This window comes from Rhinoraja longicauda, chromosome 9 (assembly GCF_053455715.1).
Source record: "Rhinoraja longicauda isolate Sanriku21f chromosome 9, sRhiLon1.1, whole genome shotgun sequence".
NCBI classification, from domain to species: domain Eukaryota; kingdom Metazoa; phylum Chordata; class Chondrichthyes; order Rajiformes; family Arhynchobatidae; genus Rhinoraja; species Rhinoraja longicauda.
The window spans coordinates 63,721,906-63,967,983 of record NC_135961.1 but is presented as its reverse complement, the minus strand read 5'-3'; the positions used below and the strand labels follow the sequence as shown (position 1 = coordinate 63,967,983).

The window sequence follows — 246,078 nt, the reverse complement described above, 5'->3', positions numbered from 1 at the left end:
GCTGTAAGGCACCAACTCTACCGCTGCGCCACCCTGCTGTGTTATCCGATGTTCTATGTTAAAAGCTTTAGATTCAGGATATTTGTAATAATTTGTCTTACTTCTGCAGCTTAGAAATGTTAACATTATTCAGTTTAAAAAAAAATTAAGCAGTGCAGGTAAACTAATAATTCAAACAGTGAATTCAAATTACACCAGAAATGTAACAATATTGTGGCTGAATCACAACCCTATCATTCCAAAATATTAAAGTACAAATATTTAGTTTGAATTGATATAACCTTGTTTTTTTCCACGATAAACTTTGATTCAATTAAGAAGAGTTAGTTATTGTTTGTTTCTTATAAAAGTATTCAGGAGCAGCTCCTTCTACACCAACACAAACAGGTGAATTATGAAAAGATTCTAATATAATGGTATGAATATGACTCTAATAAAATGGAAGATGATTGCACTTTCAGATCAAAAGTGTACCAAACCTATGAAAGATGGACTGGCGCATTTCAGAAACTAGTAGAAGCAAAGAACTGCAGTTGTTGGTTTATAGACAATAGACAATAGACAATAGGTGCAGGAGGAGGCCATTCGGCCCTTGGAGCCAGCACCGCCATTCAATGTGATCATGGCTGATCATTCTCAATCAGTACCCCGTTCCTGCCTTCTCCCCATACCCCCTGACTCCGCTATCCTTAAGAGCTCTATCTAGCTCTCTCTTGAATGCATTCAAAGAATTGGCCTCCACTGCCTTCTGAGGCAGAGAATTCAACTTTGATTTACCAAAGATAGACACAAAGTGCTGGAGTAACTCAGCGGGTCAGGCAGCAGCACAGGAGAACATGGATGGGTGACTTTTCGAGTTGGGACCCTTCTACAGATTGAAAGTAGCAGGTGGGGGGGGGTAGGTGGAGGTGAACGATTGAATGAATGAATGGATGAATGGATGAATGGATGAATGAATTGATTGATTGAATGAATGAATAAATGAATGATATTTATTGTCACAGTGAGATTCTTTGTTTTACGTACCCAAGTATGCAAAGAGTCGCCACATAAAGGGCGCCGCCAAAGTTACAAAGTATTCCATATAGTCCCCCTTTGTTCTCGGCGCCCCTTCCCCCAACGCAGGGTCCCCCTTTGTTCTCTCGCACCCCCCCCCCCCCCCATGCCAGGTCCCCCTTTGAAGTACTGGAGGAGAGAAAATGGAAAACAAACCAGGGCACGGAGGGGGAGCAGTGAGAGAGGATGTTGCAGAACTCCCATGTCAGAGAGAGGAGGAGAACTTCTTCAAAGTAGGCATAACCCGCGGAACTTCACTTAGGAAACTAATCCTTTGCCATCCCTGCTTCACCAGACACACATCCATGCATGATTAACACAAAATGCTGGAGCAACTCCTACACATGCATGATTAACGTTCTTTCCCAAATATCTTAAAGGGTTTGAAATAACAGTGTTTTGCCTCGTGTGGTTTTGGACACTGCTGAATCATCGTTGCTCTTTACCAATTTCCCACCTTTGAATTTTTGAAAGACATTGGCAGGGTTGTTAATAATGTTCAAACATCATTTTTTACTTGCAACACATTCGACAAGAAGACACAAAATGCTGGAGTAACTCAGCGGGACAGGCAGCATCTCTGGAGAGAAGGAATGGGTGATGTTTCTGTTTGAGACCCTTCTTCAGACCAATCGTAAGGGGTGGAGTGGGAGGTGGAGGTGGATGAATGAATCATCAATCTGAAGAAGGGTCTCGACCCGAAACATCACCCATTCCTTCTCTCCAGAGATGCTGCCTGTCCCGCTGAGTTACTCCAACATTTTGTGTCTATCTTCGATTTAAACCAGCATCTGCAGTTCCTTTCCGATACATTGATAGTGTTGTGTATTGATTATTATATTCACAACCCACCAATGAAGCTTTGGAGTAGATTATCTTACTTGTCCCCAGTAAAGTAATAATGTGCTAAGTAATTGAGCTTGTCCAGAGAGTATTGTGGAAGACCATAAATAAAAACACTGGTGTAACAGAACCGTATACAGGAGACACAAGACAATGCAGATGCTGCAATCTGGAAAAGAAGTGCTGGAGGAACTCAATGGGCCAGGCAGCATCTGTGGTGGGAGATGGGGGGGGGGGGGGGGGGGGGGTGGGAGGGGGAAAACAATGTTTCAGGTCACGGTAGGGTTGCCAACTATCCCGTATTAGCCGGGACATCCCGTATTTGAGCTAAATTGGTTTGCCCCGTACGGGACCGCCCTTGTCCCTTATTAGGCCCGGGTGGGGGCTCTGTAGGCCCGGACACTCTAGGCCCGTGGGCCGCTGTAGGCCCAGACACTATAGGCCCAGACACTGTAGGCCTGGGGGCCGCTATAGGCCCAGACACTGTAGGCCCAGGGGCCACTGTAGGCCCGGACACTTTAGGCCCAGGGGCCGCCGTAGGCCCGGACACTTTAGGTCCGAGGGCCGCTGAAGGATCGGACACTGTAAGCCCAGAGGCCGCTGTAGGCCCGGACACTGTAGGCCCAGACACTGTAGGCCCGAGGGCCACTGAAGGCCCGGACAGTGTAGGCACGGAGGCCCGGGTGCCGCCTAACGGAGATTGCATAGCAAACTGCCTCCCGGCCCGGGCGGCCGCCATTAGTGGAGCGGGAGCATGTGGCCGCTGGCTGGGTGTGGTCACGTTGGGCGCGGGGCGGTGACGTCGCCTTTTGTCCCTTACTTGGGAGTGAGAAAGTTGGCAACCCTAGGTGAAGGCCCTTCATCCGGCCATCCTGATTGGAATATTCTTGCATTTTCTCTGAGTATCATTTAGACTTTTAGACTCCTGTGTGTGTGTGTGTGTGTGTGTGTGTGTGTGTGTGTGTGTGTGTGTGTGTGTGTGTGTGTGTGTGTGTGTGTGTGTGTGTGTGTGTGTGTGTGTGTGTGTGTGTGTCTGTGAGTATATCTTCGGTTTAAACCAGCATCTGCAGTTGGTTTCCAAGTTCCGACACAGGTAGTTGCAGATGTCTGTGTTATAGACGTGTAAAAAAATAACTGCAGATGCTGGTTCAAATTGAAGGTAAACACAAAATGCTGGAGTAACTCAGCGGGCCAGGCAGCATCTCTGGAGAGAAGGAATGGGTGGCGTTTTGGGTCGAGACCCATCTTCATACTGAGAAGGAGGGTCTCGACCCGAAACGTCACCCATTCCTTCTCTCCTGAGATGCTGCCTGGCCCGCTGAGTTACTCCAGCATTTTTGCGTCTACCTTCTGTGTTATACATGTTCAGTGACTCTGTGAAATCTGAAACGTCTTTCAGTTTCATGCCAGGCATTTTTCATCAGAGACTGGGGGGTGTAAAGGGGGTGGGAAAACCCTGCATTTCTTCCCTGTAGGTGTTTGAAAGTAAGCAGTCCTTTAAATGGCTTGCTGGTCTTCCCCGCGTGGCATTGAAACGTTGCCACTTCCTTGTTACTCTGCTTTCTTTGTGATGTTGCCATGGCAGCATGGTCGTTAGGTTCCAAAGACTATATCCACCAGTTTGCCTTGCAGTCAGTTGCCTCGTTCGTGGCCGGAGCTCCACCTTTTTAACCTGTGATCTCCGCGCTCTTCGGTCGTAGGGAGGTGAAGCCCTTGATACAAAAACGTCCAGGGAGACTCAGAGTAATCGTTTATCATCCGAAATGCAGTGAAGTTTCTCAGTGGGAGGTGAGTTACACCTTTTCTCTCTCTCTACAAGCTAAATTCCAAGAGGATACATGAACCGTGATTTTTTTTTAAATGTTGCTTTTATTCCTTCGGTGTAAACGAGCAGGAAATTAAACCGACGTTGTAAGTAAGGAAGGAGGAACGCAAAGGAACCAGTTTGGAGGGAAAAAAGTTTGGTAGACTTAATGTTGGCGTACCTTAGCGGGACAGGCAATATCTCTGGAGAGAAGGAATGGGTGACGTTTCGAGGGTGGAGAGCCAGTTTGAAGATGTTTGGAGACACGGAACTGCAGATGCGGGCTTAAATTTTAAAAAAGGCTCAAAGTGCTGGAGTAACTTAACCAGGCCTGACCCGCTGAGTTACTCCAGCACTTTGTGTTTCAGTCTGAAGAAGGTACCCGGGCCTGAAATGACGCCTGTCCGTTCCCTCCACAAGGAACTGCAGATGCTGGAATCTTGAGCAAAATACAAAGTGCAGGAGGAACTCGGCGGGCCAGGCAGCATCTGCGGAGGGAATGGACAGACGAGGTTTGAAGAAGGGTCCCGACACGAAACACCCCATGTCCATGCCCTCCACAGATGCTGCCTTGACCCACTGAGTTCCTCCAGCACTGTGTGCTTTCCGAAAGGCAATTTGTGTCTGGCTGACTTGGTGAAGTTTTCTAATGATAGTGTAACCGAGAGGGCCGATGAGGGAAGTTGAGGGAATTCTACAGTGGAGTTTCAAAGGATTGAAAAAACAAAGGCAGGAGAATGTGGTTGAGAGGGAGAGATAGATCAGCCATGATTGAATAGCGGAGTAGACTTGATGGGCCGAATGGCCTAATTCTGCTCCTAGAACTTACGAATTTATCAACAAAAGAATTTGTAGATGTTGGTTTACAAAAAAAGGGCACTTAATGGTAGAGTAACTCAGCAGAGAAGGGTCCCAACCTGAAATGTCACCTATCCATGTTCTCCAGAGATGCTGCCTGACACGTTGAGTTACTCCAGCACCTTGTGTCTATCTTTCGTATAAACCAGCATCTGCAGTTCTTGTGCAGGAAGGAACTGCAGATGCTGAAACATCACCCGTTCCTTCTCTCCAGAGATGCTGCCTGTCCTGCTGAGTTATTCCAGCTCTTTGTGTCTATATTCCATTCCTTTGCTTCTACATTAGATGTCCAGGGTTCATTTTCCAAATCTGCAAATGACACAATTCCTTTGTTCAAGATTGCGGCAACTGCAATCTCTTGTATCTCCAGTTATTTGTGTAGAAAGGAACTGCAGATGCTGGTTAAAACCAAATACAGGCACAAAGTGATAATAGACAACAGACAATAGGTGCCGGAGGAGGCCATTCAGCCCTTCGAGCCAACACCGCCATTCAATGCGATCATGGCTGATCACTCTCAATCAGTACCCCGTTCCTGCCTTCTCCCCATACCCCCTCACTCCGCTATCCTTAAGAGCTCTATCCAGCTCTCTCTTGAAAGCATCCAACGAACTGGCCTCCACTGCCTTCTGAGGCAGAGAATTCCACACCTTCACCACTCTCTGACTGAAAAAGTTCTTCCTCATCTCCGTTCTAAATAGAGTAACTCAGCGGGACAGGCAGCATTTCTGGAGAGAAGGATTGGGTGACGTTTCGGGTCGAGGTCCTTCTTCAGACTGAGAGTCAGGGGAGAGGTAGACTAGACGCATGGAAGGGTAAGGTGTGAAAATGACAGATCAAAGCGGACGATGGTCAAGGGATTGTAGAGCAGTTGATTGTTGGCTGAGGGGAAGTTGACAACGAGGCCCTTCCTCAGTCTGAGGGTCAGGAGAAGGGGATGGGAACGAGAGATGATGCATCAGGAATTGTTGGATTGATAGAAACATGGAAACATAGAAAATAGGTGCAGGAGGAGGCCATTCGGCCCTTCGAGCCAGCACCACCATGATCGCATTGAATGGCGGTGCTGGCTCGAAGGGCTGAATGGCCTACTCCTGCACCTATTGTCTATTGTCTATTGTGATCATGGCTGATCATCCACAATCAGTAACCCATGCCTGCCTTCTCCCCATATACCTTGATTCCACTAGCCCCTAGAGCTCGAACTCTTTCTTAAATTCATCCAGTGATTTGGCCTCCACTGCCCTCTGTGGCAGAGAATTCCACAAATTTACAACTCTCTGGGTGAAAAAGTTTCTTCTCACCTCAGTTTTAAATGGCCTCCCCTTTATTCTAAGACTGTGGCCCCTGGTTCTGGACTCCCCAACATTGGGAAAAAATTTCCTGCATCTAGCTTGTCCAGTCCTTTTATAATTTTATATGTCTCTATAAGATCCCATCTCATCCTTCTAAACTCCAGTGAATACAAGCCTAGTCTTTTTAATCTTTCCTCAAATGACAGTCCCGCCATCCCAGGGTTCAATCTCGTGATCTACGCTGCACTGCCACAATGATGTCCTTCCTCACATTAGGGGACCAAAACTGTACACAATACTCCAGACGTGGTCTTACCAGGGCCCTATACAACTGCAGAAGAACCTCTTTACTCCTATACTGAAATCCTCTCGTTATGAAGGCCAACCTGCCATTAGCTTTCTTCATTGCCTGCTGTACCTGCACGCCAACTTTCAGTGACTGTTGTACAAGGACACCCAGGTCTCGCTGCACTTCCCCCTTACCTAACCTGACACCATTGAGATAATAATCTGCCTCCTTATTTTTGCCGCCAAAGTGGATAACCACACATTTATCTATATTATACTGCATCTGCCACGCATCTGCCCACTCACTCAACCTGTCCAGGTCAACCTCCTAACATCTACTTCGCAGTTCACACTGCCACCCAGCTTTGTGTCATCCGCAAACTTGCTAGTGTTGCTTCTAATTCCTTCGTCCTAGGTTTACTAGGTTAATTCCCGGAATGGCGGGACTGTCATATGTTGAAAGACTGGAGTGACTAGGCTTGTATACACTGGAATTTAGAAGGATGAGAGGAGATCTTATCGAAACGTATAGGATTATTAAGGGGTTGGACACGTTAGAGGCAGGAAACATGTTCCCAATGTTGGGGGAGTCCAGAACCAGGGGCCACAGTTTAAGAATAAGGGGTAGGCCATTTAGAACTGAGATGAGGAAAAACTTTTTCAGTCAGAGAGTTGTGAATCTGTGGCATTCTCTGCCTCAGAAGGCAGTGGAGGCCAATTCTCTGAATGCATTCGAGAGAGAGCTGGATAGAGCTCTTAAGGATAGCGGAGTCAGGGGGTATGGGGAGAAGGCAGGAACGGGGTACTGATTGAGAATGATCAGCCATGATCACATTGAATGGCGGTGCTGGCTCGAAGGGACGAATGGCCTCCTCCTGCACCTATTGTCTATTGTCCAAATCGTTAATAATACTAACAACCTGCGTTCTTTTGTTCCAGAACGGCCCCAGATCTGAAGAGGGTGAGTTAACGAAGCGATGGCGAGATGTCGCACATGGCACAGGGACGGCTTCAGACTCTGCAGGTCTACAAGCTCATCCAGTTCGTCAGGCAGGGGGAGCAGGGGGAGATCGAGAAGCTGCTGGCGCTGGGCGTGCCTCAGCTGGTGAACCTGAGTGAGCCCACCCACGGGGAGTTTGCCCTGCACGTGGCCGCCCTGGCCAACAACGTTGACATGTGCAAGCTCCTGCTGTCGCTGGGCGCCGAGCCCAACATGGTGGACCTGGACGGGCGGACGGCGGCCATGATCGCGTCCGAGGCGGGCCACGACCTCACCATGGAGGTGTTGGCAGAGGCAAACACCGACATGACCATCGTGGACAAGGATGGCAAAGGTACGGCAAAGTTAACGTTCTCGCACTGAATTGTAGCTTGGTTGAAGGAGGGACTGTAGATGCTGGTTTACAGCGACGATCGCTGGAGTAACTCAACGGGTCAGACAGCATCCTACCACAACCAGAGAGCAGGGCTGAACTACTATCTACTTCATTGGTGAGCCTTGATCGGATTTTATTTCACAAAGTGCTGGAGTAACTCAGCAGGTCGAGCAGCATCTCGGGAGAGAGGGAATGGGTAACGTTTCGGGTCGAGATCCTTCTTCAGTCTGAAGAAGGGTCTCGACCCGAAACGTCACCCATTCCTTCTCTCCCGAGATGCTGCTCGACCTGCTGAGTTACTCCAGCACTTTTTGAAATAAATACCTTCGATTTGTACCCGCATCTGCAGTTATTTTCTTATACTACTTGATCAGACTTTGCTGGCTTTATAGACAATAGACAATAGGTGCAGGAGGAGGCCATTCGGCCCTTCGAGCCAGCACCGCCATTCAATGTGATCATGGCTTTACCTTGCACTAAAAGTTATTCCCTTATCATGTATCTGTCCACTGTAAAGGACTCCATTGTAATTATGTTTTGTCTTTCTGAGGACTGGTTAGCACGCAACAAAAGCTTTTCACTGTACCTCGGTACACGTGACAATAAAGGACACTGAGCATCCCTGGAGAAATGGAATCGATGGCGTTTCGGGTCTGAAGAAGGGCCTCGAACCGAAATGTCACCCATTCCTTCTCTCCAGAGACGCTGCCTGTCCCGCTGAGTTACTCCGGCATTTTGTGTCTACCATGCTGTCTGACCAGCTGAGTTGGTGTCTAACATTCGTTTAGTTTAGTTAAACCTATTCAATAGACAATAGGTGCAGGAGGAGGCCATTCGGCCCTTCGAGCCAGCACCGCCATTCAATGTGATCATGGCTGATTATTCTCAATCAGTACCCCGTTCCTGCCTTCTCCCCATACCCCCTGACTCCGCTATCCTTAAGAGCTCCATCTAGCTCTCTCTTGAATGCATTCAGAAAATTGGCCTCCACTGCCTTTTGAGGCAGAGAATTCCACAGATTCACAACTCTTTGACTGAAAAAGTTTTTCCTCATCTCAGTTCTAAATGGCCTACCCCTTATTCTTAAACTGTGGCCCCTTGTTCTGGACTCCCCCAACTTTGGGAACATGTTTCCTGCCTCTAACGTGTCCAACCCCTTAATAATCTTATACGTTTCGATAAGATCCCCTCTCATCCTTCTAAGTTCCAGTGTATACAAGCCTAGTCGCTCCAGTCTTTCAACATACGACAGTCCCGCCATACCGGGAATTAACCTAGTAAACCTACGCTGCACGCCCTCAGTTTCCTGAGTTTGTGTCTATCATTAGTTTAGTTTATTGTCGTGTCAACATCTGAGCATCTATCATCAAGATCTGAGCATCTTCTGACGTTGGCAGGCGACAAATCAAGAGGATCTCTGGCATTCTGCGTCTGTGATCTCCTTCTGACAGTGTGGATTTTTCACACAGTGGGGGGGTGGGTTTGTGGAACCGCCTGCCAGAGGCGCTAGATGAGACAGGTACTATAAACGGCATTTAAAAGACACTTGGACATGGACATGGATAGGTAAGGTCCAGTCTGAAGATGGATCCCAACTCGAAACGTCAACTATCCTTTATCTCCAGAGATGTTGCCTGACCCACTGAGTTACTCCAGCAGTCTGTGTCTGTCCAAGGTTCAGAGAGATATGGGCCAAACACAGGCAGGTAGGTGGCACTGGTGCATCGTGGTTGGCATGGGCAAGTTGGACCAAAGGGCCTGTTTCCGTGCTGTATGACTCTATCACTATGTCCATGGTGCTGCACATAATCACGTAAGTCTGGATGACTGCAACTCGGAGGGTCAGGCAGCATTTGTGGAGCGAATGGACAGGCGACATTTCTAGTCGGGACCCTTCCTCAGACTGAAACGTTGCCTGTCCATTCGCTCCCCAGCTGCCTGACCTTCTTAGTTACTCCAGCACTTTGTGTTTCTCTCAGGATTTCATCATCGGCAGTTTCTTGTATCTCCACATTGGACTTCTCACAGTCTTTCTTCGTGCTTGTTTCTGGGTATTTGTTGCATTCAGTGTGGCTGATGAACAACCTCCCTCTCCCTGAGTATGTTGAAGATTACTCCACCAATCCTGAAACAAATTCCTGATGGTTTTGTGGAATCTAGAGAATTATGATTCTATTAGTTCGGCCCTTCGAGCCAGCACCGCCATTCAATGTGATCATGGCTGATCATTCTCAATCAGTAGCCCGTTCCTGCCTTCTCCCCATACCCCCTGACTCCGTTATCCTTAAGAGCTCTATCTAGCTCTCTCTTGAATGCATTCAGAGAATTTTCCTCCACTGCCTTCTGAGGCAGAGAATTGCACAGATTCACAACTCTCTGACTGAAAAAGTTTTTCCTCATCTCAGTTCTAAATGGCCGACCCCTTATTCTTAAACTGTGGCCCCTTGTTCTGGACTCCCCCAACATTGGGAACATGTTTCCTGCCTCTAACGTGTCCAACCCCTTAATAATCTTATACGTTTCGATAAGATCCCCTCTCATCCTTCTAAATTCCAGTGTATACAAGCCTAGTCGCTCCAGTCTTTCAACATATGACAGTCCCGCCATTCCGGGAATTAACCTAGTTAATGAAAGGATGTACCTTTCGAAAGGAGACGAGGAGGAATTTATTTAGCCAGCGGGTGGTGAATCTGTAGGATGGCAGTAGTGGCCAAGTCATTAGGTATTTTTAAAGCGGAGATTCGTAGATTCTTGGTTAGTAAGGGCGTCAAAGATTATGGGGAGAAGGCTGGAGAATGGGGTTGCGAGGGAAAAATGAATCAGCCACAATTGAATGGTGGAGCAGAATAATAGTTTGGAAAAGAAAGGCCTGGATTTCAAGGTCATTGTTGAAGGGCCAACTGTGGCCACTGTTCACATGGATACTCAGCAGGATCCGAGCATCTTCTGACGTTGGTAAGTGTCAAATCAAGAGGATCTCTGGCATTCTGCGTGTCTGATATCATCGGTGCACGGTGGCGCGGCGGTAGAGTTGCTGCCTTACAGCAAATGCAGCGCCGGAGGCCCGGGTTCGATCCTGACTACGGGCGCCGTCTGTACGGAGTTTGTACGTTCTCCCCGTGACCTGCGTGGGTTTTCTCCGAGATCTTCCGTTTCCTCCCACACTCCAAAGACGTACAGGTATGTAGGTTCATTGGCTTGGTATAAATGTAAAAACAAATTGTCCCTAGTGTGTGTAGGATAGTGGTAGTGTGCGGGGATCGCTGGGCGTCGCGGACCCGGTGGGCCGAAGGGCCTGTTTCTGCGCTGTATCTCTAAATCTAAATCTAAATCTTTCGGGCCGTGAAGATAGATCAGCCATGATTGAATGGTGGAATAGACTCGGTGGGCTGAATGACCCAATTCTGCTCTTGCATCTTGAGGGCTCGCATTGGAATGAGATTGGGCTCCATCTCAGTCTCCTTGTTGATGGAGCAGGGTGTCCTTTGCTCTGACTTCTGGTTCTCTCTGTGTGTTTTCCGGACTTGGAAGGCCAGGCCACACTGAGCTGCCAGTGACACAGAACCAATAGTTCCTTTTGGATCCACATGTCACAGCCAACTCATTTTAGCCCATTGTTTAAACCCCAGAGAGTTGTGAATCTGTGGAATTCTCTGCCACAGAAGGCAGTGGAGACCAATTCACTGGATGTTTTCAAGAGAGAGTTAGATTTAGCTCTTAGGGCTAACGAATTCAAGGGGTACGGGGAGAAAGTGGGAACGGGGTACTGATTTTGGATGATCAGCCATGATCATGTAGAATGGCGGTGCTGGCCCGAAGGGCCGAATGGCCTACTCCCGCACCTATTGTCTATGTTTCTATGCTTCCTTTTTCCTATCAATCTTACTGAACCATAAACCCTTTCACTACTTGTCTTAAAAATTATTTCATGGTTTAATTTAGTTTAGTTTAGTGATACAGCGTGGAAACAGGCCCTTCGGCCCACCTAGTCCAGGCTGACCACCGATCAACCATTCACATTAGTTCTATACTATCCCACTTCCTTATCACCTGCATACACACGAGGGGCAATTGTTTTTTTACAGAAGCCAATTAACGCACGAGTGGTATTGCAGTATTATCTGAAACCAGCCGTTGAAGCCAGTGGATCGAGACAACGGCTTCAAAGCACTGGCCATGAACAGGCACTATTACACACAAACAGAACAAAGGCACAAACTGATGAGGGCTGATATGGAAAATTGGCAGCGTTGAAAATATTTGGCTTGTGTTGTTGGCATCGCAAGAGATGGAGTTTTTTTGGGTGCAGGCATAGAACCATGCAACATGGAAACAGACGCTTCGGTTAAACTTGTCCACGCTGACCAGAATCCTCCCGTCCACGGTGGCGCAGCGGTAGAGTTGCTGCCTCACGCCACCAGAGACCCGGGCTTGATCCTGAGCTCTTAAGGATAGCGGAGTCAGGGGGTATTGGGGAGAAAGCAGGAACGGGGTACTGATTGAGAATGATCAGCCATGATCACATTGAATGGCGGTGCTGGCTCGAAGGGCCGAATGGCCTCCTCCTGCACCTATTGTCCATTGTCTATTGTCTGAATCCTACTGCGGAGTTTGTACATTCTCCCCGTGACCGCGTGGGTTTTCTCCGGGCGCTCCGGTTTCCTCCCACACTCCAAAGACGTGCAGGTTTGTAGGTTAATTGGTATAAATGTAAGTTGTTCCTAGTGTGTGTAGGTTGGTGTTAATATGCTGGGATCGCCGGTCGGCTAGGACTCAGTGGGCCGAATGGCCTGTTTTCGCGCTTTATCTCTAAATTAAACTAATCTAAACTACGCCCATCCAATTTGCCCACGTACATCTAAAATGTTCCAGCGGTAGAGTTGCTGCTTTACAGCGAATGCAGCGCCGGAGACTCAGGTTCGATCCTGACTACCGGTGCTGCACTGTAAGGAGTTTGTACGTTCTCCCCGTGACCTGCGTGGGTTTTCTCCGAGATCTTCGGTTTCCTCCCACACTCCAAAGACGTACAGGTATGTAGGTTAATTGGCTGGGTAAATGTAAAAATTGTCCCTAGTGGGTGTAGGATAGTGTTAATGTACGGGGATCGCTGGGCGGCACGGACTTGGTGGGCCGAAAAGGCCTGTTTCCGGCTGTATGTGTATGGTATGGTATGGTACCTGCCCAAATGCCTCTTAATCTTTTAGTCTTTTAAGTCTATACCTTTTCGAGCCGCCCTTCTCTGGAGTCTAGAGATAGTGTATCATGGTGCCTGCAATTATACTTCCAATTGATACACTGTGCAACATACTAATGAGAAATAAAAATAACTTGTCTTTAATTAATTCTTTGCAGATACTCTTGCGTTTTCACACCACAACCAAAAATACTGCTGTATAAAAATGAAACATGCTTTAATTAAACAGAAAAGTTTATTTGCGTTTGTAATGTGATCTCATTGTTGTCCTATTGGGCGGCACGATGGCGCAGCGGTAGAGTTGCTGCCTTACAGCGAATGCAGCGCCGGAGACTCAGGTTCGATCCCGACTACGGGCGCCGTCTGTACGGAGTTTGTACGTTCTCCCCGCGACCTGCGTGGATTTTCTCTGAGATCTTCGGTTTCCTCCCACACTCCAAAGACGTACAGGTATGTAGGTTAATTGGCTGGGCAGTGTAGGATAGTGTTAATGTGCAGGGATCGCCGGGCAGCGCGGACTCGGTGGGCCGAAGGGCCTGTTTCCGCGCTGTATCTCTAAATCTATTCTAGGTGACGACAGATATACCTCCCTTCCTCGTTTAGTTTAGAGATACAGGCCCTTCGGCCCATCGAGTCCGCGCCGACCGGCGATCCCCGCACGCTAACACTATCCGACACTGGCGACAATTTACAATTATACCAAAGCCAGGGAGGGGGGGTAGGGGAGGGAGGGGGGAATGGGGGAGGATGCTGCACCAAAGCAGGAGAGATTAGGGCCCAACGGGTCTGCTTGGTCTAGTATCCCTCTAAACCTTTCCTATCCATGTACCTGTTCGAGTGTCTGTTAAATGCTGTATAGTACCTTCCACAACTACCTCCTCTGGCAGCCCATTCCATGCATCCATCATCCTCTGAGTGAAAAAGTTGTCCCTCAGATTCCTATTAAATCTTTTCCCCCTAACCTTAGACCAATGTCCTGGGGCTCTTGATTCCCCTACTCTGGGTAGCATTTGCATTCGCCCGATCTATTTCCCCCCTCATGATTTCATCCACCTCTATAAGGTCACCCCTCACCCTCCTGTGCTCCAGGGAATAAAGTCCTAGCCTGCACCACCCTTTCACCACAGCTCAGGGCCTTGAGTCCCGGCAACATCCTCGTAAATCTTCTGTGCACCTTTTCTAGCTCAAAGACATCCTTCCTATAAGCATTGGACAATACCCTATGCTTACAGCAAGGATTGACACAAAATGCTGGAGTAACTCAGTGGGACAGGCAGCAAGCATCTCTGGGGAGAAGGAATGGGTGACGTTTCGTGTTGAGACCCTTCTTCAGGATGTCATTAAGCTGGAAAGAATGCAGAGAAGATTTACGATGACGTTGCCAGGACTCGAGGGCCTGAGCTATTGGAGTCCTATGTAGGATTCTATGTGTCCTATGTCCGATTTTTTTCGGTTAAAACAGGTGCTGTTTGCAATGGTCAGTTCTGGCCAAGTGGGTTTCAAGACATAAAACTATTGCTGACAATTTGGGAGCACAGTTTCTTGCGGCATTTTAGCTTGTTCCTCCAAATATATCACATTGAACTTGCAGCTGGTGCTGGCATTTTTGCACTTCAAGCTCAGCTTACAAAGTCTTGTTTCCATAGTACTTCTGTTTATTGCTGCTTGATGCAATGAACACCCATTCAATACTCAGACAATAAGACCAGACCTGATTCCTCGGAAGTAATCCAGGCCAACAGATTGATGGAATGTTGCCTTATCCTGCAGTAGAAGGGAAAAAAAAACAAAGTCCCAGGCTCTAGTTCAGAGATACAGCATGGAAACAGGCCCTTAGGCCCATCGAGTCCACACCCATCATCGATCACCTGTTCACACTGACCCCGTCTAAAGAAGGGCCTCGACTTGAAACGTCACCCATTCTTTCTCTCCAGACATGCTGCCTGTCCCGCTGAGTTACTCCAACATTGAGTTACTCCAACAAAGGACGCAGCGGTCGAGTTGCTGCCTTACAGCGAATGCAGCGCCGGAGACTCAGGTTCGATCCCGACTACGGGCGCCATCTGTACGGAGTTTGTACGTTCTCCCCGTGACCTGCATGGGTTTTCTCCGAGATCTTCAGTTTCCTCCCACACTCCAAAGACGTACATAGAAACATAGAAAATAGGTGCAGGACTAGGCCATTCGGCCCTTCGAGCCTGCACCGCCATTCAATATGATCATGGCTGATCATCCAACTCAGTATCCCGTACCTGACTTCTCTCCATACCCCCTGATCCCTTTAGCTACAAGGGCCACATCTAACTCCCTCTTAAATATAGCCAATGATATTAAATTGGCCTCAACTGCCTTCTGTGGCAGAGAATTCCACAGACTTACCACTCTCTGTGTGAAAAAAAACTTTCTCATCTCGGTCCTAAAAGACTTCCCTCTTATCCTTAAGCTGTGACCCCTGGTTCTGGACTTCCCCAACATCGGGAACAATCTTCCCGCATCTAGCCTCTCCAACCCCTTAAGAATTTTACATGTTTCTATAAGATCCCCTCTCAGTCTTCTAAATTCCAGCGAGTATAAGCTTAGTCTATCTAGTCTTTCTTCATATGAAAGGCGTGTAGGTTAATTTACTGGGTAAATGTAAAAATTGTTCCTAGTGTGTGTAGGACAGTGTGAATGTGCGGGGTTCGCTGGGCGGCGCGGACTCGGTGGGCCGAAGGGCCTGTTTCCGCGCTGTATCTCTAAATCTAAAATCTAAAATTTTGTATCCACCCCTTCACGCTAGTTCCACGTTATCCCACTTTCGCGTCCACTCCCTGCACACCAGGGGGCAATTTACAGAAGGGCCGATTAACCAACAAACCTGCACGTCCTTGGGATGTGGGAGGAAACCGGAGCACCCGGAGAAAATCCACGCGGTCACAGGGAGAACGTACAAACAGGCAACGCCCGTAGTCGGGATCGAACCCGCGTCTCTGGCGTCTCTGGCGCTGTGAGGCGGCAGCTCTGCCAGCTGTGCTGCCCGTGATTGAACATCCAACAGGCTGGCACAACAATCAAGTTATTGGTTCTGAAGTAGTCAGCTGGAGCCGTCCACTCGAAAGGCAGAAACAACATTTTAAACGGGAAACATCACGTTGTTTCATTGAAGCCTTGCCAAGTGAAGGGTCTGAACTCTAACTAAGTTCCAAAATCAGTTCTTCCGAAGGATCCACGTTACAAATTCAGCCGGCTGTGGTCTGCACTTGATCTCTTACCCTTAACATAGAAACATAGAAACATAGACAATAGGTGCAGGAGGAGGCCATTCAGCCCTTCGAGCCAACACCGCCATTCATCGTGATCATGGCTGATCATTCACAATCAGTAACCCGTGCCTGCCTTCTCCCCATACCCCTTGATTCCGCTAGCCCCTAGAGCTCTATCTAACTCTCTTTTAAATTCATCCAGTGAATTGGTCTCCACTGCCTTCTGTGGCAGAGAATTCCATAAATTCACAATTCTCTGGGTGAAAAAGTTTTTCCCCATTTCAGTTTTAAATGGCCTCCCCTTTATTCTGAGAATGTGGCTCCTCCCTCCCTCCCTCCCTCCCTCCCTCCCTCCCTCCCTCCCTCCCTCCCTCCCTCCCTCCCTGTCTCTCCCCCCCAGGCTTTCCCTCAAGTGGTGATCAGCTCACAGGGCCACAGGTCGTTGGCAGAGTGTGAGGTGTAGCATTTTGGAATGTCAATCCAAGGCACGACCTGCATAGTGAATAGCCGGACTCCGGAGAGTTCATGTTCATTGTGACAGGAGCAGAATTCGGTCCATCAGTTCTACTCCGCCATTCAATCATGGCTGATCTATCTCTCCCCTCCTAACCCCATTGTCCTGCCTTCTCCCCCGTAACCTTTGAGAATCTATCTCAAGACGTGTAGTAGAGCAGAGGGATCTAGGGGTGCAGGTACATAGAGGTATCACAGGGAGACAGGGTGGTCAGGAAGGCTTTTGGCCTTCATCAGTCAGGGTACTGAGTTTAGAAGTTGGGAGGCCATGTTACAGTTGTACAAGACATTGCGTAAGGCCACTTTCAGAGTATCGAGTGATGAACTGCCTGACATGGACAACTGCCTGTAAACAAAACACACAGATACACACAGAACAGTTTCCAAAACATCAGCTCTCCAAGCGATTATTGCATAGCAATTTTTGAAACAGTTCTGTAGTATAAATGGGCTTGGCATGACCATTGCAAAGGTATTTGGATGTAGGCAGAAAACTGCGGGTGAAACAGTTACACTGGTATTAAGTGTCAGCAGAGCAGCAATTCAGCAGTAACACGATCGGTTCCATTTCACAAAGCACTGTCCTCTTTTCACTGTGTTGTGGCTACCAATGTTACCACTTACTTTTGCAGAATTTCACTGCAACAAAAGGCTAACATACCTGTGCTTGTAGTCACGATTACGACAATCAACCGGTTTGTAAATTAAAGCTTAGTTGCGTTCACAGATACAACATGGAAACAGGCTAGGGTTGCCAACTGTCCCGTATTAGCCGGGACATCCTGTATATTGGGCTAAATTGGTTTGTCCCGTACGGGACCGCCCTTGTCCCATATAAGGCCCAGTGGGGGCGCTGTTGGCCCGGACACTGTAGGCCCGGGGGCCGCTGTAGACCCGGACAGCGTAGGCCTGGAGGCCCGGGCGCTGCCTAACGGAGGTAGCGTAGCAACCCACCTCCCAGCCCGGGCGGCCTCCATTGGAGGAGCAGGAGCACGTGGCCGCTGGCTGGGTGAGGTCACATGGGGCGCGGGGCGGTGACGTCACCTTTTGTCCCTTATTTGGCAGTGAGAAAGTTGGCAACCCTAAAACAGGCCCTTCGACCATCGATCACCCGTTCACACTAGTTCTATGTTAGCCCACTTTCTTATCCACTCCCTGCACACTAGGCCCAATTTACAGAGGGGCAATTAACCTACAAACCCTCATGACTATGGAATGCAGGATCGCCCGGGGGAAACCCACGCGGTCACAGAGAGGAACGTGCAAACTCCTATTATCTGAATGGTGTCAAGTTAGGAGGAGGGGGAGTTCAACGAGATCTGGGTGTCCTAGTGCATCAGTCAATGAAAGGAAGCATGCAGGTACAGCACGCAGTGAAGAAAGCCAATGGAATGTTGGCCTTCATAACAAGAGGAGTTGAGTATAGGAGCAAAGAGGTCCTTCTACAGTTGTACCGGGCCCTGGTGAGACCGCACCTGGAGTACTGTGTGCAGTTTTGGTCTCCAAATTTGAGGAAGGATATTCTTGCTATTGAGGGCGTGCAGCATAGGTTCACTAGGTTAATTCCCGGAATGGCGGGACTGTCGTATGTTGAAAGGCTGGAGCGATTGGGCTTGTATACACTGGAATTTAGAAGGATGAGGGGGGATCTTATTGAAACATATAAGATAATTAGGGGATTGGACACATTAGAGGCAGGAAACATGTTCCCAATGTTGGGGGAGTCCAGAACAAGGGGCCACAATTTAAGAATAAGGGGTAGGCCATTTAGAACGGAGATGAGGAAGAACTTTTTCAGTCAGAGAGTGGTGAAGGTGTGGAATTCTCTGCCTCAGTAGGCAGTGGAGGCCAGTTCGTTGGATGCTTTCAAGAGAGAGCTGGATAGAGCTCTTAAGGATAGCGGAGTGAGGGGGTATGGGGAGAAGGCAGGAACGGGGTACTGATTGAGAGTGATCAGCCATGATCGCATTGAATGGCGGTGCTGGCTCGAAGGGCTGAATGGCCTACTCCTGCACCTATTGTCTATTGTCTATTGTCTATTGTCCACACAGAAGGCACCCGAGGTCAGGATGGAACCTGGGTCTCTGGCGCCGTGAGGCAGCGGCTCTACCCGCTGTATCGCCCGAGTTGATAAACGTAGGATTGCACCTTCGCGGCGATCATTTTCTGGTTTTTTTTGTTGGTCTACGAGTTTACTCAAGCCTTTTTCTAACCAATTTCTTTCAGGCATTCTGTATTACTGCATCTCCCCCTCCATGCGCCACCTGCGTTGTTTGGAGATCGCCCTGGCGCACGAGGCCGACGTCAACAACTGTTCAAACGAGGGGAAACCAGTCTTACTGCTGGCTTGTGAGCAGGCCGCGGCGTGCAACGAAATGTGTCTGCAACTTCTCGAGAGGGGTGCAGACCCAAACGCTAAGTATGAGGTAAGACCATAAGGCACAGGAGCAGAATTCATCCCTTCGTCCCCTCGAATCGGACTATCTCAACCTTTTTCAGTCAGAGAGTTGTGAATCTGTGGAATTCTCTGCCTCAGAAGGCAGTGGAGGCCAATTCTCTGAATGCATTCAAGAGAGAGCTAGATAGAGCTCTTAAGGATAGTGGAGTCAGGGGGTATGGGGAGAAGGCAGGAACGGGGTACTGATTGTGAATGTTTAGTTTAGTTTAGTTTAGTAATACAGTCTGGAAACAGGCCCTCTTGGCCCACCAAGTCCATGCCGACCAATGATCACCTTTTAGTTTAGTTTAGTTTAGAGATACAGCACGGAAACAGACCCTTTCGGCCCACTGGGTCCGCGCCGCCCAGCGATCCCCGCACACTAGCACTATCCTACACCCACTAGGGACAATATTTACATTTACCAAGCCAATTAACCTATAAACCTGTACGTCTTTGGAGTGTGGGAGGAAACCGAAGATCTCGGAGAAAACCCACGCAGGTCACGGGGAGAACGTACACACTCTGTACAGACAGCACCCATAGTCGGGATCGAACCCGGGACTCCGGCGTTGCATTCGCTGTAAGGCAGCAACTCTGCCGCTGCGCCACCGTGCCGCCCTAAGTGCAAAGATATATAACATTGAAGTTCGATTGTAGTTCAAAGGTCTTCAATGAGGTAGATGGGAGGTCAGGACTACAGGCAAATACGATTAGTGAAGATAGATAAAGCGGTCAGTATGGATGCAGTGGGCAGAATGGTCTGTTTAGTGCTGATGACTCCTTGATCGTCCCCTATAAGTCCTTGGCATTTATCAGACTAGACTGACCTTATGCCAAACCTTTTGAAAAATTCATAACTTAATTACTGACATTCAGCAATTTTTTTCACCGACCACGAATGTGCATATTTGGCACATTTTGGCAGTGGCCGTGAGATATAGTAAAAGACGATTCCAATTTAACCATGAGATGACTGTCCTTTGGTTTCCCCTGGTCCTGCTTTTACTGTGGGGGCCAGAAACTGTGGGGGAGTTGCTGCCTCACAGCGGGTTCGATCCCAACCTCGGGCGTTGTCTGTGTCGGGTTTACACATTCTCCCCGTGACCTAGTGGGTTTTCTCCGGGTGATCTGGTTTCTGCCCACATCGACGGGTGGGTTTGCAAGTGAATTGACCTCTAAAATTTTCCCCTTGTGTGTGGGAATGGATAAGAAAGTGGGATAACATAGGGCTAGTGTGATCGGGTGATCAATGGTCAGCTGGACTCGGTGAGCCGAAGATCCTGTTTCCATCCTCTATCTTTCAGTTCAATTCAATTTGGTTCAATTCAGTTCATTTCAATTCAGTTCAAATCCAATTCAATTTGATTCAATTCAGTTCAATTCAATTCAATTTAAATTAAATCAATTTCTATTCAGTTCAGTTCAATTCATTCCAAATCCAATTCAATTTGATTCAATTCAATTCAGTTCAATTCAATTCAATTTAAATTAAATTAATTTGTATTCAGTTCAGTTCAATTCATTCCAAATCCAATTCAATTTGATTCAATTCAATTCATTTCAATTCAATTCAATTTAAATTAAATTCAATTTCTATTCAGTTCAGTTCAATTCAATTCCAATTCCAATTCCAATTCCAATTCCAATTCCAATTCCAATTCCATTTCCATTTCCATTTCCATTTCCATTTCCATTCAATTGAATAACTCTTCACTGCACCTTGTGGACAAGAAATCTCACTAACCTCTGGAACGTTAACCTGAAGTGTAACTGTTCAACCACAAAGGCAAGAGGGGTGGAAGTGTAGAGACCCAAGATAGATGGAAGGAAGGGTAGCAGAAACATAGAAATGTAGAAACATAGACAATAGGTGCAGGAGCAGGCCATTTGGCCCTTTGAGCCAGCACCGCCATTCATTGTGATCATGGTTGATCATCCACAATCAGTAACCCGTGCCTGCCTTCTCCCCATGCCCCCTTGATTCCGCTAGCCTCGAGAGGTCTATCTAACTCTCTTTCAAATTCATCCAGTGAATTGGCCTCCACCGCCTTCTGTGGCAGAGAATTCCACAAATTCTCAACTCTCTGGGTGAAAATGTTTTTTCTCATCTCAGTTTTAAATGGCCTCCCCTTTATTCTTGGACTGTGTGGCCCCTGGTTCTGGACTCCCCCAACATTGGGAACATTTTTTCCTGCATCTAGCTTGTCCGGTCCTTTTATAATTTTTATACGTCTCTATAAGATCCCCTCTCATCCTTCTAAACTCTGGTGTAAAATTATGGGCTGGATGTGTTGGAGAACAGAATGGATTGAAGAGAGAAGAGGATGTGAGGGTTTCAAAAGTCAACACAGCAGTCCCAATCCTTCCCTCCTGATCAGAAGTAACTTAAATCCCTGATGCTGAAATTGGAAGGGGGCATTGCCTTTGTAATTACAGCTTCAGTTTTTTTTAGAGATACAGCGCGGAAACAGGCCCTTCGGCCCACCGGGTTCGCGCCGCCCAGCGATCCCCGCACATTAACACTATCCTACACACCCTAGGGACAATTTTTACATTTACCCAGCCAATTAACCTACATACCTGTACGTTCTAGTTCTTCCAGTGGGACACTGTGACAGGCCTAGATAGAGTGGATGTGGAATGGATGTTTCCACCAGTGGGAGAGTCCAGAACCAGAGGGCACAGCCTCAGAATAGAAAGGAGATTACTTTAGTCAGAGGGTGGTGAATCTGTGGAATTCTTTGCCACAGAGGGTTGTGGAGGCCAAGTCTAGGGATATTTTTAAGTTGGAGATTGACAGATTCTTGATCAGTACGGGTGTCAGGGGTTATGGGGAGAAGGCAGGAGAATGGGGTTAGGAGGGAGAGATAGATCAGCCATGATTGAATGGCGGAGTAGACTTAGTGGGCCGAATGGCCCAATTCTGCTCCTATCACTAACGGATGCAGCGCTGTGGTCACACAATGCCAATATCAAGAAATCCAGCTCAGGGTCATTCACAAAGTGAATATATTTCAAAGGTTGCCTGAGCTGCAAATGTAAATGCCATTTCGACATGGTTAGTTCATTTAAGTTCTTTGTAAATATTGAGGGGATTTGGAAGCGTTAATGTCATTAAATGTCTTTGAGTACAGGGATGAGAGCTTACGAAAAGAGGGGCGAAAGTGACCTCTGCTTGGATTCAGTCTTACGGACATCAGAAAAACTAGACTAAGTAGACTGGAGGAGACTATTCATTCACAAAATGCTGGAGTAACTCAGTGGGACAGGCAGCATCTCAGGAGAGAAGGAATGGGGGACGTTTCGGGTCTAGACCCTTCTTCAGACTGACCCGAAACGTCACCCATTCCTTCTCTCCTGAGATGCTGCCTGACCTGCTGAGTTACTCCAGCATTTTGTGAATTAATACCTTCGATTTGTACCAGCATCTGCAGTTATTTTCTTACACAGACCAGAGGAGATAGTTGAGGCAGATATTATCCCAACGTTTTATGAACAGTTGGGCAGGTACCTGGATAGGTCAGGTTTGGAGGGGCTATGGGCCAAACGCGAGCAGTTGGACTAGTGTAGATGGGACATGTTGGTCGGTGTGGGCAAGTTGGGCCGAAGGGCCTGTTTCCACGCTGTATTGGTCTATGACTCTATGACTCCATGACTCCATCGCTCTGTGACTCTATAAGGAGGATTCCAATGACAGTGGTGGCTGGTGTAGACCAGTGTATAGCAAAGGTCCTTAAATTCTGCAAGCATTTACCTCATCTGTCTTTCAAAATAGAAATTAAGAGCCTGTAAATGGATGAGAAGAAGAATCAATCGCAAAGTAAATCAGAAACAATCATATCTCAAACTGGATTCAGAGGACGGGTAAAAGATGAAGGGGCGCGGCGGTAGAGTTGCTGCCTCACAGCGCCAGAAACCCGGGTTCGATCCTGACTACGGGTGCTGTCTGGTCGGAGATTGTAAATTCTCCCCGTGACCTGCGTGGGTTTTCTCTGGGTGCTCCGGTTTCCTCCCACTCTCCAAAGACCATACATCTTTCTAGGTTAACTGGCTTCGGTTTAAATAGTAAATTGTTCCTAGAGTGTAGGATAGTGCTAGTATATGGTGAGATCGCCGGTCGGCACGGATCGTTGGTGGGCAGAAGGGCCTTTTTCTTCGCTGTATCTTTTTCACCCAGAGAGTTGTGAATTTGTGGAATTCTCTGTCACAGAAGGCAGTGGAGGCCTTTTCACTGGATGAATGTAAAAGAGAGTTAGATGGAGCTCTAGGGGCTAGCAGAATCAAGGGATATGTGGGGAGAAGGCAGGCACGGGTTACTGATTGTGGATGATCAGCCATGGTCACAGTGAATGGCGGTGCTGGCTCAAAGGGCCGAATGGCCTCCTCTTGCATCTATTTTCTATGTTTCCATGTTTCTATCTCTAAAATAAACTAAAAGAGTCAACATAAAATCTGAACAAAAAACAATGAAAAATTGATGATTCTGTTCGGAAATATTGGTGGGAAGGAGGGGGTGGAACTTTAAACCATGGGCTGGCGTTTAGTGAGATACAAAATATATTTGGGATGGAAACCTGCCAGCAGCTATTTGTTCACCTTCAAAGTTTTCATTTGGGTTTGGTCGTGGTGGAAAGTCGGGCAAGATTCTCACCAGATTAAATGCATAGATGGTCATTTAAAGCCATTAGTTTTAGTTTAGTTTTTTTGATTAGAGGAACAGGGCGGAAACAGGCCCTTCGGCCCACCGAGTCCGCACCGACCAGCGATCCCTGCACATTAACGCTATCCCACACGCACTAGGGAGAATTTACACATACACCAAGCCAATTACCCTACAAACCTGTACGTTTTTGGAGCGTGGGAGGAAACCGAAGATCTCGGAGAAAATCCTAGTCACGCAGGTCACGGGGAGAACATACAAACTCCGTACAGATAATATATTCCTTTATTTGTCCCACACCAGAGTCGGGATCGAAACCGGGTCTCCGGTGCTGCAAGCGCTGTAAGGCAGTAACTCTACCGCTGCACCACCGTGCCACTCATAGAAACAAAGAAACATAGAAAATAGGTGCAGGAGTAGGCCATTCGGCCCTTCGAGCCTGCACCGCCATTCAATATGATCATGGCTGATCATCCAGCTCAGTAACCTGTACCTGCCTTCTCTCCATACCCCCTGATCCCTTTAGCCACAAGGGCCACATCTAACTCCCTCTTAAATATAGCCAATGAACTGGCCTCAACTACCTTCTGTGGCAGAGAATTCCACAGATTCACCACTCTCTGTGTGAAAAAAAACATTCTCATCTCGGTCCTAAAAGACTTCCCCCTTATCCTTAAACTGTGACCCCTTGTTCTGGACTTCCCCAACATCGGGAACAATCTTCCTGCATCTAGCCTGTCCAACCCCTTAAGAATTCTGTACGTTTCTATAAGATCCCCCCTCAATCTTCTAAATTCCAGCGAGTACAAGCCGAGTCTATCCAGTCTTTCTTCATATGAAAGTCCTGCCATCCCAGGAATCAATCTGGTGAACCTTCTCTGTACTCCCTCTATGGCAAGAATGTCTTTCCTCAGATTAGGAGACCAAAACTGTACGCAATACTCCAGGTGTGGTCTCACCAATGCCCTGGACAACTGCAGCAGAACCTCCCTGCTCCGATACTCAAATCCCCTCGCTATGAATGCCAACATACCATTCGCTTTCTTCACTGCGTATACTCGGCAAATCAGTCTAGAGTGATGAGTAGACCAGGGAATCCTTTTGTGGAACTCCAGAGCAACATGAATGAAGATACAGACTGCATTTTGTTCGGGGTGTATAAAATCAATGTTCCAATCTTATCGGCATTTATTGGAAAGAGCAATGTCACTGATAATTCACTGACCAGAAAGTTCATTGATCATCAATCCTTATTAATATCTTGTGATAAGTTGATTGGTGCATTATGTTGCAAAGCAAGTTACTGTAGGTTTGAGGTGGTGAGTTACAGAGTTTTACAGCGTGGAAACAGGTCCTTCAGCCCAACTAAAAACCACACTGGCTAACGTGTCCCAGCCACTCTATTTCCACCTGCCCGCATTTGCAACACCACACATTTCTCTGTATAAAATTCAATCAACCAATCCTCAGCCCACCTGGCCAATCGATCCAGATCCTGCTGCAGTCTTTCACAACCATCTCTTCACTATCTGCAAAACCACTCACTTTTGTGTCATCTGCAAACTTGCTCATCCTGCCCTGTATGCCCTCATCCAAATCATTGATGTAGATGACAAACAGTAACGGGCCCAGCAACGAAACCTTGAGGCAAACCACTAGTCACAGGCCTCCAGTCCGAGAAGCAACCTTCCACCATCATCTTCTGCTTCCTTCCATGAAGCCAATTTTCTATCCATTCAGCTATCTCTCCTTGGATCCCATGCGATCTAACCTTCCAGAGCAGCCTACCATGCGGAACCTTGTGAGAGGGGAAAGATTTAATATGAACCTGAGGGGCAACTTTTGCACTCTGAGGGTGGTGGGTATATGGAATGAGCTGCCAGAGGAGGTAGTTGAGGTAGGTAGTGTAATCGCATTTAAAAGACATTTGGACGGGTTACATGGGTAAGAAAGGTTTAGATGGTTCTGTGCGACTTCCATTGACTCCATCTATACCTCACGCTGCCTCGGCAAGGCCAGCAGTATAATCAAGGATGAGTCTCACCCCGGCCACTCTCCCCTCTCCCATCAGGTGAGATACAGAAGTGTGAAAACGCACACCTCCAGATTCAGGGACAGCTTCTTCCCAGCTGTTATCAGGCAACTGAACCATCCCACCACAACCAGAGAGCAGTCCTGACCTACCATCTACCTCATTGGAGACCCTCGGACTATCTTTAATCGGACTTTACTGGTCTTTATCTTGCACTAAACGTTATTCATGTCATTCCCTTTACCACGTATCTGTGCATTGTGGACGGCTCGATTGCAATCATGTATTGTCCTTCCGCTGGCCGGTTAGCAAGCGACAAAGGCTTTTCACTGTACCTCGGTACACGTGACAATAACATTAATTCAACTCGGTGTCGGTGCAGTGCAGCGTAGGTTCACCAGGTTAATTTCCGGGATGGCGGGACTGACATACAAAGAAAGAATGGGTCGACTGGGCTTATGTTCACTGGAATTTAGAAGGATGAGAGGGTATCTTATAGAAACATATAAAATTACCGTGGGATTGGTTACGTTAATGCAGGAAAAATGTTCCCGATGTTTTGGGGAGTCAATAGACAATAGACAATAGGTGCAGGAGGAGGCCATTCGGCCCTTCGAGCAGCACCGCCATTCAATGTGATCATGGCTGATCATTCTCAATCAGTACCCCATTCCTGCCTTTTCCCCATACACCCTGACTCCGCTATCCTTAGGAGCTCCAGAACCAGGGGTCACATGGTTTAAGAATAAGGGGTGGGCCCTTTAGGACTGAGATGTGGAAAAACTTTTCCACCCAGAGAGTTGTGAAACTGTGGAATTCTTTGCCACAGAAGGCAGCGGAGGCCGATTCACTGGATGTTTTCAAGAAAGAGTTAGATTTAACTCTTAGGGCTAACGGAATCAAGGGGCACGGGGAGAAAGCAGGAACGGGGTACTGATTGAGAATGATCAGCCATGATCACATTGAATGGCGGTGCTGGCTCGAAGGGCCGAATGGCCTCCTCCTGCACCTGTTTTTCTATGTTTCTAACTGAAGATCGCTGACCCAAACCCTCTCCTACCGACTCGCTCTCCGTGTCCGTCGCTGCAGCGCGAGCATTGGGGGAGTCCAGAACAAGGGGCCACAGTTTAAGAATAAGGAGCAGGCCATTTAGAACTGAGATGAGGAAAAACTTTTTCAGTCAGAGAGTTGTGAATCTGTGCAATTCTCTGCCTCAGAAGGCAGTGGAGGCCAAGTCTCTGAATGCATTCAAGAGAGAGCTAGATAGAGCTCTTAAGGATAGCGGATTCAGGGGGTATGGGGAGAAGGAAGGAACGGGGTACTGATTGAGAATGATCAGCCATGATCACATTGAATGGCGGTGCTGGCTCGAAGGGCCGAATGGCCTCGTCCTGCACCTATTTTTCTCTGTTTCTAACTCAAGTGCAGCGTTCCGTGAAGATGCTGACCCTGACCCTCTCTGACCGACCCGCTCCTCGCGTACATCCCTGCTGTGGCTCCCTCCCTCCCTCCTCCTCGACTCTCCTCCTCCGGTCGGTCTCCGATCTTCCCCCCCTCCACCCCCCCCCCCCGATCACGCGGCCGTTTGCGTCTTTGTTCTCGGCGGCCGACCGCTCTTTTTTTTTACTGTTGTTGTTGTTGTCGTGCTGCGTTTCATCAGGCCACAGGTCACACCGCTCTGATGGAAGCTTCCAGAGAAGGTGCCGAGGATGTTGTCGAGGCGATCCTGGAGAAAGGCTGCGAGGTCAATTTGCTGCAAATTGATCGGTTTAACGCGGCCCATTTCGCCGCCCGAACAGGATCCTTCGAGGTACGGGGCTTTCAAAAGACTTATGATTATCACTTTTGTGTCATCTGCAAACTTGCTCATCCTGTCCTGTATGTTCTCATCCAAATCATTGATGTAGATGACAAACAGTAACGGGCCCAGCACCGAGCCCTGAGGCACACCACTAGTCACAGGCCTCTAGTCCGAGAAGCAACCTTCCACCATCACCCTCTGCTTCCTTCCATGGAGCCAATTTGCTGTCCATTCAGCTATCTCTCCTTGGATCCCATGCGATCTAACCTTCCAGAGCAGCCTACCATGTGGAACCTTGTCAGAGGGGAAAGATTTAATATGAACCTGAGGGGCACTCTGAGGGTAGTAGGTAGATGGCGTGAGCTGCCAGAGGAGGTTTTTTTTAGAATTAGAGATACAGTGCGGAAACAGGCCCTTCGGCCCACCGAGTCCGCGCCGACCGGCGATCCCAGCATATTAACAACAACCTACACATACTAGGGACAACTTACATTTATACCAAGCCAATTAACCTACAAACCTGCACGTCTTTGGAGTGTGGGAGGAAACCGGAGCGCCCGGAGAAAACCCACGCGGTCACGGGGAGAATGTACATACTCCGCAGTCGGAGTCTGACAATAGACAATAGACAATAGGTGCAGGAGGAGGTTTCTTTTAAAATTAGAGATACAGCGCTGATACAGGCCCTTCGGCCCACCGAGTCCGCGCCGCCCAGCGATCCCCACACATTAACACTATCCTACACACACTAGGGACAATTTTTACATTCACCCAGTCAATTAACCTACAAACCCGTACGTCTTTGGAGTGTGGGAGGAAACCGAAGGACTCGGAGAAAACCCACGCAGGTCACGGGGAGAACGTACAAACTCCGTACAGACAGCACCCGTAGTCAGGATCGAACCTGAGTCTCTGGCGCTGCATTCGCTGTAAGGCAGCAACTCTACCGCTGCGCCACCGCGCCGCCCTATTGAGGCAGGTACGGTAATCGCATTCAAAAGACATTTGGACGGGTTACATGGGTAGGAAATGTTTAGATGGTTCTGTGCGACTTCCATTGTCTCCGTCTACACCTCATGCTGCCTCGGCGCGGTGGGGTGGCGGTAGCGCCGCTGCCTCACAGCAGAGCAGAGACACGGGTTCGATCCTGACCACCGGTGCTTGTCTGTACGGAGTTTGTGACCTTCGTGGGTTTTTCCTCCGAGATCTTCGGTTTCCTCCCACACTCCAAAGACGTGCAGGTTTGGAGGTTAATTGGCTTGGTATTAATGTAAATTGTCCGTAGTGTGTGTAGGATAGGTACAGGGATAGGCGTGGACTCGGTGGGCTGAAGGGCCTGTTTCTGTGCTGTATCCCTAAACTGAACTATGAGGTTTGATCATTGAATGAATTGGGGTTTTTTTTTTAATTTCTCTCGGCGCCACTCTAAAATTATAAAATGGAAAGTTTTTTTCCCCTTGAGCATGTGCTTTCTTCTAAACTTCAAAGCAACCCTTAAATGCATGCTATTTTAAAGTTGTACCAAAGAATGTGTTGGAGAATCCAAGGAGTTGAAGTTGCAAGAAAATAACTGCAGATGCTGGTACAAATTGAAGGTATTTATTCACAAAATGCTGGAGTAACTCAGCAGGTCAGGCAGCATCTCAGGAGAGAAGGAATGGGCGATGTTTCGGGTCGAGACCCTTCTTCAGACCGAAAAAGACGAAGGGGAAATCATGCTTGACAAATCTACTGGAATTTTTTGAGGATGTAACTAGGAAAATTGACAAGGGAGAGTCAGTGGATGTGGTGTACCTCGACTTTCAGAAAGCCTTCGACAAGGTCCCACATAGGAGATTAGTGGGCAAAATTAGGGCACATGGTATTGGGGGTAGGGTACTGACATGGATAGAAAATTGGTTGACAGACAGAAAGCAAAGAGTGGGGATAAATGGGTCCCTTTCGGAATGGCAGGCAGTGACCAGTGGGGTGCCGCAAGGTTCGGTGCTGGGACCCCAGCTATTTACGATATACATTAATGACTTAGACGAAGGGATTAAAAGTACCATTAGCAAATTTGCAGATGATACTAAGTTGGGGGGTAGTGTGAATTGTGAGGAAGATGCAATAAGGCTGCAGGGTGACTTGGACAGGTTGTGTGAGTGGGCGGATACATGGCAGATGCAGTTTAATGTAGATAAGTGTGAGGTTATTCACTTTGGAAGTAAGAATAGAAAGGCAGATTATTATCTGAATGGTGTCAAGTTAGGAGGAGGGGGAGTTCAATGAGATCTGGGTGTCCTAGTGCATCAGTCAATGAAAGGAAGCATGCAGGTACAGCAGGCAGTGAAGAAAGCCAATGGAATGTTGGCCTTCGTAACAAGAGGAGTTGAGTATAGGAGCAAAGAGGTCCTTCTACAGTTGTACCGGGCCCTGGTGAGACCGCACCTGGAGTACTGTGTGCAGTTTTGGTCTCCTAATTTGAGGAAGGATATTCTTGCTATGGAGGGCGTGCAGCGCAGGTTCACTAGGTTAATTCCCGGAATGGCGGGACTGTCGTATGTTGAAAGGCTGGAGCGATTGGGCTTGTATACACTGGAATTTAGAAGGATGAGGGGGGATCTTATTGAAACATATAAGATAATTAGGGGATTGGACACATTAGAGGGAGGAAACATGTTCTCAATGTTGGGGGAGTCCAGAACAAGGGGCCACAGTTTAAGAATAAGGGGTAGGCCATTTAGAACGGAGATGAGGAAGAACTTTTTCAGTCAGAGGGTGGTGAAGGTGTGGAATTCTCTGCCTCAGAAGGCAGTGGAGGCCAGTTCGTTGGATGCTTTCAAGAGAGAGCTGGATAGAGCTCTTAAGGATAGCGGAGTGAGGGGGTATGGGGAGAAGGCAGGAACGGGGTACTGATTGAGAGTGATCAGCCATGATCGCATTGAATGGCGGTGCTGGCTCGAAGGGCTGAATGGCCTCCTCCTGCACCTATTGTCTATTGTCTATTGTCTATTGTCTATTGTCCTGCTGAGTTCAGTCTGAAGAAGGGTCTCGACCCTGTAACGAACTGCAGGCGCTGGTTTATAGCAAATATCGACAGCACCCGTAGTCAGGATGGAACCCGGGTCTCTGGCACCGTGAGGCAGAAACTCTACCACCGTGCCACCGTGCCAGCCCAAATATGTGATAACTTAGTTTCGCTTCGAAATTCGTGTCCAGTCAGTGTCACTTATTGCCTCAAAGAGCAGAAAATGTACATTGCTTTTGCCGAAGGTAGACACAAAGTGCTGGAGTAACTCAGCGTCTCTGGAGAAAAATAATAGGTGACCAGTCTGAAGAAGGGTTGCAATGTGAAACATCATCTATTCTTTTTCTCCAGAGATGCTGCCTGCCCCGTTTTGAGTTACACCAGCACTTTGTGTCCATCTTCGAGATTGAGGTAGAGTTTGTGTTAAGATGGTTAGCATGGACCTGGTGGGTCAGGCAGCACGGCTGGAGAACATGGATACAGGTCGGGTTTCAGGTCTGGACCTGTCTTCAGTCTTCAGTCTTCTTCCTCTTTATGCTCCGTAGACAGGTTATTCTTCAGTCTGAAGAAGGGTCTCGACCCAAAACGTCACCCACTGCTTCTCTCCAGAGGTGCTGCCTGACCTGCTGAGTTACTCCAGCATTTTGTGCCCGCCCGCCATAATAATATTGAGGAACAATAAGTTTAGAGTTAAGAGAGTTGCAGCATCATAGAAACATAGAAAATAGGTGCAGGAGTAGGCCATTCGGCCCTTCGAGCCTGCACCGCCATTCAATATGATCATGGCTGATCATCCAGCTCAGTAGCCTGTACCTGCCCTCTCTCCATACCCCCTGATCCCTTTAGCAAAAAGGGCCACATCTAACCCCCTCTTAAATATAGCCAATGAACTGGCCTCAACTACCTTCTGTGGCAGAGAATTCCACAGACTCACCACTCTCTGTGTGAAGAAATGTTTTCTCATCTCGGTCCTAAAAGACTTCCCCCTTATCCTTAAGCTGTGACCCCTGGTTCTGGACTCCCCCAACATCGGGAACAATCTTCCCGCATCTAGCCTCTCCAACCCCTTAAGAATTTTATATGTTTCTATAAGATCCCCCCTCAGTCTTCTAAATTCCAGCGAGTACAAGCCCAGTCTATCCAGTCTTTCCTCATATGCAAGTCCCGCCATCCCAGGGATTAATCTGGTGAACCTTCTCTGTACTCCCTCTAAGGCAAGAACGTCTTTCCTCAGGTTAGGAGACCAAAACTGCACACAATACTCCAGGTGCGGTCTCACCAAGGCCCTGTACAACTGCAGCAGAACCTCCCTGCTCCTAAACTCAAATCCTCTTGCTATGAATGCCAACATACCATTCGCTTTCTTCACTGCCTGCTGCACCTGCATGCTTGCTTTCAATGACTGGTGCACCATGACACCCAGGTCACGTTGCATCTCCCCTTCTCCCAATCGGTCACCATTCAGGTAATACTCTGCTTTCCTGTTCTTGCCGCCAAAGTGGATAACCTCACATTTATCCACATTATATTGCATCTGCCATGCATTTGCCCACTCGCCTAATCTATCCAAGTCACTCTGCAGCCTCCTAGCATCCTCCTCGCAGCTAACACTGCCACCCAGCTTCGTGTCATCCGCAAACTTAGAGATGTTGCATTCAATTCCCTCGTCCAAATCATTAATATATACTGTAAATAACTGGGGTCCCAGCACTGAGCCTTGCGGTACCCCACTAGTCACTGCCTGCCATTCCGAAAAGGACCCGTTTATTCTTACTCTTTGCTTCCTGTCCGCCAACCAATTTTCTATCCACCTCAAAACTGAACCTTCAATACCGTGTGCTTTAAGTTTGTACACCAATCTCCTATGTGGGACCTTGTCGAAGGCCTTCTGAAAGTCCAGATATAACACATCGACTGGTTCTCCCTTATCCACTCTACTAGTTACATCCTCGAAAAATTCTATAAGATTCGTCAGACATGATTTGCCTTTGGTAAATCCATGCTGACTTTGTCCGATGATTTCACCACTTTCCAAATGTGATGCTATCACATCTTTAATAACTGACTCTAGCATTTTCCCCACTACCGATGTTAGGCTAACTGGTCTATAATTCCCCGTTTTCTCTCTCCCTTACTTTTTAAAAAGTTGGGTTACATTAGCTACCCTCCAATCCTCAGGAACTACTCCAGAATCTAAAGAGTTTTGAAAAATTATCACTAATGCATCCACTATTTCTGAGGCTACTTCCTTAAGCACTCTGGGATGCAGCCTATCTGGCCCTGGGGATTTATCTGCCTTTAATCCATTTAATTTATCTAACACCACTTCCCGACTAACCTGGATTTCCCTCAGTTCCTCCATCTCATTAGACCCCCGGTCCCCCGCTATTTCCGGCAGACGGTTTTTGTCTTCCTTAGTGAAGACAGAACCAAAGTATTTGTTCAATTGGTCTGCCATCTCCTTGTTCCCTATGATCAATTCACCTGTTTCCGACTGCAAGGGACCTACATTTGCCTTAACTAATCTTTTTCTCTTGACATATCTATAAAAGCTTTTGCAGTCTGTTTTTATGTTCCTTGCCAGTTTTCCCTCATAATCTATTTTCCCTTTCCTAATTAAGCCCTTTGTCCTCCTCTGCTGGACTCTGAATTTCTCCCAGTCCTCTGGTATGCTACTTTTTCTGGCTAATCTGTATGCTTCATCTTTTGTTTTAATACTATCCTTGATTTCCCTTGTTAGCCACGGATGCACTACTTTTCCTGGTTTGTTCTTTTACCAAACTGGGATGAACACTTGTTGTAGTTCATCCATGCGACCTTTAAATGCCTTCCATTGCATGTCCACCGTCAACCCTTTCAGCATCAATCGCCAGTCTATCTTGGACAATTCACGTCTCATACCCTCAAAGTTACCTTTCTTTAAGTTCAGAACACTTGTTTCTGTATCGACTTTGTCACTCTCCATCCTAATGAAGAACTCTACCATACCAGTGAAGAAAGCCAATGGAATGTTGGCCTTCGTAACAAGAGGAGTTGAGTATAGGAGCAAAGAGGTCCTTCTACAGTTGTACCGGGCCCTGGTGAGACCGCACCTGGAGTACTGTGTGCAGTTTTGGTCTCCAAATTTGAGGAAGGATATTCTTGCTATGGAGGGCGTGCAGCGTAGGTTCACTAGATTAATTCCCGGAATGGCGGGACTGTCGTATGTTGAAAGGCTGGAGCGATTGGGCTTGTATACACTGGAATTTAGAAGGATGAGGGGGGATCTTATTGAAACATATAAGATAATTAGGGGATTGGACACATTAGAGGCAGATAACATGTTCCCAATGTTGGGGGAGTCCAGAACAAGGGGCCACAGTTTGAGAATAAGGGGTAGGCCATTTAGAACGGAGATGAGGAAGAACTTTTTCAGTCAGAGGGTGGTGAAGGTGTGGAATTATCTGCCTCAGAAGGCAGTGGAGGCCAGTTCGTTGGATGCTTTCAAGAGAGAGCTGGATAGAGCTCTTAAGGATAGCGGAGTGAGGGGGTATGGGGAGAAGGCAGGAACGGGGTACTGATTGATAGTGATCAGCCATGATCGCATTGAATGGCGGTGCTGGCTCGAAGGGCTGAATGGCCTACTCCTGCACCTATTGTCTATTGTCTATTGTCTATTGTCTATTATGATCACTCTTGCCCAAGGGGCCTCGCACAACAAGACTGCTAACTAACCCTTCCTCATTACTTAATACCCAGTCTAGAATGGCCTGTTCTCTCGTTGGTTCCTCGACATGTTGGTTTAGAAAACCATCTCTCAAACATTCCAAGAAATCCTCTTCCTCAGCACCCCTGCCAGTTTGGTTCACCCAATCTATATGTAGATTGAAGTCACCCATTATAGCTGCTGCACCTTTAGTGCATGCATTTCTAATTTCCTGCTTGATGCCATCCCCAACCTCACTACTGCTGTTAGGTGGCCTGTACACAACTCCCACTAGCGTTTTCTGCCCCTTAGTGTTTCGTAGCTCTACCCATATCGATTCCACTTCCTCCAAGCTAATGTCCTTCCTTTCCACTGCTTTAATCTCCTCTCTAACCAGTAACGCTACCCTACCTCCTTTTCCTTTCTGTCTATCCCGCCTGAATATAGAATATCCCTGGATGTTGAGCTCCCAGCCTTGGTCACCCTGGAGCCATGTCTCCGTAATCCCAACTATATCGTAATCATTAATAACTATCTCCACATTTAATTCATCCACCTTATTACGTATACTCCTTGCATTGAGACACAAAGCCTTCAGGCTTGTTTTTACAACTCTCTTACCCCTTATACAATTATGTTGAAAAGTGGCCCTTTTTGATTTTTGCCCTGGATTTGTCTGCCTACCACTTTTACTTTTCAACTTGCTACCTATTGCTTCTACCCTCATTTTACACCCCTCTGTCTCTCTGCTCCTGCTCCCATCCCCCTGCCACATTAGTTTAAATCCTCCCCGACAGCACTAGCAAACACTCCCCCTAGGACATTGGTTCCATCGAAACAGGCCCTTCCACCCAGCGTGGAAACAGGCCCTTCGGCCCATTGAATCCTTCCCCGACCAGCGATCCCCGCACACTAACGCTACCCTGCACGCACGAGGGACAATTTACAATTTTTTACCGACGCCAATTAACCTATCCAAATAAAACCGAACTGTTTGCTGATGTGTTCACCTCTTCTAGGTCCTTCGAGCCTTGGTCGCTTACAACTGTGAAATCGATGTGATCAACATGGATGGAAACACTGCACTTCATCTCGCGGCACTAGGAGGATTTGCTGACTGTGCCAAATTCTTGGCACAACGAGGTATGGGTACGAAGTCGACAAGGGCATCCTAGCCACTCAGTGCCGCATCCAAAATACACCTGTTTACAGTTAGTGTTTAGTTTAGTTTAGAGATCCAGCGCGGAAACAGGCCCTTCGGCCCACCGGCCAGCGGTCCCCGCACGCGAAAACCATTCCACGCACACCGTGGACAATTTACATTTAAACCAAGCCAATCAACCTACAAACCTCTACCTCTTTGGAGAGCGGGGGAGGAAATCGGAGCACCTGAGGAAAACCCACGCGGGTCACGGGGAGAACGTACAAACTCCGTACAGGCAGCACCCGTAGTCAGGATCGAACCCGGGTCTCTGGTGCTTTAAGGAAGCAACTCTACCGCTGCTCCACCGTGGTAACACAATAGACAATAGACAATAGGTGCAGGAGGAGGCCATTCGGCCCTTCGAGCCAGCACCGCCATTCAATGTGATCATGGCTGATCATTCTCAATCAGTACCCCGTTCCTGCCTTCTCCCCATACCCCCTGACTCCTCTATCCTTAAGAGCTCTATCTAGCTCTCTCTTGAATGCATTCAGAGAATTGGCCTCCACTGCCTTCTGAGGCAGAGAATTCCACAGATTCACAACTCTCTGACTGAAAAAGGTTTTCCTCATCTCAGTTCAAAATGGCCTACCCCTTATTCTTAAACTGTGGCCCCTTGTTCTGGACTCCCCCAAAGTTGGGAACATGTTTCCTGCCTCTAACGTGTCCAACCCCTTAATAATCTTATACGTTTCGATAAGATCTCCTCTCATCCTTCTAAATTCCAGTGGATACAAGCCTAGTCGTTCCAGTCTTTCAACATATGATAGTCCCACCATTCCGGGAATTAACCTAGTAAACCTACGCTGCACGCCCTCAATAGCAAAACCCCACAATGGTAAAAGATCTAGGCTCCAAACTTTCATGGGCGACACAGTGGCGCAGCGGTAGAGTTGCTGCCTTACAGTGCCAGGGATCCCGGTTCAATCCTGACCACGGGCGCTGTCTGTACGGAGTTCGTACGTTCTCTCGGTGACTGCGTGGTTTTTCTCCGGGTGCTCCGGTTTCCTCCCACACTCCAAAGGCGTGCAGGTTTGTAGGTTAATTGGCTTCGGTAAAAATTGTAAATTGTCCCTCGTGTGTGTAGGATAGCGTGAGTGTAGGGGGATCTTAATTATTTATTTATCTTAAGCCCTAGTTAAATAATAATGTTTTAAAATGGTGTCCTGTGCTTTTATGTTAGTATATTATGCACCAATGGAGCGGCAATAATAATTTTGTTGTATGCAGTGCTTTCAATGACAAATAAAGGCATTAATTCGTTCATTCATTCATCGCTGGTTGGTGAAGGACTCAATGGGCCGAAGGGCCTGTTTCCACGCTGGGTGGAAGGGCCTGTTTCGATGCTGCAACTCTCTCAACTCTGAGCTTATTGTTCCTCAATATTATTATGGCGGGTAGACACAGAATGCTGGAGTAACTCAGCGGGACAGGCAGCATCTCTGGAGAGAAGGAATGGGTGACGTTTCGGGTCGAGACCCTTCTTCAGACTGAAGAATAACCTATCTTCGGAGCGTATAGAGGAAGAACACTGAAGCTGCCCGTCCCGCTGAGTTACTCCAGCATTTTGTGTCTGTCTTCGATTTAAACCAGCACGGAAGATAGGTGCAGGAGGAGGCACTGCTGGCTGGAAAGTTTGTAGGTCAATTGGCTTCAGTAAAAATTGTAAATCGTCCCTCGTGTGTGTCTAGGATAGCCTTAGTGTACAGGGTATCTGCATGTTAATTTGGAAAAAAAGGGAAAATTGGGGCAATGTTAGACAATAGACAATAGGTGCAGGTGGAGGCCATTCAGCCCTTCGAGCCAGCACCGCCATTCAATGTGATCATGGCTGATCATTCTCAATCAGTACCCCATCCCTGCCTTCTCCCCATACCCCCTGACTCCGCTATCCTTAAGAGCTCTATCTAGCTCTCTCTTGAATGCATTCAGAGAACTGGCCTCCACTGCCTTCTGAGGCAGAGAATTCCACAGATTTACAACTCTCTGACTGAAAAGGTTTTTCCTCATCGCAGTTCTAAATGGCCTACCCCTTATTCTTAAACTGAGGCCCCTTGTTCTGGACTCCCCCAACATTGGAAACATGTTTCCTGCCTCTAACGTGTCCAACCCCTTAATAATCTTATACGTTTCGATAAGATCTCCTCTCATCCTTCTAAATTCCAGTGTATACAAGCCTAGTCGATCCAGTCTTTCAACATACGACAGTCCCGCCATTCCGGGAATTAACCTAATAAACCTATGCTGCACGCCCTCAATAGCAAGAATATCCTTCCTCAAATTTGGAGACCAAAACTGCACACAGTACTCCAGGTGCGGTCTCACTAGGGCCCTGTACAAATGCAGAAGGGCCTCTTTGCTCCTATACTCAACTCCTCTTGTTATGAAGGCCAACATTCCATTGGCTTTCTTCACTGCCTGCTGTACCTGCACGCTTCCTTTCAGTGACTGATGCACTAGGATACCCAGATCCCCTTTTCCTAACTTGACACCACTCAGATAATACTCTGCCTTCTTATTCTTACCACCAAAGTGGATAACCTCACACTTATCCACATTAAACTGCATCTGCCATGCATCCGCCCACTCACACAACCTGTCCAAGTCACCCTGCAACCTCATAGCATCTTCCTCACGGTTCACACTGCCACCCATGTTTGTGGAAGGTAATGCAATGCAAAGCTTGTAATTCCTCTTTTGGCCTTTCCTTTCAGGGAGCAACCCCAAGTTAAAAAATTTACTGTTAAAGACTCCAAGGGCGGCTGCCAAAGCACTCGGCTATAAACCCGTGTCCAAGGAGCTCCGCAAGGTCGAGCGGCTCCTCACCAAGTATTCCAAGCCCGGTGTGAAAAACCCCAGCCCGCCCTGGCTCGTCCATCTCTACGACTGGGTGCTCTATCATGAGCACACGCTCCGCAATGCCTTCGCCACGATGGACAGGGGGGATGGGACCCTGACCAGGGAGGACTTCTCCACCGTCTTGGCCTCCAGGAACGCGCCGATGACGGAAGAGGGGGCGGCCACGCTAATGACCGCCCTGGACAAAGCCCGCACGGGAATCATTGACATCAACGAGTTCTTCAAGGGCACCAAGTACCTCGAGAAGGTTTACCTCATGTCCTCGTACGAGCCAAAGAGGAAGAAGGGGAAAAGGGGAAGAAAGGGCAGGAAAGGCAAGCTGAACATCCCCATTCCCATTTGCACCGTCCCAGATGAGTATATGCTTCGACGTGAGGATGGGGGCCCACCAGACTTTATGATCGAACGCTTCAAGAACTTCACGGACACTAACCGGTTCACCCGGGACAAGCCACCAGAGCATCCGCTCCAGGACGATTCTGCCTGGTACCTGGAGAAACCGGAGAAAGTGTACACCAGTATTAACTACGCGGCAAAAGCCGATGATATGCAATCTTTAAAGAAAGCCTTTTATCAGGGGGTGCCAATCAATGTGCAGGACAAATACTACACAACACCGCTCATGGCAGCGTGTTCAGACGGGAATTATACGCTGGTCAAATACCTCGTGGAAGCTGAGTGAGTTTACCTTCTGGCTGTTGTTGTACGTGTCTCCCTCGCGCCTGTATTTATTTACCCATTCCCCGCCACGTTTTGTCCTGCCCTTCCCCTCTTCCAGCTTTCTACCTCACCTATCCCACAGTCACCTGTCCGGAGAGGGGACCCGAGCCGAAACGTCACCTGTTCTCCAGGGATAGGTTCTCCAGGGATGCTGCCTGACCCGCTGAATCACTCCAGCGCTTTGCGTCTTTTTCTTAAAATGTCTGAATATTTTTTACATAGCTGCTGCATACAAGAGTGAAAATCTTTGCATCTGCAAACCACGTACGTTCTGATATTCCAGAGAGAGATGCGGTCAGCCGGCTGCATTATTGTCTCTTGTCCTTGGAGCATATCGAGCACAAACTGTAGGATCACCACCGACTATTTATTTCTTGCCATGTGATAATGGGACGTAGAACAGTACAGCACAGGAACGGGCCCTTTGGCTAGGGTTGCCAACAGTCCCGTATTAGCCCGGACATCCCGTATTTTGGGCTAAATTGGTTTGTCCCATATGGTTCCGCCCATTCCTGTATTAGGCCTGGGGGCGCTGTAGGCCCGGACGCTGTAGGCCCGGACGCTGTAGGCCCGGACGCTGTAGGCCCGGACACTGTAGGCCCGGACGCTGTATAGACAATAGACAATAGGTGCAGGAGGAGGCCATTCGGCCCTACGAGCTAGCACCACCATTCAATGTGATCATGGCTGATCATTCTCAATCAGTACCCCGTTCCTGCCTTCTCCCCATACCCCCTGACTCCGCTATCCTTAAGAGCTCTATCTAGCTCTCTCTTGAATGCATTCAGAGAATTGGCCTCCACTGCCTTCTGAGGCTGAGAATTCCACAATTTCCACAATTGTAGGCCTGGACGCTATAGGCCCAGACACTGTAGGCCCGGACGCTGTAGGCCCGGACGCTGTAGGCCCGGACGCTGTAGGCCCGGACGCTGTAGGCCCGGACGCTGTAGGCCTGGACGCTGTAGGCCCGGACGCTGTAGGCCCGGATGCTGTACGCCCAGATCCTGTAGGTCCGGACACTGTAGGTCTGGACAGTGTAAGTCCGGAGACCCGGGCGTCACCTAACGGAGGTTGCGTAGCAACCCGCCTCCCGGCCCAGGTGGCCGCCATTGGTGGAGTGGGAGCGTGCCCTGGCTAGGTGAGGTCATGTGGGGCGCGGGGCGGTGACGTCACCTTGTCCCTTATTTGGGAGTGAGATAGTTGGCACCCCTACCTTTGGCCCACAATGTTTGTGCCGAACATGATCCAAGATGGCGCCCAAACCCGGTAACTATTTGCTTGCTAGCCACAGAAGCAGATCTACAATCACATAGTACAATCGCTCCACACTCATACATGTCTACTCCGACAGCAACATTTATCCATACACTGTAAATGGCTCGATGGTAATCATGTAATGTCTTTCTGCTGACTGGATACCACGCAAAAGAGGCTTTTCACTGTACCTCGGTACACGTGACAATAAACGAAACTAAACATCTACCAGTACATGATCCATATGCCTCGATTCCCTGCACTTTCATGTGTCTATCCAAAAGCCTTGTAAACGCCACTATCAAACCTGCCTCCACCACCATTACACACTTGTCAAATACCTAGTGGGAGCAAAGTAAGTTTATTTTCTGGTTTGATGTTATAGATATCTCCCACTCGCCCTTTTCTACTGTGAATGCGTGCAGGCTTTTAAGTTTCGTTTAGTTTTAGAGATACAGCGTGGAAATGGATCCTTCGGCCCATTAAGTCTGCAGTGACCAGCGATCACCGGCACATTAGCATTATCCTACACACACAATAGGGACAATCAGAGGTTTCTCCAGTTTCCTTCCACACTCCAAAGACGTGCGTGCTCGTAGGTTAATTGGCCTCCGTAAATTGGGCGGCACGGTGGCACAGCGGTCGAGTTGCTGCCTCACAGCGTCAGAGTCCCGGGTTCGATCCTGACCACGGGCGCTGTCTGTACGGAGTTTGTACGTTCTCCCCGTGACCTGCGTGGGTTTTCTCCGGATGTTCTGGTTGCCACCCGCACTCCAAAGGATCTTACAGAAACATATACGATTATTAAGGGGTTGGACATGCTAGATGCAGGAACAATGTTCCCGATGTTGGGGGAGTCCAGAACCAGGGGTCACAGTTTAAGAATGGGAGGTAAGCCATTTAGAACTGAGATGAGGAAAAACTTTTTCACCCATACGGGAATCTGTGGAATTCTCTGCCACAGAAGGCAGTGGGGGCCAATTCACTGGACGTTTTCAAGAGAGAGTTGGATAAAGATCTACGGGCTAACAGAATCAAGGGATATGGGAAATAATTAGGAACGGGGTACTAATTTTGGATGATCAGCCATGATCATATTGAATGGCGGTGCTGGCTCAAAGGACCGAATGGTCTACTCCTGCACCTATTTTCTATGTTTCTAAAGACGTACAAGTTTGTAAGTTAATTGCTCGTAGTGTGTAGGACAGTGCTAGTGTACGGAGTGATCGTTGGTCAGCATGGACTTGGTGGGCCGGAGGTTTCCTCCCACACTCCAAAGACGTGCAGGTTCGTAGGTTAATTGGCTTGGTATAATTGTAAATTGTCCCTAGTGGGTGTAGGATAGTGTTAATGTGCGGGGATCGCTGGTCGGCGCGGACCCGGTGGGCCGAAGGGCCTGTTTCCGCGCTGTATCTCTAAACGGAACTAAACTAAACAAACCAAAACGTGCACTTACAATGTGTTCTGCATTTCTAGCGCTAATGTAAACACCTACGATAATTTAATGTGGACGCCCCTTCACCATGCCTGCCATGCGGGGCAACTGGATATTGTGCAACTGCTGGTGAAGGCCGGGGCAACAGTCAATGCCATCTCCATTAATGGAGCCACGCCTTTGATGAGGGCCGTAGAAAGCTGCAGAGTGGATTGTGTGAAGTACTTGATTGAGCGTGGCGCCAACGTTGAACTGGAGAACCAGAAAGGTATGTGTGCGGGTATTGCCTTGTCATAGACCCACACGCACACGCGCACTCACGCACGCACTCACACGCACGCACACATATACACGCACGCACGCACGCACACACACATATACACACACACACACACATATACACACACGCACGCACGCACGCACACATATACACACACACACACACACACACACATATACACACACACACACGCACGCACACATATACACACACACACACACACACACACACACACACACACTCACACATACACACGCACGCCCGCACACACACACACACACACACACACACACACACACACACACACACACACACACACACACACACACACACACACTCACACACTCACACATACACACGCACGCACACACACACATACACGCACACACACACACACACACACACACACGCACACGCACACACATACACATGCACGCGCACACACACACACACACACACATGCTGGTGTAACTCAGCGGGACGGGTGGCATTTCAGGAGAGAAGGAATGGGTGATGTTTCATGTCGAGACCCTTCTTCAGACTGAGAGTCAGGGGCAAGGGAGACACAGAGATATGGAAGGGAATAAGGTGTTTATGTGTTTCCTCTCCAAGTATACCTTGGTCATACCTTTTGCTGTATGCCCAGTCGCAACATTAACGTTAGGGACGGCACAGTGGCGCAGCGGTAGCATGGCTGCCTTACAGCGCCAGAGACCCGGGTTCGATCCCGACTACAGCTGCTGCCTGTACGTAGTTTGTACGTTTGCCCAGTGACCGCGTGGGTTTTCTCCGGGTGCTCCGGGTTACCCCCACACTCCAAAGAAGTACAGGGTTGTAGGTTAATTGGCTTGGTAAATTTGTATAAATGTTTTTTTTTTAATGTCCCAGTGTGTGTAGGATAGTGTTAATGTGCAGGGATTGTTGGTCGGTGCGGACTCAGTGGGCTGAAGGGCCTGTTTCCGCGCTGTATCTCAAAACTAAACAGAATCAGGAAGCAAAACTGTTCTTTATGGATGGAACATTCGACAATGTTCCAGAACCAGGGGTCACACAGTTTAATAATAGGAGGTAGGCCATTTAGGACTGAGATGAGGAAAGACTTTTTCACCCAGAGAGTTGTGAATCTGTGGAATTTTCTGCCACAGAAGGCAGTGGAGGCCAATTCACTGGATGTTTTCAAGAGAGAGTTAGATAGAGCTCTTTGAGCTAACGGAGTCAGGGGGTATAGGGAGAAAGCAGAAACGGGGGTGCTGATTTTGGATGATCAGCCATGATCACATTGAATGGCGGTGCTGGCTCGAAGGGCCGAATGGCCTACTCCTGCACCTATTTTCTATGTTTCTAATGTTCGTTATACCGAACACATATTAATTTCTCTTTGTAAAATTAGGGCAAAATGCGTTGGACATTGCAATTGCCTACGCCGACATCAGGATAATTGACGTGGTCAGAGCCAAGATCGACAGTCTTCCGAAGAAAGAGAAACCAAAAGGAAAACCAAAAGCAGGAAAAGGGGGGAGTGCAGCATCTTCAAGGCCCCCGACGGCTGGGGCTGCCTCTGCGATTGCCGAGCTGGTAACCAATACACTTCATGTTTAAAAAACATTCAATGTTCAAAACAGGTTCAAAATGTTCATAATGTACATCCCCCAACATTTTGTTCAAAAAAATGTTCAAACTTGTGCAAATGTACACATTTACAACTGTAAATGCACAAATGTACAAATGTAAGTCATCACAAAATGCTGGAGTAACTCAGCGAGTCAGGCAGCATCTCAGGAGAGAAGGAATGGGTGACGTTTCGGGTCGAGACCCTTCTTCAGACTGATGTCAGGGGAGGGGGCGGGACAAAGATAGGATGTAGTTGGAGACAGGAAGACTAGTGGGAGAACTGGGAAGGGGGAGGGGATGGAGAGGGACAGAGGAACCATCTGAAGTTAGAGAAGTCAATGTTCATACCACTGGGCTGCAAGCTGCCCAAGCGAAATATGAGGTGCTGTTCCTCCAATTTCCGATGGGACTCACTATGGCACTGGAGGAGGCCGAGGACAGAAAGGTCAGACTAGGAGTGGGAGGGGGAGTTGAAGTGCTCAGCCACAGGGAGATCAGGTTGGTTAAGGCGGACTGAGCGAAGGTGTTGAGTGAAATGAACGCCGAGCCTGCGTTTGGTCTCACCGATGTAGAGAAGTTGACATCTGGAACAGCGGATGCAATAGATGAGGTTGGAGGAGATGCAGGTGAACCTCTGCCTCACCTGGAAAGACTATTTGGGTCCTTGGATGTAGTTGAGGGGGGAGGTAAAGGGACAGGTGTTTCATCTCCTGCGGTTGCAGGGGAAAGTACCTGGGGAAGGGGTGATTTTCTTTCCCCTCCAACACCTTCGCTCAGTCCGCCTTAACCAACCTGATCTCCCGGTGGCTCAGCACTTCAACTCCCCCTCCCACTCCTAGTCTGACCTTTCTGTCATGGGCCTCCTCCAGTGCCATAGTGAGGCTCACCGCAAATTGGAGGAACAGCACCTCATATTTCGCAGGCAGCTTACACCCCAGTGGTATGAACATTGATTTCTCTAACTTCAAATGTTCCTCTGTCCCTCTCTTTCCCCTCCCCCTTCCCAGTTCTCCCACTGGTCTTCCTGTCTCCAACTACATCCTATCTTTGTCCCGCCTCCTCCCCTGACATCATTCTGAAGAAGGGTTTCGACTCAAAACATCACCCATTCCTTCTCTCCTGAGATGCTGCCTGACCCGCTGAGTTACTCTAGCATTTTGTGATACCTTCGATTTGTACCAGCATCTGCAGTTATTTTCCTACACAAATGTACAAATGTAAATGTACAAATGTACAAAATATTCACAAATGTACAAATTAACATTTTGTCCATTTACATTTGTACATTTGTGCATTTTGTACATTTTGTACATTTGTTCAAAATGTACATTTTCAAAAATATTCAACATTTCAAAAATGTCCAAAACATTTTATGATGTTAACCGAAACATTTTCTGTCCTAGTCATGCGGACTTTCCAACTGCAGAGATTTCTTTGAATTTGCAGGCGATCTGGTTAATTTCGATCCAAAACGTCACCCATTCCTTCTCTCCAGAGATGCTGCCTGACCCACTGAGTTACTCCAGCATTTTGTGTCTACCTTCAATTTTAACCAGTTTTTTTCTTACACATCCTGTGCATCTACTCGATCTATTCCCAGAGTCCAGCAGCATAGAAAGAGGCCCTTCGGCCCAACTTGCCCATGCTGACAAAGGAAGTACACTCTGATGACTTTGGACTAAGACTTAGTAGCATGAGCTATCTAACAGATTGATCAACAAATTAATTTGAAGAATTGTTTCAGGCAGCAAACTGGGAGTATAGCTATTGGCAGGACTGACATATGATGAAAGAATGGGTCGACTGGCCTTGTATTCACTGGAATTTAGAAGGATGAGCGGGCATCTTATAGTAACATGTAAAATTCTTAAGGGATCGGACAGGCTAGATGCAGGAAAAATGTTCCTCATGTTGGAAGAGTCCAGAACCAGGGGTCACAGTTTAAGAACAAGGGGCAGGCCATTTGGGACTGAGATGAGGAAAAACTCTTTCACCCAGAAAGTTGTGAATCTGTGGAATTCTCAGCCACAGAAGGCAGTGGAGGCCAATTCACTGGCCCACCGAGTCCGCGCCGACCAGTGATTCTAACACATAATAGCATCAGAAGCATGATAGAATGGTGGGGAATCTCTGAGTGGCCTTACACATTCACTTGCCAATTCCTGCATGTTTAAGAAATCGCTACCAGTTTCCGCGATTCTGCGGATGATCAGCCATGATCGCAATGTATGGCGGCGGTGCTGGCTCGAAGGGCCAAATGGCCTCCTCCTGCACCTATTTTTTATGTTTCTATGTTTCACAACACAGTGATAGTGAACGCTTCAATTGCAAGACCCAGTGTATTTTTCCACAGACTTTGATTACATTATGTGCTCCGTGAAATACTGCAGGCGAAGGTTTGCAAGCCCTTTTAACGACCTGCGATCTGGTGAATACATGCACCTGTAGATCTTTAGTATTCCGATCAACATGTGGCCTATTTCTGTGGATTTACAGGTCAACTGTTCAATATGAGGTGTTTTATGATAACTGAAATCCCACTCAACAGAAATATTAATCTTTAACCCTCAACTCGCTTTTATCTAACAAATGCAGGTATCAATACCCCCTCCTTCAGCAAGAGTACCAACCAGGGAATTTGTGAGGGACAGCATAGCAAGGAAAAGTGAATTGTTAAATAGTGGAGCGCCCAAGAGAGTGGACATAACATTTGTACCAAAAAGTGTAAGTGCGACATTTGTTTAAATGTGGGTTGTTTTTTTAACAGAACTACTAGGACTATTAAGATCCCCATGGCTGGTGAACAACCTTCGATTGTTGCAACGGCTTGGGGTCATTGAGTCATATGGGGTGTCAGGGGTTATGGGGAGAAGGCAGGATTGACAGGGAAAGATAGACCAGCCACGATTGAATGGCGGAGTAGACTTGATGGGCCAAATGGCCTCATTCTGCTCCTATCACCTATGAACCTACTGTGGCCCTTCGGCTCAACGTGCCCACACTGACCAACATGCCCATCTAAACTAGTCCCACTTGCCTGGGTTGACCCATGTCCCTCTAAACCTGTCCTATCCATGTACCCAGTGATTGTAATTATAATTAATTTATCAGCCAAGTATATAAAAATATACAAAGAATCTGATTTGCCACACAGTCACACCAAAAAAGCAACAAGGCACACAACTGCATAAAAATTAACATGAACATCCACCACAGCGCACTGTGATGGCAGGCAATAACGTACTATCTTCTTCTCGCCTTTCCCCCTCCCCCCGGTCGGGGCGGTCGAACCATCCGCAGTTGGGGCGATCAAAGTTCCCGCGTCGGGGGGGGTCGAAGCTCCCGCGGTTGGAGCTCCCGAAGTCGATCCCCAGCAAAGGGACCGCCAGCCCCACGATGTTAAGTCCGCAGGCCCCCGCGGTTGGGAGCTCCCGAAGTCGGTCTCCACCAGAGGCCGCCACGGCTCCACGGTGTTGGGCCGCAGTGCGGACGGAGATACGATACGGGAAAAGTTGCATCGCCGTTGGAGGAAAGCGATTTTAAAAAGTTTCCCCCAACCCCCCCCCACCCCTCACCCACATAACACAAAACTAAAGATACACTAAAACATACATTTAAGAACAAAGAAGAAAAGGACGAGACCGACTTTTAGCGAGGCTGCCGTCACACGGCGCCACCCGCTATCATTACCCGTTAAACGTTGGGATAGTCCCTGCTTCAACTACCTCCTCCAGCAGCTCGTTCCATACGCCCACCACCCTCTGTGTGAAAAAGTTTCACACTACTTTATTGTTACATGTACCAAGGGATAGTGAAATTCCTGTTTTGCATGGAGTTCAGTAAAAATCTTACTATACACATGTTCAATCATACTCAAGTGCAAGGGTGGAGGAAGAGTAGATTACACTGAGGCAGTGCACTAGAGTTGACATATTTTCAGCACCATTTTGGGCGATACGGTGGCGTTGCTGCCTTGCAGCGCTTACAGAGACCCAGGTTCAATCCTGGCTATGGGTGCCGTCTGTACGGAGTTTGTACGTTCTCCCCGTGACCTGCGTGGGTTTTCTCCGATATTGGTTTCCTCCCACGCTCCAAAGACGTACAGGTTGGTAATTGGCTTGGTACAAATGTACAAATTGTCCCTAGTGTTGGTTAGAGTTGGCGGGCAAGGATCGCTGGTCGGTGTGGACTCGGTGGATATCCTTCCAAACCTGTCCTTTCCATGTACCCGTCTAACTGTTTCTTAAACAGGCCCTTTGGCCCAACTTGCCCGCACGGGGCAACTACACGGGTCAAGTCCCAACTACACTAGTCCCACCTGTCTGCGCTTGGTCCATATCCCTCCAAACTTGTTCTATCCATGTACCTGTCCAACTGTTTCTGAAATGTTGGGATAGTCCCAGCCTCAGCTACCTCCTCTGGCAGCTCGTTCCATACACCCAGCACCCTTTGTGTGAAAAAGTTACCCTTCAGATTCCAATTAAATCTTTTCCCCTTCACCTTGAACCCATGTCCTCGATTCAATATCTCTAAACTAAAGTACTCTAAACTAAACATAGAACAAGGCACAGGAACACGGTAGCGCAGCGGTAGAGTTGCTGCTTTACAGCGAATGCAGCGCCGGAGACTCAGGTTCGATCCTGACTACGGGTGCTGCACTGTAAGGAGTTTGTACGTTCTCTCCGTGACCTGCGTGGGTTTTCTCCGAGATCTTCGGTTTCCTCCCACACTCCAAAGACGTACAGGTATGTAGGTTAATTGGCTGGGTAAATGTAAAAATTGTCCCTAGTGGGTGTAGGATAGTGTTAATGTGCGGGGATCGCTGGGCGGCACGGACTTGGAGGGCCGAAAAGGCCTGTTTCCGGCTGTATATATGTGATATGATATGATATGATGATAGGAACAGGCTCTTTGCCCCATTATGTCTGTACCAACTTGCAACCTATGCCAAGTCAAAGTACCCTCCTCTGCCTGTATGTGATCCATATGCATTCAAGAGAGAGCTAGATAGAGCTCTTAAGGATAGCGGAGACAGGGGGTATGGGGAGAAGGCAGGAACGGGGTACTGATTGAGAATGATCAGCCATGATCATATTGAGTGGCGGTGCTGGCTCGAAGGGCCGAATGGCCTCCTCCTGCACCTATTGTCTATTGTCCATATCCCTCCATTCCCTGCATATCCAAGTGACTATTTTTTTTAGTTTAGTTAAGAGATACAGCATGGAAATAGGCCCTTCGGCCCTCCAAGTCCGTGCCGACCAGCGGTCCCTGTACGCTAGCACTATCCTACATGCCTAGGGACAATTTACAATATTACTGAAACTAATTAAACTACGTCTTTGGAAGGTGGGAGGAAACCAGAGCACTCGGAGAAAACACCCGCAGGTCACAGGCAACACATTTTTGGCTTTTATTTCATCTGTAACATTGGTGGAGTTTTTTTAAATTTTGACATGCTCAAAATAAATTTATTCTGCATAGGAATTTGTAAGTCATAGAGTCATAGAGTGATACAGTGTGGAAACAGGCCCTTCGGTCCAACTTGCCCACACCGGCCAACATGTCCCAGCTACACTAGTCCCACCTGCCTGCGTTTGGCCCATATCCCTCCAAACCTGTCCTATCCATGTAAACTGTTTCTTAAATGTTGGGATACCAGCCTCAACTACCTCTTCTTTCAGCTTGTTCCATACACCCACCACCCTTTGTGTGAAAAAGTTACCTCTCAGATTCCTATTAAATCTTTTCCCCTTTACCTTAAACCTGTCTTCTGGTCCTTGATTCACCTAGTCTGGGCAAGAGACGCTGTGCATCTACCCGATCTATTCCTCTCATGATTTTGTCCACCTCTATAAGATCACACCTCATCCTCCTGCGCTCCAAGGAATAGAGTCCCAGCCTACTCAACTTCTCCCGATAGCTCATACCCTCTAGTCCTGGCAACATTCTCGTAAATGTTCTCTGCACCCTCTTTAGCATGACAACATCTTTCCCATACATGGTGCCCAGAACTGAACACAATACTCTAAATGTGGCCTCACCAACGTCTTGTACAACTGCAACATGACCTCCCAACTTCTACACTCAATTCTGTGACTGATGAAGGCCAATGTGCCAAAACCCTTTTTGACCACCCGATCTACCTGCGACTCCACCTTCAAGGAACCATGCACCTGCACTCCTAGATCCCTCTGCTCCACCCTCTGTCATCTGAAACATCGGGAGAGTTTTTGTTGCATTTTGACATGCTCGTAATAAACATTCTGCATAGGAATTTTGCAGAATGTTTATTATGTCTGAATTTTCTGAGGAAGGGTCTCGACCCGAAACGTCACCCATTCCTTCTCTCCTGAGATGCTGCCTGACCCGCTGAGTTACTCCGGCATTTTGTGATACCTTCCATTTGTACCAGCATCCGCAGTTATTTTCCAACACTGCACAGGAATTTGTAAGTTTGTTATATTTGAATTTTATGTGGTCTAAGACTAATTTTCCATTTTCTTGTAGATTTGGAGTAACCCACCAACGACTGAGAAACTAATTGAGAAGAGAGTGGACAATCGATCAAGATTCACTTACGAGGTGGATTTTAATGACTTCCTAATGCCTTTTAGAAAAAACATCAAAGCAAAATTGGAAGAACGATAAAGTACAGGTGCCACGTAGCGAGAATATTGTACACTGCAGCTGTAGAATTGGGAAAAATAAAATGATCTCACAGAAAATTATGTGAATAAATGGCAGATGCAAAAACAAAGATTTTATTGCAAGAACTATCAAACACATGTAAAAAGGTACGTGAAACTATTTCAAGAAAAGAGTGAAAGGTATTTTTTTTTAAATGTGAGTGAGTTAGTAATAAGACTATATAAACTAATAAAGCAGTCAAATTTTTACAAATATACCTGAGTTTTGTCTTTCCTTGCAAAATATATTGGACATTTATTCTTAGTACATAACGACTGCATTATTGAAACTCAGCAATTTGTATCTCAAAGCAATAAAACAGTGAGATTCCACCTAGACGTGTGGAATTAGATGGACTCTGAGCTATAAAACTAGACTCAGCACACATGTTCAGTTCAGTTTGGTTTAGTTTATTGTTACGTGTACTGAGGTTGCGTGCTAACCAGCCAGCGGAAAGACAATACATGATTACAATCGAACCATTTACGGTGTATCGTTACATGTTAAGGGAACAGCGTTTAGTCCAAGGTAAAGCCAGTCAAGTCTGATCAGTAAAGTCCGAGGGTCACCAATGAGGTAGATGGTAGTTCAGGATGGCTCTCTAGTTATGGTAGGATGGTTCAGTTGCCTGATAACAGCTGTTATCAGGCCATGTGTAAACTGAGGGATATAAAGGGGTAATTTCCTTGGGTGATGTGTCAAACCAGACCCGATTTCATAAATTTTTACACAGTTTAGTTTAGTATAGAGATACAGCGTGGAAACAGGCCATTTGCTCCACCGAATCCGCACTGACCAGCGATCACCGTGTACACTAGTACTATCCTGCACACTGGGGACAATTTGCCATCTTTTCCGAAGCCAATTAACCTACAAACCTGTTACTTCTTTGGAGTGTGGGAGGAAATCCCAGGGCGGCACGGTGGCGCAGCGGTAGAGTTGCTGCCTTACAGCGAATGCAGCGCCGGAGACCCGAGTTCGATCCCGACCACAGGTGCCGTCTGTACGGAGTTTGTACGTTCTCCCCGTGACCTGCGTGGTTTTTCTCCGAGATCTTCGGTTTCCTCCCACACTCCAAAGACGTGCAGGTTTGTAGGTTAATTGACTGGGTAAATGTAAAAAAATGTCCCTAGTGTGTGTAGGATAGTGTTAATGTGCGGGGATCGCTGGGCGGCAGCGGACTCGGTGGGCCGAAGGGCCTGTTTCCGCGCTGCATCTCTAAAAATCTAAATCGGAGCACCCGGAGAAAACCCACACAGGTCACGGGGAGAATGTGTATAGAAACATAGAAAATAGGTGCAGGAGTAGGCCATTCGGCCCTTCAAGCCTGCACCGCCATTCAATATGATCATGGCTGATCATCCAACTCAGTATCCCGTACCTGCCTTCTCTCCATACCCCCTGATCCTTTTAGCCACAAGGGCCACCAATGAGGTGTGAACTACGTAGAGACCACCAACGTAGTGTAAACTAAGTGGAGACCGCACCCTTAGTCAGGATGGAACCTGGGTCTCTGGCGTCGTAAGGCAGCAACTCTACCGCTGTGCCACCGTGCCGCCTCCTGCTTGAAACATCGGGCATAATAACAACTTGTGGAGCCGTCTTTTCCCCACAACTAGCGGTACTGCTGCCTAACAACACCACAGACCCCGGATCAAACCCTGAATTTGAGTGTTTTCCATGTGGAGGTTACATGTTCTCCCAACGACTGCCTCGTGGTTCAGGACGGGGGGAGTGGACTGCCAAACTGACAGGTCAGTCACAGTCATCTGCAGGTTAGTTTTGTCCTGAACGACTATGTACCTCGTTGGAGACGCTCGGACTATCCTTGAACTGACTTCACTTGCCTTATCTTGCACTAAACGTTATTCCCTTTATCATGTATCTGAACACTGTTGATGGCACAATTATGAATTGTCTTTCCGCTGACTGGTTAGCAACGCAACACAAGCTTTTCACCGTACCTCGGTCCACGTGACAATAAACTAAACTCAAACTCAGTGCTTGTTTATTGACAATATTTTAAGGCTGCACTGTAGAGTTGCTGCCTTACAGTGAATGCAGCACCAGAGACCCGGGTTCGATCCCGACTACGGGTGCTGTCTGTACGGAGTTTGTACGTTCTCCCCGTGACCTGCGTGGGTTTTCTCCGAGATCTTCGGTTTCCTCCCACACTCCAAAGACGTACAGGTTTATCGGTTAATTGGCTTGGTAAATGTAAAAATTGTCCCTAGTGGGTGTAGGATCGTGTCAGTGTGCGGGGATCGCTGGTCGGCGCCGACCCGGTGGGCCGAAGGGCCTGTTTCCTCGCTGTATCTCTAAACTAAACTAAACTGAATATTCCTTCCGTTAATATTTTCGCCACCCTGGCGATCTCTCTGTACCTCGACCTCTCTTGTTCTCAAGGACTGAGAACAGCAGGTTCTTATCAAACTACATCCTTCACCTGCGTTCAGGAATCCCAGTGAAATTGGGCATGCCTTTGTTGTTGCTGGTGGTGGAATGTGTTGGAGTCAGAAAGGGTAAGGTCGTGGTGGTGGTCCACTGAATCTGTTACACGATCCTACTGCAGCAGCTGGCTCAACCTGCTTGTCCACGGCTATTACCTTAGAGGGTAAATGTAGTGCACTATTTTAGGAATTGGGGGCTTCATTAATTGATTGAAAGTGAAATAACAATAAATCATAAGCTTGAAATATATTTTAGTTCAGTTTGGTTGATTTTAGTTTAGTTGGGTTTAGTGTAGGAAGGAACTGCAGATGCTGGTTTAAACCGAACGAAGACAGACACAAAACGCTGGAGTGACTCAGCGGGCAAGGCAGCATCTCTGGAGCGGAGGAATGCGTGACGTTTTGGGTCGAGACCCTTCTTCAGACTCGTTGAGTTGAGTTTAATGTAGTTGAGTTGAGTGTAGTTTAGTTTATCAGTGTCATGTTTACCGAGGTACATTTTGAGAGGGATGGACAGAGTTGACGTGGGTAGGCTTTTCCCTTTGAGAGTGGGGAAGATTCCAACAAGGGGACATAACTTTAGAATTAAGGGACAAAAGTTTAGGGGTAACATGAGGGGTAACTTCTTTACTCAGAGGGTGGTGGCTGTGTGGAATGAGCTTCCGCTGGAAGTGGTGGAGGCAGGCTCGATTTTATTATTTAAGAGTAAATTGGATAGGTATATGGATGGGAGGGGATTGGAGGGTTATGGTCTGAGAGCAGGTAGATGAGACTAGGTCAGAGAAAGTGGTCGGCGTGGACTGGTAGGGCCGAATGGGCCTGTTTCCGTGCTGTAATTGTTATATGGTTATATGGTTATACGGTAAAAGGCTTTTGCTTACGTGTTATCCAGTCAGCAGAAAGACTATACATGATTACAATCAAGCAGTCCACAGTGTTTAGTTTAGTTTAGAGATACAGCGCAGAAACATGCCCCTTGGCCCACCGAGTCCACACTGACCAGCAATCCCCGCACACACTAACACTAACAGGATCTTATAGAAACTTACAGAAACTTACAAAATTCTTAAGGGGTTGGACAGGCTAGATGCAGGAAGATTGTTCCCGATGTTGGGGAAGTTCAGAACAAGGGCTCACAGTTTAAGGATAAGGGGGAAGTCTTATAGGACCGAGATGAGAACGTTTTTTTTCACACAGAGAGTGGTGAATCTGTGGAATTCCCTGCCACAGAAGGTAGTTGAGGCCAGTTCATTGGCTATATTTAAGAGGGAGTTAGATGTGGCCCTTGTGGCTAAAGGGATCAGGGGGTATGGAGAGAAGGCAGGTACGGGATACTGAGTTGGATGATCAGCCATGATCATATTGAATGGCGGTGCAGGCTCGAAGGGCCGAATGGCCTACTCCTGCACCTGTTTTCTATGTTTCTATTCCTCACACACACACACTAGCGACACGTTACAACCTTTAGCGAAAATCTGCAATCTTTACGTCAGTAAAGGCCACAGGTCACGGGGAGAACATACAAACTCTGTACAGACAGTGCCCGTAGTCAGGATCGAACCTGGATCTCTGGTGCTGTAAGGCTATGCAGCCCAGTGGCGCAGTGGTAGAGTAGCTGCCTGAGACTGCCCAGATCTTTATAAAAGTCAGTCTCAGACATTTCAGAGTGGATAAATAGGTGTACTGCAGTGCCCAACGTCAGAGAGTGTTCTCAAGGATTGGAAATAGCATGGAGAACCAGCTGGGAACAGACATCATGACCTCCTCAATTCACTGCTGCCTACCATGCTCAGATAAAGGTACAACATTCAATGTAAGTTATAACATTAATCAAAAAACAATAAGTGGCCAGTTTATAAGCTTCTGGCCGATGCTCTGGTCTCATGTTTAGCTTCGACATGGTAGGTCTGAAGAAGGGTCCCGACCCAAAATGTCACCTATCCATGTTAGAACTTAGTACTTAGAGATACAGCACAGAAACAGGCACTTCACCTCCGAGTCCAGGCCGACAAATGGATCGATCACCCATTCACACTAGTTCTATGTTCTCCCACTTTCTTACCCATTCCCCACACACTCGGGGCAATTTACAGAAGCCAATTAACCTACAAACCCGCTCGTCTTTGGGATGTGGGAGGAAACCGGAGCATCCGGAGCAAACCCACGCGGTCACAGAGAGAGCGTGCAAACTCCACACAGACAACACCCGAGGTCAGGATCGAACCCGTGTCTCTGGCGTGGCAAAGCTGTCACTCACCCAGCTGTACCACTGTGTTGTGCTACAGAGATGGTCCAAGATGCTGCCTGACCAGCTGAGTTACCCCAGCACTTCAAGTCTTTTTTTGGAAAACCAGCATCTGCAGTTCCTTGTGTCTCCATCGTATTGGGGAAGGGGGACCACAAGGGTTTTCTCCAGGTGCTTCGGTTTTCTCCCACATCCCAAAGACGTGTGGGTTTGAAGATTAATCGTAGGGTTGCCAACTATTTCACTCCCAAATAAGGGGCAAGGTGACATCACCGCCCCGTGCCCCATGTGACCTCACCCAGCCAGCAGCCACGTTCTCCCGCTCCACCAATGGCGGCCGTCCGGGCCAGGAGGCGGGTTGTTGCGCAACCTACGTTAGGCGGCGACCGGGCCTACACTGTCTGGACCTAAAGTGGCCCCCAGGCCTACCGTGTCCGGACCTACGCTGTCCGGACCTACACTGACCGGGCCTACACTGTCCGGGCCTACAGTGTCCGGGCCTACAGCGCCCCGCGGGCCTAATACGGGACACGGGTGGTCCCGTACGGGATAAACCAATTTAACCCAAAATACGGGATGTCGCAGCTAATAAGGGACAGTTGGCAACTCTAGTTAATCGGCCCTCTGCAAAATTGCTCCTACTGTGTAGATGCGAAATATAGTCAGAGGTTATGGGGAGAAGGCAGGAGAATGGGGTTAGGAGGGAGAGGTAGATCGGCCATGATTGAATGGGGACGAAGACTTGATGGGCCGAATGGCCTAATTCTACTCCTATTACTTATGACCTTATGACCTAATGAAAGTGGGATGACATAGAACTTGTGTGAATGGGTGATCGATGGTCAGCATGGACTCAGTGGGCTGAAGGGCTTGTTTCCTTGCTGTATCTTTAAACTAAATTCAACTAAAATGCAGAAAAACCCAGTGGAGAAAGAAATAAAATTAAAACATGAAATTCTGTAGTCAATGGCAGATTTGTTCTGACAGGCAAGGACATATTGGGCCGAATGGTCTTTTTCTAAGCGTCCACGATCCTTTATGGCAATTGTCTCAAAAGAAAAATGCAGAGTTTGATGTCCTGGGTTACTTTTGAAAACATTCTTGCATTTACTTAAAGGAAATAAGGAATTACTTAAACGTCACCCATTCCATCAGTCTGAAGAAGGATCTTGGCCCGATACGTCACCCATTCCTTCTCTCCAGAGATGCTGCCTGTCCGGCTGAGTTTAATTTAGAGATCCAGTGCGTTAACAGACCCTTTGGCCCATCGAGTCCGCACCGACTAGCGATCCCCACATACGAACACTATCCTACACACTAGGGACAATTTTCAGTGTTACCAAGTCAACTAGCCTACAAAGTCAATTAGCCTACAAACAAGTCTTTGGAGTGTGGGAGGAAACCAGAGCATCCGGAGAATACCCATGCGGTCATAGGGAGACCGTACAAACTCCATACAGACAGCACCCGTAGTCAGGATCGAACACTAAGGCAGCAATTCTACCGCTGCGCCACCGTGCCGTTCGAAAGCTAGAGGTACTCTAGCATTTTGTAATTGTATTTGTGTGCATATTGCACCATCTACTGGATGTTCCAGATAGAACAGAAATGGCAAGATCATATTTAGAGTACTTTAATGCTCTCAGAGTGTGAAACACCACTGACATCCTGAGATTTGTAGCTAGCTTCTCCAAGCTGCACATTTGGAGAAGTGATTCTCAGTTTGACCCTGGTGAAAATCACTTCTGAGAGGAATAGATCGGGTAGATGCACAGAATCTCTTGCCCAGATTAGGGGAATCGAGGACCAGAGGACGTAGGTTTAAGTTGAAGGGGAAAAGATTTAATGGGAACCTGAGGGGTAACTTTTTCACACAAAGGGTGGTGGGTGTATGGAACGAGCTGCCAGAGGAGGAAGTTGAGGCAGGGACTATCCCAACGTTTAAGAAACAGTTGGACAGGTACATGGATAGAACAAGTTTGGAGGGATATGGACCAAACGCAGGCAGGTGGGACTAGTGTAGCCGGTATCACAAAATGTGTAGTTGGGACATGTTGGCCCGTGCGGGCAAGTTGGGCCGAAGGGCCTGTTTTCACACTGTAACACTCTATGACTCTATGATTAATCTTTCAATGAAAGGAGAATTGGCTGGACCAGCATAATCATGGACCAGTCTCACCCGGTCACTCCCTCTTCTCCCCTCTCCCATCAGGCTAGACGTACAGAAGTATGAAAACGCACACCTCCAGATTCAGGGACAGTTTATGGTCGAGACCCTTCTCCAGAAGATGCGTCGAACCTTCAGAAGGGTAGATCTTTCAGAAGGGTCTCGACTCAACGCGTCACCTATCCATGTTCTCCAGAGATGCTGTTTGACCTGCTGAGTTACACCAACACTTTGGCTAAGTCCTTTTGAAAATTAAAGAAAATGCTGGCATATACAGTTGACAATCTAAAATCTTAAGTTTCTTGTTAATTGTACTTCCATAATGTTTTAATAATAGGTATGGCCTTCGTGAAACACCATCCCGACTAATCAGTGCATTGCTCAATGTTCAATGAAAGTTTATCTCCAATTTCTGTGCAGAACAGCCATCAACTGATAACCAGTGCCAAACCCACTGCCAAACATATAAGATAATTAGGGGATTGGACACATTAGAGGCAGGAAACATGTTCCCAATGTTGGGGGAGTCCAGAACAAGGGGCCACAGTTTAAGAATAAGGGGTAGGCCATTTAGAACGGAGATGAGGAAGAACCTTTTCAGTCAGAGAGTGGTGAAGGTGTGGAATTCTCTGCCTCAGAAGGCAATGGAGGCCAGTTCGTTGGATGCTTTCAAGAGAGAGCTGGATAGAGCTCTTAAGGATAGCGGAGTGAGGGGGTATGGGGAGAAGGCAGGAACGGGATACTGATTGAGAGTGATCAGCCATGATCGCATTGAATGGCGGTGCTGGCTCGAAGGGCTGAATGGCCTACTCCTGCACCTATTGTCTATTGTCTATTGTCTATTGTCACACATTAGTTTGCTGAACGGCCTTCTCCCTATAACCTCTGACACCTGTACTAATCAAAATCTATCTCTCTCTGCCTTAAAAATATCCACTGACTTGGCCTCCACAGCCTTCTGTGGTTAACCTACTCGTTACTTGGATCGTTCTTGTGAACCTCCTCTGGATGCTCTCCAGAGCCAGCACATCCTTCCTCAGATATGGTGCTCTCAGTCTGTGGAAGGGTCTCTTCCCCAAACATCACCTCCTCTTTTTCTCCAGACCTGCTGCATGAACCGTTGAGCTACTCCAGCTTGTTGTGTCAGTCTTTGGATCCAGTAAAGTATACCTGACAAAAACAGGTATTGGCGGAAGCTCTCGGAGGGCCTTGCGGGCAAGAGTCGCCAAACTTCTGACCTTTAGTCAGAGGGTGGTGAATCTGTGTGATTCTTTGCCGCAGGAGGCTGTGGAGGCCAAGTCAGTGGATATACTTAAGGCAGAGATAGATGGATTCTTGATTAGTGCGGTTGTCAGAGGTTATGGGGAGAAGGCCGGAGAATGGGGTTTGGAGGGAGAGATAGATCAGCCATGATTGAATGATGGAGTAGACTTGATGGGCTGAATGGCCTAGCTCTGCTCCTATTCCTTGTGACCTTACGACCCCGATGGGTAGCCGGCAGTGGAACCTTGGAGTGGGTTCAAGGCTCCCGCTCGCCACTGGAGACCGGGAACCGAGAGGAGGAGAGAGTCAGCAACATTGGCAGACGCTGGCAACACTGGCAGACGCTGGACATGGGGCCGGTACGAGAACCTTAACCAGACACACCTTCAAGGTCGGCACCTTTGAGCCCCCCCCCCCTTCTATTAACAAAAATAAATGTAATCAATTATTGCAATAATATATCCATATAATAATGGGATCCAGGGCACCTTGGCAAAATGGATAAAAAACTGGCTTAGTGACAGAAGGCAGAGGGTGATGGTAGAAGGTTGCTTCTGTGACTGGAGGCCGGTGTCCAGTGGGGTGCCGCAGGGATCGGTGTTGGGTCCCTTACTGTTTGTAATCTACATTAATGATCTGGATGTCAATGTACAGGGCATGATCAACAAGTTTGCAGATGACACAAAGGTAGGGGGGGTGGTGAATAGCGAGGAAGGGATCTGCAAGCTGCAGGAAGATATAGATGAGATGGTCAAATGGGCGGAGCAGTGGCAGATGGAATTTAATCCTGAAAAGTGCGAGGTGATGCACTTTGGCAGAAATAACTTGGAGAGGGAGTACACCATGAATGGAAGGACCCTAGGGAAGACAGGGGTACAGAGGGACCTTGAAGTACAGGTACACAAGTCCTTGAAGGCAGCAGGACAGGTGGACAGGGTGGTCAAAAAGGCATATGGGTTACTGGCCTTCATTAGCCGGGGCATCGAATATAAAAGTAGGGGGGTAATGATGGAATTGTACAGAACACTGGTGAGGCCACAGCTGGAGTATTGTGTACAGTTCTGGTCACCACATTATAGAAAGGATGTGATAGCTTTGGAGAGGGTGCAGAGGAGATTCACCAGGATGCTGCCAGGGATGAAGGGCCTCGGCTATGAGGAGAGACTGAGCAGACTGGGGTTGTTTTCCCTGGAGCAGAGAAGGCTGAGAGGGGACATGATCGAGGTGTACAAGATCATGAGGGGCATAGATAAGGTAGATGGCGGGGATGTGAGAAATAACTTTTTCACCCAGAGGGTGGTTGGAGTCTGGAACTCACTGCCTGGGGTGGTGGTGGAGGCGGGAACACTCACAACGTTTAAGAGGCATTTGGATGGGCACTTGAAATGCTACAACATTCAGGGCTACGGTCCAAATGCGGGAAAACGGGATTAAAATTAGACTGTGTTTGGTAACGGGCGGCACGGACACGATGGGCCAAAGGGCCTCTTTCTGTGCTGTAGGACTCTATGACTCTATCTATGACTCTATGATATACAATACAAAACAAACCCACGACCATAATACAAAATCACCCAATTATCTAAAAAAAAAAGCGTATATGCTATTCTTATATACTTAGAACTAAATATGCTATTACAGTAAATATTACAATCTATGTCAAGGATGCATTCCCCCTTCCCGTGGTGCCCAGCAGTCCCGGAAATCCCCCAGGGTGCCTGTGGACAGCGCGTAGTCCCTCTCTAGTACTGCCCCGGAAAAGGGGCAAGAAACCGGCTCAGGCAGAGCCCTCATCCGCCTGGCGCCGTGACTCGCTGATGGCCAGCTTGGCCAGGCCTAGGAGGTGCCACGAAGCCTGAAGGCCCGGAGAGGAGGAGTACGGCTTACTGCGGAAAGGAACGAGGTGAACGCTACAGAAGCCCTTTATGCCCAGCTGCAGCTGACTGTGTAAAATGGTGCCAAAATCTGGCGGCTATTGAAAGGGCGGCACGATGGCGCAGCGGTAGAGTTGCTGCCAGAGACACAGGTTCGATCCTGACAACGGGTGCTGTCTGCATGAAATTTGTACCTTCTCCCCGTGACCTGCGTGGGTTTTCTCCGGGTGCTCCGGTTTCTGCCCACTCTCCAAAGACCTACAGGTTTGAAGGTTAATTGGCTTGGTACGATTGTAAATTGCCCCTAGTGTGCAGGATAGTGTTAATGTGCGGGGATCGCTGGTTGGCGTGGACTCGGTGGGCCGAAGGGCCTGTTTCGGCACTGTATCTCTAAACTAAACAATTCAGTGGGATGTTTCCATACATTGGGTACCTAATCAGGGATTGTCTACGCATGGCATAAAATCGCATTGATCTACATGCAAAAAATGTATTTCACTGTACCTTTGGTACAAATGAACCATTAAACCATTTACAAATAAAGCAGGCATGAAAGTAGCTTTGCATTAAACGGCAGCAGTAAGTAAATATAATTAAATTAACAGACACTGTAAGCACAAGTACATGACACAAAATGAGAAATTGAAATAGAAAAATAATTATGGTTTATTATAAACGTGTTTCAGTAGAATTCATATGAGTATAATCTATCATACTAATGCACTTTATAGATAGCAGTGCATGTAGCTTTTGAAGGAAATTACTGAATTTTTTTTCGTTTCTTCTTACAAAGTATTAAAACCATTAAATTTCAACACAAGATTGTCAACTGCTGTCTGGGTTAAATTCCACTTTTATTTCAAGAGATTTGGAGTTCTTGTGGGTGTTAAAGGATTACTGTGTACATGTGTTGTGTGTTCATCTAAGGAACATTGGCTCATGGTGACTGGATATGTCACATTCCAGTTTTATAACTTGGGATTAAAGGATTTTCTTGAATTTTTTGTCGAGGCTACGCAAATCACATTTCATCTTTTTTTTGGTGAAAACCATAAACTAGTTTGCGCAGCGGCAGAGTTGCTGCCTTACAGCGCCAGAGACCCGGGTTCGATCCTGGCTACCGGTGCTGTCTGTACGGAGTTTGTACGTTCTCCCTGTGACTGCGTTGATTTTCTCCGAGATCTTTGGTTTCCTCCCACACTCCAAAGACGTACAGGTTTGTAGGTTAATTGGCTTGGTATAAATGTAAAAATTGTCCCTAGTGTGTATAGGATAGTGTTAATGTGCGGGGATCGCTGGTCGGTGTGGTCGGTGTGGGCCGAAAGGGCCTGTTTCCGCGCTGTATCACTAAACTAAACTATTGTAAGCCAGAATGTGGCTGTTTTTTCCATAACATCTTTATCATATGTGGGAAAAGCTGGAGGAATGATTGGATTATGAAGGAACTCGCATATATGCTTGCTAAATGTTGGAGAAGGACACTGTGTTTAATATTCATGCGCACGCAAATTAATTATATGTTAAGTGTAAGCTTTTACATAAATAGCTTTCCCTTTATTTCCAATCAGCGTTATTTGGGAAGCATAGAAACATGGAAAATAGGTGCAGGAGGAGGCCATTTGGCCCTTTGAGCCAGCACCGCCATTCATTGTGATCAGGGCTGATCATCCACAATCAGTAACCCGTGCCTGCCTTCTCCCCATACCCTTGATTCCGCTAGCCCCTAGAGCTCTAACTAATTCTTTTTTTAATTCATCCAGTGAATTGGCCTCCACTGCCTTCTGTGGCAGAGAATTCCACAAATTCACAACTCTGGGTGAAAAAGTTTTTTCTCATCTCGGTTTTAAATGGCCTCCCCTTTGGACTGTGGCCCCTGGTTCTGGACTCCCCCAACATTGGGAACATTTTTCCTGCATCTAGCTTGTCCAGTCCTTTTATAATTTTATACGTCTCTATAAGATCCCCTCACATCCTAAATTCCAGTGAATACAAGCCCTGTCTTTCCAATCTTTCCTCATATGACAGTCCCGCCATCCCGTGGATTAATCTCGTACATGTTTAATTTTGTTTAGTTTACAGATACAGCATGGGAACAGGCCCTTCGGCCCACCTGGTCCACACCGACCAGCGATCGCCCGTACACGAGATCTATCCAAGACACCGGGGACAATTCATAGGAGAATGCTGAAACCGGAGCACCTGGAGGAATCTCATTCAATCACAGGGAAAACACACAAACTCCATACAGACAGCACCCGTTGTTAGGGTTGCCAACTTTCTAACTCCCAAATAAGGGACAAATGGTGACATCACTGCCCGCGCCCCACATTACCTCACCCAGCCAGCGGTCACGTGCTCCCGCTCCACCAATGACAGCCGCCCGGGCCGGGGGGCGGGTTGCTACGCAACCTCCATTAGGCAAACACACTCGGCCCCGCTCCCCAACACACTCCGTTAGCCTACACTGTCCAGGCCTACAGCAGCCCCTGAGCCTACAGTGTCTGGGCCTACAGCGGCCCCCGAGCCTACAGTGTCCGGGCTTACAGCGGCCCCTGAGCCTACAGTGTCCGGGCCTACAGTGTCCGGGCCTATAGCGTCCGGCCCTTCAGTGCCGCCGGGCCTACAGCATCCGGGCCTTCAGTGCCCCCGAGCCTACAGTGTCCGGGCCTTCAGTGCCCCCGAGCCTACAGTGTCCGGGCCTACAGTGTCCGGGCCTTCAGTGCCCCCGGGCCTAATACGGGACAAGGGCGGTCCCGTACGGGACAAACAAATTTAGCTCAAAATACGGGATGGCCCGGCTAATACGGGACAGTTGGCAACCCTACCCGTAGGGCAACCCTGGCCCTATAGCGCTCTAAGGCAGCAGCTCTACCACTGTGCCGCCATTCAAAAACGCTGGTAGATGTTGAACTATATTATGTGAATTTCCTAATGTTTTCAAAGGTATGTAGCCATAAAACAACATTACGAGTAAAGGTTTAGATGTGACAGCGTAGATTTTCCTGTTCAAAATGGCAGATTAAATACAAAGTACAGAAATTTAAAGAGTAGCACCTTCATAAACTGCAATCAGCCTGAAGAAGGGTCCCGACCCAAAATGTCTCCTTTCCCTGTTTTCCACGGATGTTGCCTGACCTGCTGAGTCACTCCAGCACTTTGCGTCTTTTTTTTTTGTTGTAAATCAGTATCTGCAGTTCCTCATTTCTATTCTATAAATTGCAAAGTTGATTTTGTTAAATTAGATAACAAAATTTTCCAATTAAAATTGCTTCACATTTTTCTGATGTTTTTGGATTACTAAATTTCCTTAAAGATTTTCAGTACATGGTTCACAAAATGTTGAACAAAATAATTAGTTTTAATTTGATAAATCTTATAAAGGTATATAGGTTTTACACTTCAGTGACAGAAATTAGCACCGTGAGAATTAAACTTATTTATTGTTACACACATAGAACTTATATCTGCAAATTAACAATAAACAATAAACAATAGTCAATAGGTGCAGGAGGAGGCCATTCGGCCCTTCGAGCCAGCACCGCCATTCAATGTGATCATGGCTGATCATTCTCAATCAGTACCCCGTTCCTGCCTTCTCCCCGTACCCCCTGACTCCGCTATCCTTAAGAGCTCTATCTAGCTCTCTCTTGAATGCATTCAGAGAATTGGCCTCCACTGCCTTCTGAGGTAGAGAATTCCACAGATTCACAACTCTCTGACTGAAAAAGTTTTTCCTCATCTCAGTTCTAAATGGCCTACCCCTTATTCTTAAACTGTGGCCCCTTGTTCTGGACTCCCCCAACATTGGGAACATGTTTCCTGCCTCTAACGTGTCCAACCCCTTAATAATCTTATACGTTTCGATAAGATCTCCTCTCATCCTTCTAAATTCCAGTGTATACAAGCCTAGTCGCTCCAGTCTTTCAACATATGACAATAGACAATAGGTGCAGGAGGAGGCCATTTGACCCTTCGAGCCAGCACCACCATTCAATGTGATCATGGCTGATCATTCTCAATCAGTACCCCGTTCCTGGCTTCTCCCCATACCCCCTGACTCCACTATCCTTAAGAGCTCTATCTAGCTCTCTCTTGAATGCAGCTCTATTTAGCTCTCTCTTGAAGGTATTACTTTTCCTGCTTTGCCAAATCCTGCCATCTTAACAATTCTTTCACTTCAATAATTACTTTGGATGATATATGCCATTTATGGTTCGTTGAAAAGAGTCAATTTAGTTTATCTGAATTGGTTCCTAGAATTTACTTTACATGAATAAATTTGACAAATAGTTTATAATAAATTTCTATATAATATTCATCAAATTCATATTTCATAACATCAACTTTTTCAGATCACATTGAATGGCGGTGTTGGCTCGAAGGGCCGAATGACCTCCTCCTGCACCTATTGTCTATTGTTGTAACCCCTTTGCCAATTAGTGTTTAGAGATACAGCGTGGAAACAGGCCCCTGCGGCCCACTGAGTCCACGCCGACCATCGATTGCCCGTTCACACTAGTTCTATGTTGTCCCACTTTCTCACCCATGCCCTACACAATCGGGGCAATTTTACAGGGGACCAATTGACCGACCAACCCGCACGTCTTTGTGGGATGCGGGGGGAAACCGGAGCGCCCGGAGGAAACCCACGCAGTCACAGGGAGAGCGTGGAAACGGTTCACCTTCAACACCAGTAGCCGAGGGCAGGATTGAACCCAGGTCCCTGGTGCTGTGAGGCAGCAGCTCTCACAGCTGTGTCACTGCATCGCCCATCTCATCTCACAATGCATTTAGCACCCATCATCTGAAATTTAACCTTGTGGTAGTTGCCATTAATTTAGAGTATTTAAGCCTGTTTCCGATAAATAAGAACCTTGGTTTAAAAAAGACCAGACAGGTGTTATGCAGCTTAAGAGCCATTTTGTACAATACATGTTGGTGGTTGGCCAAAGTGATTTTTCTGGGATTTCTGCCAGTGTACAGATGTATTCATAAGATCACAAGTGATAAGATTAGAATTAGGCCATTCGGCCCATCGAGTCTACTCCGCCATTCAATCACTGCTGATCTATCTCTCCCTCCTAACCCTATTCTCCTTGCCTTCTCCCCATAACCTCTGACACCCGTACTAATCAAGAATATATCTATCTCTGCCTTAAATATATCCACTGACTTGGCCTCCACAGCCTTCTGTGGCAAATAATTCCGCAGATTCACCATTCTCTGACTACTCTAAATTCATGTGCCATGTGATTTAATCTGAAGTGTAGATGCTTTAAAACTTTTGCCTTCCCACCTCATTCTCCTTCTAAAGCCCCCTCCATGTAACAATTCCTCACTGAGAGGGTCGGCAAGACACCAGCTTCCAAGTGTCTCTCAATTCCACTCTATATTTGGCAACTGAGACTTGTCCAAGAATAGCCTGAATTGAACTGTCCTCCTGATTTTCTTTGGCAATAAACTACTGGGTTCAATTTACCACATTTGCAACTCTTGACATGAGGATTGAACTATCCGTAGATACAAGTGTGTAGGAAGGAACTGTAGATGTTGGTTTACACCGAATATAGAAAGAAAATGGTGGAGTAACTCAGCTGGTCAGGCAGCATCTCTGGAGTAAAGGAATAGGTGACGTTTTGGTTCAAGACCCTTCTTCAGACTGAGAGTCAGGGGACCTTCTATATCTCTCACTTCCCTTTCCCTTGAATCTCAGTCCGAAGAAGGATCTCGATCTGTTCCTTTTCTCCACAGATGCTGCCCAGACCCGCTGAGTTACTCCAGCATTTGGTATATATCTTACAGATACAAGTGCTGAGCTCCTATCACACATGCAGTGCGTTCCTTTTCACTTAACAATAGTCATTGAACAGAAGAAAGCAGATGGTTTTATTTAGTTTTGTTTAGTTTATTATCACATGTACCAAGGCACATTGAAAAAGCCTTTTTGTTGCCTGCTATCCAGTCAGCGGAAAGACTCTACAGTGTACAGTGAGATGAGGAAAAACTTTTTCAGTCAGAGAGTTGTGAATCTGTGGAATTCTCTGCCTCAGAAGGCAGTGGAGGCCAATTCTCTGAATGCATTCAAGAGAGAGCTAGATAGAGCTCTTAAGGATAGCGGAGTCAGGGGGTATGGGGAGAAGGCAGGAACGGGGTGCTGATTGAGAATGATCAGCCATGATCACATTGAATGGCGGTGCTGGCTCAAAGGTTCGAATGGCCTCCTCCTGCACCTATTGTCTATTGTCTATTGATAGATAAAGGGAATAACATTTAGTGCAAGATAATGTCCAGAAAAGTCAGATTAAAGATAGTCTAAAGGTCTCCAATGAGGTAGATGGTAGGTCAGGACCACTTTCTAGTTGGTGATAGGATGGTTCAGTTGACTGATAACAGCTGGGACTAAACTGTCCACCAATTTGGAGGTGTGCGTTTTCACACTGCTGTACCTCCTGCCCAAAGAACAACAGTGTCAAAATAAAAAGCTGAACAAGCTCAAGGGGATGAATGGCCTACTTCTGCTCCTAAACACAGTCATCAATGGCATAGAGTGGATGTGGAGAGAATGTTTCCACTAGAGGGAAAGTCAAGGTCCAGAGGGCACAGCCTCAGAATAAAAGGTGATCTTATCGAAACGTATAAGATTATTAAGGGGTTGGACACGTTAGAGACAGGAAACATGTTCCCAATGTTGGGGGAGTCCAGAGCAAGGGGCCACAGTTTAAGAATAAGGGGTAGGCCATTTAGAACTGAGATGAGGAAAAACTTTTTCAGTCAGAGTTGTGAATCTGTGGAATTCTCTGCCTCAGAAGGCAGTGGAGGCCAATTCTCTGAATGCATTCAAGAGAGAGCTAGATAGAGCTCTTAAGGATAGCCGAGTCAGGGGGTATGGGGAGAAGGCAGGAACGGGGTACTGATTGAGAATGATCAGCCATGATCACATTGAATGATGGTGCTGACTCGAAGGGCCGAATGGCCTCCTCCTGCACCTATTGTCTATTGACGTACCTTTTGGAAGGCGTTGAGGAGGATGTTCTTGAGTCAGAGGGTGGTGAATCTGATGGATTTTTGATTAGTACGGGTGTCAGGGGTTATGGGGCGAATGCAGGAGAATGGGGTTGAGAGGAAAAGATAGATCTCGATCCGAAACGTCACCGATTCCTTTCCTCCACAGATGCTGCCCAGACCCGCTGAGTTACTCCAGCATTTGGTGTCTATCTTACAGATACAAGTGCTGAGCTCCTTTCACACATGCAGTGCGTTCCTTTGCATTTAACAATAGTTATTCGACTGAAGGCGGCAGATGGATTGATTTAGTTTAGTTTAGTTTATTATCACATGCACCAAGGTACAATGAAAAGCCTTTTTGTTGAATGAATGGCCTCATTCTGCTCCTAGAACTTATGAACTTATAAACACAGTCTTCAGCGGCAGAGCAATTAAAGTGGAGGAAGCCCATGTGGCCAGGCAGAGATGTGCAGAGCACAGAGGCTGGTCGAGGATTACAGTAATAATAATAATAATAATAATAATATATTCCTTTATTTGTCCCACACCAGGGAAATTTGCCGTTTTACAGCAGCAAAGTGGATAGCAAGAGACATTCATTATAAATAAAAATAAAGATAAGGATAATTGTCATCATTTACTGTGTTATTCCTTTACTGTTACTGTTAACTGGTCTGCTGGGAGCAGTGCTGGTTGTGCAGTCTCACAGGAAGGACCTCCGATATCTCTCCTTCACGCACTTGGGGTGAAGGAGTCTGTCACTGAAGGAGCTACTCAGTGCAGTGACAGTGACCTGCATGGGGTGGGAGTCGTTGTCCAGTAGAGATATTATCTTTGCCACATCCTCCTCTCTCCCACCGCCTGCACTGAGTCAAGGGGGCAACCCAGGACAGAGCTGGCCTTCCTGATCAGCTTGACTCTCGTTCCCAAGAAAGCAGATGTGGCTGTGGTAGCGAGTCTGGGTCAAAATGTGGTCGTAGAGTAGGAGGGCAGGAGAAATCACAGAGGGGGAGCAGCGAGAGAGCATGTTGCTAAACTCTCGTTTGAGCTCGGTCCGCGTTGGCCAAACTGATCTCCCGGTGGCCGAGCACTTCAACTCCCCCTCCCATTCCCAGTCTGACCTTTCTGTCATGGGCCTCCTCCAGTGCCATAGTGAAGCCCACCGGAAATTGGAGGAACAGCACCTCATATTTCGCCTGGGCAGCTTGCAGCCCAGTGGTATGAACATTGACTTCTCCAACTTTAGATAGTTCCTCTGTCCCTCTCTTCCCCTCCTCCTTCCCTGATCTCCCTCTATCTTCCTGTCTCCACCTATATCCTTCCTTTGTCCCGCCCCCCCTGACATCAGTCTGAAGAAAGGTCTCGACCCGAAACGTCACCCATTCCTTCTCTCCTGAGATGCTGCCTGACCTGCTGAGTTACTCCAGCATTTTGTGAATAAATTCCTGATCAGCTTGATCAGCAGTAGCAGCAAGGGTCAACATCACAAGGTGGTTTGATGATGGTTTTATATTTATACCATGTCAGTAATAATCATGGGCTCAATGCACTCTCTGGAATTGCAATGCCCATTTGGTTAAATAAACCCTTCAGCGAGCATTCCTGTAGGCGGTTTAACATTTCCCAAAACTCTGTTGTTAAACACAAAGCGAGAACTACTTCTGACAAAACAATTCTTCAGGGTAAAAATCAGCATAAGATAAAGAGAAACAGCAAAGGTTCTGGGGAAAAATGGATTTGACAAGGTATTTCATGTGGAGAAAAATTACATCACAGATTTCAGTTCCAAACATAACACCGATTTGACATCTCACTGCTGAATGACTTTTGCTGAGTTTTTCCGAGGAAATAACTAACAAGATTGATAAAGGCATAGTGGTAGGTATGGTCTATATGAATGTTAGTCATGCATTTTACATGGTATGGTATGATGGGTATAAGTTCATAAGTGATAGGAGCAGAATTAGGCCATTTGGCTCATCAAGTCTACTCCACCATTCAATCATGGCTGATCTATCTCTCCCTCCTAACCCTATTCTCCTGCCTTCTCCCCATAACCTCTGACACCCGTACTAATCAAGAATCTATCTATCTTAAAAATATCCAATGACTTGACCTCTACAACCGCCTGTGACAAAGAATTCCGTAGATTCGCCAACCTCTGACTAAAGATGGTATGGTAGAACTAGGGTCGCCAACTTTCTCACTACCAAATAAGGGACAAAAGGTGACGTCACCGCACCACGCCCCTCATGACCTCAACCAGCCAGCAGCCGCGTGCTCCCGCTCCCCAAATGGTGGCTGCCCGGGCCGGGAGGCGGGTTGCTACACAACCTCCGTTAGTCGGCGCCCGGGCCTCCGGACCTACACTGTCCAGGCTTACTGCGGCCTCCGGGCCTACTGTCCGGGCTTACAGCAGCCCCCAAACCTAAACTGTCCAGGCCTTCACTGTTTGGGTCCACAGAGGCCCCCGGGCCTACAGTGTCTGGGCCTACAGTGCCTCCCGGGCCTAATACAGGACAAGGATGGTCCCATTCGGGACAAACCAATTTAGCCCAATATACGGGATGTCCCGGCTAATATGGGACAGTTGTCAACCCTAGGTAGTACTGACTTGAACGATACAGCATGGAAATAGGCCCTTGGGCTCACCAAGTTCACACTGACCATCAAACAGCCATTCACACTAATTCTAAAAATTTATGTTATTGCACTTTCGCACGGGAGGTAATTTTAGAGGCCAATTAATCTACAAACCCACATATCTTTGGGATGTGGGCGGAAACTGGGGCACCCACATGGTCACAGGGAGTGTGATGCATACATGTAACAATATGGTAAAGCTGCTATGTGATGTATACATGCAACAATATGGTAAAGCTGCCTGCGCATTGCAAAAATACACAGTGTTAAAATGGCGATCTTGTGTCCAAACGTGTGTTGTTTTGGTCTCCCACTCAATGCGTGCATTAGAGAATGATACTGAGTAGAACATATCAGGGAGAGCATGCAAATTCTACACAGACAGCACCCAGAGGTCAGAATCAAACCCGGGTCTTTGGTGCTATCAGATGGGCACAAAGTGCTGGAGTCACTCAGCGGGTCAGGCAGCATCTCTGGAGAACATGGAAGGGCAATGCTTCGGGTCGGGATGAGGATTCGAATAAATGGATGTTTGATTGTTAATGTGGATATGCTGGGCCAAGGTCTCTATCTATAATTTATTTCCAACACCTTATTCTGTTTGGTGTGCCTTATTTATTGAACTTATTTTTTTGTAGGAAGGAACTGCAGATGCTGGTGAGAAGGGTCTGAAGAAGGGTCTCGACATAAAACGTCACCCATTCCTTCTATCCAAACATGTTGCCTGCCCCGCTGAGTTACTCCAGCTTTTTATATCAAACTTTTCTTGTTTGTTTATTATATTATCTATTGCTCTACTGTGTTTACAAACCACTATGCTGCTGCTGTAAGTAAGAATTTCATTGTTCCGTTCCGGTATATAAGACGATAAAACACACTTGACTTTCTTGATTGAGATCTACACCGAACAGCCAAAACATTATGACCTGATGAGCCAAAACATTATGTCCACCTGCCTAATATGCTGTTGGTCCTCCGTGTGCAGCCCCATACGCAGCAGGGTGCGATGCACTGTGTATTGTGACACATTCCTCCCGTGACCACCATTGAGATTTTCTGTGACTTGTGCCACAGTCGACCTTCTGTCAGTTCAGACCAGACGGGATAGCCTTCGTTGCCCTCGCGCATCGATGAGCCTTGGGCGCCCAACACACTGTCTGTCGCCGGTTTGTGGTTTGTCCCTCCTCGGACCACTGTCGGTAGGTACTCACCACTGCTGACCGGGAGCACCCCACAAGCCTTGCCGTTTCAGAGATGCTCTGACCCAGTCGTCTGGCCATAACAATTTAGCCCTTGTCAAAGTCACTCAGGTCTTTACTCCTGCCCATTTCTCCTGCATCCGACACATCAACTTCAAGAACTGACTGTTCACTTGATGCCTAATATATCCCACCCCTCGACAGGTGCCATTGTAATAAGATAATTGATGTTATTCACTTTACCCGTCAGTGGTCGTAATGTTTTGGCTGATCGGTGTATCTGTATCTTTGCTCAGGCTTCATCTCCGGAGATACTGCATAGGCATCTCACAGCATTTGGGGTTCCATCTAGTGGCTGGTGATCATGGGTGCTAGTAAAACAATTCAAATGTTGTTATGCTGGAAAGGGTGTATGAAGGTTTATGAGAATGTTGCCAGCACTTGAGGGCCTGAACAAAAGGAAGAGGTTTAGCAGGCTATGACTTTATTCGTTGGAGCACAGGAGGATGAGGGGTGATCTTACAGAGGTGTACAAAATCATGATAGGAAACAGGTAGGGTAAATGCACAGAGTCTTACTTAGAGAAGAAGAATCAAGAACCAGAGGTCATAGGTCTAAGGCGAGGGGGTAAAAATGTAATAGAAACCTGAGGGCCAACTTTCTTTACACGTAGGGTGGTGGGTGTATGGAATGAACTGCCGGAGGATGTAGTTGAGGCAGGTATTGTCGCAATGTTTAGGAAACATTTAGACAGGTGCATGGATAGGACAGGTTTAGAGGGATATGGGCCAGACCTAGGGCAGGTAGGATGGGGCATGTTGGTCGGTGCGGGCAAGTTGGGCCAAAGGGCCAGGCCACCCAAGTGGAATATGAGGTGCTGCTGCTCACTTGCGCTAGATCTGCCAAGGGCAGTGTCGGAGGCCCGGGGCAGAAAGGTCGACTGGGAAGGGGAGTTGAAATGGTTAGCGACCAGGAGATCCAGTAGCCCTTGGCAGATCGAGCGCAGGTGTTCAGCAAAAAGGTCGCCGAGTCTACACTTGGTCTTGACAATGTACAGGCCACAATGGAAACACCAGGTGTAGTAGATGCAGGTAGAGTAGTTGCACATGAACATGTCTCACCTGGAAGGACCTCTGGGGTCCCTAGATGATTGTGAAGGAGGAGGTGTAGGGGCAGGTGTGATGTGTGGGAGGTACAGGGACAGGTGTGATGTGTCGGAGGTATAGGCACAGGTGTGATGTGTAGGAGATAGAGGGACAGGTGTGATGCAGAGGTACAGGAACAGGTGTGATGTGTAGGATGTAGAGGGACAGGTGTGATGTACGGGAGGTAGAGGGACAGGTGTGATGTGTGGGAGGTAGAGGGACAGGTGTGATGTGTGGGAGGTATAGGGACAAGTGTGATGTGTAGGAGGTAGAGGGACAGGTGTGAGGCAGAGGTATAGGGACAAGTGTGATGTGTAGGAGGTAGAGGGACAGGTGTGAGGCAGAGGTATGGGGACAGGTGTGATATGTGGGAGGTAGAGGGACAGGTGTGATATGTGGGAGGTAGAGGGACAGGTGTGATGCAGACTTATAGGGACAGGTGTGATGTGTGGGAGGTAGAGGGGCAGGTGTGATATAAGGGAAGAGGTATAGGGACAGATGTGATGTGAACACAGGGACTGGATGTCCCCAGCATCTTTGTGCCCAGTCCTTGGTCCCTGGATCCTTCCCTCATGCCTATTTCTTTGCATTCAATCCCATCTGCTGTTCTTGGCCCATTGCACCCAACCCCTAGCACTTGGCCCCACCCCTCTCATGCCAGCCCTTCCATCAGACCCAGCCCTTTACACCCAGCACTTCCCCTCCACCCCAACTCTGCGAATTCAACTCCACCTTTGCAAGGCCCTTTCTGGTCCTCTGCACACAGGCCCTTCTCACCTGACTGCCGCAACCCAGCCCTGGCTCATCCTTGGTTCCCAACCCTTTGCACCTGGGCCTTCCCCAGCCATGTGCCCAGTGTTCTGGATTCGACTATCACCTGTTCCTCTTGGCCCGCTGCATCTGACACTCTCCCCCCTGCATTGTACTTGGTCCCTCCTCTCCTGCCCAACCCTTTGCACCTGTGCAGCCCTATTGCATGCAACCCCACCTGCTCCTCTTAGCCCATTGCACCCAAGCCCATGCACCTGCCCTCCTCTCTCTTCATTGATACCCAGCCCTTTGCAGCGGCCCCTCCCTGGTCCATTGCACCCAACCCCTTCCACCTGACGCCCTCTCCCCTCCATTGCACCTGGTCCCTCCTCAGGTGCCCAGCCGTTAGCATTCAACTCCATCTGCTTCTCTTGGCCCATTGAGTGCAACCACTTGCACCTCCCCACCACACTTTGCACCTGGTCTCACTTTGCACCACCCTCCCCCCCCCAGCATGCCCATCCTAGTTCTTTGTATTCAACCCACCTGCTCCCCTTGTCCATTGCACCTGCCCTGCACTCTTCTTTACAATGGTGCCCAGGCCTTTGGCCCTTTGCATTCAACCCATCGCAACTGACACTCCTCACCACACCCTCTCCCCTCTCTTACACCTGGTCTGTCCTCAGGTGCCCAACCCTTTGCATTAAACCCCACCTGCTCCTCTTGGCCCATTGCCCTTGCCCTGCCTTCCTGTCTTTGCACTGGTGTCCAGCCCCTTGCACACTCCCCAGCCCCTTGCATTCAACCCAATCTGCTCTTCGTGACCCATTGCCCACGCACCTCCCCACCCCACGTTGCACCTTGCTCTTTGCATTCAACCCAACTGCTCCTCTTGGCCCATTGCACCCAAGCACTTGCACCTGCCCTCCTCTCTCTGCACGGGTGCCCAGCCCTTTGCAAGCATCCCCTCCCTGGCACATTGCACCCAACCCCTTCCACTTGACACTCTCTCCCCTCCATTGCACCTGATCCCTCCTCAGGTGCTCAACATTTTGCATTCAACCCCACCTGCTTCTCTTGGCCCAAAGACGTACAGGTATGTAGGTTAATTGACTGGGTAAAATGTAAAAATTGTCCCTAGTGTGTGTAGGATAGTGTTAGTTTGCGGGGATCACTGGGCGGCGCCGACTCGGTGGGCCGAAGGGCCTGCTTCCGCGCTGTATCTCTAAATCTAAATCTAAAAATTGCACCAAACCCCTTGCACCTGACACCCCCCCCCCCCCCCCCCCCCCACCCCACCCCACTTTGCACCTGGTCCCTCTCTTTGTATCCATCCCCTCCTCTCATGCCCCAACCCTTGCTTTGCATTCAACCCCACCTACCCCTCTTGGCCCATTGCACCCAAGCCCTTGCACCTGGTGCCTGCTTTGCACTGGTGCCCAGCCCCTTTGCAAGCAGCCGCTCCCTGGCCCATTGCATTGCACCCGACCTACGCTCTTTGCATGGGAAAGAACTGACAGATGCTGGTTTAGACAATAGGTGCAGGAGGAGGCCATTCAGCCCTTCGAGCCAGCACCGCCATTCAATGTGATCATGGCTGATCACTCTCAATCAGTACCCCGTTCCTGCCTTCTCCCCATACCCCCTCACTCCGCTATCCTTAAGAGCTCTATCCAGCTCTCTCTTGAAAGCATCCAACGAACTGGCCTCCACTGCCTTCTGAGGCAGAGAATTCCACCGATTCACCAATCTCTGACTGAAAATGTTTTTCCTCATCTCCGTTCTAAATGGCCTACCCCTTATTCTTAAACTGTGGCCCCTTGTTCTGGACTCCCCCAACATTGGGAACATGTTTCCTGCCTCTAATATATAAGAAAATAACTGCAGATGCTGGTACAAATCGATTTATTCACAAAATGCTGGAGTAACTCAGCAGGTCAGGCAGCATCTCGGGAGAGAAGGAATGGGTGACGTTTCGGGTCGAGACCCTTCTTCAGACTGATGTCGGGGGTGGGACAAAGGAAGGATATAGGTGGAGACAGGAAGATAGAGGGAGATCTGGGAAGGAGGAGGGGAAGGGAGGGACAGAGGAGCTATCTGAAGTTGGAGAAGTCGACGTTCATACCACCGGGCCGCAAACTGCCCAGGCGAAATATGAGGTGCTGCTCCTCCAACTTCCGGCGGGCCTCACCATGGCACTGGAGGAGGCCCATGACAGAGAGGTCAAACTGGGAATGGGAGGGGGAGTTAAAGTGCTGGGCCACCGGGAGATCAGTTGCGTTAATGCGGACCGAGCGCAGGTGTTCAGCGAAGCGATCGCCGAGCCTGCGCTTGGTTTCCCCGATATAGATAAGTTGACATCTAGAGCAGCGGATGCAATAGATGAGGTTGGAGGAGGTGCAGGTGAACCTCTGTCTCACCTGGAAAGAATGTTTGGGTCCTTTGATGGAGTTGAGGGGGGAGGTAAAGGGACAGGTGTTGCATCTCGTGCGGTTGCAAGGGAAAGTGCCCGGGGTTAGGGTGGTTTGGGTAGGAAGGGACGAGTGGACCAGGGAGTTGCGGAGGGAACGGTCTCTGCGGAACGCAGAGAGGGGAGGGGATGGGAAGATATGGCCAGTGGTGGGGTCCTGTTGTAGGTGATGGAAATGTTGGTGGATAATATGTTGGATCCGCTGGCTGGTGGGGTGGAAGGTGAGAACGAGGGGGATCCTGTCCTTGTTGCGAGTGTGGGGATGGGGAGCAAGAGCGGAGCTGCGGGATGTAGAAGAGACCCTAGTGAGAGCCTCATCTATAATGGAGGAGGGGAAGCCCCGTTTTCTGAAAAACGAGGACATCTCGGAAGCCCTAGTGTGAAACACCTCATCCCGGGCGCAGATGCGGCGTAGACGGAGGAATTGGGAGTAGGGGATAGACTTTTTGCAGGGGACCGGGTGGGAAGAAGTGTAGTCCAGATAGCTGTGCGAGTCGGTGGGCTTGTAATAAATGTCTGTCACTAGTTTTTCTCCTGTGATGGAGATGGTGAGGTCCAGAAACGGGAGGGAGATGTCAGAGATAGTCCAGGTATATTTAAGAGCAGGATGGAAATTGGAGGTGAAGTGTATAAAGTCAGTGAGTTCTGCATGGGTGTAAGAGGTAGCACCAATGCAGTCTGCCTCTAACGTGTCCAATCCCCTAATTATCTTATATGTTTCAATAAGATCCCCCCTCATCCTTCTAAATTCCAGTGCATACAAGCCTAAATCGAGGATGGACACAAAATTGCTGGAGCAACTCAGCGGGCCAGGCAGCATCTGTGGAGAGAAGGAATGGGTGACGAAGGTCTCTTGTTTAGTCTGAAGAAGGGTCTCGACCCGAAAACGTCACCCATTTTGCATGTCTCCAGAGATGCTGCCTGTCCCGCAGCCAGCAGCATCTCAGTGCCAGTCTCCAGCATGTTGTGTGTGTGTGTGTGTGTGTCTGTCTGCCGCTGCTCCCTGGCTCATTGCACCCGACCTACGCTCTTTGCATCTAGTCCTCCCTTCCCATGCATGCATGCATGCACGGCGCCCGGGTTCGCTCTCTCTCCCCCCCACCCCCTCCCCGTGCGCGCGCGCTCTCTCTCCCCGCTCCCGGGGATCACTCAGCGCGCGCTCCCCCAGGGCTCAGTCAGTCAGCGCTCTCTGGGCCCCAGGGATCACAGCTCGCGCTCCCCGCTCCCGGGGATCACAGCTGGCTCTCCCAGGGATCACTCAGCGCGCGCTCCCGGGGATCACTCAGCGCGCGCTCCCGGGGATCACCGCTCGCGCTCCCAGGGATCACTCATCGCGCGCTCCCCGCTCCCGGGACTCATTCAGCGCGCGCTCCCCGGGGCTCAGTCAGCGCGCGCTCCCCGGGCCCCGGGGCTCAGTCAGCGCGCGCTCCCCGGGCTCCGGGGCTCAGTCAGCGCGCGCTCCCCGGGCCCCGCACTCAGTCAGCGCGCACTCCCCGGGCCCCGGGGCTCAGTCAGCGCGCGCTCCCCGGGCTCCGGGGCTCAGTCAGCGCGCGCTCCCCGGGCCCCGCACTCAGTCAGCGCGCACACTCCCCGGGCTCCGGGGCTCAGTCAGCGCGCGCTCCCCGGGCCCCGCACTCAGTCAGCGCGCGCTCCCCGGGCCCCGCACTCAGTCAGCGCGCGCTCCCCGGGCTCCGGGGCTCAGTCAGCGCGCGCTCCCCGGGCCCCGCACTCAGTCAGCGCGCGCTCCCCGGGCCCCGCACTCAGTCAGCGCGCACACTCCCCGCTCCCCCCGGGCCCGGGATCACAGCCCGCTCTCCCCGCCCGTCCGCCCGCCCCCCCCCTACACACACACACACACACACACAGAGTAAGATGGCGCAGGCGGGATAACGGGAACGGTGCCGTCCGCCCGCCCGGCCGGCAGGCAGCGGGGAACAGCAGCGGCCTCAGGTATACACTCACACACATACACTCACATACACACACTCACATACACTCACACACTCACACACATACACTCACATACACACACACACACTTACATACACTCACTCACATATACACACTCACATACACACACTCATATACACACAAACACACACACTTACATACACTCACAAACACACACACACACACTTACATACACTCACTCACATACACTCACTCACATACACTCACTCACACACACTCACATACACACACTCACAAACACACACACACACACTTACATACACACACTCACATACACACACACTCACAAACACACTTACATACACTCACTCACATACACTCACATACACACACACACACTCACACATACACACACTCACATACACTCACTAATATACACACTCACAAACACACACACACTTACATACACTCACTCATATACACACACTCACAAACACACACTTACATACACTCACTCACATACACACACTTACATACACTCACTCACATACACACACTCACATACACACACATACACACAAACACACAAACCCCTCACATACACACTCACTCACATACACTCACACACACACACACACCCCTCACATACACACTCACATTCACATACACACAAACACACTCGCAGACACACTCATATAGACACACACACACACCTACACACGCACTCACACAGACTCGTACACACACACATACATACACTCACACACACTCACTCTCACAAACATACACACACACGCTTGCTCAGACACTAATACACACTCATACACTTACGCACACTCACTCACACACACATCCGGGGCAGGGGGAAAGAGTAATAAGAGGAAGGGATGTTGGGGGGGGGGAAAGAATGAGGAAGAGAAAAGGGTGAGAGAGGGAGGAAGGAGGAACAGAATGAAAGGGATGGAGGGAGAGAGGACGAGGGGGAAGGAGGAAGGGAATGAAGGCGGGACAGATGGAGCGAGAGACGTAGAGGGGGAAGGAGGGGAGGGAATGAATGAGGGGCAAGGAGGAAATGAATGAGGGAGGGAGGGATGGTGGGAGAAAGGAAGAGGGAGAAGGAGGGAGGGAATGAAGGAGAGAGGAAGGAGAGAGGGAATGAATGAGGGGGAAGGAGGGAGGGAATGAGTGAGGGAGTGGAAGAAGAGGGGGAAGGAATGAATGAGGGAGGGAGGGGAAGGGTGGAGGGAGAGAGGAAGAGGGAAGGAGTGGGAATAGACAAGTGCAGGAGTAGGCCATTCGGCCCTTCGAGCCAGCACCGCCATTCAATGTAATCATGGCTGATCATTCTCAATCAGTACCCCGTTCCTGCCTTCTCCCCATACCCCCTGACTCCGCTATCCTTAAGAGCTCTATCTATCCCTCTCTGAATGAGGGAGGGAGCGAGAAGGAAGGGAAAGAGGAAGAGGGGGAAGGAGGGAGGGAGCGGAAGGATGGAGGGAGAGGGGAAGAGGGAAGGAGAGAGGGAATGAATGAGGGAGGGGGAAGGATGGAGGGAGAGAGGAAGAGGGGGAAGGAGAGAGGGATGAGAGAGAATGGGGAGGTAGGGATGAAGGGAATGGAGGGAGAGAGAGAGAATGAGGGGGAAAGTGGGTGGGATGGAATGGGATGAAGGAAAAGGAGGGAGATAGGGAGGGGAAGGATGGAGAGAGATGGCAAGAGGGAGAGAGAAGGAGCGAGGGGGAGAGAGGAAGGGAGAGAGTGATGAAGATGATGGGGAAGGAGGGAGAGAGAATGAAGGGGAGGAGAGAGAATGGGGGAGAATGGTGAAATGTGGGATGGAATGGGGGGAGAAAGGGAGGCAGGGATGAAGGGAACGGAGGGAGAGAGAATGAGGGGGGAGGAGTGAGGGACGAGAGAGATGGAGGGAGGGAATGGAGAGCGAAAATAAGCGGGGAGAGGGATGGGAGGGAGAGAGGGAATGAGGAAGGGAGAGGGAATGAGGGAGAGGAAGAGAGAAGGGTAGAGGATGAGAGAGAATGTGAGGGAGAGAGGGATGGGGAAGAGAGAATGAGGGAGGGAATGAGAGAGGAAGGGTGGAATGAAGGAGAGTGAAGGAATGAGGGAGAGAGCAAGGAGGAAGGAAGGGGGAGAGAGTGGAAGGGGAGAATGGTGAGGGGGAGGGAGAGTGAAGGAGAGGGGGAGGGAAGGAGAGCGGGAGAGGGGGAGGGAATGAGGGAGAGGGTGTGCAAGTGGGAGGATGAATGGGGGAGAGACAGAAACGAGAGCCCGCCTCTAACAGGAGCTTTGCACCAAACATGGTGTGTGTGTGGGAGGGAGGGAGAGAGAGCGAGAAAAATTAACTCCCCGACCACCGTGAGCAGACAAAGAGCGTGGGATGGATTAGTCCACTTTGCACCGTGTGTATGTGAGGCTGGGGGTTTATTTGCTGTGCCCAGGGGTTGTCAATGTACCTGCGTCCACCCTGGAGAAAAACAGGTGTACTCCCATCTGACAGCTGCTGTGGGCTTTGCAAACCCTTCTTCAAAGCCGTGAGTCGTATTGCTGGTGTCATGAAATATCATTGTTCCTTAATGCAAGTCGCTTTAAAATATGGAATTTCAATACGCTCTGTTTTTGCTATTTTTCAGTTTGATCGCAGTAACCCTTTCTGATCAGGTCTGAATTGTATTGAAATAGGCTTTGTGCAATGATGGTTTTATATACAGTTTGCATGTCACATAGTACACTATAATTTATTTAATTTGAGAGCTTGAAGTAAGGGAAAGTTTTTTTTTGCTGGAAATTAAACAGTGCTGTCTGAAACAGTCTTCTGAATCAAGAAAAGACCGTGTTGAAAATGTATTGAAAATAAAAACAAAATTGCAGTTTACTGGAAATCTGAAGTAAAATGAAAATAAATTTGATCAGGTACAGAGGGATATGGACCAAACGCGGGCAGGTGGGGCTAGAGTAGATGGGGAATCTTAGTTGGCATGTGAGAGTTGGGCTAAAGGGCCTGTTCTGTGCAGTCTGACTCTTAAGGGGTAGGCCATTTAGGACTGAGATGAGGAAAAATGTCTTCACCCAGAGAGTTGTGAATCTGTGGAATTCTCTGCCACAGAAGGCAGTGGAGGCCAATTCACTGAATGTTTTCAAGAGAGAGTTAGATTCAGCTCTTAGGGTTAAAGGAATTAAGGGGATTATGGGGAAAAGCAGGAACGGGGTACTGATTTTAGATGATCAGCCATGATCATATTGAATGACGGTGCTGGCTCGAAGAGCCGAATGGCCTACTCCTGCACTTATTTTTCTATGTTTCTAAAAGCAGAAATTTTGAAAACGCTCAGCTGGTCAGGCAGCTTCTACAGAAAGGGAAAAGGAGTTAACATTTCAGATGAAGACAAAAGTCAAGAGTGTTTTATTGTCATGTGTCCCAGAGGAAAACAATGAAATTCTTACTTACAGCAGCACAACAGAATATGTAAACATAGTGCATGGTAAACAATATAATAAACGAGAATTACTCCACCGATACTGCCTGATCTCCTGAGTTTCTGGCATTTTCTGCAGGGTAGTAGTGATAATTTATAAACAAGAATGATTGCATTTTGTAAATAGGTGCTGGATAATTCTTGTAACTTGCAAAATCTTTGCGTAGATTGCTTTGTTTCCCTTTCTTTCTGCCTGTTTTGCTCTGGCCCTAGTCAAGGCAAGGACAATTTCTGTGAATTTGTTCCTGTCATCTCTCGTTAATGCCATTGCTGAACATTCATCAGAATGATTTCAGATGATTATTTTATTGAAAGCTTTGGGCAAAGCAGAATGGCAGCAAGCGGCATGTGTTTACAATTAGACAAATTCACTTGTTAATTACTGTTTGTGTTTGAGACATTCGTTGTACACATTCAATTTTGAGCAGCATTAAAAACGGGTTAGAATTTCAAGTAGGAAATCCAGAGTGTTATAGTTCAGCTCTGACTAGACATACTTGAAAATAACTATGGATATTCACAGGACTGGAAGTATAAGGTCCCCTCCCAATGGTTTCCAGAGAGTATTTTGCGGGCTCAGTTTATTTGTACGAGGAACAGCAGTGGTGTGTGTTGCAGCTGACACCAACCTATGTGTCGCTTGAATACATTATCATGTGGCTTGTGACTGGTGTGGGTCGCATCTGTAAACGCTGTGCTCATTGTTCCATCGGCCGATTTAAATTTCCATGAATATGTGCTATCTACCCTTGTGCTACGATCTGCTTGAAGTCTGAAGAAAGGTCTCGACCCGAAACGTCACCCATTCCTTCTCTCCAGAGATGCTGCCTGTTCCGCTGAGTTACTCCAGCATTTTGTGTCCATCGTCGACCTGTTTAAAAGGTCTGAAGAAGGGTCCCGACCCGAAACATCGCCTTTCCATTCCTTCCACCGATGCTGCCAGACACACTGAGTTTATCCAGAACTTTGTGTTTATTGACCTTTTAAAATGACCTATTCTCGCCAGGTATGTAAGAAAGTCAAGGAGAAAGGACACTATTATCTGACCTGCAAATGACAAATAAATGATATTTTATGGAAGTAATAAAGGGGAATAAAGGGTAGATAGTCAGAACCTTTTTCCCAGGGCTAAGTTTAAAGATGAGCGGAGTTCTTTTTTACATAGAGAGTGGTGCGTGCCTGGAACACACTGCCAGGGGTGGTGGTGGAAGCAGAAACGATAGTGGCATTTAAGAGGCTTTTGGATAGGCATGTGGGTATGGAGGGATGTGGATCATGTGCAGGCAGAGGAGATCAGTTTATCTTGGTGTCATGTTCAGCCCAGACATCATGGATGTCCTGTATTGTACATCATTAGTTGTTCATAAATAAGTGAAATAACATTGTTATGTGCTATTATTATTATAGACAATAGACAATAGGTCAGGCAGCATCTTGGTGAGAAAGAATGGGTGACGCTTCGGGTCGAGACCCTTCTTCAGACTGATCTCGTTTCGGCTCGAGACCCTTCTTCAGACTGTGATAATAATAATAATAATAATGCATTTTATTTATATAGCGCTTTTCATATACTCAAAGACGCTTTACAGAGATTTAGAGAACATAGGGAAATGAATAAATAGATAAATAAGTAAATAAGTAAACGAACAGAGAAAGGAGACAGAAGGTGAGGTGACCTTCAGTGGTTGAAGGCAGTATTGAACAGGTGAGACTTCAGCGATGTTTTGAATGTGGTGAGTGTGGAGGAGTCTCTAACGGTTTGGGGTAGTGAGTTCCATAGGGTGGGAGCAGCGATGGAGAAAGCCCTGTCCCCCCAGGATCTGAGTTTGGTCCGGATGTGGGGGGATAGGAGATGTGCAGCAGCAGAGCGGAGGGTGCAGGTGGGAGTGTGCCTGTGGAGGAGGTCGGTTAGGTAGGATGGGGCCAGGTTATGGAGGGCTTTGTAGGTTATGAGGAGAATTTTGTACTGGATTCTCTGGAGGATGGGGAGCCAGTGGAGTTTGTAAAGGACGGGGGTGATATGGTCACGGATCGGGGTGTGGGTGAGTAGACGGGCAGCGGAGTTTTGAATGTATTGAAGTTTACTGATGATTTTTGAGGGTGCGCCATAGAGGAGGCTGTTGCAGTAGTCCAGACGGGTGGTGATGAAGGCGTGGATGAGGGTTTCTGCAGCTGTGGAGGAGAGGGATGGACGGAGACGGGCAATGTTTTTGAGGTGGAAGAAGGCTGTCTTTGTGATGTGTTTGATGTGTTTGTCGAAGGAGAGGGTTTGATCAAAGAAGGAGAGGGTTTGATCAAAGAGGAGAGGGTTTGATCAAAGATCAAATGTGATGTGCATTTAAACAGTGGCCTCCTAGGTCCCAAGTCACATTACAAAATTTACCATGTTCCCGCTGCACCTTGTATCTTCTGCAATGTCTGTCCTCTTCATCAAGGGATGTGGTCTTCGCAGGTTGTGCCAGCATTTAACTTCCTATTCCCAGCTGTTATCAGGCAACTGAATCATCCTACCACAACCAGAGAGCAGTGCTGAACTACTATCTACCTCATTGGTGACCCTTGGACTATTCTTGATCGGACTTTGCTGGCTTAACCTTGCACGAAACGTTGTTCCCTTATCATGTATCTGTACCCTGTAATGGTTCGATTGTAATCATTGTATTGCTTTCTGCTGACTGGATAGCATGCAGCAAAAGCTTTGCACTGTACCTCGGTGCATGTGACACTAAACTAAACTGAACTTATAGAGGTATAGAAGATCATGAGAGGAATAGATAGTTGCCCTTGAGAAGGTGGTAATTAGTTGTTTTCATGAACCACTGCGGTCCTTGAGGTGCTGGTACCTGCAGTACCTGCAATCATGTAAGCCCGAAGCTCTGTAATTCTTTCCCTTCGTTTCTCCATCTTTTCACCCAAATGGCGTTCCTTTAAAACGATCCATTGTCAAAGTGTTTGTGTAGAGGAAACAGCTATGCGCCTAACTTCATGAGTTGAAGTCCATTTGTGAAAGAGATAATTGATGGCTGAAAGCTTCAGTATTAGATTTTATTTTCTCGTAAAGATTTGTAGGACTTGGGGCAGCACAGTGGTGCAGTGGTATAGTAGCTGCCTTCTAGTGCCAGAGACATGGGTTCAATCCTGACTACGGATGCTGTCTGTACGCTGTTTGTACATTCTCACTGTGACCTCGTGGATTTTCCTCGGGTGCTCCGGCTTCCTCCCACACTCCAAAGATGTACAGGTTTGTAGGTTAATTGTCTTCGGTAAAGACTGTAAATGGTCCCTAGTATGTAGATTAGTGCTAATGTGCGGGGATCACTGGTCATCGCGGACTCGGTGGGCCGAAGGGCCTGTTTCCGTGCTGTGTCTCTAAACTGAACTAGACTAAATTGTAAAGTGACTCAGCAAGAGTGGACTGGTCTCAGCTGAGTGGAAATTAATCAGCCTCAGAGCAATAGGAGGTATTTAAGGAGGTTCAAGGGATTCAGGGTGGTTATCATATCATATCATATCATATATATACAGCCGGAAACAGGCCTTTTCGGCCCACCAAGTCCGTGCCGCCCAGCGATCCCCGTACATTAACACTATCCTACACCCACTAGGGACAATTTTTACAATTTATGCTCCTGCAATGAAGAGAGAACTGCCAGACTTGGAGCCCTTGGATGAAAAGATGCATAAAGACAAAAAAAAACCTATATGGAACACTTAGAGCTTAATGCAACAGAAAATGTAAAACTATAAGAACAAAACTGGTGGGGAAAACCTTTCAAAAAAGTTGTTTTATTGCTACATAAAGAGTAAGAAAATAACTGAGAGAATTAACTATTGGGGACCAAAAAGGTAATCTGCATGTGGAGGTATAGAATGTGATTCAAGTTCTTGATAATTTTCTTTTTTTGGGAGATTTTTCAGAAAAATGTTGAATGATAGTGATGTTGCTTCTTCTCCCATGCTGGAATATTAAGCTTACAATTCTTACACGTAAAGACCACTGAATTGCCTTTATAGTGCAGTGGTCTGACCCATCTAATGTTGGTCTGGTTTGTTTTCTATAGGTTTTTAGCTCAGTTTACTTTAGAGATACAGCGCGGAAACAGGCCCTTCAGCCCACCGAGTCCATGCCGACCAGTGACCCTCATACACCAGCACTATCCTACACATTAGCGATTTTTAATTTTTTTTTTTACCAAGGCCATTTAATTTACAAACCTGTAGGTCTTTGGAGTGTGGGAGGAAACCGGGGCACCTGGGGAAATCCTATGCGGTCACAAGGAGAACATACAAACTCCGTACAGACTGCACCGATAGTCAGGATCGAACCCGGGTCTCTGGCGCTGTAAGGCAGCAGCTCTACCCACTGCACCACCGTGCATGCAGCAGGCTTGACTAGAGTAGCCTGTCAGTCTTTGTTTCTACAATGATGTATTTTATACGTATTTCTTTCTCTATGCCTTCTATTGTGCATCATAGGCTTTCTTTGAAGTGTTAATTTTTTGGAGTATGTTTCAAAAAATCTCAAAATAGTCCTTCAACCTCTTTGTAAGCTCGTATAGCAGTCACTTTTATCTATTCCGTAACATCGATTTTATTTTTGAAAGAAATCTCTTCTCAATATTTGATGGGAATAATTTCCAGTATTCCTCGCATATTATATAAACATTTTGAAAATTACCTTTTAACTGTTCCTCGGCTTGTTGCTAGGTTCTGTTTAACTCCATGCAAATATTTATTTTTTATTCATATGTAAGTAAATTCAAGAAGTAAACTTCAAAATGGCGTGATAAACTGTTAAATATTTGTAGTTGATTTAAGGTCTTTGGTTTTCTGTTTATTTGGAATAAAATCAATCTCTAAGTACCAATAACGTTTGCATCATTTGTTAATGTAATTTAATGAAAAAGCAAAAATCCAATGTGTCACAAACATGTTTTGGTTACTTGCACTCGGTTAAATTGGATATAAATCATTCCATTCAAATTACTATAACTGTCAAATTAAGAAACGTTCCCGTATACATTTAAGCAAATTATAACATTATACCTAGAGCCTGAATGCAATAAAGATTGTGTTGGGTATTGTGCATTAAAGATTCTGCAATGGCAGCCTGGGTATCATGAATATGTACACAACTTCAATGAGGATTGATCTAGTGACTGACTTGATTCATAACAATGAGCAAAATTTTATGATGGTTGATTTTTAACAGATGATTATGCCCTCAGATTAATGATGGGAAAAATTGACAGTGCGTCCATTAACATCCTCAATAATCATTGCTGAAATGTGGACACAAAGTGCTGGAGAAACTCAGCAGGACAGGCAGCATCTCTGGGGAGAAGGAATGGATGACGTTTCGGGTTGAGACTCTTCAAACAAGGAGGCTTACATCCTCCACCATAGTTCTCCGACTAATTTCACTGTCCTTCGGATTAATTTTACTGATTGTATGCCTCCTTGTCACCTTCCCCACAGCTAACAATGAACCATTCTACATTTCCTTACCATCGTCTGCTTTGATCTGTCGTTTTCACACCTTACCCTTCGATATCTCTAGATTCCCTCTCCCCTGACCCTCGGTCTGAAGAAGGGTCTCAACCCAAACCATCATCCATTCCTTCTCTCCAGTGATGCTGCCTGTCCCGCTGAGTTACTCCAGCATTTTGTGTATCTTCATTGTAAACCAACATCTACAGTTACTTCCTACACATTACTGAAAAGTGTATGTATTTAAATGGTTATGAAGATAGCAGAAGAGTTATTCACCCAGTGAATACCAAAAGCCTTACTAAGTGAGGATTGCATCACATTTTTCCAGTCTAAATGTTTGCCTCACTGGAAGGACTATTAGGTGTTGTCAATCTCTCCTTACCCTGAGAAGGTGCTAGTCCTTTTTGAACTGCTAAGGCAACACAAACAGATAGATTAGTAAAAAAAGGCATATGGTGTGCTTGCCTTCATCAGACGGGGCATTGAAATTAAGGGTCAGGAAGCAATGTTGCAGCTTTATAGGACTTTATAGGCTGTGTTTAGAGCATAGTATGCTGTTCTACTTGCCCCCTTGAAGGATGTGGAGGCGTCGGAGAGGTTGCAGAAGAGGTTTATCAGAATGCTGCTCGGATTAGAGGTTATTCCTTAAAAGGAGAGATTGGGAAAACTAGGATTGTTTTCTCTGGAGCTTTAGAGGCAGAGGGGCGAGCTGATAGAAGTTTATAACGTTATCAGAAGCAATGCATGGGTAGTCAGTTGAAAGGGTTAAATGCTTTTGGGTTTTTTTTGCTCCTTTAGCAGGCTTTCTCTAGTGGGAAGGTGCTAACTGACTACAGCTTATTGGGACCAGGACTAATGCCTTTAGGAATGTGTCTTCCCTGTTCTTCACTTGATGTACCTGGCGCCATTAGGCCCCCAATAGCAGGGCCCCACAACCTTTCCAGCCTATTTGTTAACTACAGACTATTCGCAAGCCAGGCTCTCAATACAACTTAGCACGCATCTTTTTCTGTATCAGTAAGTATCTGCAGGATTGTTTGTCGTTCAAAATACAAAACATAACTTTGCACTTTAGTTTTGAAAACAATGTGAAAATATAAACTTAAAATAATGCTTTATTTTACTTTTAAAAAAAAAAGAGTTGGGATTGATTTTGAGCACTTTCTGCATGTTCTAATATCAATTCCAACACCTAGAGCAAAGTAGGAGGACCTTTGGGTTCTGTTCATGGTTCACAATTCTCTTCAAAATGAAATTTGTGCAACAAATGCATCTTTGGAAAATAAATAATGCCACACAGCAAAAAATGAAGCAAAGAATTATGTTCAAAACGTGTTGGAAATAAAATGATATGATATCAGACTTGAATAATACCAAGACAACCATTTCTGCTCGCAGCCTAGACCATCACACAAACCAACCTTCCTTCCATTGACTCCATTTATACCTCACGCTGCCTCGGCAAGGCCAGCAGCATAATCAAGGATGAGTCTTACCCTGGCCACTCCCTCTTCTCCCCTCTCCCATCGGGAAAGAGGTACAGAAGTGTGAAAACCCACACCTCCAGATTCAGGGACAATTTCTTCCCAGCTATTATCAGGCAATTGAACCATCCTACCACACCCAGATAGTCCTACTTTCAGACTATCTTTGATTAGACTTTACTGTCTTTACACAAAACACTACACTGCGAATGGCTCGATTGTAATCATGTTTTGTCTTTCCGCCAGCTGGTTAACACGCAACAAAAGATTTTCACTGAGCCTCGGTACAGGTGACAGTAAACTAAACTGAACTGATATAAAACAGCAAACAGTTCACTGAGACTGATCTGAAGGTCTGGCATTTGTTTGGCATCTTCTTACTCTCTATGCATCGTTTATTGTCCTGAATGTAATTGAACGATATTAATATTCCTTTAGCCATCGTGATTTTTAAGTAAAGCATGCCAATAACATGAAAAAAATGTTATTGTAATTTAACAAGCTTCAAGCACGCCCTAGCTTTTAAACAAATATTTTTTAGTGTTATATATGATTAGTAGATTTGCATAACTCCATTAACGAAAGGGAGCTTTACCTTGGTCAGCTGTTGAATGAACCCAGAAGGAAAACCTCCTTAATTACTTTGGCCAATACAATTAAATGCTGAAAAACGACAGCTGCCTTCTAAAATAATGGTAATTCCTCCTTAATTATAATTGCAAATTTGCTGCAAGGTCAATGTCGCATGGAGCAAGTCATTTTCGTTCTTGTTTGTGTCAAACTCATTGAAAGTACTTTTCTGTACAGCTGAAGATACAGCACATTTCCTGCACATATAATCCTTGAGAACACTCTCTGACGTTGGGCACTGCAGTACACCTATTTATCACTTCTGAAGTGTCTGAGACTGCCCAGACCTTTATAAAAGTCAGTGTACTTAAGTGACTATGCAGCCCAGTGGCGCAGCGATCGAGTTGCTGCCTGGCAGCGCCAGAAACCCAGGTTCGATCCTGACTACGGGTGCTGTCTGTACAGAGTTTTGGAGCTCTCCTCCCATGCCCAAAAGATGTGCAGTTTGGCCACTGGTGTATGGGTGAGTGGCAGAATCTGGAGATAGCATAGAAACATAGAAAATAGTTGCAGGAGGAAGCCATTTGGTCCTTCGAGACAGCATCGCCATTCAATATGATCATGGCTGATCATCCACAATCAGTAGCCTGTGCCTGCCTTCTCCCCATGTTCCTTGATTCCGCTAGCTCCTAGAGCCCTATCTAACTCTCTTTTAAATTCATCCAGTGAATTGGCCTCAACTGCCTTCTGTGGTAGAGAACTCCACAAATTCACAACTCTCTGGTTACGTTTCATCCTTCTAAATTCCAGTGAATACAAGCCCAGTCTTTCCAATCTTACCTCATATAACAGTCCCGCCATCCCGGGATTTAACCTCGTGAACCCATGCTGCACTGCCTCAATAGCAAGGATGTTCTTCCGCAAATTAGGAGACCAAAACTGCACACAATACTCCAGATGTGGTCTCACCAGGGCCCTGTACAACTGCAGAAGGACCTCTTTACTCCAATACTCAAATCCTCTCGTTATGATGGCCAACCTGTCATTAGCTTTCTTCACTGCCTGCTGTACCTACATGTTTACTTTCAGTGACTGGTGTACAAGGACAATAGCTGGTGGGAATGTGGGGAGAATAAAATGGGGTTAGAGTAAGTGGGCGTTTGACAGTCAACCCAGACTAATTTCCTTGCTGCGTGGCTCCATCGCTACCACTGATTCTTCAGGATTATTCGCAGTATTTTAATTTTCCTTTACAACATCTGGAATATATCTGCTAATGAGGAACATTAATGTTGATCTGTTGTTATTTGGTTACTTTAAGCATCAACGGATGCAAGCAGATCGGGAATAAAGAGTCATGTTCGAAAGAGTTTAATGAGTTGTGAACTCTGTCAGCATTCACTTCCGTCTGCCATGATGAAAAGCCGGAATTTGAGCATCGCACAGTGTTTGAGCACAGTGCATCATTGCGCAGTATAATAATGCCATCTGATGATTGTGTCTGCTCTCAGGTACAATAATAGCTGGAAGTAGAATTCCAGATAGCATTAAATATCTGAAATGTTTTCCCTTAACTCTGCAGCGGCACGGTGGCGCAGCGGTAGAGTTGATGCATTACGGCGCCGGAGACCCGGGTTCGATCCCGACTACGGGCGCTGTGTGTACGGAGTTTGTACGTTCTCACCGTGACCGCGAGGGTTTTCTCCGAGATCTTCGGATTCCTCCCACAAGCCAAAGGCGTACAGGTTTGTAGGTTAATTGGCTTGGTACAAATGTAAATTGTCCCTAGTGTGTGTCGGATAGTGTTAATATGCGGGGATCGCTGGTCGGTGCGGACTGGGTGGGCTGAAGGGCCCGTTTCCACACTGTCTCTAAACATTGTTAACCTCTTGGTAATGCACAGTTGATGTGCAACATCCTATATTCCCTTTTGGCATTGCTGCTTCCCAGACTTTATATTGAACTTTATATTGAACTCTATGACTTTGGATAACACGCTTTCTTCTCCCCATTCAGTGCAGCCTGACCTGCTAGGCATGTTAGAAGAAGGGTTACAATCCAAAATGTCACCTCTTTCCCGCCAATGCGTAGCCACCTTAAGATGGTACGTGTGTAGGAAGGAACTGCAGATGCTGGTTTAAACCGAAGATAGACACAGAAAGCTGGAGTAACTCAGCATCTCTGGAGAAAAGGAATAGGTAACATTTCGGGTCGAGACTGGGAGACTGAGAGGACAAAGGGAAACGAAAGATCTAGACGGTGGTGTAGAGAGATATAGAACAAATGAATGAAAGATTTGCAAAAAAGTATGGCATAGGTATTACACAAACTGTCTGACGTACTTGACAAAGCAAGGGGGTCCAATACAGTTAGAGACTAACCTCGTCTGCATGGAAGTAATGACATACAAAAAGATGGGAGAGATTGAGTAGGCTGGGACTCTATTCCTTGGAGTGCAGAAGGATGAGGGATGATCTTATAGAGGTGTACAAAATCATGAGAGGAATAGATCGGGTAGATGCACAGAGTCTCTTGCCCAGAGTAGATGAATTGTGGAACAGAGGACATAGTTTAAGGTGTAAGAGAAAAGATTTAATAGGTAGTATAAGAAAATAACTGCAGATGCTGGTACAAATCGAAGGTATTTATTCACAAAATGCTGGAGTAACTCAGCAGGTCAGGCAGCATCTCGGGAGAGAAGGAATGGGCGACGTTTCGGGTCGAGACCCTTCTTCAGACGTATTTAATAGGAATCTAAGGGGTAACTTTTTCACACAATGGGTGGTGGGTGTATGGGACAATCTGCAGAGGAGGTAGTTGAGGGAAGGACTATCCCAACGTTTAAGAAGTTATACAGGTACATGGATAGGGCAGGTTTGGAGGGATATGGGCCAAACGCAGGCAAGAGGGACTAGTTTAGCTGGGACATGTTGGACGGTGTGGGCAAGTTGAGCCGAAGGACATGTTTCCATGCTCTAAGACTCTCGATGTGCAGGCCCATCAGCATGCTTGCACTCTTTCACGGACAGTGCACGTGCAAACATAAACACTCTCACGTATGCACACGATAACCACCTGTAAATCAATCTAACAGATCTTTAACATTGGCACAAGGCAAAGACATCTGTGCAATTATGTGAACAACCCTTCCTGTTGTCTGGACTTACGGCTGGGTGAATTTAATAGTTTCAGTCAGTTTAACTACTGAAAGGTCCTCTGTAGCAATTACAGATGATGATTCAAACAAATGTCATCTGGGATGCATGCGGAGAGGGCAAAGACATTTGTTTGTGCTGTCAAAAGAAAAATTGTAAATCTACCAGTGTAGAGAATGGATGACAAATGGAAATAGAATCTTGAGGATCATCCAAAGTATCTTGTGTACATGACATTATTCCTGCCAAATTCTAACATAACATTACATGGGCGCCATGGTGGCACAGCAGTAGTGTTACTGCTTTCCAGCGCCAGAGCCCCAGGTCCCTGGGTGATTGTCTGTACGGAGTTTGTACGTCCTCCCCGTGACCTGCGTAAGTTTTCCCCGAGATCTTTGGTTTCCTCCCACACTCCAAAGACGTACAGGTTTGTAGTTTAATTAGCTTGGTATAAAATTAAATTGTCCCTAGTGTGTATAGATTGTGTTAATGTGCAGGAATCGCTGGTCAGTGAAGACTCAGTGGGCTGAAGGGCCTGTTTCCGCACTCTATCTCTAAACTAAACTAAATTAAACAGAACTAAACTAAAAGAATGTCAGTTGGAAATAACTAAGCAAAGGATTAACTTGGTGGTGTTTTCCACCAATAGTGCCAAACTGGGTTTATGAACTGTGCGGTGATGTTGGCAACTTTTTGTTGTATTTCCCCCATGATACAGCCTTTGAGCTTGCCCTACTATTTGAGTGTGGAGTCTCACCTAGTGAGCAGCAAAGACGGTGATTCCTTTTGGAGTTGACAGCAGTTGGTTTGGATTGACATTTACAAAGATTTTTGCGCTTTTCAGGGAATGGCTGATGCCTATAGTTTCTCAGGGTAGTGTCCTGCAGACCATAGCAACTTGTTGTATAGAAACATAGAAAATAGGTGCAGGAGGAGGCCATTTGGCCCTTCGAGCCAGCACCGCCATTCATTGTGATCATGGCTGATCATCCACAATCAGTAACCCATGCCTGCCTTCTCCCCATACCCCTTGATTCCGCTAACCGCGAGAGCACTATGAACATGTATGGTACATGTGGGGTACCAATGAGTTTCTGTAGTGTTGACACCATTAGCTCTTTAAAGCTCACAGTACTCGGGAAATCTTTCCAGAGCTTAGTTGTGACTCCCACATGACAGGAGTCTAGGAGGGGAAAATAAGCTGGTATAACTCAGCGGGACAGGCAGCATCTCTGGAGAGAAGAAAGGGGGGACGTTTCAGGTCGACACCCTTCCTCAGACAACCCGAAACATCAACCATTCCTTCTCTCCAGAGATGTTGCCTGTCCCGCTGAGCCACTCCAGCATTTTCTGTCTATCTTTGGTTTAAACCAACATCTGCAGTTCCTTCATACACAAATAAGCTGGCATAGTCAAGTCAAGTTTATTTGTCACATACACATACACGATGTGCAGTGAAATGAAAGTGGTAACGCCTGCGGATTGTGCAAAAAATGAATTACAGTTACAGCATATAAATTAAAGTTAATACAGAGAAGACAAAATTTAGTCCCTGGAGTTATAATAGTTAACAGTCCTGATGGCCTGTGGGAAGAAACTCCGTCTCATCCTCTCCGTTTTCACAGTGACAGCGGAGGCGTTTGCCATGACCGTAGCAGCTGGAACAGTCCGTTGCTGGGGTGACAGGGGCATGTTGTATCGGCAAGAAATTGGCTGGGTTTAATCAATATGTTTGCAGTACGACCACATTGCTAAGAAATATAAGTTGCTTTCTCCCTTGAAGAGCCTGTTCATTGATGGAATCAATAGTGAAGTGACAGCAATCTGTTCCCAGGTAGCATATCTTTGTTCTGGCCAAACAACATCACCATCAGATGTGTGCTTGTTGATGTCCATTGTTTATTTCTCCTGTAGTTCCTGGTGATAAAATTGCTGTACATATTATATTTCTGTTGTTGACTTGGAACCCCTTCATCTCTGGAGCTGCCTCCTGTCCAGAAACCTTTGGATATTTGTCCTGCTCCAATTCCTCATAAGTTCATAAGTCATAGGAGTAAAATTAGGTTATTTAGCTCATCGAGTCTATTCCGCCATTCAATCGTGGCTGATCTATCTTTCCATCTCAACTCCTTTTCCCGCCTTATCCCCATAACGTTTGACACCCTTGCTAATCAAGAACCAGTCAATCTTTGCTTTGAAAATACCCAAAGACTTGGTCTCCAATGTATTTCACTACCTTTAATTACAGTAAACCAGTTTAGGTTATTGTCCATCGTACCAAGGTACAGTGAAAAGCTTTTGTTGCATGCTATCCAATGAGCGGAAAGACAATACATGATTACAATTGAGCCATTTACAGTGTACAGATACATGATAAGGGAATAATTTTTAGTGCAAGGTAAAGCCAGCAAAGTCCAATCAAGAATGGTCCAAGAGTCACCAACAACGTGGATTTGAAATTGTCGATATGGTACATGTGACAATATAAGAACCATTAAACCATTTTAGACGTTCTATGAAGCCTATCCCTTGGGTCAAGATTTTCATGACTTGTCTGAACATCTACTTGTGAACTCAGTTTTAAATGTTGTTAATATTTTAATAATAATAATATATAATAAACATTTATTTTTTATAGCGCTTTTCCAAATGCTCAAAGACACTTTACAAAACAGTCAAGACATAAAAATAAACAAACGAACTGTCCTGACGGAGAAGCAGCGAACAAATAGCGCCAGCGTCCTCTCACGTCAGGGTCCGGCAGTAGACAATAAAGAACACAAGACACACAATTACAATTTTAACACAAACAGCCATCACAGTGATTGCTCCAGGCACACCCTCACTGTGATGGAAGGCAAATAAAAGTCTTATCTCCTCCTCATTCTTCTCCCGTGGTGCCATGAGGCGATCGAGGCTCCCGACTTTTGAAGCCCCCACCGGGCGATGGAAAGTCCCAGGGCCGAGCCGAGCAGGCCGATGAGGGGCCTGCGAGCGGGTCAATCAAACCTCGCGCTTCGGGGCGGTCGAAGCTGCTACGGCTGGAGCTCCCGAAAGCCGGTCGCCAGCCAGGGACCTGCGAACTCCCGATGTTGCGGTCTGCAGGGCCCACGGCCGATGGTAAGTCCAGGCCCTGCGACCAGAGTCTTCAGGGTCAATCCCAGCTGGAGGCCGCCGACTCCACGGTGTTAGGCCGTAGCGCGAACGGAGATACGACACGATAAAGGTCGCATCTCCGTTGAGGAGGAGATTGGAAAAAAAGGTTTTCCCCACCCCCCCACCACCCCCCACATATACAGAGTTAAAAATAAATCAAAAGATACATTTAAACGATAACAATAGACAAAAAAACAAAAATGGAGTCTAATGGAATGTTTTAACATATTAATAGTCCTGTGGAAAAGGAAGTTGGTGTTTTGTTCAGAAACTTTAACTTTACTTCAGAACAAATTACTTCAGAGCAGCGTGCAGTATTTATTTTAATGAGAGAATGCTGCAAATGGAATTGGGGGAATGTGTGTAAGAATCACTAAAAGCTAACACTTTTCACAAGAAAGGTGTTGGAAACCGATATTTCCTGTCACAAAATCCTGTGGATGCTGAACTTGGTTGAAATTATTTCGAGTAACAGATAACAGAAGATATGGGGACATAGCTCAGAGACATGGAAATCTGGAGCTGCTTCTCGTCCAGAAACCTTCACACGTCTGAACCCCGTCATTCCCTCTCCTCCCCTCTCCCATCATGCAAGAGCTATAGAAGTGTGAAAACGCACACCTCCAGATTTCAGTTTAGTTTAGAGATACAGCGTGAAAACAAGCCCTTCGGTCCACCGATTCTGCACAGACCATCGGTCCCTGCACCCTAACACTATCCTGCACATACATAGGAGCAATTTACAATCATACCAAACCAATTAACCTACAAACCTATACGTCTTTGGAGTGTGGGAGGAAACCAGAGATCCCGGAGAAAAAACCCACACAGGTCACAGGGAGAATGTACAAACTCCGTACAGACAGCACCCGTAGTCTGGTGCTGCAACTCCACCGCTGCGCCACCGTGACACCCGATTCAGAGACAGTTTCTTCCCAGTTGTTATCAGGCAACTGAACCATCCTATCAACAACTAGGAGTCTGAAGAAGGGTCTCGACCCGAAACGTCGCCCATTCCTTCTCTCCCGAGATGCTGCCTGACCTGCTGAGTTACTCCAGCATTTTGTGAATAAATACCTTCGATTTGTACCAGCATCTGCAGTTATTTTCTTATATAACAACTAGATAGCGGTCCTCGGGTACTATCTACCTCACCGAACACCCTCAGACTATCTTTATTCGGACTTTACTGGACTTTATCTTGCACTAAACATTATTCCCTTCATCATGTGTCTGTACACCGTGGATGGCTCAATTGTAATCATGTATAGTTTTCTGGTAACTGGTTAGCATGCAACAAAATCTTTTCACTATATCTTGGAACACCTGACAATAAACTAAACGGAATTGAGGGAGAAATGAGCAGCAGTCTAAATGAATGGTGATACAGGTTTGAGAGCCTGAATAGTTTGCTCCTTTTCCTGCTTTCAAGTGTAATCTTTTTGAACAGGCATGGACTGATTAGGACTAGTCAGCATGGCTTTGTGTGTGAGAAATTGTTATCTCACACATCTGATAGTTTTTTTGAAAGAGGTCACCAGGAAGATTGATGAGACCAGGGCAGTGATCATTGCCTATGTTGACTTTAGCAAGACCTTGGATAAAGTCCTGCATGGTAGGTCAGTCGGGAAGACTTGAGCGCATGGAATCCAAGGTGAGATAGCCAATTGAATTCAAAATTGGCTTGGAGGAAGGAGACAAAGGGTGGCTGTGGAGGGTTGTTTTTCGTAATGGAAGCCTGTGACCACTGGAGTAACGCAGGGATTGGTGCTAGGTCCACTGTGATTTGTCACCTACATCAATGATTTGGATGACAATGTAGTTAACATTGTTAGTAAATTTTTAGATGACACCAAAATTGGTAGCATAGTAGTCAGTGAGGAAGGATATCTAAGTTTACAACAGGCTTTAGGTCATTTGGAAAGGTGGGCAAAGAAGGGCAAATGTTTCACTTTGATACGTAAAACCTCGGCAGGACTTGCACAGTAAATGGTAGAGCCCCAGAGAGTGTTGTAAAACACAGAGATCATGGAGGAATGTGTGGTGAAGGCTGCCTTCACTTCATTGGGAAGGGTCGTGAGCACAGAAGTTGGGACATCATGTACAAGCAGTACAAGCAGTTGGGGACACCCTACTTGGAGTACTGGAGGAAAATTATCATCAAGTTGGAAAGGATACTGCAGAGATTCGCATATTTTAGGGAGGAGTTGGCTGGACTGGGACTTTTTCCTTTGAAGCATAGGAGGCTGAGTGAGGAGTGACATTATTGAGGTGTACAAGATCATGAGAGGCATGGCTGAAGTGAATACTCAGTCCTTTTTTCCCCAGAGTAGAGAGTTTTAAAACTAGAGGGAAGAGACTTAAGGAGAGAAGGGAGAAATTTAAGCGGGACAGCTTTTTTCACTTGGAGATTAGTCCATCTTTGACAGAGAAAGGGTCAAAAGCAGATACACTTATGGCTTTTAAAATACATGTAGCTAGATTATGCATTGGAAGGGTTTAGTGGAATATGGGTCAAATAAAGGCAAATTAAACTTGTCCAGTATGCTTTGGTCGGCAAGGACCAGGTGGGATGATGGGTCTGTTTCCATGCTGTACAGCGCCATGACTAACTCTTTTGCATCATTGGAGCTTAGGAACAGCTTGGTGGCGCAGCGGTAGAGTTGCTGCCTTACAGCGCTTACAGCGCCAGAGACCCAAGTTTGATCCTGACTACGGGTGCTGTCTGCACAGAGTTTGTACGTTCTCCCCGTGACCTGTGTGGGTTTTCTCCGAGATCTTCGGTTTCCTCCCACACTCCAAAGACGCCAGGTTAATGGCTTGGTATTATTATAAATTGTCGTGAGTGTGCGTAGGATAGTGTTAATGTGCAGGGATCGCTGGTCGGTGCGGACTCGGTGGGCCGAAGTGCCTGTTTCCACGCTGAATCTCTGAAACTAAAAAACTAAACTAAATCATTGTGTTAATTAAGGTAAGATGTGTCCTAATTAGAAGGATTGTGGAAAAACACGTAACAGGGAATATTGAACTACTCTGTTAACTGAGCAGACAGATGGCTGTGATCAGATGGCTGTGATCAGATGGTTGATCTCAGTGCTTAAATCCATACATGGCACACCTTGTAAGGTCAAGGCACTGCGTGCTTCAAAGACTTCCTCAGAAAGGGTAATTGATTTAATTTGGAATTTGTATCTGATGGCAATGTACTCTACTAATTTTGCTTTTCAGAATTAAAATTGTTTGATATATTTTTCCACATTAATTATCAGTACTTTACTTGATGGAAGTGAAGTTAAAAGATTAGTCGTCTGATGAGAGAGGGCAGTAGAGGGAGAGACTGATGACCTTGAGAATGTCAGAAGTGTTTTTGCACTGGTCTTGTTTGGTATATATTTTTTATGCTGAATGCTGTTTATTTTTGGAAATAATATTTTTTTTAAACTGCTAGAGGAACACAGCAGGTTCAACAGCAATGGTGAGAGAGAAAAAAAAACCAATTGTCAATGTGGTAAATGTTACTCTATTTTAGGAGTATAACAAGGTGATAATGAATCTGCAAGTGTTCATTATTTCTAGTGAAGTATATGAAAATATTCAAGTATGATGTAAGCTGTCTGAGGATATACTATCTCTTAAATTACATACAACATTAAAATCTATGCCATGTTGCAGGTTACAACGTGATCTGGGTGTCTTAGTGCATCAGTCACTGAAAGGAAGCATGCAGGTACAGCAGGCAGTGAAGAAAGCCAATGGAATGTTGGCATTCATAACAAGAGGAGTTGAGTATAGGAGCAAAGAGGTCCTTCTGCAGTTGTACAGGGCCCTAGTGAGACCGCACCTGGAGTACTGTGTGCAGTTTTGGTCTCCAAATTTGAGGAAGGATATTCTTGCTATTGAGGGCGTGCAGCGTAGGTTTACTAGGTTAATTCCCGGAATGGCGGGACTGTCATATGTTGAAAGACTAGGTTTGTATACACTGGAATTTAGAAGGATGAGAGGGGATCTTATCGAAACGTATAAGATTATTAACGGGTTGGACATGTTAGAGGCAGGAAACATGTTCCCTATGTTGGGGGAGTCCAGAACCAGGGGCCACAGTTTAAGAATAAGGGGTAGGCCATTTAGAAGTGAGATGAGGAAAAACTTTTTTAGTCAGAGAGTTGTGAATCTGTGGAATTCTCTGCCTCAGAGGGCAGTGGAGGCCAATTCTCTGAATACATTCAAGAGAGAGCTAGATAGAGCTCTTAAGGATAGCGGAGTCAGGGGGTATGGGGAGAAAGCAGGAACGGGGTACTGATTGAGAATGATCAGCCATGATCACATTGAATGACGGTGCTGGCTCGAAGGGCCGAATGGCCTACTCCTGCACCTATTGTCTATTGTCTATTTATTTACGATTTACTGAAGGAACAGGGATTTGGTCATCATTACAAACAATATTTGCATGCTCTGGTGTTAATAGACTCTCACATGACCAAAGTGTGCCTGACTGCTGTGTGCAATCTATATATTAAAACTCTCATTTGTTTGTTTGTTTGTTTGTTCCTGAACTACAGCCAAAACGGTACACGATAGCACAACAATTTTAGGCCCACCTTACTCACCGTCGTCCCTTTGGTGCTAATGGAAGAAGTTCCATTCAAATCGGTGTTATATTTTTAAAGTTATTCACATTTTAAAGTTTAAATCTATCTCCTAGGGAGGGGGGGGAGAGGGAGGGGGGGAGAGGGAGGGGGGGGAGGAGGGAGGATAAGGGGGGTTTAAGGGGATGGAGTGGGGGGGAGGGGGGGGAGGGAGGGGAGGAGGGACAGGGAGGGCGAGAGGGGAGAGGGGAGGGGGGGGGGGAGAGGGTGCTGCAGGCGAGGTTTGGGCACAACGGATCCACTTGGTCTAGTGTATAATAAAATTCTCCCCAAATAGATAACATTTAATTTAAATTAATTTAGTTTATTATTGTCATGTTTACCGAGGTACAGTGAAAGGCTTTGTGTGCTGTCCAGTCAGCGGAAAGACGACACATGATTACAATCAAGGCGTAACGTCTCTACTTCCTTAGGAGGCTTAGGAAGTTCGCCGTGTCCCCAACAACCCTCACCAACCTCTACAGATGCGCTGGAGAAAACATTTTATCGGGACGCATCGCAGCATGTGTTGGTAACAGCTCCATCCAGGACTGCAAGAAATTACAGAGTTGTGGATACAGTTATGAACCGACCTCCCTTCCAATAACTCATTCCAATAACACCTGGAGTACTGTGTGCAGTTTTAGTCTCCAAATTTGAGGAAGGATATTCTTGCTATTGAGGGCGTGCAGCGTAGGTTTACTAGGTTAATTCCCGGAATGGCGGGACTATCATATGTTGAAAGACTGGAGCGACTAGGCTTGTATACACTGGAATTTAGAAGGATGAGAGGAGATCTTATCGAAACGTATAAGATTATTAAGGGGTTGGACACGTTGGAGGCAGGAAACATGTTCCCAATGTTGGGGGAATCCAGAACAAGGGGCCACAGTTTAAGAATAAGGGGTAGGCCATTTAGAACTGAGATGAGGAAAAACTTTTTCAGTCAGAGAGTTGTGAATCTGTGGAATTCTCTGCCTCAGAAGTGGTGGAGGCCAATTCTCTGAATGCATTCGAGAGAGAGCTGGATAGAGCCCTTAAGGATAGCGGAGTCAGGGGGTATGGGGAGAAGGCAGGAACGGGGTACTGATTGAGAATAATCAGCCATGATCACATTGAATGGCGGTGCTGGCTCGAAGGGCCGAATGGCCTCCTCTTGCACCTATTGTCTATTGTCTATCTATAATTCAGGCTGCCTCAGTAAGGCCACCAGCATAATCAAGGACCGGACTCGCCCCAGTCACTCCCTCTTCTCCCCTCTCCCATCAGGCAAGAGGCTACTGAAGTTTGAAAACTCATACCTCCAAATTCAGGGACAGTTTCTTTCCAACTGTTATCAAGCAACTGAACTGTCATCTCACCGAGTAGAGAGCGGTCCTGACCTCCAATCTACCCCAATGGAGATCTTCGAACTATCTTTAATCATACTTTACTAGTCTTTATCTTGCACCAAACATTATACCCTTAATCCTGTATCTAGAATGATTCTTTGATGGGTATAATATGGGAAAATAGCTTAAATGGGGCATCTAGGTCAGTGTGGACAGGTTAAGCAGAAGCTACTGTTTCTGTACTGAATGATTCTGACTCTAATTCAAGAAATTGGACTGATCCTATTTATATTTATATTAAATTGCCTCCTTTGTTTCTTTGGCAGTCTCAGTTTTTCAATCAAGTGGGCTACACATTGCCTGTTGTTCAAAATATAATGAATAATTGTTTGGACGTGCCTAGTCAACATTGTAAACAATTAGAAAGAACATCAGTATTTGCTGAACTTGACTGTTTCCCTGCCTTAGTGTTGTCAGACAGAGCATGTAATAATTTTGATTGAATTTACGAGAGAGATTAGGAGGGATATGAGGAGGAATCCTCTACGGTAAATTTGTGGAATTCATTGCCACAGAAGGCTGTTGAGGCCAAGTCAATGGATAGTTTTATGGCAGAATTGATTGATTTGAATAACTTTGATGTTATTTGAAATCTCAGTACAGAAAGGTATACTTCCCCTGCCATCACATTGGGCAGCTTTACAACGTTTGAACTTTCCCCACTGTTACCCTTAGTGATTTAATCAACCGTTGAAATTCCTCTCTGTTGCAGCTGCAATAATTCTGATTTACATAATCATTTGAAAGTTTTACCCCAAAGTGGTTTGCTCAAAGCAGAAAACATGGCAACTTGTATTTATACAGCGGCCGCCAATACAGTGGAATGTTCCGGGATTCTTCACGGAAGCATTTCAAAGTAATGGATTGAATTGTGCTTTTTTAAGCCTGTTCTTCTGATTTGCCTTTGTGTGTAATTCCCATGACGGCACTCTACTGCAACTGCATCTGTGGGATTCATTGTATTGGATGCCTCCTCTCCAAGGCCATTGTACAAGATGGATCAGGCCATGAATAACGGCTAGTGGGGGAGTCTAGGACCAGAGGTCATAGCCTCAGAATAAAAGGATGTTCCTTTAGGAGGGAGATGAGGAGGAATCCTCTATGGTAAATTTGTGGAATTCTTTGCCACAGAAGGCTGTGGAGGCCAAGTCAATGGATATTTTTAAGGCAGAGATAGATAGATTCTTGATTAGTACGGGTGTCAGGGGTTATGGGGAGTAGGCAGAAAAATGGGGTTAAGTAGGGAAGATAGATCAGCCATGATTGAATGGCGGATTAGACTTGATGGGCCGAATGGCCTAATTCTTCTCCTATCACTTATGAACGTCTGACTTGGTGTCCAGTGGTTGAATTGGATGCCCCTTCCCTGTGCTGACTCGATAATCTATGGTAGTTCTGTACTATCAACAATATGACCCGAATGATCAGCAACACCATTGAAATGGATTTGAAGAACTTTAAATTATTTTAAAAAATGTAAATGCATTGAACTATCAGAAATTAATTTAAGATAAATAAAAAAGGAAATAAAGGAAAATTTAAAAAAAACCTGATCTGAACTTTTGCATTTAAGTTGTCAGCCTTGCTGACGATAAGTTGTTACTTGTAAGTCAGCATTTATTTTTGGTTTAGTTTCGAGATAAGTGTGGAAACAGGCCCTACGACCCATCGAGTCCGCACCGATCAGCGACCCCCGCACATTAACACTATCCTACACATACTAGGGACAATTGTTTTACATTTATACCAAGTCAATTAACCTCCAGACCTATATGTCTTTGGAGTGTGGGAGGAAACCGAAGATTTCGGAGAAAACCCCACGCAGGTCATGGGGAAACATAGAAACATAGAAAATAGGTGCAGGAGTAGGCCATTCGGCCTTTCGAGCCTGCACCGCCATTCAATATGATCATGGCTGATCATCCAGCTCAGTAACCTGTACCTGCCTTCTCTCCATACCCCCTGATCCCTTTAGCCACAAGGGCCACATCTAACTCCCTCTTAAATATAGCCAATGAACTGGCCTCAACTACCTTCTGTGGCAGAGAATTCCACAGACTCACCACTCTGTGTGAAGAAATGTTTTCTCATCTCGGTCCTAAAAGACTTCCCCCTTATCCTTAAGCTGTGACCCCTGGTTCTGGGAGAATGTACAAACTCCGTACAGCCAAGCAGGTGTAGTCAGGATGGAACCCGGGTCTCTGATGCTGTAACAGAGTAGCTCTACTGCTGCACCACCATGCCACCTATTTATCTGTAGAATATCCGATCCCTAAAATCAATCAATTCCAAACAACCACTAGAACCAGTGGTGAGACCAAATCATCTAACTACCTTATTTTCCTGAAGAATTATGCCATCGGTTTCTCTTCAATAGTGGGAAAGCTATGGTTCTCCTGGAGATTAATTAGTTATCATTTTTGGTGGGTACTGTATAAGAAAAGTCTTAAAAGTCATTCCCTGATAGAACTGAATATCACATTGTAGGAAAGAAAGACACAAAATGCTGGAGTAACTCGGACTGAAATGAAATGTCACCTACCCATTTTCTCCAGAGATGCTGCCTGACCCGCTAAGTTACTCCAGCATTTTGTCCCTATCATTGGTATAAACCAGTATTTGCAGTTCATTTTTAACACATTGTAAGAGACTGGCACACATAGAATGGTATTTACATAAAAGACAGAAATACATTTTCATTGCAATCTATTTTCTTTCTCCAAAACAACTCAGACCTTAAAAAAAGAAAAAGGCAATTTAACTCCACTTTGTGCAATTTTGGGCCCCATATCTGAGGAAGGATGTGCTGGCGCTGGAGAGGGTCCAGAGGAGGTTAACAAGAATGATCCCAGAAATGAGTGGGTTAACAAATGATGAGTGTTTGTCGGCACTGGGTCTGTACTCGCTGGAGTACAGAAAAATGAGGGGGGACCGCATTGAAACTTTCCAAATAGTGAAAGGCTTGGATAGAGTGGATGTGGAGAGGATGTTTCCACCAGGGGAGAGTCAAGTCCAGAGGTCAGAGCCTCATAATTAAAGGACGTTCTTTTACGGAGGAGATGAGGATGAGTTTCTTTAGTCAGAGGGTGGTGAATCTGTGGAATTTATTGCCACAGACGGCTGTGGAGGCCAAGTCAATTGATATTTGTAAGGCGGAGATTGACAGATTTTTGATGAGTAAGGGTGTCATGGGTTATGGGGAGAAGGCAGGAGAATGGGGTTTAGAGGGAGACATAGATCAGCCATGTTTGAATGGCGGAGTAAACTCGATGGGCCGAATGGCCTAATTCTGCTCCTATCACATGAACGTATGCATCAACCAAATATAAGCAGACATAAAGTTGTTACTTAAATGTAAGCAATGTTGTCTACCAAAATCAATGTCAAAATCAAAATCAACACAGGGAATATATTTACCAAGAAGGGGATTTGAGATGGGTGTCACTTTGGACAGAGTATCGGAGAAGATTTCTAGTGTAGATTTACTTGTATTTGTAAAAAAAAGGGCTAATTTCAGGCAGAGATCATGGCTTTGTCTGGTATAATGTTGAGCAGCAGCCTGACGTATGTGTTCCTGCGATCCAGTTGGCCCAGAGCAGAGTGCATTAGCACCCCCACATCAGCCTCCATAAATATGTATTCCATCCAATGCTTTCCAAAGGCAGCACGGTGGCACAGCAGTAGAGTTGCTGCCTCACCGTGACCTGCTTGGATTTTCTCGAGATATACGGCTTTCTCCCACACTCGAAAGACGTACAGGTTTGTAGGTTAATTGGCCTGGTATAAATGTAAATTGTCCCTCGTGTGTGTAGGATAGTGTTAATGTGCGGTGATCGCTGATCAGTGGGCCAAAGTGCCAGTATCCTCGCTCCATCTCTAAACTAAACCAAACTAAACTATAAACTAGTGCATGGTAGTTGCAATGTGCATCGTTTACAAAATGGACGGCAGTTCCTCACCCAGGCTATTTCAATAGCACTTCCTAAATCTGTAACCTTGTCCACCAAAAAGGATAAGGGGGGTGGGTGCATAGCAACAACTATTAGTCTCCCTCCAAGTAGCACACTATCCTAACTTGGAAATATATTGCTATTCTTTGAACTTAACTTATCCTAAATTGCAGAGTTCGATACTCAGCACCATAGGGCTACCTTCACGGGTGGTGCGATGGTAGAGTTGCTGCCGAACAGCGCCAGAGACCCGGGTTTGATCCTGACCATGGGTGCTGTCTGTACGGAGTTTGTACGTTCTCCCTGTGACCGCGTGGGTTTTCCCTGAGTGCTCCAGTTTCCGCCCACACTCAGAAGCCTTACAGGTTTGTAGGTTAATTGGCTTCTGTGAATTGTAAATTGTCCCTAATGTGTAGGATAGTGCTAGAGTACGGGGTGATTGGTTGCCGTGGACTCTGTGGGCTGAAGAGCCTGTTTCCACGTTACATCTCTAAAGTCTAAAGTCTACAGCGGTTCAAGGAGGGGGCTCACCACCACTTTCTCAATTAGGGAGGGGCAGTGAATGATGGCTTGCTGATACCTGACACATCTGATACCGGATTGTCCTATGTTGAAAGAGTGGAGCGACTGGGCTTGTAGACACTGGAATTTAGAAGGATGAGAGGGGTTCTTAATGAAACATATAAGATTATTAAGGGATTGGACACGCTAGAGGCAGGAAACATGTTCCCAATGTTGGGGGAGTCCAGAACCAAGGGCCACAGTTTAAGAATAAGAGGTAGGCCATTTAGAACGGAGATGAGGAAAGACATTTTCACTCAGAGAGTTGTAAATCTGTGGAATTCTCTGTCTCAGAAGGCAGAGGAGGCCAATTCTCTGGATGCTTTCAAGAGAGAGTTAAATAGAGCACTTAATGATAGCGGAGTCATGGGGTATGGGGAGAAGGCAGGAACGGGGCTCTGATTGTGGATGATCAGCCATGATCACAATGAATGGCGATGCTGGCTCGAAGGCCCAAATGGCCTACTCCTGCACCTATTGCCTATTGATACCAAAAATGAATAAAAGAAAGATGTTGCTTCACTCATTTGTTGCCTTATATTTCTACCCGCTCTTTTCACGGCTTCAGGTCATTCAGCCTCAGCACGACCGTGAAGTAGTAACCGGGCTTTAGGCAGCAAATCCAAGGGCTTGCCTCCAAACCACCCAGATGGTCGTAAAGCTGGCTGGCAGCTGTCTGCTGTCAAAGGTCTCTGAGTTAAAAGTCTGATCAGTGACAAGTTTAGAAAACATGGAAAAATGAAAATATTTTTAAATTGCTAAAAAATAAATAAAAAGCATGTTAAAATCACAAAAAAACTCTTGCCGGTAGAGTTGTTGCCTTTAGATTTTTTTTAGATTTAGAGATGCAGCGCAGAAACAGGCCCTTCGGCCCACCGGGTCCGCGCCGCCCAGCGATCCCCGCACACGAACACTATCCCACACCGACTAGGGACAATTTTTACATTTGCCCAGCCAATTAACCTACATACCTGTACGTCTTTGGAGTGTGGGAGGAAAACGAAGATCTCGGAGAAAACCCACGCAGGTCACGGGGAGAACGTACAAACTCCGTACAGGCGGCGCCCGTAGTCAGGATCGAACCTGAGTCTCCGGCGCTGCATTCGATGTAAGGCAGCAACTCTACCACTGTGCCACCGCGCCGCCCAATAGTACCAGAGACATCAATTCAATCCTGACTACGGGTACTGTCTGTACGGAGTTTGCACGTTCTCCCTGATTTCTCCAGGCGTCCAGTTTCCTCCCACATTCCAAAGATGTGCAGGTTTGTAGGTTAATTGGCTTCTGTAAATTGTCCCTAGTGTGTAGCATAGAACGAGTGTACGGGTGATCAGCACAGTCTGGGTGGGCTGAAGGGCCTACTTCCACACTGTAATCCTGAAACTAAAACTAAAAACTTAACTCTCCAATTAAAATCAGAACCTCATTCAAATGAACGGTTGTGTGTAAATGGTCTGCTGTGTTCCCAACATTTGAACTGTGACTGCAATTTACATCTCATCATGCGAGGTTGGGGAAGGTGCTACACAAATGCAAATATTTCACAGGTGAGATTGTACTACTCATGTGGGCGCCACAGTGGCGCGTAGGGCGACACGGTGGTACCGGGATTTACCGGGTGGCAAAGGCAGCCAGCATCATCAGAGACCCACACCACCCTGGCCACAAACTCATTTTACCCCTGCCATCGGGAAGAAGGTACAGGAGCCTGAAAACTGTAACATTGGGTTGTTTAAATTAATACTGACTAGCTAATTAATTTATTGCATCGTAAGGGAGGCGCATTCCCAATCTCGTTGTACCCCTGTACAATGACAATAAAGATATATTGTATTGTTGTATTGTAGAAAATAGAACAGTTCAGCAGAGAAACAGGGCCATCAGCTCACAATGTCTTTGTCAAACATGACACCAAGTTAATCTCTTATGCCTGCACATGATCCAAATCCATTTTCATTCCCTGCACAAACATGTGCCTATCTAAAAGCTTGTTAAATGCCACTGTTGTACCTGCCTCCACCACCTCCCCAGTCAGCGCGATCCAGGCACCCAACATTCAATGTGTCCCTCACCTCCTATAAGCTTTCTCCTGCTGATCTTAAGACTATGCTCTACAATCTTTGACATTTCCACCCTGGGGGAACTAGGTTCAGACTGTCTACCGATCTTTTGTAGTCCCCACATTTAAAATAAACACATTTAAAATTGGCTGCATGGTGACGCAGCTCTGGAGTTGATGCCTTACAGTACCAGTGACGTGGATTCAAGCCCGACTACAGATGCTGTCTGTACGGAGTTTGTATGTTCTCCCCGTGACCGTATGGGTTTTACCTGGGTGCTCTGGTTTCCTCCCACACGCCAAAGACGTACAGGTTTGTTGGGTAATTGGCGTCGTTAAAATTGTAAATTGTCCCTTGTGTGTAGACTATAGACAATAGGTGCAGGAGGATGCCATTCGGCCCTTCGAGCCAGCACCACCATTCAATGTGATCATGGCTGATCATTCTCAATCAGTACCCCGTTCCTGCCTTCTCCCCATACCCCCTGACTCCGCTATCCTTAAAAGCTCTATCTAGCTCTCTCTTGAATGCATTCAGAGAATTGGCCTCCACTGCCTTCTGAGGCAGAGAATTCCACAGATTTACAACCTCTGAGTGAAAAAGTTTTTCCTCATCTCCGTTCTAAATGGCCTCCCCCTTATTCTTAAACTGTGGCCCCTGGTTCTGGACTCCCCCAACATTGGGAACATGTTTCCTGCCTCTAACGTATCCAACCCCGTAATAATCTTATACGTTTCGATAAGATCTCCTCTCATCCTTCTAAATTCCAGTGTATACAAGCCTAGTCGTTCCAGTCGTTCAACATATGACAGTCCCGCCATTCCGGGAATTAACCTACTAAACCTACGCTGCATGCCCTCAATAGCAAGAATATCCTTCCTCAAATTTGAAGACCAAAACTGCACACAGTACTCCAGGTGCGGTCTCACTAGGGCCCTGTTTGCACTCAATTTGAAAATCAGTCACAAAGTTTTTAGGGCATACCCAGGGTATGGGGAAATCGAGAACCAGAGGACATCGGCTTAAGGTGAGAGGGAAAAGATTCAATAGGAACCTGAGGGGCAACTTTTTTCACTCAGAGGGTGGTGAAGTTTTTTCACACGAATAATGTTGCTGATCCAACTATCCCAATGATGGCCTTCGAAGAGCTGCCATTGCTGTTCTGAATCTTTGGAGAGTCCAAAAATACCAACAAGTTCCTTGTAGGAATGTGAGTGCACAATTCTGAAATCTACAGTCATTAATTATTATCTGAAGTTAAACAAGTTGTTTAACATAGTAACAAGTTTCAGGCTTTCACACTTTGGATGAATAATGTTGCTGATCCAACTATCCCCAATGATGGCCTTCGCAGAGCTGCCATTGCTGTTCTGAATCTTTGGGGAGTCCGGTATTAACTTAAAGACAATAGACAATAGGTGCAGGAGGAGGCCATTCGGCCTTTTGAGCCAGCACCGCCATTCAATGTGATCATGGCTGATCATCCACAATCAGTACCCCGTTCCTGCCTTCTCCCCATACCCCCTGACTCCACTGACTCCGCTGACTCCGCTATCATTAAGAGCTCTATCTAACTCTCTCTTGAAAGCATACAGAGAATTGGCCTCCACAGCCTTCTGAGGCAGAAAATCCCACAGATTTACAACCTCTGCGTGAAAAAGTTTTTCCTCATCTCCGTTCTAAATGGCCTACCTGTAGCGACCATAGAGAATGGTCCAGGTCGTCGAACCCTCGGATTGGCCAGCGAGGTCACGTGGGAACGCGACCATGGGGATTGGTCCAGGAAACGACATCGCTGATTGGCCAGCGATGTCAGGTGCGCGTTTGGCGCCCGTTTTAGCCAGTTCGGCGAAGTCTTCAAGGAAGACAGTAAGTTTATATTGGTTGTCCTGTAACTTGTTGTTTTGACTCTGTATTCGTGTATTGCGGCTGCAATAAACTTCGTCTACAACTAGCAAGTTTCGGACTCGCCATATTGGTGACCCCGAACGTGATCTGGACGATCACCAACTGAGCAGGAACCCGACGCCTCGTTGACGATGACCGAGCAGGGCACACCGGAGTCAAGCGCGGCAGGCGTTCATCTTCCGTTATTTTGGACGTACACACCGCAAGCTTGGTTTATCCACGCCGAGGCTCAATTCCACATAAAGAAGGTGTCGGACGATGCCACGAAGTACTTCTACCTCGTCAGCGCTCTATCGCCGGACACAACCAAGCGCATGATGCGGTTTATCATAACTTCACCTGCGGAAGACAAATATGAAACCATGAAGAAGGCATTACTGCGAACCTTCGGGTTAAATAAGCATGGTGGTGCGGCAAAACTTCTGCACCTACCGGAGCTTGGAGACCAACTGCCTTCCGTCCGCATGGCCGAAATGATGGTGCTAGCCGGTGAGCACACGGATTGCCCGATGTTTGAACAGGCATTCCGCGAGAAACTTCCCGAGGATGTCCGACTGCTGCTTACGGATTGTTCTTTTAAGGACCCCGAAGCATATGCAGCGAAAGCGGACGCGCTCATAGCGGGAAAAAACAAGGCAGGGGATTCCATCAACAAAGTCTCGACATCGGTGACCAGGCCACAGCGACGGCAAGATGGCGCCACGTCTCCCGCCAATTCTCCGAAAGCCCGCCAAAAAGATCCGCACAAGCGCGGCTGGTGCTATTATCACCTACGATGGGGTAACGAATCCCGCAACTGTCGTTTGCCTTGTACCTTCGCGGGAAATGCCTCGGCCGATCGTACATAGGGGCAGTTACGATTGATCGATTCACGGACACAGAATTTTTGGTAGACACCGGAGCCATCGTCAGCATAGTGCCGCCGACTGACCTCGAAACCAGATCGGGTAAGACAGGTCCCACCCTCATCGCGGTTAATGGCAGCCCAATTCGCACTTTCGGCACACGGAAGATGTCCCTTGCGTTAGGCCTCCGCACGTACGAATGGCCATTCATCATAGCCGACGTCAAACAAGCGATCCTGGGCGCAGATTTTCTCTGGGCTTTTTCACTGGTTCCTGATGTCCGCGGTAACGACCTCCGACCCGCTGCTGAAGACGAGCACGTCGCTCCGGCAATCGCCTCCTCGCCCAGCCCTACTGTCCAGGCCGTCGTCGCGGCCCCCGACTCGTATGCTGCGATTCTGGCAGAGTTCCCAGAGCTGCTCGTCCAACGTTTTGACGCACCTTCAGCTAAGCACGGTGTGGTCCATCACATCCGCACCGAAGGCCCTCCCGTTTTCGCTCGGGCCAGGAGACTACCGCCAGACAAACTGGTGGTGGCACGGGCGGAGTTCAGGAAGATGGAGGAAATGGGAATTGTTCGTCAGTCTGACAGCCCGTGGGCCTCGCCGTTACACATGGTCTCCAAGGCATCTGGGGGGTGGAGGCCATGTGGCGATTATCGGCGTCTCAATGCTGTCACCACGGCTGATCGCTACCCCATACCGCACCTACAGGACTTTTCATCTGGACTGGAAGGAGCGGTAGTGTTTTCCAAAATCGATTTGGTGCGAGGATACCATCAGATTCCGGTGCGACCGGAGGACATACAAAAAACTGCAACTATTACTCCGTTCAGGTTGTTTGAATGGTTGCGTATGCCTTTCGGTTTAAAGAACGCGGCACAGGCTTTCCAGCGACTGATGGACCGCGTGGGCAGGGGTTTACCCTTTGTGTTTATTTATTTAGACGACATCCTGGTAGCCAGCCCCTCAGTGCAAGAACACTAGGCCCATTTGCGGACCGTGTTCCAACGGCTCCAAGACCACGGGCTCATTATTCAACCCTCCAAATGTCAATTCGGCCTGCCTGCCCTCGATTTTCTAGGGCACAGAATTACCCCTGCCGGCGCTGCCCCTTTGCCAGAGAAGGTGGAGGCTATCCGGGCTTTCCCCAGGCCCACCACAGTAAAAGGGCTGCAGGAGTTCGTAGGCATGGTTAATTTCTACCATAGATTCGTTCCGGCAGCGGCGCGAGTCCTGCGCCCGCTTTTCCAATGCCTTGCAGGTAATCCGGTAGAGTTGTTGTGGTCCCCGACCGCAGAGTCGGCTTTTACGGCAGCTAAGGCAGCCTTGGCAGACGCCACCATGTTGGTCCATCCGAGCCCCTCCGCCCCCACGGCCCTGACGGTTGACGCCTCTGACGTGGCGGTGGGTGGAGTTCTGGAGCAGCAGGTTGGTGGCCGTTGGCAGCCTTTAGCGTTTTTCAGCCGGCAACTAAATTCGGCCGAGCTGAAATATAGCGCATTTGACTGAGAGCTTCTAGCTTTCCATTTAGCTGTCCGTCATTTCAGGTATTTCCTCGAGGGCCGCCCATTTGTGGCATTTACGGACCACAAGCCATTAACATTTGCTTTTTTGAAATTGTCTGACCCATGGTCGGCCCGCCAGCAGCGGCACCTGACTGCTATCTCAGAATTTACCACAGATGTCCGTCATATCGCGGGTAAGCTGAATGCCGTTGCTGACGCCCTGTCTAGACCTGCTTTTCCCCCTATTTCGGCGGTGGACTGCGAAGTGGATCCCCAGGAGCTTGCGGAGGCACAGCTCCTGGCGGATACCGTTTCGACGTACCAGTCCACCACTTCGGGATTGAAGTTGGCCCAGGTAGCTTGTGGGTCGGAGGGCACGAAAGTCTGGTGCGATGTTTCTCTTCCTCGCCCCAGGCCGGTAGTACCGCCCTCCCTTCAGCGCCGGGTTTTCGATGCCATTCATGGGCTGGCGCACCCGTCCATCCGCTCCACCTCTGCCTTGGTGGCAGCGAGGTTTGTCTGGCATGGCATGCGGAAACAGGTAGCGGGGTGGGCACGTTCCTGCGTGCCCTGTCAGACCGCTAAGGTCCAGCGCCACGTCCAGCCCCCCGTACAGGATTTCGAAGTCCCGGCTTTTCGTTTTTTCCACATCCACGTGGATTTGGTCGGGCCTTTGCCTTCCTCCCGGGGCTACACCCACCTCCTCACGGTGGTGGATCGGTTCACCCGGTGGCCAGAGGCTTTCCCATTGTTTGACATCTCGTCAGCGTCTTGTGCTAGGACTTTGGCCCTTCATTGGGTAGCTCGTTTCGGGGTCCCGGCAGTTATTACAACTGACAGAGGACCACAGTTCACTTCGTCCCTCTGGGCCGCGCTGGCGGAACTGTACGGGTCCAAATTACAACCCACAACCCCCAGGCAAATGGTCTCGTAGAGAGGTTCCACCGCCAACTTAAGGCGTCCCTCTGTGCAAGGCTTGAAGGCCCGGACTGGGTAGACCAACTCCCTTGGGTTCTTTTGGGCATCCGGACGGCTCCTAAGCCAGATCTCGGTGCGTCGTCCGCAGAGCTGGTATATGGCTCGACCCTTCGAGTACCTGGAGATCTGTTTCCGGACACTTCAGCACTGCTCCCTACAGTCCCAGCAGCGTTAGCAGCTCTCCGGGAACGGGTGGGCTCCCTGGCTCCAGTGCCGACTTCACGTCATGGGTGTCCCATGGTACATGAACCGTCTTCCCTGAAGGACTGTGAGTTTGTTTTTTTGCGTAAAGATGCCCATCGCGCCCCGTTGCAGAGGGTCTATCAAGGGCCGTTTCGGGTTTTACGTAAGGGAACGGCTACTTTCACCTTAGACATGGGCGGCAAGAGTGAACTCGTCTCGGTGTCCCGGCTCAAACCTGCCCATTTGGACCCGGATCAACCAGTCCTGGTCGGTCAAACCCCTAGAAGAGGCCGACCTCCGTTAGTTCCGCCCAGTCCACAAACCCCCATTCCGACAGTTCCTCCGGGACCCCCAGTTTCGGCAGTTCCCCTAGGACCCCCCGTTTCGGCAGTTCCTCCAGGACCCCCCGTTCCGGTAGTTCCTCCAGAACCTCCCGTTCCGGCTGTTCCACCAAGTCCGGAACCTCCGGCTCCTGTGGTTCAGGCTGTCCCTCTCCGTACTCGTTATGGTCGCGAAATCCGGCTCCCTGCTAGGTTCCGCACCTCGGGTTCTGGGGGGGGTCATGTAGCGACCATAGAGAATGGTCCAGGTCGTCGAACCCTCGGATTGGCCAGCGAGGTCACGTGGGAACGCGACCATGGGGATTGGTCCAGGAAACGACATCGCTGATTGGCCAGCGATGTCAGGTGCGCGTTTGGCGCCCGTTTTAGCCAGTTCGGCGAAGTCTTCAAGGAAGACAGTAAGTTTATATTGGTTGTCCTGTAACTTGTTGTTTTGACTCTGTATTCGTGTATTGCGGCTGCAATAAACTTCGTCTACAACTAGCAAGTTTCGGACTCGCCATATACCCCTTATTCTTAAACTGTGGCCCCTGGTTCTGGACTCCCCCAACATTGGGAACATGTTTCCTACCTCTAGCGTGTCCAATCCCTTAATAATCTTATATGTTTTGGGTATAGGGAAAGCGGTGAAAGAGGAGGTAGTTGAGGCAGGTAAATAACAACATTTAAAAGACACGGGTAGATATACGGATAGGAAAGGTTTAAAGGGGAAAGGGCTAGCTTAGATAGGGCATCTTGGCCAGCATGGACAGGTTGGGCTGAAGGGCCTATTTCCGTGCTATATGATCCTATTGCATGCTTGTCAAATGTTTTTCCTAGTTTGACCTGATGGGCAATATATAAACAAAATACCAACAAGTTTCTTGTAGGATTGTGAGTGCACAATTCTGAAATCTACAGTCATTAATTATTATCTGAAGTTAAACAAGTTGTTTAACATAGTAACAGGTTTCAGGCTTTCACACTTTGGACGAATAATGTTGCTGATCCAACTATCCCCAATGATGGCCTTCGCAGGGCTGCCATTGCTGTACTGAATCTTTGGGGAGTCTGGTATTTACTTAAAGACAATAGGTGTAGGAGTAGGCCATTCGGCCTTTTGAGCCAGCTCAGCCATTCAATGTGATCATGGCTGATCATCCACAATCAGTACCCCGATCCTGCCCTCTCCCCATACCCCCTGACTCCGCTATCATTAAGAGCTCTATCTAACTCTCTCTTGAAAGCATCCAGAGCATTGGCCTCCACTGCCTTCTGAGGCAGTGAATTCCACAGATTCACAACCTCTGAGTGAAAAAGTTTTTCCTCATCTCCGTTCTAAATGGCCTACCACTTATTCTTAAACTGTGGCCCCTGGTTCTGGACTCCCCCAACATTGGGAACATGTTCCCTACCTCTAGCGTGTCCAATCCCTTAATAATCTTATATGTTTCAATAAAATCCCTTCTCATCCGTCTAAATTTCAGTGTACGCAAGCCTAGTCGCTCCAGTCTTTCAACATACGACAATCCCGCCATTCCAGGAATTAACCTAGTGAACCTACGTTACACTCACTCAATAGCAAGAATGTCCTTCCTCAAATTTGGAGACCATAACTGCACACAGTACTCCAGGTGCGGTCTCACTAGGGCCCTGTACACCTGCAGAAGGACCTCTTTGCTCCTGTACTCAACTCCTCTTGTCATGAAGGCCAACATGCCATTAGCTTTCTTCACTGCCGGCTGTACCTGCATGCTTACTTTCAGTGACTGATGAACAAGGACACCCAGATCTCTTTATACTTCCCCTTTTCCTAACTTGACACCATTCAGATAATAATCTGCCTTCCTGTTCTTACCACCAAAAGTGGAATTACTAGCAAAAGATCCATATAGGGAAATTTTGCATGGTGTTTAGCAATTGTTTTGCACTTTATATTCTGTCCTAAATATATTATTGATGATCACGCTTCTATAGTTCTTAATAATTAATGCTTGAATTCAGGGTCTCGAGAGGATATTTCTGTATTTTGTGGTCAGAATTTCATTACAGCTAATGGTGACTGGAATTTTGCCGAGCCAGGCATCATAATATAGCATTTCTAACAACTGTTCAGTTCTGTAGAATTTACGAACTGCAGATGCTGGTTTATGTCAAAGAAAGACACAGTGCGGGAGTAACTCAGTGGATCATAGAAACATAGAAACATAGAAAATAGGTGCAGGAGTAGGCCATTCGGCCCTTTGAGCCTGCACCGGCATTCAATATGATCATGGCTGCTCATCCAGCTCAGTAGCCTGTACCTGCCTTCTCTCCATACCCCCTGATCCCTTTAGCAAAAAGGGCCACATCTAACTCCCTCTTAAATATAGCCAATGAGGCAGAGAATTCCACAGACTCACCACTCTCTGTGTGAAGAAATGTTTTCTCATCTCGGTCCTAAAAGACTTCCCCCTTATCCTTAAGCTGTGACCCCTGGTTCTGGACTCCCCCAACATCGGGAACAATCTTCCCGCATCAATCAGCATCTCGGGAGAAAAAGGATGGGTGATGTTTTGGGTCAGGACCCTTCGGACCTCCAGCTCCAGTTCATTCCCTGCCTGAGGTCAGGCCCTGATTGGTCTTTCCTTGGCTCCAGCTCTTCACCTCCCACCTCCTCCATATTTTTAGGCTGAACACGGGTCCAGACCCGAAACGTCACTCATCCTTTTTCTTCAGAGATGCTGTCTGACCAGATGAGTTGCTCCTACACTTTGTGTCGAATTGTTTAGTTCTGTCTTGTTTCCAGGCACTGACTGCAAGGGGCGTAGAAAGGATGAACTAGCTATCATGCTCAGGTATCTCTTGGTTTTCATTTTGTTGCACTTTTTGTCTGTAGAAATAATTTCTTGCTCTTCCATGGCAGGTAATACCCACTCTTTTAGGTGCTTTCATTTGAGAATTGTTTTTGGCTCTGTCCTGGGGGTGGAGTTGGATTCACTGGAGATGATCTTGGAGGGGAGGGGGCCCCTCAAACTGCGGAACATCTTGGAAAGTACAGCTCACCCCCTCCATGACACACTGGGTCAACCTGAGGAGCAACTTCAGCAACAGACTGGTCCCACCAAGATGCAGCACAGAACGCCACAGGAGATCCTTCTTCCTTGTGGCTATCAAACTGTACAACTCCTCCCCCTTCTGTCGTGAGGTAGACTGAGACTGACTCCCCTTCCCCTCCCCCTTCCCCAATCTTTGCACATCCCCAATCCTGGACTTTCCACTCACCACTTTAATTTCAAGTATTTTGTTGTGTTTTATAAGTGTTGGCAGACCAATTTCCCTCCTGGGATAAATAAAGTTCTATCGTATTGTTTCGTTCACTTTTAAATTGGTTAAGCCGTTGACAAAGTTGCACAAAGGTTCATTTGCCAACTGTACTGTGGATTGAAGGGGCTCTTTTTAGATTAGAATATCGCATAAGGATATACCACAACCAATAGCTATTTATCCAAGCCAAATAATCATTAATTTTTCGTAAAATCTTTTAAAGTTTCAGTATTTTAATATGTGATGGTATTCTGTTCATTCAGAGATATTAACCAGCCGCAAAAACAGTTTGGCGACATGATGGCGCAGCGGTAGAGTTGCTACCTTACAGCGCCGGAGACCCAGGTTTGATCCTGACTCCAAAGACATACAGGTTTGTAGGTTAATTAGTTTAGTCCAATTGTAAATTGTCCCTAGTGTGTGTAAGATACTGTTAGTGTGCGGGGATCGCTGGTCGGCATGGACCCGGTGGGCCGAAAGGCCTGTTTCCGCACTGTATCTCTAAACTAAACTAAACTAAACTTTAAAAGATTTTCTGTTGAATGGATGGAGGCTAGTTGAGAAAAGATGGAAAATCTTTGTTATTACAAGGGTGAGGAATAGAGGCGAGGTAAGGAATTAGGACAAATTGGATATCTGTACAAAGTGCCTGCTTCTTTACAAGAAAGATTTGCAGCTTTCCTCCTAAAAGAAACAGTATTTTTTTGTGTTGAAGCAGGCACCTCAAACATCTATTTTATTTAATTAATCCTAATTCCCGACCCACCACTATTCATCCCCTTCTAACAATAAAAATTCCCTTCAAACAAAAATTCCCTTCTGATAATTACAGTAGAGTACAGATTGCAATGTTTGCAAGTTGCCAAGATTGGTAGAGTATAGATTGCAATGTTGCCAAGATTGGTTAATTTTTTTTCCTCAGTTATTGCCCCACAGTTTAGATTTTTAGATTTTTTTTAGATTTTAGAGATACAGCGCGGAAACAGGCCCTTCGGCCCACCGAGTCCGCGCTGCCCAGCGTTCCCCGCACATTAACACTATCCTACACACACACTAGGGACAATTTTTACATTTACCCAGTCAATTAACCTACATACCTGTACGTGGAGTTTAGTTTTAAGCACACAGACAAATTGGTTGATCTGGATTAAATTGCTGTGCATTTAGGAATTCGCAGGTGGTTTTAATCACCTCTAAATTCATCATTTATTTTTTAACACTTAAGGCTATGACATCGATTAACTTACAGTTTGCATCAGCAATTAAAATTGTTTGAGCTTAATGATAATTCAGAATTCTCTAAATTGCTCCCCTTTTAACAATCTTCCATCTTCTTTCAACAAACTGCTATCCATTTGGACTACAAGGGCATGTGTTATTAACTTAGTAAATTCTGGATTCAATTGCTGACTTCTGAGAAGGGTATTGGGTTGGCATACAGCAATTAACCTTGTCATCTGTTGGTTAGGAAGGGCGCAATTGGCCTGATGTTCTTGATTGTTACTCAATGACCTGAGTTAGAAATGTGCCTGTGTGGACATTGAATCAGGATACAATTACCCTTGGTCATTTAACCCTGGAAGTCACTCATGGCTTGTAACCGAATATTATAATAATAATATATTCCTTTATTCGTCCCACACCAGGGAAATTTACAGTGTTGCAGCAGCAAAGTGGATAGCAAGAGAGCAAGAGATCATTCATTATAAATAAAAGATACATAAATTGTCATCAGTTTTCTGTGTGTTATCATATCATATCATATATATACAGCCGGAAACAGGCCTTTTCGGCCCTCCAAGTCCGTGCCGCCCAGTGATCCCCGTACATTAACACTATCCTACACCCACTAGGGACAATTTTTACATTTACATTTACCCAGCCAATTAACCTACATACCTGTACGTCTTAGCTTTTATTGTTGACTCGTCTGCTGGGAGCAGTGCTGGTTGTGCAGTCTCAGCAGCGGGAAGGAAGGACCTCCTATATCTCTCCTTCACGCACTTGGGGTGAAGGAGTCTGTCGCTGAAGGAGCTACTCAGTGCAGTGACAGTGTCCTGCATGGGGTGGGAGTCGTTGTCCAGCAGCGATGTTAGCTTTGCCATCATCCTCCTCTCTCCCACCATCTGTACTGAGTCGAGGGGGCAACCCAGGACAGAGCTGGCCTTCCTGACCAACTTGTCGAGTCTCTTCCCTTCCGCCGCTGAGATGCTGACGTTGTGTAGAGGTTGTGGCAGGTATCAGGTATTCTTGGAGGCATGTTGTTGTGGTCAGCATATTTGAAGGGAAAGAGGTAAAATTGGCAGGAAACAAAAAGTCCTGCATTTATTGATAATTACTTTTCTACTTGGAAAAAGTACACAAGGGACTGGAACTAGTTGAATGTTACTCAGCATTTCATTAGTGATTCTAGAGATAATTTTGGTAGAGTGTAGATTGCAATGTTGGCAAGTTGCCAAGGTTGGTTGGTTTTTTTCCCCTCAGTTATTGCCCTACAGTTTAGTTTTAAGCACAGCAACAAATTGGTTGATGTGTATTAAATTACTGTGCATTTAGGAATTCTCAAGTGGTTTTAATCACCTCTAAATTCATCATTTATTTTTTTAACTTACAATTTGCATTAGCAATTAAAATTGTTTGAGCTCAATGATTTTTAAGAATTCTCTCAATTGCCTAGGCTGTCCCAACTTTTTGAACGTTTTAATAGTTTTTAGGGATGGACAGAGAATGTGTCAAAAGAGAAGAGAGATCTGGTTTTGATCCTGACTATGGACGCTGTCTGCAAGTAGCATGGGAATTCTCCGGGTGCTCCGGTTTCCTCCCACACTTCAAAGACGTACAGGTTTGTAGGTTAATTTGCTTCCGTAAGTTGTAAAAAACAAATGTCTCTAGTGTGTGTTGGTTAGTATACAGGGTCATTGCTAGTCGGTGCGGTCTCACAGGGCCGAGGGGCCTGTTTCCATTCCGTATCTCTAAAGTCCAAAGTATTCTAACAGTAATGCCAACGCATTTTAAAAATACAAACCTTCAAACCTATTAACATCCAAAAATCTTGGTTTCCAAGATGCTTTAAGAGCTTTTCATTCATTTATCTCTTGGGTTTCTGTTCCCTTACCTGATGTTAAAATCATTATATCTTTGAGGCAGAATTAATGAAATATACAGAGGCGAGTCAGATTGAGTGGTGGGCTGTTAAGGGAGTCTCTTAGCTTTCTGGGCGGATGAAACATCTTTAGTTACTTCATGTCCTTTGACCAAGACGAAATATCTCTCTTTCTCCTTCACACTGTATCTTGAATGATTGAATTTAATTTGCTTTGATGAGTTTGTATTGCATATTCATTATCTAAATGCTGCAAGATATTAAGATTGCTCTTATTCCTCCAAGTCTCACTAATGTATTGAAATATTGTGCATTTTTGTCAATTTCTTTTATTGAGCCTCGAGATTATTTTTGTGAGTAATTAATTAAAAAAAATTACTTAATCTTGATAAAAATGTCCATGCCATGCACAGTAAAACTCTGATAATCCAATATATTCTCTCCCACCCCCAAATCTCTACTTTTAGTCTGAAGAAGGGTTGCGACCCGAAATATCACCTGCTCCTTTTTCTCCATTGATGCTGCCTGACCCGCTGAGTTACTACAGCACTTTGTGCTTACCCTTGGGACTTGGGTAGTGCTGGAGTAGCAGAATATTTCGTCAGACTGTTGCATTATATGCCCAGGTTCCCGATCCTTTAGTACGAGCCATACCACACTACCACATCATATTAAGTTTTTAATGACGTATAATTTCAGATCAAACACCCTTGAAAGCATTTAGTCAGCTGTAAGCTGACCATCTGCAGCAAATACAGATCTCTGTTATTTGATAACATGATCCCAAACCTCCAGATTCAGAGACAGTTTCTTCCCAGCTGTTATCGGGCAACTGACTCATCCTACCACAACCAGAGAACAGTGCTGAACTACTATCTCTCGCATTGGTGACCCTAGGTCTATCCTTGATCAGACTTTGCTGGCTTTACCTTGCACTAAATGTTATTCCCTTATCATGGATCTGTACACTGTAAATAGCTTGATTGTATTCATGTATTGTCTTTCTACTGACTTATTAGCACACAACAAAAGCTTTTCACTGCACCTCGGTACAAGTGACAATAAACTAAACTAAACTAACATTTTTGGAAGTCATGCAATGAATGACAGGGCTCTGGTGAGTGTTGTAGAGCAGAGGTATCTAGGAGTACAGGTACATAGTTTCCTGACAGGTAGAAAGGGTTTTCAGTACATTGGACTTCATCAGTCAAGGTGTTGAGCAGAGAAGTTGGGATGTTATATTACAATTGTACAAGATATTGGTGAGGCTGCATTTGTGTATTCTGTTCAGTTTTGGTCACCCTGCCATAGGAGGGATGGTGTTAAGATGGAAAAAGTGCAGAAAAGATTTACAAGGATGTTTTTTTTACATCACAAAATGCTGGAGTAACTCAGCAGGTCAGGCAGCATCTCAGGAGAGAAGGAATTGGTGACGTTTCGGGTCGAGACCCTTCTTCAAACTGATTTCAGGGGGGCGGGACAAAGGAAGGATATAAGTGGAGGCAGGAAGATAGAGGGAGAACTGGGAAGGGGAGGGGAAGAGAGGGGCAGAGGAACTATTTAAAGTTGGAGAAGTCAATGTTCATACCGCTGGGCTGCAAGCTGCCCAAGCCAAATATGAGGTGCTGTTCCTCCAATTTCCGGTGGGCCTCTCTATGGCACTGGAGGAGGCCCATGACAGAAAGGTCAGACTGGGAGTGGGAGGGGGAGTTGAAGTGCTCAGCCACTGGGAGATCAGGTTGGTTAAGGCGGACTGAGGAAAGGTGTTGAGCGAAACGATCGCCGAGCCTGCGTTTGGTTTCGCCGATGTAAAGAAGTTGACATCTAGAGCAGTGGATACAATAGATGAGGTTGGAGGAGGTGCAGGTGAACCTCTGTCTCACTTGGAAAGACTGTTTGGGTCCTTGGATGGAGTTGAGGGGGGAGGTAAAGGGACAGGTGTTGCATCTCCTGCGGTTGCAGGGGAAAATGCCCGGGGATGGGGTGGTTTGGGTAGGAAGGGACGAGTGGACCAGGGAGTTACGGAGGGAACAGTCTCTGTGGAACGCAGAAAGGGGAGGGAATGGGAAGATATGGCCAGTCGTGGGGTCCCGTTGTGGGTGACGGAAATGTTGGATGTTTCCATGACTTGAGAGCCTGAACTGTAGGGAGAGTTTGGGCAGGCTAGGACTTTATTCTTTGAAGCACAGAAGACTGAGGATGTGACCTTGTGGAGGTGTATAAAATCATGAGGGAAATAGATAGAGTGAATGCATAGTCTTTTACCCAGAGAAGGGGAATCTGGAAGCAGAGGACATAGATTTAAGGTGAGAGGGGAAAGATTTAACGAGAACCTGAGGGACAACTTTTCCATGGAGGTAATTTGGGCAGGTACAAAAACAATATTGAAAAGACATTTGGACAGGTACATAGATAGTTTTAGATGGATATAGGCCATAAGCAAACAGGTGCATCTTGCGTAAATGGGGCATCTTGGTCATCCTGGACATGTTGGGCCAAAGGGCCTATGACTGACCATCATATCGCACAACAGCAACTAAATAATCAACGAGTTAATTCTCAGTTGATCTTGAAAGGAATTTTGTTCAGAATATTGAGGCAACCCCATGTTTTCTTGATAGTACCATTGAGTCTTTTACTGCCAGCTGATGGGGCAGATGAAGAATTGCTTTAATTGGGAATAGTGAAATGAACTATCTTTTCCATCCCTCTAAATTTTCATAACCTCATCTGAAAGAGTGGAGTGGCACTTGTAGAGTGGTATTATTTTAGTCACTGCTGAGCATCAATTAACCTTAATAACAAACTGTAGGTTGGTAGTAAAACCATGACCCATGACCTTCAGAATTAAGAGCAACTTCATAATCAAACCAACTCTTATGTAGTCTGAAGAAGGGTTCCGACCAGAAACACCACCCATTCCTTTTCTCCAGAGATGCTGCCTGACCCGCTGAGTTCTTCCAGAATTCTTTGTCTATCTTCGGTATAAACCAGCTTCTGCAGTTCTTTCTTATACATCTGCAGTTCCTTCCTAACCAACTCTTAAAGACTGGAGCGACTAGGCTTGTATACACTGGAATTTCGAAGGATGAGAGGGGATCTTATCGAAACATATAGGATTATTAAGGGGTTGGACACGTTAGAGGCAGGAACCATGTTCCCAATGTTGGGGGAGTCCAGGACAAAGGGCCACAGTTTAAGAATAAGGGGTAGGCCATTTAGAACTGAGATGAGGAAAAACTTTTTCAGTCAGAGAGCTGTGAATCTGTGGAATTCTCTGCCTCAGAAGGCAGTGGAGGCCAATTCTCTGAATGCAATCAAGAGAGAGCTAGATAGAGCTCTTAAGGATAGCGGAGTCAGGGGGTATGGGGAGAAGGCAGGAACGGGGTACTGATTGAGAATGATCAGCCATGATCACATTGAATGGCGGTGCTGGCTCGAAGGGCCGAATGGCCTCCTCCTGCACCTATTGTCTATTGTCTATTGTCTTATGTAATCCTTACAGTGATTTTATCCCTTAGTATTGTGGAGTCTCTTACGTCTGGTCTTTGGTTTTGATTTAGGTTTCATGGAGCTCGAACTGCAGAAATGGTCCTTCAGATGTGCATGTGCTCATTTAATATTTGCAAGATTTAATATTTGAATATTTTAATATTTGAAAAGCTATGCATTTGCAGAGGAAAATAATAAATCTGTATACAATAAATACTAAATATAAATCTGTTCACCCAACAATATGTCAATATTTTAAATCCATTTATCTTCACATAAGGCAACCTGCACTGAGACACGTCACTTTGTGTTGGTTGCTCTTTGTGCAGTTCTTAGTGTACTTGAAATTCAACATTGACACAGTCAACAATGACAGACCAGGACAATAGTTAGTCATAAAATACTGGTAAATATATACTGAATATATCAATGATTTCTTCACTAAACCTGGAAGATCATTTTCTCCACCACTGTTGGATGTATTCAAGAGAGTTAGATATAACTCATAGGGCTAACGGAATCAAGGGTTATGGGGAGAAAGCAGGGGTACTGATTTTGGATGATTAGCCATGATCATATTGAATGGCGGTCCTGGCGCGGAGGGCCAAATGGCCTACTCCTGCACCTATTTTCCTATGTTGGTTACAAGGAAATACGCGGGGCCTAGTTTAGCTTAGTTTATTGTCACGAACACTGAGGTATATAGAAAAGCTTTATGTTGCATGCTATCTAGTCAGTGGAAAGACTATACATGCTTACAATCGAGCCGTCCACAGTGTACAGAAAAAGGGAATAACATTTAGTGCAAGGTAAAGTCCAATTAAAGATAATCCAAGGGTCTCCAATGAAGTCCTAGAGTCTCCTAGAACTCACTTACCTGTATCTGTACACTGTAAATGGCTTGATTGTAATCATGTATTGTCTTTCCGCTAACTGGATAGCACGCAACAAAAGCTTTTTACTGGACCTCGGTACATGTGACAACAAACTTAACTGTAACTGTCAGCAGTGAGCTGCTATTGACCTTTGTGTTAAGCCCTGGTAAGACCACATCTGGAGTATTGTGTACAGTTGTGTACAGTTTTGGTCTCCTAATTTGAAGAAGGACATCCTTGTAATTGAGGCAGTGCAGCGTAGGTTCACGAGATTGATCCCTGGGATGGCGGGACTGACATATGAGGAAAGATTGAAAAGACTGGGCTTGTCAGGGCTTGTCTGGGCTGGGCTTGTCTAAACTGGAGTTTAGAAGGATGAGAGGAGATCTTATAGAAACATATAAAATTATAAAAGGACTGGACAAGCTAGATGCAGGAAAAATGTTCCCAATGTTGGGCGAGTCCAGAACCAGGGGCCGCAGTCTTAGAATAAAGGGGAGGCCATTTAAAACTGAGGTGAGAAAAAACTTTTTCACTTTTTCACCCAGAGAGTTGTGAATTTGTGGAATTCTCTGCCACAGAGAGCAATGGAGGCCAAATCACTGGATGGATTTAAGAGAGAGTTGGATAGAGCTCTAGGGGCTAGTGGAATCAAGGGATATGGGGAGAAGGGTTATTGATTGGGGACGATCAGCCGTGATCACAATGAATGGCGGTGCTGGCTCGAAGGGCCGAATGGCCTCCTCCTGCACCTATTTTCTATGTTTCTATGTTTGAACGTGGATTGTGGAACTGCTGTCAGCAGCTTGCATTTCAACTACTTGATAGCAAGATTGAGCAAGGCAGCAAGCCTTTTCACGCATCCCTTCAACACCTCAAGTTTAGTGATACAGCGTGCGCTGTGAAGCAGTAACTCTACCGCTGTGCCAGCGTGAGGCCCAGATGAATGTGTTGATCAAGTGTTGCCCACAAAACAGCTGGAACAAAAGTGCTGACAGTGGACTAAACCAGGTCGGCTTGCCTGCCAAAACTATTGAATGCCTCTGATATTCAGAAACCTTCAAAAGCTATTAACAATCAGTTAATTAAATATTTATAAAAAAATTAACTATAATACCTGAAACTCATGAAAAACTTTTAATTAGTTGGGCATTTAATTAAACGGTGTAAATTATCTAATTTTGACCTTATTCCTTCATAAACTGTTTTCTCTTTTCAATTGGAGCTTTCACAGAACTGGTTTTCAGCCTATATGTTGTTCAATAATCCACTACTGGGTTCCATGAAAAATCTCCCGAGAGATGCAATATCAGGAAAAGACTGTCGAGAAAGGCTGGAGCAATTAGGCTTGTATACACTGGAATTTAGAAGGATGAGGGGGGATCTTATTGAAACATATATGATAATTAGGGGATTGGACACATTAGAGGCAGGAAACATGTTCCCAATGTTGGGGGAGTCCAGAACAAGGGGCCACAGTTTAAGAATAAGGGGTAGGCCATTTAGAACGGAGATGAGGAAGAACTTTTTCAGTCAGAGAGTGGTGAAGGTGTGGAATTCTCTGCCTCAGAAGGCAGTGGAGGCCAGTTCGTTGGATGCTTTCAAGAGAGAGCTGGATAGAGCTCTTAAGGATAGCGGAGTGAGGGGGTATAGGGAGAAGGCAGGAACGGGGTACTGATTGAGAGTGATCAGCCATGATCGCATTGAATGACGGTGCTGGTTCGACGGGCTGAATGGCCTCCTCTGGCACCTATTGTCTATTGTCTATTGAGAAGCACCTATTTATTTATTATTTTTCTTTTTTCCTTTTTTTCTCTCCCTCCCCAAATTTTGGGTCCATCACGTATTTTCAGAAGCACCACAACATGGCAGTTTTACAGATATTCTGTCTAAAATATTGAATATAAAAAATAGAATATATTTATTGAATATATGGATATGGCAGGTTTAGAGGAATATGGGCCAGGTGGGACATGTTGGCCGGTGTGGGCAAGTTGGGTCGAAGGGCCCATTTCCAAGTTGTGTGACTCTATTTATAATAGGAACAATTGCTGTTGAAAACAGCTGGTGGTTACTTTTTCTTTGTTCCGAAGTTTCATTCATAGAGGCATTTAGATGAAGTGGCAGAGGTAACAAAAGAATTCATTGTGCAGAATAATCCCAAGGATTTTAACAAATAACGTTACATCAGCACAAACTGTAGCACAGTGAAATCTGAGCACAAAAAGCTGTCCACACTGCCAGTGTTCGGTTACTGAGTGACGCAGGTGTATTGCCAAACATCTAGAATGAATAATAAAATGATGCCAGCTCTGTCAGTCATAGTGCTTTCCTTTTACTGGTTAAAGTGTGATCTCTCACATGCTACCTCACGCTGCCTCGGCAAGGCCAGCGGCATAATCGAGGACGAGTCGCACCCTGGCCACTCCCTCTTCGCCCCTCTCCCATCGGGCAAGAGGTACAGAAGTGTGAAAACACACACCACCAGATTCAGGGAAAGTTTCTTCCCAGTTGCTATCAGGCAACTGAATCATCCTACCAAGTCAAGTCAAGTCGTCAAGTTTATTTGTCACATACACATACACAAAGTGCAGTGAAATAAAAGTGGCAATGCCTGCGGATTGTGCACAAAAAATTACAGTTACATATAAATAAAGTTAATAAAGTTACTATAGTGTAGACAAAATTTAGTCTCTGGAGTTATAAAAGTTGACAGTCCTGATGGCCTGTGGGAAGAAACTCCGTCTCATCCTCTCCGTTTTCACAGCGTGACAGCGGAGGCGTTTGCCTGACCGTAGCATCTGGAACAGTCCGTTACTGGGCCAGAGAGCAGTGCTGAACTACTATCTACCTCTTTGGTGACCCTCGGACTATCCTTGTTCGGACTTTCCTGGCTTTACCTTGCACTATTCCCTTATCATGTATCTGTTGGCTGTAAATGGCTCGATTATAATCATGTATTGTTTTTCTGCTGACTGGATAGCGCGCAACAAAAGCTTTTCAATATACCTTGGTACACGTGACAATAAACTAAACTAACTAAGGTATTTATTCACAAAGTGCTGGAGTAACTCAGCAGGTTGGGCAGCATCTCGGCAGAGAAGGAATGGGTGATGTTTCGGGTCGAGACCCTTCTTCAGACTCGAGATGCTGCCCGACCTGCTGAGTTACTCCAGCACTTTGTGAATAAATACCTTCGATTTGTACCAGCATCTGCAGTTATTTTCTTATACTAAGTAAACTAACTAACCTGATCTTCCATTTTATCAGCTTGAAGCCCTTGACAGTCGATAGTGATTTATTACTTTTATTATCAGCTTGGAAGTGGCTATTTCTGTTTAATTTTAATCAGGTATTTGTATCTAAACATAGCTAACTCTTGGAAGCAACTGTGAAGACCAGATGCTGAGAGAAGCATCCTATTCATGATGCCTCGCCAGCTGGAACGTGCAACATGCAGAATAGTCCATGCAGAATCAGACGGCAAAGCAGAAGTCTGTAGTTTTTGTTTGTAATTGCTCGATTCTGTAGATTTGGATGAATATCATTTTGAAATAATCAGATTAGTGCAAAGAAAGATGCTATCCAGAAATATATTGAAGAAGAGTCTTGACCCGAAACGTCACCCATGCCTTCTATCCAGAGATTCTGCCTGTCCTGCTGAATTACTCCAGCATTTTGTTTCTATTGTCGGTATAAACCAGCATTGCAGTGTGTTCCTACACAATATACTGCTGGTATTTTTATAATTCAGCGTATGTGTGAATTCCGTTGTTGATTCATCCAGTATCCTGCATTGCTGAGTGTAAAACTGATTATTCTGCAGAAGTGTGACTCGAAGGGAGTACATTATGCCTTTTTAAAATCTGTAGGTGAAGAGCATGTATCATTTCCCAGGTGAGTAATCAGCATTGGAAAGTTAACTTACTTTACTTGATGGTGATATTTGCCTGACAGACAAGATTAACCAGGTATAGACACAAGGTGCTGGAGTAACTCAGGGGGTCAGGCAGCATCTCTGGAAAAAATGGATGGGTCAGAAAAGACTCCTTTCCCTACTCCGAATTCCTCCTTCTACGCTGCATCTGCGCCCAGGATGAGGTTTTCCATTCCAAGGCATCGGAGATGTCCTCATTCTTTAGGAAACGGGGGTTCCCCGCTTCCATTATAGATGAGGCTCTCACTAGGGTCTCCTCGATATCTCGCAGCTCCGCACTTACTCCCCCCAATCGTAACAAGGACTGAGTCCCCTTGTCCTCCCCTTCCACCCCATCAGCCGTCGAATACAGCATATAATCTGCCAACATTTTTGCCACCTCCAACGGGATCCCACTACTGGCCACATCTTCCCATCTCCATCCCTTTCTGCTTTTCCCTCCGAAACTCCCTGGTCAACTCGTCCCTTCCCACACAATCCACCCCCTCCCCAGGTTCTTTCCCCTGCAACCACAGGAGATGCAACACCTGTCCCTTTACCTCCTCCCTCGACTCCATCCAAGGATCCAAACAGTCTTTCCAGGTGAACCACAGGTTCACTTGCACCTCCTCCAACCTCATCTACTGCATCCGCTGTTCCACGTGCAAAAGGTGGACACAAAAAGCTGGAGTAACTCAGTGGGTCAGGCAGCATCTTGGGAGAGAAGGAATGGGTGAAGTTTCGGGTCAAGACCCTTCTTCAGACGTTCCAGGTGTCAACCTCTCTACATCGGCGAGACCAAGCGCAGACTCGGCGATCGTTTTGTTGAACACCTCCGCTCAGCCCGTCGTAACTTACCTGATCTCCCAGTTGCTCAGCACTTCAACTCCCCCTCCCATTCCCAATCTGACCTTTCTGCCCTGGGCCTCCTTCGTTGTTAGAGTGAGTGAGGCCCAGGGCAAATTAGAGGAACAGCACCTCATATTTTGCTTGTATTTATTCACAAAATGCTGGAGTAACTCAGCAGGTCAGGCAGCATCTCGGGAGAGAAGGAATGGGTGACGTTTCGGGTCGAGACCCTTCTTCAGACTGATGCTTGGGTTGTTTACACCCCAGCGGTATGAACATTGACTTCTCTAACTTGAAATAGCCCTTGCTTTCCCTCTCTATCCCCTCCCCCTTCTCAGTTCGCCCACCAGTCTCACTGTCTCCAACTACATTCTATCTTTGTCTCGCCCCCTCCCCTGACATCAGTCTGAAGAAGGGTGTCGACCCGAAACATCACTTATTCCTTCTCGCCAGAGATGAGATGCCTGACCTGCTGAGTTACTCCAGCATTTTGTATCTACCTTCATGCTGCCTGACCTGCTGAGTTGCTCCAGCACCATGAGTCTATCTTTGATATAAATCGGCATCTACAGTTTCTTGTTTCCTACAGATTAACCAGGAGGTAGCTTGGGGTGAAATTGAATAGGCTGGACTTGTTTTCCCTTGAGTGAGGAGGCAGAGGGGTGACCTGACAGAGGTATGTAGGATTATGAAGGGCAATCCATGTAAGCTTTCCACATTGCAGCCTCAGAGTTTGTTCAAGTTTTGCAGCCAGTCCAATTCTACACTATAATTCTGCTGTTACTATTATTTCAGTCATATGATGCGGCATCAGACCAACCTTTTCATCTGCATACCAATTTTCCACAGAGGTGGGTCTGGAGTTGGATGTAAGCCGGGCCAAGGTCAGGTGAACAGTTTTCCATCCTGTGAACAGGGTGGGTTTTTGCAGAAATCCAGTAGTTTCTCGTGTGGAATTGTTTGCATTTAAATTCCCCAGCTACTATGGGGACTTATTGGCATCTCCAGGTCACTTTTGCCTCCAACTAGTCCAATAACACAACCATTATGTTAGATCTCATTTTTTTATTAGCCTCTGCCTACTCCTTTGTCTGTAAACAAAGTCTGTTAGATAGAGCTCTAGAGGCGAGTGGAAGTTAGATCGAGCTCCAGGGGCTAGTGGAATCAAGGGATATGGGGAGAAGGCAGGCATGGGTTATTGATTGGGGACGATCAGCCATGATCACAATGAATGGCGGTGCTGGCTCGAAGGGCCGAATGGCCTCCTCCTGCACCTATTTTCTATGTTTCTATTAAACCTAACCCTTGTTCAAACAGAAGGTAGACGCAAAATGCTGGAGTAACTCAGTGGGTCAGGTAGCATCTCTGGAGGAAATGGATAGGTAAAGTTTCGGGTTGGGACCCTTCTTCAGGCTGACTTGGGGGGTGGGGGGTGGAACCTGGAAGCAAGAATAGATTAGGACAAATCAGTTGACTAGGAGCTGTGTGATCCCAAGACCAACAATTGGCGTATCAGGGAACCACCTTGCCAGAGGTCATCTGTTGCCAGCCTTGATTTGTACTAGTCTTACTTTCAATTCCCCCCAGCCCCCCCACCTACAATCATTCCGAAGAAGGGTCTCGACCCGAAACATCACCTATTCCTTTTCTTCAGAGATGCCACCTGACCCGCTGAGTTGCTCCAGCATTTTGTGTCTATCTTTGATATAAACCAGCATTTTTTTGTTACCTCCTTCAAATATCTCTGCCACAATATTTTGCTACTCATTCCAATATTTCCTCTTTTGGCTCAGTTTTGTTTATAGTTAGAGCTCAGATGGAAAGTTATAAACAGAATATTATTCAATATAGAACTGAAATAAATTTGTAAGGGACTGCAGTTTTCCTAAATCTTTGGCAAATCCAGAGATGGCATTGCTTCCATTGTGCATTTGCATATTTCTGCTGCGCTCAACACTCCACTCTGATGAAATATCTTGCAGGAAGAAATTGTTCAATGTAATATGATGTAGGATTTTACAAAAGAGAGATCACATTTTTTTAACCTTTGCTAGAATGACTTTATTTGACAACATTGGTTGAAGTGCCAGGTAGATCCTTGAAATAGAATCAGCTGGCAGATAATTGTGGGCGGTGAGCTTTTCTACGATTAAAATAAACTAAATTTTTACAATTTGTGACAAAGCATGCATCATTTTCTGACTGTTTTTCACTGGGCTCCAGCTGACTAGCAAATTACCAATCGCAGGCTCGGTGATCGTTTCGCTCAACACCTTCGCTCAGTCCGCCTTAACCAACCTGATCTCCCGGTGGCTCAGCACTTCAACACCCCCTCCCACTCCCAGTCTGACCTTTCTGTCCTGGGTGCCCTCCATTGTCATAATGAGGCCCAGCGCAAATTGAAGGAACAGCATCCCATATTTCGCTTGGGCAGTTTACACCCCAACAGTAGGAACATTGACTTCTCTAACTTCAGATAGTTCCTCTATCCCTCCCTTTCCCCTCCTCCTTCCCAGTTCTTCCACTAGTCTTCCTGTCTCCTACTGCATCCTATCTTTGTCCAACCCCTCCCCTGATATCAGTCTGAAGAAGGGTCTCAACCCGAAACGTCACCCATTCCTGCTCTCCGGAGATGCTGCCTGACCCGCTGAGTTACTCCAGCATTTTATGTCTAACAGCAAATTATTTAAGCTCTGATCCAAACAGGAACTCCTTGCACTTGATGTCCTAAGGTTATATCTGGAGAGCAACTAAAGATCGTTCTTGTGAGGAGTCTTAGAGTGATACAGTGTGGAAGCAGGCCCTTTGGCCTAACTTGCCCACACCGGCCAGCATGTCCCAGCGACACTAGTCCCAACCTGCCTGCATTTGCCCCATATTCCTCCAAACCTGTGTTATCCATGTTAACTGTTTCTCAAACATTGGAATAGTCCCTGCCTCAACTATCTCCTCTGGCAGCTCATTCCATACACCCACCACCCTTTGTGTGAAAAAAGTTACGCCTCAGATTCCTATTAAATCTTTTCCCCTTCACCTTAAACCTACATCATGTGGTCCTCGAAGAAAGAAAATTCTTACACTGAGGTAGAAATTTATACTTAATATTCTGGTTTTAATTGATTTAAAAGACTTATGGACTTTTAAACAGGCACTCAACAGAAGTATAATAATGCTTAAATAAAAATTGTGTTGCTTTAAATAATAACAGTAACTTTCTTTAAATCTGAGCTAATTTTGCATAGGAACACAATGTACTTTAGTTTTAGGATAAAATATCCACATTTTGTTCTTCTCAGCTTTGGAATATTGCAAAACTCAATATTGACATTCCACTTCTGTTTGTATTTCCATGTTGCAAACTTGTACAGTGAACTATAGTGTACAAGGATTGTGTTGTATATTCTAGTTGGATTTCAAAATAATGTGCTTGTATTGTATGCTTATTAACTAAAGACATCTTACTAGCTTAAACATGCTAATCAGTTGAGGTATAAGCAGAGTTAACTATTTAACCAATTCCACAGTTCGCAATGATGTATCCCTCTTGGGATACGCTTCAAATGTTCTTCCCCATGTTCAAGTAAACTTTACTATATATCCCTCTTGGGATCACACTGTCCCTAGCCAACAATTGGCCTATCAGGGAACCTCCAAGCCTGAGTTCACCTGTTCCTGGCCCTGATTTGTCCGGGTCTTTTCATGCCTCCAGCCTCGCCCACTATCAGACTGAAGAAGGGTCCCCACCCGAAACGTCACCTATCCATTTTCTCGGAGATGCTGACTGACCTGCTGAGTTACTCCAGCATTTTGTGTCTTATCTTCAGAAGCAGAGGAACAATAGACAATAGACAATAGACAATAGGTGCAGGAGTAGGCCATTCAGCCCTTCGAGCCAGCACCGCCATTCAATGTGATCATGGCTGATCATTCTCAATCAGTACCCCGTTCCTGCCTTCTCCCCATACCCCCTGACTCCGCTATCCTTAAGAGCTCTATCTAGCTCTCTCTTGAATGTATTCAGAGAATTGGCCTCCACTGCCCTCTGAGGCAGAGAATTCCACAGATTCACAACTCTCTGACTAAAAAAGTTTTTCCTCATCTCTGTTCTAAATGGCCTACCCCTTATTCTTAAACTGTGGCCCCTGGTTCTGGACTCCCCCAACATTGGGAACATGTTTCCTGCCTCTAACATGTCCAACCCCTTAATAATCTTATACGTTTCGATAAGATCCCCTCTCATCCTTCTAAATTCCAGTGTATAAAAACCTAGTCGCTCCAGTCTTTCAACATATGACAGTCCCGCCATTCCGGGAATTAACCTAGTAAACCTACGCTGCACGCCCTCACATGTTCTTCCCCATGTTCAAACACTTTACCAATCTAACTATCCAAATGATCTCGGGAGGAGCAACAACAAGATGAGGAGATTTAACTTTACTATGAACATCTTTCATCAAGTTATTGCTGTGAAATTGAGCATGGCCATTTCATAATTTCATGCATTCATTAAATAGACCCCAGAAGTGCAATGACCAAGGCAATAACCCCTGGAAAATGTGAATCTTCAGGCCACTTGAAGCGTGGCAGCACTAAGATACTTTGCTGCATGGTTAGTTTGAGATCATGTTCACAGTGAAAATACGTGCACCTTGCATTTACAGTGCCCTCCATAATGTTTGGGACAAAGACCTATCATTTATTTATTTGCCTCTGTACTCCACAATTTGAGATTTGTAATAGAAAAAAATCACATGTGATTAAAGTGCACATTGTCAGATTTTAATAAAGGCCATTTTTATACATTTTGGTTTCACCATGTGGAAATTTCAGCAGTGTTTATACATAGTCCCCCCCCCCCCCCCCCCCCCCCCCATTTCAGGGCACCATAATGTTTGGGACACAGCAATGGCATGTAAATGAAAGTAGTCATGTTTAGTATTTTTTGTTGCATATCCTTTGCATGCAACGACTGCTTGAAGTCTGCGATTCATGGACATCACCAGTTGCTGGGTGTCTTCCCTGGTGATGCTCTGCCAGGCCTGTATGGCAGCCATCTTTAGCTTTGGGGCTAGTCCCCTTCAGTTTTCTCTTCAGCATATAAAAGGCATGCTCAATTGGGTTCAGATTGGGTGATTTACTTGGCCTCTCAAGAATTTACCATTTTTTAACTTTGAAAAACTCCTTTGTTGCTGTAGCAGTATGTTTGGGATCATTGTCTTGCTGTAGAATGAACCACCGGCCAATGAGTTTTGAGGCATTTGTTTGAACTTGAGCAGATAGGATGTGTCTATACACTTCAGAACTCATTATGCTACTACCATCAGCAGTTGTATCATCAATGAAGATAAGTGTGAGCCAGTACCTTCAGCAGCCATACATGCCCAGGCCATAACACCCCCACCACCGTGTTACACAGATGAGGTGGTATGCTTTGTATCTTGGGCAGTTCCTTCTCTCCTCCATACTTTGTTCTTGCCATCACTTTGATATAAGTTAATCTTCATCTCATCTGTCCATAAGACCTTTTTCCAGAACAGTGGTTGCTCTTTTAAGTACTTCTTGGCAAACTGTAACATGGGCATCCTATTTTTGCGGCTAACCAGTGGTTTGCATCTTGCAGAGTAGCCTCTGTATTTCTGTTCATGAAGTCTTCTATGTACAATGGTCATTGACAAATCCATATCTGACACCTGAAGAGTGTTTCTGATCTCTCGGACAGGTGTTTGGGGATTTTTCTTTATTATAGAGAGAATTCTTCCGTCATCAGCTGTGGAGGTCTTCCTTGGCCTGCCAGTCCTTTTGCGATTAATAAGCTCACCAGTGCTCTCTTTCTTCTTAATGATGTTCCAAACAGTTGATGTTGGTAAGTCTAAGGTTTGGCTGATGTCTCTAACATTTGTTTTCTTGTTTCTCCGTCTCATAATGGCTTCTTTGACTTTCATTGGCACAACTGTGGTCCTCATGTTGATAAACAGCAATAAAAGTTTGCAAAGGTGATGGAAAGACTGGAGGAAAGACCAGGTGCTGAGAGCTCTCTTATACCTGCATTAAAGAGGCATTTAAACACACCTTGCACCTCACAACGCCTGTGAAGCCATGTGTCCCAAACATTATGGTGCCCTGAAATGGGGGGACTACGCATAAACACAGCAGTAATTTCTACATGGTGAAACCAAAATGAATAAAAATGGCCTTTATTAAAATCTGACAATGTGCTCTTTAACCACATGTGATTTTTTTCCTATTACAAATTTCAAATTGTGGAGTACACAGGCAAATAAATAAATGATGGGTCTTTGTCCCAAATATTATGGAGGGCACTATATTTGCTTAAAATATTGCTTATAATTTATAACATGGGCAACATGAGCAGTTATTTTGTACACCTAACTGACCTCGGAACGAAGAAGTCACTTGCAGAACGGGATAGAGTGGATGTGGGGAGGATGTTTCCACCTGTGGGAGAGTCTAGGACCAGAGGTCACAGCCTCAGAAGTGAAGGACGTTCCTGTAGGAAGATGAGGAGAATTTCTTTCGTCAGAGGGTGGTGAATCTGTGGAACTCATTGCCAGAGAAGGCTGTGGAGGCCAAGCCAATGGACATTTTTAAGGCTGAGATAGATAGATTCTTGGTTAGTACGGGTGTCAGGGGTTATGGGGAGAAGGCAGAATGGGGTTAGAAGGGAGAGATAGATCAGCCATGATTGAATGGCGGAGTAGACTTGATGGGCCGAATGGCCTAATTCTGCCCCAATCACATAAACATGACCTTTTCAGAAGACAGTTAAGGCTCAACTGAATTTTGGAATAAAGTCACAAATACTCAACTAGGTGAGGGTAACATTTGACTTTAGGGAACCAGATAGATTTTTAACAACAGTGTGTGTCATTACTGCTGGCGATAGACACACAGTACTGGAGTAACTCAGCAGGTGAGGCAGCATCTCTGGAGAAAATTATTGCTGGCATTACTCTTTTAATTCCAAATTTATTTAGTTGTATTTAATTTATCCAGCTGTCATGGGTGGTTTTTGAACACATAATTCTGGATTAATAATCATGTTTTTTTAATGCGTCTAGTAATTTAACTAATATTATTTATACTCTCACTGTACTCACAAAGTAATCATTCTGTGAGTGTTGTAAGTTGTTTCCTTTTGCAATGGATATACCCGAAACGTCACCCATTCCTTCTCTCCAGAGATGCTGCCTGTCCCGCTGAGTTACTCCAGCATTTTGTGTCTATCTTTAGTTCTATCTCGCATTGGCAAATAAGCTTCACTATTCAATTTGTGAATATTGTTTAGAATTTGATACAACTGTTTAGAATTATACATAACCACTTGTTTGATGTTAATCTAATCTTGGATACATGCAAAGTCCTGACATAGAGATCCATCAATTTTTTTTTCCAGAATTGTATGCGGATAAATGACATAGTCATAGAATCTAAGGCATGGAAACAGGCCCTCTAGCCCAACATTCCCACACTGACCAACATGTCCCATCTACACTAGTCCCACCTGCCTGCATTTCGACCATGTCCCTCTAAACCTGTCCTCTCCATGTACCTGTCTAATTGTTTCTTAAATGTTGCGATAGTACCTACCTCAACTACCTCCTCCAGCAGCTCATTCCATACACCTACCACCCATTGCGTGAAAAAACGACTCCAGTTCCTATTAAATCTTTCTCCTCGCACCTCGCATGAATATATTGTACTCCCTAATGAAATATAGAACATAGAAATGTGATTTTGCAGAAATGGTTGAGAATCGCCTGTCAACCCTTATTTGATGAGTGCAAAACCAAGTTATGAAAGTATTCAATCGTGCTTAAATTAAGGACTTTAAGGAAACCATCTTAAAAGGGAAATAAATGAAACAGAACTGGTACACAATTATATGGTAGACACAAAATGCTGGAGTAACTCAGCGGACAGGCAGCATCTCGAGAGAGAGAGAAGTAATGGGTGACGTTTCGGGTTGAGACCCTTCCTCAGACTGATGTCAGGGGAGGGGGTGGGACAAAGATAGGATGTAGTAGGAGACAGGAAGACTAGTTTGAGAACTGGGAAGGGGGAGGGGATAGAGAAGGAAAGCAGGGACTATCTGAAGTTAGAGAAGTCAATGTTCATACCGCTGGGGTGTAAACTACCCAAGCGAAATATAAGATGCTGTTCCTCCAATTTGCACTGGGCCTCACTCTGACAATGGAAGACGCCCAGGACAGAAAGGGCAGATTGGGAATGGGAAAGGGAGTTGAAGTACTGAGACACCAGGAGATCAGGTAGGTTAAGACGGACTGAGCGGAGGTGTTCAGCGAAACGATCGCCGAGCCTGCGCTTGGTCTCGCCGATGTAGAGAAGTTGATCAGGTAGGTTAAGACGGACTGAGGATCAGGTGTTATAAACACAATTATAAGTGTTTAACATGTAAAACTGTTAGTTTGTCTCAGCAATCAAGGTAGTTTGTAGTTTTGACAACACTGTGCGATCACTCATGTTTACATCTGTAGTTCCTTGTGACTAAACCATTGCAAGACAGGGGGCGGAAACAAGCCGGTAATGGCGGCAGTGCTTGCCCAGAAAACCGTCGCCAAAGAAAGTGCCCCATTGACGAGACGGAACTCAAGTTTACAAGTAACTTGAGCAAAACCCAAAGCGCTGGAGTAACTTAGTGATTCTGGCAGCACTGTGGGAGACATGGATGTCCATTTCCTCCACAGATGCTGTGGCGAATGTTTAAGTCATTAACTGGTGCCGAGTCGCAGCTGGACGTCGCTGAGACAGTGATCTTTAGCTCAGCAGTATTGACTCACAGTCTGAACAAGGAGCGAGACAAACCTTTGTCGAGCATTCAGGGAGGGATTTCTGCTGGATTCCAATTAATACTCTCAGCGAGTTATTTTGGACAGGCGGTGATTCCAACTTAAGTAAAATCTGACTTGTGCAAGGATTCACGGAAAATAACCCTACCACGTAAGTTAGGGAGTGCCTGTATTTATTGTCTGGATTACAAAATGTAACTTTGATGTCTGCAAGATTCGCATAAATAAGTCAGGGGCTTTTACCATTCAATTCAATCAGATAATACAGCTGAAAGCATTAATGGCATCCCTGTGTGGTATCTCAGCTGCACGGAGGCAGAGAGGAAAGCTCTTCAGCGGGTAGTCCATAGAGCTCAGAGGACCATCGGAACACAGCTACCAGCCATGGAGGGCATCTACAACACACGATGCCTCAGAAAAGCCACCAGCATCCACAAAGACTCTTCACACCCCTGCAACAGTCTGTTCGAACTTCTACCATCGGGCAGACGATACAAGGCCTTCTACGCCCGCACCTCCAGACTCAGGAACAGCTTCATCCCCAGGGCCATAGCTGCTATGAACTGGTCCTGCTGAGCCAGATGGTCACATCACACAGTGAACCGGCACAGATCTACTTGCACTTTATTCTGTTTTAAAACTCTTCCAATTTGTTTCATTGGGTTGTTTAAATTAATACTGACTAGCTACTTCATTTATTGCATCGTATGGGAGGCGCATTCCCAATCTCGTTGTACCTCTGTACAATGACAATAAAGATATATTGTATTGTATTGTAGACATCTGCCCCCTGGCTGGAAATTCTCCACGTAAAGATGATTCACAGTTTAGATTTTATAACGAAGATACATGTATGAGTTTGCGTACGATCCCCAAACTGGCTGGTTCTTCAATTGCTGCAAAATGTCAGGTGTCCTAACATTTCTAAATATTTGCCAGAGTATATGCCATCATATGGAACCTCCATCTTACATATTTCCTCTTAGCTATGTTGGTCTGAGGCTGTTAGTTAACATCTGTTAGTTAACAAGGATGAGAGGGGATCTTATCGAAACGTATAAGATTATTAAGGGGTTGGACACCTTAGAGGAAGGAAACATGTTCCCAATGTTGGGGGAGTCCAGAACCAGGGGCCACAGTTTAAGAATAAGGGGTAGGCCATTTAGAACGGAGATGAGGAAAAACTTTTTCAGTCAGAGAGTTGTGAATCTGTGGAATTCTCTGCCTCAGAAGGCAGTGGAGGCCAATTCTCTGAATGCTTTCAAGAGAGAGCTAGATCTCTTAAGGATAGCGGAGTCAGGGGGTATGGGGAGAAGACAGGAACGGGGTACTGATTGAGAATGATCAGCCATGAACACATTGAATGGCGGTGCTGGCTCAAAGGGCTGAATGGCCTACTCCTGCACCTATTGTCTATTGTCTATTATGCTGATGCTGGTTTATATCAAAGATAGACACAAAATGCTGGAGTAACTCAGCGGGTCATGCAACATCTCTGGAGACAATGGAGAGGTGACCTTTTGGGTCAGTACTTTTTACATTGGCAATTGCAAATTTAAATTACAACAGATTAACAAACTAAACTGTGCCAGAATATTTCATGGAATTGTCACCATCTCCATGTCAAGCCATATTAAATCTTTCTTGTATTTCAATGAGACCATCTCTTGTACTGTGGAGAGTGTAGGCCTCCTCATTAGACAATCTTGCCATTCCTGGAAAAAATTTAGTGAACCTTGATGGAATTCCTCTATCCTTTCTTAGTTAGGACAATCAAACCTATACACAATATTGCAGATTCAGTCTCACTAAGTGTTTGTCCAATGACAGTAGGACATTTTTACTTTGAACTTAAATCCTCTTGTAATAAATGTCAATGCATCATTTGCCTTTGTAATTGTTCATGTTCAGTTGTCCATGTGCAAGAAACCCAGGTCCTTATGAACATCAACATTTTTGGTCTGTAACCATTTAAACCGTGGAGTAACTCTAAAGACGTACAGGTTTGTAGGATAATTGGCTGGGCAAATGTAAAAATTGTCCCTAGTGTGTGTAGGATAGTGTTAATGTGCGGGGATCGTTGGGCGGCGCGGACCCGGTGGGCCGAAGGGCCTGTTTCCGCGCTGTATCTCTAAATCTAAAAAAATCTAAATCTAGTTGCAGTTGTACAGGGCCCTAGTGAGACCGCAACTGGAGTACTGTGTGCAGTTTTGGTCTCCAAATTTGAGGAAGGATATTCTTGCTATTGAGGGCGTGCAGCGTAGGTTTACTAGGTTAATTCCCAAAATGGCGGGACTGTCATATGTTGAAAGACTGGAGCGACTAGGTTTGTATACACTGGAATTTAGAAGGATGAGAGGGGATCTTATCGAAACGTATAAGATTATTAAGGGGTTGGACATGTTAGAGGCAGGAAACATGTTCCCAATGTTGGGGGAGTCTAGAACCAGGGGGCCACAGTTTAAGAATAAGAGGTAGGCCATTTAGAACAGAGATGAGGAAAAAAAATTTTAGTCAGAGAGTTGTGAATCTGTGGAATTCTCTGCCTCAGAGGGCAGTGGAGGCCAATTCTCTGAATACATTCAAGAGAGAGCTAGATAGAGCTCTTAAGGATAGCGGAGTCAGGGGGTATGGGGAGAAAGCAGGAACGGGGTACTGATTGAGAATGATCAGCCATGATCACATTGAATGGCGGTGCTGGCTCAAAGGGCCGAATGGCCTACTCCTGCACCTATTGTCTGTTGTCTATTCTCAAATTATGAACAATTTATGAACTTTTCCCACAAAGGCGTTCATTTTTGGGAATACATGTCTTGCGTCTACTAAAGTTTGTTTTTGTTTTCATGAATGGTGTGCTGTTTTCTGTACATGGGATGTGTTGACCCAAATATCCAAAGTACATCAAGCAAATGGTCTTGTACTTTTCTCCTGGAGTGCATAACTTTATTTGTTACCTATTATGTTTCATTTATCACAGCCTTGCAGATTCCCTGAGCCTTCCAATATTCTCTTAAAATCACGTCGCATCTCTCTCACTGTTCACACCCTTACCTAGTAAAACTGGATATTTTAATAAAAATATTAAATGCTGGAAGCTCACAACAGGTCAGGGTGCAGGTGTGGAAAGACAAACAGAAAATGTTTCAGGTTAGAGGCACTTTGTCAGAATAAGAAAAGAGAGATTTAAAAGAAGTAAATTTAAATGGCTGTAGAAATTGGAACTACCATTTTTTTCTCGGTTCAATAAGCAAAGTGACATGGTTGTGCAGCGGTAGAGTTGTTGCCTGACAGCGCATGCAGCACCAGAGACCCGGTTTCAATCCCAACTATGGATGCTGTCTGTACAGAGTTTGTACGTTCTCCCCATGACCATGTGGGTTTTCTCCGAGATCTTTGGTTCCCTCCTCCAATCCAAAGACGTACAGGTATGTTGGTAAATTGGCTTGGTATAAGTGTAAATTATCCCTAGTGTGTGTAGGATGGTGTTAGTGTACGGGGATCACTGGTCGGTGCGGACTCGGTGGGCCGATGGGCCTGTTTCCACATTGTATCTCTAAACTAAACTAAGTACTAATTGTCGTTGCACCTCTACACAGTGTACAGATATAGCTGCCTAATGCAAAAGAGACCTGTTATTCCCGCACTGTTTTCTCCATTAATGGACTCTCAATTCAATGCCATTCCGTGACCTTCAATTGCATAGGCTCCAATTATGTTTAATACCCTCGTGTGTGCCACCTTATTGTAGGCCATCTGAGGGTAGACTGTATCCATTGGCTCCTCCTTCGCCATTCTGCTAGTTGCAACATCATTAAAAAAAAAACTAACCAATTTGTCAAATGAAAGTTACAGTTTGATTTCACTTTAATGAATCATGTTAACTTTTCAGTCCTACTACTAATTTCTAATTTATGTCACTAAATCTAATTTCTTTTCAGTCCTACTACTAATTTCTAATTTATGTGACTAACCTATAGTCACTTTTAGTAGATTCGAGCATTTTCAGAATACCGATGTCGGCCAGTACTTTGCTGTTGTCTCTCTCCCTCCCTTTCTTAAGTTAGCAGAATGAATTTGCCACTTACTAATCTACAGAAATTATTCTAGTTTAGTTTAGACAATAGAGATACAGTTTAGAGATACAGCGTGGAAATAGACAATAGACAATAGGTGCAGGAGGAGGCCATTCGGCCCTTCGAGCCAGCACCGCCATTCAATGTGATCATGGCTGATCATTCTCAATCAGTACCCCGTTCCTGCCTTCTCCCCATACCCCCTGCCTTCTCGCCATACCGCTATCCTTAAGAGCTCTATCTAGCTCTCTCTTGAATGCATTCAGAGAATTGGCCTCCACTGCCTTCTGAGGCAGAGAATTCCACAGATTCACAACTCTCTGACTGAAAAGGTTTTTCCTCATCTCAGTTCTAAATGGCCTACCCCTTATTCTTAAACTGTGGCCCCTTGTTCCGGACTCCCCCAACATTGGGAACATGTTTCCTGCCTCTAACGTGTCCAACCCCTTAATAATCTTATACGTTTCGATAAGATAAGAAACAGCCCCTTCGGCCCACCGAGTCCGCACCGACCAGCGATCCCCGCACGCTAACACTATCCTACACACATCAGGGACATTTTACAATTTTACCAAAGCCAATTAACCTACAAACCTGTATGCCTTTGGAGCGTGGGAGGAAGCCGGAGATAACCCACGCGGTCACGAACTCTGGTCTCTGGCGCTGTAAGGCAGCAACTCTCCCGCTGTGCCACTGCCACCGTTCTAGAATTGATGGAATTTTGAGAGATGACAGCCCAGTGTATTCACCGCCTCCAAAATCATCATTCCCTTTTAAAACTTTAGGATGGAGGCCATCCATCCTTGCGGTTTTATTGGCCTTTCAGCCTCATTGATTTTAATGAAAAAATAATTGGAGAAAATATCTGCTTAAATTTTTGAAATATAACATTTTTTTCCAGTATGCAGATAATAAATGCTAGGGATAGACTGATGAACTTGTAAGGCTATAAATGTTCATCTGATTTTGCCAGATGTAATGGAACATTTTATTAGTAGGCATCTAACATTAGCTTAATTACACAGTATGCTTCCCAAAAGTACTTATTTTGGGAAGCATATACAGAAAGGTGATCATTGCATCTGATTCTTTTCCTCTGTTGTTGGTTTTTATTATCCTAGTAGGAAATTTAGTTAAGGGCCAAGAATGGCGGCACGGCGGCGCAGCGGTAGAGTTCCCGGAATGGCGGAGCTGTCATATTTTGAAAGACTGGAGCGACTAGGCTTGTATACTCTGGAATTTAGAAGGATGAGAGGGGATCTTATCGAAACGTATAAGATTATTAAGGGGTTGGACACGTTAGAGGCAGGAAACATCTTCCCAATGTTGGGGGAGTCCAGAACCAGGGGCCACAGTTTAAGAATAAGGGGTAGGCCATTTAGAACTGAGATGAGGAAAAACTTTTTCAGTCAGCGAGTTGTGAATCTGTGGAATTCTCTGCTTCAGAAGGCAGTGGAGGCCAATACTCTGAATGCATTCAAGAGAGAGCTAGATAGAGCTCTTAAGGATAGCGGAGTCAGGGGGTATGGGGAGAAGACAGGAACGGGGTACTGATTGAGAATGATCAGCCATGATCACATTGAATGCTGGTGCTGGCTCGAAGGGCCGAATGGCCTCCTCCTGCACCTATTGTCTATTGTCTATTGCTGCCTTACAGCGCCAGAGATCCGCGTCCTATCCTGACTACGGGTGCTGTCTGTACGGAGTTTGTATATTCTCCCTATGACGGTGGATTTTCTCCGGGTGCTCTGGTTTCCTCCCACATTCCAAGACTTGCGGGTTTGGAAGTTAATTTGCTTCTGTAAATTGGCCATAGTGTGTAAATTGGCCATAGTGTGTAAGATAGAACTAGCGTACATTGGCTGATCATTGGTCGGCGGACTCGGTGGGACGAAGGGCCTGTTTCCATGCTGTATCTCTAAAGTCCAAAGTAAATAAGGTTATCCTTGCAGTTATCTGGAAAACTGCTATTACATTTCTTCATCAGTCCAAAAATCCATATTTGTTATTTTAAATTCTGTCAGCTATCTTTTAGAAAAGGCATAAATATGGTAATCATATTGGAGAACCATTAAAATGCTACTCAACTTTGACATTTATTGGTCGCACATACATTGCAATACATTTTATGATTATTAGCAGTATAGAAAGTTAGGAAATGTTTGAAGGCTAAGTAAAATAGGCCTTCATGGAAATTTCGACCAAAATTCCATTTTGACATGTGAGATGTCTGCAAAGTGCATCAGGCTTCACTTGCTTTCTAATGCTAACTTGAGAAAACGTCCGTGAGGAAGTTTGTGGCATTGACCTTTATTTAGTGAAGCTTTTGTAATGGGTGACATTTCCAGGAAATATATGTGTGGAACAGGATTGTGGAACAGTTACAGAGCCAACCCATCTCCTTTCGATGACAAGTATTCTTTTCCTCCAGATACCCAATGCAATTTCTGGCCAAAATGGTACAAAACATTTTCATTGTAGAACCGCACTGCACCAAAAGCTTGAGAGTAACTTTAATGCTGTTGTTTGCCTGTACAAAATAGCATGTTCTTTGGGTACTTTCTTACTCTCCTAATGCAGGCAGGCCTCACAACCAGCAGTGAAATAGAACATTAAAGCAAAAATAGACACAAAATATTGGAATAACTCAGCGGGCCAGGCATCATCTCTGGATAGAAGGAATGGGTGATGTTTCAGGTCTGAAGAAGAGTTTCGACCGAAAACGGCCCCATTCCTTCTATTCAGAGATGCTGCCTGTCCCGCTGAGTTTTAGATTTTAGATTTTTTTTTAGATTTAGAGATACAGCGCAGAAACAGGCCCCTCGGCCCACCGGGTCCGCGCCGCCCAGCGATCCCCGCACATTAACACAATCCAAGGGACAATTTTTTTACATTTGCACAGCCAATTAACCTACAAACCTGTACGTCTTTGGAGTGTGGGAGGAAACCGAAGATCTCGGAGAAAACCCATGCAGGTCACGGGGAGAAAGTACAAACTCCGTACAGACAGCACCCGTAGTCAGGATCGAACCTGGGTCTCCGGCGCTGCATTCGCTGTAAGGCAGCAACTCTACCGCTGTGCCATCTGCAGTTCTTTCCTACACAGTACATTAAAGCAGTCTGTTTTGCTGTTTAATAGATCATTGTTGTTCCTGCACCTCTAGTCCACTTTCCAGCCCAATCATCACACCATTTCATTCTCCCCACTTTACCCTTAATTCCTTTCAGATTTTTCCACTGGCCTTTGACTTTGGTGGTAAGAACAGGAAGGCAGATTATTATTATCTGAATGGTGTCAAGTTAGGAAAAGGAAATACAACGAGATCTGGGTGTCCCAGTTCATCAGTCACTGAAAGGAAGCATGCAGGTACAGCAGGCAGTGAAGAAAGCCAATGGAATGTTGGCCTTCATAACAAGAGGAGTTGAATATAGGAGCAAAGAGGTGCTTCTGCAGTTGTACAGGGCCCTAGTGAGACCGCACCTGGAGTACTGTGAGCAGTTTTGGTCTCCAAATTTGAGGAAGGACATTCTTGCTATTGAGGGAGTGCAGCGTAGGTTCACTAGGTTAATTCCCAGAATGGCGGGACTGTCGTACGTTGAAAGACTGGAGCGACTGGGCTTGTATATTCTGGAATTTAGAATGCTGAGAGGGGATCTTATTGAAACATATAAGATTATTAAGGGATTGGACACGCTAGAGGCAGGAAACATGTTCCCGATGTTGGGGGAGTCCCGAGCCATGGGCCACAGTTTAAGAATAAGGGGTAGGCTATTTAGAATGGAGATGAGGAAAAACGTTTTCACTCAGAGAGTTGTGAAGCTATGGAATTCTCTGCCTCAGAAGGCAGTGGAGGCCAATTCTCAGGATGCTTTCAAAGAGAGAGTTAGATAGAGCTCTTAATGATAGCGGAGTGAAGGGATATGGGGAGAAAGCAGGAATGGGGTACTGATTGTGGATGATCATCCATGATCACGGTGAATGGCAGTGCTGGCTCGAAGGGCCGAATGGCCTACTCCTGTACCCATTGTCTATTAACCTACAGATTAGTGGTAATTTACAATGGCCAATTAACCTACCAACCTACATTTCTTTGTGATGTGGCAGGAAACCCAGAAGAAACTCATTAACGAGTCGTACAGCCCAGAAACTGGCCCTTTGGCCCAATGCGACCATGCCAACCAAGATGCCCCATCTAAGGTAGTCCTTCCTTTGGCCCTTATCACTCTAAACCTGTCCAATCCATGTATATGTCCAAATGTTTTTAAAATGTTGTTATTGTACATGCCTCATCCACTTCATCTGGCAACTCATTCCATATCCCCATCACCCACTGTGAGGAAGCTGCCTCTCAGGGTTCCTATTAAATTAGACACAAAATGTTGGAGTAACTCAGCGTGTCAGGTAGCATCTCTGGAGAAAAGGAACGGGTGACATTTCGGGTCGGAACCCTTCTTAAGAGTTTCAAGAAGGATTCACGGTGGCGCAGTGGTACAGTTGCTGCCTTACAGCGAATGCAGCGCCGGAGACCCGGGTTCGATCCCGACTACGGGCGCCGTCTGTAAGGAGTTTGTATGTTCTCCCCATGACCTGCATGGGTTTTCTCCGAGATCTTCAGTTTCCTCCCACACTCCAAAGACGTACAGGGTATGTAGGTTAATTGGCTTGGTAAATGTAAAGATTGTCCCGAGTGGGTGTAGGATAGTGTTAATGTGCGGGGATCATTGGTCAGCGCGGACCCGGTGGGCCGAAAGGGCCTGTTTCCGCGCTGTATCTCAAAAAAAACCCCATCACCTATTCCGTTTCTCCAGAGATGCTGCCTGACCTGCTGAGTTCCTCCAGCATATTGTGTCTACTTTCAGTATAAACCAGCATCTGCAGTTCCTTCCTACGCATTCTTATTCAATTAGTCGGGTTGGGCCTACGTTCTTTGAAATAGAGAAGAATGAGTGGAGATTCAACGTAGGGTCATTAAACAATTAAAAAAACAACTTTCTAAAATAAAATAGATTTGTTTCCTTTCTCATAGAAATAAATATCTGGGGTTCTGTATGTAAAATAAATGGGTGAAAGATAAGTGATGAGTTGCAAAATTATTTTACTCCAGGGAATGTTGAGATGAAAATCACTACCTAATAAAAGTGATGGGGACAGAAATCCTTACCACAAATTATTTTTGGACTTGTGCGTGAAATGCATAACCAGCATGGAATTAATGGGCTGAATTCCCTCTCTTGTGTCATAAATGTTTCTCCTTTTTTTCCCCTCAAATTATTAACCTGCTTTGTCATTTCTTACCCTCCCCTTCAATTGAATAAAATGTTGGTACTATAATTCGCACAAAGCCATTTGGCAGCCTCAAGCCTTTCTTCTAGTTTTATTGCATTCCCTGATGCAGGGGAATGTTTAACAGCAATTATAAATGGTTGGGAGTATATGATGTGGCTGTGCATGACCAGTATCACAAACAAAATCAATACACTCTCTTTTGCACTTCAGTTGTGATATGCAAATTCGGTGTTTCATTTGCTTTTAATTTCCTGATGCTTTCAGTGAAAGGGCCAAGAGTCAGAAGTTGAATTCTAATATTTCTCATTATTTCCCACTTTTGAAAGGCCTCAAATCCATACCAGCACCCAGAGAAATTCCATTAGTCCTCGTCCCCTACTTATTTGCCAGAACACAGACCTTCGATTGACAGTAATTAACAGATAACTAGATCTAGTTTGCCATCTAATTAACAATGTGCCTAACATTGACCATAATGGAAAGGAATTGTAAGTAAAAGTCGACGTTAAGTAAAGGGCTAATTGTAAAATTTAACTGAATTCTAGAAAGAGATCAGCACCTGAAGCCCTGAAAATTGCCCCACTCTTATCCCAAATTGCAAATCCCAGGTCTTATATTCTGTGGAAGCATCTTGTTGGACATCCTCTAATTCTGGGAATTTCGTTCTAAATTAACCTCCCATCATGAAATTGCTATTTGAATATTTCCCCCTGAACTATCTCCTATCATAAATTATTTTGGGAAATTTCACCTTGGATTACTTTCCATATTGAAATTGCCATTTGAAAATTTCACGATTTGAATGAAATTATTGATACCATCTGATTAATGCACCATACCGAGTAAATATGTATTCATTCAACCATATGGTATTGCAATTTTCTTCATAAGTGAAGGTAAATGTATGATAATCTTTCAAACAAGCCATTAACTTGCTATGGAGGGCGTGCAGCGTAGGTTCACTAGGTTAATTCCCGGAATGGCGGGACTGTCGTATGTTGAAAGGCTGGAGCGATTGGGCTTGTATACACTGGAATTTAGAAGGATGAGGGGGGATCTTATTGAAACATATAAGATAATTAGGGGATTGGACACATTAGAGGCAGGAAACATGTTCCCAATGTTGGGGGAGTCCAGAACAAGGGGCCACAGTTTAAGAATAAGGGGTAGGCCATTTAGAACGGAGATGAGGAAGAACTTTTTCAGTCAGAGAGTGGTGAAGGTGTGGAATTCTCTGCCTCAGAAGGCAGTGGAGGCCAGTTCGTTGGATGCTTTCAAGAGAGAGCTGGATAGAGCTCTTAAGGATAGCGGAGTGAGGGGGTATGGGGAGAAGGCAGGAACGGGGTACTGATTGAGAGTGATCAGCCATGATCGCATTGAATGGCGGTGCTGGCTCGAAGGGCTGAATGGCCTACTCCTGCACCTATTGTCTATTGTCTATTGTCTAACATCTCCACCCTGATTCTTCCATCCACCTGTACTTGCATTAGTTTACAGAAACCAATTAATCTAACAACCGGAATTGTTGACGTTTCGGGTCGAGACCCTTCTTCAGTCTGAAGAAGGGTCTCGACCCGAAACGTCACCCATTCCTTTTCTCCCGAGATGCTGCCTGACCTGCTGAGTTACTCCAGCATTTTGTGAATAAAAACCTTCGATTTGTACCAGCATCTGCAGTTATCTTCTTATATTACCTTACCTATCCACGTTCTTAGGAGATGCTGCCTGACCTGCTGACTTACTCCAGCGCTTTGTGCCTTTTTTTGTCAACCAACATCTGCAGTTCCTGGTATTGAAGGTAGTGGATGTGATGGTACTTCTGATCTTCCCCCACTTAAAAAAAAAATAAAGTTAAAAAGGAACTCATCTTTCATTTATTTGACAAAGAACTCTTGGTATGAATGAATGAATGAATGAATGAATGAATGAATGAATGAATAAGTTTATTGGCCAAGTATGCGGCAATAAAAATTTAATATTTAATATAATTTAATAATTAAATTAAATAATAAAGTATACACAAGGAATATGCCTTGGTGCTCCGCTCACAAATGACAGCACAAACATACAGTTAATAATTAAGAATAAAGCATAACACAACAAAACAATAAGGATACAACATTACAGTCTAAACATGTGGGTGGAAAATAAACCAGAACAAAAAAGAGACTACAGACTTTGGTTATTAGTAAATGACCTTTTGTAGAATTTGTCATAATCTGTGTTTCAGAATGATCAGCCAGTACAGCATTCTTTCTTCTTTTACCCTGCGTCTGCCTAGAGCTAAATTCTGAGCCAGGCATCTCATCATCTTGCAGAGCTGAGGGAGAAATTCAGTGGTGTATTCACCTGAGACAGGAAAGTTAATTACTTCGATTTTAAATTGGATTATCCAAACCCCTGTCACGTTTATATTCATGTATTTAAATGCATGTAAAATAGAATGGAAAACATCGTGATTTGTGAAGAAATTCTAAGTGTACGGTGACCTCCCTTGAACTGTTTCTTCGAACATTGGTCTGATGCAGCCACCCACTGCATCTGCAGGTATGGGAGCAGATTCATTCGATTCCATGGCTCCCAGATAAGGCACTGAAAATACTTGTTCATTAAAAAAAAAAACCCGATGCATTTCTGTGCTTCCTTGGATCTCACTCAGGCCTTTTAGATGTTATGTTTTGACTGATGCTACACCTGCACCTTTTGTTTAACTGATGAATGACTAGAATCTGCTGTCTGGAAATGTCCATCACTGCTGTAGCGTTGCCAAAGACAACAGCTTTGGCTTTGAGCAAGGCACTGTGTTCAGTGGTATCATGTGGTGCATAGATTATCAAGATAAATGGCAGGCAACATACTCTGCTTCACACTATCTCATAAATAGAATACCTTGATTTTTTTTTGCAGATGGAATGCAGTCCAGATGAGCAGTACAAGTTCTTTGGCTGATATCTGTTTTCCAGCATTATGAGGGTAAGTGCTTTATATGGGGGGGAAAAAATCTCATATGCAAGGAGGAATTTAATTCTTTTAGCAATAGTTGCAATATTTTCAATTAAAATACTATTTTGCCTGGGATAAGCATGCTATTTTGCATGAATTAATCATTTTATAATACACCTGCTCTATCAATGTATTTGTTTAATATATTTAATGTTTTGTTTCTACCCTGCTTGTTTCAAAAATGAGAATACATAGCATAATATTTTACATTGTATTTTCATTAGTCTTGAGACAGAAATAGTGCGTATACTATTGTTAACACTTGAAACCGAATCATTGTTCTTGAATTGAGCGAGGAAGTTTTATTGTAGGGTAAATTTGATAAATTCTACTAAAACGGAATGCAGTCAAATTTAATCTTTACTCTACTCATCTTTAATAGAAGGTAGACACAAAATGCTGGAGTAACTCAGCGGGACAGACATCATCTCTGGAGAGAAGGGATGGGTGACATTTCGGGTTGAGATCCTTCTTCAGACTGAGAGTAAAGGTCTAGCATTTTGTGTCTATCTTTGGTTTAAACCAGCATCTGCAGTTCCTTCCCACACACTACTCCTCATCTTTGTATGATTCCTCTATTTGCAGTAAAGGTCTTGGAGGTTCCTCGTCGATATTTCCAGCGATATGGATCACAGCCATCTTAAGAATGTACTTGATAGCAGTAAAAGATTACTTAATCAAAGTCTTTATCACTGTCCCCATTACAACCAGATTTACAATCAGTATTTTTCAGCTCCGGTTGTAATTTGTTTAGGATGGTCACAACCCTGGTTGAATTTTCGTAATTGTCATTGATACAGTCAGACCCTTGCAAGAAAGAAAGGCTTGCATTTATAAACTAATTTTCATGAGCTCAAGGTATCACTAACTGTTTTACAGCAAATCTTTACAGGGCGGCACAGTGGCGCCACGGTAGAGTTGCCGCCTTACAGCCCTTGCGGCGCCAGAGACCCGGGTTCCATCTCGACTACGGGGGGGTTGTCCGTACGGAGTTTGTACGTTCTCCTCGTGACCGCGTGGGTTTTCTCCAGGATCTTCGGTTTCCTCCCACTCTCCAGAGGCGTACAGGTTTGTTGGTTAATTGGCTTGGTGTAAGCGTAAATTGTCCCTAGTGTGTGTAGGATAGTGTTAATGTGCGGGGATCGTTGGTCGGTGCGGCTCGGAGGGCCAAAGGGCCTGTTTCCACGCTGTATCTCTAACCTGAACGAATAAGGATTGTGATCCCTGTTGTAACGTCAGGCAGCGTATTAACCACTTTGTGTACAGTAAGATAGACACAAAATGCTGGCGTAACTCAGAGGGTCAGGCACCATGTCCAGAGAGGAATAGGTGGCGATTTGGGTTAAGGCCCTTCTTCAGACTCTATTGACTCTTTAGACTCGACTTCAGACTTGTTCCTCCGGCTCTAGGATCATATTTTAAGTAGTCTGAAGAAGGGTTTCGACCCAAAACTGCACCTATCCCTTTTCTCCAGAGACGCTGCCTGACCCCCTGAGTTACCCCAGGATTTTGACTAACTTTGGTGCAGTTCCTTCCTACGCGTTGTGCACAGTGAACTCTGATAATGGCAAAGTAATCAAATTCTAATTAGTTTGAGTGAAGGATGAATGTTGGCTAAGCTGCCTAGCCTCATTCAATATAAGACCAACATGATCATGCTTTTGCCGAGTGAGCATCTTCAAGCATCTCACCTGAACACTGACAACTCTAATACAACACTGAAATCTCACCGTAGACTTTTATGCTCCAATATCTAGAATGGCACTTGACAGTCCAGAAATGGACCCTTTAGCCCACTACGTCCAAGGTAACATTTTTGCCCATCTACCAGCATTAGGTCCATATCCTGGGACATAAATTAGATTGGGTGAGTTGTCTTAATAATAATAATACATTACATTTGTATAGCGCTTTTCTGGACACTCAAAGACGCTTTACAGGGTAAATAATACATAAAAATAAATAAATAAACAAACAGAAAAGGAAGAATAAGGTGAAGACGGTCAGTGGTTGAAGGCAGTGTTGAACAGGTGAGACTTCAGTGATGTTTTGAATGTGGTGAGTGAGGAGGAGTCTCTGATGGTTTGAGGTAGTGAGTTCCAGAGGGTGGGAGCAGCGATGGAGAAAGCCCGATTTAAATGCTAAAATGGCGTTTAAACATAGTAATCCTATCTGATTCCACCAGCTCCTCTGGCAGTGAGTTCCAGCTGGCAATCACACCTTGTATTTAAAAAACATCCCAAAATCATCCTTAAAACAACTTCTCACCTAACCCATGCCCCATTGTTCTTCATCTAACTCAAGAAAATGAACTACTAACAAAGCAATGAACACGGGCGGCACAGTTCGCAGAGGTAGAGTTGCTGCCTGACAGATGCTGTCTGTACGGAGTTTGTACGTTCTCCCTGTGGCCACGTGGGTTTTCTCTGGGCGCTCCGGTTTCCTCCCACCTTCCAAGATGTGCGGGTTTGTAGGTTAATTGGCTTCGGTAAGTTGTCCCTGGTGTGTAGAATAGAACTGATTTATGGGTGATCATTGGTTGGCATGGACTCGATGGGCCAAAGGGCCTGTTTCCACACTATATCTCTAAAACTAAAAGCTAAAACACCAATAATAGAATCTAAATCCTAGGCATCTGAATTACCAAATTTTGAGATTGTACAAAATGTTTGATATCCTCAAGTTGACCACATAGTTGGTAGGTAGTGTTGGCTTGACTACTGCATTTGCCAGCACCACCTTGTTCCTTTGTATTGCTCTGGATGTTTTTAAGCTTGTTTTAGAGATACAACGTGGAAACGAGCCCTTCGGCCCATCTAGTCCACGCTGACCATCGATCACCTGTTCACACATCGCACTTGTTCTATATTATCTCACTTCCCATCCATTCCCTACGTACAAGGGGCAATTTTTACTGAGGCCAATGAACCTCCAAAAATGCACGTTTTTGGGGTGTAGAAGGAAACCGGAACCTCTGAGGAAACCCATGTGGTCACAGAGGAACATGCAAACTCCACGCAGACAGCACCCAAGGTTATGATCAAACCCAGGTCTCTTGCGCTGTAAGGCAGCAGCTCTACCAGAGGTAGGTGCCTGAATTAACAAACTTGTCCTAAAACGTTCTTGAATTGTTATTTTAATCTTGCCACAGGTCTTCACATTTTAAATGCTATCCCGCCACTTTCTCACATTGTTTAGCTTGTTTAGGTAGTGTGTAGCAATTCATTCTTCCCTCGCGCAATTAAAGCATGGAATAGTCTTCACCCTACTACAGTTCCTCAACCAGACGCAACTAAATTTAAAGTAGCTCTTCTTCTCCAAGAAGCCCCTCTTGCATAAGTCCATACTCCGCCACCTCCAGTTTAAATTCCATTTGGAATATTTTGGAGGACCAAGAACCAAGTTGATGTTAGTTCTCCAGATGAGAAGATCTACTGGTCACAAATTTGTGGACAGATCACAAGCTGTAAGACTTCCCCTATTCATACCCTGTCTCCATTGCCTTCTTAAATATCATAAAGAGAACATTATGGACATACCCAGAAGAGGCAGCTTCTGTGGAGAGAGAAAAAAGGTTTTACCAGAACTGGGAAATGATAAACAAGTTTTAAAATTAAAAGAGGAGTTGAAAAGGAGGAGAGAACAAAGAGAAAGGTGCAAGGTGAAAGATTGATGAAGGGATAAGTAAGGGAACAAAGACCACATTGGAAATGTGATTGGATGAAGTAGAGTAATTACCCTTGGCTGTGTGGGACTGTTTTTCTCTCCAAGGATATTCCCTGCCTTGCTGGTTATTCCAAATATTCTGTTTCTTACATTTGAAGATTTCAACACCTGCACTAATTTGCTTATTTATCATTTCAATTTAACGCTTCTAGATCCCATGACCTTTTCCAGTATTCCACATTGCAAAATGTGTAGGAAGGAACTGCAGTTGCTGGGTTTATAACACTTGGCCTACACGATCTCCCGGTTGCCAAACTTTTTAACTCCCCTCCCCATTCCCATATTGACCTTTCTGTCCTGGGCCTCCTCCACTGTCAGAGTGAGGCCGCATGCAAATTGAAGGAACAGCACCTCATATTTCACTTGGGCAGCTTACAGCCCAGCGGTATGAACGTTGGCTTCTCTAAGTTCAAGTAACTCCTGCATTCCCTTCCCTCCCCTCTCTCCCACCTTAGGCGGCTTACCAGTTCCACTGTTCGCATCCTTGTATCCCTCTCGTCAGCACTTCTTCCACTCCCAACAGTGGGCCGTTATGGACTCCACCCTTCCTGAGGTCATCTGTTGCCGGCCTTGGTTTGTTCTGGCCCTTTAACATCTTTAACAGCATTTCCATCTCAAACGGGGTACATTTGCGGCATGCCTTTGGTGTTAAGGATATGGTAAGGAATGGTATTTATTCACAAAATGCTGGAGTAACTCAGCAGGTCAGGCAGCATCTCAGGAGAGAAGGAATGGGCGACGTTTCGGGTCGAGACCCTTCTTCAGACTGATGTCAGGGGGGCGGGACAAAGGAATGGTAATTTGATATATCAGAGTCAGAATATTTACCTTTACTTGGAAGGTGTGACATTTGATGAAAGGCCGGGAAACCAATGGGTGACTGAAATACGATTTCTACGATAACAATTTTACGCTAACAATGAGAAGGAAGGAACTGCTGATGCTGGTTTGAACCGAAGATAGACACAAAATGCTGGAGTAACTCAGCGGGACAGACAGCATCTCTGGAGAGAAGGAATGGGAAATGAAACATATAGATATATCTGTATATATCTTTATATACATCTACATATAACTATATATATCTACATCACCATCTGCATGTCTCGTTTCCCTTTCCCCTTACTCTTAGTCTGAGGAAGGGTCTCGACCCAAAACTTCACCCATTCCTTTTCTCCAGAGATGCTGCCTGTCCTGCTGAGTTACTCCAGCATTTTGTCTACCTTCGATTTAAACCAGCATCTGCAGTTCTTTCCTACACATACTGCCTCTCCTGCTGAGTTACTCCAGTATTTTGATTAGATAAAGGATATTCCCTGATACACCTTAAATGCTGCATTTTGTGTTTTTCTTTAAGGGATTGAAATTGGTCTCTAGTCTGAATATTATGTATTCCACCAAATGCTTTCATCTTCTGCAATTTTTTTCTATATTTTTTAAGTAGTTAAGCAACCATTCATTGGAGAGAAGTTACTCAACACAGCTCAGAACAAAGATAATAATAACCAACTGCGAGGCATTGAATATATTATTTTAGTAGAACCATAATATTCTTGCAGTCGTGCTCAATTCCTTCAGTGAATTAGACGTGATGTGCACTCTGTGCAGGTGTTCAGTGTGATGTACCAATTTCTTAGATTTGCCATGATTTGCTGAGAGACTAATCTTGTAGGAAATTGTAGTCATTCACTGTGACATTTCATTTCCTCCCAATTCTTTATTATTTTCATTCCTGACAGATAATAGGCACATTTCTGCTTAAAGTATTGAAAGCACCAAGAACAAATCCTGTTGAGCTAGCCAACAACCGTTGCTTTTAATGACTATACATTATTTTTAGGGCCTTTATTTGAGCAGCAGAATATGGTGTGTTCTGTTACACAAATCACACTTTTGGATGCACATTTGTTGTGATTTGTTGCCCAGTTGGAACATTTTTCTTTTGTTTCAATTTTTTTTTTCATCCAATATGTGATTTAATTAAAGGTAGACACAAAAAGCTGGAGTGACTCAGTGGGACAGACAGCATCTCTGGAGAGAAGGAATGGGTGACGTTTCGGGTCGAGACCAAAAATTATTTTGGTGTTGGCTGGGAAGCAATTCCATTGTTGGTAGGCTTAGTTTAGAGATGCAAGTCAAGTCAAGTCAAGTTTATTTGTCACATACACATACACGATGTGCAGTGAAATGAAAGTGGCAATGCCTGCGGATTGTGCACAAAAAGAATTACAGTTACAGCATATAAATAAAGTTAATAAGTTACTATAGTGCAGACAAAAATTTAGTCTCTGCAGTTATAAAAGTTGACAGTCCTGATGGCCTGTGGGAAGAAACTCCGTCTCATCCTCTCCGTTTTCGCAGCGTGACAGCGGAGGCGTTTGCCTGATCGTAGCATCTGGAACAGTCCGTTACTGGGGTGGCAGGGGTCCCTCATGATCTTGCTTGCAGCGTGGAAACAGGCCCATCGGCCCACTGAGTCCACGCCGACCAGCGATCACCCGCACACTAGTTCTATCCTACATGCCAGGGACAATTTACATAGGGCAATTAACCTACAAACCCACAGGTCTTTGGAGTGCGGGAGGAAACCGGAGCACCCGGAGAAAACCCATGCGGTCACTGGGAGAACATGCAAATTCTGTACAGACAGCAACTGTATTCAGGATGAAACCCAGATCTCCGGCACTGTAAGGCAGTAACTCTACCGCTGCGCCACTGTGCCGCCCTTATTTATTTATTAAATACTCACACTAGGTAGAATAATTGATTTATTCACTCAGCAGACTGATTTATTCACTCGGTGCGGTGCTGGCTCGAAAGGCTAAATGGCCTCCTCCTGCACCTATTTCTATGTCTAGACAAATAGAACTTATTTCGCAGTTCCTCTGATTTCTCATCACCAATGAGTTGCGAGTTCAGCTCTTGATATCAAGATGTAATTTGATCAAGTGTGGAACCAAAGAGTCCTTAAAAAAAATGGAAGGCAGCATACATTAAGTTGAAACATTCCAATGGTTGTGGTTACACCTTGCACAAAATAAGAAGGTTTGAGTTGCAGGGCATCAATGCAGAAGTTCAAACACCTTTACTGCTTCATCATTAACCACCTTTCCATCATAAGATGGGGATGTTTAGTAATGACCACATTCTCAATTTAATTTGCAAGTCCACAGCAACCATTTAACCATATTGAAATAATTTTAGTTTAGTTTAGACATACAGCGTGGAAACAGGCCTTCCGACCCACCGCGTCCGCTTCGACCTGCGATCCCCGTCCGCAAGCACCATCAATCCTACACATACTGGGGACAATTTTACCAAAGCCAATTAATCTACAAACCTGTACGTCTCTGGAGTGTGGGAGGAAACTGGAGCTCCCAGAGAAAACCCACACCGGTCAGGGGGAGAACGTATAAACTCCGTACAGACAGCACCTGGAGTCAGGATCGAACCCGGGTCTCTGGAGCTGTAAGGCAGCAACCCTACTGCTGTGCCCTGTGCTTTTTTTCTCTGTAGCCCTATTCAGGTCAATAGGATTGTAGATCCTGGTGCTCAATCTGACTTGGCACAGCAATTGACATCAGATTAGAAATATTAGGCATTGTCCAGTAAAATCTGATTCTGTTTTACTATAATTGTTGATTTCTTGTCAAGGTATAATTTTTTAAAAAATTCTCTCAGTGCAATTAATCACAATTCCACGTGTAAAAATATGTTAGTGATATATAGTAAAATTATTATTTTTAATTTCTCTGAAGTTTGATTCTGAATGTGAATGGTTAAATACATTTTTCTACTCAATGAAATCAGCTATTTTAATACAATATGGATGAGGGAACTTGATGCAATTTTACAAAATAAACCAAGTGGACTGTGAATTGTGATGGATGTGAAACATCTAAGAGGCTTCAAAACAATTTAAACGGATTGGGCAACTGTGTAAAAACACGGCAGATGTAATATAATGTGAATGAATCTGAACTTATTATTTTAGTAAGAAAAAATATGAGTTAGATGCAGGAAAAATGTTCCTGATTTTGGGGGAGTCCAGAACTCGGGGTCACAGTTTAAGAATGAGGGGTAGGCCATTTAGGACTAAGATGAGGAATCATTTTTTCACCCAGAGAGTTGTGAATCTGGAATTCTCTGCCACAGAAGGCAGTGGAGGCCAATTCACTGGATGTTTTCAAGAGAGAGTTAAAATTTAACTCTTCGGGTTAAAGGAATCAAGGGATATGGGGAAAAAGCAAGAACGGGGTACTGATCTTAGATGATCAGCCATTATCATATTGAATGGCGGTGCTGGCTCAAAGGGCTGAATGGCCTACTCCTGCAACTATTTTCTATGTTTCTAGTGGGAAAGTCTAGGACTAGAGGTCATAGCCTCAGAATTAAAGGATGGAGATAAGGAGAAATTTCTTTAGTGAGAGGGTGGTGAATCTGTGGAATTCTTTGCCACAGAAGGCAGTGGAGCCCAAGTCAGTGGATATTTTGACAGCAGAGATAGATTCTTGATTAACACAGGTATCAGAGGTTATGGGGAGAAGGCAAGAGAATGGGGATAGGAGGGAGAGATAGGTCAGCCATGATTGAATGGCGGAGTAAACTTGATGGGCCAAAGAGCTTAATTATACTCCTATTCCTTATGATCTTATCACAAAGTGCTGGAGTAATTCAGCGAGTCAGAACACGGGCAACATCGGGATCCTTCCTCAGACTGATTTAAACATAGACACAAAATGTTGGAGTAACTCAACGGGACAGGCAGCATCTCTGGAGAGAAGGTATGGGTGACGTTTCGGGTCAAGAGCCAAATGTCACCCATTCCTTCTCTCCAGAGATGCTGCCTGTCCCGCTGTGTTACTCCAGCATTTTGTGTCTATCTTCAGTTTAAACCAGCATCTGCAGTTCCTTCCTACACACTCAGACGGATTCGGCCGAGCTACTCCAGCACTTTGCGTCTACAGAAATTTCAGAACATAGCCCCAGCTTCCGACTTTCGGGCTCATCTTCTTGGCAGTCAGATCATTTAAGAATACCAGATACACTTATTTCAAAATACCATTGCAAGCCAGTCGTTTGATTTGTAATTTAGTTTGTTATTTCTTTAATAATTGTGAATGAAATAACTTATCTATAATTGGCACCTTCAATGCAAAACAGATGTTCATCTCATAGCTTTGCTATGTAGAATTGAAAAGAGAAACCACATTGTAGTTACGAATGGTTGATTTTGTTTACTGAATCTTGGGCCCGTCTGTTTGTGCTGCATTAGGTTCTGTTGCTAGGATCTCCGAAGATTACAAAAAAATGCCACTGTGGTCTTGTCATATAATTGGCGAATCTGTCACATATTGGGAACAGTTTGTAAAAAACATTCCTACACACGTTCCCCCCTTGAATGCACTGCACATGTGTGCTAGCACTGAACACTTAACAGCTTCTGATCCTTTGTGGGGGTGGGGGGGAGGGGATGGAAGTGTGCAGAACAGAGGAATGTAGGATGGGGAGGTGAGAGTTAGAGTTGAAGGGATAGAGGGGTTATCTTCATTGGATAAAGGCTTCCACAAGTGAACACTGAAATATGTAATAATAATAAATCAATCGATTATGGAAGCTAGAATCCTGAAATTATAGTGGATTTTGGGCTAACATTTAGGCAGCATTTATGGAAAGAGAAATGTTTAAAGTACTGGAATCTCTGACCAGACATCCACTACCAATGACCTTGAGCTGCAGCTTACAGTGAAGAAGTCTCGGCTAATTTCCACAGGGTAACCTCAAAGCAGCTTCTGTTCAATTCAGTTCAATCGGCAATTGACATTGAAATCCTTGGTGATGTTCCTCATCTGTGTTCTATTTTTTGTGGCAGATGTGACTTCATACTAATCTCCTGGCCCTAAAAAAAGGAAACAGCTGGTAACCATCTCTGGAATTTCCATGTGTAGGGAGGGATTGCAGATGCAAAAATAGACACAAAATGTTGGAGTAACTCAACGGGTCAAGCAGCATCTCTGGGGGAAAAGGAATAGGTAAAATTTCAGGTCGAAACCCTTCTTCAGACTAAGACAACTTCAGACATCAGAATTTTTTAGATTTAGAGATACAGCGCAGAAACAGGCCCTTCGGCCCACCTAGTCCGCGCCGCCCAGCGATCCCCGCACATTAACACTATCCTACACACACTAGGGACAATTTTTACATTTACCCAGTCAATTAACCTACATACCTGTATGTCTTTTGGAGTGTGGGAGGAAACCGAAGATCTCGGAGAAAACCCACGCAGGTCACGGGGAGAACGTACAAACTCCGTACAGATGGCGCCCGTAGTCAGGATCGAACCTGAGTCTCCGGCGCTGCATTCGCTGTAAGGCAGCAACTCTACCGCTGCGCCACCGTGCCGCCCAGAAGAAGGGTCTCGACCTGAAACGTTATCTATTTTTTTCCAGAGATGCTGGCTGACCCGCTGAGTTACTCCAACATTTGAAAATTATTAAAACAATTAAAAAAATATATAAGAATCAACTTTACTCTTAATTTAATTGGTGCCCAAACTTCCTCTGAATTGTTGATTAATTAAACTAAATTAGTTTAGTTTGTCATGTGTACCGAGGTACAGTGAAAAGCTTTTGTTGCGTGCTAACTAATTAGTGGAATGATTATATATGAGTACAATCGAGCCGTCCACAGTGTACAGATACATGATCAAGGGAATAATGTTCCGTGTAGTGCAAAGTCCACTAAATGGAGAGACAGTGTTTACAAAATTTGCATTCTGGCCTCCCAGAATCCCAGACTAAGGCAGAGATTTGAGGAAGGGTAGGAGATTGATTTGGCTAAAGGCCTCCGCCATTTTTGGCCCTGTTCGCTGGAGATGGATTGGTGGAACTGTGGAGACCATCTGCCCATGCACTAAAGCCGGGAGGGAGCTTCTAGTTGGCAGCAGTTCAGCTGGGTCCAACTGCTTCAGTGAGCAGACAACCAGAAGCTGTTGTTTCTCAAACAAAGTAAGGCTGACATTTCTACCTCTGGAGGGAAGGAATGTGTGACGTTTCGGGTCTCGACCCATCTTCAGGCTGAAGAAGGGTCTCGACCCGAAATGTCTCCTGTTCCTTCTCTCCAGAGATGCCTGTCCTGCTGAGTTACCACAGCATTTTATGCCTCTTCGGTGTAAACCAACACCTGCAGTTCCTTCCTACGCATGACATTTGCATCTGTTGGATGATCCAGTGAAGGTTTCAGCCCATTGAGTTTGCAGTGGCACAGGATGGAAACTTTCAGCAAGTCCTCTGTCCAAATTCCTTTGAATCTCTGGGCAGAATTGATCGAAGTAGCACAAAGGGTAAGGAAATTTAAAACAAGAACTGGATCACATCCAAAACCATGTACCCGTGGGAGATCCATGATTTATTATGGTGCTTCGGGCCCAATGTGTAATACTACATTCCAACATTCACGACGGCATTAATGGTATGATTCTCGCAGTTACACACTTCAAAAAATACTTTTAGATTGAATTCAGTTTCTTAGATAATCAGTCATTGAAATGGACATTTTAAGTTTCATGTTAAAAATATTTAATAACCCTGGCAATTTTTATCCTTAAACAGTTCAGATTAACCTTTCAAAAGTCGTTTTTAATGGTTTTAGGTCAAGACTTTCATAATCTGAAGGCAGGATATCCTTATTTGAAAATGTTTATCCAACGACACCAAGTTACCACTTTTAAGAAGCTCCACATGATGGTAAACAAACATAACATATGCAATAGACAATAAACAATAGGTGCAGGAGTAGGCCATTCGGCCCCTCGAGCCAGCACCGCCATTCAATGTGATCATGGCTGATCATTCTCAATCAATACCCCATTCCTGCCTTCTCCCCATACCCCCTGACTCCGCTATCCTTAAGAGCTCTATCTAGCTCTCTCTTGAATGCATTCAGAGAATTGGCCTCCACTGCCTTCTGAGGCAGAGAATTCTACAGATTTACAACTCTCTGACCAAAGTTGCTTATCAATAGCCAAGGACGTTTAATTGACATACGTACTGGCAACAGAAATTCTTACTTGCTGCAGCTTTATAGGCCTGCAAACGCAATAGCGCAATAAATAATTATACAGTTATCAATAATACAATAAATTGTCAGTAATACTGGGAAACATAAGTGCTTGATTGTGCATGGTCAAGGAAAATATTACATTTATAATTTTATATAGTAGAAATTCAAAGCATAACCCAACAAGGGACATTTTTTAATGTAATTTCTATTTTTAAGCGAGTAATATCATTGTAATATTGGGTGCATAACAATTATGAATTTTTAGATTCAAAATCATTGTAGTCAGTTTAGCAACATGGGAGAAATATCAATCAAGTCAAATACCTTGCACGTACCTTGTACATACTTGGCTAATAAATTTATTCTGACTCTGGTTATTTTTGTAAATTATTGATTTCTGCCTGCACTGCTCCATTCTGAATGTAGAACATCCTAAAAATGTCTTCAGATATTTTGGTTTCATACAATATATGATGCTTAATCACTTTTTCCCTATTTTACATGTTAAAGAAGTTTGACCAGCATGTTATCATAACGCGGCCTCTAATATTTTTCCAGATCTACTAGAATTTTCCAGTATGTTTGGAAAGAAGAAGAAACGCCTTGAAATCTCTGCACCGTCTAATTTTGAACATCGAGTTCACACTGGATTTGACCACCATGAGCAGAAATTCATAGGACTTCCTCAGCAATGGCAAAGCTTGCTTGCAGACACGGCGAATCGACCAAAACCTGTGGTTGATCCATCATGTATCACACCTATACAGCTAGCTCCTATGAAGGTACAGATTTTGCTCTTTGGCTTGGTTATATAATTTCAAATCTGCAGTGCAGTTTACATGTATTTTATTATATTGAGAAGCCAGCTGCTCTTACATAATAAGTTCATGTGATAGGAGCAGAATTGGGTTATCCGGCCCATCATTTTTACTCCGCCATTCAATCATGGCTGATCTATTTCTCCCTCTCAACCCATTCTCCTGCCTTCTCCTCATAACTCTTGACACCCGCACTAATGAAAAATCTATCTATCCCTGCCATAAAAATATCCATTGGCCTCCACAGCCGCCTGTGGCACTGAATTCCACAGATTCACCACCTTCTGACTGAAGAAATTCCTCCCCATCTCCTTCCTAAAGGAACGTCCTTTTATTTTGAGGCCATAACCTCTGGTCCTAGATTCTCCCACGGGTGGAAACACCCTCTCCACATCCACTCTATCCATGCCTTTCACTATTCAGTAAGTTTCATTGAGATCTCCCTCCATCCTAAACTCCAGCGAGTACAGGCCCAACGCCATCAAAAGCTCATCATATGTTAACCCACTCATCAGGGATCATTCTCGTAAACCTCTCTGGACCTTCTCCAGCGCCTGCACACCCTTCCTCAGATATGGGGCCCAAAATGGCTCACAATTCAGGTGCTGCTCGACTTACGTTCCGATAAATCCATTGTAAATCGAAAATATCATAAGTCGAAAATGCATATCGCTAGCCCGGGAAAAGATCAAAATTCGAAGTACGGTTTCTACTGAATGTGTATCGTTTTCGCACCATCGTAAAGTCAAAATATCATAAGTTGAAGCATCTTACTTCGAGGGGCATCTGTACTCTAAATATTGTATGACCAGCGCCTTATAAATCCTCAGCATTACATCCCTGTAATGTAACAATTGAACTTAGTGTCAAGATGAATAGTCGGTAAATAATGTTCGTATGTTCAATTTTTATCCTACTGATAGTGTAATTTGCCATGTGATGGTGGAAAAATAGAACATAGTCGGTTTGTACGCATATCTGCCAACTTAGAACCTCTTGAGACATACTACTGTGTTGATGTGAAAGTCCTGAAGTAAACTATATCCAGGCAGTCTTTGTACTCAGATTAAGATGATGAGGAGTGTTGGTGATTTCTGATTTCCCTGTGAAAAGCTCAGAGCAGTGGGATTGGAAATAGCTGCTCTGCTTTGCCTGTGTCGTGTACGTAACAAAAAAATGTTTTCGGTTGATCACCGAATGAACAGATGGGTCTACGTTTTGTTTTGTTATTCACTGTAATGGATTATTCTCGTGACTTTTGTCGGCTGCACCAAAGCCTTATCCTTTTGCAGAGTGAACTTGGGTTCAAGTCAGAATGTTGCCATCACTTTAACCACTAGAAAGCTCTTCCATAATATTTCTCTAATAGCTCAAGAATCAAATTTCTTGCAAATGAATGCTAATGTTCAAGGTCTTTAATGTTTTTAACAGTAAAATGCTACCCATGGACATACGTTGCAGTGTATGCTATTGTTAGCATAGTAAGACCTGAGTAATCTCCTGGACAAGTTTCGATCGCCTAGCTTGGGGTCGGAGAGGAATTTCCCGGATTTTTTTCCCAAATTGGCCTGGGTTTTTATCCGTTTTTTCGCCTCTCCCAGGAGATCACATGGTTCTTTTGGGTGGGAAGAAGGGCGATAGTGGGAAGGGGGTTGGGGTAGGATCAGCCATGATCGTATTGAATGGCGGAGCGGGCTCGAGGGGCCGGTTGGCCTACTCCTGCTCCTATTTTCTTGTGTTCTTGTGTTCCTTAATGAAACGTGTCGCCAAGCCTAAAGTCAATTGGTTGTGTTATATTAGCTTGCCAGTTTTTCTGTTTTTTTTAAAATGTAATAATAGAAGTAAGCATTGTGGCGTAGCGCCAGAGACCCGGGTTCGATCCCGACTACGGGTGCTGTCTGTACGGAGTTTGTACGTTCTCCCTGTGACCGTGTGGGTTTTCTCTGAGATCTTCGGTTTCCTCCCGCACTCCAAAGACGGACAGGTTTGTAGGTTAATTGGCTTAGTATAAAATGTAAATTGTCTCTAGTGTGTGTAGGGTCGTGTTAATGTGCAGGGATGGCTGATCCTTGCAAACTCGTGGACTGAAGAGCCTGTTTCTACGCTGTATCTCTAAACTAAACTAAACAGGTATTGCCGAGGTAGTAGATAAATTATATGTCCAAGACATCAAAATTAGTTGACTGTTTCATATTAATGGATATTCTTCACAGTGGCATTGGGCGTATGTTCCACGACATACGCCCAATGTTACAATTGTTCCGTTGGGTTGCTGTTGTCTAAATTAATGAAACTATTGCATCGTATGGGAGGCGCAAAGATATATTGTATTGTATTGTATTGTATATCTCTGGGCCTTAACAAGTCTGGCATCATAGCAGCAGGTTCTCAAGCTGCCTTTTGGATGGAAATTCTCAACCTTGACAAACAGAATGGGCCCAGCACCGAACCCTGAGGCACACCACTAGTCACAGGCCTCCAATCCGAAAAACAGCCTCCCACCATCACCCTCTGCTTCCTTTCATGAAGCCAATTTTCTATCCATTCAGCTATCTCTCCTTGGATCCCGTGTGATCTAATGCAATTCCATGGAGCTTTGATTTCATTCATTGATTGTGGGATCACTAAGCCCTACGGTATTTCTGCTTAGCTTGTATGATGTTTTGTGTTGTATCTTTACTGCTGCCTTGGGCAAGTTTTTTTCCACACACCTATGTTTAAAAAGAATGATCATAATGAATATTCGACTATTGTTTGTGAAAATACTTCCATATTTTAAAAATGTAACACTTCCAGAGTAAATTATTTTGGCTTCAAGTGCAGATCTACTATATAGTCTTAGGTAGACACAAAGTGCTGGAGTAACTCAGCGGGATAGGCAGCATCTCTGGAGAAGGAATGGGGGTCGTTTTGGGTCGAGACCCTTCTTCAGACTCTAATGGGTGACGTTTCTGGTCGAGGCTCTTTATCAGACCCAAAACGTCATGCATTCCTTCTCTCCAGAGATGCTGCCTGTCCCGCTGGGTTACTCCAGCATTTTGTGTCGACCTTCGATTTAAACCAGCATCTGCAGTTCTTTCCTACAATATAGTCTTAGTCTTAGATTTAATTTTAGTTTATTGTCAAGTGTACCGAGGTACGGTGAGAAGCTTTTGTTACGTGCTAACCAGCCAGCGGAAAGACAATACATGATTACAATTGAGCCATTCACAGTGTACAGATACAGGATAAGGTTATAGACAATAGACAATAGGTGCAGGAGGAGGCCATTCGGCCCTTCGAGCCAGCACCGCCATTCAATGTGATTATGGCTGATCATTCTCAATCAGTACCCCGTTCCTGCCTTCTCCCCATACCCCCTGACTCCGCTATCCTTAAGAGCTCTATCTAGCTCTCTCTTGAATGCATTCAGAGAATTGGCCTCCACTGCCTTCTGAGGCAGAGAATTCCACAGATTCACAACTCTCTGACTGAAAAAGTTTTTCCTCATCTCAGTTCTAAATGGCCTACCCCTTATTCTTAAACTGTGGCCCCTTGTTCTGGACTCCCCCAAGTTCAAGATACTTAAAAAGCAAAAAGGGCTTCAACTTCTATATTCAGTTGTCCTTGCTTCAGGATTCCACGGGAAATTCTCACATGCTCTTTCTCAAACTTTATAACTTTATGAAAAATGTAAGGGATTTTCCATTTGGCAGCATTAATTTGTATATACATGAAATAATTAACAAAACTAAATGTCCCATAGCACTTCATAGGAACATTCCAATTTTTTTTTTACTAAGCCGCATTTGTACAGTGTTCAATGGCTTTGTGAAGGAGGCATTTTTACAGAGACCAGGGTTTGCTGTTCAAAACATGGCTACCCACTGGTGGAACAATTCAATTTGGGGATGATCAAGAGTCTGGAAATGGAGGAATGCTGACATGTTAGAGGGTTGAGATGATAATTGTAAAAAGGAGCAGGTCATAGAATCATAGTCATACAGTCATACAGCGTGCAAACAGACCGTGCAACCCAAATTCCCCATACCGGCCAACATATCCCATCTACACTAGTCTCACCTGCCTGCGTTTGCCCCATATTTCTCTAAACCTATCCAATCCATATACCTGTCTAAATGTCTCTTAAGCGTGCCTGCCTCAACTAGCTCCTCCTGCAGCACATTCTATACACCCACCACCCATTGTGAAAAAAAATCACCCCTCAGGTTCGTATTGAATCTTTCCCCCCTCACCTTAAACCTATGTTCTCTGGTTCTCGATTCCCTGACTCTGGGCAAGAGATTCTGTGTGTTTACTTGATCTATTCCTCCCATGTTTTTGTGCTCCTCTATAAGATCACCCCTCATCCTTCTGCGCTCCATGGAATAGATTCCAAGCATGCTCAACCTCTCAATAGACAATAGGTGCAGGAATAGGCCATTCAGCCCTTCGAGCCAGCACCACCATTCACTGTGATCATGGCTGATCATCCACAATCAGCACCCTGTTCCTGCCTTCTCCCCATATCCCATGACTCTGCTATCTTTAAGAGATCTATCTAACTCTCTCTTAAAAGCATCCAGAGAATCGGCCACCACTGCCTCCTGAGGCAGAGAATTCCATAGAATCACAACTCTCTGGGTGAAAAAGTTTTTCCTCATCTCCGTTCTAAATGGCCTACCCCTTATTCTTAAACTGTGGCCCTTGGTTCTGGACTCCCCCAACATCGGGAACATGTTTCCTGCCTCTAGCATGTCCAATCCCTTAATAATCTTATATGTTTCAATAAGATCCCCTTTCATCCTTCTAAATTCCAGTGTATACAAGCCCGTTCGCTGCATTCTTTCAACATATGACAGTCCCACCATCCCGGGAATTAACCTAGTGAACCTACGCTACACTCTCTCAATAGCAAGAATGTCCTTCCTCAAATTTGGAGACAAACTGCACACTACTCCAGGTGCAGTCTCACTAGGGCCCTGAACAACTGCAGAAGGACCTCTTTGCTCCTATACTCAACTCCTCAACATGCCATTACCTTTCTTCACTGCCTGCTGTACCTGCATGCTTACTTTCCGTGACTGTTGTACAATGACACCCAGATCTTGTTGTACTTCCCCTTTTCCCAACTTGACACCATTCAGATAATAATCTGCCTTCCTGTTCTTGCCACCAAAGTGGATAACCTCACATTTATCCACATTAAACTGCATCTGCCATGCATCTGCCCACTCATCCAACCTGTCCACGTCACCCTGCATCCTCATAGCATCCTCCTCACAGTTCACACTGCCACCCAGCTTTGTGTCATCTGCAAATTTGCTATTGTTATTTTTAATCTCTTCATCTAAATCATTCATGTATATTATAAATAGCTGTGGTCCCAGCACCGAGTCTTGCGGCACCCCGCTAGTCACTGTCTGCCATTCTGAAAGGGACCCATTAATCCCTACTCTTTGTTTCCTGTCTGCCAACCAATTTTCTATCCATGTTAGTACCCTACCCCCAATACCATGTGCTCTAATTTTGCCCATTAATCTCCTATGTGGGACCTTATCAAAGGCTTTCTGAAAGTCCAGGTACACTACATCCACTGACTCTCCCTTGTCCATTTTCCTAGTTACATCCTCAAAAATTTCCAGAAGATTAGTCAAGCATGATTTCCCCTTCGTAAATCCATGCTGACTATAACCGATCCTGTTACTGCTATCCAAATGTGCTGCTATTTCATCTTTTATAATTGACTCCAGCATGTTCCCCACCATTGATGTCAGGCTAACTGGTCTATAATTCCCTGTTTTTTCTCTCTCCCTCCTTTCTTAAAAAGTGGGATAACATTAGCTACTCTCCAATCCATAGGAACTGATCCTGAATCTATAGAAAATTGGAAAATGATCACCAATGCGTCCATGATTTCTAGAGCCACCTCCTTAAGTACCCTGGGATGCAGACTCTCCCTATAGCTCAGGCCCTCGAGCCCTGACAACATCCTCGTAAATCGTCTTTGTACCCTTTCCAGCTTGACAACATCTTTCCTATCACATGATGCCCCAAAACAGAACACAATACTCTAAATGTGGCCTCACCAACGTCTTATATAACTGCAACATGACTTCCCAGCCTCTGTACTCAATACTCTGATGCAGGATAACGTGCTGAAAGCCTATCTTCTTGTGACGTCACTTGAAGGGAAGTATTGGAGGGATTTGAAATTCAAAGAAATAATGGCTGATATTGTATCTAAAGTATCTGAATATACTTTAGCATGTTCATTGTACTTAACTTCATGGGCAAGGACTTTTTGGTTTGGTTTTCATAAAATTCTCTAAATTTTGATAAATTGCTTTAATACACTGAGAAGCCCAGAATGTTAAGTAATAAATGCAACAGGCAGCCTTAATAGAGCATGTTCTGTCCAGATTGAGCTGAGATTGAAGTGTAATATGGTGATAGTAGTTGCTAAACAGCCTCATGAGGCCGATTAGAAACCCTTAATACATAACCCTTGATTCATTGCAATGGAATATAGAATTCCAGTTGCTGGAAAGCATCGAGCATATGCCTGCTATTAACTTTCAGTTTACAAGAGAACCTGGCTTTAATAGGCATTTGAAATACGAGATTAATTTGCCGAGTGAATTATGTGAATATATATTTTTTAATGCAGGATTCCCTTTCAGGTTGAATTGGAAGATTAGTACTGTGAATGTGTTTTGCCAAGCCAGAAAGTGTAGGCTTCTTTTATAGGTATATTTAATATTTGCATTGACAAGTGTTGAATGCCCAGCGTAGACATGACTGTCTACTGGCGACATGACAACTGCACAAAACATTTCATGTTAATAGTGAGATGGCAGAAGATGCATGAGACGCAGAAACTTTCAAAACCATACTTCCATTTGCACAATTTTAGTTAACAGTTATTGCGAATGAAATGTTGTTACTCAATAGGAGGGCAAGATGGCGCAGCAGTAGAGTTTCTGCCTTACTGCTCCAGAGACCTGGGTTCGATCCTGACTACAGGTTGTACAGTTTATACGTTCTTCCCATAACCTGCGTGGGTTTTCTCCGGGAGCTCCGGTTTTGTCCCATGCTCCAAAGATGTGCAAGTTTGTAGGTTAATTGGCTTGGTATAATTGTAAATTGTCCCTGGTACGTGTAGGATAGTGTTAATATGCGGGGATCGCTGGTCGGTGTGGACTTGGTGGGCTGAAGGGCCTGTTTCTGTATCTCTAAACTAAACTGAACTGAAAGGGGTCATGAAAATTGAAGGTGATTATTGCATTAGACGTCAGTTTTGCCTGATGATCATTTCTCGTTGATTTGGTTGTTTGGAGAAAGATGATAACTGCAGACAATGTGTGCCTGCCGTTGGGTGCAAGTGGAAACCTTGGAGATTGCCCACCCAAACCCAGGTCATAAGGGCAAGAAACAGCAGTGATATGCCCAAATGATAAATGGAGAGATGGTTGGAGGGTTGCAGGGTGATGATCAGCTTTGGCATGTGCACTTGGCTTGGGGATTAGGCATGGAGCTAGAGACAAGTGTTGGAATCAGGGCCTCTCGTGGAATCGCTCGGTTGAGAATCCTGGACATTTGGAAGGTTAAGACCAGTGCTTATTGTTCAGATGGAATATCAATGGTGAAGAATGGGAGAGTTTAGAGGGCAAGGGTTTGGTGCCGTGGAGCTGTATGTGGGAATAAAAGTGACATGTGGTACATCTGCCCTTTGGTACATGACCACTGCAGACAACCACATAGGATTTGCCTAGCTCGGGTCCCATTCCAGTGCTGCATTGTGAAGATTAGTTGGCCCAAAGCATGGTTACACCTAAGATAACTTGATCTAATAAACCCCTCAGTACACCACAATGACTCACATGAAATGCCCTAAAAATGATCCATTTTCAATATTGTTCTAATTTCTCAGGCAAGCACTTTTGTTTCACGTGTTTAGTTTAGTTGAGAGATTCAGCGTGTAAACAGGCTTTTCGGGCCCACCGAGTCCACGCTGAGCAGCGATCCCCTCACACTAGCACTATACACACTAGGGACAATTTTACCGAAGCCAATTAACCTACAAACCCACACATCTGTATAAACGACAGCTGTAATTTCTACATGGTGAAACCAAAATGTATAAAAATGGCCTTTATTAAAATCTGACAATGTGCACTTTAACCACAAGTGATTTTTTTCTATTACCAACCTCAAATTGTGGAGTACAGAGGCAAATAAATAAATGACGGGTCTTTGTCCCAAACATTATGGAGGGCACTGTAAATTGTGTCATTATCTGTGGAAACCTGTGCCCACACGAAAGCAGAACTGTCATTCTGCTATCTTTTTCAACAGCTCAATATAGTCTGAGACATAGTCACGCCAGCTTGACAACTTTCTGTAATGAGAAATGAACATTAATACTTTAAGCATAGTTCATATCAAATGCCTGAAAATTGTATGTATTTCATTGTAATTTCATACTCCTTTTGTAATATTTGATTATAACCTGTTAATTACTGACCTCTCTCCATTAAGCAATTGTACATTATTATTCTGGAGTGCAAGCTGCACACAGGTCTGTGCAGAATATAATTCTGTCAAACCATTTTGCAAGGGGAATGAACTAAGGCTGCCCTCTAGAGGTGTCCAGTTTAATTCATACCTACCAGGGATGCGGACCATCCATCTATATACTAAAACTCTTGTTTGTTTGTTTGTTCCTGAACTACAGCCAAAACGGTCCACGATAGCGCGACAATTTTAGGCCCACCTTACTCACCGTCGTCCCTTTGGTGCTAATGGAAGAAGTTTCATTGAAATCGGTGTTATATTTTTTAAGTTATTCACATTTTAAAGTTTAAATCTATCTCCTAGGGAGGGAGAGGGGGTGGAGGGAAGGGGGAGGATGAGAGGGGAAGAGTGGGGGGGAGGGCGAGGGGAAGGGGGGAGGAGAGGGGGGTAGAGGGGAGGGGGTAGAGGGAAGGGGGGTGGAGGGAGGGGGGAACAGGGGGAGAGGGGTAGGGGGGAGGGGGGTGGGAGAGGGTGCTGCACCAATGCAGGAGAGGTTTGGACCTAACGGGTCCACTTGGTCTAGTATTGCTTATTGTTGCCACTTTTCTCACTGACCTATTAGCTCCTGACCAACGACCACTGTATATGAACCTTAGGATTATTCTCCTTTCATTAAGTCTATTTGTTAACCTCGGTATTTATTCACGAAATGCTGGAGTAACTCAGCAGGTCAGGCAGCATCTCGATTTCTCCTCAAGGTATGTCCACTTTGAAGAAGTTACGAGATGCTGCCTGACCTGCTGAGTTACTCCAGCATTTTGTGAATAAATACCTTCGATTTGTACAAGCATCTGCAGTTATTTTCTTATACTATTTGTTAACCTCTTCTTTTGTGCTTCTCAATACTACTTCAGCTCTGTATTTCAACCTGCATTACTTGAAAAGTGGTTGGAAGTACATTTGTAGGAAGGAGCTGCAGATGCTGGTTTACACCGAAGCAACTCAGCGGATCGGGCAGTTTCCCAGAAGAAAAGGAGTAGGTGACATTTCGGGTCAAGACCCTTCTTCAGCCTGAAGAATGTAATCATGTATTGTCTTTCCACTGACTGGTTTGCACGCAACAAAAGCTTTTCACTGTACCTCGGTACATGTGACAATAAACTGAACTGAACTGTGAAGGGTGTCGACCCAAATTGTCACCTATTCCTTTTTTCCGGACATGCTGCCTGGCCTGCAAAGTTACTCCAGCAATTTGTCCCTCTGTTTGAAAGTAAATTTAGTTAATACATTTCAGTAGAGAATCGGGTACGTTCTGGAAGGAAAAAAATTATAGGTTTTGGTAGAAGATTATAGGGGAATGGGAATAACTTAATATTTTTGTCAAATGAGCTTACGTTCTTTTACTGTGCTGGAACTTTCCATGATTCTTTTGAGGGTAGTAGATTTTTTAGATTTAGATTTAGAGATACAGCGCGGAAACAGGTCCTTCGGCCCACCGAGTCCGCGCCGCCCAGCGATCCCCGCACATTAACACTAACACTATACACACTAGGGACAATTTTTTAAAAACATTTGCCCAGCCAATTAACCTACATACCTGTACGTCTTTGGAGTGTGGGAGGAAACCGAAGATCTCGGAGAAAACCCACGCAGGTCATGGGGGAGAACGTACAAACTCCGTACAGACGGCGCCCATAGTCAGGATGGAACCTGAGTCTCCGGCGCTGCATTCGCTGTAAGGCAGCAACTCTACCGCTGCGCCACCGTAATGGGGAAATTGTGGGACAAGGACACGGGTGTAAAGATAAAATAGAGATAAACAGAGAAAATAAGTGTTGAGAAAGCAAAGAGTATAAATGAGTGGGAGTGAGAAATTAATTTCAGATGGCCTCTGTGGCGCAGCGGTGGAGCTGCTGCCTTACAGTGAATGCAGCGCCGGAGACTCAGGTTCGATCCTGACTACTGGCGCCGTCTATACGGAGTTTGTACGTTCTCCCCGTGACCTGCGTGGGTTTTCTCCGAGATCTTCGGTTTCCTCCCACACTCCAAAGACGTACAGGTTTGTAGGTTAATTGGCTGGGCAAATGTGAAAAAAATAAAATGAAATTGTCCCTAGTGTGTGTAGGATCGTGTTAATGTGCGGGGATCGCTGGGCGGCGCGGACCCGGTGGGCCGAAGGGCCTGTTTCCGCGCTGTATCTCTAAATCTAAAAAATCTCCCTGAGTGAAAGTAGCACCTGTGTTCTTGAGGACACGTTGCTGTCAGGAAACTACATGGGAACAATTTTTTCCCATCCTCTAAGAATTTTATATGTTTCTGCAAGATCCCTTCTCATCCTTCGAAAATTCCAGTGAATACAAGCCCAGTCGACCCATTCTTTCACCATACGTCAGTCCCGCCATCCCGGGAATTAACCTGGTGAACCTACGCTGCACTCCCTCAATAGCATTAATGTCCTTCCTCAAATTAGGACACCAAAGTTGCACACATTACACCAGGTGCGGTCTCACCAGGGCCCTGTACAACTGCAGTAGAGTTAAATGATAACTATTATCAGAGTTAAACTATATCACAATTGAGATTCATTTTACTTACTGAAGTAAATGATAGCTATTGGAAATTATAAACCGTCTGCAAGTAAATTTATTATGGATAAGTAATGGGCTGCAAGAAAAAATGTTGTGGATAAATATCAATGTAGGTAAATGAGCAACAATTCAGTCAGTGTCTGAATGTGAAAGTTGGGTTAATGCTTTGAGTGGACCTTTCAGTTGTACAATTTTTTTTCTTGTTTGAATAACATATTAGTTTAGTTTAGAGATACAGCGCGGAAACAGGCCCTTCGGCCCACTGAGTCCGTCCGCACAGACCAGCGATCCCCGCACATTAACATTATCCTACGCACACTAATGGCAATTTACATTTACGCCAAGCCAATTAACCTACATACCTGTACGTCTTTGGAGTGTGGGAGGAAACCGAAGAGCTCGGAGAAAACCCACAGGGAGAACGCACAAACTCCGTACAGACAGCACCCGTAGTCAGGATCGAACCTGGGGCTCTGGCGCTGTAAGGCAGTAAATCTACTGCTGCGCCACTGGGCCGCGCTAATTAAAAAAATATACAGTATATATATCTGAAAAGAAACTCCTCATTCCCAATTCTCATAAATTCCCAAATATCCGGCAGCATAGTGGCGCAGAAGTAGAGTTGCTGCCTTACTGCGCCAGAGGCCCGGGTTCCATCCTGACTGTAGGTGCTTGTCTATACGTAATTTAAACGTTTCTCCGGGAGCCCCGGTTTCCTCCCAGACTCCAAAGATGTACAAGTTTGTAGGTTAATTGGCTTGGTAAAATTGTAAATTGTCCCTAGTGTGTGTAGGATAGTGCTGTTAGTGTACGGTGATCACAGCTGGGCACAGACCCGTTGGGCCAAAGGGCCCGTTTCCGCGCTGTATCACTAATGGGCGGCACGGTGGCGCAGCGGTAGAGTTGCTGCCTTACAGCGAATGCAGCGCCTGAGACTCAGGTTCAATCCTGACTACGGGCGCCGTCTGTACAGAGTTTGTACGTTCTCCCCCTGACCTGCGTGGGTTTTCTCCGAGATCTTCGGTTTCCTCCCACACTCCAAAGACGTACAGGTATGTAGGTTGATTGGCTGGGCAAAATGTAAAAATTGTCCCTAGTGTGTGTAGGATAGTGTTATTGTGCGGGGATCGCTGGGCGGCGCGGACTCGGTGGGCCGAAGGGCCTGTTTCCGCGCTGTATCTCTAAATCTAAAAAATCTAAATCTAAACAACTGAACAACAGTGCTATTAAAAATGCAACAGTATCATCTCTTTTTCAAAGCACATTGGATGCTTACACACTAATGTGATACAATGTGGTCTGATTATTATTTGAATCATTATTCCGAAACAGTAACTTGAAAAGAATGATTCATTTTTTGATTACCTTCTCAAAATCCTCCCACTTGAATGCGTTTCTTTGACGGTTTCATGCAGCTGAGAAAACCTTGGCAAGCAGGAGCTGGAAGCGTCAAAGGTCACTTCAAATTTAACAATGAAGAGTTGATTATCCTGTGAACTTAGCAAATTTTTTGGCATGGCAGAAGAAAATATGGAGAGAGAGAACAATATTGGATATGAAGATTGAATTTCCAATGAATAATTCCACTGTTTAATCAATATGAGAGCATCAAAGATAACAGGCAGTGCATGATTAATATCTTCTGTAATTGATATTAAATTGAATCAGTACGCAAGTAGAGATGAAAAAAATATTATATGAGGGTTTAATTGATATTTATTGAACACTCCAGTTCTCAGTCACAAATCAAAACTGGGCAACCGTGAGCATCTGTGGACTGACAGCAGCAGTAAAGGCATGTTTAAAAATGAGGTATCAAATGGTGAAGTTGCAAACAGAGGACACTGGTGGCTGAGTTGCTGCCTGATAGCGCCCGGGTTCAATCCTGACCATGGGTGCTGCCTGTACGGAGTGTGTAAAATTTTATTGTTAAATTTAACATTAAGGTATCAATTAGCTTTATGGTTTTATTGCCCTTGTGAAATAAAGTATCTATTTGCTCATGTCTTTTAAGATGTATGAATTTTTACAATTTCAATGATCGTAATCTCTCCTATATGGTTTCTCTGATATTTGAATTTTTTTCTGTACTTCATCTTTACTTTTTGAGAAAAATGAATTTTGTATTCATTCATACCCTGTTACATTTCACTCTCTGACTGGAAAACTACTTTCAAACATTGCCTTCTACCTAATTAGGAAACTGCTCATTAAAGTTTGTTTTTCCCGTTAGATATCCATTTCACGTTTTGGCATATTTTTCAACGGATTCTAAACTTACATCCCAAAACTATGAGTATTCTGAATCAAATTATTTTGTAAGCAGATTGGACCTTTTTTACAGCACCAGACACCTGGGTTCAATCCTGACTACGGGTGCTGTCTGTCCGGCTTTTGTATGTTCTCCCTGTGACCACGTGGGTTTTCTCTGGGTGCTCCGGTTTCCTCCCACACTTCAAAGACGTACAGGGTTGTAGGCTAATTGGCTTCAGTTAAATTGTAAAGTGTGTAGGATAGTGCTAGTGTACGGGGTGATCGCTGGTCGGTGCTGACTCGATGGGCCGAAGGGCCTGGTTTTTCCTAAAGCAAATGATTCTCTGTATCATTAATATGGTTACTGTTCACATATTCCAAAAGTTCTTGGGTACTCTGAGATATAATATGAAGTTTAAAATCCACAGTTTCTAATAATTGGAAAGAACATAAACTTCAGTTTATTTGAGGAACATGTATTCACAAGTGATCAATTGATTTTCAATGAAGCATAGCTGCACATGCTATTTTTAATTTTAATTTAAATTTAGGGTACAAAAATATCCGTTGGCACACATTAAGATCCTTTTCTGCCAAGTGTTCTCTGTATTTGAAGAGAGTATGATGAGGCTCATAATGTGTAGGAAGGAACTGCAGATGCTGGTTTAAACCAACGATAGACACAAAGTGCTGGAGTAACTCAGCGGGACAGGCAGCATCTCTGGAACTTGTCCCTGTCTGAAGAAGGGTCTCGACCCGAAACGTCACCCATTCCTTCTCTCCAGAGATACTGCCTGTCCCACTGAGTTGCTCCAGCATTTTGTGGCTATGAGGCTCGTAACATGAAGTTGTGGTACTGGACTTGCCACTGAGAACAAATTGACGCAATCTACTAAGAATAGCAGACAATTGTATTGTTAGAGCATCAAAGTTTATTGTCTTAAATCTTAATTTTACCAGTTTGAATAGTTTATGGAAGCACTGTTATAATGTATCATTGAGCGGCAAGGTGGTGCAGCGATAGAGTTGCTTCCTTTCATCGACAGAGACCCAGGTTTGCTCCTGACTACTGGTGCTTGTTTGGACAGAGTTTGTACCTTCTCCCCGTGACCAACGTGGGTTTTCTTCAGGATCTCCGGTTTACTCCCACACTCCAAAGACGTACAGGTTTGTAGGCTAATTGGCTTGGTATAATCGTAAATTATCCCTAGTGTGTGTAGGATAGATAGTGTTAGTGTACAGGGATTGCTGATCGGCGCGGACTCAGTGGGCCGAAGGACCTGTTCCAGGATCTCTAAACTAAACTAAACTAACAACTCTCTTATTCTCAGAGGCATCTTTGAGGCTTGACTGGAGGGAAAGTTGTGATCATTCCAAGTACGTTCCCGATGTTGGGGGAGACCAGAACCAGGAACCACAGTTTAAGAATAAGGGGTAGGCCATTTAGAACGGAGATGAGGAAGAACCTTTTCGCCCAGAGAGTTGTGAATCTGTGAAATTCTCTGCATCAGAAGGCACTGGAGGCCAATTCTCTGGATGCTTTCAAGAGAGAGTTAGATAGAGCTCTTAAAGATAGCAGAGTCAAGGGATATGGGGGGGGAAGGCAGGAACGGGGTACTGATTGTGGATGATCAGGCCATGATCACAGTGAATGGCGGTACTGGTCGCGAAGGGCCGAATGGCCTACTCTTGCACCTATTGTCTAAATTTGTAAAATTGTAAAAAACCTTTATTGTCACTACACAAAGTACAGCGAAATTAAAGCAGTCCAGATGATGCAATCACACACAATCTATTGTTAGAACATAGAATATTTCTAAAAAGGGAAGAATTTCTCACCTTTTCTGTAGGATTAATTTATTCTGTAATTTATTAATTTGAAGTTGGACAGCATAATGCCTGAGGCATGGGACTTATAATATTGAGGCCAAGGCTATTCATTTGAAGGCTGTGGTTCATAACCTTCTGTGGGAGCTGGGGTGTTGAAATTCACTTAGCTGGGGAAAAAATTAAGTTTTAAAAAAACATGCATGGAATCAGTTATAATACCAGATTGCTGTACAAAATTAAAATCTGTTTCATGAAGTTCTATACCAGGTGATTCCACACTTCCCAGTTGTACCAAACTGCAACCTCTCAAGACTGCAAGACTGCATTGGGTGGTTTTTAATGAATGGAGCACAATTGATAAGAACCCTTGAAAAAGATAGTTATTAATTCAATGCTGCTATCCATCATTGCTAATTTGGTTTGTCTGATTCATATCCTGGGGTCTAAAATATTTTTCCAATACAGCTTATCATCAAAAACGCACTCTCAAATTGCCTTATGAAGAAGGGCTCCTCTCACTGAAATCTAGAACATACACCAAGGACTTGTAAAATGCAATAACATTGAAATTCATCACTTTAAAAAATCGCTGTATGTGGAATGACCCTGTGAACCACTGATATTTACAGTTAGATAACATTTGTCAATTAGAAACTGCCCTTTACCCTTGGGTCTTACCTCAGTTCAAATGGTTTTTGAATGAATTAAGAAGTGATTTCTTTGTATTTGTGTTTTAAGTGGACACAAGACATTGAAAGGGGAGAGTGAACAGCCAGATATTGTGGTCCATATTGGTCCCAATATCATATTAAGAAAAGAGGTGAGGTAAGGCAGTAGGTTAAAATGCAGGACCTCCAATGTTGTAATCTCAGCAGGAGATGGAGGAACACATATGTAGGCAGATTATGGAAATACGTGGAATGGTATGAAAGATGTAGGGCGGCACAGTGACACAACGGTAGAGTTGCTACCTTGCAGAGACCCGGGTTTGATCCTGACTATTGATGCTGTCTGTACGGAGTTTGTACCTTCTTCCTGTGAGCGCATTGGTTTTCTGTGGATCGTCTGGTTTCCTCCCACATCCCAAAGATGTGCAGGTTTGTCGGTTAATTGGCTTCTGTAAATTGTCCCTAGGATAGAATTAGTGTACAGGTGATCGTTGGTCAGCAAGGGCTCGGTGGGCCGAAGGGCTGCATCTCTAAAACTAGAACTAAATTTAGATTTAGATTTTTTTAGATTTAGAGATACAGCGCGGAAACAGGCTCTTCGGCCCACCAGGTCCGCACCGCCCAGCGATCCCCGCACATTAACACTATCCTACACACACTAGGGACAATTTTTAAAAAACATTTGCCCAGCCAATTAACCTACATACCTGTACGTCTTTGGAGTGTGGGAGGTAACTGAAGATCTCGGAGAAAACCCACGCGGGTCACGGGGAGAACCTACAAACTCCGTACAGACGGCGCCCGTAGTCAGGATCGAACCTGAGTCTCCGGCGCTGCATTCGCTGTAAGGCAGCAACTCTACCGCTGCGCCACCGTGTCACCTTTGTTCTATAAATATGCAGGGTATGGAGAGATATCGATCACGTGCAGACAAAAAGGATTAGTTTAATTTGGCATCTTGTTCGGCACAAATATTGTGTGCCAAAGAGCCTGTTTCTGTCCTGTATTGTTTTATGTTATCGTCTGAAGAAGGGTCTCGACCCGAAACGTCACCAGAGATGCTGCCTGTCCCGCTGAGTTCCTCCAGCATTTTGTGTCTATCTTCTGTTTTATGGTCTATGTTTATAGCATAGTTTTGTTGAGGCCAAAGTTTACCTACTTTTTCAGGGAAAGTTTATTTTACTAAAGCAAAGTTAACGTCAGTAATTTGGCGAGTTTACCCATTGACATTAAGTAACATGACAAAATCATTAAGTTAAGGTGCAGAAGAGAACAAAACATTGATTTTAAACGCCAGTACTATTGCTTTTCATTGTTGTATGAATGGTATTGGGAGGGGAAAAACATTCAATTGCTTGGTCTATTTGTATTTGTGATATAAGATTGTGCGTGTGTACGATTGTGTACGATTGTGCTTGTTAGCAGTAAGATTTTATTGAATTCTGTGCAAAAGAAATTCATAGTACCTCGGAACCATAGACTAAATTTGCAGTTGTTTAAATTTAACAATTAAATTAAATTTGTTCAATTTCAATTTATCGTTGTTACCTTTAACATTAAGGTGTCATGCTTACATTAGCTTTATGGGGTTTTATTGCCCTTGTGAAATAAAGTATATGTTTTCTCATGCATTTTAAGATGTATAAATTTTATGATCGAAATCTCTCTCCTATATTGTTTCTTTGATATTTACCATTTTTTGTGCACTTCATCTTTCAGAAAAATGTATTTTAGTTTCTTTCATTTCACTGACTGAAAAACTACTTTCAAACATTGCCTTTTACCTAATTAAGAAACTGCTCATTGAAGTTTGTTTTTCCCACTAAATATCCATTTCAAGTTTTGACATATTTTTCATGCTGGTATCTGATTCTAAATTTGCATCCCAAAACCATGATATTCTGAATCATAAGGAATAGGAGTAGAATTAGGCCATTCAGCTCATCAAGACTACTCGCCATTCAATCATGGCTGATCTATCTCTCCATCATAACCAAATTCTCCTGGCTTCTCCCCATAACCTCAGACACCTGTGCGAATCAGGAATCTATTTATCTCTGCCTTAAAAAATGTCCACCGACTTGGCATCTACAGCCTTCTGTGACAAAGAATTCCTCAGATTCACCACCCTCTGAACCTACTTTGCAGGCAGATTGGATCTTTTTTTACAGCTCCAAAGACTGGAGGTGCTGTATTTATGGTGACCACATTCTCCCTGTGACCACATGGGTTTTCTCCAGGTGCTTCGGTTTCCTCCTACATTCCAAGGACGTACGGGGTTTTGTAGGTAAATTGGCTTCTGTAAATTGGAAATTGTCCCTCGTGTGTAGGATAGTACTAGTGTATGTGTGATTGCTGGTCGATGCAGATTCAGTGGGCCAAAGGGCCCATTTCTACTTTGTATCCCTAAAGTCTAAAGTGTTCAGAGAAAAGCAGCGGTTTCCCAATACACCAACACATATTTATACATCTAATTTTTGGGCCATGACCCAGTTTTTGTGGAAACTTGCATTACAAAGTTGATAGTCATTTCCTGCATTACAGATAGCTCCTCTGTCCCTCTCTTCCCCTCCCAATTTCCCAGATCTCCCACTGTCTTCCTGTCTCCACCTATATCCTTCCTTTGTCCCGCCCCCCCTGACATCAGTCTGAAGAAGGGTCTCGACCCGAAACGTCGCCCATTCCTTCTCTCCTGAGATGCTGCCTGACCTGCTGAGTTACTCCAGCATTTTGTGAATGAATACCTTCGATTGGTACCAGCATCTGCAGTTATTTTCTTACAGCAGTGACTGCATCTCAGTATGATCTAATTGGCTGTAAAGCTATTTAGAAAGTGTTAAGATTTGAAAGACGGTCGATAAGTGCAAATTATTTATCTTTCTTTATTCCCCATTTGCCCTGTGCCAAACACAGCCTTTATTTCTTCTTTATGCTGAGAAATGACTATAAGAATTTATCACATTTCTTCAACTTTATATCTCATTCCTACCACCTGTCCTCGTTTCCCATCTACTATTTGAGTAAGAGTTGCAAATGGAAAGAATGAGCAAGGTTTATACATCATATTACACACCTGATAAATATAATAGTTTGATAATCTGCTAAGTGTACAACTGTTGACGGCGTACAAAATGATACTTTAAAGGTATTCATGTAAAAATGACTAACGTTTTCTGTTGTGAGCTACGATAAATACGGGCACCTGGCATTTTATGTATTTAATTTATGCGTTTTCAAATAATATTGGTTAATTAATATTAATATTTTTTCAAATTTATGCCCGTTAAAATATTTAGATTTATATATGTTTAATCATGTGCTGCTTTTCAGGAACTCCTGCATAAAATGCGAGCTGCCTGTATATATTTGATTTTGTGCTTGTAAAATTTGTTCCATTAATCTTTGAATGCCTGAGAGACCTCTCATGACTTGCATTTGCATGTATTCTTCAAATACAAGTCTTGCTCACCAGTCATTTTCTGTCATTAAAAATTGAATTATACAACAATCTAAAATTAAACCATGTAAATTACACAATGATTTTATGATTTGAAAAGCGTTTTAAATTATTCTTCATGTGACCAGTTACTGTGGAATGGATTGTAATATTACACGGATGGAACATTTCATTAAAAAAATAAAATGCTGGAAATACACCAGGTTCCTGGGTGAAGATTATGTGCGAAAAGCATCACCTGATTGTTTTGTTCTTCAGATAATGGCTGATGTGTTGTGTTCTCCCAGCATTCGTGTTTTTTTCTTCTTGCATTTTCACAGCGGTGTTCAAAATGATCGCTCAGAGAAAAAGTGGGCACAGTGGCTCACCTGGTAGACCTGCAGTCATGCAGCACCAGAGTCCCAGGTTCCATCATGATCCTGGGTCGCTGTGTGGAGTTTGCGCGTTCCCCCTGTGATCGCGTGGGTTTCCTTCGGGTGCTCCGGTTTCCGCCCACATTCTAAAGACTTGTATGTTAATTGGCCCTTTATAAATTGCCCCTTGTGTGTAGGGAATGGATGTGAAAGTGCAATAATACAGGACTGGTGTAAAACGGTTGACCGATGGTTGGCGTGGACCCGGTGGGCCGAAGGGACTGTTTCCATTCTGTGACTTTCAATTCAAGTCATAACGGGATACTGTCCAGGTGGAACATCACCAATTTGTATCCCAGATGGTGAGAATTTAGTTTTTCATGTCACCTCTGTAATTTCCAGCTCTTTCAATTAATTAAGACCAAGAGGTCAGAATACGTAAGACAGTCTTAACAAATCATAAGATCATAAGTGATAGGAGCAGAATTAGGCCATTCGGCCCATCAAGTCTACTCCCCCATTTAATCAAGTCAAGTCAAGTTTATTTGTCACATACATATACAAGATGTTCAGTGAAATGAACGTGGCAACGCCTGCAGATTGTGCTAAACTACAAAACAGAATAGAAAAAAAAATTTTGAACACAAAAATAAATTAATACAGTAAATTAAATTAGTCCCTGGTGATATGAGACTTAACAGTCCTGATGGCCTGTGGGAAGAAACTCCGTCTCATCCTCTCTATTTTCACAGCGTGACAGCGGAGGCGTTCGCCTGACAGTAGCAGCTGGAACAGTCCGTTGCTGGGGTGGTAGGGGTCCCCCATAATGTTGCTGGCTCTGGATCTGCATCTCCTGATGTATAGGTCCTGCAGGGGGGCGAGTGTAGTTCCCATAGTGTGTTCAGCCGAACGCACTACTCTCCGCAGAGCCTTCCTGTCCTGGGTCTTGATCATGGCTGATCTATCTCCCTCCTAACACCATTCTCCTGCCTTCTCCCCATAACCTCTGACACCCGTACTAATCAAGAATTTACTCATCAAGAATTGTTGAAGAAGGATGGACAAAGACAGCTTCTGCAGCTTGATATTTTAAAATTACAGATGCATGAATATTTGTATTTGTTTAACATTGTGTTGTCACGGAGAGAGAAAGTGCTTATTCTAAGGTAAAGGAATGAGTTTGAGCTTTAAAGGATTGTATTCTGATGTTAAATACTTTTAAAACGTACCACCTGTCTGCATTAACTGATCTATTTTTTATTGCAGATTATAGTCAGAGGAAACAGAGCATGGAAAGACACCTCTATAAATGGCCTTTTGGAAGAGTTCAATGATATTTCTGTAACTCGCTCAAACTCTCTGCGTAGGGAGAGTCCACCTGGTGTACCGCAGATAAATTCAAACCATAGCCCATGCAGTCCTGAGGAGAATGGCTACAGCCATTATTATTTCAGACACACATATGATATTGAACCTTCAAAAGATTTCACCACAGGGAAATTCAAAGAACAGAGAACTCATGCAGAAGACTGGGATAGATTTTACACTTGTAACACCAAAGCAACTCAACAGAATGGCCAGGATTTGAACAGAGCTCGGTCTGTAGAAACGTATTATTTAGAAGATAATGTACAAAAGATGGATTTTGGTAGATTACTGCCAGACTACCATGCCTACATGGTGTCAAAGATTAGGCCGGCAGATCACACTGTGACAAGCAGGGATTCCCCAGCAGCTCAAAAGTCACCGTTAGGTCACAGGAGATACCCACAAGCTACACCTTCTCGAACCGCTTCTCAGCGAGAAGCTCCTACTGAAAAGTTGGACTATAAAGAAAAAGACTTGGGTCCAGAACCACAAAGGGAAGACATAGATAAGCGGCCAGAGTCATCCTATGTCACACCAACCAGCCCTCAACCAGCCATGAGACAGAGATCAAAATCAGGATCTGGACTACAGGAGCCAAATATGCTACACGCTGCCAGTGCATTTAAGTCACCACGACCCACTGGACATTCATATAGTTCATACACTTACCCCAGGCTGTCTGAGACGACGGCTGTATCATGCATTCCTAAGGTAAATGCCGCATTCATATTCAAATCTTCAACACTTGTGTTTGCATCTGCATTCCACCTCTGCGTGGCTCTGTGGGGTGTGGTTTTCACTGGATTTCTTTCCTCCCTAGCTGCAGTTTTTTTTTCCATCCTCTCTTTTGGCTGATTTTTTTTTTTTAAATGTGATTACGCTGTTTTTCTTTTGAAGCCAATTCCTTTCGAAGATGGACACAAAATGCTGGAGTAACTCAGTGGGACAGGCAGTATAACTGGCCACTCCTTCTCTCTGGAGGTGCTGCCTGACCCGCTGGGAGTTACTCCAGCATTTTGTGTTCATCTTCGGTTTAAACCAGCATCTGCAGTTCCTTCCTACCTGCTTTCAAAGATGCAATGTTTGGTCTTAATTGGTTTACAGAGTACAAACAAAGGGGTAAATAAGTTAGTCGTTGTATTTATATGTGATTAAGTGAAGGAGAACATAACCTGAAGGAGATAGTTGGGTGGTCAACAGTATCAATGAATCTGAAGAGTTGTCCTTTCGGTAGAATATTTCAAAAATTTATCCTTTTTTGGACAACGTGCTCTGCATCCTGCTGATATTTTGCTAATCAGAGAATCATTCTACACGCTGCTTCCTTTGATTTTGCACATAAATCGTCCAATATTTCTCACCCAGTATTGCATCAGTTCATGTTTACATGACAACCAATTTTTTTTCCCCCCCTACTTCCTTTTAAAAGCCTATTCTGAAATAATGCTGGATGGAATTGTGTGCTTCTCCTTCGTCTTCTTGCCTGTGGCGTGCACAGCCTAAAGTTGTAGGCCGAGGGTAGACATCCAGGCCAGGGCAGCATCAGTTGCTGGGTGGATGGCCTTGATGCCACCAGGGAAAAGCCTCAGTGAGCAGTCATTCACGATGTGTGGGATAAGAAAATAACTGCAGATGCTGGTACAAATCGAAGGTATTTATTCACAAAATGCTGGAGTAACTCAGCAGGTCAGGCAGCATCTCGGGAGAGAAGGAATGGGTGACTTTTCGGGTCGAGACCCTTCTTCAGACTGAACTTCAGTCTGAAGAAGGGTCTGAAGAAGGGTATCGACCCGAAACATCACCCATTCCTTCTCTCCCGAGATGCTGCCTGACCTGCTGAGTTACTCCAGCATTTTGTGAATAAATACCTACGATGTGTGGGATGGTCTGGTCTGGATATTTGCAGTCGCAAGCAGGGCTGTCTGTCATTGTGTGCTGATTCTGCTGTAATTGAAGGCTAAAAGCACCTACTTTGCTCCTCCGGCAGGTCACGTTTATTTAGTAAATTGTTTTGAATGCTGTTACCACAGGATCTTTTGTTGCTAACAAAGATCACTAAATTCCTCCCAGCCACTATTGGAACACACAGATGAATTTGTACTACACCTGGGAGGATGGGTTAAGGAGCTGCTGAGGTCTCTCTTGCTGTGAAGTTAAGATTACACCATGTGGAGCTCATAAGAAATGGGCAACAACGAAAAATGTTGATGGCGGGCAGGTATATTGGAATTTCCATTGTACTTTAACTTGGTGGAGTTTCACAGGAGTGCATCATGCACCATTGACGTTAGGCCACATAACGGGATAATACGAAGGTCAGAGCAGTAGGTTCGACAGAGTGTATTGAAAGTGGATAGTGAGATGGCATGGAGTGAGTTTCGGAGCGTAGGAGCAATATGTAATTTTGAGGTGCACACAAGGCCAGAATTGGAGAAGTGCAGATATTTCTGAGAATTGTGGTTGTAGAGAAAACTCCATAAGTTGGGAAAGGTGACGCCACCAAGAGATTTGAAAACATTTTCTGCTTGATTGAATTCTGTTCTAACATGAGAAACTTTATTTTAGTTTTTTTTAGTTTAGAGATACAGCGTGGAAACAGGCCCTTCGACCCACCAAATTCGCACCGACCAGTGATCCCCACACACTAACACTACCCTACACACACTAGGGACAGTTTACTATTTTACCAGGCCAATCAACTTACGTCTGTAAGTTTGTACCTCTTTGGAGTGATGGAGGAAACTAGAGCTCCCGGGTAAAATCCAGGCAGGTCACATGGATAACGTACAAACTCCATACGGACCCATCAAAACTGGGTCTCGAGCTGTAAGGCAGCAACTCTACCGCTGTGCCACCGTGCCGCACTTGGTGGTATCGAGAAACTAAAGCAGATATTGTATCCAGCAATATTCTAAGCCATTTTTATTTCATAGCAGCAGACTCGCAGATGATTAGTTTTCATTTTTCATATTGTGATGTCTTGGGAGGTCGGGAGCTTTTCTCTTGAAGGTTGGGAGGTGTGGGTGCCGGAAATGAAGACAGAAAAGTTCTTGTTTTCAAACTTAAATTCCATATATTTAGTCTTTTCCAAAAACAGGTAAACTTAATTGTTTGCAGACAGGTACACAAAACCAAAACAGGTAGTTAAATCAAAACTGTAGCTTGCTGCCTTCTTACAAAATATGACTCAAACACTGCTTCTCTCCCTCTCCCTCTCCCTCTCCCTCTCCCTCTCCCTCTCCCTCTCCCTCTCCCTCTCCCTCTCCCTCTCCCTCTCCCTCTCCCTCTCCCTCTCCCTCTCCCTCTCCCTCTCCCTCTCCCTCTCCCTCTCCCTCTCCCTCTCCCTCTCCCTCTCCCTCTCCCCTCCAGTCGCTGTCTCCCTCTTTAAATATACTGCTTCCCTTCCCTTTTAGCTCCCTCACTGAGGCAATCAGCTCAAATGGTTCAGCTGCGCAGCAATCAGTGTCAGCAGCAATCAGCAGCAATCAGTGTCAGCAGCAATCAGTGTCAGCAGCAATCAGTGTCAGCAGCAATCAGTGTCAGCAGCAATCAGTGTCAGCAGCAATCAGTGTCAGCAGCAATCAGCAGCAATCAGTGTCAGCAGCAATCAGTGTCAGCAGCAATCAGTGTCAGCAGCAATCAGTGTCAGCAGCAATCAGTATCAGCAGCAATCAGTGTCAGCAGCAATCAGTGTCAGCAGGGCAGGCAGCCCTGCTGACTATGGGTTCTGTAGTCTTTTGCTGGCAGCCATGATGGTTTGTAGTCCTTGTTGCATCCACCGGGAGGAAATGTATCTCCCCTCTATGACTCTACCTCTCATGATATCACAATATGTATTGCAGTTTTTGTGTGTGACATTTTGTTTTTTCTTCTGTATGGCTTCATGCTGCTATCTCTTTTTAATTCCCCTCTCCTGAAGACAAAATTTTGAAGTGACTATCATTCTCCATACATATTTACCATTGTATCCAAATGTGCATCCATATGTGTGAACATAGAATATGGAACATAGAACAGGAACAATGTATGCCGAACATGATGTCAAGACAAACTAGTCTCCGCCTGCACATAATCCTTACCTCTGCATCCCTTGCATATCCATGTGCCTGTCTTAAAACCTCTTAAACACCACTATCAAAACTGCATCTACCACCATCCTGGCAGCGCATTCCTAGGCACCCACTACCCTCTCTATAAAAGACTTGCCCAACACATCTCCTTTAGACTTTGCCCCTCTCGTGTTAAAGTTATGCTCTCTAGTCTTTGACATTATCGCTGGTAAAAAGATTCTGACTGACACCCCTATCCATGACTTTAGAGATACAGCATGGAAACAGGCCCTTCGGCCCACCAAGTCCGCACCGAATCATTCACGTACATTAGTACTATCCTACACACTAGGGGCAATTTACCAAAGCCAATTAACTTACAAACCTGAAAGCCTTTGGAGTGCGGGAGGAAACCGAAATACCCAGAGAAAGCCCATGCGGTCACAGGGAGTACATGCAAAGTCCATACAGACAGCACCTGTATCAGGATCGAGCCCGTGTCTCTGGCGCTGCAAGGCAGCAACTCTACCGCTGCACCACTGTGCCGCCCCGTAATTTTATATGCCTCTCATAATTTTATATACTTCCATGAACTGAAACACAACAGACATGGCTATGATGTGAGAATGACATGTGAGTTTCATTCTCTGTTTAACTGACATGTGGATGCTCACTTTCTGATGGAGCCACATCTACATTATGCAACGAGGCAACATAATCCCGTACTGTCTCCTCAGTTGTGTAGGACATGAGCTATGGCCATTTGCCTCACCCTCCTACTGCCATTGTTAGGATCTCCTGGTTCATTACTCAAGAGGAGTTGAGTATAGGAGCAAAGAGGTCCTTCTGCAGTTGTACAGGGCCCTAGTGAGACCGCACCTGGAGTACTGTGTGCAGTTTTGGTCTCCAAATTTGAGGAAGGACATTCTTGCTATTGAGGGCGTGCAGCGTAGGTTTACTAGGTTAATTCCCGGAATGGCGGGACTGTCATATGTTGAAAGACTGGAGCGACTAGGCTTGTATACACTGGAATTTAGAAGGATGAGAAGAGATCTTATCGAAACGTGTAAGATTATTAAGGGGTTGGACACGTTAGAGGCAGGAAACATGTTCCCAATGTTGGGGGAGTCCAGAACCAGAGGCCACAGTTTAAGAATAAGGGGTAGGCCATTTAGAACTGAGATGAGGAAAAACCTTTTCAGTCAGAGAGTTGTGAATCTGTGGGATTAATTCTCTGCCTCAGAAGGCAGTGGAGGCCAATTCTCTGAATGCATTCAAGAGAGAGCTGGATAGAGCTCTTAAGGATAGCGGAGTCAGGGGGGTATGGGGAGAAGGCAGGAACGGGGTACTGATTGAGAATGATCAACCATGATCACATTGAATGGCGGTGCTGGCTCGAAGGGCCGAATGGCCTCCTCCTGCACCTATTGTCTATTAGATTAGACATCCAATTTGGTCCATATTTATTTCTCAGCAAAACATTGTTGGACTAAACATTAGATCTCCTTTGCATTGAACTTCCATGATAGTGGCGGTCTTGTGTGTCCATTGTTTCTGAACTACAGTTCAATTGACGGCAGATCACAGAGCCACATCTACATTACGCATGTAAAGGAAGTACATGGAATAATTTCTCAACCCATTAGGTTTGCAATGTCCTAAAAATACCTTTTCATGATGTTGAATGTTAATACTGTACATAATACCGTTTCAGATACTGGAAACATGAGAAAGCTTTTTGGAAATCAGGCAAAATATGAATTCTTCTTAAAAATTGATCACTTGGCAGACAATCTTTCCTTTTATCTAGCTTAATGTATTTTCAATACAGGAACTTCTAACTCCATTGACATTAAAATGAAAACGATGTTAAGATTAAACTGCATCTACTGTAAGTAATTATCTAGCTTATTTTACCATATTATATTATGTATATGATCATTTATCTGAGAGGTTTGTTTCAGCCTTTTCATTTTCTTTCCTTGCATGCTGATTTTATCCTGTGGAGTTTTGTCAAGGACAAGATGTGTAATCAATGTTCCAAATGGGATTCTAGCATATTTGCAGTGATTTTTAGAACAGGTATTTTCAATTAATTAATGACCTCTATCACGTTGACTAAAATCACATTTACTTCATGTTGTCTCGAACAAAAAAAAAGAAATATTGATTCTCAATGAAAATATATAATGTATGAAGGCAATTTAGTTCATTTCAGGAATTGGCATGAAACTGTGGTGAAATATGTCCATCTGATAGATATTCAGATGCTACTATATAATGCTTATCTGATTCACTTAAATTGAGTTGGAAGCAGCCATTTCATGAGATTCCTTCTGCACAATCATACCTCTAGATCCTTATGTCTCTGTAAAAGCAAGGAGGCCGGGAGAGTAGAGCTGCATTTTGATATTAAACAATTAAGTGTGAATTGAATGGAGCCTAGACTGAATCAATTCAATAAAGCATTAATATTCTGCTGTGGTTGCTGCTAACTTTTTTAATTACTCCATGGACAATGGAAAAGGATTTCCAAAATGAATTTAAAAAGTGACAGTCTTAAATATTGCAGCATATGCAAGACGTTAAGATGGTTAAGGATGACGCGGTGGCGAAACGGGAGAGCTACTGCCTTACAGCGCCAGAGACCAGGGTTCGATCCTAACTATGGGCGCTGTCTGTACAGAGTTTGCACGTTCTCCCCGTGACCTGCGTGGGTTTTCTCTGAGATATTTGGTTTCCTCCCACACTCGAAAGATGTACAGGTTTGTAGGTTAATTGGCTTGGTATAAATGTAAAAAATTGTCCCTAGTGTATGTAGGATAGTGTTAATGTATTGAGGGCATGCAGCGTAGGTTTACTAGGTTAATTCCCGGAATGGCGGGACTGTCATATGTTGAAAGACTGGAGCAACTAGGCTTGTATACACTGGAATTTAGAAGGATGAGAGGACATCTTATCGAAACGTATAAGATTCTTAAGAGGTTGGACACGTTAGAGGCAGGAAACATGTTCCCAATGTTGGGGGAGTCCAGAACAAGGGGCCACAGTTTAAGAATAAGGGGTAGGCCATTTAGAACTGAGATGAGGAAAAACCTTTTCAGTCAGAGAGTTGTGAATCTGTGGAATCTGTGGAATTCTCGGCCTCAGAAGGCCAATGATCACAGCCATGATCACATTGAATGGCGGTGCTGGCTCGAAGGGCCGAAGGGCCTCCTCCTGCACCTATTGTCTATTGTCTATTAATGTGCGGGTATCGCTGGTCAGCACAGACCGGTGGGCTGAAGGGCCTGTTTCCGCGCTGTATCTCTAAAAATAAATGGTGCTGCACATGGGACTTGCATCTGCTTGTTTCCTGCAAGTTGACGTGGAAAAAGTAAACTATCGCTCTTGGATTTCCGTATAGCCAAAGGTAACTGTGTGTAATCTGTAAGCCAAGGTGCCTGCATAATCTCCCATGGATGGACACAAAGTGATGGAGTAACTCAGCAGGTCAGGCAGCATCTTCCCCCACCCTATTCATCCTACTAGTTCCACTGTTCACATCCTTGGGTCCCTTCGTTATCACCTGTTCCCCAGCCAACAACAGGCCATGATGGGCTCCATCCTTCCTGCCCTGGTTTGTTCTGGCTTTTTCCTACCTCCAGTCCCCCCCCCCCCCGCCCCCTCCTCTCCTTTCATGCCTGAGGAAGGGTTCCGACCCAAGATGTCACTCATCCCTTTTCTCCAGAGATGCTGCCAGACCTGCTAAGTTGCTCCAGCACTTTGTGTCCATCTTCGGTATAAACCAGCGTCTGCAGTTCCTTCCTACACATGGACTCCTCCCACGTTGGGAGCTCCTGGAGTGTCTGCTTTCAGTGGAAGCCACGTTACTACCAGCGGGCCTGAAATGCGATGAACTGCGAGAGATGGGTGATTGGGGGAGTAGCTAACCCACTTCTCAGATAGGTTAATCATCATTGGAATGGAAGTATAGACTCATCAGTCAGAGTATTGAGTATAGAAGTTGGGAGGTCGTGTTGCAGTTGTATAAGACGTCGGTGAGACTGCATTTTGAATATTGTGTTCAGTTCTGGGCATCATGTTATAGGAAAGAAACTGTCAAGCTTGAAAGGGTTGAGAGAAGATTTACGAGAATGTTGCCAGGACCAGCGGGTCTGAGCAACAGGGAGAGGTTGAGTAGGCTGGGTCTCTATTTCCTTGGAGCGCAGGAGGATGAGGGGTGATCTTATCGAGGTGTATAAAATCATCAGAGGAATAGATCGGGTAGATGTACAGAGTTTCTTGCCCAGAGTAGGGGAATTGAGGACCAAAGGACATAGGTTCAAGGTGAAGGGGAAAAGATTTAATAGGAATCTGAGGGGTAACTTTTTCACACAAAGGGTGGTGGGTGTATGGAACAAGCTGCCAGATGAGGTAGTTGAGGCTGGGACTATCCCAACGTTTAAGAAACGGTTAGACAGGTACATAAATAGGACAGGTTTGGTGGGAAACGGACCAAGCGCAGGCAGGTGGGTAAGTTGGGCTGAAGGGCTTGTTTCCACACTGTATCACTCTATGACTCCACGCTACTTGCATTCATGCCCCTCCCCTCAAAAAGTGTAGTGGGAAGAAAATTCCTAAGTGTAATGTCTTAATCATCTTTGGATTCCCATCAGTGACTTCTGTGGCTGATGTGATGGACAAGCCATTTCTTTCTTTAATAATTAGGCCGGCACGATAGCGCAGTGGTAGAGTTGCTGCCTTGCAGCGCCGGAGACCCGGGTTCGAGCCCGACTACGGGTGCTGTCAGTACGGAGTTTGTACGTTCTCCCCATGATCTGCGTGGGTTTTCTCATAGATCTTCAGGTTTCCTCCCAAACTCCAAAGACGTACAGGTTTGTAGGTTAATTCCTGATAAATATAAAAATTGTTCCTAGTGGGTGTAGGATAGTGTTAATGTGTGGGGATCGCTGGTCGGCGCGGACCCGATGGGCTGAAGGGCCTGTTTCTGCGCTGTATCCCTAAGCTAAACTAAATTTAGATGGGGCATCTTGGTCATATTTTTTAATTATTTTTCATATTTCAGATACAGCGCGGAAACAGGCCTTTTCGGCCCACCAAGTCCGCGCCGCCCAGCGATCCCCGCACATTAACACTATCCTACACACACTAGGGACAATTTTTACATTTACCCAGTCAATTAACCTACATACCTGTACGTCTTTGGAGTGTGGGAGGAAACCGAAGATCTCGGAGAAAACCCACGCAGGTCACGGGGAGAACGTACAAATTCCTTACAGTACAGCACCCGTAGTCAGGATCGAACCCGGGTCTCCGGCGCTGCATTCGCTGTAAGGCAGCAACTCTACCGCTGCGCCACCGTGCCGCCCTTGGTCAGCATGGACCAGTTGGGCCGAAGAGCCTGTTTCCGTGCTGCACGGTTGTATAACTCTGATTTCGATTATGACAAATGTAATAATTAACCCTTGTAATTAATGTTGGAAAAAATGATTTAAAAAATTACTTATAAAATTAAAATATGATTTGTGTATTTGGGTTAATTAAATGTGTTAAACCGTAATTGGGCATGAAGGACATCAATTAAAGCATGGTAGCAAAAATGATTGTGTATAAATTTTGTTCTACAAAGTTGATTATTAGCAGTTCAGAGATGACAGGTATATATGGTCAATGCACTTGACTTAACTCTTGAATGGAAATATCAGTGTGGAAATATTAACTGAAAGGTACTTGGCCATTTCACAGGTCAGGTTTCGGTCATTGTTTTTTAATGGTAGCAAACGCCAAGAGAACATAAAACGTCAATTTTTGGTCATTGTTGCTGACGAACTGACTCCTGACACGCCAACAGAATTTGTAAATGAATATCAGGGAATGCTAACTGTTTCACTGTCACTTTGGAAGGAGCTTAGGGGGGAGGCGTCATTATTGGTCAGAGGGCGGTGAATCAGTGGATATTTTTAAGGCAGAGATAGATACATTTTTGATTAGTATGGGTGTCAGGGGTTATGGTGAAAAGGCAGTAGAATGGGGTTATAGACAATAGACAATGGGTGCAGGAGTAGGCCATTCAGCCCTTCAAGCCAGCACATTGAATGGCGGTGCTGGCTCGAAGGGCCGAATGGCCTCCTCCTGCACCTATTGTCTATTGTCTATTACCACCATTCCAATGTGATCATGGTTGATCATTCTCAATCAGTACCACGTTCCTGCCTTCTCCCCATACCCCCTGACTCCGCTATCCTTAAGAGCTCTATCTAGCTCTCTCTTGAATGCATTCAGAGAATTGGCCTCCACTGCCTTTTGAGGCAGAGAATTCCACAGATTCACAACTCTCTGACTGAAAAAGTTTTTCCTCATTTCCTCATGGTTGATCATTCTCAATCAGTACCCCGTTCCTGCCTTCTCCCCATACTCCCTGACACCGCTATCCTTAGGAGCTCTATCTAGCTCTCTCTTGAATGCATCCAGTGAATTGGCCCCCACTGCCTTCTGAGGCAGAGAATTCCACAGATTTACAACTCTCTGACTGAAAAAGTTTTTCCTCATCTCTGTTCTAAATGGCCGACCCCTTATTCTTAAACTGGTTCTGGACTCCCCCAACATTGGGAACATGTTTCCTGCCTCTAACATGTCCAATCCCTTAATAATCTTAGGAGGGAGTGATAGATCAGCCTTAATTGAATGGTGTAGTAGACTTGATGGGCCGAATGGCCTAATTCTGCTCCTATCACTTATGAACTTATGACAGGTGGAAATATAATTGTGAACACTTAACCCCCCATCTCCCACCTCGGTTGTAATTCATGGACAAATGCACACATTTTCATTTTCAATATTGCTGATAGTTGTATCTGTATGATGTGACCTGAAGAGAAAACACCAAGGTAAGAAAGAATAGTCTGTATGTTAAGGGGGAAGGTTTAGTACAGGTCCACTACCGATTTTCTGGCAGCTGGTGGTCCAGTACCTCCTTTAATCCAGGCAGCTGGATGTCAAGTCAAGTCAAGTCAAGTCAAGTTTATTTGTCACATACACATACACGATGTGCAGTGAAATGAAAGTGGCAATGCCTGCGGATTGTGCACAAAAAAGAATTACAGTTACAGCATATAAATAAAGGTAATAAAGTTAATATAGAGAAGACAAAATTTAGTCCCTGGAGTTATAAAAGTTAACAGTCCTGATGGCCTGTGGGAAGAAACTCCGTCTCATCCTCTCCGTTTTCACAGCGTGACAGCGGAGGCGTTTGCCTGACCGTAGCATCTGGAACAGTCCGTTGCTGGGGTGGCAGGGGTCCCTCATGATCTTGCTTGCTCTCGATCTACACCTCCTGATGTATAGGTCCTGCAGGGGGGCGAGTGTAGTTCCCATGGTGCGTTCTGCCGAACGCACTACTCTCTGCAGGGCCATCCTGTCCTGGGCAGAGCTGTTCCCAAACCAGACTGTAATGTTGCCGGACAGGATGCTCTCTACAACCCCAGAGTAGAAGCAATGAAGGATCCTCAGAGACACTCTGAATTTCCTCAGCTGTCTAAGGTGGTAACTAAAGTGGATGCATGTATGGTCCGCACCACCACATCCTCCTTAGTTACCTCTGGGGACCACCTCTATCAACGAAACAGTACTATTTGCTTTTACATTCGGGTTCACTTACAAACGTGCTGATTATAATATACTAAGCATGCCAGCTGTTTCAAACAGTGGTGGATCTAACAGTGGTTATTTGTTGTGGTGATATTGGAAGGAGTGAATATAACTTATCTGCTTCATTAACTTCATGTTCATCATTCCTAAATTAACTGGCGTTGCATTTGCATTCAGTTTAATTGTTTTTCTGTTGGCAAAGGACGTTCATATACTCGAAAGTTAATGTAAAGTTCACATGCAAGTTAGTGCTTAATCTCAAAGTTGAATGAGTTCGTTTTTTTGGGGTGGCACGGTGGCGCAGCGGTAGAGGAGCTACTGCCTTACAGCACCAGAGACCCGGGTTCGATCCTGACTACAGGTGCTTGTCTGTATAGAGTTTTGTACGTTCCCCCCTTGACCTGCCTGGGTTTTCTTCAAGATCTTTGATTTCCTCCCACACTCCAAAGACGTACAGATTTGTAGGTTAATTGGCTTGGTATAAATGTAAAAATTGTCCCTAGTGCGTGAAGGGTAGTGTTGGTGTGCGGGCATCGCTAGTCAGTGCAGATTCGGTCGGCCAAAGGTCATGTTTCCGCGCTGTATCTCCAAACTAAACTAAGCTTTAAAAAATTTTGTGGATGACTATCAACAGTTTCTAACTCTCCACTTTCCCTCTTCCTTGATCATTCACTTTCAAAGAAGCATTCTGAAACAGGAATACCCAACAGAAATTGGGTATCTGGTAGAGACAACTGGTCAACTTTCTTCGCACAGTTATTTCTCAGGCAATCCACGCCTAATACCATACACATACAGCCGGAAACAGGCCTTTTCGGCCCACCAAGTCCGTGCCGCCCAGCGATCCCCGTACATTAACACTATCCTACACACACTAGGGACAATTTTTACATTTACCCAGCCAATTAACCTACATACCTGTACGTCTTTGGAGTGTGGGAGGAAACCGAAGATCTCGGAGAAAACCCACGCAGGTCACGGGGAGAACGTACAAACTCCTTACAGTGCAGCACCCGTAGTCAGGATCGAACCTGAGTCTCCGGCGCTGCATTCGCTGTAAAGCAGCAACTCTACCGCTGCGCTACCGTGCCGCCTAGTATAGTAATATCTAGTATAGTACGTTACACCCCAGCGGTATGAACATTGACTTCTCTAACTTCAGATAGTTCCTCTGTCCCTCTCTTTCTCCTCCCCCCTTCCCAGTTCTCCCACTAGTCTTCCTGTCTCCTACTACATCCTATCTTTTTCCCACCCCCTCCCCTGACATCAGTCTGAAGAAGGGTCTCGACCCGAAATGGCACCCATTCCTTCTCTCCAGAGATGCTGCCTAACCCGCTGAGTTATTCCAGCATTTTGTGTCTACCTTGGTATAGTAGCATGCTCTTTGGCAAATTAATCTGTGAGTGACACCTCCCAATTCAAAGATCAGCGTAGCAAAGCTAGAAGGAATTGGTGGGCATATTGTGATTCCATCAAAAATCTATTTAAAAGATGAAATGGGCAAAAGCATGTAAAATGCTAACTGGAGAGTTTTATCCATAGGTTGTAAATTTGAGAAGTATGTAAAAATAACAGAGATTAAAAGTTTAAAAAGCAAGCAGCTGGTGATTAGAAATATTTTTTTGTTCTCCTTTCCAATCCGTTAAACCGTTCAGTTTTAATAGCCTGATAACTTAGTTTCAGTGCTATATTTAAAAAAATTGAATCAATCCAATTTAGTTTGGTATCTTTGATCTAAAGCACCCTTCAATCAAAACTCATTGCCCATTGACTGACATCGCAATGCATTGGTTATGCGTTCACCTTCTTAGCTGGTGAAAATGCTAAGAAAAGCTTGATTCACAAAAGAAGGACGGCTGTGAATATAAAGTTTAACTTGGGAAAATCATTAGTAGCCACTTAGGTTGTGCCTGGGCAAGTGTAATATGTACTCACCGACCGCTTTGAATGCCTTTAGAAGAATGCTGTCTACCCCTCTAAGTTGTGTGGGGGATGCGGTGATATGGTTGATGTTTCCAGTAAGGTATATAGTGGTCTATCGCCAATGAGGTAAATAGTAGTTCAGGACTGCTCTCTACCAACAACTACGATCTACCTCATTGGAGACCCTCAAACCATCTCTGTCTTTGATCGGACTTTACTGGCTTAATCTTGCACTAAAAGTTATTCCCTTTATCGTGTGTCTGTACACTGTGAATGGCTCGATTGTAATCGTGCATTGTCTTTCTGCTGACTGGTTAGCACGTAACAAAGCTTTTCACTGTACATCGGTACTCTTGACAATAAACTAAGCTCAACTCAATAAGTGGCAAGAAACCGTGGAAGAAAAGGATTAAAAAAAAGGTTTCCAGGCTCCAGTTAACTTTTGTTTCTTGTGGCCCAAATTGGGGACGTTTTTCATTTGCTGCCTCCTGACAGTTGCCTGGAGCAAAGGCTGATTCAATTCCTGTGCTTAAACCAGTTCACAGAGAAAATAGGTGCAGGAGGAGGCCATTCAGCCCTTCGAGCCAGCACCGCCATTCAATATGATCATGGCTGATCATCCAGAATCACTTCCCTGTTAATGCTTTCTCCCCATATCCCTTGATTCCGTTAGTTCTAAGAGCTATATCTAACTCTCTTGAATACATCCAGTGAATTGGCCTCCACTGCCTTCTGTGGCAGAGAATTCCACAGATTCACAACTCACTAGCTGAAAACGTTTTTCCTCTTCTGAGTCCTAATTGGCCTACCCCTTATTCTTAAACTGTGACCCCTGGTTCTGGACTCCCCCAACATGGGGAACATTTTTTCCTGCATCGAGCCTGTCCAATCCCTTCAGAATTTTATATGTTACTAGGCCAAGTGTGCCCGTTGGGCCCGTCCTCGTAGGGTTTCCATTGTAACCGGGAGGGGGGAGGGAGGGAAGGGGGAGGGAGGGAGGAGGGAGGTGTGGAGGGAGGAGGGGAGGGGGAGGGAGGGGAGGGGGGAAGGGGGAGGGGAGGGAGGGGGGTAGGGGGGGAGGGGGAGGGAGGGGGGAAGGGGGGAGGGAGGAGGACCTCCCCTTTTCCCAGTACCCCTCTTTCCCCGTTGGGCCCGTCCTTGTAGGGTTTCCATTGTAACCGGGAGGGGGGGAGGGAGGGTGGAAGGAGGGGGGAGGGGGAGAGGGATGGAAGGGTGGAGGGAGGGAGGGAGGGAGGGGGGAGGGAGGGATGGAGGGAAGGAGGGAGGGGGGAGTTGGGTGAGGGAGGGTGGAGGGAGGTGGGGAGGGAGGGGGGAGGGAGGGGGAGGAGGGGGGGAGGGAGTGGGGATGGAGGTGGGAAGGAGGGGGGAGGAAGGGGTTGAGGGGGAAGGGGGACCTGCCCTTTTCCCAGTAAGTGCTTCTCACGGCGATCTGTAAGTGCTTTTCGCAACAATGTAGCACCATCTCACACAAGCATTGTGATATGTTCAGTTTAGTTTATTGTCACGTGTACTGAGGTACAGTGAAAAGCTTTTTTTGCTTGCTGTCCAGTCAGCGGAAAGACAATCATGTCATTTACAGTTTATAGATACATGATAAGAGAATAACGTGTAGTGCAAGATAAAGCCTGCAGGGATAATCCGAGGGCCACCAACGAGGCAGAAACCGGGGTTAAGTATTATCAGTGCCTCAGGAAATGGTCTCTTTTTATCAGACCTGCTGCAATCCTTCACAAGTTAAAACATGTATTACAGATCTTTCATCATCTCGTCAGTCACAATAAAAATGTCCTCCCATTTTCAAGCTTTTCACTGTACTTGTATTTCCTCGTGCTGGGCAATATTTTAGAGAATACAGTATTCAAACATTTTTATTGTCTCGAGAGTTGCTCTCCATCACCTAATTCCATGATTATCTCCAACATTCACTTGCCTGCACCTTTAAAAAGTATTTGGATGGTCTACATCTGTTGCATTTTCCATTAATAGGTCATAAGTGATAGGAGCAGAATTAGGCCATTCGGCCCATCAAGTCTCCCCCGCCATTCAATCGTGGCTGATCAATCTAACCTCATTCTCCTGCTTCTCCCCGTAACCCTTGACACCCGTACTAATCAATAAAGGCGTCATATTCCGTTTTTAATGATCATTTAGGGGCAGAAGAATTTGTGTTACAAGTTGATTTGTCTTACCCAGTATGAAATGCCTAGCTGTGTACAATACACACATTTTTAAAATGACACTGTCACATAAATGCTAAACAATCTTAAGACAAGGCTCGTGAAGTTCACCTCCAACACTGGCTACCTATTTCATTGCTAGGATCTCACTGGAGTTTTCATTTCTGTAAAAACTGTTGAGGTAATTTCTTGAATGTAATCATGTATTGTCTTTCTGTTGACTGAATAGCACACGACAAAAAGCTCTTCACTGTACCTCAGTACACGTGACTGAACAAAACAGAACCTGTTTCGGATGCAAATTTCCTGCACTCGTGGCTTAGAAGTGAAAACTTCAGTGTTCCAGATCTCTCGCCCACCTAGAGTCTTAGTGTGGAAACGGGCCCTTCGGCCCAACTTGTCCACACCGGCCAACATGTCCCAGCTACACTAGTCCTGCCTGCGTTTGGCCCTTATCCCTCCAAACATGTCCTATTCAACCTATACCCAATAACTATGAATGTCCACAAAAGTTTGCATTCAACGTCCAAGTGATTGTTTCCCTGGGATGGCAACATAGGTTCTTCTTAAGGTAGGAAGACGCATCCAAACCAACACAATCTAAAGGTTTTACCGTGTTGAGTAGAACTGGCGTAGACCTGTGTAGGAAGGAACTAGATGCTGGTTTATACCGAAGATAGACACAAAATGTGGGAGTAAAGGTTTGAAAAGTCACCCATTCCTTCTCTCGAGAGATCCTGCCTATCCCGCTGAATTACTCCAGCATTTTGTGCCTATCACTGTTGTAGACCCGTCATTCTCCCAAATAGAGGGGTGGTATGTTTCTGTGTCTCTCCTCCTCACCCCACACTATTCTAGATGGTTCTGTTACGACTTTGTGCTCTTTGTTTAAGTGCCAGTTTTGGGGGCTGACACTGTTAGGAATGCTGTGGAAGATATTTGTTGGAAACAAAGAAGAACAGCAGTCTTGAAAGGAGATAGACACAAAATGCTGGAGTGACAGGCAAATAGTACTGTTTCCATGATAAAGGCGGTCAGGCAACATCTCTGGAGAGAAGGAATGCGTGACATTTCGGGTCGAGACCCTTCTTCAGACTTAAAGTCTTCAGACTTTAGTCTTGAATGGATGTGGTCTCTTACACAACAACCTCCATCTGTGATTGGCAATACTCAGTACAGACAGTTGTAGATGTAGGTTTGTGTCCGTCACCCATTCCTTCTATCCAGAGATGCTGCCTGTCCCGCTGAGTTACTCCAGCATTTTGTGTCGACCACTCTAACTATATTTTGATATGTCTTGTGTTAAAATTATAAATTATATTTTTCCGTGCAAATAGATGTAAAGGATTACCCAAAGCTGGAGTAACTCAGCGGGTCAGGCAGCATCTCTGGAGAAAAGGAATATGTGACTTTTCTGGTTGAGACCCTTCTTCAGATTCGACCTGAAACGTCACCTATTCCAGAGATGCTGTCAGACCCGTTGAGTTACTTCAGCTTTTTGTGCTTACTTTGGATAATCCTTTACATCTATTTGAACGGAACAAAGATAATTTATAATTTTAACACAAGACATATCAAAATATAGTTAGAGTGGTCGACACAAAACACTGGAGTAACTCAGTTTAAACCAGTATCTGTAGTTCCATCCCACACCTTAAGTAATGGTGGGACTATCATATGTCGAAAGACTGGATCGACTAGGCTTGTATACACTGGAATTTAGAAGGATGAGAGGAGATCTTATCGAAACGTATAAGATTATTAAGGGGTTGGACACGTTAGAGGCAGCAAACATGTTCCCAATGTTGGGGGAGTCCAGAACAAGGGGCTACAGTTTAAGAATAAGGGGTAGGCCATTTAGAACTGAGATGAGGAAAAACTTTTTCAGTCAGAGAGTTGTGAATCTGTGGAATTCTCTGCCTCAGAAGGCAGTGGAGGCCAATTCACTGAATGCATTCAAGAGAGAGCTGGATAGAGCTCTTAAGGATAGCGGAGTGAGGGGGTATGGGGAGAAGGCAGGAACGGGGTACTGATTGTGAATGATCAGCCATGATCACATTGAATGGCGGTGCTGGCTCGAAGGGCCGAATGGCCTCCTCCTGCACCTATTGTCTATTGTCTATAAGCAATTAGGCAGAATGGGATGGGGAATCAAGGGATATGGGGAGAAGGCAGGAACGGGGTACTGATTGTGAATGATCAGCCATGGTCACGGTGAATGGCGGTGCTGGCTCGAAGGGCCGAATGGCCTACTCCTGCACCTATTGTCTATTGTCTATAACACGTGCAATGGAATTTGCCTGATAGATCCATCCATTTAAGTTTTGTAGTCATTTCCACTCTGTTACTGGTATTTATTTCTGTGTCGCTCGACCCTGGTTTATTTATTCCTTTAACAATATTCCTCCCCAGACCCCATGGTGGCACTGCTTTCTGGTAACAGAAGGAGTCTGAAGTATTTATTCCACTTATCCTTTCCTCGATTCACACACCGCGTTGCCAAGGCGACGTTCGGCAAAAGAATTGCTGAGCACGCAGCTTACAGAATTTATTTTTGTCTGTACCCTAAATGTTAATTTACGGCAACTGTTTTCCACTTGGATAAGTTCTGCGACGTAACCCACCCATCGATTTACTCGTAGATTTTTAGCCCTGTTACAAAAGGCAGACTGGCCTCTCGATGGGAATGTTTGGGTAGAGAAAAAGGCGCCCTGCGACTTAATAAACGTACTCTGCAGCATCAAGCTGTTACATTTTCCTGGGCTTCTGTGAAAGATCCCGTGGTGTAACATAATCTGCACCACTGAACTGATCTTGAATGGTGACGATTTTATTTTACGAAAGGTTTTTACTCGGGAACTCGTTAATTCTTAGCAACGTGCAGATGCTTTTAAACAGCAATGCGTTGAAGTAGCATCAGAGGACACATTACGCATTTCCCCTATCCAGCCACAAAGACATGCTATTACAGCAGTGGGCTTAAACAGCCATGCTTCCTGCTGGTGATGTTGATGGATATGGGAATGCTGTTGAAGGCTTTCTGCTGGCAAGCTTGTCACTTACACATTACTCATTCAATGCTTTATTGTTAGAAATTATACTTTATTAGCCTTATACTTTATGTATATATTTTCTGTTTGTAAATGCACAGAAGAGATACAAACATAGAAAAATAGGTGGAGGAAAATAGGCCATTCGGCCCTTCGAGCCAGAACCGCCATTCATAGAAACAGAAAATAGGTGCAGGAGGAGGCCATTTGGCCCTTCGAGCCAGCACCGCCATTCAATAGACAATTCATTGTGATCATGGCTGATCATCTACAATTAGTAACCTGTGCTTGGGCTTGTATACACTGGAATTTAGAAGGATGAGGGGGGATCTTATTGAAACATAAGATAATTAGGGGATTGGACACATTAGAGGCAGATAACATGTTCCCAATGTTGGGGGAGTCCAGAACAAGGGGCCACAGTTTAAGAATAAGGGGTAGGCCATTTAGAACGGAGATGAGGAAGAACTTTTTCAGTCAGAGGGTGGTGAAGGTGTGGAATTCTCTGCCTCAGAAGGCAGTGGAGGCCAGTTCGTTGGATGCTTTCAAGAGAGAGCTGGATAGAGCTCTTAAGGATAGCGGAGTGAGGGGGTATGGGGAGAAGGCAGGAACGGGGTACTGATTGAGAGTGATCAGCCATGATCGCATTGAATGGCGGTGCTGGCTCGAAGGGCTGAATGGCCTCCTCCTGCACCTATTGTCTATTGTCTATTGTGCCTGCCTTCTCCCCATATATCCCTTGATTCCGCTTGCCCCAAGAGCTCTATCTAACTCTCTCTTAAATTCATCCAGTGAATTGGCCTCCACTGCCATGGCTGTGGCAGAGAATTCCACAAATTCACAACTCTCTGGGTGAAAAAGTTTCTTCTCACCTCAGTTTTAAATGGCCTCTCCTTAATTCTTAGACTGTGTCCCCTGGTTCTGGACTCCCCCAACATTGGGAACATTTTTCCTGCATCAAGCTTGTCTAGTCCTTTTATAATTTTATACGTCTCTATAAGATCCCCTCTCATCCTTCTAAACTCCAGTGAATACAAGCCCAGTCTTTCCAATCTTTCCTCATATAACAGTCCTGCCATCCCAGGGATTAACCTTGTGAACCTACGCTGCACTGCCTCAATAGCAAGGACGTCCTTCCTCAAATTAGGAGACCAAAACTGCACACAATACTGCAGATGTGGTCTCACCAGGGCCCTATACATCTGCAGAAGGACTTCTTTGCTCCTGTGCTCAAATCCTCTCGTTACGGAGGCAATCATGGCTGGTCATCCAGATCATATTACCCATGTATGCTATTTTAAATTAACTTTTCTTTTTCAACTAATAAAACTGATTAAGTTATCCACAGTGCTTACTATCGTGTTGGCCTTGGACTCAGTCACGCAGAATGGAAAGGTTATAACTTTAATCGCTTTTTGTTTCCGTTAAGTCAGAAATTTGGCAAAAAGTTACATTGCCTTGATTTACTTTAGACGTAAGTTGTAGTTGGAAGGGGAGAAAGGAACATAACCACTATGTTGTAAAACCTTAGTGTAAGTAATATAATTGTAAATGATACAAGATAACTTGGAGAAACAAATTGAATAAGTGTTAAATATCATTTGTATCATATTAGTTACAATTGGTCAATTTGTTCCACTGCATCCATTTATCGGCTCATTTTCTCTTGGGTTCATATTTCGCAGCATTTCACAAGGCAGTAGTAAAACTATCAAGTAATAAATAGGGGGAAAGGTCTCGACCCAAAACGTCACCTATTCCTTTTCTCCAGAGATGCTGCCTGACCCGCTGCGTCATCCAGTTTTTTGTGTCTGGCTTCGGTTTAAACCAGCATCTGCAGATTTGCAAATAATGTTCCTTTACTGCTAAGTACTACCCATCACCCAACGGCATTCTGAGGAATCTTAGAATTAAGAAGGGTCTCGACACGAAACGTCACCCGTTCCTTCTCTCCAGAGATGCTGCCTGTCCCGCCCGCTGAGTTACTCCAGCATTTTGTGTCTACCTTAAAATTATTCTGGGCAATTATTCTGCCACATTGGAGCAAAATGTATTGAAGCTTAAATTTCCTTACAGCTCTGCCAGTTAATAAGAAATCCCGAATATTTTCTTTGACCATGATAAATGACACAAATTATATGTTAACCATGGTGATTAACAAACTTAAGTTATTTTTCCCAGTTTAGGATTGAGATCCTAATACGGTAACGAGGTTCACTAATAGTTATCCAGCAATTGTCTGTAATTTAAATTTGCACACCCTAATCTTGCTGCCTCCAAACTATTTGCTCTATGCTGAAGGGACTAACAGGCCCTTTCAACTGCCACACCAATATATTGAAAACAGCTGATCAAACAATGCTTCAGTCTGAAGAAGGGTCTCGACCCGAAACGTCACCCACTCCTTCTCTCCAGAGATGCTGCCTGACCTGCTGAGTTACTCCAGCATTTTGTGATACCTTCGACTTGTACCAGCATCTGCAGTTATTTTCCTAAACAATGAAGAGAAGCAACTTCCCATTTACCCTGTTTGCTGGCTTTACCTTGCACTAAACGTCATTCCCTTTTCATGTATCTATACACTGTAAGTGGCTTGATTGTCATCATGATTTGTCGTTCTGCTGACTGGTTAGCACGCAACAAAAGCTTTTCACTGTACCTCGGTACACGTGACCGTAAACTAAACTGAAACTCTTCTTGGCTGATTTCCAATTGGTAAATTGTATATAACAATGCACCCCAGGCATTGTAAAGATGAAGTACCCCAACATTTGGTTATGGCCTCATACATGTACACAATGGAATCTGGGAAGTCGTTCATCAAGATTGATTTACATGCACCTCAAATCCCAGATTCATGATTTCATTAGTGATGGAGTGTTGCTAAGAATGACCTTAAGTTTTGAGGCCCATGAAGTTCAAACAGATGGAAAAAAATAAGGAACACAAGCACAATTAGGAATGAGGTATCTGGGACAGATTGTAAAATTTTGGGGTGCAGGAAAGAAAAGTCATAGATGTAAGCTTGAAAGATAAAAACTATGAGTTGGCTTTCTCTCCCAACTTCCACACAGTAAAAGTGCAGCATGTTTCTTAACCACAGTTCTGATGTTATAGGCAGCATTTATTATACTACTTCAGTACTTCAGAGAGGAATGGAGGTATTTACCACGAAGGTTTGTTTCTGATAAGATGGGATCGATCAATGAAAAATTCTTCTCTTTTTCAATTTCAGGCAGGGAATTATTTCTCCTTCAAGTCTAACTTCTCAGTGATAAGCTTCTAAATTGCCCACCAAGTACAATGCAATCTCAGGTGTTACTCGAGATTTCAGGTACTTGTCAGTGGATCGAGTACTCAGGTACTCTCCATCTCACACCTCAGATAGCAGTGACAAATTGATGCTGCAGCAGTCCTTTTTCTGCAGCCTTAGCATAAACTAGCCGAACGATGTTCTACAGCAGAATTCAATTTCACAGTTCAGTTGGGTCCGTGATTACTCTGCCAAATTCAGATTAATGCACATTTAACTAACATGGATCAAGGGACTCTTGGCAGGCAGCCAGCAGCGGTGCTGGCAATTGATAATGCTGTTGTGTTTTATGTCCTGTCCATCCACGAGCTCTGCTGGTGAAAGTGATTGATTAAATGAATCAGTGTTTGTAATTATTTGCAATTGTGATACATCATGAGGCTGTGCCTAAGGTCTTTGATTGAAACTCTGTACATTTTGTCATGAAGAGGTTATTTCGTGTTGGCGGGGATTATTAGGTTTGCAGCGAGCAATACATGAGTATAATTGGATTATCCCTTAGTTTTTTTTGTATTATAGGTGGATTATGAAAAACCACAAAGGGGCGTAAGTCCTCACATGACTGGGTCAGACACCTATCCTCGAGGCCCATCAAAACTACCTCAGTATCCAGCTAACCCCATCTACGCGACATCCAGCCATTATTTTTCATCACCATATTCCAAAACATCTCAGTGCCACAACACGCCTCCTCAGTCGAATTTTCAATATGCTAACCAAGGTGCTTACCAGTATCCGAGTTGGAGCTCTTCGGTACAGCAGCCCCCCACTCGCGTGTCCCACGAACAGTTCAGGGCGGCCCTGCAACTGGTGGTCAATACCGGCGACCCGCGGGAGTACCTGGACAACTTCATCAAGATAGGAGAGGGCTCCACCGGCATCGTTTGCATCGTGACGGAGAAGCACACTGGCAAGCAAGTGGCGGTGAAGAAAATGGACCTCAGGAAACAGCAGAGGCGGGAACTGCTCTTCAACGAGGTTAAAGACCATCTCTCTTTCACATATGAAAATGTCTTTGACTTGATGTAAAATAATACCCAGATTGATACTGACCCAATGAGGAGATCAAGTTAGTTCTCTGTGACTATTTTCCTGATCTAGATTGTATATAAATATTTATATAACAAATATATTACAGTATATCTAATATTGTATATTCTATTATATATAACATAACATACATAATAAAACATTATATTGAATAATTCATTAATAATATATCATATATAATATTATTAATATATTATATTATATATAATATATAATAATAATTAACAATTAATAATTAATATATAATAATTAATTATTAATATAATAATTAATATATACTAATAATTAATTCATAATAATTAATATATAATAGTATATATATATAATGCATGTAATAATAAATTATATATAATATTTATGTATTATAAAATATTATGTTATTTTATATCATGATATATAATAGAATATGTATAATATATTATATATAATATTATATAATAATATATAATAATAATTAACCATTAATAATTAATATATACTAATAATTAATAATAATTAATATATAATAGTATATATATAATGCATGTAGTAATATATTATACATAATATTTATGTATTATAAAATATTATGTTATTTTATATCATGATATATAATATTAATATAATATATAATAATAATTAACCACTAATAATTAATATATGATAATTAATGATTAATATAATAATTAATATATACTAATAATTAATCATTAATAATAATTAGTATATAATAGTATATATAATGCATATAATAATATATTATATATAATATTTATGTATTATAAAATATTATGTTATTTTATATCATGATATATAATAGAATATGTATTATATGAAATAAAATATAGTATACTATATTAAATATAATGTATACAATAAATATAATGTATGCGTGTGTAGGAAAAAATTGCAGATGCTGTTTTAAATCGAAGGTAGACACAAAATGCTGGAGTAGCTCAGCACGATAGGCAGCATCTCTGGAGATATATATACGTGTATTGTATACAATGCATATAATAAATATATTGTATAGTAAGATTTTATAAAATATTATATATTTATCTATTGTGAAATGTAATATTTTATAAATTATGTTATGAAATGTAATACAATTTCATTATTATATAATGAAATTATATTAATATATTATGAATATATATTATATTCTTTATATATTATGGGGAATGATGCATGCTGAGGGAAACAAGCTAGTTCCAGCTGTTTCTCGCGACAGAAATCCAGGTTATGTGTTACGGACATGATTTGGGCGTTTACTCTAGAGTAAATTCCCATTCTTAATTTCCAAATATCTATTAATGCGAATTGAAAGAGTTATAGTATGTTTCTGATTTGTTCTTTAAAATTTGCAATCAAAAGCTAACCATGCAGAGCACTTGAAAGGTGAAGGTTGTCCTGTTGTTTTCCTTTGATGGTTAAACTTCCAAAGCAAATTAAAACTACTCTCAATTAAATTCCTCAGGAGTTTTAACTTATATCTCTGTTGGTTGTTAAGAACTCCTTTGTATTTGCAGTATTTTATTTTGGTAACAAACGCATATTTTTGCATAGACTATTTTGGGGTTCAGTTTGGATACACTAAAGAAGATAAATTAGACATAAACTTGAAATGTAAAAACTATGAGCTTTCTCTCCCAACTCACACACAGTAATATCGCAACATGTTTCTTGACTACAGTTAATAGAAAATAGACAATAGACAATAAGTGCAGGAGGAGGCCATTCGGCCCATCGAGCCAGCACCGCCACGCACAGTGATCTTGGCTGATCATCGACAATCAGTAGCCCGTTTCTGAACTTCTTCCCATATCCCTTGACTCCGCTATCATTAAGAGCTCTATCTAACTCCCTCGTGAAAGCATCCAGGGAATTGGCCTCCACTGTCTTCTGAGGCAGAGAGTTCCACAACTTCACAACTCTCTGAGTGAAAAAGTGTTTCCTCATCTCCATTCTAAATGGCCTACCCTTTATTCTTAAACTGTGGCCCCTGGTTCGGGACTTCCCCCAACATCGGGAACATGTTTCAAGTCAAGTCAAGTTAAATTTATTTGTCACATACACATACACGATGTGCAGTGAAATGAAAGTGGCAATGCCTGCGGATTGTGCACAAAAAAGAATTACAGTTACAGCATATAAATAAAGTTAATAAGTTACTATAGTGTAGACAAAAATTTAGTCTCTGGGGTTATAAAAGTTGACAGTCCTGGTGGCCTGTGGGAAGAAACTCCGTCTCATCCTCTCCGTTTTCACAGCGTGACAGCGGAGGCGTTTGCCTGATCGTAGCATCTGGAACAGTCCGTTACTGGGATGGCAGGGGTCCCTCATGATCTTGCTTGCTCTCGATCTGCACCTCCTAATGTATAGGTCCTGCAGGGGGACGAGTGTAGTTCCCATGGTGCATTCTGCCGAACGCACTACTCTCTGCAGGGCCATCCTGTCCTGGGCAGAGCTGTTCCCAAACCAGACTGTAATGTTGCCGGACAGGATGCTCTCTACAGCCCCAGAGTAGAAGCAATGAAGGATCCTCAGAGACACTCTGAATTTCCTCAGTTGTCTAATGTGGTAAAGGCGCTGCTTTGCCTTACCCACCAGTGCGGCAATGTGCGTTGCCTACGTCAGATCCTCTGTGATGCGGACTCCCAAGTATTTAAAACTGCTCACCCTATCCACAGTAGACCCATTTATCTCCAGTGGCGTGTACGTCCTTGGATGTTTAGCCCTTCTGAAGTCCACAATCAGCTGCTTCGTTTTAGTGACATTCAAGAGGAGGCTATTGTCCTGACACCAGTGCCAGATTAGCCACCTCCTCCCGGTAGGCCTTCTCATCGTTGTTGGAGATCCGGCCCACCACCACAGTGTCATCAGCAAACTTGATAATGGAGTTTGAGCTGAACCTGGCCCCACAGTCATGTGTGTACAGGTATTTGTAGTAATAGAGGTATTTGTTTCCTGCCTCTAGCGTGTCCAACCCCTTAATAATCTTATATGTTTCAATTATGTTATCATTTATATGTTCTGATGTTGTAGGCAGGATTTATTATACTACTTCAGAGAGGAATAAAGGTATTTATTAAGAAAGTTTGTTTCTGATCAGATGGGATCAGTCAATGAAAATATTCTTTTCAATTTCAGGCAGGGAGTTATTTCTCCTTCAAAAGTCTAACTTCTCAGTGATAATCTTCTAAATTGGCCCTTATGTATAATGCAATCTCAGGTGTTGGACACTCTGTAATCCCCACCTGAACACCAGGGAGCAGTGACTTAAAATGCTGGAGTAACTCAGCGGGACAGGCAGCATCTCTGGATAGAAGGAATGGGTGACGTCTCAGGTCGAGACCCTTTTTCAGATGATTTCAACCCAAAACATCACCCATTCCTTCTATCCAGAGTTACTCCAGCATTTTATGTCTATCTTCAGTGTAAACCAGCACCTGCAGTTCTTTCCTACACAGATAGCAGTGACAAATTGATGCTGCAGCTGTTCTTTTCTGCAGTCTTAGCATAAACTAGCCACAGGTAGACACAAAATGCTGGAGTAACTCAGCGTGCGGCATCCCTGGAGAGAAGGAATGGGTTCCTTCCTACACAAAATGATGTTCCACTGCAGAAATCAATTTCTTGATATGTTACGATTAATTTATCTGGATCTTCCCACCATGCGAGGTCACACACGTGACCAGTCATATTTGACCTCTTACCCTAAACAAACATTGTCAGCATAACATATAAAAATCTCACTTGATAAACTTCGACATATATAAGTCATATATATTTTGACCGTTTCGGATCAAGACCCTTCTTGAGACAAAATATTTATCAGTCCCTTTTCCCAGGTCTGGATTGCCTTCTTCAGCATTGATATTTTTGTCCCTTAATGTTAGATTTTGCAGAACTTCAAGGCTGGAGTATGCCGACAGAATTGTCAATAGCTGTCCGACTGATGTACCACCATGTTCTCTATTCGGGGTGATATTTTTAATCCTCTGGGAACTATCGCTATGAATTTAGAAAGAATATATAAATGTAAAACACAGCAATTTGTGTCCTGTCTTTTATGTTTTGCTACAGAGATCTATAACTTTCTAATATTGTTTTTTGTTTTAAACCTGAAGGTTGTCATAATGCGTGACTACCACCATGAAAATGTGGTGGACATGTACAACAGTTACCTTGTTGGAGACGAACTGTGGGTAGTTATGGAGTTTCTGGAAGGTGGCGCTTTGACAGATATTGTAACACATACAAGGTTTGTTTTCAAATCTCTAAATATTTTTTCTAACAAAACTAGTTGTAACGATCAATTTTCCGATCTGCAAACTATATTGCTTTGATTATGGTTAATTGAAAAATTATAGTTAATCAATTAACTATAGTTAATTAAATGTACAATTTGAGCCCTACGAAATTAATTTTAATGATTTATTCCATAATGGTCATATTAAATAAACCTGCACATAAGACTCTTTTAATTGTTCCAATAATGTTTCTTTCATTCGTCTATTTACTGGATAGACTTGAGTAAAGTGCATTGAAATGATGCTTTCTCTATGGTGAAAGTTATACGGTACAATAATCGCATGTGCCATTGTCGTAAAGATTGAAAAAGATCATCAGAAGCTTAAAATGAAAAGAATATGCTTGCAGAAAATGTACAGGAAGGCTATGTCTCCAGACAACTCTGCAGTAGACTTGAGATATGGCGTGGAAACAGGCCCTTCAGCCCACCTAGTCAGCGCCAAGCAGCGATCACCTCGTACACTAGCACTATCCTACACAATTAGGGACAATTTACAATTTACAGAAGCCAATTAGCCTACAAACCTGCTTATCTTTGGAGTGTGGGAGGAAGCCAGAGCACCCAGAGAAAACCCACGTGGTCACAGGGAGAACGTACTAGCTCCATGCAGACAGCGCAGTTGGGACCGAACCCGGGCCTCAGGCGCTGTGAGGCAGCATCTCTATCAGCTGCGCCACCGTGCCTCTCATTTCCAGAATTCACTCATGATTTGCCCTCACTTGAGCTTAACTGGGTCAGATGCAAGGGGCCTATCTAGCTGGCCAGATGATTACTGGGCCACAGGCAAGGAATTGTGGCGCGCAGGCCCCTGGAATGGTTTTGGTTTTTGTTATTAGGTACAGGAAGGAACTACAGATGCTGATTTAAACCGAAGATAGACACATAAAGCTGGAGTAACTGGGGCAGTAACAGCGCAAAAGGTCACCTATTCCTTTTCTCCATCAGAGATGCTGACTGACCTGCTGAATTACTTCAGCTTTTTGTGTCCTTGGTTTATCATTGTCGTGCACCAAGATACGATATGGTACGATAGAACTTTATTTATCCCAGGAGGGAAATTGACCTGCCAACAGTCATAAAAGACAAGAAACATGAAACATCACATTAAAGTGACGAGTGGAAAATATTGGGGATGTGCAAAGTCAAATCAAGTCAAGTCAAGTTTATTTGTCACATACATATACAAGATGTGCAGTGAAATGAAAGTGGCAACGCCTGCGGATTGTGCTAAAACTACAAAACTGAATAGAATTTTTTTTTTTAACTCAAAAAATAAATTAATACAGTAAATTAAATTAGTCCCCGGTGATATGGGAGTTAGCAGTCCTGATGGCCTGTGGGAAGAAACTCCTTCTCATCCTCTCCGTTTTCACAGCGTGACAGCAGAGGCGTTTGCCTGACTGTGGCAGCTGGAACAGTCCGTTGCTGGGGTGGTAGGGGTCCCCCATAATGTTGCTGGCTCTGGGTCTGCACCTCCTGATGTTTAGGTTCTGCAGGGGGGGCGAGTGTAGTTCCCATAGTGCGTTCAGCCGAACGCACTACTCTCCGCAGAGCCTGGGCAGAGCTATTCCCAAACCAGATTGTGATTGATTGTGGGGTTAGTCCACCCCACGACAGAAGGGGGAAGAGTTGTACAGTTTCATACCATGAAAAGCTTAGTTTGCCTGCATTCCAGTCAAAACATACACACGAGTACTATCAAGCCAGTCGCAAGTATGACAGGTAGTGCAAAGCACAAAATACCAGTGTACAGACTATAACGCCGTAGTATAGCGTGGAATTCAATGCCACAGACGGCTATGGACGTAAAGTAATTGGAAATGTTTACAGCGGGGATTGGCAGTCTTGATTAGTACAGATGTCAGGGGTTATGGGGAGAAGGCAGGAGAATGGGTTAGGAGGGAAAGGTAATATCAGCCGTGATCGAATGGCGGAGTAGACTAGATGGGCCGAATGGCCTAATTCGGCTCTGAGAAGTTATGAACTTACTGCTGCAGATAAAGTGCAGATTTTAAAAAAAGTGTAAGGACTGCAATGAGGTAGTTTGGGAGATCAGGACTATATCGTAGTTCCATGGGAGGACCGTTCAGTAGTCTGACAACAGCGAGGAAGAAGCTGTTCCTGAATCTGTAGCCTCTGTATCTTAATCCCGATGAGAGAGGGGAAAAGAGGGTGGCATGGTGGCACAGAGGTAGAGTTGCTGGCTCACTGCACATGCAGCACCGGAGACCTGTGTCCGATCCCGACTATGGGTGCTGTCTGTACGGAGTTTGTACGTTCTCCCCGTTACCTGCATGGGTTTTATCCGAGATGTTCAGTTTCCTCCCACACTCCAAAGACGTACGGGTATGTCAGTAAATTGGCTTGGTATCAGTGTAAAGTGTCCCTAGTGCGTGTAGGATTGTGTTAATGTGCGGGAATCGCTGGTCGGTGTGGATTCGGTGGGCCAAAGGGCCTGTTTCCACACTGTATCTCTAAACCTAAAAAATAAATTAAAAAGAGGGAATGACTGGGATAAAAATGGTCCTTGATTATGTTGTCTGCTTTCCCGAGGCAGTGTGGTGTAGTTGGAGTTGGCAGAGAGACTAGTTTGTGCGATGAACTGGTCTATCTCCACAGCTCTCTGCAACTTCCTTCCATCTTGGACAGAGCTGTAGCCAATCCAAGCATCCCAATAGGATACTTTCTACAGTGCAACTGTAGAATTGATGAGAGACTTCAGAAATTTTTGTCTTCTCTATATTAACTTTAATTTATATGCTGCAACTGTAATTCTTTTTTTGTTGCACAATCCGCAGGCGTTGCCACTTTCATTTCACTGCACATCGTGTATGTGTATGTGACAAATAAACTAGACTTGACTTTTCTTGACTTGAGTATGGAAACAGTCCACTGAGTCCTCTCTACTCTTCTTCCAAGAGGAGAAAGTGGCTAACTCGTTTCACACTAGAGTGGGACTGGGTGTAAACAGATGGGGAATGGAGTGATCGGAAAGGGGAGGAGGGTGATTTGCAGCGTTAATAAACAAAAGTAACAAGCTGGAGCACGTAGGGCTACTATTGAAGGATGTGTATGATGAAACCAAGTGGATTTTGAGAGTTCAGGTGTAGTTATAATAATTGACTTTAAGTGAGTTGGTTGGCGAGGCCACATACCTCGAGCAGCATGTCCTTGCTGTGTCTCCAACCACTGTATCCTCCAATTCCATTCACCGCCAGCAGTCAAGGAAAGTGATCTCATGGAACAAACTTTACCACCATGCATCTCCCCCGTCAAGTCCTGCTGCTGCCACACTTGTGCAGGAAAAGGAAAGAAATGTGATTATATATAATTACATGTGATAAATCACTTGGTTCAAGGGCTGTGTTTGACTTGTCAGCAGTGCCTCGGAAGGTTGAAAGTGTGTGAGTTGTCTGAATGTCAGTGTGTAGATAAATGGGTGGATAGATTTATGAGGATGTGAGACTGGAGGGGGAACAATTGCTAAGCAGAATGCTACTGTGTTTAAACCCTGGCCATTTGACCCATGTCAGACAGGATCCGATTGGGGGTAGAAACAAAGAATTGCAGATGCTGGTTCAAAATACCAAAGGTAGACACACAAGTACAGTAGTAACATGGCGGATCAGGCAGCAACTCTGGAGAAAAAGGTCAGGTGACATTTCAGGTGGGGACCCTTCAGGCTGCTAGACACCCCTCTGTAGAAGATCTGAAGAAGGATCACAACCCGAAATGTCACCTAATCTTTTTCACCAGAGATGCTGCCTGACACGTTGAGTTACTCCAGCACTTTGTGTCCATCTTTGGTATAAACCATCATTGCAGTTCTTTGAACAAAGACACAATAAGCTGGAGTAACTCAGCGGATCAGACAGCATCTCTGGAGAAAAGGAACAGGTGAAGTCTCATCGAGACTGTTCTTCAAGACCTTCTTTGTTTTTTGTTTTTACATAAGACAGTGGAACTGATTGTAGACTTCAGGAGATCTCCCCCTCCCCTCCCCCCACTCACCATCAACAACACCACAGTCACATCTGTGGAGTCATTTGAGTTCCTTGGAACCATCATCTCCAAGGACCTTAAATGGGGGTCCACCATCGACTCAACAGTCAAAAAGGCCCAACAGAGGATGTACTTCCTGCGGCAGCTGAGGAAACACAATCTGCCTCAGGCAATGATGGTCCAATTCTATACTGCCATCGTAGAGTCTGTCATAGAAACATAGAAACATAGAAACATAGAAACATAGAAAATAGGTGCAGGAGTAGGTCATTCGGCCCTTCGAGCCTGCACCGCCATTCAATATGATCTTGGCTGATCATCCAGCTCAGTAACCTGTACCTGCCTTCTCTCCATACCCCCTGATCCCTTTAGCCACAAGGGCCACATCTAACTCCCTCTTAAATATAGCCAATGAACTGGCCTCAACTACCTTCTGTGGCAGAGAATTCCACAGACTCACCACTCTCTGTGTGAAGAAATGTTTTCTCATCTCGGTCCTAAGACTTCCCCCTTATCCTTAAGCTGTGACCCCTGGTTCTGGACTTCCCCAACATCGGGAACAATCTTCCCGCATCTAGCCTCTCCAACCCCTTAAGAATTTTATATGTTTCTATAAGATCCCCCCTCAGTCTTCTAAATTCCAGCGAGTATAAGCCTAGTCTATCCAGTCTTTCTTCATATGAAAGTCCTGCCATCCCAGGGATCAATCTGGTGAACCTTCTCCGTACTCCCTCTAAGGCTAGAATGTCTTTCCTCAGATTAGGAGACCAAAACTGTACATAATACTCCAGGTGCGGTCTCACCAATGCCCTGTACAACTGCAGCAGAACCTCCCTGCTCCTGTACTCAAATCCTCTTGCTATGAATGCTAACATACCATTCGCACCTTCCCCAGCATGGCCACCTTCCCCAGCATGGCCACCAAGCACGACATCCGGAGGCTGCAACAAATCGTTCGCACAGCTGAGAAGGTTGTTGGCTGCAACCTTCCCCCCATTGACGAACTGTACACTGCCAGGGCCAGGAAGCGAGCGGGCAAGATCATCTCTGACCCCTCTCACCCTGGCCACAAAGTCTTTGAAGCACTTCCCTCTGGAAGACGACTCTAGACTGTCAAAGCAGCCACAGCTAGACATAAAAACAGCTTTTTTTCCACGAGTAGTAGCTCTACTTAATAACCAAAAGTCTGTAGTCTCTTTTTGCTCTGGTTTACTTCACTTGCATGTTTAAACTGCAATGTTGTATTCTTAATGTTTTATGCTTTATTCTTAATTGTTTACTGTATGTTCGTGTTGTTACTTGCGAGCGAAGCGCCAAGGCATATTCGTTGTATGTGTGCACACTTGGCCAATAAACTTATTCATTCATTCATTCATTCATTCATTCATTCATTCATAAGGTAATATGTGTTATCTGGAATCCCTCAGAGCTCTGCATCCTAAAGCAAAATATTTAAAAACGCAAAAAGCATTTGGTGAAAGTGGAACAATTTAAATGTATAGAGAAGTGTGTGATGAGCAGTTGGTAAAGTGCGGTACCAACTTCTACCGCTGCACCATAGAGAGCATCCTAACGCATGGCATACCTGTGTGGTACCTCAGCTGCACGGAGGCAGAAAGGAAAGCTCTACAGCGGGTAGTCCATAGAGCTCAGAGGGCCATCGGAACACAGCTACCAGCCTTGGAGGGCATCTACAACACACGATGCCTCAGAAAAGCCACCAGCATCCACAAAGACTCTTCACACCCCTGCAACAGTCTGTTCGAACTCCTTCCATCGGGCAGACGATACAAGGCCTTCTACGCCCGCACCTCCAGACTCAGGAACAGCTTCATCCCCAGGGCCATAGCTGCTATGAACCGGTCCTGCTGAGCCGGATGGTCACAACGCATAGATCAACTTGCACTTTACCCTGTCTAAAACTGTTACAATTGTTTCGTTGGGTTGCTGTTGTCTAAATTACTTAAATTATTGCATCGTATGGGAGGTGCATTCCCAATCTCGTTGTACCCCTGGGTACAATGACAATAAAGATATATTGTATTGTATTGTATTGTATTGTGTGATGAGCAGTTGGTAAAGATGAGCAGTTGGTAAAGTCTGAAGAAGGGTCTCGACCCAAAACGTCACCCATTCCTTCTCTCCCGAGATGCTGCCTGACCTGCTGAGTTACTCCAGCATTTTGTGAATAAATACCTTTGATTTGTACCAGCATCTGCAGTTATTTTCTTATACTACTAGTTGGTAAAGTGTGAAGTGTAAAGAGTAAATTACCTTTTACTGTATTTTTAGACGTGATGTATAATTTTTGTAAAAGTGTAGGAAGGAACTGCAGATGCTGGTTTAAACCAAAGATGGACACAAAAAGCTGGAGTAACTCAGCGGGTCAGGCAGCATCTCTGGGGAATTTTTGTAATGTCTTTCACAATTTATTTATGAAGGTAAAACCTTACTTGGAACTCCCTCCCTGGTTGGGGCTCTGAAAAGCCTTTGTCCTGGGATCGATCATTAGTACGGGTGTCAGGGGCTGTAGAGAGAAGGTAGGAGAATAGGGTTAGGAGGGAGAGATAGATCAGCCATGATTGAATGACAGGGTAGGCCTGATGGGCCGAATGGCCTAATTCTGTTCCTATCACTTATGAAACGTAAAATATGCTTGTAGTAGTTCAAGAAAGAAAACTAGAAATAGATTTAAATGACTATTGTCGTTCACTTGTTGTTATTATTTTATGTTAGCCTTTTAAACTCCATGTTTTTAATGCATCTGTCTTTTTATTGCCTTTGTGATGTTTCATTGCTCCAGTTCACCCATTCCTCTCGCATTTTACCTGCAGAACAGATGGTCTCTTAGACCATATGGCCGATCAAGAATACACACTGAACCATTTCCCAGTAGGTTAACAAATCTTTGTGCATGGCATGCCAAGCGCAATGGTAGAGATTGTCATCATCATTTATGCTATAATTATCAATCCTAATAATTAGCATTTCTTGGCTTCTTTTATGCGTTGGAAAAGATGAAGATTCTTCCTATTTTATTTTTATTTTTACCCTGAACAAAATGTTTCAATCGCAATTTATTTCAATTTCACCCAGTACCATAATTAATCGCACCCAATATTCGCACAAATGTTTTTATTTTAAATTTTAAACCTGGCATTAAATGGAATTAGAGCCACCTACTGTAATGTTTGAGTGTTACTGGCAGTGAATTGCAATATGATCCAACAGCAGGCAAGCTCAATAGACGATTGATATGGAATGCAAAAAAAATTAGGCAGAGCAGCAGGGAAGGCATTTGGTCCATCAAGTCTTTAATGGCTCCTTCGAAGAACATTTAGTTCCACACTCCTGCTCTTTCCATATATCTCTGTAAGACCTTCTCAAGGTATTTATCTGATTCCCTTTGCAAAGTTGCAATTGAATCCACAACTACCATCAGTTAGGTTACGGTTTTGGTCGGGTTTATTTCAAGGGAGGAGAGTAAATTTACCACTGACTGGGATCTCGTGGAGTAAGAAGGAATCACCTTTGCCTATCTCATTGCTCCTAACTCATGCTTGAAATTATGGAGGATGATTCACACACAAGCCAATTTTCCTTGACCAACTTGGGTCACTTGTGTTTAGATTTAGATTTGTTTTAGAGATACAGCGCGGAAACAGGCCCTTCGGCCCACCGAGGCCGCGCCACCCAGCGATCCCCGCACACTAACACTATCCTACACACACTAGGGACAATTTTTACATTTACCCAGTCAATTAACCTACATACCTGTACGTCTTTGCACTAATTTCGAGCAAAAGGCCAATCAAGTGTCCTTTTCGAGGAAGCTGCCAGTGGTATGTGCTTTAAACTCCGCAAGTAGTCTTGGCATTCTGTGTGGAGTTTGCACATTCTCCCTGTGACCTCCGGCTTGGGTTTCCTCCGGGTGCTCCGGTTTCCTCCCACATCCCAAAGATGTGCAGGTTTGTAGGTTAATTGGCCCTCTGTAAATTGCCCTTGGTTTGTTGGGAGTGGATGAGAAAGTGGGATAACATAGAGCTAGTGTGAATGGACGATTGATGGTTGGCGTGGTCCAAAGGCCCTGCTTCCATGCTGTATCGTTCAATCAATCAATCTGATTCATTTATTTTGATCAGTTGGAGGAATTAATTTACTGCTTTTATTTACATTGAATGAATTGTCAAAGTATTCATATGTGTAACCATTCTGTAATATGCAGCATTTAAGATTCTTTCAGCCCTATTTGGTGGTTGTAGAAATTTGTCGCACTTTATACATTCAATAGAATGTTTTCACACATGCTGCACATTTGAGTATTCTTCTGACTTGCATTTTATGTGAGTGAGCTTCTGAGTTGCGTATCATATGTGAGTCAAGATCCCTAAGCTGAAAGACACTATCTTCTAACTCTCAACGCTGAAATGCACCAGTCTACACCTGTGTATTCATAAGCTTTTTGACCTACCCATTTTTAACTTTAGGAGGGTGCGTGGAACAAGCTGCTGGAGGAGGTCGTTGAGCCAGGGACTATCAGAATGTTTAAGAAACAATTAGACAGATACATGGATAGGACAGGTTTAGAGGGATATGAGCCAAATGCAGGCATGTGGGACTAGTGTAGATGGAACAGCAGTAGTGTAGATGGGCCAAATGCAGGCAAGTTTAGGCGGCATGGTGGCGCAGCGGTAGAGTTGCTGCCTTACAGCGAGTGCAGCGCCGGAGACTCAGGTTCGATCCTGACTACGGGCGCCGTCTGTACGGAGTTTGTACATTCTCCCCATGACCTGCGTGGGTTTTCTCCGAGATCTTCGGTTTGCTCCCACACTCCAAAGACGTACAGGTTTGTAGGTTAATTGGCCGGGTAAATGTAAAAATTGTCCCTAGTGGGTGTAGGACTAGTGTTGGTGTGCGGGGATCGCTGGACGGCGTGGACCCAATGGGCCGAAGGGCCTGTTTCCGCGCTGTATCTCTAAATCTAAAATCTAAAACATGTGGATAAGGTGGGCGGAAGGGCCAGTTTCCACGCTCTATCACTCTATGATTCTCGAACTTCCTGAGCAAGGCTGCAAAATTCTAAAGCATTTTCAGGTGGCCTGATACTTTCCTAATGTGCTCATCACAATCCTTATCAGCAGTAGAAATGAGCTTCCGTCCAATATTCTAGATCTAAAGATCAAAACCAGTATATTTATCCTCAGTGGTTCTTTAGTACACAAAAAGGTGCCGGTTGGCAAATCATTCCTTGTTATTAGTGTCTCTGGTGGATCACCAGCCTATAAGCTGCTAAAAATGTTAAAGGGCCTGATATGAGAGGAATAGGTCGGGTAGATGCACAGAGTCCCTTGCCCAGAGTAGGTGAATCGAGGACCAGAGGACATAGGTTTAAGGTGAAGGGGAAAAGATTTGGAATCTGAGGGGTAACTTTTTCACACAAAAGGTGGTGGGTGTATGGAACAAGCTCTCAGAGGAGGCAGTTGAGGCTGGGATTATCCCAACGTTTAAGAACCAGTTAGACTATTAAAAATGTGAAAATCTAGTTTTTAACTTTTTAAGAATCGCTGTTATGCAACTTCTTTAGTGGAACACAGGGTGAGGTGAAACGCTTATCAAAACTTTTAGAGTGTCGTTAACAGAAACAGAAAGCAAAAAAACATTACGTGCAGAGGGTAAGAGTTTCTGGGAAGAACATGCAATAAGTCTATGAAACAGGTAATGATAACATCAGCAATCAGCTTGTGGACAAAAAAAAGTCTTTTGACATGGGATAAAGTAGTTGTGATTGTGTTTTTTTTTCCAATTGCAGAATGAATGAAGAACAAATAGCAACTGTTTGCTTATCTGTTTTGAAAGCTCTAGCATATCTACATTCTCAAGGTGTTATCCACAGGGATATAAAGAGTGACTCTATACTTCTCACCAATGATGGACGGGTAAGCAATACAGTTACTTCTCACAACGCAGATTTATTGTTTGGATTCTGATTAATATCGATATCATTTGAATCTTTAATAATCAACAAGAAGTTTTATCTTTTCACTCCCCCAATATTTGTGGTTCAACTTGTCTGCAGTTTTAAATGAATTTTGATTTTTTTTAAATTTTGAGATACCGCGCTGAAACAGGCCCTTCGGTCCACCGGGTCCACGCCGCCCAGCGATCCCCGCACATTAACACTATCCTATACACACTAGGGACAATTTTTACATTTACCAAGCCAATTAGCCTACATACCTGGACGTCTTTGGAGTGTGGGAGGAAACCGAAGATCTCGGACAAAACCCACGCAGGTCACGGGGAGAACGTACAAACTCCGTACAGACGGCGCCCGTAGTCGGGATCGAACCTGAGTCTCCGGCGCTGCATTCGCTGTAAGGCAGCAACTCTACCGCTGCGCCACCGTGCCGCCCCTGATAAAGGAGTAAACATACATAGAATACAGGACCGCACAGGACTGGAACAGGCCCTTCGGATCTCAAAACGAGTGGGGAGGAACTTCTGTAGATAGGAGTTTGCACATTTACACCGAAGATAGACACAAAATGCTGGGGTAACTCAGCAGGTCAGGCTGCATCTCTGGAGAAACTGAATGGGTGACGTTTGAAGAAGGGTCTCGACCCGAAAAGTCACCCATTCCTTTTCTTCAGAGACCAGGTGAGAAATGAGCTGAGGAAAATCAATGCGAGGAAGGCGGCTGGTCCAGACGGCATCAGCTCGCGGCTCCTCAAGTCCTGTGCAGACCAGCTGTGTGGGATAGTGGAGCACATCTTCAATCTGAGCCTGAAACTGGGGCGAGTTCCACAGCTGTGGAAAACATCCTGAGTGGTACCGGTGCCAAAGACGCCGCACCCGAAGGAACTCAACAGCTACAGGCCGGTGGCACTGACATCACACCTGATGAAGACACTGGAGCGTCTGGTTCATCTCCACCCATCAATGGATCCGCTGCAGTTCGCCTACCAGACTCGCATCAGGGTGGAGGACGCCATCATCCACCTACGGAACAGAGCTCCCTCACACCTGGAGAAGCCGGATACCACTGGGAGAATCATGTTCTTTGATATCTCCAGTGCATTCAATACCATCCAGCCGGGGCTTCTGGGGGGCAAGCTGGAGCGCACAGGAGTGGATCACCACCTCACATCCTGGATTCTGGACTACCTCACCAACTGACCACAGTGTGTGAGGACAAAGGACCTGGTCTCGGACAGGGTGGTCCGCAGCACTGGGGTTCCGCAGGGAACAGTGCTAGCGCCATTCTTGTTCACCCTGTACACTGCGGACTTCAGGCACAGCTCTGCAAACTCCTATCTACAGAAGTTCTCTGACGACTCTGCCATCGTCGGCCTCTTCACAGGCGATGAGGACAGGGCGTACAGAGAACTGATCAAAGAGTTTGTGGATTGGTGCCAGCGGAACTGCCAGTGGATCAATGCAGGGAAAACCAGGGAGATGGTGGTAGATTTCCGCAGGCGCAGCCAGGTCCCCCCGACACCGGTAAACATCCAGGGAATGGATATCGGGAGGGTGGACTGGACCAAAAACACCGATGCGCTATACAAAAAGGGCCAGAGCAGACTTTATCTGCTGAGGAGACTCAGGTCCTTTGGAGTGCAGGGGGCATTCCTAAGGACCTTCTACAACACGGTGGTTGCATCGGCCATTTTCTATGGAGTGGTCTGTTGGAGCAGCAGCATCTCAGCAGCCGAGGGGAAGAGACTCGACAAGCTGGTCAGGAAGGCCAGCTCTGTCCTGGGTTGCCCCCTCGACTCAGTGCAGGCGGTGGGAGAGAGGAGGATGATGGCAAAGTTAACATCGCTGCTGGACAACGACTCCCACCCCATGCTGGACACTGTCACTGCACTGAGTAGCTCCTTCAGTGACAGACTCCTTCACCGCAAGTGCGTGAAGGAGAGACATCGGAGGTCCTTCCTTCCCGCTGCTGTGAGACTGCACAACCAGCACTGCTCCCAGCAGACGAGTCAACAGTGACAGTTAAGGAATACACGGTAAACTGATGACAATTTATCCTTGTCTTTACTTTTATTTATAATGAATGATCTCTTGCTATCCACTTTGCTGCTGTAACACTGTAAATTTCCCCGGTGTGGGACGAATAAAGGAATATATATATATATGCTGCCTAACCTGCTGAATTAGACAATAGACAATAGGTGCAGGAGTAGGCCATTCGGCCCTTCAAGCCAGCACCGCCATTCAATGTGATCATGGCTGATCATTCTCAATCAGTACCCCGTTCCTGCCTTCTCCCCATACCCCCTGACTCCGCTATCCTTAAGAGCTCTATCTAGCTCTCTCTTGAATGCATTCAGAGACTTGGCCTCCACTGCCTTCTGAGGCAGAGAATTCCACAGATTCACAACTCTCTGACTGAAAAAGTTTTTCCTCATCTACGTTCTAAATGGCCTACCCCTTATTCTTAAACTGTGGCCCCTGGTTCTGGACTCCCCCAAAATTGGGAACATGTTTCCTGCCTCTAACGTGTCCAACCCCTTAATAATCTTATACGTTTCGATAAGATCCCCTCTCATTCTTCTAAATTCCAGTGTATACAAGCCTAGTCATTCCAGTCTTTCAACATAGCTTTTTGTGTCTATCTTCGGTTGTACCGAACATGTTGCCAAGATAATCTACCTGCACAAGATCCACATCTTTCAATCTAATTTGTTCATGGTTTTGGTTTTTTTTAAACGCAGCAAAGTGATTCAACTAGTTTACTTTTTATCTTTTTTAGATTAAATTGTCGGATTTCGGGTTCTGCGCCCAAGTGTCAAAAGAAGTCCCCAGGCGGAAGTCGCTCGTTGGCACACCTTACTGGATGGCACCAGAGGTCATCTCTAGATTGCCGTATGGAACCGAAGTAAGGATAAGACCATATGTGGTTGTTCATAAGGCCATGAGGAGTCAAGTCAAGTTTATTTGTCACATACACATACACGATGTGCAGTGAAATGAAAGTGGCAATGCCTGCGGATTGTGCACAAAAAAGAATTACAGTTACAGTATATAAATAAAGTTAATAAAGCTACTATAGTGTAGACAAAATTTAGTCTCTGGAGTTATAAAAGTTGACAGTCCTGTTGAAAGAAACTCCGTCTCATCCTCTTCGTTTTCACAGCGTGACAGCGGAGGCGTTTGCCTAACCGTAGCATCTGGAACAGTCCGTTACTGGGAATAGGAGTAAACATAGAAGCATAGAAAATAGGTGTAGGAGGAGGCCACTTGGCCCTTCGAGCCAGTACCGCCATTCATTGTGATCATGGCTCATCATCCACAATCAGTAACCCGTGCCTACCTTCTCCCCATATCCCTTGATTCCGCTAGCCCTAGAGAGTTAGCCCCTATCTAACTCTCTTTTAAATCATCCAGTGAATTGGCCTCCACTGCCCTCTGTGGCAGAAAATTCCACAAATTTACAACTCTCTGGGTGAAAAAAGTTTCTTCTCACCTCAGTTTTAAATGGCCTCCCCCTTATTCTTAGACTGTGGCCCCTGGTTCTGGACTCCCCCAACATTGGGAACATTTTTCCTGCATCTAGCTTGTCCAGTCCTTTTATAATTTTATACGTCTCTATGAGAGCCCCTCTCATCCTAATAAACTCCAGTGAATACTGGAATTAGGCCATTCGACCCATCGTCTACTCCACCATTCAATCACGGCTGATCTATCTCCATTCTTCTGCCCCCTCTCCAAAACCTCTGACACCCTTACTAATCAAGAATCTATCTATCTATCTCTGCCTTAAAATATCCACTGACTTGGCCTCCACATTCTTCTGTGGCAAAGAATTCCACAGATTCACTGAAATAAATTCTCCTCATCTCCTTCCTAAAAGAATGACCTTTAATTCTGAGGCTGTGTCCTCTAGTCCTAGACTCTCCCACCAGTGGAAACATCCTCTACACATCCACTCTATCTGAGCCTTTCACTATCCTATATGAGCCTTTCACTATCCTATATGATTCACCCATTCTTCTAAACTCAGGTTCAGCAGGTTTTCAGCCAAATTGCATGCTGCTTCTCTCTGAATTATAAAATCGTAGATGAAATGCCATTCCGTCTTTTGAGCCCATTTGCACAACGAATTGTTGAATCCTAAATCCCATCCTAACTTCAGTGGCTATATTTCAGGCTATAATCTTACTGCATTATTCATCCGTACAGTAATCATTGTGTTGGGTTATGATTGAGCATTTGCATGAACAAAATGGCATTGCTGTCTTTCAGGTAGACATATGGTCTCTTGGTGTGATGGTGATAGAAATGGTGGACGGGGAGCCACCATACTTTAATGAGCCACCACTTCAGGCCATGAGGAGAATACGAGACAATCTTCCGCCAAGGTTAAAGGATATGCTCAAGGTAGAATTTTTATGTTCTTTCAAAAGATTTCATCAAATTTACCTTTTGATGAGTCACTTTAAGTCACTTGAAGCAGGCTTTGAACAGACGAGTGCAAACACACATTCATTGCCTTGGTTTCAAGTCACCGATACTACAACTTATCCATGCCATTTAAACTTGATGGCATATTGATTTTAAATGGAGGTTCCATACGTTGGACTACTGTAAGTGAGGATATCACAAAATGCTTTAGTAACTCAGCAGGTCAGGCAGCATCTCAGGAGAGAAGGAATGGGTGACGTTTCGGGTCGAGGCCCTTCTTCAGACAGTCTGAAGAAGGGTCTCGACTCAAAACTTCACCCGTTCCTTCTCTCCTGAGATGCTGCCTGACCTGCTGAGTTACTCCAGCATCTTGTGATACCTTCGATTTGTACCAGCATGTGCAGTTATTTTCCTACTGTAAATGAGGAGATGAGTCCAAGCAAACCCCATGAGATTTGAAGCCTTCTCAGCTGTAAGGCAGCGGTAGAGTTGCTGCCTTACAGCGAATGCAGCGCCGGAGACCTGGATTCGATCCGGATTATGGGTGCTGTCGTACGGAGTTTGACCGTTCTCCCTGTGACCTGCGTGGGTTTTCTCCGATATCTTCGGTTTCCAAAGACGTACAGGTTTGTAGGTTAATTGGCTTGGTAAATGTAAAAATTGTCCCCGGTGCGTGTAGGATAGTGTTAATGTGCGGGGATCGCTGGTCGGAGCGGACTCGGTGGGCCGAAGGGCCTGTTTGCGCGCTGTATCTCCAAAACTAAAATTAAACTAAAGTCATAATGGAAAAATGGTAGTTTGAGGTGACAACTCCTCTCTGCTATTTGAGGGAATTTACATGGTTTGGTCATGAGAAAGGAGCAGAATCAGGCTACTCGGCCCATCCGCCGTTCAATCGTGGCGGATCTATCTATCCCTCTTAACCCCGATCTCCTGCCTTCTCCCCACAACCCTGGGTTAGTGCAGAGGGTTTTTGTGTTGACGTTCAGCGGAGTGAAATGAGGAGGTTATTGATGGTGTCATTCTGCCAATCGGTCCCTTACCTCTGCGACTACAATGTTCCCCTTTCTTCCTCGCCCTTGCTCTCGTCGAATTGGAGGAACAACACCTCATATTTCGCCTGGGCAGCTTGCAGCCCAGCGGTATGAACATTGACTTCTCCAACTTTAGATAGTTCCTCTGTCCCTCTCTTCCCCTCCCTCTTCCCAGATCTCCCACTGTCTTCCTGACTCCTTCCTTTGTCCCGCCCCCCTGACATCAGTCTGAAGAAGGGTCTCGACCCAAAACGTCACCCATTCCTTCTCTCCTGAGATGCTGCCTGACCTGCTGAGTTACTCCAGCTTTTTGTGAATAAATACCTGCCATTACATATGATGCGTTAAATGTTACTGAATCTCACGTTTTGAGAGCCCTTATTTAATGTGTTTTTCTCTTGATATCCTTTAGGCTTCATCGGTGCTGCGGGGATTTTTGGACTCGATGTTAGTGAGGGATCCTTTACAAAGAGCATCTGCCCAGGTGTTATTAAAACATCCATTCCTCAAGTTAGCAGGACCCCCCGCCTGCATTGTACCTCTAATGAGGCAATACAGATACCGTTGAATGAAGTGGATTTAAGAATGTCTTAGCACAATATTCGTACGAAAATTAAGCAATTCATGATAGCATCAGAGAATGAAGAATGAAGAATATTAAAGGATTTGACAGCAAAATTATGATATCTCTTGAAGTCGATGGCTGGGCAAAACTTTTACACACAGCGAAATAAAGTAATTTACCTAAATCTATTGTTCTAGGAACTGCCTGAGCTACCATTTTCCTATTTTGGATTTACAGTGCCATGCATAATCAGTCAGGCAGTCAGTCAGTCGTGAGTAGCATCTCCCATAACGTGGCTCTGTTGACTTTGAGTGCTGTCGTCTTGAACGTACTTTCCTTGGGAGGTCAATTTGTCTGCCTTTCACCATGAGCCAGCCAGGAATGACATTCACGTCAAGTTCACTGGCTCTGACATTGTATTAGATTATAGCACACTTAGGACTCGTTGAGAGAATTTTGCTCATTGAAATGTGTGGAATTTGTATTTCTCTAAAGTTGTGACTCTTTACTTTGGTAAGCACTTTTATACCACACTGGCTGTGCACTGTGTTCTGGGTTGGATTTGTACCTTACTGGGATTTCTTTTCAGATAAACTAACAGTATTTTGTGGTGAAGTAACTGTTGTGATAGCGAACAGCATTGAGAGGAGGTTTTTTTCCCCCCCAGGGTTCCAACTTGATGTGGGAGGGGTGGGTTAGGAACTTTATAAACAATAAAACAATGAGTTGCAGAACATAACAGACTTGTACAAACAGTTTGTTTCTGACTTGAGGCACTAATGAACCTGTTCAATTTGATAAAGTAACAGTTTTGTTTAATCACGTGTTATTTAATGACTTTTTAAAATATTTTTGCTGCTTTCTACTCGTAAGTGAATGTCTATTTCATTAATCTAAATGTAATGTTTGTGATGCGTGATTGCATGTTTTAACAGTCATGCAGAGTTTGATGGGAAATTAGTAAGCTATAGTGCGGCGTGGAGTGAAATATGTGCGTCCCTATAGATGAAATAAATGATGCTGGTTATTTATTAAAAAAAGAAATGTCTTTATTTTGAAGTCCAATGTTTGCAAAGAATGACCCTGAAACATTAATGGTTAAAACAATGTTCAAGTATAACTCATCATTCATGTGGCCCAATGCTAAAAACTCATCCAGGTCAGCATTTGCAGTAACTGCAGCATTTCAGCACACTTGTACTTTAACAAAGCAGTTCTGAAACTCGTGTAGGAAGGAACTGCAGATGCTGGTTACACCCAAGACAAGGCACAAAATGCTGGAGCTGGATGCACAAATTTTAAAATCAATTGGGCCTGATCTTGTTGATCCAGTGCCCGAGTCTTAAATCACTGCAGGGTGTATCGTAACATTGAAGAAATGTTTAGACAGGTACATGGATAGGATAGGTTTAGTTGGATGTAGGCCAAACACAGGCAGGTGGACAATGGTGTATGTTGGTCGGCGTGGGCAAGTTGGGCTGAAGGGCCTGTTTCTACGCTGTATGACACTATGACACTGCACAGGGTTCCCCCTGTATATGTTTACCTGGTGCTGATGCAGAGGGTCTAACTTACTGCCCTCAACATATTCTTTATTCATTTACTGTGGTTTGGATGGCATCATGACCTGGATGTAATGACTTGGATGAAGGGATTAAAAGTACCATTAGCAAATTTGCAGATGATACAAAGCTGGGTGGTAGTGTGAACTGTGAGGAAGATGCTATGAGGTTGCAGGGTGACTTGGACAGGTTGTGTGAGTGGGCGGATGCATGGCAGATGCAGTTTAATGTGGATAAGTGTGAGGTTATCCACTTTGGTGGATTGGAAGGCAGATTATTATCTGAATGGTGTAAAGTTAGGAAAAGGGGACGTACAACGAGATCTGGGTGTTCGAGTGCATCAGTCACTGAAAGGAAGCATGCAGGTACAGCAGGCAGTGAAGAAAGCCAATGGAATGTTGGCCTTCATAACAAGGGGAGTTGAGTATAGGAGCAAAGAGGTCCTTCTGCAGTTGTACAGGGCCCTAGTGAGACCACACCTGGAGTACTGTGTGCAGTTTTGGTCTCCAAATTTGAGGAAGGATATCCTTGCTATCGAGGGCGTGCAGCATAGGTTTACTAGGTTAATTCCCGGAATGGCGGGACTGTCATATGTTGAACTGGAGCGGCTAGGCTTATATACACTGGAATTTAGAAGGATGAGATGGGATCTTATCGAAACATATAAGATTATTAAGGGATTGGACACATTAGAGGCAGGAAACATGTTCCCAATGTTGGGGGAGTTCAGAACCAGGGGCCACAGTTTAAGAATAAGGGGTAGGCCATTTAAAACAGAGATGAGGGAAAACTTTTTCAGTCAGAGAGTTGTGAATCTGTGGAATTCTCTGCCTCAGAAGGCAGCGTCTGAAGAAGGGTCTCGGCCCGAAACGTCACCCATCCCTTCTCTCCGGAGATGCTGCCTGTCCTGCTGAATTACTCCAGTTTTTAGGGGAAAAGTCAGCTACTGAAGTGGAGAGAACAATTTTAAAATATCACTGACATTAAGGATAAAACCCCTTAAGATAAATTTATTTATTTTTCATTTTTGCTTAATGATGGTTATTAAGATTAAATTATTTACTTTTCATTTTGGCTTAAAGAAAATAAAATTAAAGCACCTAAATAATTAAAAACATTAAACTAGAGGTGGTTGAGACTGGGACTATTGCAATATTTAAGAAACAGTTAGACAGGTACATGAATAGGACAGGTTTAGAGGGATATAGACCAAAGGCAGGCAGGCAGGCGGGTCTTGTGTAGTTGGGACATGTTGGTCGGTGTGGGCAAGTTGGGCCTGTTTCCATGTTGTATGGGTCTATGACTCTATGACTCTAGAGGGAAGCAATTAAAAAGAACTTGCTGTTTCTTTGCCTCTTAATCCACTGCTCTGTAAGTCTTTACTGAAATCCTTATCCTGGTCCCACGGTCGTCTTCAGACAATAGACAATAGGTGCAGGAGGAGGCCATTTGGCCCTTCGAGCCAGCACCGACATTCACCGTGATCATGGCTGATCATGCACAATCAGTACCATTGCCCATTCCAGTACCAGCAAAGAGGTCCTTCTGCAGTTGTACATGATCATGCCCATTCCTGCCTTCTCCCCATATCCCCTGACTCCGCTATCATTAAGAGCTCTATCTAACTCTCTCTTGAAAACATCCAGAGAATTGGCCTCCACTGCCTTCTGAGGCAGAGAATTCCACAGATTCACAACTCTCTGAGTGAAAAAGTTCCTCCTCATCTCCATTCTAAATGGCCTACTCCTTATTCTTAAACTGTGGCCCTTGGTTCGGGACTCCCCCAACATCGGGAACATGTTTCCTGCCTCTAGCGTGTCCAATCCCTTAATGATCTTATATGTTTCAATAAGTGTGGATGGGGCATGTGGGCAAGTTGGGCCGAAGGGCCTGTTTCCACGCTGGACGACTCTATGACTAGCCAAGTCTCCCCATGCTGAAAAAAGAAAAATCGGGTGTAATATTGCTCTTTTGTCCTAGTCCATGTTAATAATTCCATAACTTTCGTTTAAATTTTAAGCAATATGTCCAGGTTGGTTCTACAATTAATTACTAGTACCTCAATTTCCATTCGCAATTAAATCTCAGTGTCCTGGGTGGTTGTGTAATACGTCTGCTAAGATTATGCATGTTTCAGAAGCGTAAGAATGGATGAAAAGAGATGCTGCACTGACATGACAAGAGAGTAATGAGTAATCAGGACTTTCATCGGCCTGCTCGGCTCGGCCCTGGGACTTTCCATCGCCCGGTGGGGGCTTCAAAAGTTGGGAGCCTCGATCGCCTCGTGGCGCCACGGGAGAAGAATGAGGAGGAGATAATGACTTTTCTTTGCCTTCCATCACAGTGAGGGTGTGCCTGGAGCAATCACTGTGATGGCTGTTTGTGTTCAAATTGTATCTGTGTGTCCTGTGCTTTTTGTTGTCTACTGCCGGACCCTGACGTGAGAGAACGCTGGCGCTGTTTGTTCGCCGCTTCTCCGTCAGGATTGTTTGTCTGTTTGTTTTTATGTTATGACTGTTTTTGTAAAGCGCTTTGAGCATCTGGTAATGCGCTATATAAAATAAATGCTTATTATTATTATTATTATAATCACAAGTGTCTTTGAGAGTGTCACCAGCATATATGAAAGAGAATAGAAAGGCATGAATCCAGTATTTTTATATCTGTTGTCAGATTAAGAGAGCAAAGGGAAGATAATTAAGATCAGTAAGGTGAATATGTGATAAAAACCAAATTAAAATAAAAGCCGGCTTAGTTCCTAGATCTGATGGGTTACAAAAGCGCTTTTGCGGTTGCAGCTCCTAGACTGTGGAACAGCATCCCTCTCCCCATCAGAACTGCCCCCTCCATCGACTCCTTTAAGTCCAGGCTCAAAACCTATTTCTACTCCCTAGCGTTTGAGGCTCATTGAGGAGGCGCTGTGAACTGTTTGCGTGCTACTGTATGTTTCATTTTTTTTCCATTGGAACCTAATCAGATGTACAGCACTTTGGTCAACGTGGGTTGTTTTTAAATGTGCTATACAAATAAAATTGACTTGACTTGACTTGACATTGAGGAATTCCAGAGGATGTAACTACTGTGGTGATTGATGTAAAAGGAAATTGAACTAAGGATTTCAAAACTTCAATTTGTCAATACAAAACCTTGTACTGTTTTTCTCAACTGCATCATCATCATCATCGGCGGTCACTCGAAGCGGGTGTGACTGTCCTCTCCGTAGGGTCGGACGCCTGTGCGTGACTTTGTTTAACGTGGGGAGACTGGTGCACAGACAGCCACCACATGGTCCTTGACAGATCTGGGTCAGGATCCAGTGGCGCGGAGTCCAAGACGACCGGGGACCCTTTTCTGCTGCAGCCTTCATCCATCCGTCTTCCCAGCCGCTGTGACGCTCCACTAAAGTCAGCCCTCATCCTCCGCCTGTTCTCGGTTGGATTGCTCTTTGTCAGGGACCTCCCCCTCGACCTTACCGCCATGGGTGACCCTACCAGGAGCGTGGCTCCAGATGGCATCGATCTCAGGACCACACAAGCTTCTCCACCACGACAAGGTGACAATCCACGGAGAAGACCTCAACTGCAGAGCATAGGGTATGAGTATTTAAGAAAGTGATTTCTTATTGAATGCGAAGGAGATTTGGAAATATTATAACAATAATAAATTTCATTAGCAGAGGGGCAATTCTCTATTTGGCTCATCCCGTGATCAAACATAGGCATACACTGGCGATGAGTTACAGTTAATGATTACGCCATATGTCATTGGCTTTTTATTCACAGTGATATTAATAATCAGTCAGTCTGAAGAAGGGTCTCGACCCGAAACGTCACCCATTCCTTCTCTCCCGAGATGCTGCCTGACCTGCTGAGTTACTCCAGCATTTTGTGAATAAATACCTTCGATTTGTACCAGCGTCTGCAGTTATTTTCTTATATTAATAATAAAAATAATTATTCAAAATTAAATTACTTTCAATTACTTGTCAGAGTTGTATGCTGATACGGATTCATCTTCTTTTGTTAATACAATCATTCTTACATAACAAATCACATTTGATAATGCGACTTTCAGATTTAAAGTAATTTTCACTTATTTTACATGTGGTATCTGTTGAGACTTTTAGGGCGGCACGGTGGCGCAGCGGTAGAGTTGCTGCCTTACAGCGAATGCAGCGCCGGAGACTCGGGTTCGATCCTGACTACGGGCGCCGTCTGTACGGAGTTTGTACGTTCTCCCCGTGACCTGCGTGGGTTTTTCTCAGAGATCTTCGGTTTCCTCCCACACTCCAAAGACGTACAGGTATGTAGGTTAATTTGCTTGGTAAATGTAAAAATTGTTCCTAGTGGGTGTAGGATAGTGTTAATGTGCGGGGATCGCTGGGCGGTGGGCCAAAAAGGGCCTGTTTCCGCACTGATTCTCTAAACTAAACTAAACTAAACATATAAGTGTTGACCAAAAGACAGTTTCTTGCACACATACCACAAGAATATATCTGGACAGGAATGATGCTTGATTAGCAATCCAATAAAATTAATTTAAAGTACATTCTTTCAAGTATGAAGAAACCCACATTTATGTGATTATTTTCAAGACTCCACTACATTTCAAAGCTTCATGCATTAATTTAGGAAAATGCAGCAGCAAATATCCTTGCCCTACTAGCTAAAACAGAGGATGTTTCCACTAGTGGGAGAGTCTAGAACCAGAGGTCATAGACTCAGAATAAAAGGACTACCTTTAGAAAAGAGATGAGGAGGATTTGTTTTAGTCAGAGGGTGGTGAAACTGTGGAATTCATTGCCACAGACGACTGTGGAGGCCAAGTCAATGAATATTTTTAACACTGAGATGGATAGATTCTAGATTAGGAAGGATGACGGGGGAGAAGGCAGGAGAATGGGGTTGAGAGGGAAAGGTAATCAGCCATGATTGAATGGTGGAGTGATGGGCCGAATGGCTTAATTCTGCTGCTAGAACTTATGAACTTATGATTATGGTATTGAGGAGAATATTTGTGGTAGTGATGTTGATTGAAGGATATTCTTTGGCAATTAGCGCAGGATTGACACCTCATCCACTACAGAATATTGTTCTATCTGTCAGAGAAAGCATCTGAGGATAGACACAAAATGCTGGAGTAACTCAGCGGGACAGGCAGCATCTCTGGAGAGAAGGAATGGGTGACATTTCAGGTCGAGAAGCTTGAATGTCTCGACCTGAAACGTCACCCATTCCTTTTCTCCAGAGATGCTGCCTGTCCCGCTGAGTTACCCCAGCATTTTGTGTCCGTCTTCGGTTTAAATCAGCATCTGCAGTTCCTTCACTCACAGAGCATCTGAGGATATATCAATGTGGCCCGTTCAAAAACTAACACTGTTAAAACTGATGCAGTGTTGTACGTTCCCTCAACACTACGCTGGAGTGTCAGTTGGATTTCTGTCCTCAACTTACTATCGTAGAATTTTAATTCACAACTTGAGGTTACTACTCATATGCTTTTTAAGCAAGGATGAAAATCTCAATAATCGCTATCAATTGCTTTCCTGGGCCAATTGTGTTCATTACAATTTTACGTTTAAATGTGCAAGAACATCCATCCAATTTAAGCATGTTACTTTTAAAACAGAATCTAAAACAATCCTAATGGAGGTCGATTTCTTTAATTTTTTTAGTCAGTTGGCTGTTACCAGCTCAACTTGTAAATTTAGTCAAAACAATAAAGATCATTGAAATATTTTCATCTTTGTTTGCGATATTCCCATATATCTGATAATTTGTAGTGTTTCTCATGATCCAAAATTGAGCAACTTTTCGTACTGATTGTTTAGAGACACAGCATGGAAACAGGCCCTTCGGCCCACCGAGTCTGTGCCCAACCAACAATCCTACACACTGGGGACAATTTACAGAAGCCAATTAACCTACAAACCTGTGTAGGAAGGAACTACAGATGCTGGTTTAAACTGAAGATAGACACAAAAAGCTGGTATCACAAAAAGCTGGAGTAACTCAGCGGGCCAGGCAGCATCTCAGGGGAGAATGGAATGGGTGACGTTTCGGGTCGAGACCCTTCTTCAGCTCAGCGGGACAGGCAGCATCTCTGGAGAGAAGGAATGTGTGACGTTTCGGGTCGAGACCTTTCTTCAGACAAGCCTGCCGTCTCTGGGATGTGGGAAGAAATCGGAGCACCCGGAGTAAACCGGAGTAAACTTTTTTAGTCAGAGAGTTGTGAATCTGTGGAATTCTCTGCCTCAGATGGCAGTGGAGGCCAATTCTCTGAATACATTCAAGAGAGAGCTAGATAGAGCTCTTAAGGATAGCGGAGTCAGGGGGTATGGGGAGAAAGCAGGAACGGGGTACTGATTGAGAATGATCAGCCATGATCACATTGAATGGCGGTGCTGGCTCGAAGGGCCGAATGGCCTACTCCTGCACCTATTGTCTATTGTCATATGGTCCCAGGGATTACATACTCCATACAGACAGCACCCGAGGTCAGGATTGAACCAGGATCGCTGGCATTTTCAGACAGCAACCCTACCACTGTGCCACCTTAAACAACTCCATGGTTGTGTTGAAATGTGTTTCAACTTTCTTCTCTGGTTGAGGATTAATTAAAACGGCCTTAAAGGAATCAACAGATGTATAGTTTGGAGCTGATGATCAGCTTTGCTGCAAAGACAAGTAATGTTTTGTTCCAAAACACCACCCCTTTTGCAAAGACACGTTCTGTTCCTGACAAATAATAAATTAGCAGTAATGGTGGCCATTGCCAAAGGACGAACTGCACAAACTCCTAGACTGGTGGCAAAACGCAAGCTAAATAAACAAGAACCTTTGGTGTCAAATGCCATCTTAAAGCAATTTGAAAATGTAATCTAGCCGAAGAAAATGAAAGGGCAATATCACGATATTGAGTCCATGCAGGTGCACCTGGTGGGTGTATTGGACTTACCTCAAGGTATTATCGTGTCATTTCCTTAAAGGTAATGCACTTGCATTGTTAAATAGGATTGTGCCATGGTGCTTCAGAAATATGTATTATATAAAAACAATAAGTACAGGAACGTTGTTTATCTAGCTGTACTACATTTGCCCCCCTCACCTGGCAGGTGGGACTGGTGTAGATGGGGCATGTTGGTGGGGGTGGGCAAGTTGGGCTGAAGGGCCTGTTTCCACGCCGTATGACACCATGACCTCCATCAAGCTCCCCCACTTGGTGGGCTAACTACATGCCTCTCTTAAGCAGGCGTGGGTTTCTTTTGCCTTTCAAATATTCCCCTGTACTCTTATCATAATGGGATCAAAACATTATATTTAATTGTAGATATCTTGAAAGGTCCTTACTTAAGAAATGGTTTACAGTTGCAATGGAAGCATTTCAGAGAAAGTTGACTGGTTGAGTTTGGCAAGGAAATGGCGAGGAATTTGGGGCCATTCTCACTGAAGTTTAGGAGAACGAGAGGTGGTCTTCTCCAAAGGTAAGATTCAGAGGGGGACTTCACAGAGGGATGTCTTGAGAGGATATATCTTCCCCCTCCTACCGAGGGGCCATGGTTTCAGAAGAAGGAGGTGCCCATTTAAAGAGTGGGAGGAGGAGAAAGTTCTCCCCCCATGAGGGAGGTGAATCTATGAGATTCTTCACCTTGAGAGGTTGAGTCACTGAACACTGAATGTGGAAACAACAAACTGCAGACACTGGTTTTCCCAAAGATGGACACACTGTGCTGGAGAAACTCAGCGGGTCAGGCGGCATCTCCGGAGGAAAAGGATGGGTGACGTTTTGGGTCGGGACCATTCTTTCGACACAATACTGAGACTGGTGCATTTTTGTCTGTTGAGAGGTTGTTGATTATGGCATTGATGAGGAAAGTGAAGTTCTGATCAGCTGTGATGGAAGGATCACTCCTATGCATTTCAATCCCAGTTTCAATGGAACAGGAGGAAAGTACGGTCATGAAAGGCTTGGATAAAGTGGACGTGGAGAGGATGTTTCCACTAGTGGGACCAGCCTCAAAATTAGAGGATGTCCTTTTAGGAAGGAGATGAGGAGAGATTTCTTTAGTCAGACGGTGGTGAATTTGTGGGATTCTTTGCCTCAGAAGGTCGTGGAGGCCAAGTCATGTGGATATTTTTTAAGGCAGAGATAAATAGATTCTTGATTAGTACGGGTGTCAGAGGTTATGGGGAGAAGGCAGGAGAATGGGGTTAGGAGGGAGAGATGGATCAGCCATGATCGAATGGCGGAGTAGACTTGATGGGCCGAATGGCCTAATTCTACTCCTATTCCTTATGACCTGGGATTTGGATTGTGACTGAAATACTCTGAATTATGTTGACAGATAGATTAGTTCCTCGCAGATTTTGCACCTGATTAAACTAGATGGAGATAAATTTACAACCTTGCAATCCAACGGTATGAACATTGATTTCTCTCATTTCAAGTAACTCCTGCGTTCCCTCCCCCTCCACCACCCTAATTGTCCTACCTGTTCCGCTGTTTGCATCATTGTATCCCTCTTGTTATCGCATCTTCCCCAGCCAACAATGAACCATTATGGACTCCACCGTAAGGTTTAGAAGGATGAGAGGGGATCTTATAGAAACATTTAAAATTCTTAAGGGGTTGAACAGACAAGATGCAGGAAAAATGTTCCCGGTGTTGGGGCTGTCCAGAACCAGGGGTCACAGTTTAAGAATAAGGGGTAGGCCATTTAGGACTGAGATGAGGAATCTGTGGAATTCTCTGCCACAGAAGGCAGTGGAGGCCAATTCACTGGACGTTTTCAAGAGTTAGATTTAGCTCTTAGGGCTGCTGGAATCAAGGGATGTGGGGAGAAGGCAGGAACGGGGTACTAATTGTGGGTGATCCGCCATGATCATATTGAATGGCGGTGCTGGCTCAAAGGGCCGAATGGCCTACTCCTGCACCTATTGTCTATCTGTCTATCTTTCTACCCTTTCTTTTGCCGGCTGTGATCTGGTCTTTTCTCGCCTGAAGAAGGGGAGAAGGCAAGAGAATGGGGTTAGGAGGGAGAGATAGATCAGTTATGATTGAATTGCAGAGTAGACTTGATGGGCCGAATGGCCTAATTCTACGCCTATTCCTTATGACCTGGGATTTGGATCGTGACTGAAATACTCCGAATCATGTTGACAGGTAGATTAGTTCCTCGCAGATTTTGCACCTGATTAAACTGGGTGGAGATAAATTTACAACCTTCTCTACACAGATAAACTATTCTCTACCCAGAGAAGGGTTAACCTATTCTTTTTGTTTCCGGAGATGCTGCCTGACAGCGATAGCGTTGCTGCCTTACAGCGCCAGAGTCCCGGGTTCGATCCTGACTACGGGTGCTGTCTGTATGGAGTTTGTACGTTCTCCCCGTGACCTGCGTGGGTTTTCTCCAGAGACGTACAGGTTTGTAGGTTAATTGACTCGGTATAAATGTAAATGGTCCCTCATGTGTGTAGGATAGCGTTGGTGTGCGGGGATTGGTGGGCCGAAGGGCCTGTTTCCGCGCTGTATCTCTAAACAAAACGAAAACTAATCAAATAAAAAGGCTTCAGTTTATTTCTATAGTAGACTTCCATTCAAAATCATTAATTAAGCAACTACATATATGTATATATTTCTATTAAGGTTGTGCTTGTAAGGGTTTACCGAGGGGCCTGTTATCTCTAAACTAAACCAAGCTACACGAAACATGGCCATTCCAGCCAAGCAAAAATAACCAAACTTACCAAAAATTTGGAGAGGGAAGATTTCAATCTAATCGGTTATCTACAACTCTCGTAATGCCTCGGTCCTTTGGTCTTACGCGAATTGTGTTCACGTTGTGTAAAGTTTTGCAGAAAGTCCACAGTGTTTGCTTGGAATCGATGTCCAAGCACACCCCGAAACTTAAAACAAGAGCAAACTGCTTTTTTCCAAATTGAAACGTAAATCCGTGTATCCAAGAAATGGTGAGCATCAGAAGATAAAAGTTTCAGTTTCATTCTACGGTAGACTTCCTTTCGTTAATTGATCAACTGGATATTGTTTTCTATTAGGGTGCTCTGGTTTCCCTCTCCCCCGACGCTCAGTCCGAAGAAGGGTCTCGATCAGAACCAGGCGCCACAGTTTAAGAATAAGGGGTAGGCCATGTAGAACGGAGATGAGGAAAAACTTTTCAGTCAGAGAGTTGTGAATCTGTGGAATTCTCTGCCTCAGAAGGCAGTGGAGGCCAATTCTCTGAATGCATTCAAGGGAGAGCTAGATAGAGCTCTTAAGGATAGCGGAGTCAGGGGGTATGGGGAGAAGGCAGGAACGGGGTACTGATTGAGAATGATCAGCCTTGATCACATTGAATGGCGGTGCTGGCTCGAAGGGCCGAATGGCCTCCTCCTACACCTATTGTCTATTGTCTCTTGACCCGAAACGTCACCCATTCCTTCTCCCCAGAGACGCTGCCTGACCCGCTGAGTTACTCCAGCATTTTGTGTCGATCTTCGGTGTAAATCAACATCGACACTTCCTTCCTACACAGTATTGGGAACATATATCCTTTCCAACCAATAAAAAATATATATTATCCGGTGTAGCAATGCGGTAGAGTTGCTGCCTCACCACTGCTCCAGAGACCCTGGTTCGATCCTGACTACGGGTGCTGCCTGTACGGAGTTTGTACGTTCTCCCACTGGCCGTGTTGGGGGGGGGGGGGTGGGGGGTTCCCCCAGATGCTACGATTTCCTCCTACACTTCAAAAGACATACAGGATTGTAGGCTAATTGGCTTTGGTAAAACTGAAAATAGTCCCTCGTGGGTGTAGGATAGTGTTAGTGTGCGGTGATGAGGGACTACACGTTTACAGCCCAACAGCGGCAGCTGGGATCGCAGGTCGGCGCGGACTCGGTGGGCCGAAGGGCCTGTTTCAATAGACAATAGACAATAGGTGCAGGAGGAGGCCATTCGGCCCTTCGAGCCAGCACCGCCATTCAATGTGATCATGGCTGATCATTCTCAATCAGTACCCCGTTCCTGCCTTCTCCCCATACCCCCTGACTCCGCTATCCTTAAGAGCTCTATCCAGCTCTCTCTTGAATGCATTCAGAGAATTGGCCTCCACTGCCTTCTGAGGCAGAGAATTCCACAGATTCACAACTCTCTGACTGAAAAAGTTTTTCCTCATCTCAGTTCTAAATGGCCTACCCCTTATTCTTAAACTGTGGCCCCTTGTTCTGGACTCCCCCAACATTGGGAACATGTTTCCTGCCTCTAACGTGTCCAACCCCTTAATAATCTTATACATTTCGATAAGATCTCCTCTCATCCTTCTAAAAGGATTTCCGCGCCGTATCTCCAAACTACACAAAAACTAAATAACGACAAGGGCTTCAGTTTATTTCTACAGTAGAATTCCATTCAAAATCATTCATTAAGCAACTATATATATTTATTTTCTATTTGGGTTGTGCTTGAAAATGGTGTTGGTAACAAAATTTTCCCAACCACTAAATACCATTATTATTCGATGTAGCAATGCTACACCATTTAACAGATGGTGTAGGAAGGAACTGCAGATGCTGGTTTAAACCGAAGATGGACACAAAATGCTGGAGTAACTCAGTGGGGACAGGCAGCATCTCTGGAGAGAAGGGATGGGTGACGTTTCGGGTCGAGACCCTTCTTCAGACTGAGAAGTTCATACTCGGTCTGAAGAAGGGTCTCGAGTCTCGACCCATTCCTTCTCTCCAGAGATGCTGCCTGTCCCGCTGAGTTACTCCAGCATTTTGTGTCTACCTTCCATTTATTTTTTGGTGTGTAAATTTTTTTTCAATTTTAATCTAGTTTTCTAGTTTTGTAGTTTAGCACAATCCGCAGGAGTTGCCACTTTCATTTCACTGCACATCTTGTCTACGTATGTATGTGACAAATAAACTTGACTTTATTTAGCAGATTTAGCTGCTTGATTTAGCAGATGGACGCACAAATGCTGGAGTAACTAGGTGGGTCAGGCAGCATCTCTGGAGAGAAGGAATGGGTCGAGAAGGAATGAGGAATAGGTGACGTTTGGGGGGGTGGAGATTTAGCAGGTGGCAGCGTGTAAATGATCTCAGTCAGATCCTACCTTTGCCAAAAAATGCCAGTCTCTATAAATAATATGTATGAGAAAATAACTGCAGATGCTGGTACAAATCGAAGGTATTTATTCACAAAATGCTGGAGTAACTCAGCAGGTCAGGCAGCATCTCAGGAGAGAAGGAATGGGTGACGTTTCGGGTCGAGACCCTTCTTCAGACCGAGAAGTTCAGACTCGGTCTGAAGAAGGGTCTCGACACGAAACGTCGACCATTCCTTCTCTCCCAAGATGCTGCCTGACCTGCTGAGTTACTCCAGCATTTTGTGAATAAATACCTTCGCTCTATAAATAATAACTGGAGCAAACAGTAAGAGAGACTCCCCATACCCCATGCCAATCACCAAACGCTACCAGGATTAGGTTACTGATGTCGCAGTATTTTAATGGTTTCATTCACATTGTGTTATCGTTGCGTGCTGTGATGAGATTGCTAAGTTGTAATTTTTGGTTTAGCACCGGTTTACGGTGCTAATCACTAAATAAGCGCCCTAAAATATGTACAGCAATTTAAATTGGGCGTTCCGCGAAATTTCAACATAACAAAACGAAACAAACAAAATATATATATATATATATTATATTTATATATATATCCCCTGACGTGCTTCTCTGTTGGTTCACGTTACTCTGCAGCAGGGCTGGGAAGGTGGTGCCCAACTCGCTGGGACCACCCCACATTACATGTGCTTGTACTCGGATCTGTCCCTGGGCACCGGGACCTGGGTGGCCGCCGTGAGTTTGTGGTGGATGTGGTAGACGGCCAGGATCACCACGATGAGCAGTCCCAGGGTCAGCCCCAGTATCAGCGGCAGGATCTCCTCCAGCTCCTCCTGTTGGTCAACAACACACGTGGAGGCTGCGGGGGAAAACCAACGGCAAGGTGTGAAACACAGGAGGCGCGCAGGAACCCGCTCAAGGGCGGGTTATTGGCAGATGTCAGCAAATGCAACTATACTTCTATTTACTTACAGCGGCGCAGCCGATAGGTAAACATATTGCCCTATAAAAATATGAATAAACATGTGTGTGTATGTTTACACATATGCGTATGTACACACACACGTGTGCATGTGTATATATGTGTGTGTGTATATATGTATATATGCGTATGTATATATATATATGTGTGTGTTTGTGTATATATATATGTGTGTGTGTGTGTTGTGTGTATGTATATATGTGTGTATGTATGTGTGTGTATATATGTGTGTGAGTGTATGTATATGTGTGTGTGTATATATATATATGTGTGTGTGTGTGTTGTGTGAAAGTATATATATGTGTGTATATGTGTGTTTGTGTGTATATATATGTGTATGTGTGTCTTGTGTGTATGTATATATATGTGTGTATGTATATACATGTGTGTGTGTGTGTGTGTATGTGTACATATATATGTATGTATATATGTGTGTGTACATATATATGTGTGTATATATTTGTGTGTGTATATATGGGTGTGTATATAAGTGTGTATGTTTATGTGGGTGTATATAAATGTATATGTATATTTTTGTGTGTGCGTATATATATGTGAGTATATGTGTATGTATATATATGTATATGTGTATATATACATGTAAGTGTGTATTTGAGATATCTCAAAGACCGCAGTCTTACAGGTGAGCCGGGACATACTTTACCTTCGCTAAATATGAAGTCGCGCTTGAAGCCGAAGGGTTGCATGTGTATTTGAGATAGAAGGATAGCCACCACTTTTTGGTGGTCGCTGGAGATGAGGGAGATGGTTTCCTGAGCCTCGCACTTGTAGGATTTCCCAAGCGGGGTGAGGAAGAGAGAGAGGTGATGAGAGGAGGCCGTGTGTTTCCCAACTGCAACAAAGAAGAGAGCAAAGTCTTACGGAAAATAGACGCAAAATAAAAAGTACATCATTTGATCTTATCTTTGATCTCCTCCATTATAGATGAGGCTCTCACTAGGGTCTCTTCTACATCCCGCAGCTCTGCTCTTGCTCCCCCTCCCCCACTCGCAACAAGGACAGAATCCCCCTCGTTCTCACCTTCCACCCCACCAGCCAGCGGATCCAACAAATCATCCGCCAACATTTCCGTCACCTACAACGGGACCCCACCACTGGCCACATCTTCCCATCCCCTCCCCTCTCTGCGTTCCGCAGAGACCGTTCCCTCTGTAACTCCCTGGTCCACTCGTCCCTTCCTCCCCAAACCACCCCATCCCCGGGCACCTTCCCCTGCAACCGCAAGAGATGCAACACCTGTCCCTTTACCTCCCCCCTCAACTCCATCCAAGGACCCAAACAGTCTTTCCAGGTGAGACAGAGGTTCACCTGCACCTCCTCCAACCTCATCTATTGCATCCGCTGCTCTAGATGTCAACTTATTTACATCGGCGAAACCAAGCGCAGGCTCGGCGATCGCTTCGCTGAACACCTGCGCTCGGTCCGCATTGACCAAACTGATCTCCCCATGGCCGAGCATTTCAACTCCCCCTCCCAGTCTGACCTTTCTGTCATGGGCCTCCTCCAGCGCCATAGTGAGGCCCACCGGAAATTGGAGGAACAACACCTCATATTTCGCCTGGGCAGCTTGCAGCCCAGTGGTATGAACATCGACTTCTCCAACTTTAGATAGTTCCTCTGTCCCTCCCTTCCCCGCCTCCTTCCCGGATCTCCCTCTATCTTCCTGTCTCCACCTATATCCTTCCTTTGTCCCGCCCCCCTGACATCAGTCTGAAGAAGGGTCTCGACCCAAAACGTCACCCATTCCTTCTCTCCAGAGATGCTGCCTGTCCCACTGAGTTACTCCAGCATTTTGCATCTAAATTCTTACTGGTGTTGTATTGAGTATCGGAGAGAATGCAATGGCAAAATATTAAATTATCCAACGTTGGCTGGAGGATATGTAGGGAGATGCTGGTTTAAACCGAAGACACACTCAAAATGCTGGAGTAACTCAGCGGGACAGGCAGCAACTCTGGAGAGAAGGAATGGGTGACGTTTCGGGTCGAGACAAGCCCATTGTGGGTCCACATTTCCTTGATTATCGTTGCCTTTTTGCTTATATTCCATTCGTTTGGTCTAGGTCCTGTCCAGATCTCTCATTTCCCTTTCCCCTGACTCAGTCTGAAGAAAAGTCATGACACAAAACGTCACCTATTCCTTTTCCCCAGAGATGCTGCCTGTCCCGCTGAGTTACTCCGGCTTTTTGTGTCTATCATTAGCAGAAGGATTGATGCCATTCATTAATCGTAGTTTGCAGGTTAAATGCACTTGTGTGTGCAACGTGTACAATATTTCATTGATTTCACTATTATTATCAAATAGACAATACACAATAGGTGCAGGAGGAGGCCATTCGGCCCTTTGAGCCAGCACTGCCATTCAATGTGATCATGGCTGATCATTCTCAATCAGTACCCCGTTCCTGCCTTCTCCCCATACCCCCTGACTCCGCTATCCTTAAGAGCTCTATCTAGCTCTCTGACTGAAAAAGTTTTTCCTCATCTCAGTTCTAAATGGCCTACCCCTTATTCTTAAACTGTGGCCCCTTGTTCTGGACTCCCCCAACATTGGGAACATGTTTCCTGCCTCTAACGCGTCCAACCCCTTAAGAATCTTATACGTTTCGATAAGATCTCCTCTCATCCTTCTAAATTCCAGAGTATACAAGCCTAGTCGCTCCAGTCTTTCAACATATGACAGTCCCTCCATTCTGGGAATTAACCTAGTAAACCTACGCTGCACGCCCTCAATAGCAAAAATATCCTTCCTCAAATTTGGAGACCAAAACTGCACACAGTACTCCAGGTGCGGTCTCACTAGGGCCTGATAACTGCACACAGTACTCCAGGTGCGGTCTCACTAGGGCCCTGTGCCCTAGCTTATGGAAGGACCGTTCAGAAGCCTGATAACAGAGGGGGAAGAAACTGTTCCTGAGTCTAGTGGTGCGCGCATTTCAAGCTTCTGGACCTTCTGCCGGTCAGGGGAAGGGAGAAGATGGAATGACCGTGGGTGGGAAAGGTTATTGATGCTCGTTACACACCATCATGTATTAGCACTGTGGATGAAGAAGGGTCTCGACCCGAAACGTCACCCATTCCTTCTCTCCTGAGATGCTGCTTGACCTGCTGAGTTACTCCAGCACTTTGTGAATAAACACCTTCGATGTGCTAATACACTAATACACTGACATTATCGATTCCAATCAGTCGCAGGTTTTAATTCCTGCTGATGCTACAACAGTGTGTTATCGATTTGCCACACCAATGTGTTTTCAATGCCCCCAATTCTGATCGTTTCTAAGTCCGGCTTTTATTATTACTTTTGTCATTCGATATAATATTATGCCCCAATAATCTTTCTGCTCTACGATTATTCCGGATTTGTTTGGCCTTTATGGTCATTTTCACAAACCTGCTCAGAAATGAGGGTGAACTTAATTGGGTCCATAACACTATGCACCAAATGACGGCGGACTTTCGACAGGAACACGAAGAGTTAACCACGTATATTACTCGGGAAATAAGACGCAAAATGATGGAATAGGTAAATGCGGGACAGGCAGCATCACCAGTGATTGGAACGACTGGGCTTGTATTCACTGGAGTTTAGAAGGACGAGAGGGGATCTTATAGAGACGCATAAAATTATGAAAGGACTGGACAAGCTGGATGCAGGAAAAATGTTCCCAATGTTGGGGGAGTCCAGAACCAGGGGCCACACAGTCTAAGAATAAAGGGGAGGCCCATTTAAAACTGAGGTGAGAAAAAAACTTTTTCACTCAGAGAGTTGTGAATTTGTGGAATTGTCTCCCACAGAGGGCAGTGGAGGCCAATTCACTGGATGGATTTAAAAGAGAGTTAGATGGAGCTCTAGGGGTTAGCAGAATCAAGGGATATGGGGAGAAGGCAGGCACGGGTTACTGATTGTGGATGATCAGCCATGATGACTATGATGGCGGTGCTGGCTCGAAGGGCCAAATGGCCTCCTCCTGCACCTATTTTCTGTGTTTCTATGTTTCATCTCTGGAGAGAAGGAATGGATGACGTTTCGGGTCGAGACCCTTCTTCAGTCTGAGATGGCCGGAGATGCTGCCTGACCCACTGAGTTACTCCAGCACTTTGTGTCTCTCTTTGGTGTAATCCCGCATCTGCAGTTCCTTCCTGCACATAATCCTCTAGGAGCTTCCTCTCAGTGATAAACGAAGACAGTCTCTGGGTGGGAGGAATTAATCCAGACACACACATGATTGGTGTAGGATGAAACTGCCGACGTTGATTTGAACCGAAGACATAAAAAGCTGGAGTAACTCAGCGGGTCAGAGAGCATCTCTGGAGGGAAGGAATAGGTGACGTTTCATAGAAACATAGAAACATAGAAACATAGAAAATAGGTGCAGGAGTAGGCCATTTGGCCCTTCGAGCCTGCACCGCCATTCAATATGATCATGGCTGATCATCCAGCTCAGTAACCTGTACCTGCCTTCTCTCCATACCCCCTGATCCCTTTAGCCATAAGGGCCACATCTAACTCCCTCTTAAATATAGCCAATGAACTGGCCTCAACTACCTTCTGTGGC

The 246,078-nt window shown here is 45.0% G+C and overlaps 3 protein-coding genes across 11 annotated transcripts in view; 2 read left to right on the top strand and 1 right to left on the bottom strand.

Annotated features, from left to right (window-relative positions):
• The first annotated feature begins 3,570 nt into the window (after positions 1–3,570).
• On the top strand, positions 3,571–50,335 carry ankef1a (ankyrin repeat and EF-hand domain containing 1a). Its single transcript, XM_078405938.1, has 10 exons — positions 3,571–3,687; positions 7,084–7,478; positions 18,696–18,895; positions 27,262–27,411; positions 35,114–35,237; positions 38,013–38,835; positions 41,608–41,834; positions 43,237–43,421; positions 46,053–46,181; positions 49,965–50,335. The coding sequence occupies exons 2-10, from the start codon at positions 7,130–7,132 to the stop codon at positions 50,103–50,105; spliced, it is 2,328 nt and encodes a 775-aa protein (XP_078262064.1). The 5' UTR covers positions 3,571–3,687; positions 7,084–7,129; the 3' UTR covers positions 50,106–50,335.
• A 26,868-nt stretch (positions 50,336–77,203) lies between these two features.
• On the top strand, positions 77,204–227,879 carry pak5 (p21 protein (Cdc42/Rac)-activated kinase 5). 9 transcript variants are annotated; one of them, XM_078405635.1, is made up of 11 exons: positions 77,210–77,305; positions 145,491–145,583; positions 149,580–149,645; positions 162,021–162,244; positions 183,192–184,004; positions 205,996–206,454; positions 210,639–210,772; positions 220,635–220,761; positions 223,584–223,709; positions 225,077–225,211; positions 226,682–227,879. In XM_078405635.1, exons 4-11 carry the CDS (start codon positions 162,041–162,043, stop codon positions 226,835–226,837), a joined length of 2,154 nt encoding a protein of 717 aa, XP_078261761.1. In that variant the 5' UTR covers positions 77,210–77,305; positions 145,491–145,583; positions 149,580–149,645; positions 162,021–162,040; the 3' UTR covers positions 226,838–227,879. The 9 variants fall into 9 exon arrangements, with proteins under 9 accessions (XP_078261758.1, XP_078261761.1, XP_078261759.1 ...); XM_078405633.1 differs by lacking the exon at positions 145,491–145,583 and adding an exon at positions 89,887–90,049 and having other exon boundaries at positions 77,246–77,305; XM_078405634.1 differs by lacking the exon at positions 77,210–77,305 and adding an exon at positions 79,701–79,815.
• A 13,002-nt stretch (positions 227,880–240,881) lies between these two features.
• lamp5 (lysosomal associated membrane protein family member 5) overlaps positions 240,882–246,078 on the bottom strand; it is a 9,919-nt gene continuing 4,722 nt past the window's right edge. The window contains exons 4-5 of the mRNA XM_078405630.1: positions 242,164–242,352; positions 240,882–241,376 (exon numbers count right to left, since the gene is read on the bottom strand). Of these exons, the coding sequence (XP_078261756.1) occupies positions 241,198–241,376; positions 242,164–242,352 (368 nt within the window). The 3' untranslated portion in view covers positions 240,882–241,197. The remainder of the gene's footprint in view (positions 241,377–242,163; positions 242,353–246,078) is intronic.

Bases quoted from the DNA above. Each gene is read 5' to 3' on its own strand.
- pak5 (XM_078405632.1), top strand. From the start codon at position 162,041: ATGTTTGGAAAGAAGAAGAAACGCCTTGAAATCTCTGCACCGTCTAAT. The intron at 162,245-183,191 runs GTACAGATTTTG...TTTTTATTGCAG, and splicing joins TACAGCTAGCTCCTATGAAG to ATTATAGTCAGAGGAAACAG. The intron at 206,455-210,638 runs GTTAAAGACCAT...TTAAACCTGAAG, and splicing joins GGGAACTGCTCTTCAACGAG to GTTGTCATAATGCGTGACTA.
- ankef1a (XM_078405938.1), top strand. From the start codon at position 7,130: ATGTCGCACATGGCACAGGGACGGCTTCAGACTCTGCAGGTCTACAAG. The intron at 35,238-38,012 runs GTATGGGTACGA...CTTTCCTTTCAG, and splicing joins CAAATTCTTGGCACAACGAG to GGAGCAACCCCAAGTTAAAA. The intron at 38,836-41,607 runs GTGAGTTTACCT...CTGCATTTCTAG, and splicing joins AAATACCTCGTGGAAGCTGA to CGCTAATGTAAACACCTACG.